At 42.9% G+C, this 288,358-nt stretch overlaps 1 protein-coding gene and 1 pseudogene across 2 annotated transcripts; one reads left to right on the forward strand and one right to left on the reverse strand.

The window, feature by feature from the left end:
• Positions 1-13,352: 13,352 nt before the first annotated feature.
• On the forward strand, positions 13,353-153,826 carry LOC126259900 (cilia- and flagella-associated protein 36). 2 transcript variants are annotated; one of them, XM_049956982.1, is made up of 7 exons: positions 13,353-13,492; positions 123,620-123,687; positions 127,338-127,442; positions 127,538-127,734; positions 137,040-137,194; positions 137,266-137,336; positions 153,209-153,826. In XM_049956982.1, exons 1-7 carry the CDS (start codon positions 13,387-13,389, stop codon positions 153,533-153,535), a joined length of 1,029 nt encoding a protein of 342 aa, XP_049812939.1. In that variant the 5' UTR covers positions 13,353-13,386; the 3' UTR covers positions 153,536-153,826. The 2 variants fall into 2 exon arrangements, with proteins under 2 accessions (XP_049812939.1, XP_049812940.1); XM_049956983.1 differs by having other exon boundaries at positions 137,269-137,336.
• On the reverse strand, positions 95,724-95,840 carry LOC126261500 (5S ribosomal RNA; annotated as a pseudogene).
• Positions 153,827-288,358: the final 134,532 nt, after the last annotated feature.

The raw sequence follows: 288,358 nt of genomic DNA on the forward strand, positions 1-288,358 counted from the left end.
GAAACCGCTTGTGGTGCTGACTCTGACTTTGTACGATTTCGTGTCATCATTTTACAAACTATTAGTTACACAATATTACCACGCTGAATTCAAAGGATGTTTAAATATTTTCGACAAACCCTTAAAATCATGAGAGAAAATACACTTCTAAATAAAGAAAATATTAAGACTGCTATGCAAACCTCTATCCTTTCACACATTAAACAATACTAACTGTGGATCTTTAGTGACTGTCATTCACACCTCATATTGAGCCAAGGGTTTTTTCTCTGACACTAAATGTAACTAGGTTTTCTCTTTTGATGCTGTCAATTGTCAGGATGAGCATTCTAAAGCATTCTGTCAGGGTGAAAATATTAAATAAATTAACTTTTCTCTCTTAACAACATGTGGGCAGGGTGGGTTCTTCCTTGGCTCGGGTATGAGGTCGAATGAAACATCATTTTTACATAAGATAACTTTTATTGAAGATTCGTACAACTGTATCTTACGGGATGTTCTGGTTCGGAGAGCGGCAGCTGTGTCGTTTGTGAAGTCTTCTGCTGCGGCAGCGGCGGCGGCGGCGGCGGCGGCGGCGTCTGATTACGCGTAGCGGTGTGTATCTCGTGTCGCTGTCTCGCCCAGCTGACGGGAGACGCACAGCGCGAGGTGGCCGGTTTAATTATTGCGAGCGAAGTCGTGCATCGGATGATACCTTGGGAGTGGCGTCCCAGTGTTTCTCTTCTCTATGCGGCCGCGTGTGTTGTGCGTCGACCAGCGGAGCGGCGCGGCGGGGGAAGGCCAGTGTCCCGGACTCGAACCACGGACTCCCGCTTGCCAGTCTTCGGCTGTCAGGTCTTCATCCCAGCTCACAGGTGACTGCTGATGTGAGGCCGTCTCCTTCCCGTCCTCACGAGTCACCCGGGTACGTAAAAATCAGACTTCAAATACCTTTTAACTTCTGTCTTCTGGCGCTACGGCGGCTGCTTGCTATTCCATTACAGCGGCGGACTTGGTTCGTCTGTGCATGATGCAGACTCTTCTTGCATGACGGTCTTCAGCACCGAAACTGACTGAAAACTACTGCTACTCTTCTTTTCTTCCTTCGTCTCTCGTCTTCGTCTTCGTCTCCGCCCCCGTCTCCGTCTTCGTCTGTCTCCGTCTTCGACTCCGTCTCCGGCTTCATCTCTCTGGCCCACTGCGTCTCGCGTATTTATTCACTTCAGTTTACTGGAGGTGAACGACTTCACGGTCATTGCCTCGTCTGTCACGTTGAAAAGCTTCTCGAAGAATCTTCTTAACGTCGGTCGTTGGCTCTTGGAATGTAGGCGAGGGCCTTTGCTCACACGCGACGACTGAGAAACACGTGAGCCGGTCATTGCCTCTGCTGTCACGTTGAATAGATTCTCGAAGAATCTTCTTTACGTCGGTCATTGGCTCTTGGGATGTAGGCGAGGGCCTTTGCTCACATACGACAACTGAGAAACACGTGAGCCGGTCGGGCGATGCCCTGACGGCTGAATCGACAGCGCCCGCTTATGTGGAACTCGCTGACTTCATGGTCATTGTCTCTTCTGTTCTGCTGTTTTGCCCGCTGAATGCCAGTATGTAACTCTCTAAACTAAACCAAGTTTTCCATTTATATTCTAATTTCTAGTTCACTTTGATTTCACTAATTTATTTACTTAAGTACCACTCAACAGATGAACTCGCTCCATTCTTCCGTTAGTTTGAGGGTGAAGTGACCTCATTCTTAATTTCTTTTACTTTCATTAATCGACACAACTCTTTCATTCTGTACGACATGAAGTTTGTCCCTTGGTCTGTGACTATCGTCTCTGAAATTCAACATCTACCTATTAACTAATGATTGTACGACTGCAAGTGCTTGCTGGTCTGGCATTGGCACCATCTTGATGTAAAGTGAACAATGATCTATTGTGGTTAGTACATAACGATTACCTGCCAGTGTTTCGCTGAATGGTCCAAACATGTCTACCCAATGAAACTAAATGGTTCTGTTACCCCTGGCAGTCTTTGTAGGAGCCCATGTTTCTGATTCACATCCGCACATTGTGCATACTTAATATAATTCCTCATGTGTTGATCAAAATCGTTTTCCTACCTCTCCAACAGTATTTTTCTGCGATTCTCTGATTCGTCACTCTACAACATTCATGGCCAGGCAACACATGATCGTGCATTTCACATACCAACTTCTCCTTTATTTTTATTGGCACTGCCACTCATAGCCCCAGTTTCGTCTCTTTACACAACAAACCATCATACATACTGAACTACTGCTCTTTGCCAAACTGTTTACATTCTTCGTGTGCACCCTGCACTGTCTGCAATTCCTCAAGATCCTGACCAAGTGTCTGCTTTACTGCTACTGTTCTGCTCAACTGCCTGCATTTCCATGTCTCTTCCCAGGTTTGTGGATTAGTTTGTATTGAAATTCACTGAGTTGCAACGTCCACTTCATCAGTTTACCGTATAGGTTCTCCAGACCTAGTAATGACTTCGAAGCAGCATGGCCCATAACCACCTCGAATTTACTACCATATGGGTAATACCAAAACTAAGTCATTCCGCATACCAAGCTCAGAATTTGTCTTCCGTTGTGGAATAACTTTTTTCCACATCATTTAACTATTTTGATGAAAAAGTAACACGCTGTTCCTGACCATTGCTCTACTGATTAAAGATATACCCTAGAGCATGATTTGAGGCATCGCTTGATAACATAAATTACTTTTGAAAGTCCGGAAAACCAACACCAGACTAAACCTTAACATCTTTTTCAACTCTGTAAATGCTTCGTGGCATTCTTCCAACCACAAAAACTAGACACCCTTTCTTAACAATTGTGTAAGCAGTCATGCTATATTCGTAATCTTCTCACAAACTTCGCATAATAGCATGTGAGAACGAGAAAGGATTGCACCTCCTCAGTTCTTTTAGGTACTGGAAAATCCTGCAGTGCTTGTACTAATCTCGGGTCATCCCTTACACCACTCTTACAGGTGACATAGCCGGCCGCTGTGACCGAGCGGTTTTGGGCGCTTCAGTCTGGAACCGCGCGACCGCTACGGTCGCAGGCTCGAATCCTGCTCGGGCATGGATGTGTATGATGTCCCTAGGTTAGTTGGGTTTAAGTAGTTCTAAGTTGTAGGGGACTGATGACCTCAGATGTTAAGACCCATAGTGCTCAGAGCCATCTGAACCATTTACAGGCGAAATAGCCTCAATAAATTACCTCTTCCAACGCAAAATGACATTTTTCTGTACCCAGTGTTAAATGAGCTGCCTGTAACCTCTTAAACATTTCCCTTAATCGCTGTCTATGTTTCTGCAAATCCCTTGAAAAGACGATTATATCATCGAGACACATCAACATTGACGAAGTTTTAATAGATCTTGGAAGTCTCATAGTAAGTCCTCCATTTGCGCTCTCTCTGTCCCTTTTAAATTCTTCAACTTTTCACGAAATGCAGGCCTAGCCGCATCTTGTGCCCTCCTGTGCAGCAATCTTCTTCGTATGGAATTCTGACGTTGGCGACAATCTTCCTTTCACTAACTTAACTTCTTTAACGCTAAAATTATCTACATTCACAGCTACTACTTTACTTCCTTTCCTTTCTTGGAAGTGTACAATACCTCATCTCACTAAACAACATGTTGCAAATAAAACTTCAGTATCTCCTAGCAGTTCTGATAAATATAATACATTAACTGGCAAATATGGCTCCACAGTCACCAATAGCCACTGCCTGGTGCCATTAGACATACAGTCAGGCGAATTAGGCCTTAAGGTAATTGTTCGTGGTTCAGTTAGATCGCCCTGTACAATGGACGCTCTTTGCGGCAGATCAACATTGACAACAGTCTCCCTCAGCTGGAATGCTTTCCCACTAAGTTCTACTATGCATCATCGAAGCTCAATTGAGGCAAGATACTTATGCAAACTCCATGCCTTCATGTGTCCAACAAAATTTTATATTCCCTGCCGTCAATCACACCTATTGTGGCATATCCAGACCCTGTACACGTTTCTACTGAATTTAGTTTTACTGGGAATTCTGTTGACAGCTCTGGTGTTCTGTAGAGTCCTGAAGTCGGAAGGAAAGAACTAACGATCAAATTTGAACGCACTTCGTTTAACTAAAACGCCTTCTTGGGGTGCACTAATTTCCAAACTCATGAACAACAAGACACTCAATAATTATTGTGGTAGTAAAAACCAGATAAAAGTTACAAGACAACGAAAAGAAATAATAACAACCAAAATACTACGCTACAAAATTCCAAAGTGGCGTTACGCCCAAAAAGATACAAATTTCTACAGAAGACTACGACGAATGTCTACTGGGCTAGAGCCAACGTAGGTACTGGCTGGAGCTATCCTAGCTACAGGTACACACAGCTGGTCTGACTCTGCTGGCGTGCGTATAACACCGATTCTATGCAGTGCTACACTTAGTCTCATTGGTTCCGATTGGTGGATCTCTGTCACATGGCTTTTCATGAAATAGTGCCTTGTCTATGTGGAAGGTCTATGGTTGGTTCAAATGGCTCTGACCACTATGGGACTTAACATCTGTGGTCATCAGTCCCCTAGAACTTAGAACTACTTAAACCTAACTAACCTAAGGACATCACACACATCCATGCCCGAGGCAGGATTCGAACCTGCGACTGTAACGATCACGCGGTTCCAGACTGAAGCGCCTAGAACCGCACGGCCACACCGGCCGGCGTGGTAGATCTGTTGATGTTTACATTTACTGGCGATGTTTTGATATGAGCTCCTGAAAGGAGGTCGGAAGCCCACCTTGCTTGTCTAACTGAAAAGGGGCCACCACGACAGGTTCCCCCTTAAGTTTAACAGTACCCTTTTAACCCCAAGACCACCTTTGCTATCACTCCTATTTCCTCGTCCACGATCCACACCACCCTGCTTGTACATCCACTTATTCGCTCGTAGTCCATATTATTCGCCTTATTCTTCTGCAGCTGATAGCATAGCCTCTGCAGGTGCCCCATGCGATCATAATTGAAACATTTTACGTTGGAAACGAACACTTGTCTGTGATGCCTTAACCCCATAGATATATCTGTCTCTCTGTACTCCAATGGTAGTCTCACTGCAGCTTGAAGATCCTTAGGCGTATGTGCATCCTCCTCGACATTTCTGGTGCCAAACTCGTCAAACACGTACTTAGTGCTCACTGCTCGGCTTCTTGCAAAATCACTTTATTCACCTCCTCGTTCTGTGATAATTCATAAGTATGTACATTCAACTGTCTAAATCTGTCTGCAAAATCCGGAACCGGTTCATTATACCTTCTAGACAGCTTACTCAACTGTTCACGAAAAAATCGTGCACTACTTTGTTTTCTGTACCTCTACTCTGGTCTTTGTTTTAGCTGCTCAAATGTACTCGTGTTGTGCAATGCTTCTGTACAACACACAAATGACTTCGCTTCACCCGCAAGATGCTCAAATGGTTCAAATGGCTCTGAGCACTATGGGACTCAACTGCTGAGGTCATTAGTCCCCTAGAACTTAGAACTAGTTAAACCGAACTAACATCCATGCCCGAGGCAGGATTCGAACCTGCGACCGTAGCCGCAAGATGCAATCTAGCAATGTGCAACAACTGATTTTCCGACCAAACCCCCATATCAGGTGGTACCCGAAATCCTCCAAGAGTATTAACAGATCGATGAGACACTACACCAGAAAAGGGAGAAATAACTTGATCAACTCCTAAACTTTGTGATTTCAGCAACTTTACTTCTCCACTTTTCTCTGCGAAAGCATTACATAATTCAATTGAGCCACCTGATTTACTAACTACTGTATAGTCTGATCTCTAGTGACGGCCTGTTCCTCCGAAGTTGTCTTCCCCTCTTCGGTATTCATTTTAAAAAACACTGGTGTCCAAAATTGAAGCAACAGACAGAAATTTTGCAAGATTGCGTTTAGTTTGCCACAGAACAGTATAAACAGATGATAGTAAAGTAGAAACAATGTAAAGAATACAGAACTTAATCAACTGAAACTTGCATAACGGTAGACAAAAATGTTCTTCGTTTCTTCCAACTTAACGGATTTGCACACACATTCTGATAAATGGTTAATGTGCTCAGTATCGGATGTGAGCACTTCTGGCACCAGCACAGGCCTGACAACGACGGGACGTGCTGTGGATGATGTCATCAATCCCATGTTGAGGCAATAACGCCCATTCTTCCTGCAGAGCTGCTCACAAGTCATGGAGAGTGGCATGCTGACGTGATGCAACCCGTCTCCCTAGTGCAGCGCAGCCATGCTCTATTGGATTCAAATAGTGATAGCGAGCAGGCTACGCTATGCGTGCAGTATCTTCCGTTAAAAATAAATAAATAAATAAATAAACCACCAACCATCCGTGCTCTGTGAGGTCGATCATTATCGTCCATCAACACGAAGTCTGGACCCACAGCACCCCGCGCATGAGATCCCAAGATTCATTATCGTCCATCAATATGAAGTCTGGACCAACAGCGCCGCGTAACAACCGCGCATGAGATCCCAAGATTTCCTCGCGGTACCTGGCAGAAGTTAAATCTTGCTGATTCACCCGCACAATTTCATGAAGAGGTGTTCAAGTGGTCAACATAATCCCTGCCCACACCATTAGGGATTCTCCTCGATGCCGATGTCTTCCCACAATGTTTGGGTCTCGAAATCGTGTTCCAGGTGCCCTCCAGACGCGAATCCGTTGAGAATCAATCACTCTCCAGACCAAATCGGGACTCATCTGTGAAAATAACGTGGGCACACTGTTCGTCCGTGCAAGTGGCATGTTGACGGCTCAACTCTAGAAGATCCTTCTGTGAAGACACGCCAGAGGTAAACAGACGGCAGGTCTCCAACAGTAAAGACCACTCTGCTGAAGACTTCTGTACCCCGTTTGCCTCGATACGACACGTCCAAGGGATGCTGCGTGGTCAGATGCCAGTTGCAGTGCAATAGTAAGGCTGTACCGTCGTGCCGTTACAGCCAGATAACGGTCCATTCTTTTTGAAGTCACACGTTTTCGGCCCTGTCCTGGCCCCCGAGATACAGTTTCGGTCTATATAAACTTTCGCCTCATCCGAGAAACAACAGAGCGATTCACATTAAGCCATCGGGCCACATCAGCCTGCGACTCCCCTGCTTCCATTCTTCCTACGGCCCTACACAGCAGAGCGTATGTAGGCGTCTTCTCTGTGCCATACTGCACCGTCTGTGACTGACAAGGGAACCTCCCCATCGCACCCCCCTCAGACTTAGTTATAAGTTGGCACAGTGGATAGGCCTTGAAAAACTGAACTCAGATCAATCCAGAAAACAGGAAGAAGTTGTGTGGAACTATGAAAAAATAAGCAAAATATATAAACTCAGTAGTCCATGAGTAACATAGGGAACATCCAGGATAACGTGAGCTCAGGAGCGTCGTGGTCCCGTGGTTAGAGTGAGCAGCTGCGGAAGGAGAGGTTCTTGGTTCAAGTTTTCCCTCGAGTGAAAATTTTAACTTTTTTATTTTCGTAAAGTTATGATCTGTCCGTTCGTTCATTGACGTCTCTGTTCACTGTAATAAGTTTAGTGTCTGTGTTTTGCGACCGCACCACAAAACCGTGCGATTAGTAGACGAAAGGACGTGCCTCTCCAATGGGAACCGAAAACGTTTGATCGCAAGGTCGTAGGTCAACCGATTCCTCCACGGGAAAACACGTCTGATATATTCTATACGACACTGGTGACTGTATGTGCGTCACATGACAGGAATATGTTGTCGACCCACCTAACTTGTACACTTGACGAATGGGTAAAAAGAATCTTCTACGTTGCCCGATTTAGGTTTTCTTGTAGATGTGATAATCACTCCCAAAAACGTGATGAAAACATAAGAGTTTGTCACATAAACTGCAACAATTGAATGCAACAGTTTCACAGTTTCACAGTCGCACAGTTTTCCCTGTGCTCTGTCAAAACATATGTTTTTAACGTTTTCAAATTTTTCCGTGTGTAGACCGTCAAATCCTGCATACGTCCAAGCAAATCTGAACGTATCCTGGAATTTTGGAGAGCGAAGTTTATTATGTGTGAGTGCCTGAACTTTGATAATTGTCTGAAAATAAAAAATCAAAATTTTCTCTCGAGGGAGGACTTGAACCAAGGACCTCACATTCCACAGTTGCTCACGCTAACCACGGAACCACGACGCTTCAAACCTTAGACTCTCCTTGATGTTGCATATCTTGCCCATGGACTACTCAGTTTGTGTATTTTGCTTATTTTTTCGTAGTTCCACACAACTTCTTCCTGTTTTCTCGATTGATCTGAGTTCAGTTTTTCAAGGCCTATCCACTGTGCTAACTTATAACTAAATCTGAGGGGGGTGCGATGGGGAGGTTCCCTTGTGAGTACACAGCGATTGTGAATGCGGAACTACCGTGCAAACACTGCCCCGCCGGCTTGGTAGGTGCCCTGACGTCCTTGCTGACATGGCTGTCCGTTGATCGGAATGCCATCCTCCGTGCAGAACACGATCGTAACGACATCTGTTGACAGTTTATGTGATTATATAGTGAATTAGACACAGGACGGGGAAATAACAGTTTGTCGCTTTAATCTTGGACACCAGTGTAATAATTCTCATAGCACAAAAATAAAAATTCACCACTAACACTACTAGAATTCATCTACTTCCTCTGTCCAATCATGAGCCACTTGAATTCTCTACATTGTCTGTGTGTCCAAAAAGATTATAAGTGAAACAAATTACCGCTACTGATTCGGCCCAAAGGGTAAAACTCTAAAGCAAATGACATTGCGTACAATGAACAGGCGATAACCATTCATCCCTAGCATCCCCTTTAAATTATGATAGATCTGCCGGTTCCTCTGGCTTTTAAAAGTAACTTTCGCATAATCACTACTCCAGTAATACGTCCACGTTACCGCCACGAGACACACGAAAAAATCTCACTCACCCTGAACGGCTATACTGTGGGCTGTGTTTGGGATGGCGCTTTGCAGGGGTGAGAAATTCAGCTGTAGGCATGTCCACTGTGGACATGTCCAGCAGAACAGACACCAGGCATATCTATAATTCTATTGGTGCGACAGCTGTTTGATGAAAAAGTTGCAGTGTAGATGCACAACCAAACGTCCGAATTCTTACAGATATCAGAAATCTATGAGTATTGTGTTAGTGGGCGGAGGTCGTTGAGGTGCAGCGAGTGGGAAGTTGGGGATTTGGGTGGGACAGAAAGTGTGTCCAGACGGGCGAGGCTGTTAAAAAAAACTATTCTTGAGAAGCGGAGCATCCGGTTTCGGTTCCAGTACGGCACAAATTTTCAGCTCTCGCCATTGTATTACCACAGTGCCCTTTGCGGATGGAAGTCATTATTCTCTCCCTGTCTTTCCCATCACATTTCCTTTCCTTCTATCCCAGTTGTTTATGTATATAGGGTGATTATGATTAAACTTTCAAAACGCTGTAGAAATAACACCACTCGTCAGAATGACGTCAAATCACAACGGAATATTATCGGAGAAGGGGGAAAACATATGGCAGAAGAAGAAAAACAGTGTGAAAATTGACCAACAGATGACGCTGTTTGTATAAGAACACGAAAATGAAAACACCTGTCATGCACACGACCCATAGATATTGTTAGAAAAAAGTGGGGTACACGGCATTTTCCCGCCCTCCCCAAATTCTATAAGTCCCTGCAGATCCTTGAGCACCATGCAATCCGCCTCGCCTACCATATACGCCTCCTGTCCCTCCACACAGATCCTTTATGACCTGATTTCTTTCCCCCATCTGCTCCTTTTCTTCGAACATATCCGAGTCCTCTACACCTGCAGCAGACTTGATCCCTCCCATTTCCTGGTTGCTCCTCCCCTCTCCAACCCCCATCCACTGCTGCGCCTTCATTGTTGTGTCCCACCTACCCTCCACCGCTACACCCTTTATCTCCTTTCACAAGGTGGCTTCTGTCAACTCCCCCTCCTGAATGATGCCCTCTCTTCCTCCATTTATCCCTCCTATCAACTCTGATCCCCACCCCTCCTCCCTACCTTTCTCCTTTTCCTTGGCTCCCTCTTCCCTGCCTCCCTTCCATCCCATTTTTCCCCACCTACCCTCTCTTTGATTCCCTTCTCTCCCCCGAGTCCTTTTGCATTCCCTCCTCTGCCTTCGACACTCCCTCTTGCGCCTCCCCTGCCCACCCCCACTCTTTTTATGTGTCCTCTTCTCCATCAGCTCCTCCTCCCCTTTGCTTTTTCCTCTTCCCCCCCCCCCTCCTGTTTTTCCATCTGTCCAGGCCCTCCCTCCCCCATCTGCCTTAGGCTGTGATGTGTCCTCTTTGTGTCTCCTCTTTAGCGCAGTGTTTAAGTTAGTCTTAGATGTTGTGGGTCTTTTATGTACTGATGCAAACAGAAACCATACTGTCGCTGGGTGTGTTTCTTTTATCTCTTGCGAACAGAAATCAGACTGTCGCCGTGTTTTTTAATTGCCTGTCTATTATTGTACTTGTAACGTCCGCCCCAGGTAGTTGAGTGGTCAGCACGACAGAATGTCAATCCTAAGGCCCGGGTTCGATTTCCGGCTGGGTCGGAGATTTTCTCCGCTCAGGGACTGGGTGTTGTGTTGTTCTAATTATCATCGTTTCATCCCTATCGACGTGCAAGTCGCCGAAGTGGCGTCAAATCGAAAGACTTGCACCAGGCGAATGGTCTACCCGACGGGAGGCCCTAGTCACACGACATTTACATTGTACCTGTCTGCTCACGGTGTGTCTTCATTAGCATCATCAATCCGTTGTTTTTATATTTAACTTCCACATATTTCCGTCATTTTACAGTTTTAAAAAGTTTTTTATTGTATATTATCTTCTTATTACGTTTTTAAACATTGCTGTAGGCTGCAGAGCGTCGTACTTAGCTTCTGCCAGCCCACCCACCTTTGGGGGGGGGGGGAGGGGGAATCGAAACCCAATAAAGGAAAAAAATAACGGATTTTCCTCCTTTCGCATCTGCGACGTTCGCCATGATTGTCTCAATGCAGGATCGTGCTCTGCTTGTAAAGCTGTGTTACAGGAATGATGACTGTGCATATGTCGCTCTGCAGAAATTCCAGACAGTGAAGGGTTTGAAAAAAGGCGTTGGTCCGATGACTGCCGTGGGTCTGGAGAAAATAATTCGGAAATTCTAAAAGACAAGTTCTTTTGGTGTGCATCCTGGTACAGGGAGGAAACGAATTTATTCAACGTCAGTGGAAACAGTGGCCCCAGCAATGCACGAGGAGACGAGTGGTGGTCTGTAAACGTGAAGTGCACGGAGAATTGCCCGAACATTGGACATACCCGTGAGCACGGTGTGTTAAATCCTACGAAACATCCTTCTTTGCTATCCATTCAAAATTACCCATGTGCACGAGTTGCCTCCTGTTGACCTGCCAGCAAGAGAGACGTTTGCTTTAGAATTTCTTGCTCGCATGGAAGTGGACAATGATTGGCCGTGGAAGATTTTGTGGGCAGACGGAGCCCACTTTCATCTGACAGGACATGTCGATACACAGAATTGTCGAATATGGGCAACGGAAAATCCACAAGCAAATCAACCAGTACCACTTCATCCTGAAAAGGTCACTGTGTGGTGCGGGTTTACGTCATCATTTATCACAGGGCCATATTTTTTCGAAGAGACAGGAGCTTCCATAGTGTTACCTGTACCGTCAATGGTAAGTGCTATCAGTGTCTTTTGCGCAACCACGTCATTCTAGCTCTTCAACAGCGTACATGTGTGGGTGGGACCATTTTTATGCAAGATGGTACATCTCAGCACATTGCAAATCCAGTTAAGCAGCTGCTGAAGTGCCATTTCGGAAATGCTAGCATTATCAGCCGCCATTTCCCTACAGCCTGCCCGTTCCGATCACCTGATCTCAATCCGTCTGACTTCTGGCTGTGGGGTTATCTGAAAGATGTTGTGGTCAGTGTTCCAATTGCAATCTTAACTGCATTGAAGGCACGCATTGCGCGACATATGCTGAACGTGACCCCGGAAATACTTCGATCAGTTGTGGAACATTCTGTTTCTCGATTTCAACTAGTTGCAGAAAACGGTGGACAGCATATTGAACATGTTTTGCGCCAGTCACACGGAAATCAATAATCCGATTTGATTTTGATTGACGCTTTTTCTGCGGTTTTTGGCCTCAGAACAATTAAAAACGGATGCGAGTGATGTTTTTTATGCTGTTTTTGGCCTCAGGAAAATCAAAAACCGATTTTTCCTATCCGATGTGATATGACCTTGCCGTAATCGTAGTAGGTGGGCTTACTTAACTAACAATATCACAGTTGTACACCCGTGCACACTGAGTGGTACAGTTTGATAAACGTCAAACGTACAAATGGTTCAAATGGCTCTGAGCACTATGGGACTTAACAGCTGAGGTCATCAGTCCCCTAGAACTTAGAACTACTTAAACCTAACTAACTTAAGGACATCGCACACATCCATGCCCGAGGCAGGATTCGAACCCGCGACCGTAGCGGTCACTCGGTTCCAGACTGAAGCGCCTAGAACCGCTCAGCCACAACGGCCGGCGTCAAACGTACACCTTAGGCATTGTTGTATGATTCATTTGTCATTTGTAATCGACCATTATTAAATTATGATTCTTATATCCCCCTCTATTATTACATTTTGTAACTATTTATTCGTGCGGTTAAAGGCGCTGCAGTCTGGAACCGCAAGACCGCTACGGTCGCAGGTTCGAATCCTGCCTCGGGCATGGATGTTTGTGATGTCCTTAGGTTAGTTAGGTTTAACTAGTTCTAAGTTCTAGGGGACTAATGACCTCAGAAGTTGAGTCCCATAGTGCTCAGAGCCATTTGAACCATTTTTTAACTATTTATTTTCCTTCTGCCATACGTTTTCCCCCTTCTCCGATAATATTCCGTTGCAGTTTGCTGTCAACAGTATAAACAGCATAAATGAACGCTTTCTGTAAACATACACAGGTATCGGGAAAGGTAGATATGATAATGATAACATATCTAAGGGGAAGCCTGAGTTTTTCCTAGATGAACGACAACATTTGGGCATAAGGACTCAAAGCACAGTGCAACGAAAGTTGTAAGGGCTGCAGTTTAGCCTGTCATTGAACCTGCAACAACGCAGGATTGGTGATCGATATGGATGCTAACCGCAGGCTGGCTTCAAGGACGTCCGGCAGTGTTTGGCCGGCGTCGGCTTGCGTCGCCATGGGAACGGGGCGCCTATGCAGGGGCAAGCGCGCCGGGGAGCAGACGTCGCTCTGTCCTGCCGACGTCAACATTCAGCAGACTTCCGATTATGGCAGCGGAGGACACTTCATGGGTATTCGACTCCCTGGTGGGTTTCCTCCAAGGACCCATCTGGAACGCTCCCGTGCTGACGTTCATCGAGCAGAAATGCGCAAGTAAGTAACACTGTTATTGTAAAACAAGTATCGAAAATTCTGTTACTCATCAGCTGAGTAGGTATATACCTCAAGATCAGTATGATAACGAGCCTGTTAGCCCTTTTCGGAAAACCTCCTTCACTAACCTACTTTAATTGAACTTATCTATTTCTGGACGTACTGAAATTTTAGTTTCAGGGATATTCCAAAACTTAACAATCCTATAATTAATTAATTTATTTCAAAGTTTGATCTATTTTATACTATCTGATGTTTGTTTCTATGAAGTTTGATAATGACTAGATCCATAGCCTTCGTGAATTTTTAAATCAAAACATTCCGCTTTAGGCTGCTAAAATATTATTCATTAGGTTCACAATTTTCGCACGTGGCCATTTTCAAGCATTGTGGGATGGTGGAACCGACGCAATAGTATAAAGCTGTCTGTGACATACTGTGTAACGGAAGTTGCATGTGATGTTGTGAATTTATCTGCTGTTCCATATACTACCCATTTACCACGACTGTTACATTAAATTTAACCTTAAGTGTTTTTATCATTATTTCATCAACTTTCTAACGTGTTTGGTATATGGAACAATAAATAATTTCACGCCACCACAGGCAACTGCTCTTAAATAGCATTTCACAGCCTTATACTACTGAGCCGGCCGCTGTGGCCGAGCGGTTCTAGGCGCTTCAGTCTGGAACCGCGCGACCGCTATGATCGCAGGTTCGAATCCTGCCTCGGGCATGGATGTGTGTGATGTCCTTAGGTTGGTTAGGTTTAAGTAGTTCTAAGTTCTAGTGGACTGATGACCTCAGATATTATGTCCTATAGTGCTCAGAGCCATTTGAACCGTATACTGCTGATTGGGTTACAACAACACAATGCTTGAAAATGACCACGTGTCGAATTGCAATCGCAATGAATGGTGTTTTAACAGCGTAAGTCGCAATGTTGTCATTTTAAAAGTTTGTCCCTACGTTTAAACAAAAGATTGGTTGATTATCTGCCAGATACACAAAAAAATATTTCATTTGTCCGCAGACACCTACCTCGGTTTCTAAGAAAATAGTCATAATTTAGTTAGTGACTAAGGAAGGGTAGAAGGCACAGAAAATGACTGTTTCGAAAGCGTATCATTGTTTTGTGTATAAAGTGGGACTGCCATGTTAACGGGCAACCAGTAAGCCCCAGATTCTTTAAAGAATAGAACTGCATTGTATAAAACAGGTTCCAACGTCTGATTACAAATGAGTTAACGCAATAAGTATTTGACGTTAAGCACATAAGCGAGAAAAAGTTCAGAACGGGCTTGCAACTGTGGTTAAAGTTTGTTGGTAGTCGCTAAGTGCTCTCACTATCGAACACTGCAGAAAAACTGGATTCGTAACTTGCGCTCGTTTTCCAGAATTTCTAATTTTTCACGCATAGCAGTGTTTGTAACGTCGTATCTCGTGAACTATGGCTCGCACAATCACATAATTTTGCAAGCACATTCATTGATGTATGTGGATACTGTTTGAAAAATGTGTTGCGAGTAGAGTCAGTAGTAAAGAAGCAATGAATTAAAACGTCATGCCGTATGTTGAAGTTTTACTGCACGAACAAGGAAAATGTAGTAAGTGAGAAAGTTCTTTCCTATCATGGAGATGTTAGCCATAAAACAGTTTCGTGAAGGTTTGCAGTTATGTATAAAGTTTGTTGGAAGTCGCTAAGTGCTGTCTTTTCAAGTACTGGATGAAAGTAGTCTGCGCGCCGTGGGTTACCATGCCTTAAGACATAAACACAGTTTATAACTTTAATTCTTGTCGTACTAGTTAAACTTTTGACGTAAGATTATACTTGTTATTGATTAAAGTATGACAGAATTTTAAATTTTTAAATTTAATCGCTGTATATGAAAAAATGAAAATCGAATTTTTGCTGCGGCTGGAAGCTATTAGATAGGCATCCTGAATCATAAACCACGAACTGGGTTCTTGATTTACTAATACAGATGGTAGATTATCATCTGATCACCCACTGTGAAAGGTTGATGGTTTTCGTACTACCCATATTAGAAAAAGTAATCGGTATACCCTATTGTTACACCATAACTTTCGCAGTAAGAACCACCTCATCCATGTATTATGTGAAGATGGATAGGAAATGATCCATGATTTTTTTTAATTTCACACAGTTTGGAACTTAATCGTTTATTCCCTTTGGCTGTGTGAAACCAGTGCTTAGTTGATTCGTATGTCTGTACTTATTTATAAAATTTTCCTTTTCGACTTGTCGATGCAAAATATTCGTCTTCCCATTGTCCTGATACTCTTCCATCTTGAGAGGTCTCCTTCTGGACGGTCGCCATCGCCAAAATGTTGATTAATACAATATTTTAAAAGATAATTAATTGAAACCCTCAGCTGTCGACAGGTGTTGTTGATATACCTCGATGGGGTAGCTGAAAATGTGTGTCCTGACCGGGACTCGAACCCAGGATCTCTTGCTTATATGGCAGAAGCTCTATCGATCTGAGCCACCTAGGACACTGATGAATAGCGCGACCGCAGGGACTTATCCCTTTCACGCTTCCCATGAGACCAATATTTCCAACTGTCCACAATTCTACTTATGAAATGTACCTAATAGATATTTGCTCATCCACTCATTACTCGTGCACACAATATTTTAGATGAGAGCGTTTTCCTTGACCCACCAAACGTTTAGTATTCTCCAGAGGTTACTGTTTTCTGCACTTTATTTGACAATATACATAACCAACAAACTAACTTTCTTGATGAGGACTGGAGTCTTCATATCTTATAACAAACTTCCTGTTGTGCACAAAGTTCCGCATAGCCAGCGCATACACAACTTTCCCACTAGAGCGTGCCCTGCTATGCACAACAGCGCAGGCGCTGCGCTCGTCCGTCTCTGCACTACGAGATGGCGCTGCCATAGAGACGGACCAAATTCTGCTTCCGCCGATCCGCGTATTAATATGTAACGCAGCCAATGAGATTGCTGCTAACGTAGAACCTTTTCTCCTTGCGGATCCCACTCGTGCAGTGATACATGAATGCACGAGGTATTATAACGAGTGTACAGACCTCTGATTAGTCAGTCTGCATTTGTCTGAACCAGTCTGTACCAGTCTACATTTGTCTGTACCAGTCTATAGTCAAGTTTCAGTCTGCGCCTAATAAGATTACCATATTCCTGTACATAGCCATGAAGATAAATGTACAGACTCTTTTGTCAAGTATCAGAGATATATGTGAGAATGAGATTAACGTACCAATACCAAAGGAACTTCAGACTGTCAATTGTAAATAGCATCCACAACCAAGTTAAGTAATTTTTATGCTTGTTATTATTTTAATAAATGTGTGTGAAAATTAATCAAGTTCTGTTTAAAGTTGGTCACCGTCAATCTGCTACTCTAAGCGTGCAAGTGGCGTTTCTATGGTCTGACCTAACGGCAGAAGATAAACACGCCACGATAAGACCATGAGACATATTGCTGACACTCGCCTACTTCGTTAGAGCGACAAGTCAAACAATCTGATGGTGTGTGTACTGAAGGTCTTACAGTATGCACACCACACTTCCAAAATCTTGTAAGTCTCTCCAGGATGGTTGCACGACCTCGGCTGTTCAATACAAAAGTCAGATCAAAAACCTTCAGCTATCCATATTTCGAATTTTATATTATTTTGCTACCAGTTTCGGCATTCGATTACGCCATCTTCAGGCTCCTTCACCGTCGTGTAGGAAGAACCCCACCTCTTGTACAATCGCAATAGGGGCCCAGCATAGAGTCACTAGAGTCCGTAGACTTTTTATAATAACGCGATCTGCGAGCGATGATCGAAGGTATCGCGTTGTAATAGACAAGTGCACGGATTCCAGTGACTGCATGCTGGCCCCTATTTCGATTGTGCAAAAGATGGAATTCTTCTCACACCTCGGTCATGTGGCCTGAAGATGTCGTAATGTAACGACGAAACTCGCAGTAAAATAAAATAAAATTGGAATTACACACGGCTGAATGTGTTTTTGATTTGACATTTTATAACTTCCAATACGGTCGAATGTGTTTTGGTTTATGGTGTCATACCCACTGTGTACCTGGAAGTACAGCTGATATTGCCTACGCTTTGGAGGCTGTCGATGTGAAACTCGAAGGAATTTGGGAAACTATTATCAATATAGTTTTTCGCTTAACTGTCCTGTCTCCAAGCGTGTATTTATAAGTGTAGACTAATACCTTAGTTAACGTTTGTTTAGGTGTGGCCGTCTAAGTGCATTAATGTTTCTCCTATTAGATTATAAATTTAAAAATCTTAAAGAAGAAGTTATCTGTTATGTTTAGGGAAAAGTCTTGTGGCGACTGAACGAGTCATAGCATAAAATATTCGAACGTTTCTACCACTGAAGTAGGTATCTGAAACTTTGTAATATTTTTCGCTGTGACGCGCTCACACCTCAGACCCACAACACTTTCGAAACTGCCAACGATTGTGGAAAACTAACCTAGAAAAATACATTCCATTTGTTAAAAATATTTCTCCAAGGATTTACTTTGTCTCTGAATATGAAGAAACAATTAGTATGCAACGATCCAGTCCCGCTTTCGCCCGAGAACCTACCACAAGATATTTATGCTTCCCCTGGTCACGAAAAGCAACCTGTCTTATTTGCGAGAAACATTTTTATTTTGAAATCGAAGAAATTTTCTTTTTATTCAGCTACAACTTACTGGTTGCACCAAAATTCTGTTCTAAACTTAAATACAATCACAGCAAAGAGTACAAAATATGCTCTTTTTATTAAAAAATAGTCTTTCAGAATTAAAAAATCTGCCTGCAAAAATCCCCTTCGTTTCAGAAGTACATAAGCTTTCAAATATTAAAACAAATATTTTATATCGAAAACAGCTTCAAAGATTATCATGTGTTAACAGTCGACAGAGTACCTTAGAAATAACAAGTAAAAGCTCTTGCTGCAGCGCAGGAATTCCAGGTTCCATCAAGATCCACTGCAAGTATTATGACAGTTAGGCAGGAGGTGAGAAAACTTGGATTTCATGGTCGAGAGTCTGCTTATAAGCCACACATCATGTCGGTAAATGCCAAGCGACGCCTCGCTTAGTGTAAGGAGCGTAAACATTGGACGATTGAACAGTGGGAAAACGGTGTAGTGACGAATTACGGTACACAATTTGCCCATCCGGCGGGAGGATGTGGGTATGACGAATGCCCAGTGAACGTCATCTGCCAGCGTGTGTAGTGCCAACAGTAAAATTAGGTGGCGGTGGTTTTGGTGTGGTCGTATTGTTCAAGGAGGGGGCTTGCACTCCTTGTTGTTTTGCTTGGCACTATCACAGCACAGGCCTACATTGATGTTTTAAGCACCTTCTTGTTTCCCACTGTTGAAGAGCAATTCGGGGATGGCGATTGCCCCTTTCAACACGATCGATGTTCATAATGCACGGCCTGTGGCGGAGTGGCTACACGACGATAACATCCCTGTAATGGACTGGCCTGCACAGAGTCCTGATCTGAATCCTATAGTACACCGTTGGGATGTTTTGGAACGCCGACTTCGTGCCAGGCCTCACCGACCGACATAGATACCTCTCCCTGGGGCAGCACACCGTGAAGAATGGGCTGCCATTCACCAAGAAACCTTCCAGCACCTGATTGAACGTAAGCCTGCGAGAGTGGAAGCTGTCATCAAGGCTAAGGGTGAGCCAACACCATGCTGAATTCCAGCATTATCGATGGAGGGCGCCACGAACTTGTAAGTCATTTTCAGCCAGGTGTCCGGATACTTTTGATCATATAGTGTATGACCTAGTCCGAATGGTTTCCGAGACAGAACACTTTTAATGTGCATTTCTATTTATTTGCTGTATTATTCATTGTAATTGCTTACAATGCCCACAGTAGTATAGATGAACTTGAGACGAACATTTTGATACAGGACGCTTGTGGTCTAGTAGGGAAACTACCTCAAACTGGCCTACAAAAAGTATCTAAGCTATAGCGCACGCGCATCGCGCGAGATTTTCAATATTCTCGCGACCTCTTCGCGCAAACTGTTAGCCCTAGACAAAAAATAAATAGGATCTTTTTTGTAGCAAATTTAATTTAGTTTAATTGTGCACTGAGACATGTTTTCGTTGGAGGGTTCGGTTTTCATTAAAGAAAAACTTACAAAAGTGATATTAAACGTGTACCGTTTCGGAAACCATTCGGAGTATCACACCTCAAAGCATGTACCTTTCCTCCTGACACACCCTGTATAAGCAACGACACATAGGAGAAGGATGAGCGTGGCATCACGTCTTTCCGACGTGCATACCGTGAATGCGGAAACGTGAACTGTAACGATGTTATTACCAAATGCGTCCAGACAGGACGAGCGTGCTGTATTTTTTTCTTGGCTGCCGTAGGACAAACAACAGTAGACAGCAATTGGAGAATGAAGAATGTGTATGAGGCAGCATGTCTGTCGGAAACTATGGTTGTAGAAAACTGTGCCGCTGCTTCGTGATAACGCACGTCCCCGTATCGCAAATGTCGTAACGCAGAAGTTACGTCAACTGAATCTGAAAACGCTCGAGCACCCGTGCTATAGTCCTGACCTCTCCCGAAGCGATTATAACGCCTTCGGTCCCTTAAAAAAAGGCCTTGAATGGTCGGAGATACCTGTCAGACGAGGATGTGTAGCAGACCGTTACGGACTTCTTCACAGGCGGGACACGGTGTCTTAGCAAATGAATATCTTCAACCTGGTGCATCGGCTGGATGATTGCCTCAACGCTCACCGCAATTTTGCCTGATCGGCATACCATTTCTTCACTGTATGGCCTGTGAACAGAAACCTTTTGATCACTGCTTACATAAGGTTATAGATTTAACATACCGAACGTTGATGCACTTGTTCCCATAATTCTTTTGAACAGCGTGTATGCAATCTTTAGTTTATGGTCAAGTGAACAATATGCCTGGCCTCTCGTGCGCTAGTCACATGGTGTCTCTGAGATTGTACATGCCGTTGAGTATAGCCTTCTGGAACCCGTCGTTCGCATATTCGTGTGGTAGGTGTGGGATCCACACCGATTAGAGCAGCAATACACAGCGCAATACATTAGTTCGACAGATGCCTCAAAAACAGAAATCATCAAGTCATTTGTGGGTCGGAGAAGTCATCATGGAAAAACGTGCGCTCTGGAGTTCCCCAAGGCTCCGTCCTTGGGCCATTACTCTTCTCACTGTACATTAATGATATTTCAGTGATTCACTCCTGCAACTACCATCTATATGCCGACGACATCCAACTGTACATAAGTGCAAGCCCCAAGAACATTGCTGACGCAGTAGCGAGTATGAACGCAGATCTTTGCTCTGTTTCTCGATGGGCACAGAATCTAGGTCTGAAACTAAACCCCAAGAAATCCCAGGCCATTCTTATATCTCATCCAAAGTTAATCAGCCGGTACTTTCGCGAAACAGTCCCTCAAATACTCCTCAATGGTACCCAACTACCATACAAAAAAACAGTAAAAGACCTTGGAATAATCTTGAAAGAGCACCTAAACTGGGAAGAACAAACAGCCACAGCTTGTCGGAAATCGCTCTCCTCCCTACATGCGATCCAAAAATTTAGAAAAATATTTCCAACCCATGTTAAACAAAAATTAGTCCAAACACTAGTCTTGCCTAATCTTTACTAATGTGATGTAGTTCAACACGGCACAAATAGTGAAAATTGGAGATGCCTCGAGCTAGTGCTGAATGCTTATATGAGATACGTGTACAATATACGGTTGTATGATCATATCAGTCTTTCATACTTCCAGCTAGGTTGGATACGCCCACATAAGGTACGCGATCTCCACACGATGTGCTTACTTTATCGGTTTCTTAGTCACTGATGCCCCCAATACTTATCTTCTCACATTATACACCTATCATCATTCCACAACCGCAATACCAGATCGGATACGTCCAGCATCTTGGCTGTACCTTTACATAACACAAAATCTTTCTCCATGTCATTCTCCATCTGAGCCAAACGACTATGGAACGCGCTCCCCTGTGATCAGCGTCTTATCCAGAACCACTCAGCATTCAAGAGGGAACTCAAAACTTACATACACTCCTGGAAATGGAAAAAAGAACACATTGACACCGGTGTGTCAGACCCACCATACTTGCTCCGGACACTGCGAGAGGGCTGTACAAGCAATGATCACACGCACGGCACAGCGGACACACCAGGACCCGCGGTGTTGGCCGTCGAATGGCGCTAGCTGCGCAGCATTTGTGCACCGCCGCCGTCAGTGTCAGCCAGTTTGCCGTGGCATACGGAGCTCCATCGCAGTCTTTAACACTGGTAGCATGCCGCGACAGCGGGGACGTGAACCGTATGTGCAGTTGACGGACTTTGAGCGAGGGCGTATAGTGGGCATGCGGGAGGCCGGGTGGACGTACCGCCGAATTGCTCAACACGTGGGGCGTGAGGTCTCCACAGTACATCGATGTTGTCGCCAGTGGTCGGCGGAAGGTGCACGTGCCCGTCGACCTGGGACCGGACCGCAGCGACGCACGGATGCACGCCAAGACCGTAGGATCCTACGCAGTGCCGTAGGGGACCGCACCGCCACTTCCCAGCAAATTAGGGACACTGTTGCTCCTGGGGTATCGGCGAGGACCATTCGCAACCGTCTCCATGAAGCTGGGCTACGGTCCCGCACACCGTTTGGCCGTCTTCTGCTCACGCCCCAACATCGTGCAGCCCGCCTCCAGTGGTGTCGCGACAGGCGTGAATGGAGGGACGAATGGAGACGTGTCGTCTTCAGCGATGAGAGTCGCTTCTGCCTTGGTGCCAATGATGGTCGTATGCGTGTTTGGCGCCGTGCAGGTGAGCGCCACAATCAGGACTGCATACGACCGAGGCACACAGGGCCAACACCCGGCATCATGGTGTGGGGAGCGATCTCCTACACTGGCCGTACACCACTGGTGATCGTCGAGGGGACACTGAATAGTGCACGGTACATCCAAACCGTCATCGAACCCATCGTTCTACCATTCCTAGACCGGCAAGGGAACTTGCTGTTCCAACAGGACAATGCACGTCCGCATGTATCCCGTGCCACCCAACGTGCTCTAGAAGGTGTAAGTCGACTACCCTGGCCAGCAAGATCTCCGGATCTGTCCCCCATTGAGCATGTTTGGGACTGGATGAAGCGTCGTCTCACGCGGTCTGCACGTCCAGCACGAACGCTGGTCCAACTGAGGCGCCAGGTGGAAATGGCATGGCAAGCCGTTCCACAGGACTACATCCAGCATCTCTACGATCGTCTCCATGGGAGAATAGCAGCCTGCATTGCTGCGAAAGGTGGATATACACTGTACTAGTGCCGACATTGTGCATGCTCTGTTGCCTGTGTCTATGTGCCTGTGGTTCTGTCAGTGTGATCATGTGATGTATCTGACCCCAGGAATGTGTCAATAAAGTTTCCCCTTCCTGGGACAATGAATTCACGGTGTTCTTATTTCAATTTCCAGGAGTGTATTAGGGACTGTATAGCCACCACTGTTGTGCCCCTCTCATCTCTTTCTTTCTTCTCTCCATCATAGCTTCGAATTTTACCATTCTATTTCTCTTCCTGTAACTTAGCTACCTCTACTATATCTCTTTCACCCCATTCTATCGTCTTATGTCTCTGCTAGATTTGAATAACTCGCAAGCTGCAAGAACATAACGAGAAAATTGCCAACTAACAATAGGACTGACATTCATAAAAGAAAAATATGTTTACTTTCATATACATAGTCATTACTATTATTATTATTCTTGATTGTTATAATTATTTTTTGATTTTATAATTATCCTTGTATTACTGTTATAATCTCTATCTTTTTCTTTAACATTAATACTGTATAACGTGGTATGTCGTTAATGTTCTGTACAAACTGAAATTCGTTCAATTTGAGTATGCCTGGTTAGGTGTAAGAGAGGGCCTGAAGGCCCTAATCTTGCCAGGTAAAATAAATGCGTAAATAAATAAATAAATATCACTGAATGATAAATCTCAGTCTTGCTTGTCCACGGTTTGAAGCTGTGCAATTCCGACGTGTGCTGGCAGACTTTCGTCCTCCTTACACGAGACATACCACAACTTCTTACAAACAACCAACATTCAAATACGATTTCTGGACGAGAAGTCGTTTACTTCTTGCAGAATGAAGGAGGCATTAATCCTCCTTGCTTGGTGCAGTTGTGCTGCTAATTCGAATATCCAAGCATTTAGTACACGTCATCCCAGTCTGACAGTTTTTGCTTGCCGCTATCATAGTTCTGCAGTTTTAATGACTAGCAGTGTATCTTTAAAAGGAGGCTATGGTTTTCGTGGAATAATGACATTTTTATGAGTTTTTACTTCTGTTTAATACAAAAAAGATTTGCTAGAGAAAAAAAAAAACCACTTGGTAGTTTCACCAGACAACAGAGGTATATCGTGTCCAAGTAAGTTGTCGTCCGTAGCCAAACATTGGCAGAAAATTTTCCTTCCTGGTAGTAACATGCAGCAGTGACATGACGTGTGAATGTTACACGTGTGGAAAAGCCCAGTGCGTGAGTAATGGACGTGGTTGAAAACTGTTCCAGGAAAGAGGTAACATCAATGCACGCTTGCCGCATCGATCTGCAGAAGTTCATACACTTTTCATAATACGCAGGCAGTTGTTTTCAGGTGTGTCACGTATCATACAGATGTTACTGTTCCCTAGCGTGTACACAAAAAAGTGCGGCTTACTTGTATCGGGCCCGGCCGCGGTGGTCTAGCGGTTCTGGCGCTGCAGTCCGGAACCGCGGGACTGCTACGGTCGCAGGTTCGAATCCTGCCTCGGGCATGGGTGTGTGTGATGTCCTTAGGTTAGTTAGGTTTAAGTAGCTCTAAGTTCTAGGGGACTTATGACCTAAGATGTTGAGTCCCATAGTGCTCAGAGCCATTTGAACCATTTGAACTTGTATCGGGCACGTTTCGAATTCTAGTGGCGAACCTTCCCCCTTACAAGACTCTGCAGTCATGGACTGTGCGGCTGGTCCCGGCGGAGGTTCGAGTCCTCCCTTGGGCATGGGTGTGTGTGTTTGTCCTTAGGATAATTTAGGTCAAGTAGTGTGTAAGCTTAGGGACTGATGACCTTAGCAGTTAAGTCCCATAGGATTTCACACACATTTGAACATTTTTTTTACAAGACTCTGCCTGTAATAGAGTAGGTGATTTCTAGCTATGCGATCCGAGGGATTCTGTCTCTCAAATGCGTGACGGTAGTGTAATGTTTATGCTGGGCAGCAATAATTTCACCTCTGAGCGCTTTAAATTCATTGGCTTGCAAAACTTAAGGACGGATGTAACTTACACATGATTTACCACTGTCAAGTTTTATAGATCAGCCGGCCGGAGTGGCCGAGCGGTTAAAGGCGCTACAGTCTGGAACCGCACGACCGCTACGGTCGCAGGTTCGAATCCTGCCTCGGGCATGGATGTGTGTGATGTCTTTAGGTTAGTTAGGTTTAAGTAGTTCTAAGTTCTAGGGGACTTATGACCACAGCAGTTGAGTCCCATAGTGCTCAGAGCCATTTGAACCATTTGTTTTTTATAGATCAGTGGTACTCGGACCATATATACGAGGGCGTGCTGAAAAGTAATGCCTCCGAATTCTTCATTCTTTTCTCAATATCGGTTGAGGCATTACATGCCATGGGTGTTACTCCGTCCACTGCCCCGTTTCGCTGATGGAAGTTGCAATCATTTGTCCCTACAGGGTTCCGAATTGTTGCGTGTAACACGGCGGTGTGTAATGCAATGTCGGTGCATGAGAAACAGAGTGCTGTAATCGAGTTTCTAATAGCGGAAAACGTCCACACTTGTATCGCCCTCTCCTTCAGCAAGACAGTGCCTCACCACACACGATCGCTGCGACATCTGCAAGAATGCGACGCTTTGGGTTCTCTCTCATCGACCATCCTCCACACAGTCCCGACTTGGCCCCATGCGATTTTCATGTTCCCAAAACTGAAAGAGGACTTCGCTTTGATACAAGAATCATAGCCGCATTTGTGATGGTGAAACACCAGCTGTGCAACGTATTGGTGGCAATGAAAATTTGTGCCGGGCCGAGACTCGAAACCGGATTTGCCGCTGTACACGAGCGGTCACTTGTTCCTTCACACATGCATACACATCTGAAGGACACAGGGGAGTTTATCGAAAGAACACAGGCACTGTAATACGGTGCTTCATGCTTAAAAAGGACTTCAGTCATATGTCTCTCCCTGTACAAGATTCACAGTATCTATGTGGGTACAGGATACAGACAAGACGGTGACGTATGGAAGTTTGGGTCTGTCCGGGAGTGTGCTCGGATAGCCGATGTGGTTAAGGCGGCTGCTCGCGTGAAGCAGGAAATCCGGGTTCGAGTTCCAGTCTGGCACAAATTTTCTTTGCCACCAGTACTTTGAGCAGCTGGAGTGTCGCCATATTCGCAAATGCGAATATGATTCCTGCATTCCATGCAGCTGACGATCGCACGACTGCCTCTTCCTTCAGACACGTATGTATACCTGAAGGACATTGCAGAGTACATCGAAACAACACGGGTACTGCAATGTGGAACGTCACTTTGATTGTGATCAGGCGGTGCAAGCAAAGGTGACGTTGTGGCTCCGTCTACAAATTCAAATATTCCAAAGTGAAGGTAGCAATAAACTGGCTGATACGCCCGCTAAACCCGCTGGGCAGAACAGGTAATAGGATTGTGGACAGGGCAAAGGTTGAGGTCAGTTTCTCCTAATTGTCATTTATTGTTATTTAATAACCTTTACAACCAAAGGCGGCACACAGCCGGACCTTTACCGAATGCAACTCTTTCACGGCTGAAGACCTCCAAACAAGAAATCTTAACAAATCAACAAGATAAAAATCCACTTAAGATTTTAAAAAAGCAGCAAACGTATGCAAAGTGCAATACAAATGGCTGAGGGCCACAATTAAATTTCAAAATTTTAGTATATATTACCATAGACTTTTAAAGGCAGAAGACCAGAATGTTTAACAACAAGAAATCTTAAAAATCAACAAGATTAAAATGCAGTTAAAGAAGCAAATCAAATAAATAAAGAGACGTATCACAGCTATGTGGAAAGCCTTAAGGCTAAGCAGATAGAAAATACATATGCAAGGTACAATACCAATGGCTGAAGGCCAGAATTAAGTTCAAAATTTTTAAATATATTACCATAGTCTTCTAAAGGCAGAGGGCCACAATATTTAAGCTTGAAAGATAAATTTAAAAATTAATTTTGCAAAATTTTTAAGAAAATAAAAAAATTACCATAAGCCTTGAATTTAAAGTAGCTGACAACAGACAATTAAACACCGGTGGCACTCAGAAGCCTTCAGGGAGGTCGGTCTGCCCTTGTTCACTTAGGCGAGACAAGTGGTGAGCCCAACTATACTTGATCTGTCGGAACCCAACCAGGGGACAGCTGCGGAGCGAACGACACAACGACTTGCTTCCCGTCAATCAGTACATGAGAACTCAAACCGGAAAGGTTACAAACGTGATAATCCTAAATGGAGTATGTATTAGCTGCCATAATTACACACCATGTTGGACAGCAACAACAGGTGAGGAAAGGACACTGACTGAAATTACGTTAGTGGCCAGGGCAGGTAAGCCGGCCGGAGTGGCCGAGCGGTTAAAGGCGCTACAGTCTGGAACCGCACGACCGCTACGGTCGCAGGTTCGAATCCTGCCTCGGGCATGGATGTGTGTGATGTCCTTAGGTTAGTTAGGTTTAAGTAGTTCTAAGTTCTAGGGGACTTATGACCACAGCAGTTGAGTCCCATAGTGCTCAGAGCCATTTGAACCATTTTTTGAAGGGCAGGTAACCGGAACACTAACGGCCACAAGGCCGAAAATGCCGCTGGTACACTTGAATTTGAAACAGGTAATATACGAGGGCAGTTCAATAAGTAATGCAACACATTTTTTTTCTCGGCCAATTTTGGTTGAAAAAACCGGAGATTTCTTGTGGAATATTTTCAAACATTCCCGCTTCGTCTCGTATAGTTTCATTGACTTCCGACAGGTGGCAGCGCTGTACGGAGCTGTTAAAATGGCGTCTGTAACGGATGTGCGTTGCAAACAACGGGCAGTGATCGAGTTTCTTTTGGCGGAAAACCAGGGCATCTCAGATATTCATAGGCGCTTGCAGAATGTCTACGGTGATCTGGCAGTGGACAAAAGCACGGTGAGTCGTTGGGCAAAGCGTGTGTCATCATCGCCGCAAGGTCAAGCAAGACTGTCTGATCTCCCGCGTGCGGGCCGGCCGTGCACAGCCGTGACTCCTGCAATGGCGGAGCGTGCGAACACACTCGTTCGAGATGATCGACGGATCACCATCAAACAACTCAGTGCTCAACTTGACATCTCTGTTGGTAGTGCTGTCACAATTGTTCACCAGTTGGGATATTCAAAGGTTTGTTCCCGCTGGGTCCCTCGTTGTCTAACCGAACACCATAAAGAGCAAAGGAGAACCATCTGTGCGGAATTGCTTGCTCGTCATGTGGCCGAGGGTGACAATTTCTTGTCAAAGATTGTTACAGGCGATGAAACATGGGTTCATCACTTCGAACCTGAAACAAAACGGCAATCAATGGAGTGGCGCCACACCCACTCCCCTACCAAGAAAAAGTTTAAAGCCATACCGTCAGCCGGTAAAGTCATGGTTACAGTCTTCTGGGACGCTGAAGGGGTTATTCTGTTCGATGTCCTTCCCCATGGTCAACGATCAACCTGAAGTGTATTGTGCTACTCTTCAGAAATTGAAGAAACGACTTCAGCGTGTTCGTAGGCACAAAAATCAGAACGAACTTCTCCTTCTTCATGACAACGCAAGACCTCACACAAGTCTTCGCACCCGAGAGGAGCTCACAAAACTTCAGTGGACTGTACTTCCTCATGCACCCTACAGCCCCGATCTCGCACCGTCGGATTTCCATATGTTTGGCCCAATGAAGGACGCAATCCGTGGGACGCACTACGCGGATGATGAAGAAGTTATTGATGCAGTACGACGTTGGCTCCGACATCGACCAGTGGAATGGTACCGTGCAGGCATACAGGCCCTCATTTCAAGGTGGCGTAAGGCCGTAGCATTGAATGGAGATTACGTTGAAAAATAGTGTTGTGTAGCTAAAAGATTGGGGAATAACGTGGTGTATTTCAATGCTGAATAAAACAACCCCTGTTTCAGAAAAAAATGTGTTGCATTACTTATTGAACTGCCCTCGTAGTTAACTTCACTCAAAGGAACACTGCCTGAATTTACGTCAGTGCCCAGGGCAGGTAACCAGAACACTAACAGCCACAAGGCAGAAAATTCCAATGGTGCACTCAAATTGTAGTCGACCAAAATAGTTAATCGCAATGCATGGTGGTTAAATTTCGGCAGTAGAAACACTCGGTGTTGCTCACAGGAAAACCTCCCCAACAGCAAACCACCGAAACGAACCGCCACAACATGAATAGACGACGTGGCTTGGGTAGTTGAAACCACTACTTAGCTTTGACGTCCTGGGTCGGTGATCCACGAAGCTCGTAGCGATCGGACAGCTCCGCACACGCTCCGACACTGCGCAGGGGCTGCCAGCGGCCCCAGCCGACTGCACCGCGCGGAGATAACTTCCCTGGTCGGCAACACCCGACCGACTCCCGCTGGTCCATCCGCGACTGCTGCTCCGTCGCGACTGCACTGCTGGTGTCTCTCCCACTCACTTCCAGACACACGATGGCGTAAATACTGGCTCGGACCCAACCGTGCACAAGAAACACGCCCACTGGCTAAACGACATCCCCTGCACCAGGAAAGGACCGGCCCAAGTTCCACAAGACGATGATTGAAGAGGCCCAGAAGCGCTCGGAGAAGCAGTTACACATCACCCGATGAGACGACCGACCTCTCAGAGGCAGTACACCGACAACATTTAAAATCTCTTCTCAAAGGAAATCACGCCAACTACACACAGAACCTGTAACCTCCCCCTCACTTATCGACCTTAATGACAGTGAAAAATTAAACCGCGTGTACCTAATGGAAATTTGGGAAAGCAATCGTCACCGAAGTTAATCTGTCGGTAAATAGGGAGGAAAGGGTTACATCTAAATGAAAGGAAAAATGCAAATGAAACTGGTGGAAATTAATTTTGAAAAGGGGTAAAGTTAATAAAGAAAGTAAATGTGCGGCCGTTACGTTAACAATTAACTAGCGGTAATTAGATATTTGAGATTTGGGGGAAATCACGGTCGCCAGTCCTAAGGACAATTACTATAGTAACTGAAAAAGAAAGGTTATTACACATATAATTAGCACTAGAAGCGTGGCAACTGAAGGTTGACACGTGTAGTGTGAAAACTGAAAGTTTGTCAGAAGTAATAAATTTCGCTACACTCTGACTTAATTTAGCAAAAGAATTAATAAAACAGGAAAATCGAAAGTTAATTTAGTGACTGAAGTTAATAGTGAGCTTTCTTTCTGAAGCACATCGAAATTCAGTAAAATACAGTTAGTCTTGGACTACCTCAATAATCATTTCAAAAGCTACTTGAATCTACGCAATTTAGAAATAAGAGATTTAACTTTGAACTTGAATTAAATGATTCTGAACAATTAACAATAGTAAAATTTAGTACGTACCAAGCTGAGCTGCAGTCACAGGTAAGCTAAAATATGGTAACAAAACTCGCACTCTTAATTTGTGCTTGTGTAATCTAACTATTGTAGCCAGCTATGAATACTTAAAGTGAACTTTGAAATTAAAGCAGTGAAATGGAATTATGCTGGCGTTTGAATTTCAACGACACTCGGGTTCATTTCGGAAAAGGAAGGGACCCTGCTTGGCAATGCAATTGGGACAATGAGCAACAAAGGTTCATGCTAAGTTGCTGTAATTTTGCGAGGCAAATGGAACAATTTGAAAAGCTGAGGTCTGCCATACAGTTCTGAAACTTTGCGTGCTTTTAGTCTTCCTTGTTGGTTGATTGAAGGTTTGTAGCCGTCGATCGAGGAGGTGGCGACAGTCACTCATTGTCGGCCGTCGCTGTTGCAGAAGCTGGATGTTGGCGCTCCTTCTTCTCAACACGGTCACCAGACGAAACGGGCTCTTGATGTGCGCCAGCTAATGCTTCCCGTCCGCGACACCATGTCAGAAACTATCATCGCAAGTCGAGCGCAATTACATGCTGCTAAACCCCGAAAGCGCGGCAACTCGCGGGAGCGTCACACAACACACCTGCTCCACTCGCTACTCCAGCCAGACTCTGACTGCTCTGCCCGCGCTCCATGCGACAGAGTTAACACTACCAAAGATCCTACACACTTTGATTCTTCGCACGACCTATCGATGTAATCGTTCGATAGCAGTTTTCCCTAGGCAAGACCCAGCGTAGAAATACAAATAATATTTACGAAACAAACCAATTATACATCGACATAAATGCATATATATATATATATATATATATATATATATATACATACAAATAGTAAAACAATTACAATATACGAAGACACAGAAATGTTATATATTCAGGTAACAAAAATAAGGAAAACAAATTTATAGTACAATAAATGGAAGTAGGAGGATATGCATTTCCGGCGTTACAAACCTGACAAACACTTGCACGAAGACCTGAACGGTACCCAACACTAACTAAACACGCATGGTCGGGCGAGCCATGTCGGCGCAGACCTCACTACTGCTCCAACCCGACTGCACTAGTGCCGCATTGAAACTTCCGACTGGCAGGTCCGGACTGCGCTCCAGACGCGTTCCAACTAACTGTCAGACTGAACTCGCTATCCGAACTCGCGACCGGAACTGCCTTACGACAGGCAACGACCGGGAAGTCATAGCAGTCAAGCAAAGATACTACGAGAGGAGATATATCGATACGCGCTGCTAACGCCGCTCACGGTCAGGCAAAGCAGCAACTCAGTGACAGTAGTAATTTAAATTAATCTAGTGAGGTGGAAGTACTTAAAAACAAGGCATAAAATACTTGATGGCGGGAACACGCGCCACGCACAGCTCACTGGCCTCTTGTTGGGGAAGTGTGTTCGCCGTCAGGGTGACTGTATTGAGAAATAAATATGTAGGCACGGAGAATAAAGAAGTAGAATGTTGATACAGTTTGTTTTATTTAACAGTCTTCAAGAGTTCTCACAAAAAATTTTGGAGACATTACTCTTCAGCACGCACAAGTAGGAAGAATTGCTAGGGAACTGTACAGAAAGTAACTGAAAGAAGTACACAGTGAGACGAACAGAAATAACACTTTTATTCAAAGAGAATAATTAGAGGGAAGTCAGGGCAGTCCCTGGTCGTAGAATAATACAGTGAAGCCACCGCGATCCATGATGGTCGGGACATTACAAAATGTGGAATATGGTTCTTAAGGGGATGTGTAAGCACCATGGATGTCATTGCATGATCTGCAGCGTGTTCCCATGAAGGACAAAAGTTTGGTAAGGAGTTCTTGTGGTAGGGTGTTGCATCCCTTCAACAGTACCGGTTGACAGCTGATGGATTGATCGTCGGTGGATGTGGCCGTGCTGCAAAGCATCCCACATGTATTCGATGGAATGGAATTCATGTCGGGGTACTGGCAGATCAGTCCATTCGCCGAATATCGTTCGCTGCAAAGAGATCCTCCACCTGCGGAGATCGATCGGTCAGCATTGCCGTCCATAAAAATGAAGTATGGGCCGAAAAGACACACGTATGGAAGGTGTACAGCCTCACAATAACGTTTATCGGTGCGTGTGCCGTGTTAAAAAATCTGGAGGTCACTTACGACTGTGCAGGATTGTGCTTCCTCACAGCAGGAGTCCGAGCTGTTACGGAGCTACGACTTACCCTTGGAAACGGGTCACTGGAAGAAGGTTCGAGATATTGGGCGCCCTATTTGCCATGCGTCTTTTAAGGGGCCCCCCAAAGTCCTATCTTTCCAATGTTAAAATAACACTCATTAAATACGGGAGTATTTCTAACAAGGGAACCTTCCCATCGCGCCCCCCTCAGATTTAGTTATAAGTTGGCACAGTAGATAGGCCTTGAAAAACTGAACACAGATCAATCGAGAAAACAGGAAGAAGTAGTGTGGAACTATGAAAAAAATAAGCAAAATATACAAACTGAGTAGTCCATGAGCAATATAGGTAACATAAAGGAAACTCTGCGCTCAGGAGCGCTGTGGTCCTGTGGTTAGCGTGAGTAGCTGCGGAACGAGAGGTCCTTGGTTCAAGTCTTCCCTCGACTGAAAATTTTACTTTCTTTATTTTCGCAAAGTTATGATCTGTCCGTTCGTTCATTGACGTCTCTGTTCACTGTAATAAGTTTAGTGTCTGTGCTTTGCGACCGCACCGCAAAACCGTGCGATTAGTAGACGAAAGGACGTGCTTCTCCAATGGGAACCGAAAACATTTGATCGCAAGGTCATAGATCAACCGATTCCTCCACAGGAAAACACATCTGATATATTCTATACGACACTGGTGACGGCATGTGCGTCACATGACAGGAATATGTTGTCGAGCCACCTAACTTATACACTTAGCGAATGGGTAAAAAGATTCTTCTACCTTGCCCGATTTAGGTTTTCTTGTGGATGTGATAATCACCCCCAAAAAGTGATGAAAACGTAAGAGTTTGCCACATAAACTGAAAATAAAAAATTTTAATTTTCACTCGAGGGAAGACTTGAACCTAGGACCTCTCGTTCCGCAGATGGTCTCGCTAACCACGGGACCACGGCGCTCCTTCAGTCTCATTCTCCTTGTTGTTGCCTATCTTCGCATGGACTACTCAGTTTGCATATTTTCTAATTTTTTTCATAGTTCCACACAACTTCTTCCTGTTTTCTCAATTGATCTGTGTTTAGTTTTTCAAGGCCTATCCACTGTGCCAACTTATAACTAAATCTGAGGGGGGTGCGATGGGGAGGTTCCCTTGTAAGTACATAGACCTGTTTATTTCTACAATGGTTTACATCAGTTTACAGCTTGAACATTTAGCTATTTTTCGACATACGCACCATTTCTGTCGATGCATTTTTGTAGACTCTGTGGTAGTTTTTGTATGTCCATGTCATACCAGCTCGCCGCCATGCTGTTCAGAAAGTTATGAACCTCTTCTTTCACCTCGTCGTCGGAGCTGAATCGCTGGGACCACGATTAACGTTGACAGGTACTGTGGGACTCTGAAAAAACTCAAACGGGCAATTCAGAACCGGAGAAGAGGAATGTTGAGCAAGGGCGTACACATTTTCCATGACAACGCTCGCCCACACATCGCTCGGCACACCGTTGCTCTCTTGCAACAGTTTCAGTGGAACATAATCATCCACCCAACCCTATGGTCCTGACTCGGCTCCCAGTGACTATCACTTGTTCCCTAGGTTAAAAGAACATATGGCTGGAAAGCGATTCAGCTCCGACGACGAGGTGAAAGAAGAGGTTCATAACTTACTGAACAGCATGGCGGCGAGCTGGTATGACATGAGCGTACAAAACCTGCCACAGTGTCTACAAAAATGCATCGACAGAAATGGTGAGTATGTCGAAAAATAGCTAACTGTTCAAGCCGTAAACTGACGTAAACCATTGTAGAAATAAACAGGTCTATGTACTTATAAAAAAATAGGAGACCTTACTTTTGGGATTACCCTCGTATATGTTTACTCAGAAAGTATTTGAGTTACGAAGCTGATTTTTTTTACAGGTTATTTATTGGAGTATTGGCTACAACTTAACACACGGAGAAATTTGAATTCAGTTGCTGGAGACTAATGGAAATTCACTACCTTTTTGCGCAATTTTCTCTTTATAAATTCAACAATATACAGGTTTTTGGAAAAAGGCTGTGTTAAGGTAGGCAGAAGGGACTATAACATATCCTGAAAATGTGAAGCAAATGGGTTTGGTACATCCTGAGAAAACTTGTATGAAAATATAAAACTTTTGGGAATCGGGAGACAGTTTCGATTACCTTTTTAGTGCATTCCAGGTCCATAGGATGGATTATCTTCATCTTCTGCAAACTCCTCCTCCAGCTTCCGTTTTGTCCTCCGCCTGTTTACTCTGGCTTGTAGTTCTAGGCTATTTACAGCCCCGTCAGCAGCCCGAAGACGTTCCTTGTCTAAAGCAAGCATCTTTCGTACCATGTTGAAGTCTATCTTCATTTCCGTATTTCGAAATACTTTCCATCTTACAACGTTGCCATCATTGAAAGTAGCAACAGCATCACACACACACCAAAGTGAAGTGATTCTGCCGGCCGAAGTGGCCGTGCGGTTAAAGGCGCTGCAGTCTGGAACCGCAAGACCGCTACGGTCGCAGGTTCGAATCCTGCCTCGGGCATGGATGTTTGTGATGTCCTTAGGTTCGTTAGGTTTAACTAGTTCTAAGTTCTAGGGGACTAATGACCTCAGCAGTTGAGTCCCATAGTGCTCAGAGCCATTTGAACCATTTGAAGTGATTCTATTCCAACAAACACACTCTTGGGATAACACTATTTACACTTTCATTGAGGTTTTGAGTTTTTCCATGAACACACTTTTTCCACAGTTCAGAAGCTGCTACGTCTCTGAAAATAACTTTTTTCACCTCCATTACCGCATCAGGAATACTATTATGAGTGTACACTTCACCAGTTAGCAATACTTTGTTGTACTTACACCAACTTTGTTCTCTTTTGGGACACAAGTAATGATGGAGGCCTTCATCGGTTGAAAAAGTATGAAAAAAAAAGAGTCCAAACAGTCTTCTTCATTTCATCGACACTTTGCGTGTTTTCCCTAATAGCCATTCCATGACATTTCTGTGTTTTGTCAATTACGCTATCATTAACCGTCCCTTCCCATCCAAACCTTTACCATCACTGAGTTTTTGTTTTTTGTACGAAGCTCTCAGTATCCGAAGTCTTGGTCCCATTCGTTTCTGTACGTGTCCAGTACACTCAAATTGCTGCACCACAACATCATCACCATAGGGCTTCAGTTCTTGAATATGTTAGAAACTTTTAGAATCACCGTCACAAAGGTAATTCACATATAGCACTTTATCACACGCAACAGAACGTTGAAATTTACTAGTAACACCCACCCACTTCCACTACTGCCGCTATAGTCAGCTGTGTAATTATTTTCGTGTTGTAAGGGGTTCACCACCCTGCTAGAGCAAATGTAATCTTGATGTATTGCTCACTTGCTAGAACGACAATTCACAGGCGCTGCCTGAGACACGAAATATCTTTGCCCCTGTTAAAAGAGAGCTGCAATAGAGTCGCAGGTTAGAGCAGTCTCTGCCGCAGTTGCAGTCACTCGCTGCTACAGTGTAGTTGTAGTCTGTCGCTGGTACAGCGCAGTTTATAGTTAGTAGTTTTTAAAGTCACAGCCCAGAACAAATTGTAAAACTTTATTATATGGAACTGAATAATAATTGTCATCAGCCGCAGAGCGAAATGATACCATGGAATGAGACGATGATGAATAAATGAATAATTGTTGATATAATGAAAAATCAACAATGTAATTAAGTCAACCATCTATTGTAAGGTAAATGTTATTATTTTTATTGGCATGCGCGTAGTTAAGTCATTTCTCTGAAATGTTAATATGAATTTCTTTTAATCTTTTGTGATTCGTCAGCACCAATTGACCCAGATTTGTAATATGTTCAATTTTCCCGTGTAATAGATTGTAGATCTTTATCAATAACGTAAAAAAATTTCAGAATGTAATTGTTTATACCAGTCAACTATAAAAGTATAATTTCCCCTTCAGTCATTACCAGCCCCGATCCCGTCATTTATCTACACTACTGGCCATTAAAATTGCTACACCACGAAGACGACGTGCTACAGGCGCGAAATGTAACCGACAGGAATAAGACGCTGTGATATGCAAGTGATTAGCTTTTCAGAGCATTCACACAAGGTTGGCGCCTGTGGCGACACCTACAACGTGCTGATATGAGGGAAGTTTCCAACCGATTTCTCATACACAAACAGCAGTTGACTGGCGTTGCCTGGTGAAACGTTGTTGTGATGCCTCGTGTAAGGAGGAGAAGTGCGTACCATCACGTTTCCGACTTTGATAAAGGTCGGATTGTAGCCTATCGCGATTGCGGTTTATCGTATCGCCACATTGCGCTCGCGTTGGTCGAGATCCAATGACTGTTAGCAGAATATGGAATCGGTGGGTTCAGGAGGGTAATACGGGACGACGTGCTGGATCCCAAAGGCCTCGTATCACTAGCTGTCGAGATGACAGGCATCTTATCCGCATGGCTGTAACGGATCGTGCAGCCACGTCTCGATCCCTGAGTCAACAGATGGGGACGTTTGCAACGCGACAACCATCTGCACGAACAGTTCGACGACGTTTGCAGCAGCATGGACTGTCAGCTCGGAGACCATGGCTGCGGTTACCGTTGACGCTGCATCACAGACAGGAGCGCCTGCGATGGTGTACTCAACGGCGAACCTGGGTGCACGAATGGCAAAACGTCATTTTTTCGGATGAATCCAGGTTCTGTTTACAGCATCATGATGGTCGCATCCGTGTTTGGCGACATCGCAGTGAACGCACATTGGGAGCGTGTATTCGTCATCGCCATACTGGTGTATCACCCGGCGTGATGGTATGGGGTGCCATTAGTTACACGTCTCGGTCACCTCTTGTTCGCATTGACGGCACTTTGAACAGTGGACGTTACATTTCAGATGTGTTACTACCCTTGGCTCTACCCTTCATTCGATCCCTAAGAGACCCTACATTTCAGCAGGATAATGCACGACCGTATGTTGCAGGTCCTGTACGGGCCTTTCTGGAAACAGAAAATGTTCGACTGCTGTCTTGGCCAGCACATTCTCCAGATCTCTCACCAATTGAAAACGTCTGCTCAATGGTGGCCGAGCAACTGGCTCGTCACAATACGCGAGTCACTACTCTTGATGAACTGTGGTATCGTGTTGAAGCTGCATGGGCAGCTATACCTGTACACGCCATCCAAGCTCTGTTTGACTCAATGCCCAGGCGTATCAACGCCGTTATTACGGCCAGAGGTGGTTGTTCTGGATACTGATTTCTCAGGATCTATGCACCCAAATTGCGTGAAAATGTAATGACATGTCAGTTGTAGTGTAATATATTTGTCCAATGAATACCCGTTTATCATCTGCGTTTCTTCTTGGTGTAGCAATTTTAATGGCCAGTAGTGTAAATTAAAATATTCCAGAAATTTTGTCAGTTCATAGTCATGTGTTTTCAGTAATCAGACGACCAGCTGTGCAGCTGTGTCACTACGTAAAGTCAGTTTTTCTCGTAATTCAGATCTCAGACAAATGTTATCCAGTATTAATAGATAGCCCAGCATTGCACTGAGCTGTGCCATTTACAAGCAGATGTGTAGACAGCGTTATCCGGTGACACCATCACGAGGTAAGAATTTTTCAGTTTGTTATGCTTCCAGTCTTTCCTTCCCACAGCGTACGCAAGGGAGATTTTCAAGTTGGATTCTAGGACCTCTAAAGTTAAGTGACAGAAATAAAACCAATACAGTAAAAGTAACCAGCACAATTGAAATTAATGTACACCATATGAAAGAAATATCGCATGAACGAATCCACTTTAACGAATGAAATGTGATTCTTTTACACTTTAGACTAGATAATCAGAACGACTAGTACGCCTGGTTTTGTAAGCTCGCATGTTTTATCAAAATATTTCCACAGAAGCTAATGTTTGGCCGTACTAACATGATGAACGTCGGCTTCAAGTTTGTGACATCATGACGACTCCCCTTTCACACCCCCATGGCGAAAACACATAAATCCAGTTTGGCGGACCTGTTTATCTGCCGTAAGCCAGTAGCTGTATAGCAAGTTGAACGGAATGTTTTGAGGGGAAATCTCCTTCTGCGCTGACAACATTTGCAGCTCACATTACGATCTGACCACCTGCTATGATGAAAATGACGCAGGGAAGTAAAAAGGTTTCATGAAAGCGCGTTACAGCTATGTTCATGTTTATACCTGGTACTTATTTGTATCTAAAAACATGAAATGAAATTAAATGAATGCCGCAGCTTAAGGTCAAGCAGTTCACTGCGAAAAGGTTAGCCCAGTCCCATTTGGTGTCAGCTCGTGTAATTGGCAAGAACGCTGTCAAGCGTCACGAAAACTTCCGAATTCTGTCGACGAATTCTGAACAGTACTAGGGGGAGGGCCCCAAGAAAAGTTGGATAAACTGCAGGGGTATGGTCACGTTACGCGAATGCAGTGGCCCTCATCGTACAAAAGAAGAAACAGCAAGATTACTTGACGCAAACATTTACGTATGGTGGATCGCCACTACATGAATGTGAAAGAAAAGGGAATGGTATGTTACATGTCCTATACTTTCACTTAATGAGGGAAGCTTTTTGATTTTAAATTTAAAAAAAAACTGCGAGTTACTTGTAAACAGTGGCCTACCAATCACACTTTTTCATGTAAACCCAAAAAACATCAAACTAGAAGTGTGAGTCATAGAAACATAACTAGACACACCCCAATCACATTCTTCAGTTTACCAGATAGAGCTAATCAATCAATGAAAAAATAATCTACTGACTGCCATACTAATTACCTTTAAAGTTGATAGTCTGTAATGCCACAACATTTCAACACCGAGCAATTCACTTGTTTATTGCCTCTTTTTAGGGACTATTATGGAGCCAACAGCTTAGAAAAGACCTTCACAAACATGAATTAAATATTTTTTTTCAAAGTAAAGCAGCAAAACTGGAATAATCCAATGGCGACATTAAAGAAAATGGTGAAGATACGTTAGAAATTCGGAAAACTAGCTCTATTTTCACTTACTGTTCTTAGTCTGATGTAGTCAGTTCAGAAGATAGGTACGATTGTGTTAAACTTTCTACATTTCCACTCCCATTTGTAATAAAATGACATTTCTTCGTTTACTGACAAAAGTAACTTAACCGATGTTGACCGATTTGAAATATTAAGTAGTTTATGGGTAACTATGCCGAGAAAGAAAGCATTTGAAATGCATTGTTGCGTAATATACTGCAGTTTACACGCGCTAAATACGGAGCGATTTGCATCAACTTCAACAAGCATTATTGAAGGGAAAACTCGTTCATCTTTGGGAAATAGTGCACTGATGATGGGTCAAATGGCTCTGAGCACTATGGGACTCAACTGCTGAGGTCATTAGTCCCCTAGAACTTAGAACTAGTTAAACCTAACTAACCTAAGGACATCACAAACATCCATGCCCGAGGCAGGATTCGAACCTGCGACCGAAGCGGTCTTGCGGTTCCAGACTGCAGCGCCTTTAACCGCACGGCCACTTCGGCCGGCTGCACTGATGATCTTTCCTTTTTTAGGGAAACATTCACCTTTACTCGGTTTCCATTCCTCTTTTATTTTATTGTGTGCTATACTGATTTCAGGTAAATTTCAAGAAAAACTATCAATTACGCCCAAGTATTACTTCTGTATGATAAATTTAATTACTCCCTTTTATAGATAGGTTGTTTGGTTCGATTTCTTCAGCTGGATGTGTTCTCAGAACGCTTCGCTTTAATCTGGTGATGTGACAAGCCAGTGACCGAGCCCAAGACAAACTGAACAGAAGTAAGAATTGTTGAATCTGTTTACGACCAAGTATAAACAAACCCAAGCGCCATTCACTTCCGAGAAATTCGCAGTCGTATAAGGACACGTCTTGGTTTTCAGTTAGTTTACAGAAAATCGTATGTATTTATGTGATCATCACTAGCATGAAATAACTGAAAGTGAACTGTAATCTGTCAGACCAACATTAACAGTTTCATTTTGCGGTTTGTGGGTATGCAAATTAAGTACCCCGCAAAGTCTCATACTGTGTAGAAAGTGAAGGCTTTTTTTGGAAAATTTACGGTTTCCAACGCATGAACTGAGAAACTGCATAAATATTCTGTGAGATCATCGAAACTTAAAAACTGAAAAGGAACAAGACTCTTTTTTCACATCTTGATGACATGCCACACGTCATTACTTTGAAGATCTTTGTTATTGAAAAAGATAACCAGTTTTTGATCAATAAGGTGTTTGAAAAGCCCCCAAGGTACATGCATGGAATCATTCATTAGTTACTTGAGAAAGAGAACTCCTGAGTGATCACAGGCAACACCTAAAAGACGGAATCAAATGAATATAAAAATCAACAAATCATAAATTGCTTATTAATGTACTCAAAAGATAAATTTTACACACAAATGTACTTGAGAATAAAATAAAACAATAATCCACTATTAGTTCAATGCTGATAATTTTATGCGTGTTTTGATCTTTTAACTTACAACGGAAAACGGCAGGAAAAAGTTGTTCTTGAGACTCGCACCAGTTGGCTTTTCCTTTAAGTCATTAGTTTCTGTAACAATGGTGTAGCATGCGGCCTCTATTGGAGGTGTGTGTGTGTGTGTGTGTGTATTTTAATTGAAAATATTTTGGGAAAAGGTCTATTTACATTACAGACATAAAATACATGAAATGATTATATTGATAGTTTTCAAAGTACCTGTGAATTACTTTTTCGAAGAACGATCTCATGGAGTATTTTTCTATGCTCCAAAGGAATCCATCGTGCAAGGTAGATGGTGAAAACCAATTATGTATTGAAAAAATTAAGTTCCTTGATGACGTTGAACTTTGACCACAACAACAGACTGCAAGTTGTTCTGTTTGTATGTTCGTTAACGCTGTGTATGTCCAAGCATAGCCCTGTCCAACTCATAAGCCAAAGCTCCGCATTTGGATTTCAGAAATTTTTGAGAACTTCATATGTATATCAGCTTGTCAACAGTGATGTCCTGTGAGTGGTTTAACAAAAACTGAAATGTCATTTACGGTTCCTGTCCCTTGTTCTGTCACCCTAATCTTCTGAATAATAAATTAAAACAGTCACTATATTGATCGGGAAGCAGTACCAACGACAAAGATACATACTGATTCAAGGAGATACATAGGGATTCAAGTAGGAATTTATTAAATCGCAAAAATTATGACTAATGGTGTTGAACTGCTCATTTCTAATAAAATAAGAGTGTATTTAAAAATAGCGTCTGAGTGACAACTTCTTAAAACAGATTCTAGATAGTGGCAAGTAAATGAAAATGTCAACGTTCTACACCTAGTTTCCAAACTAAACGTAGTAACCTATCCGACTGAGACAGGTGGCAAATTCATGTAACACTGTATGAAGTAATTTACAAAAAAAGTGAAGAACGAAAGCTAATATGTTAATCGAAAAATGTGTATGTTTAAAAGAAATTCTTATTTTCTCGTCATGTATGAGTGACATACTTAGTAAAAAGTAGGTTTATAGATTTTGTCATTGAAGTGAATGGAGCAGTGCAGCACTAATAATGAAGCCGGCCGCTGTGGCCGAGCGGTTCTAGGCGCTTCAGTCCGGAACCACGCGGCTGCTACGGCCGCAGGTTCGAATCCTGCACCGGGCATGGATGTGTGTGATGTCCTTAGGTTAGTTAGGTTTAATTAGTTCTAAGTTCTAGGCGACTGATGACCTCAGAAGTTAAATCGCATAGTGCTCAGAGTCATTTGAACCAACTAATAATGAAGTTGAAATTAATAAACTTTTTCGCAAAACAAGGACTTCTGAAAAATATATTTCGAGATAAAAAGTAAATACGATCCTTCTTTGCCATCTTACGATTTTTCAGTTGAAGAGACATAGCTTTCCCTTTTCCTACGGATCCAAAACCAAGCACAACGCATTCTTTTGTGCAAAGAAACAAAACTAGGGTGCAGCACAGGGAAACAGCCAAACATGAAAAATAATAGCGTTCCTAAGTGTTATGTTTTATTTTTGGAACAAACGCGAAAACAGCAAGTTTTATTAGAACTTTCTTACACTAAAATATAGAAAACGATTAAAAGCAATTTTAAAAGCTAATCGTTAAATAAAGCAGATGAGAAAATGTACGAATAAAAAACAAAACTTGCCTTGTGATAATTGTGTGTTCTACAGTTGATCAAAATGACGAAGACAGAAGTAGATTTCTTTGTTTGCTGCCTGAAAATGTGTATATTACATGTAACTTAATTTTTACGTGGAATGTACAGTTACAAAAAAGCTGAAACAAAGTGGAACGAGAGACCAACCGAAAAAAGAACGAGATGGAAGCGGAAACGACGCCGGCCGCGACCGTTCCTGGAACGAGGGCTGACTTTCTGGAATGAGGGCTGGCCGCTACCAAAGTGTATGGTGAGCAATCGCTACTTAGAAGTTATTCCTCGGCTTTATGTTCACTACAATGAACCGTCTCATTGGACTTGTTCATTCGCAAACGACTCATCTCTAATAAGCGTCGTAATTTTCCTACTACTGTGCTTTCATTCCCATTCAATTGTCTCAGGATTTTCAGTAGGTAGATAGAACTTGTGCTCCAATTCTAAACGTCGAAACAGTTTATGACAGTTCATGTGTTAAAACGTTGGGATACTGATCTAAATGACCATCTTGTACTTGAACAGGACTGAACACACTGCCCAAGAAGAAAAAAATTATCTGCGTCCCTGATGTAGACAGTGTAGAGGCGACCACAATCCATCACGTGACGTCAGCTACGAGACTACCCCCGGTAGTGCCAACCTTCTCTATAGAAAGTAATCGATCGTAATTCTGTCGCTGTAAAGTCGACTCCACAGTTTATCTAATTTGACACCTATCTCTTTCCTGTTAACATTATTACACTGTACGTAAGTTTCAATCGCCTCTCAACATATGGACGCATGATAGTGCAGTGCTTTCGATATGACGCTCGTCTCAATGACTTTTATTTCACGATTGCCCTCTTGCTACACATGTTCCGCACGGTCGATTTATTCTGTGTCTATGTCCCACATGTCTATTTTTCTTATGTTCAACTAAACGGGTGTTAACACTTTTTTTCGTGGTACCAATAGATGTTGGCACTACCAGAGATACGTCCTATATAATCGGCACTCCCTCGAGTTCTGATTGTAATTCGCCGCTTCAGCTCCGAGGATGCCTCCCACACCGGGAGACGACTAAGCCCTGTCAGCCTGGAAGTTTTAAGTGAAGTTAATACCGACCGTGAAAGCTATATTGTAAGATATATCTTTTGTCCAACTCATCCCATAAAAGTGATATGAAATCTTACAGGAAATAACCGACATTATAATACATCATGCATATTTCTCTCGACGCTCAGAAAATAAGGGCTGATGCTTTTGCTGCTGAGATATCAGAAGATTGGAGAAAAGCGGCACGCCACGATAAAAGAGTGAGTGATGGCTATTGATGGAGGGATGCGTCGATGAACAACAAAACTGGCACTATAACTTTAGTCCACATCGATTCGAGTGAAGAGTCAGCCCTATTGTCCGCGACTGAAACGGCTGACAGCTGGTCGATGGAGACGGCCTACGAAGATAAATAAAGGCCCTGTTTCTATTCTCATTCTAAATGGTTATTCAATTCTGTGGGGTGTCTACAGGTGTAGCGTGTAACGGCGACCTACTTGTAAGACTGCTGTTATTGAACACTGTTACTACCTCATCCTATCTATTTCTTTGACGTAAACACGTCTGCACTGTCCGTCTGGCGTCCTAAGCTTTCCCACTCCCTCCAAATCCTTGAAAGCCATGCACAGTCCGTCTCGTTTTCAGTACCGAGCAAAGATTGTGCAGTACTAAGACATAAGGGCGCTGGCTAAAATTATCGTACGACCGTCTAGATTTAGATTTTCTATGATTACCCTGAATCGTTTAAAGTAAACGCAGGCATCTACATCTACATGGTTACTCTGCAATTCACACTTAAGTGCCTGGCAGAGGGTTCATCGAGCCATTTTCGTATTACTTCTCTACCATTCCACTCTCAAATGGAGCGTGGGAAAAAGGAACACCTAAATCTTTCCGTTCGAGCTCTTTCGAAAAACCACAGCCGATGTGTTTCTGTATCCTTCCCCCAGCTTGTGCTCCACTGACCTTGTTGATAAGACTTGAACCCTATTTTATTTTCTTTCGCTTTACTCAGCCCTTTTGAAGTAAACTGAGGAGCTACTTGATTGAGAAGTAGCGGCTCCGGTCTCATAAACTGACATACGGCCGGGAGAGCGATGTGCTGACCACATGCCCCTCCATATCCGCATTTAGTGACACCTGTGGTCTGAGGATGACACGGCGGTTGGTCGGTACCGTTGGGCCTTCATGGCCTGTTCGTGCGGAATTTAGTTTCTTTCACTTTCCGCAGCTTTTATTCTCATAAACCTCTGTCCCGTAGCAGACAATAAGGTGTCCTAATCTCTTCAAACTCCAGGAACCACTTCGCCAGTCATGTGCCTCCCCTAAAATGGACCCCCAATAGTCTGCTTTGCGGCCTGTTCTTGGGAGGCCTGAACTTTGCCGCGCCTCTAGCGCCACCCAACTTCCTTACATCTCCTAATTCTCACGTCATTCCCCAGGACTATTCCAGTTACCTTCTTAACCCAGGGCATGAAATCGTCCATTACACCTATCCCGCCAATCTGCAATACTCTGCAAAACTTAAGGAAGAGCTAGATAGTACTAACTATTTGCTGGAAATGAATCCGGGAGCCTGTTGCCAGAGGTCATCCAGTCGTGCACAGAAATTTTGACGTCACATGGCATGAGGTCAGCGTGACTGTAACGCCAAATTGGGGGTGGCCCTGCAACTCGAGACAGCTGAAGCAACAGGAAAAGTCAGTGTGTGTCAACCGGCAAGCACTGTGGTGATGCTCTTCATTGAACATGGCGCAGAGACAACATTTGGATGATTTCACACGGGGAAACATCATTGGGAAACTGGAAGAAGGCCTAGGTGTGACGAGTGTAGCCCAAGAGTTTGACATTGCTCACAGCATCGTTTCACATGCGTGGGGAGCGTTTCGAACCACAGGCACGGAGAGGAGATGGTCGGACACGGAAAACTATAGCAGCAGACGACCGCGACATCGCGCCACAAACGAGAAGTGATCCAAGTCAGACAGCAAGTACAATGGCAAACAAATTTAACAGGACTGCAAGGCACACAATCTCACGCTCCACGGTGACATGAGACTGATTTCTTTACCCGACGACCGTAGGTTGTGTTCTATTGTTATCCGCATAACAGCTGCACCGTTCGCAATGTTTGCAAGAGCATGGGGCCTGGACCAACGAGGACTGGGATTGCGTGCACTTCTCGGAAGAGGAGAGGATCATTCTGATAGCACACTACTGGCCATTAAAATTGCAACACCACGAAGATGACGTGCTACAGACGCGAAATTTAACCGACAGGAAGAAGATGCAGTGATATGCAAATGATTAGCTTTTCAGAGCATTCACAAAGGTCGGCCCCGATGGCGACACCTACAACGTGCTGACACGAGGAAAGTTTCCAACCGATTTCTCATACACAAACAGCAGTTGACCAGCTTTGCCTGGTGAAACGTTGTTGTGATGCCTCGTGTGAGGAGGAGAAATGCGTACCATCACGTTTCCGACTTTGATAAAGGTCGGATTGTAGCCTATCGCGATTGCGGTTTATCGTATCGCGACATTGCTGCTCGCGTCGGTCGAGATCCAATGACTGTTGGCAAACTATGGAAACGGTGGGTTCAGGAGGGTAATACGGAACGCTGTGCTGGATCCCAACGGCCTCGTATCACTAGCAGTCGAGATGACAGTCATCTTATCTGCATGGCTGTAACGGATCGTGCAGCCACGTCTCGATCCCTGAGTCAACAGATGGGGACGTTTGCAAGACAACAACCATCAGCACGAACAGTTCGACGACGTTTGCAGCAGCATGGACTATCAACTCGGAACCATGGCTGCAGTTACCCTTGACGTCATTTTTTCGGATGAATCCAGGTTCTGTTTACAGCATCAGGATGGTCGCATCCGTATTTGGCGACATCGCAGTGAACGCACATTGGAAGCGTGCATTCGTCATCGCCATACTGGCGTATCACCCGGCGTGATGGTATGGGGTGCCATTGGTTACACGTCTCGGTCACCTCTTGTTTGCATTGATGCCACGTTGAACAGTGGACGTTACATTTCAGATGTGTTACGACCCGTGGCTGTACCCTTCATTCGAATCCTGCGAAACCCTACATTTCAGCAGGATAATGCACGACCGCATCTTGCATGTCCTGTAAGGGACTTTGTGGATACAGAAAATGTACGACTGCTGCCCTAGCCAGCACATTCTGCAGATCTCTCACCAATTGAAAACGTCTGGTTAATGGTGGCCGAGCAACTGGCTCGTCACATCACGCCAGTCACTACTCTTGATGAACTGTGGTATCGTGTTGAAGCTGTATGGGCAGCTGTACCTGTACACGGCATCCAAGCTCTGTTTGACTCAATGCTCAGGCGTATCAAGGCCGCTATTACGGCCAGAGGTGGTTGTTCTGGATACTGATTTCTCAGGATCTATGCACCCATATTGCGTGAAAATGTAATCACATGTCAGTTCTAATATAATGTGTATTTGTCCAATGAATACCCGTTTATCATGTGCATTTCTTCACCGGCCGTGGTGTTCTAGCGATTCTAGGCGCTACAGTCTGGAACCGCGCGACCGCTACGGTCGCAGGTTCGAATCCTGCCTCTGACATGCATGCGTGTGATGTCCTTAGGTTAGTTAGGTTTAAGTAGTTCTAAGTTCTAGGGGACTGATGACCTCAGCAGTTAAGTCCCATAGTGCTCAGAGCCATTTTGCAATTCTTCTTGGCGTAGCAATTTTAAATGCCTGTAGTGTAAGTAGCGATTCGGGAAGTATCCTCATATGGCGAGAGTTGAGAACACATAATGCGCCCAGGAACATTGTCGAAGATGGTCGTTTTGGTCGCCCACAAGCGGAATAATATTGCATGAGCGTACTGGCCTCCACATCTTTGAACAGGGTACACTCACTGGTCAACGTTATTGTGAGAATGTACTCCTTCTCCCGTGCGTGTTTTCTAGGGTGCATTCGGCCGTGACTTTATTTTCATGGCTGACAATGCGCGACCGCATCGACGATCATAGATGGAGGAGTTCTTGGAAGGAGAGGAGATCTAGCGATTGGATTGACCTGCCAGTTGCCGCGACTAAATGCCATAGAACACGTGTGGGATGCGTTTGGGAGACGTATTTAAGCACGTCCGCATCCACCAACAACTACTCGCCAGTTGTCCCCCGCACTGACGGAGGAACGGAACGCTCTACCTCAAGAACTCCTTAACAACTTGTGACCAGCACGTTGCAGAGCATGGAATACTGTCAGTGGTGATCACACACGTTTTTAAGAACCATATCACGCCTTTTGTATCATCCAAGGGTCTATCATAAACCGGAGTATCATCGTGTGACTATCGTCTTTGAACAAAAAGTGGCGTTTCCGTTCGTCTCATCGCGTATTCCTTTCAGTGACATTCTGTGCCGTACTGTACTGTAGCAGTTCTTTGTAAGTATCGTGCATGTTCCATCGAGCTGCGTTACTTCGCAGTGACACACCATGCGAAATTTACTTTCTCTCTTAAGACAGCAGTCCATTTTATTAAATGGCTGATTCAGTACATGGTGCATGGTTCCAGCTACAGGTTGCCTATCAAACAGCTTTCAGGGGCAACAAATCATGTTTTCTAGTGCTTCATTCAACTATTGACACAATTTAAAATTTGAAATGCTGGCATAATCTACTCATATGAGGTACAACTAAGTAAGACAAGAATTACAGTTAAAAACTGTGCATATGTTTTGAAACAGCTGCGCGCAAATTATCCAGACCACATAGTCCAGTATTTGAAAACGTCAACACTTACGACTTCCAGCAAACTATACACATGATTTCAAACCTCTTCGAAACTTTTCCTTGCTGACACTCCAGGCAAAATAATGAAAGGAGAAAAGTTTATTGCTTACTACATTTTATTTTCCACGCAGCATCGGATATACCGTTTTAATTTATTTCTTTAGAACTGACTTTTTTCGTAACACATTTTGCAGACAGTTTCGACATATGACCTGCAAAATCAAATCGTTGTATGGCACATAGCTCAGGAGAGATGACGTCATGTACATGTAAGATTAGTGAAAATCTAGCTCCTGCTTAAAAAGGGAACGCAAACTACCCGACTATACTCATCCCATGTTTCATTATGAAACGACTCAGCGGCCTACTACAAAATTTAAACAGCGGAGTCAATGCATCGTTCTGCAGCAACGTTTCAACAAGTTTTCTGCTTGTCATCTTCAGGCGAAGTGTCACCTGAAGATAACAAGTAGGAAACTTGTCGAAACGTTGCTGTAGAACAACGCCTTGGCTCCGCTGATAATCCGGAAAGACTTCATCATCGAGATTCGCCGAGAATTCGCATACAACTTTAAAAATAATAAGAAACCTTTTCTAAACCTGGTCTCACTTACTCCCATTAAATCATTCGTAGACTAATCAGGCGTTATGAAGCTGTTTTATACATTGGTGTTCGATTCTTTAAATAATCTGGGATGCGTAGTTTGCTGAGTAGTTGTAATCCACCCTACCTTTGAATTTCCACACGAAAGCACCAACATAGCCTTTCTCTTCATAACTGCAACCTCATCCACGACCTATATTCCGTTTCTTGACCTTTACAGTAAATATCCTATATCGTTTTTAGTATCAATTTCCCTCCAGTCTCATAAGAATCCCCCACCGACAAAATGTCACGAATGGCTCACAGCACAAGCCCATACACTGACGAACCTAAACATTACCTGTTTAATAGCGTGATATTCCACCTTTGGAACGAAATACAAAAGTGACTTCATATCCGTTCGACAAGCACTGGCAGGTTTCCGGTGGTATGTGCCCACCAGAACGGAGGTCACGTAATTCCTACAAATGACGGACTGTTGGTTTGTGGGTGCGGAGCTGGCGCTCTATAGCGTCTCATAACTCTTCCATCGGGTTCAGATCAGGCTAATCTGGTAGTCAACATATCAACGTGAGTACTTCTGAAACTACTGTTGCACGATGCTGGTCTCGTGATACAGGCAGTTACTGTGCAGGAGGATCTCATCGCTGGCAGGGAATACATCAAGCATGGAGGGGTACAGATGGCGCGCAGTAAAGTTCACATAGTATACAGCTGCCATGGTGCCTTCTGCTACTGCCACAGGTTCCAGGTCCCATTGAAGTTGAGGCGAAAGTTCCCCATTGCATAATACTACTCCCAGTGAAAGAAAGTGAGGCTTGCGCTATGTTCTTGTAATAGACTACTATGAGGGTGAGTCAAATGAAAACCTTAAATTTGTAATAAAAAATCGAAATTTCACACCGTTATCCTGTAAGCTGGTAAGCGTGCTACAAACAGCGTGCAGAATGGCCTGTAGGTGGGGGCACAGTGGACTGTCACCAGTGAATCATACACAGATCTCCTAAAAAATCATCTGCGGCCTGCAATCAAATCAAAGTGACGTGGATTGCTGTCAGAAGTTGTCCTTTTGCAACATGACGATGCAAGGTCCCACACTGCCCGTACAACAGTTGCAACAATCACAGACCTGCATTTTGAGTGTCTTCTTCATCCACCATACTCACCAGACCTTGCCCTAAGTGATTTCCATATGTTTGGACCACTCAAAGACGCAATGGGTGGAAAGAAGTACAGTTGTGATGAAGAGGTACGCCACGAGGTGCATGAATGGTTGAGCGGACTACCAAAGAATTTTTTTCTAAAGGAGTTTATCTACTTTGTAAGCGCTGGAGGACTTGCATTGAGCGTGGGGGAGATAACGTTGAAAAGTGATACAGTTTTGTACCACTTCTGCAGAATAAATAATATTTTAAAAATATTTAAGGTTTTCATTTGACTCACCCTCGTATTAATCTTGATGTTGTATGGTAATACTGGTTAAATTTCTGCAGCTATCGTTGGAAAGTACGAACAATCCACACCATTTTGTCATATTAACAATTTAAAGTTATGTGCTGTGCATGGAGACTGGACGATAGTAAGTGATGCCGTGTGAGGTGCCTTGAACGAGCCACTTCGACAAAATTTAACTAATGGTAATCATTATGTATTTCCTGAAAGTCTGTAAGTGTCTTGAAATTCAGTCAAATGCGTGTGATTTTTTTAGCCTTCGGAGGTGACATTGCTACTTTTTTAGCCTTCTTGGTTTCGAATACAGTTTTGGGTACCAACAAACCACCTAAAAATAAAAAATATGAAATGTATTGCAACTTGTTTAGGTGTGTATAGTATTTAATAGCTGTTACATTACGGGCAATACATGGAAACCGCCAGGCGCAATGAAGGAAACAGGTCGTCTTTATTAGGCCGATGACACATGTTTTTATGTATCAAACATTTCGTTAACAATAAATATTTAGAACTCCTTCACTGTAGTGAAACGCAGAAGATAATGTTCACTTTGCACTGAAAGTAAATATATATTACTATATCCAAGGGTTTATTACACATTTTTTATGTCGCTCAACGGTAGCAACCTTCCCCTATAGACGTAAATGGCTTTAATCCTACTTAGATTTGTACTTTTGCACTAAAATGATAAACATTTGCACGACCAAGCATTTAGTACACTTCATGCTAATTTGACGATTTTTAAAATATTACCTCCAATTTAATGGCCAGCTGTGTATAATAAACAACAAATGACTGTCGTTGTGGACACGAATCTCTGCGCAGCCGCGCTATAGTCCCTTGCCATGCCAGCTAAACGAGGACGTTAGACGAGATCTAGTGTTGACGACCTTCTCACCACTATCACGCTCACTCTTCCATATACTAGTGATCAAAATTTATTTCTCATTACGTTCATATTCACTGTAACCTATTGTCTCAATGTTGTTACAACAAGTCTAGATTACGTTTTATTTCTTTGCTTCCATAGACATTTTTCTTATTTTTCTTTTTTATTGTAAATTTTGATTCTATCACAGTTATTTTGGGTAAGATAGGTACTATAATATCAGTTAGAATGTTTTTTGCAATACAAGCTATTGATGATTTCTCGAATGCCATATGTACTTATCACGTGTTAGTACACGTCTACAACATAAATTGGAAGGTCTATGGTCCAGTGTTCGAGAGAGCCCTGTGGCCCTTAACTGCTGATCGAAAATATAAATAAATAAATGAAAGTTTGTAACATTACAAAATACACTAGAATTACTTCTGTAATTGCGTTATAAGAAAGGACTTTCACAGCTTTAAATGAAATTTACATATAAATATTGTCTTGTATTCATGGTGGTTTAGCTGAAAGGAAGAGAAGCACAGCCACTACTAGTAACATACTTAATTTCAGTTAAGACATAAAAAAGTTTAAACGCATTATTGATTGACCCACGGCATATGGAGACCAGAGCCGGCCGCTGTGGCCGGGCGGTTCTAGGCGCTTCAGTCCGGAACCGCGCTGCTGCTACGGTCGCGGGTTCGAATTCTGCATCGGGCATGGATGTGTGTGATGTCCTTAGGTTAGTTAGGTTTAAGTAGTTCTACGTCTAGGGGACTGATGACCTCAGATGTTAAATCCCATAGTGCTCAGAGCAATTTAAACCATTTGTAGACCAGAGAACAGTGCAGGACTCATTTTAGTTATTCCACAAGGCCTATAAAATTTCATTTGCAATAGCTGATCCGTTTCTGTCATCCCTTCCGTGAGCTGCCGAAACACATTTCGACTCTGTAGTTAACAAACAGCGAGTAAGGTAAAAATAAAAGTTTACGGTTTTCGGCCCGAAAAAATCCGAGTTCGAATTCGTGTTTCTTATTCGCTGTTCTGAGTACTAACAGAGCTATACGAACCGTTCTTCGAAAAACTTTCGACGTGTCGTACAGCTGACTAAATATCCCGCCTGCTCCTGGTGCGAACAACTCTACGGCAACAATTTAAAACTGAAAGACATTTGGATTTAACAGAGAGAAGCGCACTTGCTCCGTTACAGTCGGCTGCCTGGGACGCGGCGCGTAGTTCATGTGCGTTATCGTAGATACGGGAAGCACGCGGGCCCCGCACAACGTTCATTGACCTCTGCCGGTATCTGTCGGCGTCCAACACGCAGGAGAACCGCCATAACGTTAACAAATAACGCGGCCCGAAGCAACGCAGCAGTTGGGTAGCGGCTCGCTTACCGTTGTAGGGCCTGTTATCCCTCGCCTTTGTTCGATAAAAATTTAATTCATGTAGTGTTTGAGCTCATTGACATCTCCTCTTCTACGTTTGAACCTCAAGAAGCGGCACAAAATTTTGTACCGTTTTACATTTTTCTTGCACTCTTCAAAAGTAGTATTTCCTAATTAAATAATTACGAGAGTAACTCAACAAACACTCTTTTTAGCCTTGTTTCACAATTTATTACTAACGTTACTGCACAACCTAGGTTTCGGGCTGTAAGCCCGTTTCCAAGTACATTACTGATTCCATAAGATGATAATGCACAGATAAACATGGCGACCAGGCAAAGATAATCGTTTCAACTTTTTGAGGTATCGATTCATAACTTAATGTACAATTACGTCAATGACCATTTTTTGACAAATTACATACATTATTACACACTCACCAAATATACCACAATGACCGGACTGAAGTTATGCATCAGCCAAGATATTTTTAACTATCATGGATTGAATCCTAAAGTTTACTTCAATCCTGGGGTTGTGATCTCATTTAAAAGAGGTGAATAACTGAATTGGGTTTGCTCGTTTAATAATAGGTGTGGGGATATACGCATCCGTTTTTTAATTTCTAAAATTTCTAATTGGTTGAGTTTGGCCCCCTTATCCTCCGTGTGTAGGACCTGTACATCTATTGTGTATTTGTGGTTATTGTTCAGGCAATGTTCTGCAAAGGCCGAATCAGGCTTCCTCAATCTCCAGCTTCTGTGGTGTTCTTTAATCCCCACTTTTTGTCTTTTGCCTTGAACAACAAACTACCTATTGTCTGAGAGACATAGAAAAACACAGAGAAACCCTTTGCTTTCAAGATATTACTTATGCTCTTTGATGTTTTCCCTATAAAAGGTAAACTGCACCGTTTGTTTCCTGTGTGTCTGTGATTTTCATTGGTGACAGTAGGGATCTGTCTTGCTTCTTCATCTTTTTACCTACAATTTTATCAATAATGTTGGTGCCAAATTCATTCTTTATGGCTATTGTTTTTATTGTGTTAAGTTCCTGGTCAAAGTCTTCTTGGGACACAGGGATATAAAGGATACCGTAGGTCATGTGATGGAATGCTGCATCATGTGTGTAGGTTGTAGGATGTTGGGCGGAAGCCGGAATGAAAGTGTCAGTGAAAGAATCTTTTCGGTAACTTTTAAATTTGTGGTTACTGTCTTCTATCTTTAAGCTAATGTCCAGGAAATTTATGTTGCCCCCCCCCCCCTCCCCGCCGTTGTTGTCCATTGGAATTTTTCCATATACAAAGCATATCATCTAAATATCTGTACCAATACACAATATGTTTTGCCAGTGGTTCTCTCTTCAGAAAATCAGTCTCCCACTTGTCCATGAACATTACTGCTAGTAAAGGGGATAAAGGTGAGCCCATTGCCAGACCATCTGCATGCTGACAATAGCTCCCTTGAAAGCAGAAATAATTTTGATTTAAACAACATTACACTGTACTAACAATGCTCAGCTGCTCTTCTGGAATTATGTTGTGTGAATAAATTGATTGTGACACTATATCTATACAGTCTTTTACTGGAATACATGTGGACAAGCTACGCACGCCAAACGAGACTAATTTTGCATTTGTCGGAACCTTAATATCTGTTAACTTTCAGAACATTGCCTGAAGAATAACCACAAATTCACAATAGATATAGAGGTTCTATACACAGAGGAAAAGGGGGCCAAACTCAACCAATTAGAAATTTTAGAAATTAAAAAACTGATGCTGATATCCCCACACCTATTACTAAACGAGCTAACCCAATTCAATTATTCACCCCTTTTAGATGAGATCACAACCCCAGGATTGAAGCAAAACTTGGGGCCCCAGTCCATCGTAGTTAAAATATCTTGGCTGATGCATAACTTTAGTTCGGTCATTGTAATATAATTGGTGAATGTGTAATGATGTATGTAATTTGTTAAAAAAAGATGGTCATTGACGTAATTGCATATTAAGCTATGGATCGATATCTCAAGGAAAACTTGAAATGATTATCTTTGCCTGGTCATCATGTTTATCTGTGCATTATCATCTTTGGGAATCAGTAATGTACTTAAAATGGGCTTATAACACGAAACCTAGGTTGTGCAGTAACATTAATAATAAATTGTGAAACAAGGCTAAAAACAGTGTTTGTTTAGTTAATTTACGACCTTTCACCAAGAACCCGCAGTTGATTTAATTAAAATAATTATGAAATACTACCATGGACTTTCAGTTGCGTTTTGCAACATTTATAATACCAACTTGAATGTTACATATTAGCGTTCGCATCATGTTCGCATCATGTATTTTCTGACTTTCTCGTCAGAAACACCACAGCCAAATACTCCACAAAAACGAGTATGTAGATAATTTCCTCCAATTGCGTAATCCGCCATTTCACCTTCTTTATTCAGTTCTTAACAGCTATTGGCGCATAAATTTAAATAATATGGATGACAAGTACAACTAGTTACAGCACTTTAAATGGCTCTGAGATTTTGTTGCTAGTATTCAAATAACTTTGTGTTTGATTGACCACTGTGACGTATACTCGGTTTAGTACAAATTTATCTAAAACTTTGAGTGAAACGTTCAATGCTCCACTTTCGTAGACCTTTTCTACTACACTGATGCCGTGTACCAAATGTTTCGTTATTAGCTTATTACGACCTAAGTTTTCGGAGGTGGCTTATGCTCAGTCTCTTGTATTTGGTAATTACGCACCAAGGTTTAATGGTACCATTCGGACAAGATGCACACAGAGAGACTACGAGGAGACTGGAGGGAAACTAATCGAGCAAACCTGATGCGATTCATGTATCCATAAGAAGTGCCATGTGTGTAGCCTACAGTAGCATTATAGAGAAAGATCAGTCAGAAAATCTTAAGAGCTTCCGGTCGTATTTAAAGTCCTTGAACGGGTCCAAACCTCCCATTAAAACTATCATATATTCGTCCAGTGTTGAAACTGAAGATAGCACAGAAAAAGCTGAAATATTCCGCATTTAAAAATCTATTCACTCACGATGATACTATCGTTAGAACGTTTCACCGTTATACAGAGTTACAAACGATAGATACCGACGTTAGCACTCTCGGATTGAAAAACAGTTTATGCTTCTTAAAGCAAACAAGAGATCAGCCACTGATGAAATTCAGGTTAGGTTTTACATTGAACAGATCGTGGAACTGGCGACTTTCTTAGGTGATCATCACCTAGAATCTGTTTCCCGCGTGGCCGGACCAGAGCGCAGACCACTCCCGCTTATAGAAAGGATAAAAAGAGCTAACGTTTAGAACTACCGACCTGTATGGCTGACATCTCTCCCTCGTAGGATCCTAGAGCATATTCTAAGCTATGATATTCTGGTATTTCTATAGAAAAACAAGCTGCTCTTAGGAAACAGCACTCGTTTGAAACACTGTTTTCTTTTCTTACACGGCTTGTTACAAACAAAAGACGTGAGCAAACAGGTAGATTCCGCCTTCCTAGTAATCCGAAATATATTCGACATTCTACATAACCGTCAAATGCCAACCAGTGTACGACCATACGAAGTGTCTTCGAAAACACGCGATGCGTTCAAAAAATAATTTTCTTAAATAATTTGAATAATAATGAGGTGGAACTTTAATTTATTGGAAGGGTTCTGGGAAAATGCAATGTTTCTGTGAAGGAAATCACGTAGCAAGCACTAATGCGACAAATTCTGGAGTACTGTTCCAGGGGATGGAATGCGTATCAGGTAGAATTCGCGACAGACATCGAACGCTGCTAGGACCGCTGTTCGGATCATAGCTTGCTGGTATAGCCCACACAAAAGTGAAGCAGTAATTCTCAGAGCACATAAAATTGGAATCCCTGGAAGAAAGATGCAGTAATTTTCGCGAACGCTGGTGGGTAAGTTTAAACAACGTGTACACAAAGAACACTGTGCGACCGTTATACTGCCCCGTCGTATATCTCGCTTAGGTGTTGTGAGCGGTTAAGGCACTTACAGAGGTATAAAAAAGAGTGATTTTCCCTCGCTCAATACATTATTATTTTTATTTAGGGTATGTGGTTTTCAAGTACAAATGGTTTCATGTTTAAATGCATACAGACAGATAAAGATAAAATCAACATACATTATAACACATAAATAATGTCTCGTCTTATGGACATTCAATTAAGGATAAAGTAGGCATACACAGGTTGTTACAATAAGGTATCTTGTCACAGATAAAATAAAATTATCATATAGAAATTGTTGCTATAAGGTCATTCAGCAATCACATATATGGAATCTATAGAGTCTCTTTAAAGTTCTATGTCTGGGTTTTCCATCCACTCGACGGCTGCAGGGGAGGCTGCATAAAGTTCTCGAATGGATCCTTTAAACGCACGTTTAGGTTATTCCTGAATGATGTGCTGGATCGTTTGCTCTGGACGTCCACAATCGCACTGTGGTGAATCTCGTATGCCCCATCTACAGATCATCTCGCCACTTCTGCCACGACCAGTTCTGAGTCTATTGAGTATAACCCAAGTTCTTCTTGGCAGGTCTGTACCAGGTAGGTTTCCACCAGGTGATATTTCATTGCAGTTCTTGGATAGTCCGGTCTGAGACCATTCATTTTCCCATGAATCCATAGCATCGTAAGTCGTAGCCATAAGGTTTTGAGTTGTTCTCCATGGTGGTCTTCTAGATCTTAGTCGGGAAAGATTTGGGGCAATGTCCTGATGGATTGGAAGGTTGGTATTGGAGGAGATTTTACGCCATTCATTAACTAAGGCGGTTTGCCGCCTAAGATGTGGTGGAGCTATACTGCAGAGAACAGGAAGCCAAGGTAGTGGGGTGGATTTAATGATCCCAGTTATGGTTCTCATGGTATTGCTTAGTTGAGTATCCACTTTAGACGTGTGGCTGCTGTTAAGCCAAACAGGGCTGCAATATTCCGCAACAGAGTATACCAGCGATACAGAAGAAATCTTCAGAGTATGTACATCAGCTCCCCAGCTAGTATTAGCGAGCTTTTGAATAATATTATTTCTTCTACGTATCATAGCAGCAGTATCTATTAGGTGTGGTTTGAATGTAAGCGATCTATCCAATTTAATACCAAGATATTTTGGGTTTGGGTTATGCTTTAACTTTCTACCAGCAAAGGTAACGTCAAGGTATCGGGTTGCCTGTTGCTTGTTTAAATGAAACACTGTAACTTCTGACTTTATTGGGTTAGGAATTAATCTCCAAGATCTGAAATATTTACCCATTGCTTCGAGGTCTTAGTTAAGGGAGTTTTTACACTGTTCAAAACTTTCATGTTGCACAGCCAGGGCCATGTCATCTGCATAACAGAACTTCCACGCATTTGCTGTTGGTATGTCGCTTATGTACACATTGAAAAGTAATGGTGCCAATACAGAACCTTGTGGTAAGCCGTTGTTTGAAACAATGGTTCGACTCTTCTTTCCTTCCAGATGAACTTCAAGGGTTCTATTGCTGAGCATATCAAAAAATGGTTCAAATGGCTCTGAGCAACATCTTAGGTCGTCAGTCCCCTAGAACTTAGAACTACTTAAACCTAACTAACCTAAGGACATCACACACATCCATGCCCGAGGCAGGATTCGAACCTGCGACCGTAGCGGCCGCGCGGTTCCAGACTGTAGCGCCTCTGAGCATATCACTTAGTAATTTGCACAAGGTCTGGCAAGGGATAATCTCAAGTATCTTGCTAAGAAGACCATGCCTCCACACAGTATCGTATGCAGCGGTTAAATCTACAAATGCAACAGCTGTTTTAAGTTTCCGTTCATAACCGTTCTCGATATGTGTTGTTAAAGCCAGTACTTGGTCGCAACAGTTACGTTGTGGTCGAAAACCAGCCTCCTCGATGGGGATTCTGTCATTCAAAGTCGTCCCAATACGATTGTACAAGAGTCTCTCCAAGAGTGCGAAGCAGGTGCTCAGGAGAGTGATTGGTCTAAAATGTTCAGGCTTGTCTGGTGTTTTCCCAGATGTTAATATTGGCAATACTTTAGATCTTTTGAATATGTTAGGCACTCGGCCTTCTTCAAGGATGTTATTATAGAAGTTCACGAACCAGTTGATAACATTTTTCCCACTATACTTAATGAATTCTGGGTATAACTCATCTGGCCCAGCTGCCTTCCTAGTTTTAATGTTCGAGACAGCCGTTTTCAGTTCTTCCACTGTGAAAGGTGCTGCAGGATGTGATCTTTCAGTAGCTTGTCTCCACCGCGTTTTAATTAGTTTCTTAATGTTTCTGGCGGTTTCTTTGTCAAGAGGTGCCCTGGACATATTGGCTATACGGCCTGCAATTGCATTGGGAGTGGTTTTAGCTCTTTCACAGGGATTGTATGCACGAGATCCTAGTTTCCTGAGTAGGACAGAAAGTCTTCCACATTGGTATGATGTACCCTCTACAGTGTCTTGCGCACTAGCTTGAAGCGCATTCAGGGCGTTAAAAAGAAGTATTCCATATTTTGAGCGGTGATAGTATGACCCAAAATAAGACGGTAAATATGGGTTCCAATAAAATGAAGGCCTTGAGCTGTGAACACTTGTTCAACTTCGCTATTGTGAAACACATCTTTTCTACTGCAAGCTCTCTGCTGGTGTGAACGACCTACAGAATGTAGTAAACAAATGACACAGTGCTCTGTTATTGCTCATGGATAAAGCAAGCGATAAACACCTCTTGCAAGGAAATTTCACCAACTCCAGCTCATATTTTAAAGAGAAAAAAAGTGCGCTGGCGAGGTATCAGCCTTAGCAATCAATGCCGCGCGAATATTTTGGCCTGATTCAGATAGCACACAGTTATGACTTTCAGAAGGTACAGCTTTTAAACTACTCGCGAACAAGGTTGATTCTCACTCGCCCCACCTCACTACGGCCACCTAATGCCCGAGCGAGAAATACTGTACAGCATAATGACAACCAGAGGCCCCTATTGCGGTATGTTGAAAGCGAGGGAACAGGACGGAGGAGATGACACATCTGCTAAACCTGTTATAGAATCTTATTCTAGGCAAAAAACAGGTAAGTAATGTGAGTACGGTACATTATACTGTATGTCAGGCTCACAAACATATACACTATGTGATCAAAAGTATCCGGACACCCCCTAAAACATACATTTTTCACATTAGCTGCAGTGTGCTGCCACCTACGGCCAGGTACTGCGTATCAGCGACCTCAGTAGTCATTAGACATCGTGAGAGAGCAGAATGGGGCGCTCCGCGGAACTCGCGGCCTTCGAACGTAGTCAGATGATTGGGTGTCACTTGTGTCATACGTCTGTACGCGATATTTCCACACTCCTAAACATCCCTAGGTCCACTTTTTCCTATGTGATAGTGAAGTGGAAACGTGAAGGGACACGTACAGCACAAAAGCGAACAGACCAACCTCGTCTGTTGACTGACAGAGACAGCCGACAATTGAAAAGGGTCGTAATGTGTAAAAGGCAGACATCTATCCAGACCAGCACACAGAAATTCAAGACTGCATCAGGATCTACTGCAAGTACTATGTTAGGTGGTAGGTGAGAAAACTTGGATTTCATGGTCGAGCGGCTGCTCATAAGCCACACATCAAGCCAGTAAATGCCATACGACGCCACGCTTGGTGTAAGGAGCATAAACAATGGACGATGGAATAGTGGAAAAACGTTGTGTGGAGTGACTAATCACGGTACACAATGTGTTGATCCGATGGCAATGTTTGGGTATGGCGAATGCCCGGTGAACGTCATCTGCCAGCGTGTGTAATGCCAACAGTAAAATTCGGAGGCAGTGGTGTTATGGTGTGGTAGTGTTTTCCGTGGAGGGGCTTGCACCCCTTGTCATTTTGGTGGCACTATCACAGCACAGTCTTACATTGATGTTTTAAGCACCCTCTTACTTCCCACTGCTGAAGAGCAATTGAGGGATGGCAATTGCATCTTTCAACACGATCGAGGATCTGTTCATAATGCACGGCCTGTGGCGGAGTGGTTACACGACAATAACATTCCTGTAATGGTTCAAATGGCTATGAGCACTATGGGACTTGACTTCTAACTTAGAACTACTTAAACCTAACTAACCTAAGGACATCACACACATCCATGCCCGAGGCAGGATTCGAACCTGCGACCGTAGCGGTCACACGGTTCCAGACTGTAGCGCCTAGAACCGCTCGGCCACCATGGCCGGCTCCTGTAATGCATTGGCCTGCACGGAGTCCTGAGATGACTCCTACAGAACACCTTTGGGATGTTTTGGAACGCTGACTTCGTGCCAGGCCTCACCGACCGACACCGATACTTCACCTCAGTGCAGCACTCGGGCTGCCATTCCTCAAGAAACCTTCCAGCACCTGATTGAACATATGCCTGCGACAGTGGGAGCTGTCATCAAGGCTAAGGATGGGTCAACACCATACTGAATTCCAGCATTACCGATGTCGGGCGCCACGAACTTGTAAGTCATTTTCAGCCAGGTGTCCGGATACTTTTGATCACATAGTGTACGTTTTATATTATCTAACAATATTCTCCATTGATATTTTACAGCTATTCAGTCGCCTCAAAAGAAAAATGACTAAACCGAAGCACCTTAATTGTTAGTATGAAGTGAAATTAATTATTTTCGATTTACAATATAATCATGGCATTCACGTTGGGGAACAGCGCATCTCCTGCATGTAAACTTCACTTTAATGTAGTCAGCTTCAAAACCCGAAGAAATTTACGCTTAACAGTAGTGTTAATAATGAAATAGCGCTCCGCTACTTATTTAATGTCACATCATTCCCTTCCCGCGTGAGGTAGCTGCGTGGTCTATGGCGCGGCTCCTTCAGTCGGGGGTTTGAGTCCTCCCTCGGGCATGGATGTGTGTGTTGTCCTTAGCGTAAGTTAGTTTAAGTTAGATTTAAGTAGTGTTCAAGCTTAGGGACCGATGCCCACAGCAGTTTGGTCCCATAGGATCTTACCACAAATTTCCAGAAATCATTCACTTCATTAATTTTCAATGCATTTGTGAATCACAACATAAAAGTTTTCCCGAGGGCATGCAGCTTTACTATATGGTTAAATGATGACGGCGTCCTCTTGGGTAAAATATTCCGGAGGTAAAATAGCCCCCATTCGGATCTCCGGGCGGGGACTACACAAGAGGACGTTCTTATTAGAAGAAAGAAAACTGGCATTCTACGAATCGGAGCGTGGAATGTCAGGTAGGTTAGAAAATTTAAAAAGGGAAATGGATAGGTTAAAGTTAGATATAGTAGGAATTAGTGAAGTTCACTGGCAGGAGGAACAAGGCTTTTGGTCAGGTGAATACAGGGTTATAAATACAAAATCTAATAGGGATAATGCAGGAGTAGGTTTAATAATGAATAAAAAAATAGGAGTGCGGGTAAGCTACTACAAACAGCATAGTGAACGCATTATTGTGGCCAAGATAGATACGAAGCCCACGCCTACTACAGTAGTACAAGTTTATATGCCAACTAGCTCTGCAGATGACGAAGAAATTGATGAAATGTATGATGAGATAAAAAAAAAATATTGAGATAGTGAAGGGAGACGAAAATTTAATAGTCATGGGTGACTGGAACTCGATAGTAGGAAAAGGAAGAGAAGGAAACATAGTAGGTGAATATGGATTGGGGCTAAGAAATGAAAGAGGAAGCTGCCTGGTAAAATTTTGCACAGAACATAACTTAATCATAGCTAACACGTGGTTCAGGAATCATGAAAGAAGATTGTATACATGGAAGAAGCCTGGAGATACTGACAGGTTTCAGATAGATTATACAATGGTATGACAGAGATTTAGGAACCAGGTTTTAAATGGTAAGACATTTCCAGGGGCAGATGTGGACTCTGACCACAATCTATTGGTTATGAACTGTAGATTAAAACTGAAGAAACTGCAAAAAGGTGGGAATTTAAGGAGATGGGACCTAGATAAACTGAAAGAACCAGAGGTTGTACAGAGTTTCAGGGAGAGCATAAGGGATCAATTGATAGGAATGGGGGAAAGAAATACAGTAGAAGAAGAATGGGGTGCTTTGAGGCATGAAATAGTGAAGGCAGCAGAGGATCAAGTAGGTAAAAAGACGAGGGCTAACAGAAATCCTTGGGTGACAGAAGAAATATTGAATTTAATTGATGAAAGAGGAAAATATAAAAATGCAGTAAATGAAGGAGGCAAAAAGGAATACGAACGTCTCAAAAATGAGATCGACAGGAAGTGCAAAATGGCTAAGCAGGCATGGCTAGAGGACAAATGTAAGGATGTAGAAGCTTATCTCACTAGGGGTAAGATAGATACTGCCTACAGGAAAATTAAAGAGACCTTTGGAGAAAAGAGGACCACTTGCATGAACATCAAGAGCTCAGATGGAAATCCAGTTCTAAGCAAAGAAGGGAAAGCAGAAAGTTGGAAGGAGTACATAGAGTATCTATACAAGGGCGATGTACTTCAGGGCAATATTATGGAAATGGAAGAGGATGTAGATGAAGATGAAATGGAAGATATGATACTGCGTGAAGAGTTTGACAGAGCACTGAAAGACCTAAGTCGAAACAAGGCCCCGGGAGTAGACAACATTCCATTAGAGCTGCTGACAGCCTTGGGAGAGCCAGTCCTGACAAAACTCTATCATCTGGTGAGCAAGATGTATGAGACAGGCGAAATACCCTCAGACTTCAAGAAGAATATAATAATTCCAATCCCAAAGAAAGCAGGTGTTGACAGATGTGAAAATTACCGAACTATCTGTTTAATAAGTCACGGCTGCAAAATACTAACGCGAATTCCTTACAGTCGAATGGAAAAACTGGTAGAAGCCGACCTCGGGGAAGATCAGTTTGGATTCCGTAGAAATATTGGAACACGTGAGGCAATACTGACCCTAAGACTTATCTTAGAAGCTAGATTAAGAAAAGGCAAACCTACGTTTCTAGCATTTGTAGACTTAGAGAAAGCTTTTGACAATGTGGACTGGAATACTCTCTTTCAAATTCTGAAGGTGGCAGGGGTAAAATACAGGGAGCGAAAGGCTATTTAGAATTTGTACAGAAACCAGATGGCAGTTATAAGAGTCGACGGGCACGAAAGGGAAGCAGTGGTTGGGAAGGGAGTGAGACAGGGCTGTAGCCTCTCCCCGATGTTATTCAATCTGTATATTGAGCAAGCAGTAAAGGAAACAAAAGAAAAATTCGGAGTAGGTATTAAAATCCATGGAGAAGAAATAAAAACTTTGAGGTTCGCCGATGACATTGTAATTCTGTCAGAGACAGCAAAGGACTTGGAAGAGCAGTTGAATGGAATGGATGGTGTCTTGAAAGGAGGGTATAAGATGAACATCAACAAAAGCAAAACGAGGATAATGGAATGTAGTCGAATTAAATCGGGTGACGCTGAGGGAATTAGATTAGGAAATGAGACACTTAAAGTAGTAAAGGAGTTTTGCTATTTGGGGAGCAAAATAACTGATGATGGTCGAAGTAGAGAGGATATAAAATGTAGACTGGCAATGGCAAGGAAAGCTTTTCTGAAGAAGAGAAATTTGTTAACATCGAGTATAGATTTAAGTGTCAGGAAGTCGTTTCTGAAAGTATTTGTATGGAGTGTAGCCACGTATGGAAGTGAAACATGGACGATAAATAGTTTGGACAAGAAGAGAATAGAAGCTTTCGAAATGTGGTGCTACAGAAGAATGCTGAAGATTAGATGGGTAGATCACGTAACTAATGATGAAGTATTGAATAGAACTGGGGAGAAGAGGAGTATGTGGCACAACTTGACAAAAAGAAGGGGGCCGGTTAGTAGGACATGTTCTGAGGCATCAAGGGATCACCAATTTAGTACTGGAGGGCAGCGTGGAGGGTAAAAATCATAGAGGGAGACCAAGAGATGAATACACTAAGCGGATTCAGAGGGATGTAGGCTGTAGTAGGTACTGGGAGATGAAGCAGCTTGCACAGAATAGAGTAGCATGGAGAGCTGCATCGAACCAGTCTCAGGACTGAAGACCACAACATCAACAACAACATAAAAATATTGAAAGCAAACAGATTTCTGGCATAAGCTAGAGATTAGAAGCCACGCACATAATGGCGAAACATGTTACCAATGTCACAGCCGTATTTCAGAAACTTATGACTCACTCCACTGTACATTACGGTACTTCGCTCTCGGGCGTTAGGCAGCTCCACTGAGGCGGAGCGAGTGATAAACAACTGGTGCATGCGAAATTTTAAACATGTACATTCGGAAGGCCATAAATGCCTACTATCAGAATTATGGCCTAAACTTTCACGCAGGGTAAATTGGTGGGGCTAATATCTTGCAAGATTGCTTTTTCCCCTTAAATTACGATGTCCAGTTGGTGATGTTCCCTTGTTAGTAGTGTTACTGTAAAATGATTGATAGTTCTGGGTGAGTACAACGCATACATTGGTTCTAATGGAACCTGTTTGTCTCTTGATAAGTTTGTACTTTATAGTTTTATCTTTGCCCTTACGAGCAAAACGGAAGCCTGAGAGAATTTCCACTCAGCAGCAGTGTGTGTGCTGTTAAGGAAACCTGTTATTCCCCACTTAATCCGGTTCGACGGTTGCCTCCGTTTGCCAGACCATAACAGATCATGTCTGTTATTTACTATGTGGAATAAAAGCCTTCCATTATGCTGGTAAGCTCAAAGATAAAGCTGAAATATAAAAGAATTTTTCCCAAACTTTTCAAAAGAAAAACTAGTACCGTTATAATCCAATGTACTTACCCAGAATTGTGACAAAAGGTTAGAGTAACAGCACTAACAGATTTCTGCCACATCGTGTATCCATTGGACAATAACAGAGGATGTGTCTTCATTTGTTTTCTTCATTCTGTAGGTGTTTCGTAATAGCAAAGAGATTGCACTAGAAGAGATGTGTTTCACAATATTGAATATGAACAAGAGCTCATAGCCCTTGCGGTAAGCTTTTTAGAGCAAATGCTTGCTGCACATTTTGTCTTGTTTTGGTCCAGACAACCAATTGTCAAAAGTTGAACATAGCAAAATCTTTGGTATAATGCTACAATACCGCCTTTTAGAAGCACTTGAGCCCCTTCTCATTCCTCAACACTCCTATTCCCGCCCAGAAAAAAGTCCCATTTCGCGAACATTTAACCTCTCATAGCTGATAGATAAATGGGTCTGAAAGCCATAAGGCCAAGGACATGGCGTTATAGATCTCTCCACCGCCTAAGCTAGCATTAATCTCTGACTCCTTGTGCGAAGGACCTAGAGTACAACAAAAGACACCGCATTGACTATGACTTTCACAGGCCTTCTAATTTCGCTTTAGAAACGTTGAGGACCAGCAGTGAGGGCGAGACTGTTAAGTTTAGCTTAGGATATCATGTTCGGAAACGTTCCCCGCTACACTCAAAACACCACAACACACATTCACATCTCCCGCACATTCAGAGCCACTGAGTAGGGTATTACGTTCGTCATTCAACGATCACCCGAGGTTCCATGCCGACTACGGCTTTATTTACACGCCATTCAGTTGAGTTAGTGATCCACCCAGCGAGATTTGTACCTGTATCGTGTGGACCAACGATTTAGGCTACAGTGGATAGATTGTGGTGGCCCGATTGCTAGGCCTGCACGGTCTCCCGATTTGAACCTGCTAGACTACTACCTCTGGGGTCACATGTAATCCTTGATTCACGAGACATCTGTGGCATCCGAGAAAGACCTGCTGGCGCGCGTTATGGCTGCGGCGGATGCTGGAGGACCAGAGACTGGAGATTGTGAGTACCAGAACATGCTACGTAGGTACCGTATCAGCGGTAACGTCGGTGGTCGTCACATCGAGCCCTGCTTCTAAGTGGACGCACACGACAGGCAGCTGGAGTCAGAGATCAACGTATGTTGCAGCGTTTTGTGTGTAGGGGGAAGACGGTACGTTCCGCACACGAGTTCCTATGCTAAATTCAACTGTCTTGGTCCCTACTACAAATCCTCAAAGTCTTTACCAGATATTTAGTCACATACTGTACATCACACTTCGGCCAATTTGTCTGTAAAACCATGGAATATTTGCAGAGTATTCTACAAATTGATGAGAACTACGAAATGTGGCACCATTTGCAAACAAAATTAATATTAAATGAACGAGTTTAAAATCTGAACAAAATTAATTTTATAAAATAAAACTGACCGTACAATAGAATTAAAATTAAAGCGACTTTTACATCAGCAATTCGTCAACGAGGTTATAAATGGGCACAGTTTATGAGATCTGAAGATTCTGAACTCCAGTACCAAGTTAACATCACAAGTGGGTGCTCAGATCAAAGTCCACGCGAATAGTAAACGGTCGTGAAAACACACTTGACCTCTTAGCAACAAATAATCCTGAGTTAATAACGTGCATCAAAACCGGTTCAGGGATTAGTGAACACAGGGTTGTTGTAGCGAGATTGAATATTGTAATCCACAAATCCTTGAAAAATAAGAGAAAAATATACCTATTCAAAAAAGCAGATAAAAATTCACTTGACGCCTTCCTAAGAGACAATCTCCAGTCATTCCAAACTAATAATATAAGTGTAGAGAAAATGTGGCTTAAATTCAAAGAAATAGTATCGGCAGCAAATGAGAGATTTATACCAAATAAATTAACAAACGACGGAGCTGATCCTCTTTGGTACACAAAACGGTTAGATCCCCAAGATTGGCGATCTTTTGCAGAAACTCGAAATTTAGCGCCGACTTCAATGCGAGATGCCTATAACAGTTTCCACAACGAAACTTTGTCTCGAAACCTGGCAGAAAATCCAAAGAGATTCTGGGCGTACGTCAAGTATGTTAGTGGCAAGAAACAATCAATGCCTTCTCTGCACGATAACAATGGAGATACTATCGAAGACAGTGCTGCCAAAGCAGAGTTACTAAACACTGCCTTCTGAAATGCTTTCACAAAAGAAGGCGAAGTAAATATTCCAGAATCCGAATCGAGAACAGCTGCCAACATGAGTAACGTAGAAGTAAATATCCTCTGAATAGTGAAGCAACTTAAATCACTCAATAAAAGGAAGTCTTCTGATCCAGACTGTATACCAATTAGGTTCCTTTCGGAGTATGCTGATGCATTAGCTCCATACTTAACAATCATATACAACCGTTCGCTCAACGAAAGATCCGTACCCAAAGACTGGAAAGTTGTACAGGTCACACCAATATTCAAGAAAGGTAGTAGGAATAATCCACTAAATAACAGGCCCATATCGTTAACGTCGATATGCAGTAGGATTTTGGAACATATACTGTGTTCGAACATTATGAATCACCTCGAAGAAAACGGTCTATTGACACACAGTCAACATAGTTCCTGTGAAACACAACTATCTCTTTATTAACATGAAGTGTTGAGTGATATTGACAAGGGATTTCAGATCGATTGCGTGTTTCTGGATTTACGGAAGGTTTTTGACACTACCACACAAGCGGCTCGTAGTGAAATGGCGTGCTTATGGAATTTCGTCTCAGTTATGCGACTGGATTTGTGATTTCCTGTCAGAGAGGTCACAGTTCGTAGTAATTGACGGAAAGTAATCGAGTAAAACAGAAATGATTTCTGGCGTTATCCAAGGTAGTGATATAGGCCCTTGGCTGTTCCTTATCTATATAAACGATTTTGGAGACAAACTGAGCAGCCATCTTCGGTTGTTTGCAGATGACGCTGTCGTTTATCGACTAACAAAGTCATCAGAAGACCAAAACAAACTGCTAAACGATTTAGAAAAGATATCTGAATGGTGCGAAAAGTGGCAGTTGACCCTAAATAACGAAAAGTGTGAGGTCATCCACATGAGTGCTAAAAGGAACTCGTAAAACTTCGGTTACGCGATAAATCAGTCTAATCTAAAAGCGGTAAATTCAACTAAATACCTAGGTATTACAACAACGGACTACTTAAATTGGAAGGAACACATAGAAAATGTTGTAGGGAAGGCTAACCAAAGACTGCGTTTTATTGGCAGAACTCTTAGAAAATGTAACAGACCTACTAAGGAGACTGCCTATACTACGCTTATCCGTCCTCTTTTAGAATGTTGCTGCGCGGTGTGGAATCCTTACCAGATAGAACTGACGGAGTACATCGAAAAAGGTCAAAGAAAAGCGGTACGTATTGTATTATCGCGAAATATGGGAGAGAGTGTCACAGAAATGATACTGGACTGGACGTCATTAAAAGAAAGGCGTTTTTCGTTGCGACGGAATCTTCTCACGAAATTCCAGTCACCAACTTTCTCCTCCGAATGCAAAAATATTTTGTGGACACCGACCTACATAGGGAGGAAGGATCACCAAGATAAAATTAAGTAAATCAGAGCTCGTACGGAAAGATACAGGTGTTCGTTCTTTCCGCGCGCTGTACGAGATTGGAATAATAGAGAATTGTGAAGGTGGTTCGATGAACCCTCTGCCAGGCACTTAAATGTGATTTGCAGAGTATCCATGTAGATGTAGATGTAGAAAGTCTGAAAGCGCCTTAACTTTAAGAAAATGGGAACTTATAGTTACATGCTACTAGTCACTGAGTTTCAATAATGAAATTGTCCGATAATGTCTTTTTGGTTTCTCACTAGCGCTAATACTTTGCGAGGAAATACACTGTCCAGTCACATTGATATGACGACCTGTCAGCAGCCTGGAGAACCTCCTATTGCAGCACGGAGCGCTGCGAGACGTGCACGAGGACAGTGACTGAGGTTCCGGAAGCTACCGACAGGAATGTAGAGCTATTCTGACTCGAGTGCCGTTGCCAACTGCGCTAGGTTTCTCGGCTGAGGATCCATGGCGCGAACAGGACAGTTGAGGTGGTCCCACAGATTCTCCATTGAGGTAGGGAGCTTCGTGACCAGCGGGAAATCGTCCTGGTGTTCTTCGAACCATGTGCGTACACCGCGAGCTGTGTGACACGTTGCATAGTCCTGCTGGTAGATGCCATCATGCCGAGGAAAAACCAACTGCACGAGGGGATGGACGTGGTCCCCAAGGATAGATTCTTACTTTTGTTTACCCATTGTGCCTTCCAGAATGACGATATCATCCAGGGAATGCCCCGAAGACATTTCCCAGACCATAACGCTTTCTCCTGCTGCCTAGGTCTTTCTGACGATTCTTGCAGTGTATTTGCTTTCAGACGTTTCATGCCGTACACACCAACTGCCATTTACCCGATGGAGCATAAAACGTTATTCACCTGAAAAGGCCACCTGTCGCCGCAGACGTCCAGCTGTGATACTGGCGTGCAAATTCCTGCCTTCGTCTCGACGAACAGCAGTCAGCATGGGTGCATGATTCATGTGCCTACTGCTGAGGTCCTTACGCAGCAACGTTCGATGACAGGTCGTTCACAAGACACTATTGGCAGCCCCTTGGTTCATCTGGGCGGTCAGCTGCTGAACAGTTGCACGTCTATTCACCAGTACACATCTGCGCAGCCGTTATGAACCCCTGTCGTCTCCGGCCTTTGGTGCGCCACAGTTGCGTCGGCGCCAGTTTTGGATAGCACCATTTTGCCATGTACGGTATACTTTAACACGACAGTTCGCGAACGGTTGATGAACTTGTTTCGGAAATGCTTCCACCCTTGCCCCAAAAGCCTACGATCATGCTCTTTTGGACGACAGATACATCGATCCGTTTACGCATTACGACAACGACTGCACTCTTTTTCGATTTCTCCCGACACGTTTAATACCACATCAACTGCTAGCGGTGCGACCTGCTGTCTGTGAGTGATTATTGTTCCGGCGTATCAACAAGTGCCGGTACGAAAACGAAGATCGCAAGAGCAAAGAAGGCGGTGAGTCGACGTCAGCCAATAGCCCACAGACAAGCACCGCATCACCCCAGGAGCCCTCTGGCCGAAGAGAATATAAGCGCCGTTCCTGCCAGCCTCGGCCGTGAAACTGTTTTCCAGCGCTGGAGGGTGGCACGGAACTTAAAAGTTCCACCACCACACCTTCAACGTGCTATGCTCGGCTGTTATTAAGCCGTTGCTTTGAGTCTCCTCTCACTTGTTCACCGAGACAGTTGGATCGGATCTGAACCGGTGACGTTGTGTATTAGTAAACTGCCATAAAAAAAGCCTCGGCCGGAGAGTATTCGCACAATTTCAGAGCGGCACTCGCAGAACAGTTATTACTGATCCATATCAATTGCTTACATGGACAATGTCTATAGCGAAGAACTTGCTTGCATGTCGCCCATCGTTTGTGACACCGTTGTAAATTCAACGTTAAGTATTTTCAGTCTTCTTACTTGTAATAAAAACTATTAATGTGATTTGCTTGAATTGTTGTATAGCACTACGATAACGCAGCATCCTTTAGGCACCCTATACGAGACGAGTGGGCAGAACCCCACAGTTATTGCACGTTGACGTCGAAAAAAGGCGGTTGCCACATTAATGTGACTGAATCGCGTCATTTCAACAGTTTTTAGTTCGCTGTAGCACGTAATACCGCAGGGAAAAGCAATATTTTTATCTCACGTCAGAGTGTACGAGAGGCGTTTGAAACGTCCGTGCAAAGGCCGAGAGATGGCACCACCGGCGCGTATCGAGGTCGTGTTTAGTTAGTAGTATCTTTGGAAAGAACGCACACCAAGTTTCAGCCATACTAGTCTATTGGCATTCGTGTGAATCAAGGAAGTCGAGTGGTTGTCAAAAAATGGACGAAAAAGAATTTCGTATGGTGATTAAACATTACTTTATGAAAGACAAAACGCCTCAGGAGACTAAAGAGAAGCTCGATAAGCATTACAGTGACACTGCACCTTCGATTAGAACAGTTTATAAGTAGTTTCAAAATTTTCGGAGTGGCCATACGGGCACAAGTGATGCTGAACGTTCTGGACGCCCTGTGGAGTTACGACTCCAGAAATGATTCATAAAGTCCATGATATGATGATGGATGACATGGATGACAGAAGAGTGAAGGTGCGTGAGATTGCTTGTGCTGTGAGCATCTCGAATGAATGGGTACATAATATTTTGCATAAACATTTGGGCATGAGAAAGCTATCCGCAAGATGGGTTCCGTGATTGCTCACATTTGACCAAAAACGGAATCGTGTGAAATGTTCCAAGGATGGTTTGCAGTTGTTCAGGAAGAATTCGCAGCATTTCAAGCGTCGTTTCGTCGCTGTGGATGAAATATGGATACATTACTATACTCCTGAGACCAAAGAACAATCTAAACAATGGGTTACCAAGGGAGAATCTGCACCAAAAAAGGCGAAGACCATTCCTTCGGCCGGAAAGGTTATGGCGACTGTCTTTTGGGATTCACAAGGGATAATCCTCATCGACTGTCTGGAAAAGGGTAAAGCTGTTACAGGTGCATATTATTCATCGTTATTGGACAGTCTGAAAACCGAGCTGCAAGAAAAACATCGGCGATTGGACCACAAAAAAGTCCCTTTTCCATCACGACAATGCACCAGCACACACCTCAGTAGTTTTGGTCGCAAAATTAATGGAAATAGGAGTCCAACTCGTTTCACATCCCCCCTATTCTCCAGACTTGGCTCCCTCGGACAACTATTTGTTCTCCAATTTGAAAAAATGCCTGGCGGGACAAAGATTTTATTCAAACGAGGAGGTGACTGCAGCAGCTAATAGCTGTTTTGCAGACTTGGACAGTTCCTATTATTCGAAAGGGATCAGAAAATTAGAACAGCGTTGGACGAAGTGTATAAGTCTAAAAGGCGACTATATCGAAAAATAAAAAAAAGGCTTACCCCAAACACGTAAGTAGTTTCTATTTTTGCACGGACTTTTCAAACGCTCCTCGTAGTTTCTATTGAAAGTTTAAGTTCTCGCAGTCCACGGACAGGTATCATTCGCGAATGGTGAACCAAGAAACAAATCCACTGCGTACAACTCAAAGTCTTTCACATATGGTGCGACCGACAAGTGGCTGACAAGGGATGTGCGTGACCTCTAGCACTCAGAATCACACAAAAATCTGCTTAGAACAGAAATCGCTCGTTGCAAAAAGAGCGGTATGAACCATTCGAATGCATACTTGCATGTCAGACCACGAGAGACATGTGAATGATCACCTATTCGGGATGACACGCAGAAACTTTGGTAACTTGAGGAAACAAAGTGTTGGCATAACAGAACCGAAACGACAAACATTTAAATATCGTGATTTATCACCAAGTTCCCTTCTGCTTAAAATAATTACGCTATCTGAACAAAAATCTTTCTCTACTAATCTGACAGGATTGCACCGCTATTTGGTCTTCAAAGTGCAGGTGTGGGATATCAATGGGATGATCAAAACAAAGTGGGACGCAACAATTTGCAAATTTGTAAAGATAATTTTTCATATCCAACACTTTTTCTGCATTCAAACAATCCAATATCAACTGCCCACTAACTGTATCTTTGAACAAGGAAAACGGCTTAAGTCAGATGTACATACCTTGACCACTTCTTGAACTCCACTCTGCACTCTGAAGACTGAATAGCTGAACAACACTTTCAGATCAGCTGAAATTTTTTAGTTCAGATAGCACAATTATTTTAAGCGGATAGCAATAGGTCACGACACTGAAACGTGTGTGGTTTTGGTCCAGTTGTATCAATATTTTGTTTCATCATGTTAGCAAAGTTCCTGTCTTAGATCTTGAACAGGTGATCATTCAAATGTTTCTTGCGTTAGGACCCGCAGTTTTGAGTGCGAATGGCTGGTACCAGTGTTTCTGCGATGAACGATTTACATTATGAGCATATTTTCGTGCTGTTATTAACGTTCTAGGTGTCGTACCTTCCATGGCAGAATCTACCCGCAGCGCTGGCTTCTCCCGAACGCTGGCAGAACCCACCTCTGACACTAAGACACTACCGAGAATTAGCTGTGAATTCTGATCTGTGACTGAGCATACACGAATCTCTACGGAATCTTTTTCAGGTGTCCGTCATCCCCTGGTTTATGGAATTTTAGCACAGAGTTCTTTGCCTCCCATTTCGTCACTTTCGAGTTTTCTTCTCTTTTGTTTAGCTCCTCGGTTTGCACATATTATTTCCACAATAGGCAATCATTTGGAGGGCGCTAGGTTATATGGATAGGAATGGTGTCTCTAACAGAAATGCCTGGGTGTTATCCTAAACAGGACCCTGACATATAAGCAGCAAGTGCCAGCACCAAAATGAAAGTCAGTGGCAGAAATAATATACTCCGAAAATGGTAAGCACAGGTCGGGGTGCTAAGCGACAGCTGGTAGGAACAACAAAACTAGCAGTTTGCTATTCCACAAACGAATACGTCTCTCCCGTCTGGCACAAGTCTGTCCACGCTGAGTAACTTGAAGTCTCATTCAACGAAACATGCAGATTAGTCGCTGTCTGTCTAAAACTTGCTGCTACAGACAGGCTCTACCACGTGCCTGGCACAATCCGACGAGAGTAAACTGCCTACAAAGAGAGAGTGAGGTCACCCATATCTGCACAGCACCCACTCTACAGTATTAGAGCTGTTACGCAAAGGCTTCAGTCAAGACACAGCTTCCGCAGAGCAACCCATGATTACGAGATCTAGCTCATCTTAAAATGATGGACTGGCCAACTGCAAAAGCCCTCTTCTGCATCTATGGTTCTTCACAGAAGTTGGAAATTAAATATGGGATCTATGGGCTTTACACAGCAATAGCATTATAGCTGTTGCTTAATGGTTTCATACTTATATTCGTCATTGATTATTAATGTATCTAGCATCATCTGTTAACTGTAACACAAGATGTAACGTTTCAAATGTATAACACATTGCTTCGTCCGAAGTACCGAGGTTTTCTAGTGGATATCACGTAATTTTTACCGAGGGCATGCAACTTTACTATATGGTTAAATGATGATGGCGTCCTCTTGGGTAAAATATTCCGGAGGTAAAATAGTCCCCCATTCGGATCTCCGGGCGGGGACTACTCAGGAGGATGTCGTTATCAGGAGATAGAAAACTGGCGTTCTACGGATCGGAGCGTGGAATGTCAGATCCCTTAATCGAGCCGGTAGGTTAGAAAATTTAAAAAGGGAAATGGATAGGTTAAAGTTAGATATAGTAGGAATTAGTGAAGTTCGCTGGCAGGAGGAACAAGACTTTTGGCCAGGCGAATACAGGGTTATAAATACAAAATCAAATAGGGGTAATGCAGGTGTAGGTTTAATAATGAATAAAAAAATAGGAGTGCGGGTAAGCTACTACAAACAGCATAGTGAACGCATTATTGTGGCCAAGATAGATACGAAGCCCACGCCTACTATAGTAGTACAAGTTTACATGCCAACTAGCTCTGCAGATAACGAAGAAATTGAAGAAATGTATGATGAAATAAAAGAAATTATTCAGATAGTGAAGGGTGACGAAAATTTAATAGTCATGGGTGACTGGAATTCGGTAGTAGGAAAAGGGAGAAAAGGAAACGTAGTAGGTGAATATGGATTGGGGCTAAGAAATGAAAGAGGAAGCCGCCTCATAGAATTTTGCACAGAGCACAACTTAATCATAGCTAACACTTGGTTCAAGAATCATAAAAGAAGGTTGTATACATGGAAGAAGCCTGGAGATACAGACAGGTTTCAGATAGATTACATAATGGTAAGACAGAGATTTAGGAACCAGGTTTTAAATGGTAAGACATTTCCAGGGGCAGATGTGGACTCTGACCACAATCTATTGGTTATGATCTGTAGATTGAAACTAAAGAAACTGCAAAAAGGTGGGAATTTAAGGAGATGGGACCTGGATAAACTGAGAGATCCAGAGGTTGTACAGAGTTTCAGAGAGAGCATAAGGGAACAATTGACAGGAATGGGGAAAAGAAATACAGTAGAAGAAGAATGGGTAGCTTTGAGAGATGAAGTAGTGAAGGCAGCAGAGGATCTAGTAGGTAAAAAGACGAGGGCTAGTAGAAATCCTTGGGTAACAGAAGAAATATTGAATTTAATTGATGAAAGAAGAAAATATAAAAATGCAGTAAATGAAGCAGGCAAAAAGGAATACAAACGTCTCAAAAATGAGATCGACAGGAAGTGGAAAATGGCTAAGCAGGCATGGCTAGAGGACAAATGTAAGGATGTAGAAGCTTATCTCACTAGGGGTAAGATAGATACTGCCTACAGGAAAATTAAAGAGACCTTTGGAGATAAGAGAACCACTTGTATGAATATCAAGAGCTCAGATGGCAACCCAGTTCTAAGCAAAGAAGGGAAGGCAGGAAGGTGGAAGGAGTATATAGAGGGTTTATACAAGGGCGATGTACTTGAGGACAATATTATGGAAATGGAAGAGGATGTAGATGAAGATGAAATGGGAGATACGATACTGCGTGAAGAGTTTGACAGAGCACTGAAAGACCTGGGTGGAAACAAGGCCCCGGGAGTAGACAACATTTCATTAGAACTACTGAAGGCCTTGGGAGAGCCAGTCCTGACAAAACTCTACCATCTGGTGATCAAGATGTATGAGACAGGCGAAATACCCTCAGACTTCAAGAAGAATATAATAATTCCAATCCCAAAGAAAGCAGGTGTTGACAGATGTAAAAATTACCGAACGATCAGTTTAATAAGTCACGGATGCAAAATACTAACACGAATTCCTTACAGACGAATGGAAAATCTGGTAGAAGTCGACCTCGAAGATCAGTTTTGATTCCGTAGAAATATTGGAACACGTGAGGCAATACTGTCCCTAAACTTTTTTTAGAAGCTAGATTAAGGAAAGGCAAACCTAGCATTTGTAGACTTAGAGAAAGCTTTTGACAATGTTGACTGGAATACTCTCTTTCAGATTCTGAAGGTGGCAGGGGTAAAATACAGGGAGCGAAAGGCTATTTACAATTTGTGTAGAAACCAGATGGCAGTTATAAGAGTTGAGGGACATGAAATGGAAGCAGTGGTTGGGAAGGGAGTGAGACAGGGAAGTAGCCTATCCCCGATGTTATTCAATCTGTATATTGAGCAAACAGTGAAGGAAACAAAAGAAAAATTCGGAGTAGGTATTAAAATCCATGGAGAAGAAATAAAAACTTTGAGGTTCGCCGATGACATTGGAATTCTGTCAGAGACAGCAAAGGACTTGGAAGAGCAGTTGAACGGAATGGACATTGTCTTGGAAGCAGGATATAAGATAAACATCAACAAAAACAAAACGAGGATAATGGAATGTAGTCGAATTAAGTCGGCTGATGCTGAGGGAATTAGATTAGGAAATGAGACACTTAAAGTAGTAAAGGAGTTTTGCTATTTGGGGAGCAAAATAACTGATGATGGTCGAAGTAGAGAGGATATCAAATGTCGACTGGCAATGGCAAGGAAAGCGTTTCTTAAGAAGAGAAATTTGTTAACATCGAGTATAGATTTAAGTGTCAGGAAGTCGTTTCTGAAAGTATTTGTATGGGGCGTAGCCAAGTATGGAGGTGAAACATGGACGATAACTAGTTTGGACAAGAAGAGAATAGAATCTTTCGAAATGTGGGACTACAGAAGAATGCTGAAGATTAGACGGGTGTATCATATAACTAATGAGGAGGTATTGAATAGGATTGGGCAAAAGAGAAGTTTGTGGCACAACTTGACTAGAAGAAGGGATCGGTTGGTAGGACATGTTCTGAGGCATCAAGGGATTACCAATTTAGTATTAGAGGGCAGCGTGGAGGGTAAAAATCGTAGAGGGAGACCAAGAGATGAATACACTAAACAGATTCAGAAGGATGTAGGTTGCAGTAGGTACTGGGAGATGAAGAAGCTTGCGTAGGATAGAGTAGCATGGAGAGCTGCATCAAACCAGTCTCAGGACTGAAGACGACAACAATAACATCACGTCATTCACTGGGCGTGCGAACTATAGTCTAATATGACACGAAACGTTTTTTTTGTTCGCACCATTTTACCATTCTGAATTTATGATTTGTACCATCAACAGTGACAAGATAGTACATTTCAATGTATTTCATCATATGTGTGAACTAGTAGTCATTAATGTTATCTACATTTTATATGTCATACTTAATTTTCATACTTTATGGCGACTTCCCCGATATCTTTCAGTTTAAGAATATGTTTATTAGCAGCTGTGATGAGAGACGCTCTAAAATGGTTCAAATGGCCCTGAGCGCTATGGGACTTAACTTCTAAGGTCATCAGTCCCCTAGAACTGAGAACTACTTAAACCTAACTAACCTAAGGACATCACACACATCCATTCCCGAGGCAGGATTCGAACCTGCGACCGTAGCGGTCGCGCGGTTCCAGACAGTAGCGCCTAGAACCGCTCAGCCACCCCGGCCGGCTGAGAGACGCTCTGTATACATTTTGTTCCCGCCATTTGCAAACTAATGATGACTAATATATGTATAAACATAATTGCTTTTCCGATAGATTGTTTACTTTGTACGGTACTTTTAAAAATGGATAGTGCTGGAACGCATCAGAAACAATAACGTAATTGTGGTTAAGGCGAACATCAGTTATTCAAGTGCGTCTGTGGCCACTGCATCTCATTTGCGTTTATACAGTATATTAATAACGAATCCTGCTGAACATGTAGTCCCTCTTCGTTTCGAAAACTGGACAATCTGAAGACTTCAGACAGGAACAACACGACACAAAGAAAATCCTGTGAAATGACGATACTCAATACTGTCTTTCTTGTGAGACTGTGATGAGGCCGATACAACTCAACACGAATTTTGTTTCCCATACATAGCAGCCTCTGGAACCCCTGTGTTAGATTCCTAATGCAATTTACATATCCCTCTTCTGGACTAAACTAATCCAAATAACATACACTATTTTGCGATATACTAGCTATTTTGTAACGTGTTTTCTGTGTTGTAAGTCCCATAAACGTGGAGCAGTTCGATTCGAACAGCTTAGTCTTCTTCTTCCTTAATTTTTACTTTTAGTTTGAAGCTCTGATACGAACAAAATAAAATTCAATCTCAATTTAATTTTTTTAAAGTCGTATTCATTGCTTTGTAACACTGATAACGTTCTCTCCACTTAAGCGACTATACAAAACGGCAAATTCGTCTCTGGATACGAAAATCCGTGCATTTCATTTCATGTGATACGACCTTTTTTTAGTTTCTCATAGCCAAAACGTATTTTGAAAAATTCGAAAGTGGAACTAATGAATACGCAATTTCACTTTTATTTGTGAGAGTATGTTTTTCATCTGCAAATTTCTGGTTTATTTTCTGAAGCGTCGACTCTTCTCAAAGAAGAATGTCTCCCGCCTACAGTAGCGTAATGGTTTTGAAATGTAATTTTGTTCCTTACCACTTTACATTGCCCTGAGGAATTTAACTTCGTGCTTGAGTACTCTACAGAGATATTTTCTGTTGCTCTTGTTAAATTTTACGTGTAGTGTGACGACGATAACAGTGGGTAAAAAGTAAAAGAAAGATTTGGCCTTAACATCCATTTGAAGACAACGTCACAAGATACCCTACTCATGCTCTGAATGGCGAAGGAAATCGGCTACATCCTTTTCAAAGGAACCATTGTGGTATTTGCCTTAAACTAATTAAGGAAACCAGGGAATACGTAAACCTGGAATGTCGGACGGTTAAAGTCAAGGCACATGACTCTTGTCCAGCCATTAGTGAAAATTATTTATTTATTTTTTATTTACACGTCAAGCTCCGTAGGACCAATTTGAGGAGCAAATCTCCAAGGTCATGGAACATGTCAGTACATGAAATTACAACATAAAAGTAATAACAAATAAAAATAAATGTTCATGAACCTGAAAAAAGTCAGTCCATAAGTTTAAGTAAACGCTATCATCAGTACAATAAGAATCAGCTTAATTTTTCAAGGAACTCCTCGACAGAATAGAAGGAGTGACCCATGAGGAAACTCTTCAGTTTCGATTTGAAAGCGCGTGGATTACTACTAAGATTTTGAATTCGAGTGACAGCTTATTGAAAATGGATGCAGTAGTATACTGCACACCTTTTTGCACAAGAGTTGAGGAGGTCCGATCCAAATGCAGGTTTGATTTCTGCGATTATTAACAGAGTGAAAGCTGCTTATTCTTGGGAATAAACTAATAATGGTAACAAGAAACGACAATAAGGATTATACATGTTGAGAGGCCAATGGCAAAATACCCAGACTCGTGAACGGAGGTCGACAAGAGGTTCGTGAACTCACACCACTTATTGCCCGAACCGCCCGTTTCTGCCCAAAAATATCCTTTTAGAATGGGAAGAATTACCCCAAAATATAATACCATACGACATATGCGAATTAAAATAAGCAAAGTAGACTAATTTTCGTGTCGAAGTATCGCTCACTTCTGATACCGTTCGAATAGTAAAAATGGCAGTATTAAGTCTTACAACAACATCCTGAACGTGGGCTTTCCACGACAGATTACTATCTATTTGAACACCTGGAAATTTGAACTGTTCAGTTTCACTAATCATATGCCAGTTCTGTGAAATTAAAACGTCAGGATTTGTTGAATTGTGTGTTAGAAACTGTAAAAAACGAGTCTTACTGTGATTTAACGTTAGTTTATTTTCTACAAGCCATGAACTGAGATCTTGTACTGCACTATTTGAAACCGGGCCAATGTTGCACACAACATCCTTTACTACCAAGCTAGTGTCGTCAGCAAACAGAAATATTTTAGAGTTACCCATAATACTAGAGGGCATATCATTTATATAAATAAGGAACAGGAGTGGCCCCAACACTGATCACTGGGGCAACCCCCACTTGACAGTACCCCACTCAGATCCCATATCACAGCCGTTATCAACATAGTGAATAATGACCTTTTGCTGCCTGTTGCTAAAGTAAGAGGTGAACCAATTGTGAGTGTTCTACTTAAATGCGAGTTGGTATATGGAAGATTCAGAGATACACTGAGAAGAAAAGTGTAGCATCCAACAGTCATGGTCGGATGTCAATGAAACTTCGCACACTTATATATCATTGGCTGTTAGGTAAATGATTAGAGTTGCAATTCCCTGTGACAGAACGGCCACCAGAGTGCACTAGCGCTATTCGTGTGTAATGTTGTTACCAGGCCTGGTGGGGTATACAAGGGGTGTGAACAGTGTCAGATGTTGAGTGACGACTGTGAAAGTCACGTATACATCACTTACTCAGGTTAGACAGCGTTATCAGTACCTGGCAGAGTTTGAAAGGGGCTATATTGTGGGTCTCCATTGTGCCGTCTGGCTGAATCGTGCAATATCTAAATTTGTGGGGCATTAGGATGTTACTGTGACCCTCTCTTGGACTGCAGGGGAAGGTGAGGGCCGGCACACTCGCCGTCGACGTTCTGCTCAACCTCTTCTGCCCACCAGAAGGGTGTTGTTGTTGTGGTCTTCAGTCCTGAGACTGGTTTGATGCAGCTCTCCATGCTACTCTATCCTGTGCAAGCTTCTTCAACTCCCAGTACCTACTGCAACCTACATCCTTCTGAATCTGCTTAGTGTATTCATCTCCTGGTCTCCCTCTACGATTTTTACCCTCCACGCTGCCCTCCAATACTAAATTGGTGATCCCTTGATGCCTCAGAACATGTCCTACCAACCAATCCCGTCTTCTGGTCAAGTTGTGCCACAAACTTCTCTTCTCCCCAATCCCATTCAGTACTTCCTCATTGGTTATGTGATCTACCCATCTAATCTTCAGCATTCTTCTGTAGCACCACATTTCGAAAGCTTCTATTCTCTTCTTGTCCAAACTATTTATCGTCCATGTTTCACTTCCATACATGGCTACACTCCATACAAATACTTTCAGAAACGACTTCCTCACACTTAAATCTATACTCGATGTTAACAAATTTCTCTTCTTCAGAAACGCTTTCCTTGCCATTGCCAGTCTACATTTGATATCCTCTCTACATCGACCATCATCAGTTATTTTGCTCCCCAAATAGCAAAACTCCTTTACTACTTTAAGTGTCTCATTTCCTAATCTAATTCCCTCAGCATCACCCGACTTAATTCGACTACATTCCATTATCCTCGTTTTGCTTTTGTTGATGTTCATCTTATATCCTCCTTTCAAGACACTGTCCATTCCATTCAACTGCTCTTCCAAGTCCTTTGCTGTCTCTGACAGAATTACAATGTCATCGGCGAACCTCAAAGTTTTTATTTCTTCTCCATGGATTTTAATACCTACTCCGAATTTTTCTTTTGTTTCCTTTACTGCTTGCTCAATATACAGATTGAATAACATCGGGGAGAGGCTACAACCCTGTCTTACTCCCTTCCCAACCACTGCTTCCCTTTCATGTCCCTCGACTCTTATAACTGCCATCTGGTTTCTGTACAAATTGTAAATAGCCTTTCGCTCCCTGTATTTTACCCCTGCCACCTTTAGAATTTGAAAGAGAGTATTCCAGTCAACATTGTCAAAAGCTTTCTCTAAGTCTACAAATGCTAGAAACGTAGGTTTGCCTTTCCTTAATCTTTCTTCTAAGATAAGTCGTAAGGTCAGTATTGCCTCACGTGTTCCAGTGTTTCTACGGAATCCAAACTGATCTTCCCCGAGGTTGGCTTCTATTAGTTTTTCCATTCGTCTGTAAAGAATTCGTGTTAGTATTTTGCAGCTGTGACTTATTAAACTGATGGTTCGGTAATTTTCACATCTGTCAACACCTGCTTTCTTTGGGATTGGAATTATTATATTCTTCTTGAAGTCTGAGGGTATTTCGCCTGTTTCATACATCTTGCTCACCAGATGGTAGAGTTTTGTCAGGACTGGCTCTCCCAAGGCCGTCAGTAGTTCCAATGGAATGTTGTCTACTCCGGGGGCCTTGTTTCGACTCAGGTCTTTCAGTGCTCTGTCAAACTCTTCACGCAGTATCGTATCTCCCATTTCATCTTCATCTACATCCTCTTCCATTTCCATAATATTGTCCTCAAGTACATCGCCCTTGTAAAGACCCTCTATATACTCCTTCCACCTTTCTGCTTTCCCTTCCTTGCTTAGAACTGGGTTTCCATCTGAGCTCTTGATATTCATACAAGTCGTTCTCTTATCTCCAAAGGTCTCTTTAATTTTCCTGTAGGCAGTATCTATCTTACCCCTAGTGAGATAAGCCTCTACATTCTTACATTTGTCCTCTAGCCATCCCTGCTTAGCCATTTTGCACTTCCTGTCGATCCAATTTTTGAGACGTTTGTATTCCTTTTTGTCTGCTTCATTTACTGCATTTTTATATTTTCTCCTTTCATCAATTAAATTCAATATTTCTTCTGTTACCCAAGGATTTCTACTAGCCCTCGTCTTTTTAACTACTTGATCCTCTGCTGCCTTCACTACTTCATCCCTCAAAGCTACTCATTCTTCTTCTACTGTATTTCTTTCCCCCATTCCTGTCAATTGTTCCCTTATGCTCTCCCTGCAACTCTGTACAACCTCTGGTTCTTTCAGTTTATCCAGGTCCCATCTCAATAAATTCCCACCATTTTGCAGTTTCTTCGGGTTTAATCTACAGGTCATAACCAATAGATTGTGGTTAGAGTTCACATCTGCCCCTGGAAATGTCTTACAATTTAAAACCTGGTTCCTAAATCTCTGTCTTACCATTATGTAATCTATCTGAAACCTATCAGTACCTCCAGGCTTCTTCCATGTATACAACCTTCTTTTATGATTCTTGAACCAAGTGTTAGCTATGATTAAGTTGTGCTCTGCGCAAAATTCTATGAGGCGGCTTCCTCTTTCATTTCTTAGCCCCAATTCATATTCACCTACTACGTTTCCTTTTCTCCCTTTTCCTACTACCGAATTCCAATCACCCATGACTATTAAATTTTCATCACCCTTCACTATCTGAATAATTTCTTTTATTTCATCATACATTTCTTCAATTTCTTCGTCATCTGCAGAGCTAGTTGGCATGTATACTTGTACTACTGTAGTAGGCGTGGGCTTCGTGTCTATCTTGGCCACAATAATGCGTTCAATATGCTGTTTGTAGTAGCTTACCCGCACTCCTATTTTTTTATTCATTATTAAACCGACTCCTGCATTACCCCTATTTGATTTTGTATTTATAATCCTGTAGTCACCTGACCAGAAGTCTTGTTCCTCCTGCCAGCGAACTTCACTAATTCCCACTATATCTAACTTTAACCTATCCATTTCCCTTTTTAAATTTTCTAACTTACGTGCCCGATTAAGGGATCTGACATTCCACGCTCCGACCCGTAGAACGCCAGTTTTCTATCTCCTGATAACGACATCCTCTTGAGTAGTCCCCGCCCGGAGATCCGAATGGGGGACTATTTTACCTCCGGAATATTTTACCTAAGAGGGCGCCATCATCTTTAGTCATACAGTAAAGCTGCATGTCCTCGGGAAAAATTGCGGCTGTAGTTTCCCCTTGCTTTCAGCCGTTCGCAGTACCAGCACAGCAAGGCCGATTTGGTTATTGTTACAAGGCCAGATAAGTCAATCATCCAGACTGTTGCCCTTGCAACTACTGAAAAGGCTGCTGCCCCTCTTCAGGAATCACACGTTTGTCTGGCCTCTCAACAGATACCCCTCCGTTGTGGTTGCACCTACGGTACGGCTATCTGTATCGCTGAGGCACGCAAGCCTCCCCACCAACAGCAAGGTCCATGGTTCATGGGAGGGCACCAGAAGGTAGGATTGCCATACTGTGCAACAAGCACATGGCAATCGTTTCAGGCCTGCGCGTAGCATCAGTGAGCAAGTGATGGACTGCCAGCAGCATTCAGTGTCGTACGACACCATGAATCGCAGGGAAGCAGCACCATCGCAGGGAAGCAACACCCAAACTAAAGAATTAGCGTCCCATGCATAGGCTGCCGTTAACACCAAAACAGAAACGACTGCATTTGGCGTGGTGCCGCGACGGGGAGGGGAGGGGGGGGGGGGTATGAGCTGCTGATGAATGGCGTCGCCGCACTGTGTTCAGCGATAAACTGCTGTTCTGTGCTATCCCGGATGACCATCGCAGGCGAATATGGCGGCGGCCAGGAGGGAAGTACTTGTCTTCCAATGTTCTGGAGAGATAAGGCGGTGTTATTCCTGGCGTCCTGGTATGGCGAGCCATTGGGTATGACCTCAGGCCACGGCTGGTACTGATCGAAGGAACTGTGCTGGCACAACAGTCGGGCACAGACATCCTGCGTCCTCATTTGTTACCTCTCATACGAAAGTATGGTGGTGCCATTTTTCAGTAGGACAGTGCTCGTCGTCACATGCCACTGTCTGCGTGAACTCCCGTGGCCAACAAGATCCCAGACCCGTCTCTGATGCCATTATCCAGGATATCAAAGACCACTTACAATTGTTGGCCACCTTCCTGAGAAGAGTATATAATGGCTTTATGACTCCTCTCCCAACCGAATCAATGTATACATCCAAGCTAGGGGACATGCAACGTCATACTGTGAAGTGGGGTGATATTGCCAAGTTCGTTGTAAATCTGACACGATTCTATAATGACTGAAGTAAAGTCATGTCCCTTTCAGCCCGAGAAGTTTCATTTTGTTTTCTCTTCCCCTTCTGGGTTCTTCACTTGTGTGTCAGTGTATATCAATTAAACTTATTGCGCTTACACAGCTCTTATTCTGCAACGTCACTTTCAAGAATTACAAAATTCCCAAAGCTTATGCCACTTTTGAAACCTTCTTTCTGTATCAGATGAGCGCCCTTCGGCTTGATGTACGTCTTGAGGAGGAGCAAAGTGACACGGACGTATAATGAATACTGAAAGGGGTGGGGGAACTGTCGTCTTGTTTTTATTGTTAGTCAAAAACTCGGGAATAATGGTGGCCGTATTTGGTTGTGCATTGTCACGGTAGAGTACTTTGACATTCGCGTGCCACTTTTGTGCACATTTTTACCTTATGCATTCCTTCGAGCGTCTTAGAAAATCTCGACAGAACCCTTTATTGACCCGTTTTATGGGTATTAGGCTGTGGTCGAAGCGATATTTCTCTGTCTAACGTTTCGTCTTCCAATGTTAGAGACATCACCACAGGCTGTAACGACACTGAAAGCAGTTGCAACCTCAACGAACTAAGCAAGGGAAGCTTTAGGCAGAAAATATGCCTTCGGTCACGGCCTAATGCCCATGAAACAAAAACCACCAAAAACGCAAAAATTGACCGCGAGAGGCAGCGTGTCATGACTCTTAATTGACCGTCTGACGAGGAGTGACGAATGATTTATGAACAATCCGGCCAATATAAAAATGGTAAACAAGGATTTAATATTATTCTTGCGGAACTTTTTTGGCTGGACTCTTCCAATGCGACGACTGCTGCTTAATTTCAAAGTCACAGCCGACTTTCGTCACCAGCGACAACCTTTGCAAGAGCGTAGCGATCGTCATGAAACAGTTACTTTAAGTCTCCTGCAGACGTTCATCCGATGTTGTTTCTGGTCGTCATGAAGTAGTCGTGGGACAATTTCGCCACAGTGTTTTTCTTGTTAAATTCTTCAGACAGAATACATTCACATATACCACAATTAATTCCAGATGTGTTGCAGATGTCTTGGATGGTCCGTCTACGAAGTTGCAGAATCAGATCCCTCACACTCTGAACATTTTCTGGTGTGATGCCAGTTCACAGCAGACGAGAAGGGCCGTCATCATCGGTCGACATTCTTTAATTTTTGAAACACTCGTACCAGTCGTAAGTCTGTGTGTGATCCTAAGTGTTGCGTCAGCTTGCTTCAACATTTGGCGCGTACTGCAGCGGTTTTCCTTAGTTTAAAACAAAACTTTACACAGACACACTTCTTTTCCAACTCATCCACAGCAAAACTGTAGAGTTTCTTGAGTGAATAAAGTGTTGCACTTGCCTGATGGTGGCCCAGAAAGATGAAAACTAGCTCACAACAAAAAGTAAAACTAATGTTATTTTGGAACATTAACAGTGTGTGTTTTAGTTTTTAATTGTAATTAAAGATTTGTCTAAGGAATAGAAGCAGTCACTGTATTATTGGACTTTTAAAGTCATTGACAACTTTAGTAATTCACTTTCGTTAAGATAAAATTTGGACAATAACAATGACTGGTTTAAATTGCACCTATGAAACTGTGCTACCTAATTCAGTAAATAACTACGAAATAATTTGAATGCATTTTTTTCTCTGGAGCAATAGAATTAAAGATATAGTCGAACTAAGATTCTATAGTGACCTGTAGATCATGGTATGTCATTTCCATTTCTACATTTTTTACTCTGCTCTCATTTACTATCTGCAGCTACGCAGTTAATTGTGTTGACTGGTTTATGAGAGAACTGTTTGCAACAATTCGGTGATAGTTTAAATGGTGCATTAGCCTTGAATGTTGGTTCGCTGTCAAATTAGGAGAGTTCTCTTTGTGAGTGATGGACTGTAGAGCAGCATACGGCGCTGTGTTAAGGGTCCCTGTATTTTTACTGGACCGGTAACGAATTCAGAAACGTATGTGTAACAGCTAAATTGACTATTACGATAAAATATTTATTTGGTTTGGGTATTGCAGTCTGGGAATGGTATTGCTGAAATAAACTGTAATACCCCATTGTGGGTGATGCACGCACAAGAGGAGAAGGTGCCTAAGCTGTCAAGAGCAACAGAACTTTATTACTAACAGTGAAAGTACACATTAACTTTATCATCTGAAACACCTTACTGGCCGAGCGGTTCTAGGCGCTACAGTCTGGAACCGCGCGACCGCTACGGTCGTAGGTTCGAATCCTGAATCGGGCATGGATGTGTGTGATGTCCTTATGTTAGTTAGGTTTAAGGAGTTCTAAGTTATAGGGGACTGATGACCTCAGAAGTTAAGTCCCATAGTGCTCAGAGCCATTTGAACCATTTTTGAAACACCTTGCGGGTAAAGGCAACGTAAAGATAATTTTGATCTGATGAAAGTTTGTCATTAACACAATAAGATGTCTTGAAAATATAAGCTGAGAACACTGTCGGTCATTCTGCATAGACGGCACTGCGCGATCTCTCTGGTTTCGCTGGAAAGTGCGCTTTGATGAGTAGACTGGCTACACTGCCGAATGTTGAGTCGAGACTGGAAATCACACTAGCTGGTGAGATGTTGGCCACTGTCCTATAAGGCTGCCCGGCGGCGGAATATAAGCAGTGGCAGTAGTCTTACATGGCTCGCAGAGCCAAACTAGTGTCAGCTGTATTGGGCACGTGTGGCGCTTGTTGCAGGCAGGCTGACCTGAGATTGAGTTGCAGGTGCCTTGACTTAGCGGCAACACGCAATCCTCTTTTGTGTGGCTTGTAGCTGGACGACAAGGCGCCAGCCGGACCCTACATAAACGAGATTTACCTTGTGTTAGACCCCTACGTCCTACGCAAATAATAATAATAATAAACCCCGTGGAGGCCCGGGAAAAGAATAGGCCTCCGGTATGTTCTGCCAGTCGTAAAAGGCGACGAAAAGAACAAACCACTAATAGGGCTAACCCCCCTTTTAGTGTGATTAGTTGGTTCAGGACAGAACTAAAGAAGCCTCGGACAAGCGCCGTCATGGTCGGGGACGACGCTTGAACCCTATGCCCGCCCACAATGGTAACGACACTGCTAGCCAACTGGAAAATGATTTAAATCCAAATAGAGGTGTTTTGCAGGATATGCTTCCTGCAACCACCCTAGAAGGAAAACAAAGACAGAGGATGAGATGGTCAGATGAAGTTAATCGACACCTCATGTTCTGTTATTACCGAGCAACAAACCTAGGAACCAACACAACTGGATACAGATCACAAGTATACACAGCATTTATTAACAGATACCCAGAATTAAAATTTTTAACAGAACAACGACTAGCTGATCAGATCCGTGTAATAATCAAAAATAACAGGATACCCCAGTCAGAATTAGAAAACATCAAACAACAAGTACAACAAATACTGGAACAAAATAATGTGCAATCAGAAGAAGAAGAAGAAAATACAGTAATGGACTCAAACATCCCAGAGCAAACAAACAAAGAACAACACGCATCAATTAAACAATCAGAGGAAAACGAAATCTTAAGACAGCCACCAGAACAAGCACAAATAGAACACGAAGTGACACACATGTTAGATATAGAAGAAAATTTTCAGCTGACATATATAGAATACAAAGACACAAATACAGACATTAGACCATTCTTGCAAAGACCGCCAAATAACCCACAAGTCGAAACAACAACAAAAACTATCAACACAATCATACACAACAAAATAAATGAAAACACAACTATGGAAGAGTTACAACTACTGGTTTATATAGGAGCACTCACTACACTAAATATACACACTAGGCAGAGATCAGAACCAACCAACACACAGAAGAAACCCACAAAACCAGCATGGCAACACAGGCTACAGGTCAGAATAGAAAAACTCAGAAAGGACATCGGACAGCTAACACAATTTATAAGAAATGAAATGTCAGAAAAAAAACGAAAAAGGTTAGGTAAAATCTCACAACAAAAAGCGATAGAGCAATTAGATGAAAAGAAACAGAAATTACAAGCATTGGCCAAACGACTTAGAAGATACAAAAAAAGTGAAAATAGATGGAAACAAAACCAAACATTCAACACAAACCAAAAGAAATTTTACCAGACAATAGATAACACACACATTAAAATAGACAATCCACCAAACATAACAGACATGGAACACTTCTGGAGCAACATATGGTCAAATCTGGTACAACATAACAGGCATGCACGGTGGATACAAGCAGAAACAGACACATACAAGATGATACCACAAATGCCTGAAGTGATAATTTTGCAACATGAAGTCACCCAAGCAATTAATTCTACTCACAATTGGAAAGCCCCTGGAAAAGATAAAATAGCAAATTTCTGGCTAAAGAAGTTCACCTCAACACATTCACATCTAACTAAATTATTTAACAGTTACATTGCAGACCCATACACATTCCCTGATACACTTACACATGGAATAACTTATCTGAAACCTAAAGATCAAGCAGACACAGCAAACCCAGCAAAATATCGCCCCATAACATGCCTACCAACAATATACAAAATATTAACTTCAGTCATTACACAGAAATTAATGACACATACAACACAGAACAAAATTATAAATGAAGAACGAAAAGGCTGCTGCAAAGGAGCACGAGGATGTAAAGAGCAACTGATAATAGATGCAGAGGTGACATATCAAGCTAAAACTAAACAAAGGTCACTACACTATGCATACATTGATTACCAAAAAGCTTTTGATAGTGTACCCCACTCATAGTTACTACAAATATTGGAAATATACAAAGTAGATCCTAAATTGATACAGTTCCTAAACATAGTAATGAAAAATTGGAAAACCACACTTAATATCCAAACAAATTCAAATAATATCACATCACAGCCAATACAGATTAAGCGTGGAATATACCAAGGAGACTCATTAAGTCCTTTCTGGTTCTGCCTTGCCCTGAACCCACTATCCAACATGCTAAATAATACAAATTATGGATACAATATTACTGGAACATACCCACACAAAATCACACATTTGCTATACATGGATGATTTAAAACTACTGGCAGCAACAAATCAACAACTCAACCAATTACTAAAGATAACAGAAGTATTCAGCAATGATATAAATATGGCTTTTGGAACAGACAAATGTAAGAAAAATAGCATAGTCAAGGGAAAACACACTAAACAAGAAGATTACATACTCGATAACCACAGCGACTGCATAGAAGCGATGGAAAAAACAGATACCTATAAATATCTAGGATACAGACAAAAAATAGGAATAGATAATACAAATATTAAAGAAGAACTAAAAGAAAAATATAGACAAAGACTAACAAAAATACTGAAAACAGAATTGACAGCAAGAAACAAGACAAAAGCTATAAATACTTATGCTATACCAATATTGACCTACTCATTTGGAGTAGTGAAATGGAGTAACACAGACCTAGAAGCGCTCAATACACTTACACGATCACAATGCCACAAATATAGAATACATCACATACATTCAGCAACAGAAAGATTCACATTAAGCAGAAAGGAAGGAGGAAGGGGATTTATCGACATAAAAAACCTACATTATGGACAGGTAGACAATTTAAGAAAATTCTTTATAGAACGAGCAGAAACTAGCAAAATACACAAAGCAATCACTCATATAAATACATCGGCTACACCATTGCAATTTCATAACCACTTCTACAACCCTTTAGATCACATAACATCAACAGACACGAAGAAAATAAATTGGAAAAAGAAAACACTACATGGCAAGCACCCGTATCATTTAACACAGCCACACATCGATCACGACGCATCCAACACATGGCTAAGAAAAGGCAATATATACAGTGAGACGGAAGGATTCATGATTGCAATACAGGATCAAACAATAAACACAAGATATTACAGCAAGCATATTATTAAAGATGCCAATACCACAACAGATAAATGCAGACTTTGCAAAGAACAAATAGAAACAGTAGATCACATCACAAGCGGATGTACAATACTAGCAAATACAGAATACCCCAGAAGACATGACAATGTAGCAAAAATAATACATCAACAGCTTGCCTTACAACATAAACTTATAAAACAACACGTTCCCACATACAAGTATGCACCACAAAGTGTACTGGAGAATAATGAATTCAAATTATACTGGAACAGAACCATTATAACAGATAAAACAACACCACATAACAAACCTGACATCATACTCACCAATAAAAAGAAGAAATTAACACAACTAATCGAAATATCCATACCCAATACAACAAATATACAGAAGAAAACAGGAGAAAAAATTGAAAAATACGTCCAACTGGCTGAGGAAGTCAAGGATATGTGGCATCAGGATAAAGTTGACATTATATCAATTATACTATCAACTACAGGAGTCATACCACACAATATCCACCAGTACATCAATGCAATACAGCTACATCCAAATTTATATATACAACTACAGAAATCAGTAATTATTGATACATGTTCAATTACCCGCAAGTTCCTAAATGCAATATAACACATACCATACAGTTAAAAGGAAGTGACGCTTGATCAAGGTCCGCGTCACTTTCCATTTTTAACCAGACTTAACGTCTGAGAAAGTAAAGAATAATAATAATAAAGCACTGATGGAATCCGTAGATGTGACGTAAATGCAAAGACAAGCAAATAATTACAATTTCTGAAAAATTGAATGATTTATTCAAGACAAAGAGATTTATAAATCGAGCAAGTCAGTAACGAGTTAGTCCAGCTCTAGCCCTTATAGAAGCAGTTATTCAGCGCAGCATTGATTGATAGAGTTTTTGGATGTCCTCCTGAGGCATATCGTGCCAAATTCTGTCCAACTGGCGCCTTACATCGTCAAAACCCCGAGCTGGTTGGAGAGAACTGCCCAGAATGCTTCAAACGTTCTCAATTGGGGAGAGTTTTGACGAGCTTGCTGGCCAATGTGGAGTTTAGCAAGCACGAAGGCAAGCAGTAGAGACTCTCACCGTGTGTGGTCGGGTACTATCTTGCTGAAATGTAGGCCCTGGATGGCTGGCCATGAATCACAACAAAACAGGACGTAGAACATCGTCGACGTACCGCGGTGCTATAAGGGTGCCACGTATAACAGTATGAAAATAAATGGCATCCCAGACCATCGCGCCTGGTTGTCGGGTTGTATGGCGGGCAATAGTCATTGATGACTGTTCCACTCTAAGCAATGAGCTTCCAGGCTGAAGACGTGTCTGGACATGAACATCACGTCTAGCGAATTTCCTTTCAAGTGAGATAATTCTTTCGTGGCACATAGCTTTTCTTTGTCTTAGAGTTTAGTATTTGAAACAAAGCTGATGATCGTAACTGACATCTCTCCCCTACGATTTAATGACTCCCACACTAGAGATGGAGTCAGTGAATGTTTAGCGGTGTACGTAATCCGCTGGCATCATGAATAAAAGAAAAAGACGCAAGTGAATTTATAAGTGAAGTATATATCGAGCTGGTGTTTTGTCACTTACTCATTATACACGATAACAGCGTGATAGGTGTTTATGACATTCAAGTGTAATTGCTAAACAGATGAAAAATCTAATTTTGAATTACACCTGTCATGGGGATAGAACGCCAAGGTCGTCAGCAGGCTCTCGATCTGGAATATAGAATGCTGAATTAGAAGAAAACTGGGTGCTGGTTGCATTACCTCCGACCCACTACGTTCCACACACATAACCTCTACAAATTACAACTGAACGTTCTCTCATTCAACAAATTATCATATTCTTTCATTACATTCATAATAATTATGTGGAAAACAGGAGATTTGCAAGGTGGAAAGACCAACACAAGAAGATAATGTTATACGAGGGTGAGTCGAATGAAAACCTTAAATATTTATTTAAATATTATTTATTGTGCAGAAGTGGTACAAAGTTGTACGACTCTTCAACATAATGTCCCCCACGCTCAACGAAAGTCCTCCAGTGCTTACGAAGTGCATAAATTCCTTTAGAAAAATATTCTTTTGGTAGTCCGCCCAACCACTCATGCCCCGCGTGGCGTACCTCTTCATCAGAACGGAACTTCTTTCCTCCCATTGCGTCTTTGAGTGATCCAGATATATGGAAATCACTTGGGGCAAGGTCTGGTGAGTATGGTGGATGAGGAAGACACTCAAAATGCAGGTCTGTGATTGTTGCAAGTGTTGTACGGGCAGTGAGGGGCTTTGCATTGTCATGTTGCAAAAGGACACCTGCTGACAGCAATCCACGTCGCTTTGATTTGATTGCAGGCCGCAGATGATTTTTTAGGAGATCTGTGTACGATGCACTGGTGACAGTGGTCCCTCTAGGCATGTAATTCTCCAAAATGACGCCTTTTTCCTCCCAAAAGGGAGTCAGCATAATCTTCCCTGCTGATGGTTCTGTTCTAAACTTCTTTGGTTTTGGTGATAACGAATGGCGCTATTCCTTGCTCGCTCTCTTCGTTTACGGTTGATGGAAGTGAACCCAGGTTTTGTCCCCAGTAACGATTCTTGCAAGGAAGCCATCACCTTCCCGTTCAAAGCGCCGAAGAAGTTCTTCACAAGCATCAACACTTCGTTCTCTCATTTCAGGAGTCAGCTGCCGCGGCACCCATCTTGCAGACACTTTGTGGAACTGGAGCACATCATGGACTATGTGGTGTGTTGACCCATGTATACATGCTGCAGTGTCATTCAGTGTCACTCGGCGGTTTTCCTTCACTATGGCTTCAACTGCTGCAATGTTCTGTGGAGTCACAACTCGTTGTGCCTGACCTGGACGAGTAGCATCTACCACTGAAGTCACACCATTTGTGAAATTTCTACTCCATTCGTAGACTCACTGCTGTGACAAACATGCATCACCGTACCGAACCTTCATTCGTCGATGAATTTCAATAGGTTTCACACCTTCACTACGCAAAAACCGAATAACAGAACGCTGTTCTTCCCTGGTGCAAGTAGCAAGTGGGGCGGCCATCTTTATACTGATACTGCGACGGTACGTGTGCATCTGCACTACGCTGCCACCTACAGGCCATTCTGCCCGCTGTTTTTAGCACGCTTATCAACTTACAGGATAACGGCGCGAAATTTCTATTTGTTATTACAAATTTAAGGTTTTTATTTGATTCACCCTCGTATTTGTTGTTGTGGCCCACAGTCAGATGACTGGTTTGATGTAGCTCTCCGTACTGGTATATTATGTGCAAGCGCTTTCATCTCTGCACAACTACTACTACCATCATCCGCTTAAATCTATTCACTATATGCAGGCCTTCGTTCTCCTCCACAATCCCCCCCTTCCCCCCCCCCCCCACACACACACACACATTTGCTATCATTTGAAATTAACGATACTGTTATCTGTCAACGGAACCCTTCTTTTAGTCAAGCTGAGTACGAATCTCTTCTTTCCCCAATTCGATTTAGAGCCTCAGAGCAACGTTAACGAACCACAACAGTTCAACAGGTGCTTTGTGCAACTTATCGTAATGAATAGCGTAAACTGACGCAGATAAAAATATAGAAGCAAAAACGTTCGAGTAAATACGAGTCCGCGACGAGCAGTTTGCAAGATAATTGCCGATGTGTCGTTACAAGCCGCCATTGACTTCTGTGTGAAATTTTGTCCCAGTAAGTGCAAATGAATCTGAACTGTAATTTTTCCCCTAAGGTAACTGGGCTCAGATCTTACCCACCTCTCGTGGTTGGGAATGTGGTACATACAAGTTGATTCAGCTACCCTATTTCTAGGTTTTATGCAAACCGCAATGCCTTCAAATACCAAGTACAAGGTTTTTAAATTCTCTCACCCGCTGTGCGCAAACTATTAGTCCTACGGAACAGATGAACGGCATATTTTTGTAGGAAATTTAACGTGATTAAATTTTGCACTGTGATAATTTTCCGCTAGAGGCTTTGTCTTCGAATTATTCAAGAAAAATGTAAAAAACTGACCTTCACATTTGTTTTTCTTGAAGAACTCGAAAACTGTGGCCCCCATCGAAAACCTACAAAATGTACAAAATTTAACTGCATTAAATTTGCTACAAAAAGGTCATTTTTCTGTAGGATTAATAGTTTGCACATAGCGAGGAAGCACTCACTCCGTCTTCAGGCCACGAGTGGCCTACCGGGACCATCCGACCGCCGGGTCATCCTCAGTGGGGGATGCGGATAGGAGGGGCGTGGGTCAGCACACCGCTCTCCCGGTCGTTATGATGATATTCTTGACCGAAGCCGCTACAATTCGGCCGAGTAGCTCCTGAATTGGCATCACGAGGCTGAGTGCACCCCGAAAAATGGCAACAGCGCATGGCGGCCTGGACGGTCACCCATCCAAGTGCGACCACGATCGACAGCGCTTAACTTCGGTGTTCTCACGGGAACCGGTGCATCCACTGCGGCAAGGCCGTTGCCACATAGCGAGGAAGAGAATATGAAAATCTCGCCATGGATTGTGAAGGAGTTGCGGGTTGCATAAAAACCGATAGGTAGGGGCACCTGAATCACGATGTACATGATGGGGAGCGGGTAGATTTTGCTACTGATGTAAGACAACATCTTAAGCGCGAGTCTGTTGGAAGATGGAGAGGTCGACCAGGGCCTGTACCTTAGCCCCCAAGACCACCTGCGCTCAATCCTCAGGACTTTTATGTTTGGAATTATCTTAAAAGAGAAGTGTACAGTACTACAGTACTCTTGTTGGTTAGTTTGGAGAATTGGAGCAGCAGATTGTAGTCTTGTGAATGGTACGGTGGTATCTGAAAGGAGCCATATCACCTTGCAGAGACAACTGAAGTATTGCCTCCAAACATGAGGTCGAGACTAACAGTGTCTCCTGAAACATGTATGAGTGTATAGTTCAAATATATTTGCACTCCTGGAAATTGAAATAAGAACACCGTGAATTCATTGTCCCAGGAAGGGGAAACTTTATTGACACATTCCTGGGGTCAGATACATCACATGATCACACTGACAGAACCACAGGCACATAGACACAGGCAACAGAGCATGCACAATGTCGGCACTAGTACAGTGTATATCCACCTTTCGCAGCAATGCAGGCTGCTATTCTCCCATGGAGACGATCGTAGAGATGCTGGATGTAGTCCTGTGGAACGGCTTGCCATGCCATTTCCACCTGGCGCCTCAGTTGGACCAGCGTTCGTGCTGGACGTGCAGACCGCGTGAGACGACGCTTCATCCAGTCCCAAACATGCTCAATGGGGGACAGATCCGGAGATCTTGCTGGCCAGGGTAGTTGACTTACACCTTCTAGAGCACGTTGGGTGGCACGGGATACATGCGGACGTGCATTGTCCTGTTGGAACAGCAAGTTCCCTTGCCGGTCTAGGAATGGTAGAACGATGGGTTCGATGACGGTTTGGATGTACCGCGCACTATTCAGTGTCCCCTCGACGATCACCAGTGGTGTACGGCCAGTGTAGGAGATCGCTCCCCACACCATGATGCCGGGTGTTGGCCCTGTGTGCCTCGGTCGTATGCAGTCCTGATTGTGGCGCTCACCTGCACGGCGCCAAACACGCATACGACCATCATTGGCACCAAGGCAGAAGCGACTCTCATCGCTGAAGACGACACGTCTCCATTCGTCCCTCCATTCACGCCTGTAGCGACACCACTGGAGGCGGGCTGCACGATGTTGGGGCGTGAGCGGAAGACGGCCTAACGGTGTGCGGGACCGTAGCCCAGCTTCATGGAGGCGGTTGCGAATGGTCCTCGCCGATACCCCAGGAGCAACAGTGTCCCTAATTTGCTGGGAAGTGGCGGTGCGGTCCCCTACGGCACTGCGTAGGATCCTACGGTCTTGGCGTGCATCCGTGCGTCGCTGCGGTCCGGTCTCAGGTTGACGGGCACGTGCACCTTCCGCCGACCACTGGCGACAACATCGATGTACTGTGGAGACCTCACGCCCCACGTGTTGAGCAATTCGGCGGTACGTCCACCCGGCCTCCCGCATGCCCACTATACGCCCTCGCTCAAAGTCCGTCAAGTGCACATACGGTTCACGTCCACGCTGTCGCGGCATGCTACCAGTGTTAAAGACTGCGATGGAGCTCCCTATGCCACGGCAAACTGGCTGACACTGACGGCGGCGGTGCACAAATGCTGCGCAGCTAGCGCCATTCGACGGCCAACACCGCGGTTCCTGGTGTGTCCGCTGTGCCGTGCGTGTGATCATTGCTTGTACAGCCCTCTCGCAGAGTCCGGAGCAAGTATGGTGGGTCTGACACACCGGTGTCAATGTGTTCTTTTTTCCATTTCCAGGAGTGCATAATAACGAGAACAATATTTCACATTGAAGTCTGTTGTGGCTCACAACCACACATGCACAATGATCTCACAAACAGCTCTTTTCCATACAATGTTTACTGAAATATTTTTGCTTGTATCATTGTATAGTTTCACTTTGTTTTCACTATTAATTATGACACACCCTGTATATCTGGACTAATCGGAGGCAAACCTATGTTACATCTGTTGACTCTAAGTCCTCATAAAGAAGTGTGTCTTCACATGGGCCCAGTTTCGTCCCTTGACAAGGTCACACAACGAATGCTAGTATGAGAATACAAAGAAAGTCTGCAGTATGCGTGCTGACTTCCCACGTGGCATCTGTAGGTACAGACAGACGATGATGGTTACCTGGCAGATATATAAAGAAATAAAGCGAGTGAATGTCACCCACCCACTGGCAGCTCTGCGATCTTTCTCAAACGATTTAAAACGAATTGTTAGGGGAAAAAATGATTTTTCCACCTCTTGCAGCCAAATTCGTCAGTTTCATGATGAACCATTTATCTTTAGACTAATAGTCATAGTTACTGTGACATTTCTAAATTAAGAAAACTTCCACACCAAACTTCGAATATTTTCGCAGTAAAACTAGGAGTTGCTCTGGTTTTATGTTTGTCGCACGTTAAGGCATACATTGCTGGGTATGAAATATGACTGACATCTTGAGTTTTTCTTTAAACTTGAGATCTGCAGTCTGGGGATTTTGCTAGCTGATACTAGTTCGAGCGGCCACACTCGGACATGGCTTGTTCTAGTACGAACGCTCGATGAGGGCAGGCTGCGGCTGAACGGGGCACTTGTAACGTAATTGTGGCGCCCTGAATATATTCTAAGTTGCCGTGGCAGCACAGGACGCTCCTCAAAGCCGCGGCCCGGCAGCAAACAAGTGGTGCCGAACGTTAGCCGGACGAGAGGGGTGGCCCCAGCGCATGGGCCAGCCGCGTGGCTGGCAATTCCACTGTGACGAGGACGGTGCTTTGTGACAATGAAGGTGACACGCCGAGAGTGCCAAAGATGGCGGACTTTGTGAAACGATACTTCAAAAAGAAACATGTACATTACCATTAATTGCACGAAGATTCTGATGGTGTAATCAGATTTTCAATATCTTTATTAGTTTAAAGTTTAGTAATTGATGGTAAATTATGCAAGTAACACCCAGAAACGAATTTCCAAAGTCTAAACGGTTATTCCGATTTCGTCGATCTACGTGTGTTTAGAAAGCTATTAGTGTAAACCTAAATTGGTATGAATTACGGGCATGTAACTTAAATAGTACTTGAGTTATTGGAGGTCAAAGTGGCCGATCACTATCGATCGCGTCAGGTCATAAGTACTCAACAGTTGCACGAAGAAACGGTAGCTGCATGCTTATAAATATATTTATTCCTCTATGTCTTTGTATATATCCGATATATAGTATTCATGAAGAAATTGGTTAAATATTTACTGTGTTTTAGAAAGCACAGAGACAATAGGCTCCTGGCCTACCTTTTGCTTCTTTTCTTTTGATATGTGTTTGTTTAATTCTTTATGTATTTAATAATGTGTGTTAGAGCGTGTTTATGCCCAGCTCTAGGAATATTTATTTAATTTCAAGTATTTAAATGTAAATCCAGTATTTCGTATGTGTTTTATGTATGTGAGTGTGCATTCACTGTAAGACATGGCGGGAGCGCTCTAGCCAGTCACAGCGCTCGTTAATGGTGAGACTGTATGGAAGTGGGGGAGGAGAATCTTTGAGAGAAAGGACACAGGGCAGTTCTGGACAGGACGGCACTGGACACGGGAAGTGCCCGGACGGTACGGGCGACAGACGCACGATCGCGAGAGATACTTTGAGTGTGGAGCGGTTTGCGCGTGGTCGCGAGAGATAGAAATACTTCGGAGTGCCGACTTGTGAGATTTCCGTAGCTTCTACAGTGAAGACGTAGTGTGCGTTTAGAATTGAATATCACGTGAGCTATGTTGTTGTTCATAACTAATTACGTGCAGCAGAAATCTATTGTTTCCTTGCTATTCAACTTACATTTTATTTAATTGCTGGACCATCGATACCAATAAGTATTTTACAGAAATATACCTCATTCTCAAAAGTACTCCTACTATCGTACTCATCATTTAAAGTCGTTAAGATAGCATCTGCAGATTTTATTTAATTGCAATCTTTCATTTATGATTTTATATGTTACATTCATAATTCGCAATTGCCGAGTGATAGAAACCTTCGACCGTTCGATTCACGTGTGTATTCTTATCGTATACTGTAGACTCAGCAGTATTTGGCCTGTAATGCGGCAACTATGTATCCCAGCCACTAGACAACGAAACCAGCCAAAACTTTTAATATTGCAACTCTGAGTCGGAGGAAATGTGGTTGAGGGCCATTTCATCACATAATTCTTTTTTGATAGCCCACACAGTGTGGGAGGGGCGGGCAGAAACAGCCCGACCTGGAACCCTCTCCATCCTGATGTCGTGGCCGTCACAGCAGCTCTGTACATCTGCAGGCTGCTGTTGCTTCTGATATATTTCGACCAGCAGATGAAATTACATCTATTTCAGTTTAGACGTACTGTACACCTATATTCCTGCGTGGTAGCGTCTGATATTTTAGATAGCAAAGAAAATATGGACACAGTTGAAAGTTCCTCAGACCACAACAGTTGATCTGTAAAACCGTCACGTCAGTTCATTGTCACATGTGATCGTAGACAACATAAACTCAGTTTCAACGATATTAAAACTTTTTCATACCTACATATTGTTTCTGTATTTACGAATAGTCTCATCTCCAGTACGTCATGTTAAGGGTAACCTTACCTTATGGATGCCTTTAGTTGTAATAGCTACCATTTTTCCTCGTTTTATACACTCCTGGAAATTGAAATAAGAACACCGTGAATTCATTGTCCCAGGAAGGGGAAACTTTATTGACACATTCCTGGGGTCAGATACATCACATGATCACACTGACAGAACCACAGGCACATAGACACAGGCAACAGAGCATGCACAATGTCGGCACTAGTACAGTGTATATCCGCCTTTCGCAGCAATGCAGGCTGCTATTCTCCCATGGAGACGATCGTAGAGATGCTGGATGTAGTCCTGTGGGACGGCTTGCCATGCCATTTCCACCTGGCGCCTCAGTTGGACCAGCGTTCGTGCTGGACGTGCAGACCGCGTGAGACGACGCTTCATCCAGTCCCAAACATGCTCAATGGGGGACAGATCCGGAGATCTTGCTGGCCAGGGTAGTTGACTTACACCTTCTAGAGCACGTTGGGTGGCACGGGATACATGCGGACGTGCATTGTCCTGTTGGAACAGCAAGTTCCCTTACCGGTCTAGGAATGGTAGAACGATGGGTTCGATGACGGTTTGGATGTACCGTGCACTATTCAGTGTCCCCTCGACGATCACCAGTGGTGTACGGCCAGTGTAGGAGATCGCTCCCCACACCATGATGCCGGGTGTTGGCCCTGTGTGCCTCGGTCGTATGCAGTCCTGATTGTGGCGCTCACCTGCACGGCGCCAAACACGCATACGACCATCATTGGCACCAAGGCAGAAGCGACTCTCATCGCTGAAGACGACACGTCTCCATTCGTCCCTCCATTCACGCCTGTCGCGACACCACTGGAGGCGGGCTGCACGATGTTGGGGCGTGAGCGGAAGACGGCCTAACGGTGTGCGGGACCGTAGCCCAGCTTCATGGAGACGGTTGCGAATGGTCCTCGCCGATACCCCAGGAGCAACAGTGTCCCTAATTTGCTGGGAAGTGGCGGTGCGGTCCCCTACGGCACTGCGTAGGATCCTACGGTCTTGGCGTGCATCCGTGCGTCGCTGCGGTCCGGTCCCAGGTCGACGGGCACGTGCACCTTCCGCCGACCACTGGCGACAACATCGATGTACTGTGGAGACCTCACGCCCCACGTGTTGCGCAATTCGGCGGTACGTCCACCCGGCCTCCCGCATGCCCACTATACGCCCTCGCTCAAAATCCGTCAACTGCACATACGGTTCACGTCCACGCTGTCGCGGCATGCTACCAATGTTAAAGACTGCGATGGAGCTCCGTATGCCACGGCAAACTGGCTGACACTGACGGCGGCGGTGCACAAATGCTGCGCAGCTAGCGCCATTCGACGGCCAACACCGCGGTTCCTCGTGTGTCCGCTGTGCCGTGCGTGTGATCATTGCTTGTACAGCCCTCTCGCAGTGTCCGGAGCAAGTATGGTGGGTCTGACACACCGGTGTCAATGTGTTCTTTTTTCCATTTCCAGGAGTGTAGTTAATCTAAAAATTACACAAGGTAAATTAGGGCTATTAAGTATCGTCTACATTTGGGTTATAGCCGGATTTTGGACTGTTTTCTTAATACGACCGCCAGCCGGAGTGGCCGAGCGGTTCTAGGAGCTGCAGTCTAGAACCGCGCGACCGCTACGGTCGCAGGTTCGAATCCTGCCTCGGGCATGGATGTGTGTGATGTCCTTAGGTTAGTTAGGTTTAAGTAGTTCTAAGTTCTAGGGGACTGAGGACCACAGCAGTTAAGTCCCATAGTGCTCAGAGCCATTTGAACCATTTAATACGGCTAACTTTCCTTTTTTCGTTCTATAATACCGAGAACAAAGCCAAAATATATTCCGCATAGAAAAAGCAAGAAATGGAACTATAAAAATATGACAAAGGCGATTCATGCAGTCAGAAATATAGAGACTCTACGGATGCTGAAGGCTGCTATAATATTTAACGTACTGCGGCCGACGTTAGATACATTAGGAAGGCTGAAGCTTGTCCTTCGAAATTAAAATGACCGAGAATCGGAAGGATCGTATTAGATACAGAATTGGAAAAGGAACTAGTTAGTGTCTTGCCTATTTCAAATAGGAGAGAAATTTTGTGGCTTCGCACATAGTGATCTACATCGAAGGCCTTGCCAGCAGGCGACAAGAAATGGTATACAACATTCATTTAAGAAAGGAGAGGCAGAAAGCGTTTGAGTGGATCTATTTTTGGAACGTCATAAAAATGGACAAAATTAATTGATTTTATGATCTAACGTGTGAGCTACTGTAAAACCATGGACGATTCTCCAATCTAATTGGTCCTCGCCGAGAGAAAAAAACATGGTTCAAATGGCTCTGAGCACTATGGGACTTAACTTACGAGGTCATCAGTCCCCTAGAACTTAGAACTACTTAAACCTAACTAACCTAAGGACATCACACACATCCATGCCCGAGGCAGGATTCGAACCTGCGACCGTAGCGGTCGCGCGGTTCCAGACTGTAGCGCCTAGAACCGCTCGGCCACCCCGGCCGGCGCCGATAGAAAAATTTGGATGTATTTTCTATACATGAACAATTAATATGACAAGAGGGTCAGACACTAGGCCTGTATTGATTGCTAGATATTTATTTTTCTCTCTTGCAGTGTCTGACATTACACTAAAGCTCTGCGAACTTCATCGCCTTGCTGTCGTAGCATTGACCCATTTAATAATTAGTATTTGCCTGTGGAAGCAGACAGGTATCAGTGTCACTTTCATTTGGCATACGATTTTGTGCTTTCAGCTGTGTTTCACTCTCAGTAATTTGTGGTCTAACATGTATCCATCAGTAAGCTGCACACTATCACACTTTTTCATTACAAGATTTGTAACTCAAGAGCACTTGCTTCACAAATAGCGTTATTTCACAATGACCGATACGAATTTAGAAGCGGTGAATGGTTTATTATGGACCTATACTGGTATTTAAGCACTGACGCTGTAAGGAGTGCGAGTAATGTGGATTATTTCGGTGTGTGTGGCTGACGGATAATTTTACCAGCAGCAATGCATGCGTCTAAGTTCGCACGTCCACAGTCTCTTTACGATTACCACTGTTACTGTCTAAATCGGTAGATATATTAACTCTCCTTTGAACATTTTGTATCCCCCCTGGATAGGCGGCGCGTGGGTCTGCTCCTGTGAACTGCTTCTGTGAGAGTGAAGGAAGCGAGTAGGAGCAGGAGAGGTAAAGCGCTTCGGTACTGCACGTAACTTTAACACTTTTAATAGAGTCAAAAACACAATGAGCATGTAGGTGTGAAGCCGTAGTCAATGTCTAATCCTGTGAAGTTAGGATAACTGTTCTGTATAATCTCAATGCTAACAAATACTCGTTGCTGTCCAAACTTTAACTGAACGTAACTAAGATAAAGTCTCAATAACAAGCTATCCAACTCGGTAGAAGAAACGATATTTCCAGGCCGTCTGCTCTTGATGAAATGTGCCGAAATCAAGACGGCACTCCCTGAGCTCCACAGCGTCAACCAGAGGGCGCTGTGGTCGGCGTAGTTAGTCTTCTCTCGTAGTGCCAACTTACGAGAGTGTGCACCTACGTTGTGGCATCGTAACTATCGACGCCACAGAACAGAGTTATTTTTACTTCTTTCGTGATAAAGAATGTAGTATAATACAATCATATATAATGTCGTCATGTGTTTCGAAGTTTGCAGGCTATGGTGTATCCACGTATCATTTTTAGGATTAAACGATTTAGAAATGAAAGAAACTGCCTCCCTTTCCAGAAGATATATTGTAAAAGCTTCTACACAAATACATATTGTTGTCTGACATACACGCAGTATGTGCACCCAGAATCACGGACGGGAAGAGACAGATAGTTGAAGAGTGAAACATTTGAGATATATATATGTTCGTCTTCGTTTTCGTACGTATCTCTTTTCGGCGCAGGTATGTTTATGACGCATATTTGCCCCACATAGTGTTCTGATACTTATTAAATGACTTATACTTCATGGCTAAACCAAAATAAGATCTATCACAGAGCTAAGATATCGCATTATTTTGTGTGAAAAATAAGACTTTTTTAACCATCGATTGACAAACATTATAGAACTAAAAAATTCATGCGAAATGAAAAGAACCAGTTTTCTTTTTACACAAGAAAAATAAAAATTCTGCTGTAAAAATCCATACTTATTAAAAAAATGTGGGTATGTCCATTCAACCGACTTCAACTTGGTACGTTTATCACTTACTGCCTAGAAATCGTTGCTGTGGGGGTAAGAACCAGCTGCCTATCAAAAGAGTGTGTGTGTGTGTGTGTGTGTGTGTGTGTGTGTGTGTGTGTGGTGGGGAGGGGGGGGGGTGGGGAGTAGTGTAGCCCATGACGTGCAAATGCCCATATTTAGTCATTCAGTACTTGAGAACGACGGAACTTAGTGACTTGCAAGAAGTTTATCACGTAATCTCAAACATTTACGAAACTTTTTCTCGCAGCGACCACAAAAAATAATGAAAGCAAAAAATATCTGTCGCTTACTACATATGCGCTGTTCAAGCAGTAAAACTATCGCATGAAGCACGACGTTTTATTTATTACTTCTTCATTAGTAAATGTATTCACTACACATTTTGCAGACAGTATTGACATGTAAGACTGAATTTAGCTGCAAAATTACATCATTGTTCCACACAGTCCAGATAACACACATCAAAAAATGTTTTGCATCACCTCGGTTCCGAGAGTTTCGAAACCCGTACATAAAATTGGAATAGAGGTCAACATAAACATCATTTCCGCCCAACTCATGAAAATCAGACATTGCATGTTGTACAGCCATACAGCGAGACCTCCAGAGGTGGTGGTGCAGATTGCTGTACACACCGGTACCTCTAATACCCAGTAACACGTCCTCTTGCATTGATGCATGCCTGTATTCGTCATGGCATACTATCCACAAGTTCAACAAGGCACTGTTGGTCCAGATTGTCTCACTCCTCAACGGGGATTCGGCGTAGATCCCTCAGAGTGGTTGGTGGGCCACGTCGTCCATAAACAGCCCTTTTCAATCTACCCCAGGCATGTTCGACAGGATTCATGTCTGGATAACATACTGGCCCTCTAGTCGAGCGATGTCGTTATCCTGAAGCAAGTCATTCACAAGATATGCACGATGGGGGCGCGAACTGCCGTACATGAAGACGAATGCCTCGCCAATATGCTGCCGATATGGTTGCACTGTCGGTCGGATGATGGCATTCACGCATCGTACAGCCGTTACGGCGCTTGCCATAAGCACCAGCGGCGTACGTCGGCCCCACATAATTCCACTCCAAAACATCAGGGAACCTCCACCTTGCTGCACTCGCTGGACAGTGTGTCTAAGGCGTTCAGTCTGACCGGATTGCCTCCTAATACGTCTCCGACGATTGTCTGGTTGAATCGTTGAAGAGAATGTGATGCCAATCCTGAGCAGTCCATTCAGCATGTTGTTGGGCCCATCTGTACCCCGCTGCATGGTGTCGTGGTTGCAAAGGCGGACCCCGCCATTCAGCCTATTGCACACAATTTGAGTCGTAACACGACGTCCTGTGGTCACGAAAAACATTATTCAACATGGTGGCGTTGATGTCAGGGTTCCTCCGAGCCATAATCCGTAGTAGCGGTCATCCACTGCAGTAGTAGCCCTTGAGCGGCCTGAGCGAGGCAAGTCATCGACAGTTCCTGCCCCTCTGTATCTTCTCCATGTCCGAACAACATCGCTTTCGTTCACTCCAAGACGCCTGAACGCTTCCCTTGTTGAGAGCCGTTCCCGACACGAAGTAACAATGCGGACGCGATTGACCGCGGTATTGACCGTCTAGGCATGGTTGAACTACATACAACACGAGCCGTGTACCTCCTTCCTGGTGGAACGTCTGGAACTGATCGGCTGTCGGACCCCCTCCGTCTAATAGGCGCTGCTCATGCACAGTTATTTACATGTCTGGACGGGTTTAGTGACCTCTCTGAACAGTCAAAGGGACTTGTGTCTGTGATACAATATCCGCAGTCAACGTCTATCTTCAGGAGTTCTGGGAACTGGGGTGTTTATACGAGATGAGTGAAAAACTGCAGCATCATGCATGACATTTTAATTTATTGCTTCTTCACTACCAACTCTAATCGCCACACATTTCGCAGACAATATCCACATATGCCACTGAATGTACATAGAAAATTACATAATTGTACAGTTCAACAGCTACGACGTCATAAACCCTGAGCTGCGTCCAAATGTTACTGCAAGCCGAAATTGGCTAGAGATACAGATGAAATACTTGTACAAATGCGTGTGAAATTACGTATGCTGGCGAGCGCACGGTTTAAAAAGCTCAACCTAAATCCCTAAACGATTCCAGTCAAGTTTGATACACATATTAGCTACGATATGGAAAGAAATACTGTGGGGAAAGAGCCACTAGCGTCATGTTGGATTGAACGCAATAATGCGGAGAGAGAAGCCGGAAGAGGCGATGGACAGACAGCTAGGGGGAAGGAAGACACAGATGGGTGGAGGAGGAGAAGGACAGGAAGAGGGGGAGGGGAAATGGAAAGAGAAAGGGGAGAGGAGGGTTTGGACAGGGAAAATGAAAGAACGGTGATAAGCAAATATAGAGGGAAGAAGAGAAAGGCAGAGAGAGGGGAGAAGGAGATGAACAGAGAGGGGGGATGGGGAGATGGACAGAGAAAGGGAAGAGGAGTAGGTGAGATGGGAGAGGGGGTGGGGAGGATGGACAGAGAGAGGGTGGAGGGATGGATGAAGGGAGGGGGAGGAGATAATGGAATTTGCGAGGGTAGACGGATGTGGAGGGTTAAAGGGAAGGAAGGGAAGGAGCAGGTGGACAGAGAGGGGAGGAGGAGATTGACAGAGAGACAGGAGATCGACAGAGAGTGTGCAGGCACAGAGAGTTGGCTGGAGGTCATGGACAGAGAGGGAAAGAGGGGATGGACGAATAGAAGACTGAAATAAATGCGTATCCCCGCAGCGTCGGGTACTCAACTTGTAAGTTAATAAAACAATGTGGTGTAGTCTTGTACATCATAAAGTGGTTTTACAACGTGAAAATCGGAGAAATGGATTTTTCCCCCTTCCCAGAATGGACGGTCAGGCCAGTAGAGCATAGCATGCTCGAACGAGCGTGAGAAAAGTGGAATGCAGTTGTTCCCTGTGTGAAAAGCGACTACATTGACATCTGTCGGACTTTCACGGAACTACTTACACCGAAACATTCGCGTAGGCGTAAAAGCCACACGCAGACCACTAATCTAAACTTATGTCCAGATAGCGGAGATGCTAAGTCGCGGATAGACACAACAAAAAGACTATCAAAATATAAGCTTTCGGTCAACAAGGCCTTTGTCCAAAATAGACGACAGATACACACACACACACACACACACACACACACACACCTGCGCGCGCGAGCGAGCAAACGCAACGCACACACACATGACTGCAGCCTCTGGCCGCTGAAGCCATCAGCTTAATGGGGTAAAACACGTCAGACGAAAATATATCATTCCTACTGTTGAAATTTCAGCGGAAACCTTCAGCATAGAACATTTTCAGTAGTGAACGATCGGGACTGAATTTAACCAGATCATTTTTTTTACATTTCAGTGATCTGAGAAACATGAAGCAATTTGCACCAAACGGCACATTATTTCTTTGTTCGTATAACTGTACAGAGAGAAGAACTAAACTGACTCACCCTAAGAGCACTCGACAGAATACTGCAATTCGTCAGAGTGATCTTAGCTCCAGAGCTACTAAATGGTAGTATTTTCTCAATGAGAACTACTTTTGTTCAGCCGAAAAGGATCATAGTGCTCTTCGTAAAAACATGATTAGTTCCTTTTAGGAGCCCTTTGCAATTACTTATCAAGATGAAGATAGATTATATCTTCAACTTAGCAAAAGATGTATGAGGTTGAAAAGTTCAAAAGGTCACTCTGAATGGGGATAGGGACAAAAAGCTGGTGCACTGTGTGCTGTGAACTGGTGTCATATTTCTCGTATCATTGAAGTACACTAATAAAATTATTTTGCAAGTTCTAATGCCAGGTATACATCATTAAAAACACACCGGGTTACACGATTCCGCCTAAATTACAGCAGAGAAAGAGATTTATTCTCCCCAGACATGTTACACTTGTTTTCGTTCAGAGAAGCCTTATCAGTGGCAAGCTTTGAGCACCACTTACACTTTGCTTTTTACTACGCAATGTTAAAATTGGCATCTTTCGCCATCACACAGCAGGGTTTACAGAGCTACACCTCACTAACATGATAATACAATCGCAGTTCTGATAGATTCCCAAGACAGCGACTGAGAACAAGTGAGAAGAGAGAATAAGCCCCATTTTCGGTATGTATATAAAACGAGTAATTTCTTCATTAATGTTGTTGTACACCCACAACAATTCACATTTCACCAGCTATTGAAGGTCATTAAAAATTACATTATTCCATTGAAACAATCTGTAATTCCTAGTATTTGCGGTACGTAAGAATATTTTCAAGTTAACCATACGGTAGAATAATCTCCTCTTTGTATGCTATTGTCTGCTGTAATCTAGTTTCGACATACTGAACCGTTTATGAGATACGAGGAAAAGTATGAACGGTTCACTCGCTGTATTGTTTCCGCCCATGGGTGGAAATATTGATGCAGTCTTTGCCTGTTTTAGTCTGCTTTTTATGCCCTCCTCACTTCGTACTCCATGAGTTATTTTGCTGCTTACGTAGCAGAATACCTTAACTTCGCCTACTTCCTGTTCAGCAAATTTTATGTTAAGTTTCTCGCAACTCTCATTTCCTTTATTTCTCATTACTTTTGTACTCTTCCGGTTTATTCTCAGACCATATTCTGTACTCATTAGACTGTTCATTCCATTGAACAGATCCTGTAATCCGTCTTCACCCTCACTAAGGGTAGCAACATCATCAACGGATCTTGTCACTGGTATCCTTTCACTCTGAATTTTAATCCCACTTTTGAACCTTTCTTTTATTTCCGTTATTGTTTCTTCGATGTTTAGGTTGAATGGTAGGAGAGAAAACTACATCCCTGTCTTTCTCCCTATTTAATCCGAGCACTTTGTTGTCTTCCACTCTTATTGCCCCCTCTTCGTTCTTGTACAAATTATATATTACCCGTATTTCACTATAGTTTACCCCAATTTTCTCATAAAATCGATAAATTCGAGCAGCTTGCATTATTTTACATTGTCGAATGCTTTTTTCAGGTCAACAGAGCCTATGAATATTTCTTTATTTTTCCCCAGTCTAACTTCCATTATTAAGCACAACATCAGTAGCGCATATCTGGTTCCTTGAAAGCGAAAATAATCGTTATCTATCAGATCCACAATATTCAGCTCCATTATTCTTGGCAGCAACTTCGATGCTGACAAGCTGATTGTGCAGTAGTTCCCGCAATCATCAACTCTTGCTATCTTCGTAATTGTGTGCATGATGTTTCCCGAAAATATCGCTAGTCTCTTAGATTATAGACACCAAGTTCAATAGTCGTCTGGGTGCCACTGTCTCCCCCCCGCCATCAACATACACACATACAAAATTTCACAAATTCCGATAGAATGTTATCTATCCATTCTGCTTCATTTAACTTTTCAAAGATCTCTTAAATTTTGATTCTAATAATGGATCCCCTCTCTCTTCCATATTGACTCGACTCTTCTTCTATCACGTCATCACACATTTCCTTCTCCTCGTAGACCCCTTAAACATACTCTTTCCTAGGGATGGGCAAATATATATCGATATTTTGAAATATCGATACCCTTGGCCATAGCTATGCGAGAGAAGTCTCTTAAGTGAAACGCTTCTGATTTGTGTTCTGCCCATGAAATACCGTGTTACCACAAAAATTTCGGAACAGAAGAGTCCATTTTCCATTAAATACCAGTGCAGCAATGTGTGTGACTTTTATGCCGAGTCTGCGTTACTTTTACAGCGCGTCTATATTTTCTTGATCCAGGTACCCCGGGGGTAAGGTGAATGCACATTCTGCGTCATAGTTGGGAGCAGGAAGTGGTAATTTTTACCATTCCCATACAATGTTGTCATCAAACGTTCGTTTTGCACCTCATATCTTTTATTTGCAGTGGTAGAAATGACGCACGGAGGTAACAAACTTTAATGAATACGCAGATACGTTCATGTTCAAATCTCTTGCACTTTTGTAGTATTGAATATGAATTAAATCTAGCCCATTCTAAGACATTTACTGTTACATTGCAAAGATTGGTAGTAGCTGGAATGGACAGGAAATCTGGCGATAAGAACTATAGTGCCCATTAGTCAAGAAAAGATAGACAATAAATAATACCACATTCGATGCTCACTGTATGATGACGATAAACTGATATACCTATAATTTAGATATCGGCGGTATTTATCGATATTATTATAACAAATATTGATATTTTGATATATCTCTGTCTTTTTGCCCATCCCTACTCTTTCCATCTACCCGCTTTGGTTCAGATGGCTCTGAGCACTATGGGACTTACCTTCTGAGGTCATCAGTCCCCTAGAACTTAGACCTACTTAAAACTAACACACCTAAGGACATCACACACATCCATGCCCGAGGCAGGATTCTAACTTGCGACCGTAGCGGTCGCGCGGTTTCAGACTGAAGCGTCTAGAACCGCTCGGCCACAACGGCCGGCCTCTGCCCGGTTTCTCTTCTGTGTGTAACAGGGGAATTCTCATTCCACTTCTAGTATTGCCGCCCACGCTTTTAATCTGACAAAAATTTGTTTTGACTTTTCTAAATGTCGAGTCAGTTCTTCTGGCAATTATTTCTGTTTGTATTTCTTCAAGTTTTCCTGCAGCCATTTCTTCTTGGCTTCCCCGCACTTCCTATTTATTTCACCCATGGGTGATTTTTATATTACTGTATTGCTGTCTTTTTATGAGCATATTTGTACTTTCTTCGTCGGTCGATAAGTTGAAGTACTTCTTTTACCCAAGGTTCCTTCACAGTTATCTTCCTAATACCTACACTCCTGGAAATGGAAAAAAGAACACATTGACACCGGTGTGTCAGACCAACCATACTTGCTCCGGACACTGCGAGAGGGCTGTACAAGCAATGATCACACGCACGGCACAGCGGACACACCAGGAATCGCGGTGTTGGCCGTCGAATGGCGCTAGCTGCGCAGCATTTGTGCACCGCCGCCGTCAGTGTCAGCCAGTTTGCCGTGGCATACGGAGCTCCATCGCAGTCTTTAACACTGGTAGCATGCCGCGACAGCGTGGACGTGAACCGTATGTGCAGTTGACGGGCTTTGAGCGAGGGCGTATAGTGGGCATGCGGGAGGCCGGGTGGACGTACCGCCGAATTGCTCAACACGTGGGGCGTGAGGTCTCCACAGTACATCGATGTTGTCGCCAGTGGTCGGCGGAAGGTGCACGTGCCCGTCGACCTGGGACCGGACCGCAGCGACGCACGGATGCACGCCAAGACCGTAGGATCCTACGCAGTGCCGTAGGGGACCGCACCGCCACTTCCCAGCAAATTAGGGACACTGTTGCTCCTGGGGTATCGGCGAGGACCATTCGCAACCGTCTCCATGAAGCTGGGCTACGGTCCCGCACACCGTTAGGCCGTCTTCCGCTCACGCCCCAACATCGTGCAGCCCGCCTCCAGTGGTGTCGCGACAGGCGTGAATGGAGGGACGAATGGAGACGTGTCGTCTTCAGCGATGAGAGTCGCTTCTGCCTTGGTGCCAATGATGGTCGTATGCGTGTTTGGCGCCGTGCAGGTGAGCGCCACAATCAGGACTGCATACGACCGAGGCACACAGGGCCAACATCCGGCATCATGGTGTGGGGAGCGATCTCCTACACTGGCTGTACACCACTGGTGATCGTCGAGGGGACACTGAATAGTGCACGGTACATCCAAACCGTCATCGAACCCATCGTTCTACCATTCCTAGACCGGCAAGGGAACTTGCTGTTCCAACAGGACAATGCACGTCCGCATGTATCCCGTGCCACCCAACGTGCTCTAGAAGGTGTAAGTCAACTACCCTGGCCAGCAAGATCTCCGGATCTGTCCCCCATTGAGCATGTTTGGGACTGGATGAAGCGTCGTCTCACGCGGTCTGCACGTCCAGCACGAACGCTGGTCCAACTGAGGCGCCAGGTGGAAATGGCATGGCAAGCCGTTCCACAGGACTACATCCAGCGTCTCTACGATCGTCTCCATGGGAGAATAGCAGCCTGCATTGCTGCGAAAGGTGGGTATACACTGTACTAGTGCCGACATTGTGCATGCTCTGTTGCCTGTGTCTATGTGCCTGTGGTTCTGTCAGTGTGATCATGTGATGTATCTGACCCCAGGAATGTGTCAATAAAGTTTCCCCTTCCTGGGACAATGAATTCACGGTGTTCTTATTTCAATTTCCAGGAGTGTATGTTCGTCTTTCCAAAACTCTGATTGATCTCTTTAGAGATCTCTTTAGAGATGTCGACTGCCTTACCTACTGCGTTGTGCGTTTTCGCAGTACCCACATCTTTAATGAACAGCAAACTTCTCTCATTCTTTCTCAATATATTATCCCACTTTCTTCCACACTGATACAGCCGTACGGTTCTCTTAAACTTCAGTCTGCTCTTCGTAATTATTTCTGGCCCATTTTATTTTGTCCACCCTGTGTACAATCATGGTTCACTTATAATCTTCACTGTACAAACGAATAGTTTAATAATTTTAATAACATGCACGTATTTGATAATTTTTAGAAACTATGTCTGCATATTTTATGAATGCTGTCAGCTGAAGAGCGACAGTGTCCAGTTGCCAGTCAATAAATGAAAAAAAAATTAGAAGCAGCGCAGTTATTTTATAGTCTACACTAACGTAGGGATCTGAAATAAGTTGGCATTCTTTGCAGTGACGAACGACGCTCTTCTTTCGCAGTAACATTCTCGATATCGTTTAAACGAAGAAGACAGTCACGGATATCGTTTAAACGAAAAAGACAGCCACGAAAAAAAAATACGACCTATCAGATGGGTTCATATAATGCAGGCTTTTTTTTTTCCTTTATTGAATTTCAATTCCCCCCGAAGGGGACGGGCAGGCAGCAGCTTAGTATGCCGCTCTTCAGCCTACAGACTTTGTTAGAAAGCTGAAGAGAATAAATAATAAACACAGGCGATAAAATCGGAGACTTAAAGAGTAACATGGCGAAAAGAAATCGTGGAACTTAAAACAAAGAACAGAGGGATGATGACGCTAAGAAAATACATACAAAGCAGACAGGTAAAACAATAGACAGACAATTAAAAAAAAAAACAAACACGGCGACAGTCTGGTTTCTGTTCGCAAAAGACATAAAATTCACACCCAGCGACAGAATGGTTTCTGTTCACAACACGAGAAAGACGAACAACACTGAACAGTCACTGGAACACTGCACTAAGAAGTTGTCAAATGTGACAGACCACAGCCGAGAGCAGGTGGGGGGAAACTGGACAGATGATGGGAAAATAAAAAAGGGGGGGAGCTGGGAAAGGAGCTGATGGAGGATGAGGACCCATAAGAGGGGTGGGGGGCGCTGGGCATACGCGACAGGGAGTGGGGTAGGCAGAGGAGGGGAATACAAAAGGACTCGGGGGGGGGGGGAGGACAAGGGAGGTAGGGAGAGGTTTAGTGGGGAGAAAAGAGGATGGAAGGGGGGAAGAGGGAGCCCAGGGAAAGGACAGAGGAAAGGAGGGGGAGTGAGGATCAGAGTTGATAGGAGGGATAAATGGAGGGAGAGAGGGCATCATCCGGGAGGTGGAGTTGATGGAAGCCACCTTGGGAAAGGAGATTTAGGGTGTAGAGATGGAGGGATGGTGGGGACACAACGGTGAAGACGTGGCAGGGGGCGGGGATTGGAGAGGAGAGGAGCAACCAGGGGGTGAGGGGGTTCAAGACGGCGGGAGGTGTAGAGGATGCGGATATGTTCGAGGAATAGGAGCAGACGGGGGAAAGGAATGAGATCATAGAGGATCCGTGTGGGGGACGGGAGGCGTATACGGAAGGTGAGGTGGAGTGCATGATGCTCAAGGATCTGTAGGGACTTATAGAATTTGGGGGGGGGGGGCAGATATCCAGGCAGGACTGGCATAACAGAGAATGGGACAGATTAAGGATGTGTAGGTGTGGAGGATGGTAGAGGGGTGCAACCCCCAAGTCCGGCCGGAGAGGAGTTTGAGAAGTCGGAGGCGGTTGTGGGCTTTGGATTGGATGGAGCGGAGATGAGGGATCCAGGTGAGGTGACGGTCAATGGTGAGGCCAAGGTAGGTGAGGGTGGGGGTGAGGCAGACAGGACGGGCGCAGACAGTAATGGAGAAATCCAGAAGCCGGAAGGAGCGAGTGGTACGACCTACGATGATTGCCTGGGTCTTGGAAGGGTTGAGTTTCAGGAGCCACTGGTTACACCATGCAGCAAAAAGGTCAAGGTGATTCTGGAGAAGGCGTTGGGACCGTTGGAGGGTAGGGGCAAGGGCGAGGAATGCGGTGTCATCAGCATATTGCAAGAGGTGTACTGGGGGGGGGGTTGGGGGGTTGGGGCATATCTACCGTGTACAGGAGGTAGAGGAGAGGGGAGAGGACAGAGCCCTGGGGCACACCTGCAGAGGGGTAGAAGGTGTAGGAAGTGGCATTATGGATGGAAATGCAGGCTTTGATGGACGGTATTAACTTCACTTAAAACTACCGGGCTGATAGACCCTGCCGATATGTAGACTTTCCCCTAACGTTTCGTCTCCTGCTGCGGGAGAGATCTTCAGAGGTCACGCGGTGAACTGCAGTCAGAAATCGAGGAAACACCGAATATACAGGGTGATCCATTGATAGTGACCGGGCCAAATATCTCACTAAATAAGCATCAAATGAAAAAACTAAAAAAGAACGAAACTCGTCTAGCTCGAAGGGGGAAACCAGATGGCGCTATGGTTGGCCCGCTAGATGGCACTGCCATAGGTCAAACGGATATTAACTGAGTTTTTTTAAAAATAGGAACCACCATTTTTATTACATATTCGTGTAGTACGTAAGGAAATATGAATGTTTTAGTTGGACCACTTTTTTCGCTTTGCGATAGATGGCGCTGTAATAGTTACAAACGTATAAGTACGTGGTATCACATAACATTCCGCCAGTGCGGACGTATTTGCTTCGTGATACATTACACGTGTTAAAATGGACCGTTTACCAATTGCGGAAAATGTCGATATCGTGTTGATGTATGGCTATTGTGATCAAAATGCCCAACGGGCGTGTTCTATGTATGCTGCTCGGTATCCTGGACGACATCATCCAAGTGTCCGGACCGTTCACCGGATAGTTACGTTGTTTAAGGAAACAGGAAGAGTTCAGCCACATGTGAAACGTCAACCACGACGTGCAACAAATGATGATGCCCAAGTGGGTGTTTTTGCTGCTGTCGCGGCTAATCCGCACATCAGTAGCAGACAAATTGCGCGAGAATCGGAAATCTCAAAAACATCGGTGTTGAGAATGCTACATCAACATCGATTGCACCCGTACCATATTTCTATGCACCAGGAATTGCATGGCGACGACTTTGAACGTCGTGTGCAGTTCTGCCACTGGGGTCAAGAGAAATTACGGAACGATGACAGATTTTTTGAAAACGTTCTATTTAGCGACGAAGCGTCATTCACCAACAGCGGTAACGTAAACCGGCATAGTATGCACTATTGGGCAACGGAAAATCCACGATTGCTGCGACAAGTGGAACATCAGCGACCTTGGCACGTTAATGTATGGTGCGGCTATATGGGAGGAAGGATAATTGGCCCCCATTGTATCGATGGCAATCTAAATGGTGCAATGTATGATGATTTCCCACGTAATGTTCTACCGATGTTACTACAAGATGTATCACTGCATGACAGAATGGTGATGTACTTCCAACATGATGGATGTCCGGCACATAGCTGGTGTGAGGCTGAAGCGGTATTGAATAGCATATTTCATGACAGGTGGATTGGTCGTCGAAGCAACATACCACGTCCCGCACGTTCACCGGATCTGACGTCTCCGGATTTCTTTCTGTGGGGAAAGTTGAAGGATATTTGCTATCGTGAACCACCGACAACGCCAGAAAACATGCGTCAGCGCATTGTCAATGCATGTGCGAACATTACGGAAGGCGAACTACTCGCTGTTGAGAGGAATGTCGTTACACGTATTGCCAAATGCATTGAAATTGACGGACATAATTTTGAGCATTTATTGCATTAATGTGGTATTTACGGGTAATCACGCTGTAACAGTATGCGTTCTCAGAAATGATAAGTTCACAAAGGTACATGTATCACATTGGAACAACCGAAATAAAATGTTCAAACGTAGTACGGTCTGCATTTTAATTTAAAAAAAAACCTACCTGTTACCAACTGTTCTTCTAAAATTGTGAGCCATATGTTTGTGACTATTACAGCGCCATCTATCACAAAGCGAAAGAAGTGGTACAACTAAAAATGGATGTTCCTATTAAAAAAAAAAAAACGTAGTTGATATCCGTTTGACCTATGGCAGCGCCATCCAGCGGGCCAACCATAGCGCCATCTGGTTTCCCCCTTCAAGCTAGACAAGTTTCGTTCTTTGGAGTTTTTTCGTTTGACGCTTATTTCGTGAGATATTTGTCCCGGTCACGATCAATGGACCACCCTGTATACTGAGTGATAAAACTCATGGGACAGCGTTTGCACATATATAAATATCGGTAGTGTCGCGTACACGAGGTATAAAAGGCAATACATTGTCGGAGCTGTCATTTGTACTCACATAATTCATGTGAAAAGGTTTCCGACGAGATTACGTCACACGACGGAAATTAGCAGACTTTTAACACGGAATGGTGGTTGGGGCTAGACACAGGGGGTATTCCATTTCGGAATTTACGTAGAGTTGTCGGTGATAACAGATAAGCAACGCTGCATGAAATAACCGAAGTAATCCATGTGGGACGTACGACGAACGTATTCTTTGGGGCAATACGGTGAAAACTGGCATTAATGGACCATGGCAGCAGGCGACCGACGCAAGTGGCGTTCCTAACAGCACGACACACGACAACGCGTGCAGCGCCTATCCTGACCTCTTGACTATATCGGTTGGACCCTAGACGATTCCCAGTTTCAGTTGGGAAGGGCTGATGCTAGGATTCGACTGTGGCGCAGACCCCAGGAAGCCACAGACCCAAGCTGTCAACAAGGTGTAACACGCCCGGGGGTACAAATGGGTGCGGTACTTTTAAACTTTTTTCACTTCTGGACCGTGCGCCCTGTCCACACCACGTACCTGGTAATCCCGCGGCGGTCGTGCTGTTCTACTCCACACTGCTGCTGGCTTGCCTGAAATTATCTATCGAATTATGCAAGCTGGTCTAGAGGGGCCACTCAACGTTAAAACACAACACTGTTCGACGTCTGCTATGAACAACTATATTTTGAGACGATAAAAGGAAGTCGCAGGTTGCACTGTTTACATTCTAATTCAGAAGTGTTATCCCAATTAATGGTTGATTAACAGTCCACAAAATATCATTCAGACGAGCGTACGCGTAACCGACACGACGCGTGTGATTGTTGACGATGCGGAAACCGAATAATCGAACGAAAGTTCTTACGCTCGTCACGCATACAGATATTTGGTACCAATCCTCCTTGACACTAGTAATAATATTTTAATACTGTTCACAAAGTTAAATTTACAGTTCACAGTTCTGAGTTGTACGAGCTTGCGCGTAACCGTCGCGGCGCGACTGATTGTTGATAATTCGGAAACGCGATGATCGAACGCACGTCCTCACGCTCGCTACAAGACACTCGCACTTGTTTGTACTATTTGTGGTAACTAATTTTTGCTAATTCACATTAGTTCATTCTGAGAGACCGAACACGGCGCGGATGATTGATACTGTGCGGTACGACACGCAACGAGAGGATACACAAATACGTTATCAGCAGGACTGCTCATTTTTAAATTACTTCTTGACGCACTTTCCTCTGAATCATTTACTTATTTTATCACCTTACTGTAATAACACTTATAGCAACACTTCAACTTCAATGCTAACAATGTCTTCACGCAGGCCGCGGTGGTCTAGCGGTTCTGGCGCTGCAGTCCGGAGCCGCGGGACTGCTACGGTCGCGGGTTCGAATCCCGCCTCGGGCATGGGTGTGTGTGATGGCCTTAGGTTAGTTAGGTTTAAGTAGTTCTAAGTTCTAGGGGACTTATGACCTAAGATGTTGAGTCCCATAGTGCTCAGAGCCAATGTCTTCACGTGCAGAGCTACACACTACACAACATCACAGTTCCGTGTCTCGCGCTCGACTGCAGACGCGGCTGCCCGCAAAGATACTCCACAAATAAGCCGGTGATATGACAATACACTTACAAAGGCACTGTTCAAGCAAGTGGTGACTCCATTACGATGTGGGCAGTGTTTACATGGAATGAACTGGGTCCTCTAGTCCAACTGAACCGATCATTGACCGGAAATGTTAATGTTCGGCAACTCACAAGGGAACCTCCCCATCGCACCCCCCTCAGATTTAGTTATAAGTTGGCACAGTGGATAGGCCTTGAAAAACTGAACACAGACCAATCGAGAAAACAGGAAGAAGTTGTGTGGAACTATGAAAAAATAAGCAAAATATACAAACTGAGTAGTCAATGCGCAGGATAGGCAACACAAGGATAGCGTGAGCTCAGGAGCGCCATGGTCACGTGGTTAGCGTGAGCTGCTGCGGAACTAGAGGTCCTTCGTTCAAGTCTTCCCTCGAGTGAAAAGTTTACTTTCTTTTTTTTCGCAGAGTTATGATCTATCCGTTCGTTCATTGACGTCTCTGTTCACTGTAATAAGCTTAGTGTCTGTGTTTTGCGACCGCAGCGCAAAACCGTGCGATTAGTAGACGAAAGGACGTGCCTCTCCAATGGAAACCGAAAACATTTGCTCGCAACGTCATAGGTCAACCGATTCCTCCACAGGAAAACACGTCTGATATATTCTATACGGCACTGGTGACTGCATGTGCGTCACATGACAGGAATATATTGTCCACCAACCTAACTTGTACACTTAGCGAATGGGTAAAAAGATTCTTCTACCTTGCCCGATTTTGGTTTTCTTGTGTATGTGATAATCACTCCCAAAAAAGTGATGAAAAGATAAGAGTGGGTCACATAAACTGCAACAAATGAATGCAACAGTTTCACAGTCGCGCAGTTTTCCCTGTGCTCTGTGAAAATATATGTTTTTAACGTTTTCAAATTTTTCCGTGTGTAGACCGTCACATCCTGCATTTTCAAGCAAATCTGAACATGTCCTGGAATTTTGGAGAGGGAAGTTGATTATGTGCGAGTGCCTGAACTTGATAATTGTCTAATTAAACTTTTCGCTCGAGGGAAGACTTGAACCAAAGACCTCTCGTTCCGCAGCTGCTCAGGCTAACCACGGGACCACGGCGCTCTTGAGCTTACACCATCCTTGTTGCCTATCTAGCGCATGGACTACTCAGTTTGTATATTTTGCTTATTTTTTTCATAGTTGCACACAACTTCTTCCTGTTTTCTCGATTGGTCTGTGTTCAGTTTTTCAAGGCCTATCCACTGTGCCAACTTATAACTAAATCTGAGGGGGGTGCGATGGGGAGGTTCCCTTGTCAGAGACCATTTTCAGTTATTCATGGACTTCATACACCCAAACAAAGATGAAATTTTGACGGATGACAATGCGCCACGTCGCCGGGCCACAATTGTTCGCGACTGGTTTGAAGAACGTTTTGGACACTTCGTGCGAGTGATTTGGCATTTGGCCTGTCAGATCGCCAGACATGAGTGCCATCGAACATTTATGGGACGTAATCGAGAGGTCAGTATGCTGCACCGGCAGCACGTTCGCAGTTATGGAAGGCATTAGAGGCATCGTGGCTCGATATTTCTGCAGGTGACTCCGAATAGCTTGTTGAGTCCACACCACATCGAGCTGCTGGACTATGCCGGGACAATATATATAAATGACCTAGTAGATAGTGTCGGAAGTTCCATGCGGCTTTTCGCGGATGATGCTGTAGTATACAGAGAAGTTGCAGCATTAGAAAATTGCAGCGAAATGCAGGAAGATCTGCTGCGGGTAGTCACTTGGTGCAGGGAGTGGCAACTGACCCTTAACATAGACAAATGTAATGTATTGCGAATACATAGAAAGAAGGATCCTTTATTATATGATTATATGATAGCGGAACAAACACTGGTAGCAGTTACTTCTGTAAAATATCTGGGAGTATGCGTGCGGAACGATTTGAAGTGGAATGATCATATAAAATTAATTGTTGGTAAGGCGGGTACCAGGTTGAGATTCATTGGGAGAGTCCTTAGAAAATGTAGTCCATCAACAAAGGAGGTGGCTTACAAAACACTCGTTCGACCTATACTTGAGTATTGCTCATCAGTGTGGGATCCGTACCAGATCGGGTTGACGGAGGAGATAGAGAAGATCCAAAGAAGAGCGGCGCGTTTCGTCACAGGGTTATTTGGTAACCGTGATAGCGTTACGGAGATGTTTAACAAACTCATGTGGCAGACTCTGCAAGAGAGGCGCTCTGCATCGCGGTGTAGCTTGCTCGCCAGGTTTCGAGAGGGTGCGTTTCTGGATGAGGTATCGAATATATTACTTCCCCCTACTTATACCTCCCGAGGAGATCACGAATGTAAAATTAGAGAGATTAGAGCGTGCACGGAGGCTTTCAGACAGCGAACCATACGCGACTGGAACAGGAAAGGGAGGTAATGACAGTGGCACGTAAAGTGCCCTCCGCCACACACCGTTGGGTGGCTTGCGGAGTATAAATGTAGATGTAGATGTAGAAAGGATGTCCGACACGATATTAAGTGGTGTCCCGTAACTTTTGTCAAAAAATGGTTCAAATGGCTCTAAGCACTATAGGACTTAACATCTGATGTCATCACTCCCCTAGACTTAGAACTACTTAAACCTAACTAACCTACGGACATCACACACATCCATGCCCGGGGCAGGATTCGAACCTGCGACCGTAGCAGCAGTGCGGTTCTCGGACTGGAGCGCCTAGAACCGGTCGGCCACAATGGCCGGCTGACTTTTGTCACCTCAATGTATATGCAGTATAGAGGCGTCACGTGACGTCAGCTAAGACACTATCTTTGGTAGTGCCAACATTCTCAAGTGAAAGTAATCGATCCTCAGTCTGTCAGTGCAAAGTCGAATCCATATATTTTCTAATTTAACACCTTCCTATTTTCTGTTAAAATGATCATGGTGTTTAAATCTCAATAGCTTATCTAAACAAGCGCATACTAATGCTATGTCCTAGATATGACGTTCGTCTCAGTGAATTTTATTTCATGATTACCCTCTTTGTAAACATGATCCGCTACGGCAGATTTATGTCCCAGACATCAATTCCTCTGATGTCCCACTAAAAACGTATTAACACTTGTTTTCGTGGTAACAATATACACTAGCCCAAAACTACAAGGAATTTTATATAAACCAAATGGTGTCTTATAATCTTTGCTGTTCTTAAATGCTCTTTTAGCTTCTTGCTGGGCCTGAAAATAGTTTCAACTCTGTACTTGCCAAAGACTTTCCCAATGCGATGTGTGGTCTTACTAATAAACGGAAGAAAAACTTTTACGTTGGGAGGCCGTTCTTCCTCGTTGATCCTGATTCTCTCGCTGGTGAGAAGAGCTCGATCTGTATATTGTTAGAATAACCCTTCTTCTTAAAGGTCAAACGTAGGTGGTTGAGCTCGTCTTGTAAATAAAACGGTTCATAAATTCTGAAGGCTCCGTCCACCAAGGTTTTAGTAACACCTCTTTTTTTGTCTGGGCTAGAATCTTTATGAAGGTAACGATCGGTACGTGTGGCTTTTCTATATTCCTTATGGCCCAACATACCGTCCACACGTTTGATTGCAGTCCAATCCAAAAAATTGAGTTGCCCGTTAGTTTCCGTCTCCATAGCAGACTGGACTTTTTGTTGATACTATTAAGATGTTCCAAGAAGGCATCCAACTCTTCTGCACTTCGTGTCCGACCTACAGAAGTATCAACATAGCGATACCATCTATCTGGTATTTTAATGGCAGTCTGCAGTGCCCGTTGTTCAGAGAGCCTGTTGAGATTTACAGACACTGTAATAATTTTAACAGAAAAGAGGAAGGTGTCAAATTAGATAAAAAGTGTGTCAACTTTGCATCGACAGAATGACGATCGAGTACTTTTGAATCGAGAATGTGGGATCTACCAGAAATAGTCTCCTAGCCGGCATCAAGTGTTCGACCGTGGCGTCGTCTAAACAATATGTTCCGTGCTTTCTCGCGTTCTGAATGTAGTTCGCCGCTTCGCATCTGAGGATGTCCCTGCAAGCGGAGACGAAATGTCAGAAGAAAGTTTTACATATCGACCACAGCCTGTCAGCCTGGAGATTTTTAATATTAGATGGAGCTTTGCAGTTCAGCCTTTTTCAAATACGTGAAGTCCCCCAGAGGTGAAACCCACGCTGTGTAAGAAAAAAAAATCGTGTGAAACTTAATCTTTTGATTAGTAAGCTAAACCTATACTACCAAATCGTCATTGTTTAACTTGCAGTTAACATTTATCCATGAACCAATAAATGTTTCGATTTAGTATGAAGTAAAAGTTGACACAAAACTGCATATAAAGGGGGAAATATGAGGGACTAACAGAGATACTTACCTTTGCCGTCCTCACTGACAGAATGGACAATAACAGAAAACAGATGAGTCGATTTCTTAGTAATATCGGAATTGTTTCCGTTCGTAATGCGCAGCAAACATGACTGCAATAGACATCACTTTAAAGTACGTATTTATGACTAGTATTATAAGTAATTTTTGTGTTGTGCTTATACATGACAGTTGATAATTAGGGAATTGCAACTGAGGCATTCTGCTTGTTACAGTTTTCGACACAGGAGACGCAGAGCATGAAGAAGAATATCGAAAGGTTCACGATGAATACAAAGACTTGGTAAGGAACAATAACGTTACATCAGTCTGCCGACATTGCTTATTACGCACCACCACATGACGGTTTATTTAGAGAGCACATATTTTTTCCTTGATTTCATTGCCAAAAGACTTTCCCAAGACTAGGTTTTCTTTGCTGAAAGATATCTGATCTTGAAAAATGTGTAATCCAAACATAAGTCATTATAACACTGTAGTCAAGCACCGCGATAGGTAATATGTTGTTGCACATTGCACCAAATACTCGTTTGTTACTGGTATCTACAATCCTCTACTGCTTGTAACACTCAGTCACACCTAACTGACTCATCTTGTGTCCTAATTACTCCGGCTCACGTCATTATTAACATGCTAATCAGTATGCCAGCATGGTTTCAGAGCACAACATTACACTGAGACTGCTACTTTTCATCTTGTCAACCACATCTTAAGTGCAGTTCACAATCAATCCAAAATTTCAGGTATTTTCTTAGATTTAACAGGCGCTTTTGGTGTTATAGATCATCCTACACTCTTAAAAAAACTTGAGTGTTATGGTGTGTGAGGTCTGCCAAATGAGTGGCTGAAATCCGACTTAAGTGATCAATCTCAGGTTACAGAAGTCAGACACAGACACGATAACACTATACACAGCTACCTTTTAGTGCCATCTTCACATGGTGTACCACAGGGCTCTATCCAGGACCATTTCTTTTTCTAGTATGCATTAATAATCTACTCTCATGTGTTAATAATCTTCCCTCGTGCGTAAAGAATGCAGAAGCAGTACTATTTTCAGATGAGACCAGTCTCCTTATTATGCGAAAAATAGTAAAGATCTTACCATTGCTGAAGGTGTCATCACAGATGAAGTTCCAATGGCTCTATAGAAACAGGCTCGTCTTAAAACCACAAAAAACTTTCAGCCCCACCAAAATCAATATACTGAAAAGCCACCGATTCACATTAACAACCACAGAATTCAGAATGTCTCTGTGGCAAAGTTTTTATGCGTTTGCGTGTAAGCAGTGAAGCTCTCGCATAACATCCTTAAACTACCAACTCTCTAAATTAACATATGTAATCAAAGTACTATAGAGAAATAAAACTCTTGAAACAGTAAAAGCGTGTATTTTTATCGGATACACTCACTATTAAGATATGGTGTTATCTTTTGGGAAAATTTTCCTCCTGCTATAACAACATTCAGAAAACAAAAAAGAATAATCCGAATAACATAAAAAGCAACAACGGAAGTTCCTGTAAGCCTTCTTCAGAGATTTAAATAGTCTCCCTCGTCCTTGTATTTATAGACTAGAGATTGTGCTCTTTGTAAAAAAGAGTATGACGAAGAAAGAGAATCTCTTTATCCAAAACACTGCTGTGCATGAGCAACATACTAGGGTAAGGAAAATATCAATGTAAATTATTCCAGCAAAAGTCTATCTCAAAATTGTGCTTCTCTCTCTGGTACAGCAATTTACAATAAGCTGCCAGAAACTACTAAGAATACCAAACACATAAATGCACTCAAAAAAGATGCAAAATTTTTTTATTTAAGAATTTTTTTTACAGTTTGTCAGATTATATGAGTAACAAACTTTTGCCTAATACTGTTATACTGTAAAATATGTCTATCGTCTGTAATACATTGCATGTATATAAGATTTACCGCACCAATAAATAAATAAATATCACTTGAATCTAAGGATCTTAGTCATGTCGAATTCTTAAACGACGAACTTAAATAAAATTCGTTTTTGACAAATCATCACAAAAGCGAACAGCTTGCGTCGTACTACGAGAGTCATTCAATAACTAACGAGATAAATTAGTCTGGACAAAAAAGCGTTTATTATTACAAAACAACGCTTTTTCTACTTTTCAACATATCACCTTGAACATTTATGCACTTGTTCCAATGAGCTACAAGCTTTTTTATTCCATTTCCCCAGTCACACGGCGGTCGGCACGAATAACGTCATCAGTTCCACTTTCAAGTGACCGAGTTGAAACTGCAACTGGTCGGCCAGAACGGTGTTCGTCAGTCACTGAGTCGAGACCATTTTTGAACTTCTCTACCCACATGTAAAAACTTGCACGATTCATACAACCTTCACCATAAGTTTTAGGCATTCTACAGTAAATAGGCACTAGTTTCTCGCCTTCAGCAAGTAAAAAACGAATAACAGAACGTTGTTCAACTCGCCATCTTGAAATGTATTTTTGAGGTTATAAAGAAAACAATTTTGATATATCAGTTGGTCAGGGCTCATTCCAGTGATTCCAACTTAAAGCCATAAAAGTACTAAACATGCCCTACTAACATTTTTTTCTCCAGACCAATTGGTCTCTTTAATTATTGAGTGACCCTCGTATAACTGAACAATTTCCCTTTTGATACGATATGGATTCATGATTTAATTAGTTTATTATTAAAATAAGTTCCATAAAAACGAGAGCGATCGTAATAGTATGCAAAATAGGCAACCAAGTTACTAAGGCCAATCCCTTCAAATTATACTATATCTGTCTACTTAATTTTATCACCCTTGGGTAACGTCAAATGTCAAATATTTGCAGTTTCTTATACGAAGAGTTCATGTGATCTGTATTTTACTTCCATACATTGCTGAGATTCAGATATGCTTTTCCAGGAATCTCTTCCTCAACTCCGAATTAATATTTGATACCAACGTATGTCTTTGCCGGCGCCTTCGCCTGCTCCTGCTTATGATGTCTCATTTCCTCCAGCCATATTTTCTAACCTCAATTCCTAGATAGGAGAACATTACCGTTTCTCCTTCTACTGACGCTTTCCCAACCCTGATGTTAAGAGCGCCACACTTCTCCTTACTGGTTACGCTTTTACGTCTTTGTTTCGCTTACAGATAATCCACTTCAAGTATCTAATATTCCGCATTCCTATCCCAACAATGCCAGTTTCGTTTTTCCTGATAACAACATCCTTCTGAGTAGTCCTCGCCCGGAGATCCAAACTGGGGACTATTTTATTTCAGCATATTTTTCACAAGATGATGCTACCATCGTTTAACCATACAGTGGAGCAGCATGCTCAGGGGAAAAATGACGTCTCTAGTTTCTCCTTGCTTTACCCCTCCGTAGCAAAACCACGTTGACTGAAGCTGCAGCACCATATCAGTCAATCATTTTTTATATATATTGCAGTTAAGTCAACAAAGTAAAGCAGAACCTCACACATCTAAAACATTACGTGAAAATGACATAGTACAAAGAGAAAACACACTTAAAAACGGGAATCATTTCTCAAAACGCGTCGTGCAAAATATTAGTAAAAGAAAATCGTGACTTGTAGCAGAAAACTTATCTGTAAAAAAAAAAAAACCTCCGTTTTCACAGTCGCAGGCTTTCAAAAAGCCATTAAAGAACAAAATCAGAAAAGACTTTTTTTAAGTTGTTATAATGGCTGCTAACCCACACATAAGAATGACCATTAATCTATTTCAAGCGTGATCAACCAGAAATAACATCGATAAAGTATGCATACAACTATAGTCCCACTGTAGGTAACTGTATTTACCTTTATACTTCTTTAGGACGAACTATCAAAATAATGGAAACTAATTCATTTCTATAATTGTGTAGCTAGTAATTTATATAAAGTGAAATTAGCTAACTGTGTGCTTTCAGGTAGATGTTATGCTCCAAAGTCACATGGAAGATATTGGTATTACTCCAGAACAATTCGAAGAAGCTTGCGGTCAGAGGAATATCGGAAAAGTGAACTTCCACGAGGTCTGAGCTTCGTAAAGAAAAGTAACTCTCAAATAATATATACAATCATAATGTAGATCTGTAAGATGGAAGAGACGTTCACGTTTCTGTTTTAGAGCCTTTTTGAACAAGTGTGGGCTGCCAACGATTACGAAATCTTCAAACGAATGATGATACAGAAGAATTTGGAGTTACAATTACAAGCATTGGAGATGATTCAGCAAAAATATGGCATCACTCCACAATCGTATTTACCCGATGACGAAACAAAATTGCCTGCAGAAGAAGCACAAATCATGGAAGAGGTTTTGAAGTAAGTGTTCCGATGGGTTTCTTGTCTTCTTAATTCTGGCTCTAATTTTCATTTTTTATGACAATCCTAAATGTTACTTTAACGGTACTGTGTTACTCCATGGCAGCATATCGTAAGGCTTTTCAGTGTTAGAGTCACCTTTAATTATATATTGAAGTATCGGTTGCCTTAAATAGCAAAACTTAAAAATATTTCTATTACATCTAGTGAACAAATGTAATAAGCTTATAAAATATTCATGATCATATTATGAAGTATAGACAGGCTATTGTAATGAGGAGGTGACATGGACCAGGATAAGTATGTCCAGCTTCCAGTATAATAGAAGAAACGTCAGTAAATTTGATTTACATGTTGCCTCTCTTCCTAAGTTACAGTTTTGCAACTAATATATTCGATTTTAATTATGCGTATGATTTTTTAATAAAAAGTGTATTAATTTACAAATAACAGAGCTCCTCCTGGAACCATACAACAGTAAAACAAACTTGACGGGTATCAATAATAACTTTGTTACATCTCATCAAAGACCTTCTTAACATCAGAAAGGAAGATTAGAGTTTAATGTTCTGACGACTACACTGCACGAAGATGACGTGCTACAGACGCGAAATTTAACCGACAGGAATAAGATGCTGTGAAACGCACATGATTAGCTTTTCAGAGCATTCGCACAAGGTTGGCGCTGGTGGCGACACCTACAACGTGCTGACATGAGGAACGTTTCCAACCGATTTCTCATACACAAACAGCAGTTGACCGGCGTTGCCTGATGAAACGTTGTTGTGATGTCTCGTGTGAGGAGGAGAAACGAGTACCATCCCGTTTCCGACTTTGATAAAGGTCGCATTGTAGCCTATAGTGAGTGCGGTTTATCGTATCGCGACATTACTGCTCGCGTTGGTCTAGATCCAATGACTGTTAGCAGAATATGAAATCGATAGGTTCAGGAGGGTAATACGGGACGCAGTGCTGGATCCCAACGGCCTCGTATCACTAGCAGTCGAGATGACAGGCATCTTATCCGCATGGCTGTAACGGATCGTGCAGCCACGTCTCGATCCCTGAGTCAACAGATGGGGACGTTTGCAAGACAACAACCACATGCAGGAACAGTTCGACGACGTTTGCTGCAGCATGGACTATCAGCTCGGAGACCATGGCTGCGGTTACCCTTGACGCTGCATCACAGACCGGAGCGCCTGCGATGGTGTACTCAACATCGAACCTCAGTGCACCAATGGCAAAACGTCATTTTTTCGGATGAATCCAGGTTCTGTTTACAGCATCATGATGGTCGCATCCGTGTTTGGCGACATCGCGGTGAACGCACATTGGAAGCATGTACTCATCCTCGCCATACTGGCGTATCACCTGGCGTGATGGTATGGGGTGCCACTGGTTACACGTCTCGGTCACCTCTTGTTCGCATTGACGGCACTTTGAAAAGTGGACGTTACATTTCAGATGTGTTACGACCCGTAGCTCTATCCTTCATTCAATCCCTGCGAAACCCTACATTTCAGCAGGATAATGCACGACCTCATGTTGCAGGTCCTGTAGGGGCCTTTCTGGATACAGAAAATGTTCGACTGCTGCCCTGGCCAGCACATTCTCCATATCTTTCACCAATTGAAAACGCCGGTCAATGGTGGCCGAGTAACTGGCTCGTCACAATATGCCAGTCACTACTCTTGATGAACTGTGGTATCGTGTTGAAGCTGCATGGGCAGCTATACTTGTACACGCCATCCCAGCTCTGTTTGACTCAATGCCCAGGCGTATCAGGGCCGTTATTGCGGCCAGAGGTGGTTGTTCTGGGTACTGATTTCTCAGTATCTATGCACCCAAATTGCGTGAAAGTGTAATCACATGTCAGTTCTAGTATAATATATTTGTCCAATGAATACCCGTTTATCATCTGCATTTCTTATTGGTGTAGCAATTTTAATGGCCAGTAGTGTAGATGGTAGTGGTGGTGGTGGTGTGTTGGGACTTATGGGCGCTCAACATCGAGGTCATCAGCGCCCTGACACACATTAAAAGGAACGAATGTGGACAAACCTAAGAAAACTAAAGCACACACTCAAAGAAAGCAGGAAAAGAAGGAAAATGCTACATACAACTAGATAGAACACAAAATCGGGTTTGATAAGGACACTGAAGTAAATCAGCATTGCAATTTCCAAACAGCCATCTCCGCATTTTGCTGAAGCGAAGTGGTCGAAATAACAGACACCACTTTTTGATGCAGCAGCTGCATGCTTACTGAGTTGATAAAAGCCATGGGATATCTCATGACATCGTGCCGGACTTACTTTTGCCCCTCGTAGTGCAGCAACTCGACGTGGCGTGGTCTCCACAAGTCGTTGGAAGTCCCCTGCATAAATATTGAGAGATGCTGCCTCTACAGCAGTTTATATTGCGGAAGTGATGGCCGTGCAAGATTTTGTGCACGATCCAACCTCTTGATTATGCCGCATAAATGTTCTATGGCATTCATGTCCGGCGAGCTGGGTGGCCAAATCATCTGTTCGAACTGTCCAGATTGTTCTTCAAACCAATCGCAAACAATTGTGGCTCGGTGGCATGACACATTGTCATCCATAAGAATTCGCCCGCTGTTTGGGAATATGAAGTCCGTGAAAGGCTGCAAATTACGAACGGTCTCCAAGTAGCCGAACATAGCCATTTCAAGTCAATGATCGGTTCAGTTTGACCAGAGGACCCTGTCCATTCTATTTAAAACGCATTATGGAGCCACCAAAAGCTTGCAAAGTGCCGTGTTGAAAACTTGCGTCCATAGCTTCGTGGGGTCTGAGCCACCTTCGAACCCTACCATCAGCTGTTACCAGCTCAAACTGAGACTCATCTGACCAGGCCATGGCTGTCCAGCCGTCTAGGGCCCGACCGATATGGTCACGAGTCCAGAAAAGGCGCTGAAGGAGATGTGCTGTTAGCAGAGTCACTCGAGTCGGTCGTCTGCTGCCATAATCCAATGACGCCAGATTTCGCCGCACTGTCCTAACGGATACGCTCGTCGTACGTCCCACGTTGATTTCAGCAGTTATTTCCAGCAGTGTTGCTTGTCTATTAGCACTAACGCCGGCCGGAGTGGCCGAGCGGTTAAAGGCGCTACAGTCTGGAACCGCACGACCACTACGGTCGCAGGTTCGAATCCTGCCTCGGGCATGGATATGTGTGATGTCCTTAGGTTAGTTAGGTTTAAGTAGTTCTAAGTTCTAGGGGACTGATGACCACAGCAGTTGAGTCCCATAGTGCTCAGAGCCATTTGAACCATATTAGCACTAACAATTCTACGCAAACGTCGCTGCTCTCGGTCGTAAAGTGAAGGCCGGCGAACACTGCGTAGCCAGTGGTGAGGGGTAATGCCTGAACTTGGTATTCTCGCCACACTGTTGGCACTATGGGTCTTGGAACGTTGAATTACTTAACGATTTCCGAAATGGAATGTCCCTGCGTCTAGCTCCAAGTACCATTCCACAGTGAAAGTCTGTTAATTCCCGTCGTGAGGCCACATCACTTCGCAAACTTTTGCACGAGTCACCTGAGTACAAATGACGGTCCCACTAATGCACTGCTATTTTATATTTTGTGTACGCGATATTACCGCTATCTGTATACGTGCAATTCGCTATCTCGTGACTTTGTCACTTACGTGTATATACAGTATGATGTAAGAGAAATTCAGACATCACCTGTAGTCGGGCACTGAAATAAATCCGATGGCGCAAGTGAAAATTTGTGCCAGACCGAGACTCGAACTCGGATCTCTCGCTTTACGCAACCGGTCACCTTAACCACTTCGGCTATCCAAGCAAGCTTTCCGTCCATTCCAAATTCTCAACTGTCGCAAACTACAAGTATAGCGTCCACTGTCCATTATCCTCATTGCCCACAGCTTCCATCTGACTCCCACAAGAGTGCAGAGGAAGTGCGCCTCCGCAGTGGACATATCGTTTTTTTTTTTTTTTTGCTGTCAGATCTGATATATATATACAGGGTGATTCAAAAAGAATACCACAACTTTAAAAATGTGTATTTAATGAAAGAAACATAATATAACCTTCTGTTATACATCATTACAAAGAGTATTTAAAAAGGTTTTTTTTTCACTCAAAAACAAGTTCAGAGATGTTCAATATGGCCCCCTCCAGACACACGAGCAATATCAACCCGATACTCCAACTCGTTCCACACTCTCTGTAGCATATCAGGCGTAACAGTTTGGATAGCTGCTGTTATTTCTCGTTTCAAATCATCAATGGTGGCTGGGAGAGGTGGCCGAAACACCATATCCTTAACATACCCCCATAAGGAAAAATCGCAGGAGTTAAGATCAGGGCTTCTTGGAGGCCAGTGATGAAGTGCTCTGTCACGGGCTGCCTGGCGGCCGATCCATCGCCTCGGGTAGTTGACGTTCAGGTAGTTACGGACAGTTAAGTGCCAATGTGGTGGCGCTCCATCCTGCTGAAATATGAATTGTTGTGCTTCTTGTTCGAGTTCAGGGAACAGCCAATTCACTTCTGCCGTACTCAATAACACAAAAAGCTTTCTGTTGAGCGGTCGCCATCTTAGCATCAACTGACGCTGACGCCTAGTCATCAGCGCCTCAATCGAACAAATGTACAACTAAATGAAACTTTATAGCTCCCTTAATTCGCCGACAGATAGTGCTTAGCTCTGCCTTTTGTCGTTGCAGAGTTTTAAATTCCTAAAGTTGTGGTATTCTTTTTGAATCACCCTGTATATATATATTGTCTGTACTTTCTGAAAGAAAGGTAATATATAATATATATGCGCCTTGACGGTTCTAACAATACCACCACTTGTAAAGTAGGTTAGAAATCAGATTAGTAATGTTGCTCTCGCAGCATATGTTCGCTTTATCGGGCAACAACAAAGTGGTTGACTGTGGATGGTATTGTCAGAATGGAAATAATGAAGTCACTGTAAAAAAATCATTAATTTTGGCACTTATCTTGAATGGATTCCCACGTAGATTTCGTCGAAGTTGTTATGGCTCATCTTATTGATTCTAGGGTGATTCCACTTTGACTGCTAGAAGGTCCAGATCTGGATTTTAGCAATATTTGAAGACCTAACAAATGCGTTTTTCAGGAAATTCATAATGATCAAACAATCCCAGATCAGAACAATGGTATGGTAGAAATAATTTTTGGCTTGGTGTTCACGATCCACATTTTTATTAAACTTCTTGTAAATTCACATATACTTCTTAATTGTCATATCATCAAGAAAACAGTTTCGTATCAATCTTCACATATTTAATTTCCACTTTAACTAAACACAAGACTTTTTACAAAGCGAAATAACAACTTAACTTCTGTAAAGTGAAACAAAGACTGCTCTGTGCGCATTCGCGCCAAAACGGTCACAAAGTCAAAGATTATGACAGTCTCACAGAAATGAATACACACAATAACCATATCACTGCAATATATGGGTACATCGGAGTACCTATACATTAATAAAACCAAATGTGAATATTGTCACAAAAATATGTTTGTTACTTCGCAGAAAAGTAGTACGATATTACAGGTATCGAGAACTGGGGTTGGAGTGCCGTAATGGTCACGTAAATAAAGAACCATTACACGGTGTATAACGATACCTTCAGCGCGGATGCACACTACGTCCGAATGCCTGCGTGAATCAAGCGAAGCTGCGTGCAGTGAGATTGGCGGACATTTGACGATACATGTGAAGTGTGCTGCAAATGGAGAATTTGGGTTGGATGGAAAGCGTGAACGGATAGCCGAAGCGGTTCAGGTGACTGCTCGCGTAAAGCGGGAAATCTGGGGTCGCGTCCCGGTCAGCACAAATTTTCACTGTCGCCATTGGATTCTGGCTGAGGTCTGAATTTCTCTTCTGTATCTAGTTGGGTGGATGGGGATTTGAACCTGAATGCGAGTGAATTGCGTTAGCCACTATGCCACCTCACTCTGTGTCCTTTTAAATCCATACAGACAGAATAGTATATTCCAGGCAGGCGGAGCAACAAAGTGTTGAATGCTATCTAGCAACAAATATTGATTTCAGAGATGCATAATTTAGAACTTCCTACTTGTATATTGGTTATTTTATGTTTTTCTGTCCCACTCAAGCTACTTGTTTTAGTTTAGTACGACTTATTCTTTTCTTTGCCACTCCTCTTGGATCTAAGCATACAAACGGTCGCAGATATGCTGGTGATGGAGAAATTTTTTTAAGCAATTTAACATGAAGAGAAATTTTAGAATGATTCTTCCACGGGTTTTGCACTGCAACTGTAATAGGTATTCATTTCATCTTTGAGTTAGCCTCAATTACTCCAGAAGATATACTAACTTCTGTGAGAATTGTGAATCCGGAAAGAAAGGTCGGAATGAATCCGAATTCTGAGGAAGCATTAAACAGCGTGCCGGTAGTAAGTGATTACGTTTACAGCAAGAGGTTATCCTCTCGAGTATTCAGAAATATCAACATGATGCCAAGGTGAGCCAATGAAGTGGTTTCAAATAAAGCAGTAACGTGAAAGCTAGTACCACCACGGCTTGAGGACATTAAATTGCGGATAAGAAGCATGTGGGTGAATTCTGACTAGGGAAAAATTGTTTCAGCCAATATCGCAACAATAACTATTTATTATTGACGACTGCTCCCGACAGCCGAAACTGTCATCCTATGGTCTTCAAAAATTTTTGGTTATAAATCATATTCAAATATGAATTGATCATTCATGCCACGTCACACGACATTATGTCATTATGCCGCAATGATCATGTAAAAATTCTAAGAAAAATTGAAGTAAGAAACCGGAAAGGAAGGGTGATACACAATATGTGGAAGAACCAAGAGGGGACAATAAGAGTGGAAGACCAAGAAGAAAGTACTTGGATTAAAAGGAGTGTCAGACAGGGCCGTAGTCTTTCTCCCCTACTGTTCAATCTAAACATCAAACAATGACGGAAATAAAAGAAAGGATCAAGAGTGGGCTTAAGATACAGAGAGAAAGCCTACCAATGATAAGCGTCTGCTGATGATATTGCTATTCTTATTGAAGTGAAGACGAATTGCCCGCATCTCGTGGTCGTGTGGTAGCGTTCTCGCTTCCCACGCCCGGGTTCCCGGGTTCGATTCCCGGCGGGGTCAGGGATTTTCTCTGCCTCGTGATGGCTGGGTGTTGTGTGATGTCCTTAGGTTAGTTAGATTTAAGTAGTTCTAAGTTCTAGGGGACTGATGACCATAGATGTTAAGTCCCATAGTGCTCAGAGCCATTTGAACCATTTGAAGACGAATTACAGGATCTGTTCAATGGAATGAACAGTTCAATGAGTACAGAATATGGATTGAAAATAAAGTGGAGAAAACAAAATTAATGAGGAACATAAAAAATGAGAATAGCGAGAAACTTAACGTGAATATCGATGACTACAAAGTAGACGAAGTTGAAAAATTCTGCTACTCTGAAAGCAAAAGTAACCTGTAATGGAGGAAGCAAGGAGGACTAAAAAGCAGACTAGCAAAGGCAAGAAATACATTCCTGACCAAGAGAATCTGCTATTATCCAACATGGCCTTAATTTGAGGAGGCTCAAATGGTTCAAATGGCTCTAAGCACTATGGGACTTACCATCTGAGGTCATCAGTCCCAAAGACTTAGAACTACTTAAACCTAACTAACCTAAGGACATCACACACATACATGCCCGAGGCAGGAATCGAACCTGCGACCGCAGCAGCAGCGCGGCCACAGTGGCTGGCAATTTGAGGAGGAAATTTTGAGAATGTACGTTTGGAGCTTAGCATTGTGTGTTAGTGAAACATGCACTGTGGGGAGCCGAAAAAGAAGTGAAATCAAAGCGTTTGAGATGTGAGCTACGGAACAATGTGGAAAATTAGGCGGTCTGATAAGGTCGGCGAGGGAAGGAATATATGGAAAGCATTGACAAGACGAAGGAACAGGATGGTAGGAGATCTGTTAAGACACTAAGGAATAACTTCCATGGTACTGGAGGGCGCTGTAGAGGGTAAGAAATGTATAAAAACACAGGAACTGTAAACATCCAGCGAATAATTGAGGACATAGGTTGCAAGTGCTACTCTGAAATGAAATGGATGGCACAGGAATGTACATAAATGATCTTTTGAATAGGATGGATATCAATGTGCGGCTGTTTGCTGATGATGCTGTGGTGTACGGGAAGGTGTCGTCGTTGGTGACTGTAGGAGGATACAAGATGACTTGGGCAGGATTTTTAACTGATGTAAAGAAAGGCAACTAACTCTAAATATAGATAAATGTAAATTAATACAGATGAATAGTAAAAAGAATCCCGTAATGTTTGAATACTCCATTAGTAGCGTAGCGCTTGACACAGTCACGTCGATTAAATATTTGGCGTAACATTGCAGGGCGATATGAAGTGGGACAAGCATGTAATGGCAGTTGTGGGGAAGGCGGATAGTCGTCTTCGGTTCATTGGTAGAATTTTGGGAAGATGTGGTTCATCTGTAAAGGAGACCGCTTATAAAACACTAATACGACCTATTGTTGAGTACTGCTCGAGCGTTTGGGATCCCTTTCAGGTCGGATTGAGGGAGGACATAGAAGAAATTCAGAGGCGGGCTGCTAGATTTGTTACTGGTAGATTTGATCATCACGCGAGTGTAACGGAAATGCTTCAGGAACTCGGGTGGGAGTCTCTAAAGGAAAGGAGAAGTTCTTTTCGTGAATCGCTACTGAGGAAATTTAGAGAACCAGCATTTGAGGCTGACTGCAGTACAATTTTACTGCCGCCAACTTACATTTCGCGGAAAGGCCACAAAGATAAGATAAGAGAGATTAGGGCTCGTACAGAGGTATATAGGCAGTCATTTTTCCCTCGTTCTGTTTGGGAGTGGAATAGGGGGAGAATATGCTAGTTGTGGTACGAGGTGGATTGCGGAGTATGTATGTAGATGTAGATCGCTGGAGAGGGATAACCAATCTCCTCCAGGCTGTGACGTGGCCGTAGTTAAGTGTCGCTGAGATTTTATTCCTCGTTGTCTGCTACAGCACACTCTAATGCTTGGCAAAATAGAAGGCGTCTGTACCGTCTCTGCCGCTGTGTGCCAGGGATCCTCATCCCCTCCACAATTGATATCACTGTGTCTCACTGTGCGGAGGTAACTTCTGATGCGACACGCACTGCAGCTGCATGCAGTGCTGTGAAATGGTCGTGTGATACCATACACTTCTACTCTTTGCTCCACTACACGAGACACTCACCTTGTCGGCAGGAAGACGGTGGAAGAGTACAAGACGGCCAGCGCCACTGCCGACGAGGGGACGCGCGAGTTGGAGCAGAGCCTCATATCGGAGGAGCGGCAGCGTCTGGAGGCGGAGTGCCGCCGCGAGAAGAGCCTGCTGCAGTCGGCCATCCTGCAGACCGCGGGTACGTGTCGCGCGGGGACACCGACACAGCCGTGTCCTGGCAGTAAACGCTTACGTTCCAATCCTTTTCAGAAGCTGACGCCGAGCTACCAGAGGCGGACCGGGCACCTGCTGACGAAACGATCAGCAATACTGCGGTAGTGGTAAGTGGCCATTGGCGCCGTGCTCTGCCGTCTTCTGGCGAGACCTGTAAGATTAGATTTGATTAGACCCATAAAAGAGGGAATCCTCCTGGGTGTGGAACATGTCAGATAAACACATTACAAAAATGTAATTAGAAAAACTTGAGTTTCATTAATTTTAATGATCCTCAGTCAATATATTTGTTGTTGTGGTCTTCAGTCCTGAAACTGGTTTGATGCAGCTCTCCATGCTACTCTATCCTGTGCAAGCTTCTTCATCTCCCAGTACCTACTGCAGCCTACATCCTTCTGAATCTGCGTAGTGTATTCATCTCTTGGTCTCCCTCTACGATTTTTACCTTCCACGCTGCCCTCCGATACTAAATTGGTGATCCCTTGATGTCTCAGAACATGTCCTACCAACCGATCCCTTCTTCTACTCAACTTGTACCATAAATTTTTCTTCTCCCCAATTCTATTCACTACCTCCTCATTAGTTATGTGATCTACCCATCTACTCTTCAGCATTCTTCTGTAGCACCAGATTTCGAAAGCTTCTATTCTCTTCTTGTCCAAACTATTTATCGTCCACGTTTCAATTCCATACATGGTTACACTCCATACAAATACTTTCAGAAATGACTTCCTAACACTTAAATCAATACTCGATGTTAACAAATTTCTCTTCTTCAGAAACGCTTTCCTTGCCATTGCCAGTCTACATTTTATATCCTCTCTACTTCGACCATTATCAGTTATTTTGCTCCGCAAATAGCAAAACTCCTTTACTACTTTAAGTGTCTCATTTCCTAATCTAATTCCCTTAGCATCACCCGACTTAATTAGACTACATTCCATTATCCTTGTTTTGCTTTGTTGATGTTCAGCTTATATCCTCCTTTCAAGACACTGTCCATTTCGTTCAACTGCTCTTCCAAGTCCTTTGCTGTTTCTGAAAGAATTACAGTGTCATCAGCGAATCTCAAAGTTTTTATTTCTTCTCCATGGATTTTAATACCTACTCCGAACTTTTCTTTTGTTTCCTTTACTGCTTGCTCAATATACAGATTGAATAGCATCGGGGAGAGGCTCACTCCCTTCCCAAACGCTGCTTCCCTTTCATGTCCCTCGACTCTTATAACTGCCCTCTGGTTTTTGTACAATTGTAAATAGCCTTTCGCTCCCTGTATTTTACCCCTGCCACCTTCGGAATTTGAGAGTATTCCAGTCAACATTGTCAAAAGCTTTCTCTAAGTCTACAAATGGTAGAAACGTAGGTTTGCCTTTCCTTAATCTTTCTTCTAAGATAAGTCGTAGGGTCAGTATTGCCTCACGTGTTCCAACATTTCTACGGAATCCAAACTGATCATCATCGAGGTTGGCTTCTACCAGTTTTTCCATTCGTCTGTAAAGAATTCGCGTTAGTATTTTGCAGCAGTGGCTTATGAAACTGATAGTTCGGTAATTTTCACATCTGTCAATACCTGATTTCTTTGGGATTGGAATTATTATATTCTTCTTGAAGTCTAAGGGAATTTCCCCTGTCTCATACATCTTGCTCACCAGATGGTAGAATTTTGTCAGGACTGGCTCTCCCAAGGCTGTCTGTAGTTCTAATGGAATGTTGTCTACTCCCGGGGCCTTGTTTCGACTTAGGTCTTTCAGTGCTCTGTCAAACTCTTCACACAGTATCATATCTCCCATTTCATCTTCTTCTACATCGTCTCCCATTTCCATAATATTGTCCTCGAGAACATAGCCCTTGTATAGACCCTCTATATACTCCTTCCACCGTTCTGCTTTCCCTTCTTTGCTTAGAACTGGTTTTCCATCTGAGCTCTTGATATTCATGCAATTGGTTCTCTTTTCTCAGTCAATAAACAGTAAAATTATGTACATGAATTATATTTAAACTTCTAATATTTACAGGTTTAATACTTACTTCTGCTTTCATTAAATCCATCATTCAGACATTTGCTAGTTTCTTGGCTATTACAGCCAAGTATTGTCAAAAATTAAAGTAAGTTATTCATTTCAGTGACCCTCAGTTAAGAACAGTCAGATTATGTACAAGATTTAAAATTAAACTTCCACTATTTGCAGACTTAAGACTTACATCTGCTTTCCATACATCCATCATTGATGCAGTAGGTAGTCACTTGGCTGTTACAACCAAGTATTGCCAAAAATTAAAGTATAATAAATTTTCATTAAAATGGTCTACTGCACTTGTTGAGAAACTCATGGATGCAACAGGAGTTGGCCACCAAAAATTCTTTTGGATTATGTTTAAATTGTGCTTTGTCTGAAACTAAACTCTTAATGGTTCCTAGTAACTTATTGAAAATATGCGTTGCTGAATACTGGACTCCTTTCTGGGCAAGAGTAAGTGATTTTAAATCTTTATGTTTATTGTTCTTATTCCTAGTATTGATACTGTGTACTAAGCAGTTCGTTGGAAAAAGACATGTATTATTTACAACAAACTTCATTAAGGAATAAATATACCGAGAAGCTGTGGTTAATATGCCCAATTCTTTGAATAGGTTTCGACATGATGTTGCTGGATTTACACTACTCATTTCTCTTATTATACGCTTCTTTACTCTAAAAATTTTTTCTCTGTTTGTGGAGTTACCCCAAAATATGATACCATATGACATAATGGAGTAAAAATAAGGAAAATATGCCAGTTTTTTGTATTTATGCGTCCTATGTCTGACATCATTCGCATTGCAAACACAGACTTGTTTAGGCACTTTAGTAGTTCGTTAATATGTTGCTCCCAACTGAATTTATTATCAAGTTGTAATCCCAGGAATGTTACACTCTCAACTTCTCCTATTTCCACATCATCATATTTTATACACACACCAGAAGGAAATCTCTTGGAAGTTCTGAACTGCATATAATGGGTCTTTTCAAAGTTTAATGACAGTGAATTGGCTATGAACCACTTATTAATATCAGTAAAAATTTGATTAGCTGCCCTTTCTAAATTTATATTTGATTTACTATTTATTGCAATGTTTGTATCATCTGAAAATAAAACAAACTTGGCATCTGCTAACGTAAAAGATTACATGTCATTAATATACAGAAGAAACAGTAGTGGACCTAGTATGGAACCTTGGGGAACACCACATGTAATTTCTTCCCAGTCAGATGATGTCTGGTTGCTTGCTGCTGATGTGTTATGTAATGACACCCTTTGTTTTCTATTAGTAAGATATGATTGATACCACTTTGCAGCACTATCAGTGACGCCATAATATTTTAATTTACTTAAAAGAATGCTGTGATTCATACAGCCAGCCGGAGTGGCTGTGCGGTTGTAGGCGCTGCAGTCTGGAACCGAGCGACCGCTATGGTCGTAGGTTCGAATCCTGCCTCGGGCATGGATGTGTGTGATGTCCTTAGGTTAGTTAGGTTTAATTAGTTCTAAGTTCTAGGCGACTGATGACCTCAGAAGTTAAGTTGCATAGTGCTCAGAGCCATTTGAACCATTTTTTGTGATTCACACAATCAAACACCTTTGACAGTTCACAGAATATGCCAGTTGCCTCTAATTTTCTGTCCAATGAATTAAGGACATTTTTGCTGTAAGTGTAAATAGCTTTCTCAATATCAGAACCCTTAAGAAACCCAAACTGTGACTTTGACAGTATGTTATTTTCACTGAGGTGCTTAAGTAGACGCTTGAACGTAATCTTTTCAAAGATTTTTGAAAAAGCTGGCAAAAGTGAGATCGGTCGGTAATTTGACGGCATTTCTTTGTCCCCTTTCTTGTGGAGAGGTATAGCTTCACATGAAAGCGGACAAAGAAATGCCGTCAAATTACCGACCGTAATTGTTAGGATATCCAGCACTAATGGAATAAAAAAATCACTCATATTCGCTAATAAGCTCACGGTTAAAATACACCATCTGCTCAAACGCATATGGACCTGTGTAAACAGAATTTAATGTCGGGACTTGGAATAGACAGTGTATTGAAACTGGCTACTTGGAATCTCCACAATCTCAAAGATAAAGAACTAGAACTAAAAAATGAACTAAATTTACAAAATATTGAGATGGCCGAAATCAAAATGAAATCGAGAGGTTCCACTACATTAAATGGGTATCACATTATTTACAGCGGAATCCCTCAAAAGGAAAGGCCCCATGCTGAAGTTGCTGCTCTATGTCACAAGACTTTAACAAACAAACTACAGTCTCACACCGTCATCGGTGAATTGTGCTCAGCATAAAGACATCAAGAGGTTATCCATCGGTAATTGTCCTTCCCAGAAGAAGGATGGGATGATAACCCAGAAGAGTTCACGATACCTTGCAAACAACCCTATTTAACATAAACAGTAAGATTGTTTGATAATAGCAGGAGATTTAAATAAAAGGGTGGGTAATACACATGTAGTTAATGTCGTTGATTCAGGAGGGGAAAACGTAATATAATAATGGATATAGGTAGAAGGCGATCTCATTGAATAATGAGGTAAGTATAACAAACACGGTCTTCAGGCATAAACAGATGCACAAATGTAACTGGCCGATTAGAGGCTCTGCCACAATTATAGACTACATAATTTCAAATAATAAGACTTGGTCTTTAGTGCAAGACACAAGAGTCTTCAGAGGTCCACATGCCTCTTCAGATAATTTCTTACTCGTCTCAAAAATAAAACTACTTAAAAATGGAATAAATAATACCTTCTAAGACCACAAAGAACAGTATAAATACACTTTTCGGAACACAAGATGTCATAAAACTACAATAGATTACATTTTTACAAACAGGGATATCCATCCTCAGCCAGTGCTAGATGTTACGATTTAAAACTCTGCCAACGTACGGAGTCATCACAGCCAGCTCTTGGCAAAAATCAGATTGCATGTTGGAAGGCACAAAATTGCTAAAGCACTAACCTTGAAAAAAGAAAAATTTAATAATGAGTCATTATGGAATGAATCTACGAAAATTTTATGTCAGAAGCGATTGTCAGAGAAAATAAAAGAGAAACCCGTTAAGGAGAGGATAACGTAGATCAGCCTGGGAGAAAATTAAAGAAAGTACTGATGCAGCAGCTCAAGAAGTCGTGGGTACAAGTATTAGAAGGCAAGAGAGGAAAACAAACGGAACACCATGATTTTGCTAAAATGTTGAAGAAATTTGTAAAAAGAGAGGTGTAACTATTTGTAATATGAAACACACAAAACATAAGAGTCTTATGAAGATTACAAAAACAAACTCATAATGAGACAAAATCGCTAGTGAATCGTTTTAAACAGGAACACTGGGAAACCTTTTCTAAAAATTTAGATCATGACTTCTGTGGGTTGCAGAAACAAATTTGGCGAATGAGACTACAGTAGAGGAAACAGTTAGTTATACGAAATTTTGAAAGTGAACGACGTAAATTAGGAATCATGGGTTAAACAGTTAACAAAGTTGTATAAAGGTAAAAAGTCACAAGCAGACTAAGAGAGATCAGATATCAGTATACAAGTAAATGATGATGTAATTGTTTCACACGCAGAGGTAGAAGAATCTTTAAATCTGTGGAAAAATAGGAAGTTTTTCCATTCGTCTGTAAAGAATTCATGTTAGTATTTTGCAGCCATGACATTAAAATGATAGTGTGATAATTTTCACACCTGTCAACACTTGCTTTCTTTGGGATTGGAATTATTATACTCTTCTTGAAGTCTGAGGGTATATCGCCTGTCTCATACATCATGCTCACCAGATGGTAGAGTTTTGTCAGGGCTGGCTCTCCCAAGGCCTTCAGTAGTTCTAATGGAATGTTGTCTACTTCCGGGGCCTTGTTTCGACTTAGGTCTTAAAGTGCTCTGTCAAACTCTTCTCGCAGTATCATATCTCCCATTTCATCTTCATCCACATTCTCTTCCATTTCCTTAATATTCTCCTCATGAACAGCGACCTTGTATAGACCCTCTATATGCTCCTTCCCTTCCACCTTTCTGCTTTCCCTTCTTTGCTTAGAACTGGTTTTCCATCTGAGCTCTTGATATTCATGCAAGTGGTTCTCTTTTCTCCAAAGGTTTCTTTAATTTTCCTGTAGGCAGTATATATTTTACCCCTAGTGATATACGCCTCTACATTCTTACATTTATCCTCTAGCCATCCCTGCTTAGCCATTTTCCACTTCCTGTCGATCTCATTTTTGAGACGTTTGTATTCCTTTGTGCCTGCTTCATGTACTGCATATTTGTATTTTCTCCTTTCATTAATTAAATTCAGTATCTCCTCTGTCACCCAAGGATTTCTATTAGCCCTCGTCTTTATACCTACTTGATCCTCAGCTGCCTACACTATTCCATCCCTCAAATCTACCCATTCTTCTTCTACTGTATTTCTTTCCTCATTCCTGTCAATCGTTCCCTAATACTCTCCCTGAAACACTCTACAACCTCTGGTTCTGTCAGTTTATCCAGGTCCCATCTCCTTAAATTCCCACCTTTTTGTAGTTCCTTTAGTTTTAATCTACAGTTCATAACCAATAGATTGTGGTCAGAGTCCACTCCTGTTAACTCAGACACTGCTCTGATTGTTAAACGGCGATCTTGTCGAACAAGTTTACCGATTTTTTCAATGTTTGCATCAGTTTTTGCTGACAATGGTCTGCCAGTGCGAGTGTCACCACTGGTGTCTTCGCGGCCATCTTTAAATCGTTTAAACCACTCAAACACTTGTGTTCGCGATAAACAATCATCGCCGTACACTTGTTGTAACATTACAAACGTTTCACTTGCAGATTTTCCTAGTTTGAAACAAAATTTGATGTTAACACGCTGTTCTTTCTGTACACTCAACATTTTCCGACGCACAGACAAAACGTCAACTACTTACAACAGACGCCACGGGCAGACTGAGTGCAGGAGGCAGATGAAACTCGAGCAGTAGGCGGAGCGAGAGTCACGTGACAGGCCACGCGACTTTCAGCCTTATTGCATTCGTTTTATTGTTTCACCAGTACTAGTCCGGTTTTTTTCTAGCCAGACCTCGTATAATGGAAGAGAACCCCTTCAGGGAGTCCGAAATATAAAGCTTTGTTTCAAATTTTTTTCTTTACACTTTATCGTAAAGAAGAAGAAGAAGAAGTAATTTTTGGTTGGCCACTTCAGTTAATATAGTTGCTACGAAGTTTGCATCATCTTAATTAATTTGGCACAATAATTGGTTTTGTTGTTAAGTCTCTGTGCCATAGGAAAACTCTAATTCTGGCAGAAGCCACAACATTGAAAAAAGGAAAAAAGAAAGATTTTTCCAAGAAACGTTTGATTTATTCTGTTATTAGGATGTTGGACACTTTATTAATAAAAGAGGATTTATTTAGTTTCTATTTCAATTTAAGATTGAAGAATTTATGCTGTAATTTTACGGTACAAGGGAAGAATATTAAAGGCACCGAAGCCAGGCCGAGAAGGCAGAATATTGGCGAGAGTGAGGACGAGTTAAAGGGGGAAAACTGCACCTGTGGTCTACTGATCAAAATCTCCTGGGTCCTGCGTTCGAACTTCACCACTGTTTAAATACACACACATACACATTATAAAAACGTACGTGTGTGTGCGTGTGTATATGTACACTCCTGGAAATGGAAAAAAGAACACATTGACACCGGTGTGTCAGACCCACCATACTTGCTCCGGACACTGCGAGAGGGCTGTACAAGCAATGATCACACGCACGGCACAGCGGACACACCAGGAACCGCGGTGTTGGCCGTCGAATGGCGCTAGCTGCGCAGCATTTGTGTACCGCCGCCGTCAGTGTCAGCCAGTTTGCCGTGGCATACGGAGCTCCATCGCAGTCTTTAACACTGGTAGCATGCCACGACAGCGTGGACGTGAACCGTATGTGCAGTTGACGGACTTTGAGCGAGGGCGTATAGTGGGCATGCGGGAGGCCGGGTGGACGTACCGCCGAATTGCTCAACACGTGGGGCGTGAGGTCTCCACAGTACATCGATGTTGTCGCCAGTGGTCGGCGGAAGGTGCACGTGCCCGTCGACCTGGGACCGGACCGCAGCGACGCACGGATGCACGCCAAGACCGTAGGATCCTACGCAGTGCCGTAGGGGACCGCACCGCCACTTCCCAGCAAATTAGGGACACTGTTGCTCCTGGGGTATCGGCGAGGACCATTCGCAACCGTCTCCATGAAGCTGGGCTACGGTCCCGCACACCGTTAGGCCGTCTTCCGCTCACGCCCCAACATCGTGCAGCCCGCCTCCAGTGGTGTCGCGACAGGCGTGAATGGAGGGACGAATGGAGACGTGTCGTCTTCAGCGATGAGAGTCGCTTCTGCCTTGGTGCCAATGATGGTCGTATGCGTGTTTGGCGCCGTGCAGGTGAGCGCCACAATCAGGACTGCATACGACCGAGGCACACAGGGCCAACACCCGGCATCATGGTGTGGGGAGCGATCTCCTACACTGGCCGTACACCACTGGTGATCGTCGAGGGGACACTGAATAGTGCACGGTACATCCAAACCGTCATCGAACCCATCGTTCTACCATTCCTAGACCGGCAAGGGAACCTGCTGTTCCAACAGGACAATGCACGTCCGCATGTATCCCGTGCCACCCAACGTGCTCTAGAAGGTGTAAGTCAACTACCCTGGCCAGCAAGATCTCCGGATCTGTCCCCCATTGAGCATGTTTGGGACTGGATGAAGCGTCGTCTCACGCGGTCTGCACGTCCAGCACGAACGCTGGTCCAACTGAGGCACCAGGTGGAAATGGCAGGGCAAGCCGTTCCACAGGACTACATCCAGCATCTCTACGATCGTCTCCATGGGAGAATAGCAGCCTGCATTGCTGCGAAAGGTGGATATACACTGTACTAGTGCCGACATTGTGCATGCTCTGTTGCCTGTGTCTATGTGCCTGTGGTTCTGTCAGTGTGATCATGTGATGTATCTGACCCCAGGAATGTGTCAATAAAGTTTCCCCTTCCTGGGACAATGAATTCACGGTGTTCTTATTTCAATTTCCAGGAGTGTATGTCCCACAACTCCTCCTACATCACTTGACCGTCACTAGACCGACTCCAACCAAACTTGACACGCATAACCTATACTGCCAGGCAACAATTGCTGTCGTGGTAAGAATCACCTTCCTTTCATAATTCAGCAGATACGATCTCAAAAACAATAAGATGCGTGAAAAACTGCCGAATCATGTATTGTGTTTAAATTTATTACTTCTTTGTTACTAATGCCATTCGCAATAAATTTCACAGAAGGTATCCACATATGACAAAGAATGTACCTATAACATTATTTCATTGTACAACGTGAAGTTCAGTACGCATGACGTCATAAACACTGAGATAAAAAGCCGCATCATGTCTGAAGTTTAAATTTGTTTCTTCTTTGCTACTAACTCTGTTCATAACATATTTCGCAGACAGTATCCACATAAGCTGCCTACACAAATGTACGACTGTACGACACATGAATCAAGAGATATGACATCATAAACACTGACATGCGTGAAGAAGCACCATATCATGAATGAAGTTTTAATACATTTATTCTTTACTACTAAGACACTCCTACAGACGAGCAAACTTAAGGAAATCCCTGACACCTGGCAGCGCGTTTGACAGCTTTCAAGCCGAAGCGGAAACAATAGCCATCAATAGAGCTATGTGGAAGCGTTGCCTCAGAGATGTTTACAAAATCACGTTGTAGACAGGCGAAGCAGCCGTACTTATGCATTTGTACGTTGTGCATACTTTTTGCACAACTGTTCCATAATTTGAAAGGTGTTTTCACGAATACACCGACATAAGTTTTTTTCGATACTACACTACAAACATAGTGATTTTCTGTTTCCATTTCTAATAGAAAATAGGCAATGTGAATAAACGGGCAATGCCGGGTTTGTGAGGTAGTTTTGAATAAAAATCATCAGCAATGGAGGCCAAGGAATTTGGGCATAAGAAGTCACCATCGTTCTGCCAACGGCCTTGTCAAACAGCGTGGAGGAATATACAGAGGTTCAGGCCACTCTCTTGCTCCTGGGGGTGGAAAACTGCCTCTAAGAGGAGCATGAATCAGCAATGATCAACAGCTTGAGGATGCAAATGCTATGGAGACCACTGCATTAGAGACGCTTATGGTGCATCCACAGTACGTGTGGTCTGCAAATGAAAACATTTTACGATGATGTCTCCATTGCCAAAAAGATTCTAGATTACTCCCCCATTCGGATCTGCAGGAGGAGATTACGAAGGTGGGTTTGGCCGTGAGAAAAGAAAAGGATGGAATAGTCAGCAGGAAGGCAAAATTCTACTATCCTGGGCGCGGAATGTCGGAAGTTTGAACCTCGTAGAAGTTCGAAAATCCGAAAAGGGATATGGTAATGCTCAATTTAGATGTAGTGTGGATCAGTGAATTGGAATGGAAAGAGGTCAATGATTTCTGGTCAGGCGAATGTAGGGTATATCAACAGTAGCCGAAAATTGTATAACAACAGTAGGATTCGTTATGAAGAGGAAGATACAGCAGAGAGTGAGTTAATGTGAACAGTTCAGTGACAGGGTTGTTCTCATCAAATTCGACACCAAATCAACGCTGGGAACAATAGTTCAGGTATACATGCTGACGTCGCAAACAGAATATGAAGAGATGGAGAAAGTATAAAAGCATATTGAACGGGTAAGTCATTAAGTAAAGGGAGATGAAAATCTAATAGTCATGGGGGACTAGAATGTGATGGTAGGGGAAGAAACAGAAGCAAGGGTTACGGGGAATACGTACTTGGTAGTAGGAATGAGAGAGGAGAAAGATTAATTGAATTCTGAAAAAATAAATACGAGTATCAGCCAGTAAAGCGAATACTTTGTTCAAGAATCATAAGAGGAAGAGGCGTACCTGGAAACAGCCAGGAGGTACTGGGAGATTCCAGTTAGATTACATCATGGTCAGACAGAGATTTCGAAATCAGATATAGGTTTGTAGGGCGTACCCAGGAGCAGTGATGAACTCAGATCATAATCTGGTAGTGATGAAGAGTAGGCCATAGTTTAAGAGACTAATCGGAAGAATCAGTGTGCAAAGAAACGGGATACGGAGGAACTAAGTAACGAAGAGATACACTTGAAGTTCTCTAAGGCTATAGATTCTTCGATAATGAATAACTCAATAGGCAGTTCAGTTGAAGAGGAACGGACATTTCTAAAAAGGGCAGTCACGGAACTTGGAAAGAAGAACATTGGTGCAAGGAAGGTAACTGCGAAGAAACCATGTATAACGGAAGAAATGATTGAGTTGATCGACGAAATACAAGTCACTCGGGAATGAAATAAGTGGGAAGTGTAGGGAAGCTAAGACGAAATGGCTACATGCAAAATGTGAAGAAATCGAAAAATAAATGATTGTCGGGAAGGACTGACTCAAAATATATAAAAGTTAAAACAACGTTCTGTAAAATTAAAAGCAATGTTGGTAACATTAAGAGTGCACTAGGAATTCAACTGTTAAATTCAGAGGAGAGAGGGAATAGAGGGAAAGAGTACAATGAAGGCCCCTATGAGGGGGAGGACTTCTCTGATGACAGGAGTCAACAGGTAAGAGATAAGGGAACCACTATTAGAGTCAGAATTCAAAAGAGCTTTGGAAGATCAAATAAGGCAGAAGTGAAAGGTAACATTCCATCAGCATTTATAAAATCTTATATAAATTGAAGGTGGATGGGGGAGGAATTATTGAAATCAGTTGCTGCAGGACTTTATGTGGAATTAGCAGTGACAAGTGAAAATGTGAAGCTGGACGGGGATTCGAACCCAGGCTCTCCTGCTTATTACGCAATTAGATTAAACACTGCGCCAGCCGGACACAGTGTTTAGCGTAATTTCGTGGACCAGCCGACGAACATTCCCACCTAGCACTGAAATCGGCCGGGAGGCGAGCAGAGACAGTACGCGCAATTACAATAAGGATTTTATCTAGATGGTGCAGTGTTTAACGCAGCTACCTAGTAAGCAGAAGATCGCATGTTCGGATCCTGGTTCGGCACACACTTTTTACTCGTCGCCGATGATTTCACACGAAGCACTGAAGCAGATGCCGTCCGTCACTTACGTTTCCTTCCTCTCCATCCACCTTTAGTTTACATAATATGAATCACAGCTGCGAAATCCGCATTCATATTTATAAACTCACTAGGGAAAATGGCAACAAAACGACTACTCATGATGGTGTGTAGAATGTATGAAACCGGCGATATACCATCAGACTTTCAGAAAAACATCATCCACACAATTCTGAAAACAGCAAGAGGAGACAAGTGCGGGAATTATAACATATTCAGCTTAAAGCTCATGAATCCAAGTTGTTGCTGACAAGAATAATATACAGAAGAATAGAAAAGAAAATTGAGGATCTGTTAGAGGAAAGGTAAGAGCACCAGTGAGGCAGTTCTGACGTTGTGGTTGATACTGGAAGCAAGACCGAAGAAAAATCAAGACACGCCCATGGAATTTGTCGACCTTGAAACAGCGTTAGACATCATAAAAAGGTGAAAGATGCTCGAAATTCTGAGAAAAATTGGGGTAAATTATAGAGAAAGATCTACGAGGGACTAGAAAGATTGGAAGGTCAAAAACGAAGTGCTCGGATTGAAATGAATGTAAGACCGAGATGTAGTCTTTCGCCCTTGCTGTTCAATGTGTACGTCGAAGGAGCAATGACGGAGAACTGCAGGATGCATAGAATGGAATGAAAAACAGAATGAATACAGAATATGGAGTAAGAGTAAATAAAAAAAGGACAAAGGTAATGAGAAATTGCAGAAATGAGAATAGCAAGAAAATTAACATCGAAATTGGGGATGAACAAGTAGAAGAAGTTAAGGAAATCTGCTTCCTAGGCAGCAAAATAACTCATGATAGACGGAGCAAGGAGAACATGAAAAGCAGACTAGCACCCACAAAAAGAGCAATCTTGGCCAAGACAAGTCAATTAGTATCGAACATAGGCCTTAATTTTAGGAAAAATATTCTGAGAATGTATGTATGGGCCACAGCATTGTATAATAGTGAAACAAGGATTGTGGGAAAACTGGAAAAGAAGCGAATCGAAGCATTTGAGATTTGTTGCTATAAAAGAATGTTGAAAATTATGTGGACTGATAATGTAAGGATGGAAGAGGTTCTGCGAGGAATCGACGAGGAAAGAAATATATGGAAAACTCTGACAAGAAGAAGGGACAAGATGGTAGGAGATGTGTTAAGATATCAGGGAATAAATTCCAAGGCACTAGAGGGAGCTGTATAGGGTACAAACTGTATGGGATGACAGAGATTGGAATACATCCAGCATAGAATTTAGCACGTGGGGTGCAAGTGCTACTCTGAGTCGAAAAGGTTGGGACAGAAGAGGAATTCGTGATGGGCTGCATCAAAGCAGTCAGATAGAACATCGGCACAACAGCGGGCTTTCAGTTCATCTTGTCGTCAAAGACAAACTGGGATTGTCACGTGGCTTTCTTGTAAGGCTGTTTGTTTGCGTTTTACGCAAAGGGTGAAACTTTAATATTACACGTCTTTATCCTGTTTTGACGCACTTGTTTATTAACAGCACCAATGATGAATAATTGTTGCGGTTATGGATGCAAATCTAAACGCTTTACAGGAGCAAAAGGCAGACAATCAATACTGTAGGATAATTTATGTGATTGCGTGGGCACATATTTACGAGACGAGTGTTAGACAAGTTCGGTAGTGTGAGAAATGTGCTGGCAATCAATACGTTGTGTGCGTAGTACATTTCGAGCAATGCTCATCAGATTATATTTATATCTCAAAATTCCATTATACAGATAGCCAAAGTTATTATCGTTATTTAATGTAGTAAGAATTGGAGACCATGCTACTAGTACTATAACGTGGATAATGATTATAGATGGTTAATATTTTAGATTCCCTAAGAATGAACAGGAATGAAATAATGTATCACAAAGTATAAACTGAAGAATTTCGCCCCTAAGGTATTGCAGTGTGGAATAAATTACTGCGTGTCTGCTTTCAGTTTTGAAGTTATTCACGATACTTCCACTTTGGCACAGTAGGAAGCCAAATCACACTGCCGTGGCAGCGAAATAGAGATTCAATCATATGATACAGTACAAAACATTAAAAATAGTAGAGCACATCCCTTGTTTTCATATTTAAAAACAATACAGACATCTGAGTCTGATACACTTGTTGCAAACAATTGAAATGCCCTTTCGTTTTTGTTCAAAAATGGTTCAAATGGCTCTGAGCACTATGGGACTTAACATCTGAGGTCATCAGTCACCTAGAACTTAGAACTACTTAAACCTAACTAACCTAAGGGCATCACACACATCCATGCCCGAGGCAGGATTCGAACCCGCGACCGTAACAGTCGCGCGGTTCCAGTCTGAAGCGCCTGGAACCGCTCGGCCAGAGCGGCCGGCTGCGTTTTGATCTTCAAAGTCTTAAGACAAGTCAAGTTCATTCCCGATCTTGAATGCAAATGGTTAAGATGCCTATGAATGGTGTTTACAAAGCGTACGATACATTTGGGCTGGGTCTGTCTGTACTAACGAGCATTAAAAATCTGCAGAGCGCTAACAACAAATCTTGCGCCATACCATAGTGTCGTGTGTTCTTAGGCAATGTAAGTTGGCGCCAATGAATCACGTCTGAGCATCTTAACCCTGTGGGTATTCTTATTCTGTGGTAATATGTATCGGTAGTCGTTACAAGAATGACTTTGGCATGCTTACGTGGTAACAGAGCTAAAGCCGGGTTCACACACGCAACGAAAGTATCGCAAGTCAAGTCATTCTGGGTTGGCGTTGTGAGCTACCGTTCACACAGGACGCCACAAATTCTTCGTAATTGCGCAGTTTGCAGAATGGCGCCACCTGTCTCAGCTGAAATGATTCGAGCCTGCGTTAATGTTGTTGCGCAAATTGTGGCATTAGAAGTGAGCGAAGAGTTAACAACAAAGTAACGGAAACGCAAATCGATCTGTAAGTGGATATCGCGCAGAAATTATATGGGAGCAACAAATAGGCTCATAAAAGAATTAACATTCGAAGATGAAAATTCATTCATAAACCATTTTCAAATGTCGAAGACGAATTTCGAGTACTTGTTGAGCTGTGTATCAAGCTCTATTCAAAGATCAGATACACACATGGGAGATGCAATCCATGCTCATGTGAAACTTCAAGTAACTCTCCGATATTTGGCAAGTGGTGATTCCATGTCATCTCTCCAGTACACCTACCGTGTCCCGAAAAATACTATTTCAGTATTCTTGTGCGAAGTGCTAGATGCTATTTACGATGTCCTTAACTCCCATTTGAAGGTAAGTGATGAAACATAGCCCCTTTTGTTGTAGCTACATCAAGTCCAGGTACATATTCACGTATACTGTTTACTATTTCAATTAATGCAGCATCTCTCAAATTTCTGTCTTTGTATGATTCGCTTTTGTGGTTCCAAAGGCATTCTCGTTCTTGATACACCTCCAAGAATCTCATAATTGTCGCTGTTGACCACTTTTTTGACATATTAATAGCAAACGCACAAACAAAAGTACTATCTGCGAACGAATACGCACTAGAAAGGTTTGAATCCAGCCGCGAGGTAGCAATCGAATGACGTTATTCGACTGTGGAGAAGGCAAAATGGCGCAACAAAGTAGAACCAAGTTCAACTTTTTGTGGCGTGACAAAAGTTGCGCTTCTTAAATGGCGCCACCGAGGACTAGGAGTTGACCCATGCAACTACAAAGCAACGGTAGTGCGCCATTAGCAGTGGCGATGCTTTTGTTGCCTGTGTGAACCCGGCTTAACGCGCTGTACGATGCCGCACAGGAGCCCTCGCCGCAGCCGTCTGCACCGGCGCTGGACGAGGTGGACGCGGAGGAGGTGGCGCGCCGGCAGGAGTACCTGCGCGCGCAGCGGGACAAGCTGCTGCTGCTCAAGAAGCAGGAGCGCGAGAAGAAGCTGCGCGCCGCCGCGGCCGGCAGCGCCGAGCGGCCGCGGTCCGCGCGAGCCGCCAGGGCGGCGCTGTCATCCGGTGGCGCCAGCGCCGGTGGCGCGGCTGACGCCGACAAGGCCGGCGGCGCAGACAGCGCCAACCTGCAGGTGCGCCGCGCGCTGGCGCGCAGGCTCAAGTCCGAGGTGGTGGGCTCGCCGTAGGGCCGCGTCCGGCTGCCGCCCTAACTCACTAATACGTGGCCCCCATTTCTTTCAAAATGCGTAAAAGTTTAATTCTTTGAAACATCATCAGCCACATGTTAAGATACAGATTTCAGCGAGGTGCATCACATACAAGGTGGTTATAAAGTACCATCGCTATTGCTGCAACAAAATTTGAGCAAAAACTCCTGTACTTAAACCATTATCAGGTTCAGTTACTCTTGATGGCCCCTGGTATCTGTATAGTCAGAAACTTACTGGCAGATTAAAACTGTGTGCCGGACTGAGACTCGAATTCGGGATCTTTGCCTTTCATGGGCAAGTGCTCTACCATCTGAGCTACCCAAGCACGATTCACGCCCCATCCTCACAGCTTTACTTCTGCCAGTGCCTCGTCTCCTTATTTCCAATCTTTACAGAAGCTCTCCTACGAAACTTGCAGAACTAGCAGTCCTCTAAGAAAGCATATTGCGGAGACATGGCTTAGTCACAGCCTGGGGGATGTTTTCAGAAACATCCCCCAGGCTGTGTCTCCGCAATATCCTTTCTTTCAGGAGTGTTAGTTCTGCATGGTTCGCACGAGAGCTTCTGTAAAGTTTGGAAAGTAGGAGACGAGGTACTGGCAGAAGTTAAGCTGTGAAGACGGGGCGTGAGTCGTGCTTGGGTAGCTCAAATGGTAGAGCACTTGCCCGCAAAAGGCAAAGGTCCTGAGTTCGAGTCTCGGTCCGGCACACAGTTTTAATCTGCCAGGAAGTTTCATATCAGCACACACTCTGCTGCAGAGTGAAAAATCTCATTCTGGATCTGTATAGTCAGTTAACTACATCCAAAATAGCTGCATTCTGTCATTTAATGAAATACCTTTTTTTGAAAAATTGTGATTTGAGATGGTAGCTTATGTTGCTTTATAAAAAATACAAGATTTACTGAAACAACAGGACATCCACAGTGAATAAATGAAACATTAACTGAATGTGATAGCCTCAATAAAGTAACTTATAGTGTCAAATCATGATGAGAAAGCTGAAGAAATCCCCCTTTTCACCGGTAGTTTTGAGTCATTTCAGACTCATGAAGAGATAAGGTCTCCAGAAGGTTTATCTAATAATTATAGAGAGCCAGACTAGGCACTGAAGTTTTCTTCACTGTGGCAAAAGACAAAATGAATAAAGGATACTATAGCTTCTAGAGTTGTTGTCCAAAATTTTATGTGAAACAATGATATATTTACTTGCTGAAGCAGTTTATGCAACACTGGTGCTAATTTATCACTGGACACATTCATTACCACTGCCTTTCAGTTGCATATTTAGCTACAATGCGCTATCACTTAGCATTTGTTTTTATGTTTTGCAAAACACTGCATGTAGTAAGAAATTAATGTTTCACTAAATGACTGGTTTCAACTTATTAGATACATCTGAACTGATATACAGTCACAGTGTTCAAAAGTATCTAGGATGGATAAATTTAATTTAGTTTTTAGTCAGTATTAACTATATGCTGTTCATGGTAAGCTTGATGATGTTCAACATGTAGATTAAAAAAAATGAAAAGTACAGGTTTGAAGTTAACTCCTTACTACTATTTATGAATTCTTTTGCAGTGCAGAACGATATCCCAAGGAGGAAAAATGTAATCACACACAAGCACTTCCATTGTCTGTCAGACTTCCTTTCATGTGCAGAGTGTCACAAAATTTTCTGTTCCAAAGTTAGATTCACTAAAGTGTAGTGAAGCTGACTTTTCCGTATGTTATTTTTTTGTGAGTCCCTCTATTCTTTTCATACGCAAGATGGTTGTTGACATTCAATTTGCATAAGTGAATAAATATAGTGTTGGATTCTAGCAGATATCTAGGAGATGTATGTGTGTGATGACAACTAATTCTAATTGCTTTCTTTTGTATAATGAGTACCTTTTCCTAAATATCGTCTATAGGATGTCAATGAATGAAAATAAAGAAGATATTTCAATGTTATCCATCACATGAAACAGGTATAACTGTTGCTCAGTCAGTCATTATATATATTTAACCTACAACCACATTAAAAAATGAAGACACGCAGCTGGGCATTTTGAGAGTCGCACCTCTTATCTGTCTGTTTTTACTGTTTTAACATGATTAAATGCTAAATAACCTAACTACAGAAGATATGCTGACCTAATGAGTTTTATGTATCTAAAGGATGCAATAGAAATAGTGATTTAATATAAATCCAACAGTATATGAGCTACACTTTTTTCCCCAGTTTAAGTTTTAGTCATAAATATACACTCAGAACATTAGAACTTGCTACTCTTTTTATAATTTAATATTACTACACTAAATTAATGTCACTACATTAATTGACAGAATAAAATCAGATAAGATTCATTCAATCAAATTTTAAAACTAGTTCCCTCGTGCTGAACAAGTGAATATAGCTCATAAAAACTTAATTTACTGCTTTCTGTGATTGTGTTTCTTTGCTTGGCCTTGCAGCAGTATTAGTCTTATCCTAAGGAGGGCTGATTTTTACTACTGATTTAAATAAAGTTGTATAACATTCACATACAGTGAGAACAATCATGGGCCCATGATGGATACCTGTAGAATGTTTTTTTTTATTTTAATTACTTTCAATACAGAGCATGTGGCATTTCTCTGTGAATTAATTGAACAGCCTGGTGTAACAATATGAACAAGATTGCTTACATGCAGTTTCATAATGAATTAATATATGTGCTTCTGCTCTGTTTACTGGTAACTATTTTTTGCACTGTTGGGTATTTTTGGTGATGTTAATATCCTTCAACATCAGTAAAATGGATACTTACAATTAAATTCTAGTTACACTGTTTTTGGTATCCTGGAAGTATATAAGCCTAAGATAATCATTTAATACTATATGTTGTCCAATACCATGTATCCAACCTTAAGAATTCATAAGTACTTCAAGTTACTGGAATAATCTGTTGTTGAGTGGTAGTGAGCTTTGTGCCGAGGTTTTTCTGTAAGGCTATTCAACTTAAAGTTATTTACTAGTATATTATTCTTTATTTAACAACATTTGGGAATTATTAAAAAATGCTTGAAGTGCAGCACGTTTGTCAATTCATGTATTGAGACTTTTCATAAAAAAGGGTAATTAACTAAATGTGAGGGTACAGATTTATGCTGATGAGCATTTCAAGTCTATTGGTAAGTGAACAATATATAATAGGTCTTGAGCCAAAACTAGAAGTAAAGTACTGCCTTCAGACAAAATTGTGGATGCTGTCTTTAATGAATATATAAAACTAAAAAAATTAGTATGAGAAGAAGTACATCTGAACACACTACTTTCCAGTCAAAATGCTCTGTGATGATCAGATATTTCAGCCAGAACATCTCATGGAGATCATTACTCATAGTTGAATTGTCGTTTTCTTATATCGCTTGTAGTAGAAAATTGAGTAAGAAAACCGAAATTAATTGTATTTCTCAAATGCTTTAATTATTTTCTTGTGTATATCTTCTTACATGTTTCTTTAATTTTTTGCTTTACAATTTTTATGTGTGGAATACATGCCTTACTAGTTCTCATTCAGTTAAATGAGATTTAGTATTCCATTTTCTCCTTGTAACAATCGAGAGGCATCAGGTTTGTATTTTTTGTGTTCCTGTTACACGCAAATAAAAGAGAAATCTGCAGAGAAAACAAAAAAATTACCAAACAGAACGAAGTACAGCAAACTGTTTCCCTTATGACATCAGCAGAAGGATGTAAAATTATGACATCGTGCAATAAAGAAAGAAATGCGGTTTTGTTGTTTGCACAAAATTTGATGACTGCAGAACCAAGCATAAATATTGTATTTAAAGTTATCTGTATATTCACATAATTGCTGATGCATATATGAATAGAATGACTTGGACGTGAGGATGAATTCTACATATTACTATTTTGTCACACATTTATTGATTGTAATCACACCTTTTGCTTGTTAACATACCTTACTTTTTTGGAACTAACTTATTCAATCACTTATATGCTTCATTGATTCAATTCTTCTTTTTCTCTGTATGATACAGATCATCTTTTTTTCAAAACTTTAAGATTTCTTGGTTGTACTAATGGCCTGACTTGTAACACATAAGGCTATACTCATAGTAAATCAAATGAAACGTTCGACTGAATTACATTTTCAGGGTTTCGAAAAACAGAAAATTTATTTATAAGGGACAACTTAGCTATCACAAAGAATATGTTAAAGTCATACCCAGAAATAAGTAACTGTTTAGCTTCCATAGTATATTTCCGAAAATGCTGGATTTTATAAAAAATCTCTCTCTCTCTCTTTCTGTCTCTCTCCCTCCCTCACACACACACACACACACACACACACACATATTTTCTGTAAGAAAGCTGAGCTATGGATAAATGAAGTACATGCTGATGTTTATGTATGTGTGAAAGAAATATTTATTATTTGTAATATTATGTGATAAAGGTAATAGAAATGCTTGTAAAGAAGTGTTACAAAAAAATAAAGGAATTATTTGTGTTTCTTAATGTATTTTTGTCTTTAATAATATATCAAGGCCACTGGAAAGTATATTGTGCAGACGTTTGTTGTAATTAACACACACACACACACACACACACACACACACACTCTATTCATTCAGAACTTTAGAACTGTTCGATGGAGTAGAAGCTGATGCAAAATATTTTTTTTTCATATTACGGAACTACCTTTACATCACAAGGCAAATAATAAAATATTGTTATTGCTGCTTAATTTGCCTCTTTCTGTGCAGATTTATTGGTGAATTTGTATTTATTTGTGTGTAGCTTGGTTGCTGTACTTGCTTTGATATTACATGTATTGTATGATAGTCAAAATAGTGGAGGAGAAAATAGTAGGCCAGTGGGTAAGTGCCAGACTACAAATCAAAATGTGCTGCTACTTATCACTTCTTTCACCAGTGATAATGATTTGTTGATGTGAAAAACATCAAGTTGCAACTACTTTGGTAACCATATGTCACTGTAGCCCCCACATAACTGATGGATTAGGCACACACACACACACACACACACACACACACACACACACACACACATATATATATATATATATATATATATATATATATATATATATATATATACTCTTCACAGGCAGCTCTTCAGTGCATAGCAGAGGGACCATCATAGCAACATGATCAAAGTGACTGCTAAGGACAGTGGAATCCAAGGACATACCATCTGCCATAGGATGATACCTGGTAGAATAATTTGGTATTGAAACTAGTCTTTTGGTTGTGAACAGCTTGGCTTTACTTTTCTGTTTATGAATACTGCTGTTGTTTTCAAAAATTTGTCTTCTTGTTAATTACAAATTTTTCAAGGTAATAAATATATTTAGAGGCTGTTTCTTTGTATATGCAACGAGTGAAATGATTCATGTAAGGTCAGAGGATGAATACTGCATATCATCAATGCTCATTTTCATCGAAAGAATGCTTATCTGTAAGTGGAAATGCCGGCCGGAGTGGCCATGCAGTTCTAGGCGCTACAGTCTGGAACCGAGCGACCGCTACGGTCGCAGGTTCGAATCCTGCCTCGGGCATGGATGTGTGTGATGTCCTGAGGTTCGTTAGGTTTAATGGCCTCAGAAGTTAAGTCGCATAGTGCTCAGAGCCATTTGAACCATTTTTTGTAAGTGGAAATATGCCCAAGAAGGTGACACAGTGCAGTGTTAACTAACTTGTCATTGCAACAATCAGCAATTGTGTATACTGCAGAGATTTCTAAAAATAACTTTTAAGATGCTTATAATATTTAATTTAAAATCAAGATTTCAAGAGAATATATGACAAGGATTTTGAACATTCTGTTTTATCCATCGCCGTTTCCCATGCTCTATTGCATCTGATGAATTCATTTGGCACCTTGTACAGAACCGAATAAACCATAGCATTTCTCTAGGTTAAGATACAATTCATTAATCAATCAATAATTTTAAACTAATTTTCATTTATCATTTGTTCTGTAGGTCTACCTTTGGTAGATGTGATAAAACTGATTTCATTGTCAGCAATAAGAACCATTTCCTTTCTTCTGTATAACTTGGAAGTAACTTTAACAAGAATGCCAACAGCCTGAGAATCATATCCCATTGTACAAGGATTTTTGTGTGTGTTCAGTGAAGTTAATTTCTTATCAACTGAACATCATAAAAAGATTCAATACCTCCTATCAGTTGAATATATAACAAATAATTTGTATGTTCAACTTTTGAAACGTGTTTTCTGAGATTGTATTTTTTTAATGTTCAGGTGAATTTTTCTCAGGAATTTAACCAAAGGTGAAAAAACATAATTCCAGCGAAAAACATATAATGGGTTCATTGAGTTTTCAATGCTAGGGAAAGTGGACATTATGTGCCAATTAGACAGTGCTTACCGCCATAATATAAAGATATATAATGAAATTGTATCAAAAAATCGGTATATTCTGGGTAAACTGATAGACTGTATTAAATTTTGCGGCAAATTTGAGCTTGCCTTAAGGGGCCACGACGAAACAGAAGATTCCAAAAACCCAGGAATTTTTCGAGGATTAGTCAGTCTTATGGCAGAACTGGACTGCGTCTTGAAGCAGCACATTGAGAAATCAGAAAACCGTGTTTTCTTAGGCCTATCGAAGACAATTCAAAATGAACTCCTGGAATCAATTTATGGGGTATGCCTCAGTCTCATCAGGAGTGAACTGTCGAAGGCAAACTTTCTGACAATAGAAGTTGATGAAACTACTGACTGTGCAAATTTGTCACAATTGGTCCTAATAATTCGCTATGAGCTACTGGGACAAATAAATGAAAGATTTATTTCCTTTGTACGCCCAAAAAGTCACAGTGCAGACGATATAACTGCAGCTGTTCTCTGCGAGCTAGAGAAAATGAATATACATGAAACACCTGAAAAACTGATAGCTCAGTGTTACGACGGTGCTCCTGTTATGAGTGACCATAAAAGTGGAGTTCAAACTAGAATTAGAGAAGTGTACAGGAATGCTCACTTTATTCACTGTTACGCCCATCAGTTAAATTTAATTGTTGAACGTTGTGTGACGGGAAATAAACAAGTTCGGATCTTCTTTAGCAACTTGGAAGGAATTTCCACCTTTTTTTCCCGGTCTTCTACCCGTACAGCCATTCTTGATGAAGTAGTGAAGAAGCGTATTCCTACCTGTCCTCAGTCCATCAGATGGAATTTTAAATCACAGAGCGTAACCACTGTGTACAAATACCAAAAGGAAATTGTTGAGTGCCTAGAAAGAATTATTGATGATGATGCCAGTGATTACAAGACAATAAACAAGGCCACGGGACTGAAAGGTTTCCTGCAAGACGAAGATTTCCTCTTCTGGTTAAATTTTTTTAATACAGTCATGCCACACTGTGACATTCTCTTTAATCAACTGCAGCAGAGGAATATTGATGGAGTGAAAACTGTTGAATATGTTTCGCACTTTGCAGATTCTGTCCAGCAAATTAGGGCCTCACTTGAAACCGACGATCACTGGGAACAGGTAGAACCAACTGCAAAACGGGGACGTTTCACAGAATCAAGAATAGTGTGTGCACGAAACGTTTGCGACCTCATCACAACTCAGATCAGAGAACGATTCAGTTCCAATGATCACTTATCGATTGCACAGCTGTTTGATCCATAGTTGTTTGCAAAACATCAAACTATTTTTCCGGAAAAAGAGTTTAAAATAGCTGTTAATTTGTTCAATTTACAGTCTTCTGATCTACGTCATGAGCTGAACGTGTTGTACAGCCCAAAAGATTTTATGAAGACGTCAGGTGCTTTGACCTTGTTGAACTTTCTTCACGATAACAATCTGGCTAAAGCTTTTCCTGAAAGTGTAAAACTTCTGCAAATAATAGTAATCTTCCCTATGACGACCGGCGAGGCAGAACGCTGCTTCTCGACGTTAAAGCGAGTGAAAACATTCATGCGCAACACTATGAATGAGGACAGACTTTGTGCGCTTGCAATGTGTTCCCTAGAAAAAGAATTATTGAATCGGCCAAATTTCAATGAAATGGTCATAGACCATTTTGCTGCGCAGAAGGGAAGACGAGCTGACTTCGTCTACAAACAAATGAATTGAGGTAAGCGAAAGTGCATTCATAATTGATAAGAGGTAATTTCTTTATATTAAGTCCTACTTAGCCTATTAAGTGAAGTGAGTAAAAAAGTGTAGTGTCATGTTTAGCCAGTCATAAACGTGATGACATTTTCCGAAACGAATCACTTTTGGTACCGGTACAGTGTGTTGCGCACAACAAACCGTACTAAAAATGACGTATTTTGGAGAGATCTTTAGTGCTCTATTTCATATAAATGCATATTTTCATAATACACAATAAATACGAACTGTTCGCTTCTCAAACATGTGAATTAATATGGCAGTTGCACGGATTGCTCATGCCACCCAATCACAGCACAAGACTTGTGACGTCACGAAAACATCACAGTATCGTCATGCGAACTCGTAAACTTCGAGCTTTGGATGTTAACCACAATAAAAGCCTTAAGTTTAGTACTGAAAACACCAAAAATATTAAGCAACCGCAAAGTTAACATTCATTGCATTAAAGATCTCTCCAAAACGCGTCTTTTCATATGATTTGCTGCAAAGTGTCAGAATATGTAATGATGACGTACAAAAACACTAACCAAAGATTTTAATTCGAAGTTAGCTTTTAATCATATTTAATACCTGATTATAGAAGATGCAGTACGTAAAATTATGGGTAGAAAGTGATGTGCCACCCCCCTCCACCTGAATTTTTAGTTGTTTATGTTAGACTAATCTGTAGTGTAACCCGAGGTCTATGTTGGCTCCGATCGATAAATGCCGCAGCCTTCCCCAGTATAGAAACCACGAGCCGCGCCTGATCCAGAGTGTAATACGTCAGGAAGAAATAATAGAACAGTACAAATAATTGAAATGCCACAGCATCCTCCCGAAAATAATAACACATCAGATAGAATTTGACCAGATACAGTACAGATTGTATCTTCCAGTAACACAAGCACTACTTTTGACCGCAAAATGTTGTTCGCGAAAATGTTATTACTTTTGACGACTTCCGAGACACTCTTTTACAGGAAAGACCAGTTGTTCAGAAAACTATTTCACATCCTGTCATCGAAATTAAAATTGGTTCAGCGAAATTTTCAGCAGTAATCGATTCCGGATCACCTATGTCAGTTATAAATGAGGAGACTTTCAACGAGTGCAACAAAGAGAATACATATCCTACATTACCATTAGGCAAAACGAAAGTAAAAGGAGCAGTGTCGAGTAAAGGAGTAGACGTTAAATTACAGACGCATTTATCATTTTGTATTGCAGGTCACACATTTCACTCAAATTTTTGGATTGTTCCTTTATTGACAACAGACATTATTCTAGGTACGAATTTTCTGGTACAACATGACGCAGTTATCGATTTTCAGAATTCCGATTTAATGTTGAAAGATGAAAATGTACAATTGGCTTTAGAATTTCAGCACACTTTATCTGCGGAAGAACAAACAATTAATCGTACAGAGGTCATTTCCGTATCACGTAGCATAGACTGTAATTCCACATTGTTCACAGATACGTACGTACATAACTATAACACTCTAGACGAAGCTGACTACGACGTAATACAGATGATTTCTGATAAAGTTAAACAAAGCAGTGCAAATACAGACGACAAACGCACGCAACTACACAAAATTCTTTTACAGCAAGCTCCAGTTTTTGACAACATTCCCGGTATTATGTCCGGATTTATGTATGAATTTCAAGTCAAACAGCACGATACATTTAAAGCTAAACATTATCCCATTCCATATATCCATAGAGAACAAGTTAAGAAAGAATTGCAGGATATGCTTGACCAAGGAATTATAGAACCAGCAGTTAGTCCGTACATAAACCCGCTGCATATTGTTAAGAAAAAAGATGGCTCACTTCGCCTTGTACTTGATTCGCGCCACATTAATGACATTATTATTAATGAAACAGATCGACCACAGACACTAGAGGAACTTTCACAGAAATTTCATGGAACTGCTATTTATTCCACGCTAGATTTGAAATCGGGATTTTGGCAAATTCAACTTCATCCGAATTGCAGAAAGTATACAGCCTTTCTCTGTTTTGGTGACTTATCAATTTTGTAAATTACCGTTCGGTTTAACTATTTCCTCTGCAGCTTTTATTCGCGGTTTAAACACAATATTTCCGACAGAACTTAAAGACAGAATTACGACGTACGTAGACGACATTCTTATTGCAGAAGCTAACTGGTCTGAACCCAATATGATTCTTGAACGACTGTTACAAACTTTTCGTGCACAAGGACTCACAATTAACCTCAGTAAATCGCATTTTGGCAAAACTTCTATAAAATTTCTTGGACACGTAATTTCAGCAGAAGGCATTGCGCCTGATCCGGAAAAACTTCAAGCTCTACGTGACATTACTGTTCCTACGACGAAGAAACAACTACGCAGTTTTTTGGGCTTAATTAACTTTTTTCGTAAATTTATTCATCACTCTGCTTTAGACACACCTAGATTATGCCAATTAACAGGTAAAAACGCTATTTGGTCTTGGGATAAGCAAGCACATTCTGAATTCATGAACCTGCAACATGCTTTGTTGAATGCACCACTTTTATCGCACCCAGATCTTACCAGAAATTTTTCCATTGCCACCGACAGTTCCAACACCGCTTTAGGCGTACGTATTTTTCAGGAAATTGAAGAAGATGGCTCAACAGTAATTAAAAACATCGCATTTGCAAGTCGCATTCTATCACATGCTGAACGAAATTATTCTGTTACAGAACTGGAAACATTATGTGTAGTATGGGCTTTTACGAGATTTAGGCATTCTTTATGGCAGACATACCACCGTTTACACAGATCATAGAGCGATACAATTTTTACTTTCGGCTAAATTCACTCACGACAAATTAAGCAGATGGAAGCTTTATTTACAGGAATTTAATTTTACAATAGTTCACATTCCAGGCACACAAAATGTTATAGCAGATGCACTATCTCGTTCTCTCAGCAACAATCAGCAAGACGTCGCAACCAACTTCTGCAAAGCAAATTTCAGCGTAATGTACATCCAACAAGTTGCATTTGAAAATTTTATTTCATCGTCATTACAGGACATAGCAAAAGAGCAAAATAAAGACAACGTGTGGAAAGAAATTAATCGCCCTTGGGAAGATAAGAATAATGTTACCATTAGAAACCATTACACTGTACGCAATGACATTCTATTTCGCCGCTCTCATCCTGACAGCAACAATTGGTTATTATGCATTCCTGACGAACTGGTTAACAAATTAATATGGTATACTCATTTAAGTTACGCACATTACGGAGCCAGAAAATGTTTTCTTATACTGAGACAGAACTGTTATTTTACCAACATGGAGAAACGTATACGACGAGTTTTAGCGTCATGTAAAATTTGCCAGAAAGGTAAGTCAGACACCACTTCACATATTCCTCCATTATATCCCATTGTACCTGTTAAATTAAGACATATGGCCGCAGTAGACATTTTTGGTCCGATTCAGAGCACTAACAGAGGTTTTTGCTACATCTTTGTCGCTGTCGAACTCACTTCAAAATTTGTTACTTTCACTCCGTTACGCAAAGCTACTGCTAAAACCGTTTCGAAAGCATTTGTAAAACATTTTTTATTTCATGTAGGGCATGTGTTGAAAGTAATTTCCGACAATGGACCACAGTTTCGATCTGCTATATGGACACGCATGTTACGAGCTAGAAACATTTCTCCGATCTATATATCCAGGTACCATGCTTCTTCGAACCCTTGTGAACGATTAATGAAAGAAATTGGTAAACTGTGTAGAATATACTGCCACAAAAGACATATTGATTGGGACACACACATATTCTCATTCCAAAATGTAATTAATTCCATACCAAATGAATCCACTATGCTCTCTCCGTCTATTATACTGAAAAATATTGAACGACCTAACAAAATTAAAGAATTAGTAAATTTTCCTACATCTCGTCGATTACGACACCACGAAATAATTGACATTGCGCTGAACAACATCAAACGTGCCGCAGAGCACCGGAGAAGACAGCAAAAACAGGTTTGTACACGCCGAGACTTTCACATTGGACAGAAGATATTAGTACGTACACACTATTTATCCAGCAGAATAAAAGGTAAGTGCAGTAAATTTGAACTTCTATACGCAGGTCCATATCGGATTCGCAGCATTCCTCACCCCAATGTTGTACACGTCGAAACTCTGAGAACCAGAAAAAGTAAAGGCAGCCACCATGTTTCTAACATTAAACCCTTTATTGGGTGAAGACACTTTATGATTTAACATGCTATGATGCCATTTACACATTTTATGACTATTTCTGCAATTATATTCACATGACTACCTATTGATGATTATCGTATTTATTCTTGGCAAGTGCCCGGCAAGGTAAGGTTAGCAGGTCGCTCTTCTTGTCGTTACACATCAGACCATGCATATTTTTTCAGATGAACTTACACATTTTATAACCACATATGCAATTATATTTATGAGACTACTTATTGATGATTATCGCATTTTTTCTTGGCAAGTTGTCATCATTTGTTTATGTATGTACGATTGTTTTCATGTTTTGTTTGTATGCACTATGAAATGGTTAAGATATAACAAACACCAGTTGACTTTGACATTTTTTTGCCCTATGACATCTCAAGATCGTGACTGTTTTACATTTTTTTGCTGCTGCATTGTGATATTCTGTGTACACTTTTTGCATCTGAACACTGTCAATGTCTTTGACATATTACGTTTTCTGTCATGTTATGCTGTATGCTTAATTATGTTACCATAAACCAGTCATTATTTAGTGAGTATATGATGTAAATGCACGACATTAAGCTTTGTTCATCATTTTCAGAAAGAAATAACGTGTAAAGGAAATAAATTAAACAGAAATGGGAATTTCACATACGGAATAAACGAAAGAAGATGCAAAAACCCTATGAGGAAGAGTAAATGGATCAGAATTAACAAGCACTAACAAGAATATACTATACACATCGTAGAATAGCAGTCTTAACTAATTTTTTCTTTCAGAATACGAAGCGATTGATGCAGGCTGTCAGACAGAACTACACATCTTAGTTTTAGTGATGAAATATGCTAGAGATAAGGAATAGTTGTGTAATGAGTAATGAAGTGATTTTTTGCAGATGATAATGAATGCTGATGAATAATGATGAAGAATATGCTACTATGGATAATGAAGTTTTTCTTTACAGGTGATGATAATAATGGAGTTATGATAATATAAGTAATGAAGTGATGGATAATGAAGTTTTTTTCTTTACAGATGAGGATATTGTTGAAGTTATGTATTTATGCTATGTAGTTATTTAAGTATATGTTGCAGTTTACTTTGACAGCAGGTGTTATATTGCATAGTATAATGACGGAAGGTTTTGGAAAGGACAGCTATGGAACACATTTTTATACACATTTCACTACCTGTTAATTCGAAGTTCTCTACTTTTCAGCATATAATGCACTTCTTCTTTCAGCTTAATAATCCATTTTTTATATATATATTTTTGCAGGAGAAATTATTTATGAAATTAATGTGCTATAAGCAGTGGTTCATTAAATCTATGTCATCTATGAATGTGATTACATATACTCTACTTGTTTCATAATCTTGCCACAGCTGACTTATGATGAATGACGTTACACATTTTCATTTACACCAACAACCCAGAAGCAAATTTTTCTCTCTTGCTTTCCTCTATAATTACCCAACGCAATGCATTGCTAACAAAAAAAATGTATTACCAGTCCCAAATAATGATACCAGTTTAAGAGAGTTCTGAGTGATGCTGATCAGATATGAATAATATGTCACCTGAAAAATGAATAGTACTAATTACTATATAGAGATAACCAATGCTTTGTAACTAAAAAGAATGCTACTAATTATGCTTTGTAACTAGAAAATGAATGCTATTCATTATGCTTTGTAACTAGGAGAAGAATGCGATTATTTAATGCTTTGTAACTAGGAAAAGAATGCTACTAATTATGCTTTGTAACTAGAAAATGAATGCTGTTCATTATGCTTTGTAACTGGGAAAAGAATGCGATTATTTAATAATGCTTTGTAATTAGGAAAAGAAGGCTACTGATTATTACTATATTGAAATGACAAATGATTAATTAATGAATGCTAGCTTTGTAACTAGAAAATGAATGCAATTCATTATGCTTTGTATCTAGAAAATGAATGCTATTCATTATGCTTTGTAACTGGGAAAAGAATGCGATTATTTAATAATGCTTTGTAATTAGGAAAAGAAGGCTACTGATTATTAATATATTGAAATGACAAATGATTAATAATGCTTTGTGACTAGAAAATGAATGCTATTCATTATGCTTTGTAACTGGGAAAAGAATGCGATTATTTAATAATGCTTTGTAATTAGGAAAAGAAGGCTACTGATTATTAATATATTGAAATGACAAATGATTAATAATGCTTTGTAACTAGAAAATGAATGCTATTCATTATGCTTTGTAACTGGGAAAAGAATGCGATTATTTAATAATGCTTTGTAAATAGGAAACGAATGCTACTAATTATGCTTTGTAACTAGAAAATGAATGCTATTCATTATGCTTTGTAACTTGGAAAAGAATGCGATTATTTAATAATGCTTTGTAAATAGGAAAAGAATGCTACTAATTATGCTTTGCTATTCATAATGCTTTGTAACTAGGAAAAGAATGCTACTGATTATTACTATACTGAAATGACAAATGAGTAATTAATAATGTTTTGTAACTGGAAAATGAGTGCTACTAATTAATAATGCTTTGTAACTGAGAAATGATGACTGTATTAGGATGACCAATGATAGAGTATCAAGATTATTATTGACTACCTCCTGTTTTAAGTAATGACTTCTGATGATTTGTAATTAGGGAATAGGTGTAAATATTCTATGTAAAACAATTAAGGAACATTTTTTCTGTAATACTACATACATGGTACAGAAATGTTCAATAACTGGGCTATGAATGCCGCAAACTACTAATGTAATTGGTAATGAAGACTAATATGTGACTTAATGTCCTTCACCTTCTGACCTCACTACCCTGAATTACTGCAATATCCATTTGTCCTGTATATCCTCTTGATCATGGAGCACTATATTTGGTTTTTGCACTAATTCTACGTTGGTGTGCCTTGTAAGAGCGTGGTGTTGACACGACATGCTGTCCACCACCGTGAGTGATGGAGACGTTATTATGGTCCCACTGTTTGGTGTACCTAATGTACTGCTAAAGTGAAAACATGGAATATTACTACGACATTTCAGTGTCTTGGCTACGCTGATAAATACTTCTGGGAAAAGAACTTCAAATTGTCTCACTTGGTGTTGCACTTCTGTGGAAAGATATGGACTTTCAGTGCAGCTGCGTGCAACCTAAAGTGCTACAACCATGATGCAATCCTTCCCTTTCCTATCCTAATTCTTGTAACATAATGAAAATCATTTTTTGCTAACATCATTTATATTCATGGCCTATATATTTTTTTCGATTTGCTGAACTGTAGTACATGTGTACTTATGTCACTTATTAACATGATTTTTTGCCATTATGTTTATTTTGTTGTGAAAATGCTAAAGAATTTTTCAGTGCGTGTGCACTTATGTCATTTGTTTTGTACTCACATTTTGTCATTGTCTAATATGTTTTGTACTTGATGCATGTGCACCATATTTCCTTCATGTTCTACATCTGAATATTCTGCGATTGTAAAGTTAATTGGTTAAGAAAAAATTTGTTGCTCATGGCAAGTCCAAATGACTCACCATCGCTTCCAAATTGTTGCCCCCCCCCAGTGGAGGGTTATGAAACGCGTATGTATTCGGTAGCAGCGATGGCGAGGCATGACAGAATCTCTGACCAGAGAGTTATTTATCGTTGCTAGTCTGCGCTTGACCGCGCGAGAGTTTAGTGCAGTTGGAGAGCTGTAGCGCGAGAGTGCAGTTGTGAAGAAGTAGTTGTACGTAGTGGGTCGCGACAGCATGCAGTTCGTTCGTGCCAGTAGCGCGCGAGAGACAGTCGGAGTTGTGTGTGAGGAGTCGACGGGCGTCGACATGGGTCTCTGGTCAAGATTCGGGACGAGGTATATTTTTAAATAAGGTAATGAAGCAGCTTTGCGCACATGTGATAATGTAATGTATCTTATCTGTAATTAATTTGTTCAAGAATTGCCCCAATAATAATTTTGTTCTGAAAGCAATTTTTTAAGAAAATAATCATTACAATTGAAACAATACTTCCTATGCTTTTCCTGCCAGAATCAATTTATCAGATTTGCACAGGGCCTAAGGTCAGCGCAGATGATCTTATAAAATTTAGCAGGTTGATTTTAACGTTAATTTTGTAGGAACTTAACATTTTTCACATTTTTTATTATCATTGAATTTTATTACTGTGGGAACCTAACATTTGGGTCTATTTGCATTTTCATTCAATTCATATAATTTAAAATTAATTACGGGGAGGTTACACTTAGCATGATGTCTATTCTCATTTAAAAATTATCTTTCATTTTTTTGTGGGAAGGTTACACTTGGCTCTATTCCCATTAACATTTAAGTATTGTCTTTTTACAAAATTCTCCAGGGAGGTTACAACAGTTGTTTGTACTCCACGCCGATCTTAATAGTTCTTGGGAGGAAACAAACACCATTGCAGTTGTATACGCTTTGCTGCCAACTAAAAATCGAGAAACATATGAATGTTTTTTTGAAGCTCTTAAAACTAAGTGCTTGGATGGAACCCTGCATCTCTGATGATGGATATCGAAATTGCCATCGTCGATGTAGCTAATAGTTTGTTTCCTGGAGCAGAGGTTACTGGTTACAATTATCATTTTATTCAATATTTGTGAAGTCAAGTTCAGTGTTGCGGCCTGGTTCCAGCCTACACGAAAAACTAGGAAATACGCTGTCCAATAAGAACGTGTCCTGCTCTAGCACATCTTTCCCTGGAAATGTTGGACGATGGTTCGCATTGCATTGAGCACTCCAGAAAACCAAAAGCTTCAGGATTTTTCTGACTATATTTTGGACCAGCGGCTCGATAACGAACATATGCGAAGAGAAATGTGGAACTGCAGTGGAAGGCGCCATCGCACTAATTAACTTATCAGAATGGTGGAACCGAAGAATAAATACATTAATATTAAAAGTTCATCCGAATGTCTACCCATTTCTGAAAAAATTTTGAAAAGATACAGAATATCACAGCCACCCAGTTTGACCGAGTGATTTTAAACATTGCTGGGAAAAGAAGAAGAAAGGTCAGCAATGAAGACTGACGAGACTACTGCAAAGCCTTTAAAGAAACTCCAAACTAATGGGAACTTATAATCATTTCTGACTTGCGTGGCCTTCGCGCAGAAGTTATAAAGACGAATAAAAAGTCAGAATCACTAAGAAATTTGTAAATATTGTAAATAAATTTATGGATGACTGAAAGAGACCACCTCCTTGGAAATGGCACAAAGTCAGCTAAATGCCTCTTGAAATTTGTAAAATATTCCCTAATGAAGACTGAGAATCTTATGGGTGATTGAAAGAGATTGTTGTCTGTTGTTGTTGTGGACTTCAGTCCAGAGACTGGTTTGATGCAACTCTCCATGCTACTCTATCCTGTGCAAGCTTCTTTATCTCTAACTACTGCAACCTACATCCTTCTGAATCCGTTTAGTGTATTCATCTCTTGGTCTCCCTCTACGATTTTTACCCTCCACGCTGCCCTCCAATACTATATTGGTGATCCATTGATGCCTCAGAACATGTCCTACCAACCGATCCCTTCTTCTAGTCAACTTGTGCCTCAAATTTCTCTTCTCCCCAGTTCTCTGAAAGAGACTGTATCCCTGGAAATGACAAAAAGTCAGCTAAATGTCTCTTGAAACTTGTAAAATATTCCCTAATGAAGTCTGAGAAGACTGTTTCTAGGGCCAAGCCTTTTCTAGGGGATATTCGCAGCATTCGACATCAGAGGTTCTTAGAGTCAAAAACTGTACGAGCAGACACCGAATATAAAATCTTTGCAGAGGAAACGCAAGCAAATGACGTGCAATAAAATTCATACGTTCTTTTATCGTTAGAAGATAAATAAATCAGCGTGAAACTAGTAAAGAGAAAATAAATTATCATAAAAAAGTGACTGGTCGCAATTTTGCAACCTTTCAACATACGGTATGTTAAAACTAATTTCTAGTAAAACATGCCGTAGACAAGAACAGTCCTGTTCATGCTGGTAGTGGAGCAAAGGCGCAGTGCTTAAAGGAACACTCCACACAAAAATTTAACTTTTCTTCTACTTTGCCGATAGCAACCAAATTTTAAAATCGTGCCTTTTACGTAAAGATGTAGCAATACCGAAGGTTTGAAAGTCCGTAACTTCATTGATTTTCGAGTTTTGAATTTTTAATATGATTTTAATAGTATTCTTGAAAACCAGTTACAAGGCATAGTTCAACGGTTCTGTGCGTTCATTTTATGCAAAATTTAATAATTGTTTTCAGTGCTTATTTAAAATTTCAGCCTTAATTTTTTTAATGATTAGTACGTAAATTTGTTGATAAAGTAAACCTATTACATTTCCGATAATATTAATGCAGTATTTACCATACTGATTTTCAGCTTGCAAAGGATTGCGCAGTTTCTCTGATTTTCGTGTTATGTTGACGGTGTGCAAACTCGGTTACAATTAGAACTTATATACCTACTACGTTTGCTTGATTAGTTTCATAACAAAATTATTCCAAGATGGCGGACAGTGCAGTGTATCGTATTGAGAACGCTCTTGTGATGATCGGAAAAGTGGCAGAAGAAGGAGGATATATGAAGAAGGAAATGAAGAACGACTTACTAGAGGCGGTGAGTGAAATAAGAAAATGTTTACAATCTTTGAAAAACGAAACAAAAGCAAATAAGGTGGAGAATAGGAATCCTATAAGAGAGGTTAGGAACATCCAACAAGAGACGAGCGCAGGAGAAGACAGCTGCACTGGTGGACAACTAGCGACATCTATTGGAGAAACTCAGGAAACAGCACATAGCGGACAGTGGCCTGCTTGGCACTTAGCGACATCTATTGGCGAAACACAGGAAACAGCACATAGCGGACAGTGGACTGCTAGTCACGTGGCGACATCTATTGGTGAAACGCAGGAAACAGCACATAGCAGACAGAGACAGACGGAAGAGACACCTACAGGATCTGAGAAGAACTTCAACGGAGACATCGGTGTGGGTAGCTTTCTGGAAAAAGCAAAAAAAGACGGAAATAAGACGGAAATGGGAGAACTGAGGCATAAAGTGGAGGAGATAACTGATTTCCTAAAAAACCAACTAGGGATATTAATACAGGAGCAAATAAAGAAAACTCTAGAAAAGGAAAGCCACCTAGACGCAGAGAAAACCAAAACTGATGGAAACAACATACAAACTAAATACAACAACAAAGTTAAACCAGAGGGAACGACAATATACAGAAATCCTCTGCTCCAGCAACAAAATCAGCTACAAGTCCAAGTGAATGCAGATGAGCTACATAATAAAACCCGAAATCAGGTTAATGAACTAGAGGAACCGACTTGGAGTACTGTGTCAGGGAGGAGCTGGTACAGAAGAAGCCAGAGTAATTATAAAACCATAATGGGTACCAAAAAAGACGAAGAAATGCAAGCAGCAGAAACAACAGCATGGCTATACATCGGTAACTTAAAGAGAACCACCACAACTGCTACAGTAGTGAAATATCTTAACAAGAACGGAATACTGGGACAACTAGAATGTGAAGAACTGCGCACACTGGGCGACAAAAAAGCCTTCAAAGTAGGCATTCCGTTTGAAAAGCTACAAGTCACACAAGAACCAGAATTCTGGCCAGAAAACATAAAAGTACGTCGATTTCGTTTCCCAAGACGATCAATGGAAGAGGCAGCAGAGCTCAACTAAACTAAGAAGAAAACCAGAAGAGCAAGAAATAAAAGCAGTCTTGTGGAATACAGAGGGAGTAAAAAGTGCTCTTAACCTAACACCAACAGACATTCTGCAAAACTCGGACCTTGCAATTCTAACAGAAACCTTCCTGATAGACAGCTGGCAACATAAAGATTTCTATAATTATCACCTAATGGCAAAGAAGGGAGAAAGAGGACGACCCATGGGAGGAATATCTATCCTACTGAAACCCTGGATGACGCCCACCAAAAAAATCATAAAACAAGAAAATAGTATGCTAATAGAAGCGGCAAACATAAATATAATTGCAGCCTATTTTAAACCGCTCACAAATGCTGTAGAAATAATTGACGAAATAGTCACACTCATCAAACAATGCAACAGCAAACCCACCATTATTGCAGGCGATCTCAACTGCAGAATAGACACAGAAAACTATAAAACAAAACTAGTCGTTGAAACCCTAGAAGAAGATGGTTTCACCCTACTTAACGATAGACAGATACCTACATACATATGCCACAATGGGAAGAGCACCATTGATATCGCATTAACAAGAGGAGACATAGAAGGAAGTATTCAACCAATATGGCATGACTCCATTACTCCTATACGAAAGCACATTCCAATGAAGATAAAAATAAATATCGTCACGTCACCGCCAGCAAGAAAGACCCACCAAATCACACAAAGAAAAATTGATATAGAAAAATTAACAAACCAGCAAGAACAATTAACACAAATAGAAACTTTCATAGAGGAAGGAGACCTTGAAAAAGCAACAGACCAAATAGAAGACCTCCTAAAAAATTCAGTGATACAAACAATCCCCAAAACAAGGACGGCCAAAAGATGGTTCGATGCTGAATGCTACAGCAAAAGGAACACTGTTCTAAGAACCCTCTACAGACTAAGAAACCAGCATGACGAGGAAACACACAAACTGTACGCAGAAGAGAGAAGAATCTACAAAAAACTAATAGAAGAGAAGAAAAAAGAATACATAGAAAGAGAGGCAAAAAGAGAAGCGGATGAAGCAGAGAAAGACCCATACATAGCAGTAAGACCAAGAAAAATGGCTCATACACCAAATATAGACCTGAAGGAATGGGAAGACCACTTCAGTAAGATACTGAACAAACGAGGACTCAAAACACCCCCAAAGAAAGAGAAACAACATCAAACTAAGGAAAAAGACAATACATGGGAACCCCTAAATGAAGATGACGTGAAAGAAGTAATAAAAGCACTGAAGAACAAGAAAGCAGCAGGACCTGATAATATATATAATGAACATATAAAAGATGCAAAAGAGGCCCTCCAACACATATGGACCAAACTGTTTAACAAATGCCTGGAACTTGGAAGAATTCCGACACAATGGAGACACTCGACAATAAAAGTTCTCTACAAAGGTAGAGGAGACCCAATGGACCCAAACAAGTACAGAGGTATAGCCCTGGAAAATACTCAATTCAAGACGTTTTCAAAGATAATAACACAAAAAATCCAAGCCTCTGTGGACAGTCATCTCCCAGAACGACAAATGGGTTTCAGATCTGGAAGATCAACACTTACGGCAGTCAGGCTTCTTCTAAACAACATCCATGATGCGCTACAAAAGAAACAAATGTTCTACACAGTGTTCATAGACTTTACCAAAGCCTTTGACCTATTGGAAAGAGAGCTCATAGTCCGAAAACTGGAAAACACAATGGGAGAAGATAGCATATGGGCAAGAATAGTCAAGTCAATCCTCGAATACAACTTAATTACAATATCAGATAACCTCTCTTTTTCGAACCCCATTCTGCAATCGAATGGAGTCTTACAGGGTGACCCAATGAGCCCTTTGCTGTACATTCTTGCCACTGAAGAAGTACTCCGAATTGGAGAAAATGAAGAAGATGTGTATGTATATGCATACGCTGACGACATAGCCGTAGGATCAACAGATATACAGAAGCTACAGAGAATCATTGAGAAAATAGACAGATGGTGCAGTGAACACAAACTACACATAAACATAACAAAGACAGAAATGGTAATTTTCAGAAAAGGAGGCAAAACACCCAAGAATGCGGAAATCAGTATCAGAGGACAAAAAATAAAAATCTCATCAGACTTTAAATACCTAGGAGTGACATTGCAACCAACAGCCAAATGCTTCACAAAACATACAACAGAACGCGCAGCCCAAGCAATAATAGCAATACAGGACATCAAAAACATCCGCCTACTCAGTCTAGAAACAGCCATGAAATTATTCAACACAAAAATCTTGCCAATCCTGGCCTATGGGATGGAGGTTATATGGGACCACCTGACAGAAAAAAATCTAGAAACACTAGAAAAGGTAAAATCGACCTATCTAAAAAGAGCACTAGGTCTCTCAAAGACAACAAGATCTAGACTAGTGTACCTGCTAGCGAGAGAGACATCCTTAATTGAAGACATCAGACTTCGATATATGATGCCACACACCAGGGCTTCCAGAAAGCAACTGAAGATCATGGAGGACAAACGAGAAAAAATATGGCCAGAGTTTTATGGCACCGAAGCAATGACGAACCGCTCATGGACAGCACCAAACTTTGAACAGCGACATGTCGTAACTAGACTTTCTATTCACGGCTTTCATCATCTAATCTGCAATAACAAAACTTATCACGATCCAACCGCAACATGTGTATGTGAACTGTGTAACGAAGCCTGTGAACGATATCACATAGAACTGTGCAGTAAAAGAGTGAAATCGATAAATGAATATGCAAAAATGTAAAATGTAAATGTAAAATGTTAAGCAAAGTAACTGTATATGGCTATTTGGCTGCAATTTTATTAAATAAAATAACAAAATTAGTCTCGTAGACGTCTGTTTCCTCAACGTAAATTTACACGACTTCACAAAGTCTGCAGCTAAGATTACGACGACATTTTGACTTACATGTACAAGCTGCCTTTTGACGCAATGAAGAGAACGAAATCCACCCACAGAATCTCACTGGCAGACTTCAGCTTAAGAGCTTGTCTTCGAATTAGCATTACACGAAAAGTGGTACCAGACACTGATCCTTTAGTGAAAAGCAAAATAAGTAATGTCCATCGACATATCATGTTTTTATGTTTAACTTTCAAATAAAATGGTAAGAAAATATAAATTTTTCAATTTATATTTCGTCCTAAGACGGCTGTAACCATACAGCTGCAACAGTCGTAAAAATAAATGATGTGGTCCGCCACGAATTCCTCTCCTGTGGCAACCTCTTCATCTCTGATTAGCACTTGCAACCTAAGTCCTCAACTATATTCTGGATATATTCCAATTTCTGTCTTCCTCTTCAGTTTTTTTCCCTTTACACATATTCCTTTGCTCGTATATTCTCAGAAATTTCTTCCTCATATTAAGGCATATATTTGATGCGAGTAGACATCTTTTGGCCAGGAATGCTCTTTTTTCCATACTAGACTGCTTTGCTCCCTCCATCATTGCTTATTTTGCTCCCTAGGTTGTGGAATTGGTTAACTTCATCTACTTCGTGACCATCAGCCCTGATGTTAAGTTTCTCGCTGTTCTCATTCCTGCTATTTCTCATTACTTTCGTCTTTCTTCGATTTACTCTCAATCCATATTCTACACTCAATAGGCTGTTTGTTCTATTCAGTAGATCATGTAATTCCTTTTCACTTTGACTCAGGACAGCAATGTCATCAGCGAATCGTATCACTGATTTCCATTCACCTTGAATTTTAACCCCGCTCCCGACCCTTTCTTTTATTTCTATGATTGCTTCTTCGATATGCAGATTGAGCAGCAGAGGCAAAAGACTACATCTCTGTCTTGCAACCTTTTTAATCCGAATACTTCGAGCGTGGTCTTCTAGTCTTATTGTTCCCTCATGGTTCTTTTCCTATAGCTTATCCCTATTTTTCTCAGAATTTCGAACATCTTTCAGTATTTTATGATGTCAAAAGCTTTTTCTAGGTCGACAAATCCTATGATCGTGTCTTGATTTTTCTTTAGTCTTGCTTCCACTATCAACCGCAAAATTAGAATTGCCGCTCTGGCGCCTTTACCCTCCCTAAAGCCAAAGTGATCGTCATCTAACGCATGCTCAACTTTCTTTCCCATTCTTCTGTATATTATTCTTGGCAGCAACTTGGATGCATGAGCTGTTAAGCCGTTTGTGCTGTAATACTCGCACTTGTCAGCTGTCCCAGTCTTTGGAATTGTGTGGATGATATTTTTTCGAAAGTCAGATGGTATGTTGCGAGACTCATACATTCTACACGCCAACGTCAATAGTCGTTTTGTTGCCACTTCCCCCAGTGATTTTAGAAAATCTGATGGAATGTTATCATCCCTTCTGCCTTATTTTGCCTAAGTCCTCCAAAGTTCTCTTAAATTCTGATTCTAATACTGGATCCTCTATGTCTTCTAAATCGACTCCTGTTTCTTCTTCTACCACATCAGACAAATCTTCCCCCTCATAGAGGCCTTCAATGTACTCTTTCCATCTATTCGCTCTCTCGTCTGCATTTATCAATGAAATTCCCTTTGCACTTGTTTTTAATTCCACCGAAGACTGTTTTTACATTCCAATATACTGAATCAGCCATTCCGACAGTAATTTCTTTTTCGATTCCTTCCCTGTCTTTACGCAGCAATTTCGTCTTAGCTTCCCTGCACTTCCTATTTATTTCATTCCTCAGCGACTTATATTTCTGTATTCCTGAATTTCCCTGAACGTTTTTGTACTTCCTTCTTTCATTGAACAATTGAAGTATTTCTTTTGTTACCCGTGGTTTCTTCGCAGTTTCCTTCTTTGTAGCTATGTTTTTTCTTAAAACTTCTGTGGTTGCCCCGTTTAGTTGCCAATTTTAGAGATGTCCATTCCTCTTCAACTGTACTGCCTACTGTGCTATTCGTTACTGCTGTATCTGTAGCCTTAGAGAACTTCAAGTGTATCTCGTCATTCCTTAGTACATTGTGATGAGACTATATCTGCTTCTGCATACGCTTTACAGTCCAGTGTCTGATTTCGGAATCTCTGCCTGACCGTGATGTAAATATTCCCATATCACCCGGCCTCATCTAAGTATACCTCCTCCTTTTGTGATTCTTGAACAGAGTATTAGCTATTACTAGCTGAAATTTGTTACAGAACTCCATTATCTTTCTCCTCTCTCATTCCTTGCCCCAAGCCCATATTCTCCTGTATCTGTTTCTTCTACTCCTTGCCCTACAACTGCATTCCAGTTCCCCATGACTGTTAGATTTTTATCTCAATTTACGTGATGTTTTCAATATCCTCATATACTTTCTCTGTCTCATCTTTAGCTTGCAATGTCGGCACGTATACCTGAACTATCGTTATCGGTGTTGGTTTGTTACCGAGTCAGATAAGAACAACCCTATCACTGAACTGTTCACAGTAGTACACCCTCTGCACTACCTTCCCATTCATAACGAATCCGACTCCCGTTATACTTATTTTCTGCTGCTGTTCATATTACCTTATACTCTTCTGAACAGAAATCCTTGTCTTATTTAAATTTCACTTCACTGACCCCTACTATATTTAGGTTGAGCCTCTGCATTTCCCTTTTCAGATTTGCTACCTTCCCTACCACGTTCAAGCTTCTGGCATTCCGTGCCCCGACTCGTAGAACATTATCCCTTCGTTGGTTATTCAATCTTTTTCTCATGGTCACCTCCCCCTTGACAATACCCTTCTGGAGATCCAAATAGAGGACTGTTCCGGAATCTTTCTCCAATGGAGAGATCATCATGACACTTTTCAACTGCCGGCCCCATCTCCTGTGGATACACATTATGTGTCTTTAATGCAGTGGTTTCCATTGGCTTCTGCATCCTCCTGTCGTTTATTATTCCGATTCTTCTGCCTTTAGAGGCAGTTTGCAAGTAGGCTGTTTAGGTTTTTATATTGGTAACGCCACGTAGCGCTCTGTATGAAAATCACTGGCTGGTTAGCATTGTTGTAATATTCGCTATTGTAGCGTTGGGCAGTTGGCTGTTAACAGCGCGTAGCGTTGCGCAGTTGGGGGTGAGCCGCCAGCAGAGGTGGATGTGGGGAGTGAGATGGCGGAGTTTTGAGAGCGGATGATCTGGACGTGTGTTCATCAGAGACAGTAAATTTGTAAGACTGGATGTCATGAACTGATATAAATATATATTATGACTTTTGAACACTATTAAGGTAAATACATTGTTTGTTCTCTATCAAAATCTTTCATTTGCTATCTATGCCTATCAGTAGTTAGTGTCTTCAGTAGTTAGAATCTTTTATTTAGCTGGCAGTAGTGGCGCTCGTTGTATTGCAGTAGTTCGAGTAACGAAGATTTTTGAGAGGTAAGTGATTTGTGAAAGGTATAGGTTAATGTTAGTCAGGGCCATTCTTTTGTAGGGATTATTGAAAGTCAGATTGCGTTGCGCTCAAAATATTGTGTGTCAGTTTAGTGATGATCAGAATAAGTAAAGGGAGAAATGTCTGAGTACGTTCAGTTAAGTTTGGAAGGTAGGAGAAGAGATACTGGCAGAAGTAAAGCTGTGAGTACCGCGCGTGAGTCATGCTTCGGTAGCTCAGATGGTAGAGCACGTGCCCGCGAAAGGCAAAGGTCCCGAGTTCGAATCTCGGCGGGCACACATTTTTAATCTGCCAGAAAGTTTCACGTTCAGTTTTGCTGAGCTATTTGAAAATCAAATAACGTAAGGGGTTTACCGGCACAGTCATTCATACATTTTTCCAAGGGGACGTTTCATAAGGGGAAGTTTCAAGTTTCCCACCCGAAGAGCAAGAGAGAGTGGCCTGAACCTCTGTCCGCTTCACCCCCTTCTTTGACAAGGCCGTTGGCAGAATGAGGGTGATTTCTTATGCCAGAGGACACTGGACTCGCATTCGGAAGGACGACGGTTCAATCCTGCGTCCGGCCATCCTGATTTAGGTTTTCCGTGATTTGCAAATGCCGGGATGGCTCCTCTGAAAGGGCACGGCCGACTTCCTTCCCCATCCTTCCCTAATCCGATGAGACCGATGACCACGCTGTCTGGTCTCCTTCCCCAAATCAACCAACCAACCATCTTATGCTAAAAGTCTTCAGCTGTCAACGCTGATTGTTAATCAAAATTTAAGCTTTGGTAGGTTTCGAACTCAGGACCGATGACGTTTTGATTAGGAATCAAATATGCTACCCCTACTCCACAGGTGCAGATCCAACGTTGTTTGTATCATCAAACTGTTTTTAAGACTGTTGTATTAATGAGAAAAATGAAATCCAACATAATGAGAACTGACAGTGAAATTCAACACGATGAGAACTGACAATGAAACTCAACATCTCCTTTAGTATTTTGATTAAGCCTCTTCTTTTGCATCTTCAAAACGTTAAAAGAGATCTTGAATTTCATTGTCAGTTGTCATTATGTTGAATTTCATTGTCAATTCTCATTAATAAAACAGTCTTAAAAATAAATTTGTCTCGAAACGAGTTAATGAGCCCCGTGAAGCGATGCACTGTTGCTCCCTGCTGTGGTGTGAGCGCCATGGCTGGCACGAGCAGCCTTGCTGAACTGCCAGACTTCATAGCGCGCCGGTACCTGTGAAAAGCCGGTTAGCCCAGCACGAACCGCAGGCTCCGTGCAAGTGGCTCTCCATACAAATGTCACTGCGTGCAAATGTTCCAACCCTGGACAGGTAATCCCTTGCACCAGGAAGTGTATGTAGGGATGATCAGGAACAGAGGCGCTGGATGGCCCTCTCACCCAGCACTCACGATGATTTTAGTGCGATAAGCACCACGAGACATGCTGGTGTTGGAAGACCTGTGGTCACCCCATCAGTGATGTTGTAGGCGGCCAGTGCAAAGCCCCTCGGAAGGTGGGTCGTGGTCACTTGAATGTTGTCACTACAGGCATGCCAAGAAGCGTATTCAGGAGAAGTGCTGCAGTATTTAATACATGGATGTCGCTACACCGTAATAATCATTTAATCAAGTGCTTCGGTACAAGCGCAATTGATCCAAATGACCAATGGAATTAGGAATTGGATAACTGTAGTATTTATGGTAATAGGAGGGACACAATGACTCGAGGCTCTGCTTTTTATGAGCGAATGCGGCCTGCCGCTTTACTATATTAGAAGTCAGCAGTCCTTTTCCGCTGTGTTTGCTTAACAGGTTGTTACAGGCTGTTAACTGGACTGTCAACTTTCTGATAGGTGTTGTTGCATAGATTTAGCTTGTTTCCCCACCTAACAAGAGCTCATACTTATATTTCTGTCTCTCTGTCTCAGTGGGTGTTCTGCTGAATGTGTAACTTGTGCCTGGTTGTTGGTGTCGATCTAGCAGCGCATGCTCGTGTACGCGAATGATTTACATTGTTAATTCTTCCTTTCTGCTGCATAACTGTTTAAACACCTCTAACTCGAGTCGCCTGTGCTATGCTAGTGCAAAATTAAGAAAAAATTTAATTTTTACCCCTTTTTTGCTCTGCGTCATAATATGTCGTATGTCGAGTGTATGTTATAAAGGAACAATGTTACTTCACATGGATCGTGGCGTGTTATAAAAACATGATTTGATTTTGTTTATGTATACGTAATGATGGTCATATAGAAAGAGGGATGTAATCAGTACCTGGGTATTTAACTATTGTCATAGCCTTAAATATATGAATTGACACGAAATGTGAATGAAGTGAATTCGTCATGAGGGTAATTCCAATAAATGTTATGCAGTGTATGATATTCTACATTGGAACTGAGGCAGCCATTAGGTCTGAGGACGGCAAAGCCATTCACCTTGTCGTTCCATTCTGGAAAAACGTTTTCTACAAGGGGACTCGCGTAGCAGTTTGTTCAAATGGTTCAAATGGCTCTGAGCACTATGCGACTTAACTTCTGAGGTCATCAGTCGCCTAGAACTTAGAACTAATTAAACCGAACTAACCTAAAGACAACACACACATCCATGCCCGAGGCAGGATTCGAATCTGCGACCGTAGCGGTCGCTCGGTTCCAGACTGTAGCGCCCAGAACCGCACGGCCACTCCGGCCGGCTCGTAGCAGTTTGTCCCGACAGACAGTGTACAGAAAGGGCGGCAGGTGTGACGAGGTGTTTTGCGTTTTGGGAACGCCTTTTTTTTCAGTAGGAGGTAAACAGCAGGCGGACTGAGCTGGGCAGAAAAGCCTACTGCCATTGACAGTGGCAGGTCATGTTGAGGTGCACTCTGAAAGACATGGAGTATTTGTGCTAACTTTGGACAACTGATGGCAGCAACTAATGACTAGCACTTCTGCTTATAAAAGTCGTCTCTATCACATCACTGCTGTAGATGCAAGACTTTACTCGGCATTACTTAACGTGAAAAACGTTGCCCCATGTTATTTCAAGTAGGTTGATCAAGGGTAGCAATTATCATACTTCTGCCTATCCGTGTTACTAGAGACGTGAAGAATATGCAGGATTAGCTTCGCACCACGTCCTCATCTGCACTGCTTCAGCAAAGGCAAGCCACAGAAAGTTTATTCTTTAGTGCTGTGTAGAAGAGCCAGTCTCATATTAATTCCACAGGTAAGTGAAATGTTTTGATTTAATACCCTAAAGTAAAGATTAGTAAATGTCCACATTTTATTTCAAGTACCTCATTAATTTGGTTTCAATATTATTTTAAAATTACTAGTTTCTAACTGGAGAGTTTCACCAACTGGAGCGATGGTCTTGTTGTGTATTAATGTAAGAAAAAGAATGTCACAAATTTGATCGATTGCACTCTTTCAGTCTTCGTTTGTTTTTATTGACATAAATCCATACATTCAAAGTACAAGATGAAAGTAAGTGATGATTAAAACCAGTATTATATACAATTTTATTAATAAGTTTTTAAAGTAATTCTTGAATACAAAGTAATTCAGAGTCTGTAAGTTTCATTATGGTATAAGAAACATTAATAACATTCATTAAATATCAAATTCAGTAATTGTATTAAATCAAAGAAACAAGTCGGCTTTTCCAAAATTCGTCCCTTCAGGACATGGCGACCATTTATAGCAAGTGGCAAATTGTTTTTCAAAAGGATTGGTCACAAGGTGTGTCATTATTGATCCTAAGCTAGCTGTCACTGCGCCTTAGCAGAAAATATCATCTATCAACACGACAATTGTAGGTTACAAGTATAGTTCGTACTTTGTTTCGCAGCGACCCTGTAGTTTGTACACTAAATGATTCGGATGAACTGAGATTGCCAAGTTAATTTTCGAAGAAGTGCAAACGCGATTAATTGTATTAAGAGTGTGCAGGCTACAAAAAAGTTTTTATATTGCAGAGTTAGTTTAGAGTCGAATGTTACATTATGAAAGATAGTCAAATGGACTGCAAAGTCACGCTGCTTTGCAGGCGCGACCACCAACTTTTAACTTTAAGACCATCATAGAACAGCACATTTTACAAACAGGAGAGAATGTGATCAGGTCGTTACAATGTGACAGTAGTAGAGCGGTATATCTAACCTGGATCTTGAATCTCTAGGGTTGAAACACTAACTGCGCTCCGGAAACTCCCTTGACGGAGAAACTGGAGAGTTACCTTGCCACAAGCTTATCGCCATTCTACATGAAACTCCACAAAGCTCTCTCATGATACAGTGGAACTTATTCGGAAGCTAACATCCTCCATAGCTTCATATATTAGATGCATTCGCAATTGCGAAAATGGACAACCATCAACTGTAGAATGGAATGACGACAATAAACATTTGTGCTGGACCGGGACTCGAACCCAGATTTCCCGCTTATAGCGAGCGGTCGCCTTACCATTTTTTTTTCTTTTGCGGTGTGGTCGGTAATGTTCGTTGCGTTTGGTCCGGGCGGACGTCACAAGCCATATGTGCAAGTTGATAGTTGATTCCTTTACTCAGTTTTTTTATTACAGAGAGCAAAAAGCCTTCTGACCGAACACGCTTTTTTTTTATTCACCAAAAACAGTAACAAAAAGGGCTACAATGAAATGACATAAATAAGGTGACAGATAATTGCAGTCATAAATTACAGCATTCAAAAAATGAGTCTTTAGCAGTAGCACAATTTAGCACCTTCACTGTCACCTTCAACTGGTGGCAGATCAGCATGCACATTTTCTTCTTCTGCAGCCGGTTCCTCATCATCATTTCCCAGACCAAAATTAATCGTTCAGTAAATCCTTGATGTGTATTCCTTCCAGGGTAAATTACATGGACAGAAGAGAAGTCCCGAACAGCGACATCGCAAGATATTTCACTGCCTTATTATTTTTGTCAGTTCCAGGCTTCTAAACGCATCTATAGGGAGTTCAAGATCTTCTTTTATATCAGACACCAGATGTTTCTCGCCATATTCTTGTATCTGCTGTACTGCTGATTTATTTTTCATGTGTGACTTGCAGGTGATGTTAGTGTCGGGAACGTGACCCAATCCATTCCCTCTCTACTAGGAATCCAGTTCCTAACCTATACCCATTCGGTTGAAGACAATTCGGAGCATGTTACCATATTTCTTATTGTGATTCTGATATTTGAGTATTTTCTCGAATTCATTTTCCATATACATCTTGTATTCAATATGTTCATCGCTCCCAATATTGTTAAAGACATAACTTGTATATTTGCCCATTAACCAAATCACTGCGCTATTTTTTGCCTGAGGGTAGTAACTTTCCTCTGGTCTGAAGAAAATGTTAGTCGGTACATTGTTTGCTGAAGTTCTTGTTATTTGAGCAATTTTCTCCCTGGTCCACCTCCAGTTGATAATCCGGTCTCCACAAGTGTAACGATGAGGCACACTATCAACGAGGTTGCATTTGCTGCAGAGGTTAGTGTCACTTAAACCGATGGCAAAGAGACGCTCATTAGTCCTGATGATGTTATTGACTACCTTGTACCACGCTGTTGTCACGTCAGACGAAAGAATACCACTACTGATGTTTTTCCAGATCACATTCCATGCTATTCCAGCATATTTGGTTTCTATGTTATTTTTCCTTTCATGTTTCCGTCTTTCAGCTAAAATCGCCTCGCTGAGCTACCGTGCCAGCACCATTTTGCGCACGATTCAAGGCCAGACCCATGGTTCCATATGTCGTCAACCATGCGTCTGCAGCCTGTATTCGTACATACATTATGTATATTCACGAAAAACAGAAACATTTTACGTGAAGGTCTCTTGTCCGGTGTCGGCGGATAAATACGATATTTCAGTGCCTATGTTATTCCGAATTACTATGCAATAGAATATGGCATTTGCCCGCCGACACCGGTCAAGCGACTTTCATGTACAATATCTCACTTGTACAGGAATATATATAATGGATGTACGAATACAGGTTGTAGACGCACGGTTGACGACATTTGGCAGTTTGGGGCTGACCGTGAACTGTGCACGGATAGCCGAATGGTAAGGCGACCGCTCGCGATAAGCGCGAAATCCGGGTTCGAGTTCTGGTCTGGAACAAATTTTCACTGTCGTCATTCCATTCTACAGCCGACGGTTGTCCATATTTGCAATTGCGAATACATTTAATGTATATCATAATGGCTATAGCCACCGCAGTGCCTGTTCCTTTGGATATGCATGCATGTCCAAAGGAACTTTGCATCGAATTCAGAATAACACACGCATTGCAATAACGTATCGTATCCATAGCTCTATGAACCGTGCTAGCGTAGGACAGTTGGCCTCTCAATGCCTGAGAATAGCAGCCATGAGAGTTCGAGACCCAGTGCCATGTAAGAACGATGAATGATTCCAAATGGACGAAACACATCTTTGACTCAAAAGCGGTAACAAGAATTCTGTGCTACCTGAATCTTAAATAAGATGTTGAGAAAAAATAAGATGTTGAGAAAACGGGTGTACTACCGGAAGACGCGCAGACCGAGACATCTTTAGAACAGCTGTAGTGATTTGTGGAACTTTCCGAGATGAGAAATGAACAAGAGGGTCAAATGGCCAGATAAAAGCTGTGGTAGATACAGTGCGTTAGAAAAAACCACATGTTTTAGTCTATATCGATATTTTGTTCGTTTTCCCTATCGGCAACCGGTTTCGCTACGGAGTACCATCCTCAGGCTATCATCTGGTACGCAGTTCCAACGCTCGCTACTCAAATAGCGTGTGTGACCCTGTTGTGAGCGGCCGTGTGTGACGCTCGCTCGATATCTGCTTTTGTTGGTACCGACGAACTTGCTGTCTTTGCTCTCAGGAGTGTTTGTAGCTAGAACAGTTAAGTACTGTACTGTTGCGAACCTATACGGTTCTGGACTTCACCTCCTGGTTGGAAGTCGTTGTTGAGTACGCAGCGTTCAGTAATGGAGGGCACTCCTTCCGCCTATACTTACGTTGAGACGTTATCTGAACTCCGTCCTTGTGGCGCGTTTCTCGTCTGTAGAACACAGAGAGGAGAAGACAGTATTAGAGTAAATTAGTCAGAGGACCGCCTAGTGTTTGAAAGAGTTTAGTTGTGGCTGGAGTTCTTCCATCGTCTCAGATGAGTACAAGAACCATCACTTCGACGCACCGGACGCAGTACATATGGTAATATCGCAAATTGCTTCGGCTTATTAGGGCTATAAAAGCTAAACAGCTGTGATCAAGTTAGTTTATTTGCGCTGATGTTCCACACCACCGTAGATCATCTTTGAAAGTAGTGTCTTCTAGTGTTCGGTACGTAGATGATGTCAGTCATTTTGCGTTATTGATATTAGACCGCGCAGTCATAATAAGGGGCAGAGTTGGGCAATTGGTTGGCATTTTTATTTAGGAAATGTAAACTGGATAGGAAGAAATTACAATGGTACGCGCATGTACGACGAATGGACAAAACCAGAATACCAAAATTGATACTGGAATGGGAACCGGAGGGGAGAAGAAGAAGAGGACGACCTATGACCACCTGGATCCAAAACGTACAGCGCACAATGAGGAGAATGGGCGCAGAGGAAGAGGACACACAAGATCGAAACACCTGGATGAATATTCTGAAAATGTAGTTTAAGAACGTTTACTCTTTGTATTGTAATTTCCGAGTAAATTATTATGTTGGAGATAAGCCTCTGGAATGAGGAAAAGCTCAAAATAATAAATAATAATAATGTAAACTTTGTAATATAAAGTTTTCTTTTAATTTATAATAAAAATATGAGCAGGAAAAACGTTTATCATTTAGTAGGATTAGTTGCGTTCATCATTCATTTATGTTCAGATTCTATCTTATAGAATTAAGATATTCTAAGTTCTGCTTCAGGAGTTAGTCAGACAGGGCCAAATCTTCATTTTAGAGTTTATTATTTTCCGTTGCGCACATTCATTTTACATCCGCCAGGAGTAGCATCTTGGATATGACACATCTTCTTGCGAAGCGAGCATGACTGCGTGCCAAGGAATGGCCTGAGGATGGTACCGTGCAACGAAACCGGTTGCCACTAAGCAAAATAAAAAAAATTGCGAGTATAAACTAAAACATATATTTTTTTTCTAATATTGTTGGTTCCTGTTCCAACGGATATATTTCGGGAATATGTGTTACAGTGCACTGATGAGAACCATCTGGCTTAGACGAAGAAAGAAAAAGAGAGAACAACTGTCACAATGTTTGTAAGCTCACCTTAGATGGCCGACTAGCGAAATAAATAAGAAATATAATAATAATAATCTTGTCAACTCATTCACATTGCTTTCACTCGCTTATGAGATATGAAGTGATTTCCTTTACTGTGCTTTTATTACCCCAAAATATCGCAACTCCTTCCTGGATACTACTCTTACTACTCTGTAGAACTCTGTTGAATTCTACAGTAAAAGCAATGAGTGGGAAATGCAAAGTATCTAAGGCAAATGTCGTAGTGTAATGTAGGAGGTGAGAGACTAGTAGAAATGCAGTACGTACGTTAACATTGTAGAAGTTACTGGGGTCATAAAACAGAAAAAAAATATTGACACGATCAGTGTCAATAATGGCCGCTAGGCTTTTGGGGCGGTTTCGGTGGTTGTCACAGGTGTGCTCAGCGCCAACTGGGTCCTCACGGCAGTCGTATCGTCGCCAAATCTGAACTGCGCCAGCACCACGATATAGGTCAGCATCGAAGACGTGAACTGTCAACATAAAGAACAGTTAGTTTTATAATAAAGAACATGTAATAACATCTAAAAACAGTGCTATTATTATTATTGTTTACTGATTTTGTTATCACTGGATCGGACCGTATAAATAACGAGATATGCAAGGGCACCACAATCCCTTTTACACAGTTGTTGAGGTTGTAGAAGGAACATAGTGCACAAGGTTTTAGGTAGAAACAAATGTCCTGCAAACTACCACTTGCATGTTACAAGTGAAACAAAATCGACCCACATGTTTCCCTCTCTTATGAATAATGACGTTTCTTACGTATAAAATGCAACAACAATTTTACTGTTACCAGTCACTTTATTCATAACCATAATCCGTTTCAAAGGTTTAAACCTCCATAATGAGGCGGATTTATGTGTGTTAACACGACACGGGTTTATTCTGTTACGACTTTGGTATAACCTGTAGTACTGTCTAATGGTGAAACAAAACACTATTTCAGAACATGGTTTTGGGGAGGTTTTTTACTAAAAATCAAACGTAAATGAAAATGGGAAAATAAAACTAAAATTGACCACACGGATATTTTATTTTAGTTTTTTTATTTTCACATTTACATACACGTTCGCTTTTTCGTCAAAAACCTCCTCAAAACCATGTTCTGAAATAGTGTTTTGTTTTACAATTAGGCAGTGCTACAAGTTGCCCCAAAGTCGTACAGAATACAACAGTGTCGTGTTAACACACATAAATGCAGCTGATGACGGAGCTTCATACCTCTGAAACGCGTTGTGGGTACAAATAAACAGTGACAGGTAATAGTAAACTTCTCGTTTTATTCGATATCGACGACAGTCACGGAGAAGTTTAACCTAAAATTTTCGTATTTAAATTTCATATGTAGCTGACAAAAGGTGCTCGGCATTACAACCAGGACTTGTTGACGGAAAAATGCTCAACCCTGTTCTCTACCCTTCTTGACATTATTTATCAGCTCTCATTAAACCTTTCAATCAACGTGCGATTAATGTAAGCGATCATTTTCCACGGTGACGATTTCCCGTTGACGACCAGCTGAACTATACTTCACAGTACCCAAAGACTGGAAAGTTGCACAGATCACACCAATATTCAAGAAAGGCAATAGGAGTAATCCACTAAATTACACTGTGTGATTTCCCTAAAATCGCTCCAGGCAAATGCCGGGATGGTTCCTTTCAAAGGGCACGGCCGACTTCCTTCCCCATCCATCCCTAATCCGATGAGACCGATGACTTCGCTGTCTGGTCTCCTTCCCCCAACCAACCAACCACTAAATTACAGGCTCATATTATTAACGTCGAAACACAGCAGAATTGTGGAATATATATTGTGTTCGAACATCGTTCTTGTGAAGCACAACTTGCTCCTTAATTACACGAACTGTTGAATGCTATTCACGAGGGATTTCAAATTGATTCATTATTTATGGATTTCCAGAACGCTTTTAACACTGTACCTTACAAACGACTTGTAGTCAAATTGCGTGCTTACGGAATATCGTCTTAGTTATGTGACTGGATACGTGATTTCCTGTCAGAAAGGTAATTGACGAAAAGTCGTCCAGTGAAACAGAAGTAATTTCTGACGTTCCCCTCTGCTGCTATCTATATAAACGACTTAGGAGACAATCCGAGCAGCCGTCTTAGGTTGTTTGTAGACGCTGATGTTTATCTTCTAGTAAAGTCATCAGAAGATTAAAACAAATTGCAAAACGATTTAGAAAAGATATGTTTGGTGTGAAAATTGGCAATTGACCCTAAATAATGAAAAGTGAGAGGTCATCCACAAGTGTGCTCAAAGGAATCTATTAAACCTCGGTTTCACCATAAATCAGTTAAATCTAAAGGCCGCAAATTCAACTCAATAGCTAGGAATCACAATTGCGACTAACTAAAATGGAAAAGAACGCATAGAAAATGTTGTGGGGAAGGGGTACCAAAGATTCTGTTTTATTGGAGAACACTTAGAAAATGCGATAGATCTACTTCAGTCACTGCGAACACTGTTCTTGTGCATTCTCTTTTGGAGTACTGCTGCCCGATGTGGGATCCTTACCAGACAGGATTAACGGAGTACATCGAGAAAGTTCAGAGAAGAGCAGCACGTGCTGCACTATCGAGAAACAGGGGAGAGAGTGTCAATGACACGATACAGGATTTGGGGTGGACATCATTAAAAAGGCAATTTTCGTTGCGGCGGAATCTTCTCACGAAATTTCAATCACCAGCATTCTCCTCAGTATGCGAAAATATTTTGTTGACGCCGACTTACATAGGGAGAAACGATCATCGTAATAAAATAAGGGAAATAACAGCTCGTATGGAGAGATATAGGTGTTTGTTTTTTCCGCACGCTGTTCGAGAGTGAAAGATTAGAGAACTATTGTGAAGGTGGTTGGATTGTAACGCCGGAAATGCATATCCTCCTACTGTACTATAAATTTTTTTCCTTATTTTGTTACCTGAATATATGACTTTTCTGTGTCTTTATATATTGTAATTGATTTACTATTTATATCTACATCTATATCTACATCCATACTCCGCAAGCCACCTGACGGTGTGTGGCGGAGGGTACCCTGAGTACCTCTATCGGTTCTCCCTTCCATTCCAGTCTCGTATTGTTCGTGGAAAGAAGGATTGTCTGTATGCTTCTGTGTGGGCTCTAATCTCTCTGATTTTTTCCTCATGGTCTCTTCGCGAGATATACGTAGGACGGAGCAATATACTGCTGGACTCTTCGGTGAAGGTATGTTCTCGAAACTTTAACAAAAGCCCGTACCGAGCTACTGAGCGTCTCTCCTGCAGAGTCTTCCACTGGAGTTTATCTATCATCTCCGTAACGCTTTCGTGATTACTATGTATATTATATGTATATTTATGCATTTATGTCGATGTATAATTGGTTTGTTTTGTAAATATTATTTCTATTTTTACGCTGGGTCTGGCCTAGGGAAAACTATGCTATCGAACGATTACATCGTTAGGTCGTGTGGAGAACCAAAGTGTTTAGGATCTTTGGTAGTGTTAACTGCTGCATGGAGCGCGGGCAGAGGGAGTCTGGCTGGAGTAGGGTGGTGGAGAGGTGTGTTGTGTGACGCTCCCGCGAGTTGCCGCGCTTTCGGGGTTTGGCAGCATGTAACTGCGCTCGACTTGCTATGATAGTTTCTGACACGGTGTCGCGGACGGGAAGCATTAGCTGGCGCACATCAAGAGCCCGTTTCGCCTGGTGACCGTGTCGAGGAGAAGGCGCGCCAACATCCAGCTTCTGCAACAGCGACGGCCGACTATGAGTGACTGTCGCCACCTCCTCGATTGACGATTTCAAACCTTCAATCAACCAACAAGGAAGACTAAAAGCACGTAAAGTTTTAGAACTGTATGGCAGACCTCAGCTTTTCAAAATGTTGCATCACAAAAATACAACTTAGCATGAACCTTTGTTGCTCATTGTCCCAACTGCATTACCAAGCAGGGTCCCTTCCTTTTCTGGAATGAACCCGAGTGTCGTTGAAATTCATACGCCAGCATTCAAGTAATATCATTCCATTTCACTGCTTTAATTTCAAAGTTCAGTTAAAGTATACATAGCTGGCTACAACATTTAGATTACACAAGCACAAATTAAGAGTTCGAGTTTTGTTACCATATTTTAGCTTACCTGTGACTGCAGCTCAGCTTGGTGCGTACTAAATTTTACTATTGTTAATTGTTCAGAATCATTTAATTGAAGTTCAAAGTTAAATCTCTTACTTCTAAATTGCGTAGATTCAAGTAGCTTTTGAAATGATTGCTGAGGTAGCCCAAGACCAACCATATTTTATTGAATTTCATAGTGCTTCAAAAACAAAGTTCACTATTAATTTCAGTCACTAAATTAACTTTCAGTTTTCCGGTTTTATTATTTTTTTGCTAAATTAAGTCAGAGTGTAGCGAAATTTATTACTTCTGACGAGCATTCAGTTTTCACACAGCACGTGTCAACCTTCAGTTGCCACGCTTTTAGTGCTAATTATATGTGCATTAATCTTTCATTTTCAGTTATTATAGTAGTTGTCCATAGGACTGGTGACCGTAATTTTCCCCAAATCTCAAATATCTAATTAACGCCAATCAATTGTTAAAGTAACGACCGCACATTTACTTTCTTTATTAATTTTATCCTTTTCTCAAAATTAATTTTCACCCATTTCATTTGCATTTTTCCTTTCATTTAGATGTAACCCTTTCCTCCCTCTTTACCGACAGATTAACTTCGGTGACGATTGCTTTTCCCAAATTTCCATTAGATACACGCGGTTTAATTTTTACTGTCATGAAGGTCGATAAGTAAGGGGGAGGTTACAGGATGAGTCCTCTGCCAGGCACTTAAGCGTGATTTGTGGTGTATCCACGTACATGTAGTTGTAGATTAACCGGTTTGTGCTCCCGCATTTTGGATGCCGTTCCGTTATTGATTCACAAATCTATCAGTTATGTCCCAAGAATTTAGCAAACAAAATAAATGTCGCGCAATGCATAATGTCTTTTGAATGCAAGTTTCTTATGCACTGAAGATCCAAAGAAACTGATATAGGCAAGCGTATTGAAACACAAAGATATGTAAACAGGCAGAATACGGCGCTGCGGTCGGCAACGCCTGTATAAGACAAGTGTCTTGTGCAGTTGTTAGATCGGTTACTGCTGCTACAATGGCAGGTTATCAAGATTTATGTGTGTTTGAACGTGGTGGTATAGTCGGCGCACAAGCACATCTCGTAGGGAACGATGAAGTGCGGAATTTCCCGTACGACTATTTCATGAGTGCGTCGTGAATATCAGGACTCCGGTAAAATATCAATCTCCGACAATGTTTCTGCCTGAAAAAGATCCTGCAAGACCGGGGACCAACGACGACTGAAGAGAATCGTTCAACGTGACGGGAGTACAACCCTTCCACAAATTGCTGCAGATTTCATTGCTGGCACATCACCAAGCGACGCACTTGGGCAATTCTAACAAGACAATGCGACACGCCACACGTCCAGAATTGCTACAGAGTGGCTCCAGAATACTCTTATGAGTTTAAAAACACCAGGCATGAACATTATTCAGCATTTCTTGGACGCCTTGCAGCGTGCTGTTCACAAGAGATCTCCATCCCCATCGTACTCTTACGGATTTATGGACAGCCGTGTAGGATTCATGGCGTCAATTCTCTCCAGCATTACTTCCGACATTAGTCGAGTCCCTGTTACGTCGTGTTGCGGCACTTCCGCCTGCTCGCGGTGGTCCTACACGATATTAGGCAGGTGTACCAGTTTCTTTGGCTCTTCGGTGTATTATGCGGATGCCAGCGAATCTCCAAGTTAGTGTCGCGAGCAGTGCAATAATGTTAATTAATAATTGACGAAGGGCCTGGACTTCTCTCGTAACTACACACACCAAAAAAAGTTTTGCGTTAAACGTTTTATTTTGAAACTGATGGAGCAGAAAAGCAAAAATTAGATCTGAGGCGTGCGTGTGGCTTCATCTGCAACGTGTCCAGATCACAAAATAAAAGAAGAAACATTTGTGTAAAGACAAAAGTCGTCTTTTTTCCATAAGCAAGGTCAATATGTGGTGGAAGGTCCTATTTACTCCGATACAGCTCTGAATCCGTAGATGCATGTGGGACCATCACGTCAGCCCTGGTCCAAATTTTCCTACTCTGAAATGGCGATTCTGGGTAAGCCGGGCAGAGTGCGTGGTCATTATCGACGTCCAAAAACATCTTATTTCAGTCGAAGCCCCACATGTTCGTTTGGGTTCATGTCCAGAGAATGGGTAGGCCACTCCATTCTGGTGATACTAGCACGCCGAAGGAACGTGTTCACGAGAACACCATATTGAGCACTCTAGTTATGATCCATAAAGATGAAACTGTCACGCAAAATGGAGGCGATCTGTCCCATTATTGATTGCAGATTGTGCTCCCTGTACTGTAGAGCAGTGAGACAGACCTGAACAACGAGAGGTGTGCCGTGGCCCCATGTAATACCGTCCCAGAGCATCACTCCACCACCATCTTGTTACACATGCAGGACACAGTTGGTTGGTTGGTTTGGGGGATCAAAGGGACCAGACTGCTACGGTCATCGGTCCCTGCAGGACACAGTGTTGGAGGCGTTCGATATCACTGGGTTGTATCCAAACATGTTGTCTGCGAATACAAACACGTTGTCTGATAATATCAGGGTACAAGTTTCTTCCGTAACTGTAATCAACATACGACGCCAATCCTGCGGTGTCCATTCTGCATGATTTATTGCCCAACTGTAACGTAGTCCGTCGTCTTCTGTTGTGCGGCTTGGTGTTCGCCATTGTCTTCGGGAATAGAGGTTCGAATCATGCAGTTTTATGGGATACATGACGTGCTGTAGCTTGTTCGAAAGTCGAATTCAATCTGGAGCACTCAGTCAGCGTTTGCTCTGACTCACAAGTCATCCTGTGCCCCGTTCGGCCGTGGACGGCGAGTGCGGTGTAGGTCCTTAACAATAGCCCTGAACAGGATTCGATGCCGCATCCACATCACATCATTTTGACTCCGGTGAACATGTCGCAAAACTACAGGGCTATTACAAACGATTGAAGCGATTTCATAAATTCACTGTAGCTCCATTCATTGACATATGGTCACGACACACTACAGATACGTAGAAAAACTCATAAAGTTTTGTTCGGCTGAAGCCGCACTTCAGGTTTCTGCCGCCAGAGCGCTCGAGAGCGCAGTGAGACAAAATGGCGACAGGAGCCGAGAAAGCGTATGTCGTGCTTGAAATGCGCTCATATCAGTCAGTCATAACAGTGCAACGACGCTTCAGGACGAAGTTCAACAAAGATCCACAAACCGCTAACTCCATTCGGCGATGGTATGCGCAGTTTAAAGCTTCTCGATGCCTCTGTAAGGGGAAATCAACGGGTCGGCCTGCAGTGAGCGAAGAAACGGTTGAACGCGTGCGGGCAAGTTTCACGCGTAGCCCGCGGAAAATTGGCTCGTGCCACAACTGGAGACCGACAGCGCCGACTTCATCTTTCAACAGGATGGTGCTCCACCGCACTTCCATCATGATGTTCGGCATTTCTTAAACAGGAGATTGGAAAACCGATGGATCGGTCGTGGTGGAGATCATGATCAGCAATTCATGTCATGGCCTCCACGCTCTCCCGACTTAACCCCATGCGATTTCTTTCTGTCGGGTTATGTGAAAGATTCAGTGTTTAAACCTCCTCTACCAAGAAATGTGCCAGAACTGCGAGCTCGCATCAACGATGCTTTCGAACTCATTGATGGGGACATGCTGCGCCAAGTGTGGGAGGAACTTGATTATCGGCTTGATGTCTGCCGAATCACTAAAGGAGCACATATCGAACATTTGTGAATGCCTAAAAATACTTTTTGAGTTTTTGTATGTGTGTGCAAAGCATTGTGAAAATATCTCAAATAATAAAGTTATTGTAGAGCTGTGAAATCGCTTCAATCATTTGTAATAACCCTGTACTATGTTTGAGAAGTCTTCTGCCCGAAACGCGATGATATGGACCCGTTCATTGCCGCTATTTTCCTTCGTGGCGTGAGGCATTTTCACTCTAACATTCCAAAGACGTCTCTATCGCGTACCTACTAGAGCTTTACTTTCAGCTGAAAGGCTGCAATCTATTCGAGCGCGGCCTTCTACCCCCAGTAGCGATCGTGGTAACTGTGTGTACGTTTACAAGAACGTGAGGGGTCATCTTCCCCTCGGTACTGGAACAGTCACAATATAAATACACCTACAAGACATATCAAGGTTGTTGCAGCACATTTGTTGACGTGTGTATTAGGGCTCCAAACGTTCTTAATTAAAATAGCTACTGATTCTTTACACGTGGTAGTCACAAAAATGGCTCTGAGCACTATGGGACTGAGGTCATCAGTCCCCTAGAACTTAGAACTACTTAAACCACAGTAACCTAAGGACATCACACACATCCATGCCCGAGGCAGGATTCGAACCTGCGACCGCAGCGGTGGCGCGGCTCCAGACTGTAGCGCTTAGAACCGCTCGGCCACCCCGGCCGGCTTCGTGGTGGTCAGAAACAGTTCGAAAAACTTGTAAGGATGTTGCAGGGGAGATTGTGATGAGAAATAGTTGTTAAGGAAAAAATTCGATAAGTTGAGCCGTTCCCGTTTTATTTAGCATTGAAGCTTGCCAATCGGGTCGTTGCGCGTCCAAAGTGAGGCATCTTACCAGAGACAGTGTCACAAAACTTGTTCGTCGTTTGGTTTCGTCAAACCGAGCGAACGTAGTTTTTGCTCATATAGCTTAAACTTATCACCTCCGAAAAAGACTTATTTTAAACGTTAATGAGCATTTGAACATGTAATTCACGGACTGACAGATGACTGTTCTGTGCGTTACCGCATTTTAGCACGTGCGAGTGCTTGAAGTTGCACGTGCGCCGACCTGATCGGCTAACTTCAGTGCTAAAGAACTCGGAAACGGCTCATTGTATCGAATTTTTTTCTTAACAATTATTTCTCAGCACAAACTCCTCTGCAAGCTTTTCAGACTGTTTCTGACCACCCTGTATATGACGGGAATTTGGAATAGTCGACGGATTGTAGGGTGAACGAATTATTGAAAAACCTTTCACAAGTCCATCTGATTTATCACAATTCCTGCATGATCGTCCTAACTTTCTCAACAAGAAGCGAATGTAACTTTATCTAAGGCAGTCGGGATTCATACTGGGGGAGTAGGGGGAGGGGGAGAGGAATTCAGTTCCGTTCACACGCGAGCTGTAAAGAAGCATGCAACATTCAACTATTGTTGGTTTACTGATACAAACTGTACCTTGAGGAGGTCCAGAGAGAAATTTAGCGCGCGAAAGGCGGTTTCCTGCTTGGCTGCTCCACGTTTTTAGCACTGTATACATAATTTTGGGGAAGATATATGTGTGTAATATAGTTTAACGATTTATTAATTTGTTACACGAAAAGATATCGTTATCTACTTGCCGCCAACGCATTTACCAGCGACGCCTACGTCAACTTGGGTCATGCTACTGAATGGTGCATGCACATAATGGACCACATGAAGAATGTGCGCCAGAATCCTTATTCACTCGAAATCTTAAACAACTCAAAGTATCGGTGCCACTCAGCATCGCGCGGTATCATCGGAACCAGGGGGAAAAAGGTACGCGTAATTGTCTAGGTCACAACGAAGATTCGTTAAATTCACAAATACATGGTGGTAGGATGTGAGTCACAGATCAAGTATCTGTTGTTGTTGTTGTGGTCTTCAGTCCTGAGACTGGTTTGATGCAGCTCTCCATGCTACTCTATCCTACGCAAGCTTCTTCATCTCCCAGTACCTACTGCAACCTACATCCTTCTGAATCTGCTTAGTGTATTCATCTCTTGGTCTCCCTCTACGATTTTTACCCTCCACGCTGCCCTCCAATGCTAAATTTGTGATCCCTTGATGCCTCAAAACATGTCCTACCAACCGATCCCTTCTTCTAGTCAAGTTGTGCCACAAACTTCTCTTCTCCACAATCCTATTCAATACATCCTCATTAGTTACGTGATCTACCCACCTTATCTTCAGCATTCTTCTGTAGCACCACATTTCGAAAGCTTCTATTCTCTTCTTGTCCAAACTATTTATCGTCCATGTTTCACTTCCATACATGGCTACACTCCATACAAATACTTTCAGAAATGACTTCCTGACACTTAAATCTATACTCGACGTTAACAAATTTCTCTTCTTCAGAAACGATTTCCTTGCCATTGCCAGTCTACATTTTATATCCTCTCTACTTCGACCATCATCAGTTATTTTGCTCCCTAAATAGCAAAACTCCTTTACTACTTTAAGTCTCTCATTTCCTAATTTAATTCCCTCAGCATCACCCGATTTATCCATTATCCTCGTTTTGCTTTTGTTGATGTTCATCTCATATCCTCCTTTCAAGACACTGTCCATTCCGTTCAACTGCTCTTCCAAGTCCTTTGCTGTCTCTGACAGAATTACAATGTCATCGGCGAACCTCAAAGTTTTTACTTCTTCTCCATGAATTTTAATACCTACTCCAAATTTTTCTTTTGTTTCCTTTACTGCTTGCTCAATATACAGATTGAATAACATCGGGGAGAGGCTACAACCCTGTCTCACTCCTTTCCCAACCACTGCTTCCCTTTCATGCCCCTCGACTCTTATAACTGGTTTCTGTACAAATTGTAAATAGCCTTTCGCTCCCTGTATTTTACCCCTGCTACCTTCAGAATTTGAAAGAGAGTATTCCAGTTAACATTGTCAAAAGCTTTCTCTAAGTCTACAAATGCTAGAAACGTAGGTTTGCCTTTTCTTAATCTTTCTTCTAAGATATGTAAGTATCTAATGGACTTAAATTTCACAGACTTTGCTAGTCCAAACAGTTTGGGGCACATCGGTTCACACTTCGACTAAAAACTGTGTAGCTCAGGATATAAAACCGCATGGTGGCTAGGAGTCAACTACAAGGGTCCCACAAACCCTCGTTACTATCTGCAATAAATATGGCAATCAGTTTATTGATGTAAACACATGTTAAGTAAAGTGGGTATACTAATCATAGAGCCACCTGTACTAGTGCAAAGCCAGGCATCCTAACTGCAGCTGCATGAAGAAAGCCAAGTTCAAGAATCGCACACCCACGCGAAATTTACACCAAAGTCGGTTAAATAAATTAATGTGCCACATCTGTACTTGACCGCAGTACAGCAAAGCCGAATTACTAAGAAAATGGAGCTGATTCCAATTTACAACCGCTTTGTCCAATAGCACATTACGGAGCATGCCAAAAGCCTGCGTTCGTCAGCTAGTCACGGAAGCCAGTGCCTCTCTCCACTTTCTACACCTACATCTACATCTACATCTACATCTATACTCTGCGAACCACTGTGAAGTGTTAAAAACCATTCAGAAACCAAGATCACACAATTTTTTTTTTTATTCATGACAGTCGATTTCAATAGTCTTAGCTGTCACCTTCAGGCCTTAAACTTTTTTTGCAGAAAAACATGTTCATTTACGCTGAAACTCATGCACAAGATGTCAGGTGGATGAAACTCGGCAACTGTGAAGTGTATGGCACTCCACTGCATCAGATAGGGCGTTTTCCCTTTCCTTTCACATATGGAACGCGGCAGGAATGATTTTTGAAATGCCTCTGTGTCTGCTGTTCTCCGTGTGAAGCGTCGAGATAGTTTCGAGTGGAAACCACAAAATGTGTTTTTGTATGTCCAACCATCTGATTGGAGATTGAGGGACTTCGGCCGTTCACTTATACAATAAAATGGAACACCTGTAGCAGTCCTTACGATATTATATATTATATTGCTATCAGTTTCGGTGCTTCAGTATACCATCTTCAGACCTTAACTGATGCTCAGAGTGTTAACTCCAGTCATACACACAATTCATCGGTGGCTAACATCTATGAACTGCTTTTCGCAAACTACCTGTAACAACGATGTGTCTTCAACATCAACTACCAACTCAAGGAAAACGACAATGTGGCGGTAAGCGTCCCTCCCCTACAGTTCCGCCATTAGCTGGTAGTTGATGGTTCGAGACATAACATGGTTGTTGTAGCTAATCTGCGAAATCCAGTTCATAGATGTTGGTCACTGATGAATCGTGTATACGACTGGAGTTAACGCCTTCAGTGTCAGTTAAGACCCGAAGATGTGTACTGATGCACAGAAACTGGTAGTCATATAATAAATCGCAAGGACGGCTGTGGGTGTTTCATTTCATCACAAAATGTGTTGGTGCACGATCAAGCTGAAACCGAATGTCGTCCAGTGTCCACTGGCACGTCTTCCATGAACTACATCAGCATATCATACTGGAGAACCATGTGCTAATGTGAGTAGATTATTCTATGAACTTTTCTCTGTGTTTAGACCACATCAAATCAGAGCTAAAACTCGAGCTTTCGGAGCTGAACACTATCTTCTTCATCAGAAGATGTCTGCCAGGAGTAAGGTGTGCTTGCCTGATAGCGGCTTTGAAGCCAGCTATTGGCTGAGTGACATCGCTTGGAATTCTAACTTGTATTGGTGGTGACATAACCTGGAGGGCAGTATTCGCATGCGCAATTGCAGGAAAACGTTAATGTGGCGGTAACCGCCCCTCCTCTTCATAGCCGCCATGGTGGGCGGGGGGGGGGGGGGGCAGAAGATTAAAGGAGACTATCCCCAGGTTTTTGCTTGTCTTTCTTTGAAGACGCGCATTAACTATTTTCTGCATTTGCATATACAAATACTGCGCTGAAGGTGACGTCACCGCCAATAGAAGCTGGACTTCCAAGTGATGTCACCTGACCCATAACAGGCTTGAACGCCACTATAAAGGAAGTTGATTTCACACTTGGCAGACTGTCATCTCCTCCTGCCTCTTTGTCCATCTCCTGTTACCCCTCTCCCTGTCGATCTACTCGTCAACCCTCTCTCTGCGCATCTGCTCCTTTCCCCTCTGTCCATTCGCTCCTTTCCCTTCTGTCCATTTACTGGTCCATCCCTCTAGTTACATCTCCTCTTCCCCCTCTCTTTGTCCATCTCCTTCTCCCTTTGTCAATCTCCTTCTCTTCCCTCTCTCTGTCCATCTCTTCCTCTCCCTCTCCCTGTTCATCACCTTCTCCTCCATCCTGTCTATACCCATCTCCTTTCTTTTCTCACTTTATCTCCTACTCTCCCCTCTCTCTGTCCATTTGCTACTCTCCCACTCCTCTAGTTATTTACTCCTCTCCTCTCTCTGCCCATCTCCTCCTACCCCTCTCTCTGCCCATCTCTTCCTCCCCCCTGTGTCTATCGATCTTCTCCTTTTTCCTTTCTGTGCCCATCTCCGCTCTCCTCTCTCGCTTTCCATTCCCACTCCCCCTCTCTCACTGTCCATCCCCTTCCTCCCTATCTTTGTCCCTCTCCTCCTCCCCCTTCTTTTCCACATTATTACTCCCACCCCAATAGGAGGCTGGTGGTTCTACCCCCCACAGTATTCATTTCCAGATAGTAACTACAACAGGCAGTCAAATGAAAATATAACACGTGCCACATGTGCACAGGGAGTGGGGGTATAGGAAACGGATGGAGAGAGGAAGAGATGGCCAGAGAGGGGGAAGGAGTAGATGGAAAGAGAGAGAGATGGGCAAGGAGGAGATGGACTAATAGATGACTGGAAGATATACATATCAGGGCAATGCTGGGCACTCAGATAGTGTATTGTATTAGAATAATTGTTGCAGGATACATTCTTTGTTGTTCTGTGTTCTTAAAGTACTGTTCACTGGTAAGAAATGTTTTACTGTGCCTCACGGTACAATCCTTTTCATAATACGTTAGTAGATATACTACGGCTTCACAGTTGGAACTTTGGCATGAAGGTTAGCTGAACTTAAAAAAAAAAAAAAAAATGGTTCAAATGGCTCTGAGAACTATGGAACTTAACTGCTGAAGTCATCAGTCCCCTAGAACTTAGAACTAGTTAAACCTAACTAACCTAAGGACATCACACACATCCATGCCCGAGGCAGGATTCGAACCTGCGGCCGTAGCGGAGCAGAACTGGTTTGATGCAGCTCTCCATGCTACTCTCTCCTGTGCAAGCTCCTTCATCTCCCAGTACCTACTGCAACCTACATCCTTCTGAATCTGCTTAGTGTATTCATCTCTTGGTCTCCCTCTACGATTTTTACCCTCCACGGTGCCCTCCAATGCTAAATTTGTGATCCCTTGATGCCTCAAAACATGTCCTACCAACCGATCCCTTCTTCTAGTCAAGTTGTGCCACAAACTTCTCTTCTCCCCAATTCTATTCAATACCTCCTCATTAGTTACGTGATCTACCCACCTTATCTTCAGCATTCTTCTGTAGCACCACATTTCGAAAGCTTCTGTTTGATAAAGCCTAGTAATGACATTCTTATTCGATAGTTAATTTATTTATATAATATTAAAGAAATACCTGTTACCTTTTGAAGGGCCATAGTTAAATCACAAGCTGTGAGACAATGTGCAGATTGAAGGGAGGTGCTAACGTAACAAAGGAGCTCACACTGAGGAGAATAACTGTGACATCCACCAAATAACGACAGTGTAGTTTCTGTTTTAACACAGCTAATAAAAATGTATTTGTGATGTGCAAGTGCCTAGAAGTGGCACGAAAGCAAATTAGTATTTCTCTTGAAATGTAGGTGGAACTGTTAAAGGTAAGCTAGTGGTGAAGTCTTGTACAACCACTACAATTTTTACACCTGATACTCCTCCCTGTTATCTATTTCTTGATGCCTCCATGTGCGTACGCTATCAATCTGTCCCTTATTTTAGTCAAGCTGTGCTATAAATGCCTTATCCTTGGTTCAGCTCATTATGTCTTCATGTTTGTAATGCAGATGTAAATAATTTCGGGTACCGTCTACGGAGACTTTCTGTTGCGAAAATTTTTCACGCATATTTACGTGAACAGGAAATTGCTTAACTGTTTCTGCATCAACAAATATTTCTCAGCCTGAACTAGACAAAAAAACATTGTTTTTTTTCCAAGCGTCAGACATATGACCAAGGAAACTTCGAAAAAAAAAAGAAAATAAAGAACGACACAGCACATTCTTAAATACCACGACACACTGAATTGATGATCAGCCATGGAGGATCAAAACAGTTCAATTGTTTTGCCCATCAACATTGTCGGGACATTCATATAATCGCCACTAGATTTATGTTCTAGTACTTACCGACGACATGAACTTCCTGTTGACGTCTACGACCCCGGCGAAACTTATAAGTGGCTGATTAAGCTTCACAGCGTGCAGAAATTTATGGAACTGTAAAAAAAATTCACAATCAACTGAGACACTGTTAGTTGTGAAACTAGCGCACAAATTACATAACATTATTTATACAGGCAAGAGAAGAAAGAAAATTTCCAAAAAACCTAGTACATTCCTGCAACGTTACAGTGAAAGCATTAAATTTCTTTTCAAAAATGGCTCTGAGCACTATGCGACTTAACTGATAAGGTCAACAGTCGCCTATAACTTAGAACTAGTTAAACCTAACTAACCTAAGGACATCACACACATCCATGCCCGAGGCAGGATTCGAACCTGCGAGCGTAGCGGTCGCTCGGCTCCGGATTGTAGAGCCTAGAACTGCACGACCACTCCGGCCGGCTAAATTTCTGTTGTTGCAGTCACACCCAAAACATTGTACGATGGGTACACATAATTTTTTATTTATCTTCTCGAAAAAAGTTACTCAATTATTGTTTTTGTTTGTTTTCAGTTACATGTCGGTAGTCCTGTTATAAGCTTCAATCCCGTGCCAGAGTACCGCAACATAAAGGGGGACTGCAAATTTCCACTTTATTATGGGGTATGTTAATTTCACTCGTCAAACTCATGTGTGAAGACATTATGAATTGTATTCGCTGTATCGAAAATGACAGGAGCCGCGTATTGATCTTTCGAATTTTGTGATCTTTCGCGACGCTACTGCAGTAGCCATTCTAACAGACGAACTGAAAGAGCAGCTCAATAAATCATCAGTTGCTTTTTTGGTGTAAATAACGTCAGGAAAACTCGAAGAGGACAGACTACAGGCACACGAGTGTGTGCATTACTATATTTAGACGTGTCCAACATCAAAAAACAACATAGTGTCGGGAGATGTCAGACGTTTGCCGGCCGTGGTGGTCGAGCGGTTCTAGGAGCTGCAGTCTGGAATCGCGCGACCGCTACGGTCGCAGGTTCGAGTCCAGCCTCGGGCATGGATATTTGTGATATCCTTAGGTTAGTTAGGTTTAAGTAGTTCTAAGTTCTAGGGGGCTGATGACCTTAGAAGTTAAGTCCCATAGTGCTCACAGCCATTTGAACCATTTTTTATGTCGCACTTTCTCCAAAACTAAATACGGAATAACACATATACTAATATTATTATTCGTTACATTGTAGGGAAGAAGAAAGGTCCCAGTCTGATTTATTTTTGCTCTGAGACATCTGGGAGGTCAATAGTCACGTCATAATGGAAAGCTAACTCCTCATTCAGTTTCTGTGTACATGATGAGCACAGTGTTTCTGCCGAAAATAGGTGACCAAAGAGTTATACTTCCGTAAATACCAGATTCCAGTGACTATACTATATTGCAATAGTTGAAAATGGTTCTTTATGTCAGTAAAATACAAAGTTTTCTTAACATTTCTCGTCTGACACTTTTCTTTCCACACATTTTGAAATTGGCACAGTACATACTTTGCAGTAACCATACGATGTTGAACACTGGATTGAAGAATTATGTACATATAGACTGTTGATTATAATGGTATGAAGATATTAAACTATTAGGAAAAATAGTGTCTACAACATATTATGACATTCAGCTTCTAACAGCTGTACATTATGTTATATGTCAGGACAGAAAACTTTGCTTACATACGCTGTTGTTAGTCATGGTCTAAAATTTCAGGCTTATGACAAATATCCAAACTACTTTCATAACGCAGAAATGAGTAATAAAGAAGATAAAAAATTGGGAGATACATAGCTCTGCATAAATGACAAACTTTAACTTACACTTGAATGTTATTTAAAGAAAAATGTTGATAACTATGTTAAAAATAACACAGTACGTGGTCCTACACGAGGACAGACTTTACACATTTTCAATATTTTCAATGAAAAGAAGTGAGACGTTAAAATATGTAACAATATTCAACTCATGTTATTTCTGGTTATGACGAAAAACAGACGAGTGACACTTCAAAATACGCTCTGTAGTCTGCTTTCTGTGGTTTGTCATCGTCGACTTTAACGTAGATTCTGTACCACGGCGCAAGTTGGCGGAACTTTCACATAAAGGGGAAAGAGTCGTGTTTCCGGTAGGTTCGGGCGCGGTGCTTCTGCTACTATACACCACCAAATAATAGATTAATCAACGATTACATTGCATCGCAAGTGGCTATTTTAACATTTACATAACACATTGTTAGATTCTTTCGTAAAGTTGGTAGGTCCTCTCAATCAAAGTAATAACAGATAACAATTACGTCCGAGATAGCAATGAATTGAAGATATAACTAGCTGCTCCTTTAATTCTTCAGCAAGAAAGACTACCGCAGTTTAGTGTGGAACGACCACAAACGTCGATATACACAGATCAGATAAACATTATGACCACCATCCACCGCGACGTTCGATGTCGCCTGGTGGCGTTGGGACCACCCTAAAGAAGATACGGGCTACAGATGGGGAAATCCATTGAGATAAGCGTGTTTGGCAAAGAGCAGGCTATTATTACGCAGAGACTGTGAACGAGTATCATGACGTGCTACTGTTGTGAGTATCTACGAAAAGAGGTAGAAAGACAGTGAAACTTCTACTACGTGTTAAATGCTTGAACGTCCACGACTCTTCACAGAACATTGCGCTCGAAGGCTTGCCTGCTTTGTAAAGTAGAACAGGTGGTGATCTGTGTGCCATCACTGCTGAAAGAGCACAATGCCGGTGCACATAAAAGTGTTTCGGAGCACGGAGCTTCACAGCAGACCACCCCTAGGTTTCACACATTGACCATCGACATTCTCAATTGCGACTCCATTGGGAACGGAACCGTCGGATTCGGACGTCGATCAATGGAAAGGTGTCGGTTCTTGGGGCGGATCACATTTTTGCAACACTACATCGATGGTCATCTCCACAAACGCCGTCATCAAAGGTGAACAGCTGCTCGAAATGTGCAGCGCGCCACGGACGCAGGCTGATGGGAGCAGTATTTAGGCAATGCGCTTGCAAAGAAACCTGTGATGGTAATCGAAGACACGCTGACAGCTGCGATAACCGCATACCTTCATGCTTGACATCTTGGCTGAAGGCGATGTCATTTTTCAGCAGTATAATTGTCGGTGTCTCGGAGCCAAAACCGTGTTACCGTGGTTTGAGGGGCGTTATAGTGAACGCTACTTTCACGTCTCGGCCATCATATCCGCTTGATGTAAATCGTATCGGACCCATCTGGGTCGCTATCGGGCGCCATCGCCGCGTACGCAAATCAGCTGCCCGTTATTTACACGAAGTACAAGACCTGTTGGTAGATACCTAATGCCACATACCTCCACAAACCGAACAACAGATAGTCGGCTCTCTGATACGCAGAATCAGTGATGTATTTCGTTGGAAAGACGGACAGACAAGTTATTAAGCAGGTGGTCATAATATTTTGACTCATCAGTGTACGGCTCCTGCCGTTTTCGATACAGCGTGTACACGTCATAATGACGTCACAATTGAGTTTGACGGAGTGAACTTAATGTCCTCGCTGTATCTATGGCTAGCACCATTTTTTTTTCCGTCTAGCGGCGTGTTGGGGTACACTGACTTGGGGATTTCGAGGGTCCTGTAAACAAATAAAAAATTAAGTAGTGCAGTGGATATTACACGCGGTAGATTAACATGGTTCTGTCAGCTAAAATCAGGATTCAGGCATTGTATAAAGAAGAGAGCGCGGATAACACTACTACGAAACCTTGAGCTTATCTTCCTCTTGCAGGCAACATTTCGTTTAAAATAGCAAGAATAACCTGCAGATTTCAGATAAAAGTGATTTACAGTCCAACATCTGAAAATGAAGACCTTTTGGGATCAGTGAAGGATGACTTGTTCTTGTGGAAGGCCGGAATTTACAAAATACCTTGTCAGTGTGGTAGGGATTACATAGGACAGATCACACTTACTGTGAAAGAAAGCTGCACTGAACATTAACTATGTACTCGTCTTTTCGAGTCAAGCAAGTCCACTATTGCTGAACACGGTACATGCACTGGACATTCAATGGAGTATGATAAATGGTTCAAATGGCTCTGACAACTATGGGACTTAACATCTATGGTCATCAGTCCCCTAGAACTTAGAACTACTTAAACCTAACTAACCTAAGGACAGCACACAACACCCAGTCATCACGAGGCAGAGAAAAATCCCTGACCCCGCCGGGAATCGAACCCGGGAACCCGGGCGCGGGAAGCGAGAACGCTACCGCACGACCACGAGCTGCGGACAGGAGTATGATAAAACATTATCATCTTTTTGAGACTCCATTAATAAAGAATCAGTTGAAATAGGACTCGCAAAAAAGCCGATGAACCGTGATGGCAGCCACCAGTTGGACAGTGCATGGAAACCCGTCGTCTCCACGATTTGTTCTAAATGAAGAGTGCGCCAACGGCCGCGGCGAGCGGTAATGCAAGAGGATGCTGAGTGCTGCGGTTCCCCCAGCGAGGGCGCGGCCTCCGGGAAGTGTGTCCGACTATCAACTTCATTTGACGCATGCACTGACAAGGGAACCTCCCCATCGCACCCCCCACAGATTTAGTTATAAGTTGGCACAGTGGATAGGCCTTGAAATACTGAACACAGATCAATCTAGAAAACAGGAAGAAGTTGTGTGGAACTATGAAAAAATAAGCAAAATATACAAACTGAGTAGTCCATGTGCAACATAAGCAACATCAAGGACAACTCGTGCAGGAGAGCCATGGTATCGTGGTTAGCGTGAGCAACTGCAGAACGAAAGGTCCTTGGTTCAAATCCTCCCTCGAATGAATATTTTAATTTTTATTTTCAGACAATTATGTGACGCACATGCCGTCACCAGTGTCGTATAGAATATATCAGACGTGTTTTACTGTGGAGGAATCGGTTGACTTATGACCTTGCTATCAAATGTTATCGGTTCCCATTGGCGAGGCACGTCCTTTCCTCTACTAATCGCACGGTTTTGCGGTGCGGTCGGAAAACACAGACACAACTTATTACAGTGAACAGAGACGTCAATGAACGAACGGACAGATCATAACTTTGCGAAAAAAAAAGAAGTAAATTTTTCACTTGAAGGAAGACTTGAACCAAGGACCTCTCGTTCCGAGCTGCTCACGCTAACCACGGGACCACGGCGCTCCTGAGTCTACGCTGTACATGAAGTTGCTTATCTTGCGCATGGACTACTCAGTTTGTATATTTTGCTTATTTTTTTCATTGTTCCACACAACTTCTTCCTGTTTTCTCGATTGATCTGTGTTCAGTTTTTCAAGGCCTATCCACTGTGCCAACTTATAACTAAATCTGAGGGAGGTGCGATGGGGAGGTTCCCTTGTGAGTACTCACAGCGCGCTGTATGTTGCGGAACGGAGCTAGTCTTCATCAGTCTTCGATGGCTCACCTGAATATGATTGACAGATGCCCACTTGACATATGGTGGGATGTATTAAACGACGACACGATGGAAGCCTGAAATTTGTTTGAACATGGTAACATTTGTCAATTGGGTACCACGTCTACGTTCCTGTTTGCTTATCTCACTCATCCAAGACAACCTGCAAGTGCACTAGAGATTGCTCTACAGCTGCCCGAAACACCTCGACTGCGATGTTGGCTGCCTCCCTCGCTATGCTCATCTTCAACCTCAAACGTGTGTTAGTGTCCCGTTGATATATCCTGTCCGTCAGGCAACCCCACAGCCCACATCACATGGGTTCAAATTTGGAACAACCGGCCAATGATTCTGTTTTCTCCAAATGTGTTATGGAGTAACCGGGCGACAACACGAGCAATGTGAGTTGGAGCTCCATCGTGCATAAAACAACTGAGTCCAAACACCTCTCCCCTGTAGAGCAGGGATCCCATGTTGGGGAAGCAGATTACAGTAACGTGTGCCATTCACGTCGCATGCGCTTGGTCCTCGGGGTCTGACTTCCTCCCACATCGCCGTGCCAGTATTGGCGTCTAACGGTAATCATGGCGCTAACACGACCAGCAACGTATATCCTGCAGGGCACACTCTGAACATCATTCCTGTGTACTTGGATACCTATACGGTAAACTGTTTTCCGTCTACATTGGCTCAAGTAGCTAAAGTTTAATTATTTCCTCCAAAATATAGTTACAGTAAAATATACGCACTTAGCTTTTGTTTGCAGAGGTGTGGCACTGATGTAAAGTTCTGGACCTAATCCAACCTAGGACTGTAGATGATTATTGAATAATCTAATTGAAGTTCAGTTTGGACTGCAGTTTAGAAATTTTAAGTTCAGTCCCTCAATAGATAAGCGCTTTGAGGCACTGACGTCAAGTTTTGAATCTAATATAACCTAGGACTGTAGATGATTTCTAAATAATCTAACTGGAGTTCAAATTGGACTGCAGTTTAGAAATTTTAAGCACTTTGACTATCACTTGACTGGACCTAATCCAACCTAGGACTGTAGATGATTATTGAATAATCTAATTGAAGTTCAGTTTGGACTGCAGTTTAGAAATTTTAAGTTCAGTCCCTCAATAGATAAGCGCTTTGAGGCACTGACGTCAAGTTTTGAATCTAATATAACCTAGGACTGTAGATGATTTCTAAATAATCTAACTGGAGTTCAAATTGGACTGCAGTTAAGAAATTTTAAGCACTTTGACTATCACTTGACTAATGTTCGACGACGGGAATTCGTTGGCACTATAGATAACTTATAGACACCTGCAGAACTGAAGAAGTTGACTGTTGTACTGGAACTGCAGGATCCGATGAGAAATGGCATGGAGGTGGCCGAATGTCAGCGTGTGGCCGCTTTTTAATTCATCTGTTCGGTAGATGTGATACTGTGAACTATTTGGCGAATGCATCAAATTAGTTACAGGTTTCTGCTCTTTCTATGGTGGTAGAAGTAACTATTGGAACATGAATGGCCGATTTGAATGTCTTGTGAGGAAGTATGAAGTAGTTCTTGGTACGAGAATCATCTAGGAGGCGACCGGCCATACTGTACGCGAGATGCCACGCTCCTGCTGCCCGGTGTGACGCTTCCTCTGTAGGTAACAATGTATATCGCGTCTGGCAGAGACACAGCAGAATGCCTTATCGTAGTGTTGCCATTCCATTTTCTTCTTCAGGTCGTATGTCAACTTATTCGATACTCGGACTACCGGCGTGATTCAGCGTCCACAAAGATACCGTGGATATCCCTGAACTATCAATGGCATATGCACTATGTGATCAAAACTATCTGGACACCTGACTGAAAATGACTTCCAAGTTGGTGGCGCCCTTCATCGGTAATGCTGGAATTCAGTATGGTGTTGGCCAACCCTTAGCCTTGATGACAGCTTCCACTCTCGCAGGCATACGTTCAATCAGGTGCTGAAAGGTTTCTTGGGGAATGACAACCCATTCGTCACGGAGTGCTGCACTGAGGAGAGGTATCGATGGCGGTCGGCGAGGCCTTGCACGAAGTCGGCGTTTCAAAACATCCCAAATGTATTCTGTAGGATTCAGGTGAGGACTCTGTGCAGGCCAGTCCATTACAGGGATGTTATTGTCGTGTAGCCACTCCGCCGCAGGCCGTGCATTATGAACAGGTGCTCAATCGCGTTGAAGATGCAGTCGCCATCCCCGAATTGCTTTTCAACAGTGGGAAACAAAAAGATGCTTAAAACATCAATATAGGCCTGTGCTGTGATAGTGACACGCAAAACAACAAGGGGCGCAAGCCCCCTCCACGAAAACACGACCACACCATAACAGCACCGCCTCCGAATTTTACTGTTGGCACTACACACGCTGCCAGATGACGTTCGCCATTCCCACACCCTGCCATCGGATTCTCACATTGTGTACCGTGATTCGTCACTCCACACAACGGTTTTCCACTGTTCAATCGTGTAATGTTTACGCTCCTACCACCAAGCGAGGTGTCGTTTGGCATTTACCGGCGTGATTTGTGGCTTAACTGGCATAGTACTTGCAGTGGAGCCTGATGCAGTTTGAAATTCCTATGTGATGGTATGGATAGCTATGTAGGATTCACGTGAGGACTCTGTGCAGGCCAGTCCATTACAGGGACGTTATTGTCGTGTAGCCACTCCGCCACAGGCCGTGCATTATGAACAGGTGCTCAATCGTGTTGAAAGATGCAGTCGCCATCCCCGAATTGCTTTTCAACAGTGGGAAGCAAAAAGATGCTTAAAACATCAATTACACATTACGACCCTCTTCAACTGTCGGCGGTCTCTGTCAGTCAACAGATGAGGTCGGCCTGTACGCTTTTGTGCTGTACGTGTCCCTTCACGTTTCCACTTCACTATCACATCGGAAACAGTGGACCTATGGATCTTTAGGATAGCGGAAATCTCGAGTACAGACGTATGACACAAGTGACACCCAATCACCCGACTACGTTCAAAGTGCGTGAGTTCTGCGGAGCACCCCATTCTGCTCTCTCACGGTGTCTACTGAGGTGGCTGATATGGATTAGCTGGCATTAGGTGGCAGCTCATTGCACCTAATATGAAAAACGTATGTTGTTGGGGGTGTCCGGGTACTTCTGATCACACAGTGTAGTTTGACATGAGTTGCCGACACCTTTGGATGTCTTGGATAACTCCACAGTGGCAACACAGGTTCCATCAGATACCCGAAGTTAAGCACTGTTGGGTTTGGATAATACTTGGATGAGTCACCGTCCGGATCTTCCGAGTGCTGTTGGCAAGAGGGGTGCACTCCGCCATTGTGAGGCCAACTGAGGAGCTACTTGACCGAACAGTAGCGGTTCCAAGGTCTGGAAAATATGCAAAACAGCCAGGACATCCGGTGACGCTTAAGGGCTGAGGATAACAGGGCGGGCGGTCGGTACCGTTGGGCCTTCAAGTTCTGTTCGGACGGTGTTTGTTTGTTCTACATTTTAAGGCCATTAAGCACGCAACGAATTCTTTGTCCGGGCCGTGAAGGCACAGTGGATGTCTACCAGACACAGTATTATCTTCTGCCTTGCGGGTCATGTGGTGGGGGATGTGTTCAACACACCACTCTCCTGGCTGTTTTGCAGATTTTCCAGACCTTGGAACCGCTACTTCTCGGTCAAATAGCTCGTCAGTTGGAATCAGAAATGTGAGTGCACCCTGTATCAATCCTGTCAACAGGGAAAAATCCTTGGGAGTACGGGGAATCGAGCCTAGGTCCTTCGCACGGCAGCGATCTAATCTGACCACGAGCTATTGAGACGGACTATTAGAATATACAGGGTGGTTGTAATTAAACTTCTGAGCCATTGTAGATAGAAAACTATTTACGTATGGGTACCCAACTTAAAGAAAGTGATGTTCAGTCTGTGGGCTGCAGTATTTGCATTGTTAGAAGTGTTAGTGTCACAACTTGGCGTTAGGTGCTGACACTGGTACGAGGCGGTAGGAGGAACTTGGACCCCAAGGACCAAGGCCACGCAGCGTGAACGGGAAACGTTACAGTGATCTTTTTCACCAGTATGTGATCCCTACTCTACGGGAGAAAGGTGTTTGTGTTCAACTGTTTTTATGCACGATGGAGGTCCACCTCACTTTGTTTTTGACATCACCCGGATACTCTGTAATACATTTATAGAAAACCAAATCACTGGCCGATCGTTGCAAGCTGCGTGGCCACCAAGTTCACAGGATATGAACCCGCGTCATTTATAGCTGTGGGGTTACCTGAGGGACAGGGCTTATCAAGGTTGAAGATCAGCACAGTTCTAGAGGTAAATAAAATCCCACATGAGCTGTTTCGGGCAGCAGAGTAGCACTCTCTAGTGCAGTTCCAGGCTATCGTGGATGCAGATGACCTTCACCCTGAGCAACGTTGTAATCTGGAAAATAAATATGGTACACAGTTAATAAATATTACCCTCTCATGCAGAAACTGAATTTTTTTAATATCTTATTCACTATTTCTCTTTGGCATGTCCCTACAGATGTTCCACAAAAATCATTGTTCTACGATCAGTCGTTTTTTGTGGAGACTCTCTCAAGTAGAAAATGTTTAGTTATAACCGCTCTCTATATAAAACTGCACTTGAGTGCGGCATTTGTATATTCAATGAAAGTCATTAGGAGCGCCAGTCGAAATAATTTCATAAGCATTTATTTGTAGATGCAAAACGCCTTTCGACTTCTGCTATTCAAATAAATTTACAGATTAGTCTTATTCACAATAAAAGGAAATAATAATTTTCCCATTATTCTTCTCCTTTCGCTTGTGCCTTTGTCCCGCAGCTTACGCAGGATCGGCATTGTTATAATCGGATTTGGAATCGTCAGTTCTCCCATTATCAATTACAAATTTATCTTGGTCGTTACCCGGGTGTTTAGATCGTGGTTTCTGTGAGACAAACGGAACTGGCAGGGAAACTTGGAGCAAGAGAGAGCTGCAGTGCATTTTTGGGTGGTGACCACGTTGATAACTGCGTGGAGGAAGGAGCGCTGCAGACAGCGCTTTGGTAGTGGCATGGGATGAGGCGGAGATGGATGCCGGCCGGAGATGGATGCCCCACCATTGGCGGCGCGGCGGAAGGCGCTCACCAACATATCACCTCTTGTTCGTCGGCAAGACTCACGTATCTTCTTTCCAGGCTAGATCACGAGTGTTCCTCCAAGGCGACATCTTTGCGTCCTCCAGAGCTATGTCCCGGCCGTGGCCGTACATTGCATTGGCTGGCTCGTGGTCTTCTTCTGGTCAATCACATTATTGTTCACTATCGTTGTTGAACATTTTAGTACCGCCCACAATTCACAAATTCTCGTAGTAAAAATGTAAATGCTTTGTGGCTAGGGCCTCGCGTCGGGTAGACCGTTCGCCTGGTGCAAGTCTTTCCAGTTGACGCCACTTCTGCGATTTGCGTGTCGATGGGAGTGAAATGATGACAAGGACCACAAAATACAGAGTCCCTGAGCGGAGAAAATCTCCGACCCAGCCGGGAATCGAACCCGGGCCGTTAGGCATGACATTCCGTCGCGCTGACCACTCAGCTACCAGGGGCGGACATTCTCGTAGTAGCTAGTTAAAAATAGGTAACCCGCATCCCATCCATTTATGACCCCCATCTCCTCCTCTGCTAAAACTTCCTTCCACTTCAGTGCAATCTTTCTCAAAGTTCCTCTCGGCAAGAGAGCATACACAGACGCTAAGAAGCTTTTTATACCGAGAATTATTTCCCTAAGCAAACTGCATATCGTCATTTCACATTAGGCTCTCACGTCCTCTAGGGGAATCCAATGGTCCCCTCGACTGGCACACTGCATCTCCAGTTTTGGACGGATTTTGACTCTGTGTCCCTTCCATTCTTCTCTGGCTGACGATAGGCTGGATGTCTCAGAAGGGAGAGGAGTTCCTTTCCGCTTGCCTGCATCCTTCAGGGGCGGACAGGGTCTCCGGGGCGGGGAGAGAGGGGGGGGGGGAGAGGGGGCGGAACGGCCAGGTCACTACCCACAGGTTCATTACAATAATTCTGTGCTGCAGACACTGCATTATTTTGATAGAGGAAGTTGTTCTCCATTTCGTTCGTAGACATGCATGAACAACCCGCTCTTTATCTTTGGGACCCGTTGTTCTGATTTACCTAATGATGATTGTCAGCTGGTGACCTAGAGGCAACGATTCTAAATGAACAATTCCACGACACAGAAAAAGCTGTACTTCGCACTGGATTGAGACAGTCATGAAGGTGAAAATCCTTTGCAAATCCATTGTGGTGACTGGACATTTATCTGATTACTATAGCCATAGGCCTAACACCGGTAGCAGAGCCTGTGTTGCGTGAAATGGGCGGCTTTTTTGATTAGACGATCTCGGGGATACACAGAATAGCCTTCAGTCTAAAAGTGTGCAGGTTGAACACAGGAAGAACGTAGATCTAGGGAATATCTTTATAGTAATTGCAAATTGTCCCACCTACGTTGGGAAAGTACTATAGCTCCAAGCGCTAATAGAATGTACTCATTTTAAAATCTTTCTAGGCACTAAAAAAGGTCGCTAAAACCGGATATAAGTTCAGCCGAAATTTTTGCGAGAGACCTAACGGTGACCAGAAAGGATAGGCTAAATACAGTTCGCGGTGGTTTGATTGTTGCTGTTAGAAGCAGTTTTTCTTGTAGCGAAATTAAAGTAGATAGTTACAATAAGTTTGTGTGGGTAAAGGTCATTCTTGGCAAACAGAATAAAGTAATAATTGAATCCTTTTATCGACCTCCCAACTTAGATGATGCAATTACTGAAAAGTTCAAAGAAAACTTGAATCTAATTTCAAACGCGTCAAAGACTCATACAATTATAGTTGTTGGGGACTTCAATTTACCCTCGATATGTTGCGAGAAGCCATGTTTAAATCCGAAGGTACACATAAAACATCATCCGAAATTATGCTAGACGCATTGTCCGAAAATTATTTCTAGCAATTAGTTCATGAGCCCACTCGAATAGTAAACTGTTCTGAAAATACATATGACCTCTTAGCAACAAATAATCCTGAGCTAATAATGAGCATAAAAACGGATGCAGGAATTCATGTACACAAGACTGTCGTAGCGAGACAGAATACCGTAATTCTCAAATCCTCCAAAAATAAACGAAAAATACATACTGGGTGATGAAAAAGTCAGTATAAATTTTAAAACTGAATAAATCACGGAATAATGTAGATAGAGAGGTACAGATTGACACACATGCTTGGAATGACATGGGGTTTTACTAGAACCAAAAAAAGTACAAAAAATGTCCGACAATGGCGCTTCATCTGATCAGAATAGCAATAATTAGCGTAACAAAGTAAGACAAAGCAAAGATGACGTTCTTTACAGGAAATGCTCAATATGTCCACCATCATTCCTCAACAATAGCTGTAGTCGAGGAATAATGTTGTGAGTAGCACTGTAAAGCATGTCCGGCGTTATGGTGAGGCATTGGCGTCGGATGTTGTCTTTCAGCATCCCTAGAGATGTCGGTCGATCACGGTACACTTGCGACTTCAGGTAACCCCGAAGCCAATAATCGCACGGACGGAGGTCTGGGGACCTGGGAGGCCAAGCATGACGAAAGTGGCGGCTGAGCACACGATCATCACCAAACGACGCGTCTAGCAATATGGGGTGTTTTGTTTTTGGTTCTAATAAAACCCCATGTCATTCCAAGCATGTGTGACAATTTTTACCTCTCTATCTACATAATTCCATGGTTTATTAAGTTTTCAAATTTATACTGACTTTCTGGCTTTTTGATCACCCGGTATATTCAAGAAAGCAGATAAAAATTCACTTGACGCCTTCCTGAGAAACAATATCCATTCCTGCCACATTAACAATGTAAGTGTAGACCAGATGTGACTTGAATTCAAAGAAATAGTGTCGACACCATTTGAGAGATTTCTACGAAATAAATTTACAAACGACGGAGGTGATCCCCCATGGTACAGAAAACAGGTCAGAATACTATTGCATAAAGAACGAAAAAACATGCCACATTTAAGCATATTCAAAATCCCCAACATTAGCGATCTTATGCAGAAGCTCGAAATTTAGCGCGGACTTCAATGCGAGATTCTTATATTAGTTTCCACGGTGAAACCTTGTCTCGAAACCTGGCAGAAAATCCAAAGAGATTCTAGTTGTGCGTAAAGTATGCTAGCGGGAAGACACAATCAATGTCTTGTTTGTGCGATTAGTATGGAAATACTATCGACGATAGTGCTGCCAAAGCAGAGTCACTAAACGCAGCCTTCTGAAATTCCTTCACCAAAGAAGACGAAGAGGTTATTGGAGAATTGGAATCAAGAACAGCTGCCAACATGAGTAATTTAGAAGTAGATATCCTCGGAGTAGTGAAATAATTTAAGTCAAAGGAAGTTATCCGTTCCAGACTGTAGACCAGTTAGGTTTCTTTCAGAGTATGCTGATGCAATAGCTCCATACTTAACAATCATATACAAGAGTTCGCTCGACAAAAGATCCGTATCCAAAGACAGGCAACAAGCGTAATCCAATAAATTACAGGCCCCGTGTCATTAACTTCGATGCGCAGCAGGACTTTGAAACATATATTGTGTTCGAACGATATGTATTATCTCGAAGAGAACGGTCTGTTGACACACAGTGAACAAGGATTTAGAAAACATTGAACACAACTAGTTCTTTACTCACACAAAGTGTTGAGTGTTATCGTCAAGGTATTTCAAATCGATTCCGTATTTCTAAATTTCCAGAAGGCTTTCGACTCTGTACGTAACTTGTAGCTTATAATGAAATTACGTTGTGGAATATCGTCTCAGTTATGCAACTGGATTCGTGATTTCCTGTCAGAGAGGTCACAGTTCGTAAAGTCATCGAAAAAACGGAAGTGATTTCTGGAGTTCCGAAAGGTAGTGTTATAAACTCTCTGCTGTTCCTTCTCTATATAAACGATTTAGGAGACAATCTGGTCAGCAGTCTTAGGTTGTTTATAGGTGATGCTATCGTTTAACGCCTAATAAAGTCATCATAAGAACAAAACAAATTGCAAAACGATTTAGAAAAGATATCTGAATGGTGCGAAAATTGGCAGTTGACCCCAAATAACGAAAAGTGTGAGGTCATCAACAAGAGTGCTAAAAGGAATCAGTTAAACCTCGCTCGCTCGATAAATCAATTACATCTAAAGGCCGCAAATTCAACTACATACCTAGGAACCACAATTACGACTAACTAAAATTGAAACGAACGCATAGCCAATGTTGTGGGGAAGGTGAACCGAAGGCTACATTTTAATGGGAGAACACTTAGAAGACGCAATAGATCTATGACAGATACTCCGAACACTACTCATGTGTGTTCTCTTTTGGAGCACTTCTGCGCGGTGTGGGTTTCTTACCAGGTAGGATCAACGGATTATATCGAGAAAGTTCAAAGAGGGCAGAACATTTTGTGTTGACGAGTGATAAGGGAGAGCGTCAAGGACATGATACAAGATTTGGTGTGGACGTCATTAAAACAAAGGCGTTTAGCGTTGCGGCGGGATATTCTCACGAAATTTCGATCACCAACTTTCTCCTCCGAATGTGAAAATATTTTGTTGATGCCGACCTACATAGGGAGGAACGACCATCATAATAAGGTTAGGGAAATCAGAAGTGCACGGAAAGATACAATTAAAATCGCTCAAAAGAGGAAAGGCCATTGGATCTGATAGGATACCAGTAGGATTTTACACAGAGTACGCGAAGGAACTTGTCCCCCTTCTTGCAGCGGTGTACCGTAGGTCTCTAGAAGAGCGTCGCGTTCCAAAGGATTAAAAAAGGGCACTGGTCATCCCCGTTTTCAAGAAGGGACGTCGAACAGATGTGCAGAACTATAGACCTATATCTCTGACGTCGATCAGTTGTAGAATTTTGGAACACGTATTATGTTCGAGTATAATGACTTTTCTGGAGACTAGAAATCTACTCTGTAGGCATCAGCATGGGTTTCGAAAAAGACGATCGTGTGAAAGCCAGCTCGCGCTATTCGTCCACGAGGCTCAGAGGCCCATAGACACTGGTTACCAGGTAGATGCCGTGTTTCTTGACTTCCGCAAGGCGTTCGATACAGTTCCCCACAGTCGTTTAATGAACAAAGTACGAGCATATGGACTATCAGACCAATTGTGTGATTGGATTGAAGAGTTCCTAGATAATAGAACGCAGCATGTCATTCTCAATGGAGAGAAGTCTTCCGAAGTAACAGTGATTTCATGTATGCCGCAGGGGAGTGTCGTAGGACCGTTGCTATTGACAATATACATAAATGACCTTGTGGATGACATCGGAAGTTCACTGAGGCTTTTTGCGGATGATGCTGTGGTATATCGAGAGGTTGTAACAATGGAAAATTGTACTGAAATGCAGGAGGATCTGCAGCGAATTGACGCATGGTGCAGGGAATGGCAACTGAATCTCAATGTAGACAAGTGTAATGTGCTGCGAATACATAGAAAGAAAGATCCCTTATCATTTAGCTACAACATAGCAGGTCAGCAACTGGAAGCAGTTAATTCCATAAATTATCTGGGAGTACGCATTAGGAATGATTTAAAATGGAATGATCATATAAAGTTGATCGTCGGTAAATCAGATGCCAGACTGAGATTCACTGGAAGAATCCTAAGTAAATGCAATCCGAAAACAAAGGAAGTAGGATACAGTACGCTTGTTCACCCACTGCTTGAATATTGCTCACCAATGTGGGATCCGTACCAGATAGGGTTGATAGAAGAGATAGAGAAGATCCAACGGAGAGCAGCGCGCTTCGTTACACGATCATTTAGTAATAGAGAAAGCGTTACGGAGATGATAGATAAACTCCAGTGGAAGACTCTGCAGGAGAGACGCTCAGTAGCTCAGTATGGGCTTTTGTTGAAGTTTCGAGAACATACTTTCTCCCAGGCGTCAAGCAGTATATTGCTCACTCCTACGTATATCTCGCGAAGAGATGATGAGGATAAAATGAGAGAGATTATAGCCAACACAGAGGCATACCGACAATCCTTCTTTCCACGAACAATACGAGATTGGAATAGAAGGGAGAACCGATAGAGGTACTCAAGGTACCCTCCGCCACACACCGTCAGGTGGCTTGCGTAGTATGGATGTAGATGCAGATGTAGATATAGATGTTTGTTTTTTCGCCTCGCTCTTCGAGAGTGGAATAATAAATAATTAATTTGAAGGTATTTTGATGAACCCTCTGCCACGTACTTAAATGTGATTCGCAGAGTGTCCATGTAGATAATTTTGAAGGTGTTTTGATGAACACTTTACCACGTACTTCAATGTGATTCGCAGAGTATCCATGTAGATGTAGATAAACACTCACTCATGTGCTGCGATGATCATTTGCGTTTTTCATCATTGTCAGCTTGTTCAAAGAGTTCCTTTCGGGCGTTACTTCGATTTTCCTGCAACTCTTTTGTTATCAAAGAGGGAATAAACTTACTGGAGCTCCATGAATGTCAACTTCTTGTGTTAAAATCCCTTGATACGGACTAATTTCTGTTCCAACCTTTTCTGTATATTGTCTGTCAGGTGTCGATTGGATCACGGCATTACCAGTCTGAGTACTATTAGCCGAGGTCGAGTGTAATCGTATGATTGACTGATTGACACCCCCCCCCTCCCCCCCCCCAAAAAAAACAACCTCAAAATCTGTCCGAGCAAGCTCATAGCGACAATGGATGTGGCTATGGAGGGGGATGCGGACAGCACACCACTGTCTGAGCCATGTCGGAATTCGTGATTAGAGCCGTTATTTCTCAGTCAAGTAGCTCCTCAATAGGCCTCACGATGGTTGAGTGCACCCATCGTGCCAGCAGCACTTCGCAGACCTGAAGAGTCAGTCACCTAAGAGCTAGTCCAGCCCAACAACATTTAACTTAGGTGATCCGAAGGGGATCAATGTTACCACTGTGGCAAGGTCATTGGTACGTAATTGATTACAATAGTTTAGTTGGATAAACCATTCTCAAAAACGCACAAGACCTAGGGCATGAAATCTGTAAGCGTTCTTCAAAGGTTTGGTGAATGTTTGACCTACTTGCACAATCACTTTCACGTTGCAGCGTTGTTCCTGCCAATCAGACACCGTAAAAATCGTCACGACCACTGTATCACCTTTCATTCAAATGACAACAGCTCGGAAAGTAAGTGAAACAGTAACTGTAACGATGTGGTTACTCGGCCGGCTATGAACGTTACGAAAGAAGGACAATAGATCTCCTCGTTCTCGAAAATATATATATTTTTTTACTAGACCTGTTGGTGCCTATGCTTTCAGAGTCTTTGAGTCCCTAGTACAGCTAAGAGCAACAACAAATCGTTACGTACACATGAGAAAAAGTTGAAGCACTCATAAGGGGAGAAGCAAACGTAATGAAACCTCACGGGTTGAGAGGGTATGTGATGTTATCTCAGTAAAATTTGCAGAGAACTTGGCAGTATGCGTTCACTTACCAGTGTGACGTTACATCCCCCCTAGCGTCCATACATACTCTGATTCGAGGAGGACGGGTGTCACAGAGCCACTGTGTTGTATCCCTAGTCAAGCTGGCTCACAACTGTTGTCACTGGTCCTTGATATCTTTGAAGTTCGAACTTATCTTGCACATGTTCTCTTGGGAACAGGTCTGGGCATCTTTCTGGCCACCTCACCATAACGCAAGACAGTTCATGGACACACGTGTCATGTATGGATGAGCACTGTCTGAGAAGTGGCACCACGATACCGTCGCATGCTAGGTACACATGATGACGCAGGGTGTGCGTGGCTTACCGTAGCGGCTCAGAGCTCCCTCAGCCCATACCAGTTGCCATCTGAAATCTCGGTTGTCTCCCCACACTATGATGCCAGGTGTTACGTCGCTGTGCCTCTCCAGACCTTTGACAGGATGGGACCTCCGACCAGGTCGCCACCATTCTCGCCGATGGTGGTCACCTGGCATAGTGCAGAATCGCGATTCATCACTGAACAAAATGCAACGCTGTTCGTCAGCAGTCTGTAATTCTCCGTCACGGCACCATTCCATGTGATGCCGTTTGTGCTGTGGTATTAATGGCAGCCTTTGCACGGGACGGAAATTCCCCAGTCCGGCTGCAGCTCTCTCCAACCATTCGTCCAGAATGACACAGAATGTTGCAGGGAGTCCATTACTTGTTCTCAGATGACAGGCACACATGTGAAGGGGCCTCCCTTATGGCTATCAGAAGTGGCCGACTGGACCCTTGACAACAACTAAGCCTGCCCCCAAGTTCCCATGCAGTCCAACACGGGGCCACTCTCAAATATGAATGCCCAACAAATCTAGGTATTGCACGATTCGACCAGCTGGCCAAATCGAGAACCATAATGAGATTCCTTTTAAACTCTATCAGGCGCTGAGAAAGCTCTCCCAGACGAGCACAAGGCATCTCCATATCCTTTACAGTCATCATTCAACATCTGACTTAGTTCATGCACTTTATATACCTTTCCAAGCCTGGTAACAAAACTAAACAGCAATGGCACTTACGCAATCTGGTCGCCATTCTACTTATCGCTGATGTTTGGAACTGTATTCATTTACATATATGTTAATGGTGTACACGTATGAACATACATTGACCTGATGACCTGATGATCTGATCATGCCTTCTGGGTACTTCAGCTTCTTGTTGGGTAGTGTATAATGGTTATTCGAGATTCTACATACCTCATTACGAATGTTTTCGTCGCTAGCAACCAAATCACCAATTTCTTCGTCACAGAAGTCATTCATCTGGAAGAAAAAGAAAACAGGAAATAGACAATAAAAAATAATTTTGTTATGAATAATACAACCTAACTGATATGTTTGGACCACAAAAATGAATAGTAAACTCTAAAAAAAATAAAATAAAAAAGGAGACATCATGAAGACAAACAATGAATAGAATTTCAGAAAAAAATTGGATGATTTCCTAAGGAGAAAGAGCTCCACAAATTGAGCAAGTCCATCTATGGCCAATATGCAAACAGTTAATCGGCTTGGTATTGATTGACAGAGTTGTTGGATGTCCTCCAGAGGGCTATCGTGCAAAATTCGGCCCAATTGGCGCGTTAGATTGTCAAAATCCCGACTTGGTTGAAGGGTCATGCCTGTACTGCTCCAAACGTTCTCAACTGGGGGCAGATCCAGTGACCTTGCTGGCCAAGGTAGAGTTTGGCAAGCACGAAGACGAGCAGCAGAAACTCTCGCCGTTTGCGGGGAAGAGAGACATCATCTTGGTGAAATGCAAACCCAGGATGGCTTGCTATGAAGAGCAAAATAACAGGGCGTGGAATATCGTCGACGTAGTGCTGTGCCGCAAGGCCGTCGCGGATGGCAACCAAAGGGGTCCTACTGAGAAATGAAATGTCACCACAGACCATCATTCTTGGTTATCAGGCTGTGTGGCAGGTGACAGAGAGGTTGGGTTTCCACGACTGTCCGGGACATCTCCAGATACGTCTTCAGCCTGGAATCTCACTGACTGGAATACAATTATCTTCAGTACGAGTCCTGCTTCGAACTGAGCCATTATGACCAGCGAAAAACAAGATAACTGCCACCTGCACATGAAGAGAGTTTCTATTGCTTGCCTTCGTGCTTCCCAAACTGTACATTGCCCAGCAAAGTCGCCAGATATTTCCCAGATTGGGAACATTAGGAACTTTATGGGTAGCGCCCTGCAACCAGTTCGCAATTTTGTCGATCTATCGCGCTACTTAGACAGAATATGGCACGGTACCCTCAGAAGGACAGCTAATAACTCTATCAATGATTGCCAAGTCGAATAACAGCTTGCATTTGGGCCACAGAAATAAATCATCCAATTTTTTTGAAACTGTGTTGTTTGTCTGTGCATGTAAATCACATCTACCGATTTCCGTTACATTCGGATAATTCTTTGGTAGAGTGTAATTTTGTTATCTGTCACTGTATTTCCTTAAAGGAAGCATCACAGGTCACAGGAAATGTTATGTATGAGATAGTCAGTGAAAAGAACTTTGTACTGTTAGACAGGTTCTTCATCGACTGAGCATGGACCGCTAAAACTGGTAGCCAATTTCGGCTGTACACTCTTCAGATCAGCTACAGAAGAATGAAATATTGTTCTTAAACAGCCGAACAGAAGATAGCATAGCCGAAACAGGTTATGTCAAAATTAGGAAAAAGACTTATTTTTGAAATAGTTTTAAATTATAAACTAGCTTATAGATGGTACTGCTCGCATCTGAGCCTGCAATCTGATTCCTCGCCGGCACAGGCAAATGTTGTGTGCTAGGATAAATCTCGTACCATGGATGAAACCCATTCTGTGCAGTAAGTGGTCAAGGAGTGGAATTCATTCTATTACAGCTTCATTGTGGTGCAGAAGGGCGTACACAGCTTAGATATAAGACTTTCATACAACAGTGCAGCATCCGAGTATTACAGCTTCTTGCCTTTGCGGCTTGAGTTTTAGGCATTCCTACACAACCAGTCATAGGATATCCAGATCACTCACCAATGTAATTCTGGAGCTGGGTGTTGTAATAACGCTGATGTGCAACTTGGAGATCTGCCATCAGTGGTTCGCTGGGTAACCACATGTTGTAGAACGACGCAGCGTTTCCACAGGTTATCTATGTTCCACTAACCGATCTCTTTTCATAACACAGTCAGGCGGAGGCAGTATGAATGATCCCAGCTCAGCATTTAACAGCATTCCCTCAACGTCATGTGCTGCATGTGTGATAGCAGAGGCAAAAAGCGAACTATATTCGTCAATCTGTTTTTATTGGGAAAAATCAATAAACAGGAACATTGCTGATGTCGACAAAGTATGCGAAACAATTTAATGGATCCCACTTCGGATCATACAACAGAAGACTAACAAAATAAAGTGTTTTTTCCTCACAAGTCTCTCATTCGAGAAAGTACACCAAAGAAAAGATGGAAACAAAACTAACAGAGAGCAGCATTACCACAAAACTATTCAGTGAGGCCAGACCACCGTTACACGACACTCTCGAGTCACAGTCCGAAGCTACCACTCCCGACAACCAGGGACTGTCAGCAGACGAGGCGTATGGGTGTTGCGGCCGGCGTGTCGAACTGCCTTCTGGCCGGCGGTGCGCCGGCTTATAAGACGGATGGATCTTCTGGGACTATTTTCGATCACGTGATTGGCGTAGGAAAGTAGTCCACTCGTTGATCGCGATTTGTGGCGCTGCTGTCGATCCGCGGTGCTCGGTTAGCGGGCTCTGGCGGCCGTCGGCCGAGACACCATGCTGTGTTTTCGTCTCCGGCAGCGGCCTCGGTCGTACCGTAAGCGTCTGCTTTGGTTTCACTCGCTGTGATGAAGATATCCCGCATATCTGTTCTGTCAAGCGGGTTGCCGAAATCGCAGGCGGACGGGGCGGACGCAGAACCACAGTCTAACATAACAGTCACGACACTTCGCCTCGATTTTGTTGCCTACCGCACCAGCAGCGCCCAAAGCGGCCAGTAACTTAAACTGTAAGTTTGGCGCGATCGTGAAAGCGAATAGTGGTTGTTTATTTTGATTTCTACAATGGTTTTTACAAGCTGGAGCGTTTGTAGCGCAAAAAATTGCAGCAACATGAGGAAGAAGACATCACAGCTGTCTTTCTTACGTTTCATAAGGATCCTGAGAGGTATATACCATCATGTTACTAAACTGTATCGTCAGGATTCACTTGCAAACTACATGTGCATTCATGATTAATGTTTCGTTTTAGGAACAGAAAATGGTTAGTTAGTAGCAGATGAGAAGACCTTATGAAAAAAGTCCCAGTTTACCTGTATAATAATATCAGGTTTTGTTCGCTACATTTCGAACAAAGCCAGTTCATGAACGCCGACAATAGTAAACTCGTGTAGAATGCAGTACCCACACTGTTTGATATCCCAAATAAGCCACCTCAACTGAAGATGAAGAAGAAATTGCCACAAAGATTCGACAATCCATCTAAAGCTGTAAAACAGTCCTGTGACACAGAAGCAGCTAGTTCAACTCTCCACGTATCAGTGCCAAAATCGTGTGAATCGTCAACACAGACATGCTTTGATGATGAAGTGGTTAGATTAAGTGGAGTTATTCGTGTCTTACAAAAGCGTTTGGTATGTCTTTCATTCACTTCTGTTGTCAGTCACTTAATTTTCCTTGCTTCCTTCGTGTGATGACATTATTTTGTTAGCACCTTGTTCACTGACAGATTGTTTGAAAATTATTCAAATGTTTGGTTTTGCGTGAAATGTAATGTAATCAGCTCATTATAATGTTTTCAAAATATTTCTCCCATTATTTGGCAGTTGCTTGTCCCACTTAGAATAATATAAAGATGAAGGTCGTACTTGTGGCAACAGGCGACAACAATGATAAACCCAATAGGCCTACAGAACGATAAATGTCGATCGCTTTTGCATGTAGAGGTACATGTCTGTGATTCTTACGTGTGAATCTCTGTGTTTATATTCTTTTGATATCAACGTGGTAAACTGCAGTTCTATCCAATGTCACAAGTGTTTCTTCACGAATGTGTTGTAGCTTGCCACTCGATTGACGGTTTTTGTCCATACTTGCGCTTATTTTAGAATCATTTTTAGAAACATAGATGCCTTCTATTATTACACAAACACTTAGAGGAAAGAAAATAACTCAAATATTTCGTAAATTACGTTGGAAATGGATGCAAAACAAACATTATGCTTACGATACGTCTGACGTTCATCTTACTCGCCGCTTGGAGCTCTAGTGTCGCTCCATCTGTCAAACGGTAACAACTTTTACAGCAGTGAGTGTCGCGACTGTTATGTTAGACTATGGCAGAACCATGCATTTGACCGATAAGGTCTCCATCCAAGACATTAGTCAAATGTGCTGCTAACCTACTCCAGCCTCAACGAGTAGCGCCAAAAACTTGTCACAACCGGTGACTTACGATCTGACACCTAAAGCTGATGGTTCTAGGCTTTCAACTGCATCCGCCAGTGTGAGGCGGATATCGCACGACACTAGCCAATCTCCAAAAGTCCTGGGTTCGACGAGGAGCATACACACATTCCGCCAGCTTTATAGAGTGCCGTGGTACGTAAGGTAGCGAGCTGACTGGATGACTTGTGTCAACAAGGATGCTGTCACCGCCAGCTGCTGTTATGTCAACATAGCACTGGGGATGTAATGGGCTATCTATTAGCCATGACTGGCACCTAAAGTGCTGACATCAAAGTACTGTACGGAATACATCATTAATAAAATATGATTCTGTTGAGTAAGCCTTCTTGGCTCTGCGCCCTTTAAAGCTGGAACTGGCCAGCCCCCATAACATACGAGTTAGAAGTGGCTGCCCTACAACATGGCACTGGAGAAAACTGAATGCTTCTAATGGATCCCATCACCATTCTGATATCTGTTGGAGAGCATCCTAAAAATTCCCGAATTTGCATAATTATTCGCTAATGTTTAGGATGCCTAGCCTCATACATTTCTTGAACCAATGGAACAACTGGTTTCGCTCTGAGAGTTTTGGATGATGTTTTGTCATCCCCTAAGAACTGTTTGTATAAGTATTAATTTTAAACATGAGAAAATCTCCCTCTCAGGAGATACTGCCTTCCCGTAGCACTGTCCATGTGGCCGAGAGTGTTTGCGTGTTTCAGTGAGGCAGGGGGCTATAGCGGCGGTAGCGTAGCTGCTGGCAGGATCTCGCAGGATGACCAGGCCTCTGCGGAAGAGCCAGACGAAGAGAGCCTCATAACATCCCGTCTTCCCTACATCTGGTCCTGATGTTTCCTTTTCTTGATTTGTCAGGCGGGCAGAACTGGGAAGGCGGTCTGCCTAATCCAAAATACTGCACAATCCTCCAATGTCGTGGTTGAATCGTTGAGCGACTCCTCAGCATTTGTTAAAATATATTTTCTCGGCTCGAGATCTAACTCAAAAGCCTAGCGAGAGTAACGGGATCGGATCATCGCGGAGACGAAAATGGATATCGTAAATGGCTATGCTTATAACAACATGGAATGAGTAGAGTTTGGTCAAAAAGAACAAAAAATATTCCAGAAACTAGTGAGGTTGAAGAAAGATATGGTGCCCTCAGTAAAACAAAGGGAAAGTGGAAGGGAAACGAAAATATAGCAGATTACAAGCACTTTTACAGTGGAGCTAAAAAGTAGGAAAGAGCCAAGAGAAGAATTTCAATAGCCATTCATAAGAAACACAGAAGAGGTGTCAAATGGTCAGGAAACTGATGAGAGGATAATGTCCACAGAAATCTCAAAATACGGTCACGAAGTTATCATTGTCGGGTCTTATTCACCTACAAATGACCCTGACAGCAGAGTCGAAGACGAGTTTCACGAAAATTCACATGTTGCTAGAGAGCACAAGCACACACAAAGAAACAATTTCAATGGGACATTTTAAGGAAAAGTATGGGTGGTCACCGACAGTGTAGTAGTGGGAAGATATGGAGATGATACAGAAAATGACAATGCAGATGGGTTAGTGGATATATGTGAGACTTTTTCCTTGAAGACTGTAGATGGTTTCTTTCCTCACAAGCAGATCTACAAGTATACATTGGAGAGTTCTTCCAGAAATATCAGATATATGTCAGATACTGTCGTTGAAGATTTTAGATGGCTTATTTTCTCACAACCAGATCTACAACTACACTCCTGGAAATTGAAATAAGAACACCGTGAATTCATTGTCCCAGGAAGGGGAAACTTTATTGACACATTCCTGGGGTCAGATACATCACATGATCACACTGACAGAACCACAGGCACATAGACACAGGCAACAGAGCATGCACAATGTCGGCACTAGTACAGTGTATATCCACCTTTCGCAGCAATGCAGGCTGCTATTCTCCCATGGAGACGATCGTAGAGATGCTGGATGTAGTCCTGTGGAACGGCTTGCCATGCCATTTCCACCTGGCGCCTCAGTTGGACCAGCGTTCGTGCTGGACGTGCAGACCGCGTGAGACGACGCTTCATCCAGTCCCAAACATGCTCAATGGGGGACAGATCCGGAGATCTTGCTGGCCAGGGTAGTTGACTTACACCTTCTAGAGCACGTTGGGTGGCACGGGATACATGCGGACGTGCATTGTCCTGTTGGAACAACAAGTTCCCTTGCCGGTCTAGGAATGGTAGAACGATGGGTTCGATGACGGTTTGGATGTACCGTGCACTATTCAGTGTCCCCTCGACGATCACCAGTGGTGTACGGCCAGTGTAGGAGATCGCTCCCCACACCATGATGCCGGGTGTTGGCCCTGTGTGCCTCGGTCGTATGCAGTCCTGATTGTGGCGCTCACCTGCACGGCGCCAAACACGCATACGACCATCATTGGCACCAAGGCAGAAGCGACTCTCATCGCTGAAGACGACACGTCTCCATTCGTCCCTCCATTCACATCTGTCGCGACACCACTGGAGGCGGGCTGCACGATGTTGGGAAGACGGCCTAACGGTGTGCGGGACCGTAGCCCAGCTTCATGGAGACGTTTGCGAATGGTCCTCGCCGATACCCCAGGAGCAACAGTGTCCCTAATTTGCTGGGAAGTGGCGGTGCGGTCCCCTACGGCACTGCGTAGGATCCTACGGTCTTGGCGTGCATCCGTGCGTCGCTGCGGTCCGGTCCCAGGTCGACGGGCACGTGCACCTTCCGCCGACCACTGGCGACAACATCGATGTACTGTGGAGACCTCACGCCCCACGTGTTGAGCAATTCGGCGGTACGTCCACCCGGCCTCCCGCATGCCCACTATACGCCCTCGCTCAAAGTCCGTCAACTGCACATACGGTTCACGTCCACGCTGTCGCGGCATGCTACCAGTGTTAAAGACTGCGATGGAGCTCCGTATGCCACGGCAAACTGGCTGACACTGACGGCGGCGGCGCACAAATGCTGCGCAGCTAGCGCCATTCGACGGCCAACACCGCGGTTCCTGGTGTGTCCGCTGTGCCGTGCGTGTGATCATTGCTTGTACAGCCCTCTCGCAGTGTCCGGAGCAAGTATGGTGGGTCTGACACACCGGTATCAATGTGTTCTTTTTTCCATTTCCAGGAGTGTATATCGTGTCTCCCTACCACTTTCGCGTAACGACGCTCTGAGCGTGTTTTTTAGGGAATTGACTAGTTTGAACCTGGGACCTGTTGCTGGTAACGAGCGGTGGCCGTGCGGTTCTGGCGCTGCAGTCCGGAACCGCGGGACTGCTACGGTCGCAGGTTCGAATCCTGCCTCGGGCATGGGTGTGTGTGATGTCCTTAGGTTAGTTAGGTTTAAGTAGTTCTAAGTTCTAGGGGACTTATGACCTAAGATGTTGAGTCCCATAGTGCTCAGAGCCATTTGAACCATTTTTCTGGTAACGAGACGTCAGACCACACATGACATGTAGGGTCCAGAAGAGTTCAGTGAGTCTAGCGATGATATAACCAAATATTTAATGATTTCAGCGTCAGATCCACTGCACTCCCTGTGAAAGAATCTTAATACTAACTAAATTTAGTAGAAGGGGTTCAAGGCTTTCCTATTTTTAGTTAGCTGGTAAAATAACGTCGAAAAAGCAGTTAAGTTTACCATTGGAAATTTTATTCTACTCACAAAACATTGTTTATAAATTGCACTATTGATAAAAGGAAATGTTTTAATACAGGATGGTAAAAACCAACTGCGTTCAACAAAAATGTGAACGAATATTCCCTGAATGGGTTTCCAAGTTCTACAATGGATCGAAGGATGACCTATGCCATATCACATCTATAATCTAGGTTTAAATTAAGTTTCACAAAAGAGAAAACTATCAAAATGGTCTACAGTGACCCTCAATAATCTTTAATTACTTATCTAACTTGTCGTAAATTACAGTGGCTGATGTGGCTTCTCAATAATTATATAACAGAAAAATCATCGCGTTTCAGATTTTAACTTACGTAGCTAATGTGAATACCATGAGCTTTAATTGGCGATCGACACTAGTATTACGCAAAACGGGGATGTAACAGATAAGACTTCTGCAGTTCTGAGTGAGCAACGTAACAGAGACGCGAAAAAGTCTCACGCTAAAACTTGCAGCTGGTGTGGTCCTTTTATTGTTATCGTAAGATGTATACTGTTCTTCTGGATGGCTCTATCTTTTAACATGGGCTGGGGGGTGGTCCTGACGTAACAGAGACGAGAAAAAGTCTAACGCTAAAACTTGCGGCTAGGGTGGCCCTTTTAGTGTTATCGTAAGATCTATACTGTTCTTCTGGAGGGCTCTAGCTTTTAACATGGGCTGGTTGGTGGTCCTAGCGGTTAGCTGCCGACGTGGGTGTCCGTCCCTTATCGTAGGGCCTTCAGCTTTACACGGTTCTGCTCTCGGCTACTGTTCTCGTTTCTCCCCTCAGAACTGCGACTGTCTCACGGTGGGAAGGTATGACATGCATTTAGGCACTCTTGTGTTAGTCTGTGGTATTCCATTTGCTCACTCGTTACTCGTATTACTTTGGTTAATTTAATGTCACGATTTATTCGGAGCTGTGTGACATACTACTGGATTTGCTTATCATGTCAGGGTTTTCATGGAAGGTGTTGGATTCGCCTGACACCTTACAAGTCGTGTATTTCGAGTCTGGAAATGGGCATGTTTCCAACAAAAAAAGCATCCACATGAACAGTGAGAGGATGAATGAAACACCGCTGTTTGTCAGCAGTAACCACATGGCAGCAGAGGGTGGCGGACTGAAATCAGTGCCTGTGACAAGAACACTGGACATATGGGTGTCATCGTGCAGCCTTTTTAGAGTCCCCATTCAGTTCAAAGCATCGTGATGGCGTGTCTGTGTGTGGAGGTTTCGTGGAACACGAAATTTGCAAGATTGTGTATGTCATCGTCATATGGTACCAGCACCCGGTGTGGTGGATTCAGGTGCCACAGGGTTAGACATCATGAACACCTCTGGTTAGTACAGTAAATCTTTATGGTGTTGCGCTGTTAATGGCTATAAGTATAACCTTCTCAGTTCTGAGCTTAGATTTCACGAATTAAATTTTTGTATTAGTGATATAATGAGGTATTTGATGCACTCAAAGGTAATAAAATTAGCTAAAATGTGTATGGATGAAACTTTGTTACACTAGCTATTACTCGTGGTTGTACGTGCATTTCAGTAATGAGGAGTGAGGGTGAGTTGTATGAGCAATAATGTCAGCTGTCCTCACGTGTCTGTCTGCTCACTATAGCTAGTGATTAGTAATGTGCCCCTGCCTAACCCCCTACCCCCCCCCCCCCCCCCTGCCCTAAGGCCACGCCAATCCACTATCTCAATGCATGACGCGGCAGTATGCACTGTGTTTCACTGCCAAGCAGTGTACGTGGAGAGGCACGGCGAGGAGCGTTCATATGTGGCTCATTCTACTGAAGCATGAGTAACTATACATCAAGCAACATGGGCCTTATCCAGTAAATTTAATAATTTTTGAAACGGTTTATGTTCAGTGACGCAAAGATAGGTTCTCTATCCCTTACTTCACTCCCTTATTATGGCTCAATTTTTGATATTTTTTACTTACTTAAATACTCTTTGTTCTTCTTCAGGGTTCAAGATATCTCCAAACCAAATTGTATAGAACTAGGTCAACAGTTTAGGCGTGAAAACGTAACAGACTGACTTGGCATTTAATAATATTAGTATGGCAACGTGGATCAAATACATTGAGGGTTGTACAAGCATTGTATTCAGTACGTTGAATCGTTTTACGTAGAACGTATTATTCAATAAAAGCTTTTCATCCAATATGATACAATTCAAATTTCCCTATGTCGCGTTGACAAAACTTTAAATTACAATATAACGTTCAAGTTACATGTGAAAACCCGTTGAAAATTCATCTAGTAATTTTAGGAATGAGATTGTGTTCAAACAGACAAACAGACAGTCACGACGGTTTCACAATTTTATTATTAGTGTAGACAAAGAGACCTTGAAAATTTTAACATGTGTACTGGACTGAGACAAGGAAACGCCATTCGACCTACTTTATTTCATCTCTAGTTAGAGAAAGCCGATAGAAAATTTAGTAAAACTAATCCACAAGGGATGGAAATGCTGGAGATGAAGATTACTGGAATTGCCTACGCAGATGATGCAACATTAATAAGTAGTCCCAAACCAAAATTAATGAAAATTGTGTAAAATTATTGCAAAATCGCAGAGAAAACAGGATTACGTGTTACTGAATAAAAGAATATGTGGTAGTAGGTATGAAAATACAAAGTGATCCACCTTTGGTTGTGGATTGATTCACTTTCAAGACAGTTGACAGCTTCAAGTATTTAAGAAGTCTTTTTTAGTAACAACAGTTGAACGGATACAGAAATAGATGCCTGTCTAGCAACGGGGAACAAAACTCTTTGAAGTTTCATCAAAATCTTAAACAAGAGATCACGTAGTACTAATTCTAAAATCCGCTTTTATCATTGGATACCGGTATATTATACAGATCTAAAGCATTAATATTTAGAAAAAAAGATGAAGAAAAACTGTAAATATTTGAAAGAAAAACACTAGGAAAATTTTTGGACCGGTATGTGACTAACATAACGTGGAATGACATATACGAAAAACTGAAGAACTGAGAGGGCTGTACAACAAACCGTAAGTGCTAAACAAGGAATGGATGAACTGGGCAGGCCATATAGCAAGAATAATGGAGAGTAGAGTACTTGGAATTGCATCGGTAGGACAACAGATGAAACGAGAGGAGGAGAAACACCTAGAATTAGGTTAAAAATCTTTTAAACATTTTTGTGGTAAAAAATTATAAAAAATTGTAGAGTCCGCCTGTAGCTGTTGTGAGATCGAGGTACAACAGGTTTCGCGATGATAATTCGCATGTTTAGGTTAATGTACAACAACGTTGCCGTTACGTGCAAAAATTAATAGTGCCTCCTATGAAAGAGATAGAAAAGTACCCTCTTGTGTGAATTGCATTAAGTCATTAAACCAATATGTTCTCCCAACATTCTATGAGGCACATATCCTGACAACATCAGATGCAATGAATGTTGAAAAAAAATGGTTCAAATGGATCTGAGCACTATGGGACTTAACTGCTCAGGTCATCAGTCCCCTAGAACTAAGAACTACTTAAAACTAAGTAACCTAAGGACATCACACACATCCATGCCCGAGGCAGGATTCGAACCTGCGACCGTAGCGGTCGCGCGGTTCCAGGCTGTTGCGCTTAGAACCGCTCGGCCACCAGCGGCTGGCGAATGTTGAAAGATCCATAAATAATCTTATGTTATTACGGGTCATTATTGAGGGACACACTAACATGGACCTGAAAAATAGGGCGGATAAGCGGAAGAACACGAAACTGTAGTATCAGAGTCTCGTAGATATAGTATGGTAGCAATTTATCGGCGTTGAATTCTTGTTGATACTTACGAAAACAACTGTCTCGGCTGCTGTGAGGAAATGACGACACTGCGTACAAACGCAGCCGCTAGTAAGTCAGAGCGGAGACTGACGTTGGAAATGGGCCGGCGTGAGTGCTAGGAGGTGCCCGTAGGGTGCGTAAGGGCTGTATGGGACGGTGGTATCTTATTTTTCGAAGGTTCGGAGTCGTTTTACAAATGAGATTGACAACGCATGACGTCGTTGGTAACACTGCTAGAACTCTGAACACAATGGAAAAATTCTGCGTAGTGTGCTTAGCATACTCCTGGAAATTGAAATAAGAACACCGTGAATTCATTGTCCCAGGAAGGGGAAACTTTATTGACACATTCCTGGGGTCAGATACATCACATGATCACACTGACAGAACCACAGGCACATAGACACAGGCAACAGAGCATGCACAATGTCGGCACTAGTACAGTGTATATCCACCTTTCGCAGCAATGCAGGCTGCTATTCTCCCATGGAGACGATCGTAGAGATGCTGGATGTAGTCCTGTGGAACGGCTTGCCATGCCATTTCCACCTGGCGCCTCAGTTGGACCAGCGTTCGTGCTGGACGTGCAGACCGCGTGAGACGACGCTTCATCCAGTCCCAAACATGCTCAATGGGGGACAGATCCGGAGATCTTGCTGGCCAGGGTAGTTGATTTACACCTTCTAGAGCACGTTGGGTGGCACGGGATACATGCGGACGTGCATTGTCCTGTTGGAACAACAAGTTCCCTTGCCGGTCTAGGAATGGTAGAACGATGGGTTCGATGACGGTTTGGATGTACCGTGCACTATTCAGTGTCCCCTCGACGATCACCAGTGGTGTACGGCCAGTGTAGGAGATCGCTCCCCACACCATGATGCCGGGTGTTGGCCCTGTGTGCCTCGGTCGTATGCAGTCCTGATTGTGGCACTCACCTGCACGGCGCCAAACACGCATAGGACCATCATTGGCACCAAGGCAGAAGCGACTCTCATCGCTGAAGACGACACGTCTCCATTCGACCCTCCATTCACGACTGTCGCGACACCACTGGAGGCGGGCTGCACGATGTTGGGGCGTGAGCGGAAGACGGCCTAACGGTGTGCGGGACCGTAGCCCAGCTTCATGGAGACGTTTGCGAATGGTCCTCGCCGATACCCCAGGAGCAACAGTGTCCCTAATTTGCTGGGAAGTGGCGGTGCGGTCCCCTACGGCACTGCGTAGGATCCTACGGTCTTGGCGTGCATCCGTGCGTCGCTGCGGTCCGGTCCCAGGTCGGCGGGCACGTGCACCTTCCGCCGACCACTGGCGACAACATCGATGTACTGTGGAGACCTCACGCCCCACGTGTTGAGCAATTCGGCGGTACGTCCACCCGGCCTCCCGCATGCCCACTATACGCCTCGCTCAAAGTCCGTCAACTGCACATACGGTTCACGTCCACGCTGTCGCGGCATGCTACCAGTGTTAAAGACTGCGATGGAGCTCCGTATGCCACGGCAAACTGGCTGACACTGACGGCGGCGGTGCACAAATGCTGCGCAGCTAGCGCCATTCGACGGCCAACACCGCGGGTCCTGGTGTGTCCGCTGTGCCGTGCGTGTGATCATTGCTTGTACAGCCCTCTCGCAGTGTCCGGAGCAAGTATGGTGGGTCTGACACACCGGTGTCAATGTGTTCTTTTTTCCATTTCCAGGAGTGTATTTTAATTTCTGCACAAATCGCACCAATTAAAATTTAAAACTCATTAAAATATGAGTTATTAAAATTGGCTCTCGGATCCCGAGAACAACTAGGTGAAGCTAAATAGATGGTTACGTTTGCAAAGTAAATTAGGAAAATTACTAACATTGACAAAAAGAATCACGTATGCAGTAAAACTAGGTGAATCAGAACCGAAAGATAAAGAGCAATGGATATGAGATATTGCAGTTATTATTGTAAAGGGACAACTCGTGAAAGAGGGCATAAGTAATCGAAACTCGAGAGAGTGGCTCTGTGTCTCAGATCCAGCTGACTCTTCAGCGTTTGGTTTGGGTGTAGCGTTAGGGAGTGGAAGATACGGATTTCTCCGAGAATATTAAGAGCATTGCCCTGTTTTTATAAGTATCATCAGGAAATCAACACCGGTAAGTTGCTACCGACCTATATTTACGGTATTCTAATACCACAATTTGGTGTTCTTCCCCTTTTCGGCCCTACTTTTCATGTCCAAATCAGTACGTGCCGCAGCGATGACCCGTAATTACCCAAGATCAATCACGTATCTTTCAACTTCCCTTACGTTTGATGTTGCTAGGATATATGCCTTGCCAGCCGCGGTGGCCGTGCGGTTCTGGGCGCTTCAGTTCGGAACCGCGGGACTGCTACGGTCGCAGGTTCGAATCCTGCCTCGGGCATGGTTGTTGTGATGTCCTTAGGTTAGTTAGGTTTAAGTAGTTCTAAGTTCTAGGGGACTGATGACCTAAGATGTTAAGTCCCATAGTGGTCAGAGCCATTTTTGATATATGCCTTGTGTACCGTTAGGAGAACGTAATGGTTTAATGGCTTAACGTAATCCAGCGAAGTGAGGATCTTTCTGTCTCCTTCATAGTAAGCATTATTAAGTTTTGCACTTACGGCTTCTAATTGGTATGTATGTTTTGTGATTAACATGAAGATGCTACTCATTATCGCGAAACCAGTTATACCTTGATCTCACAATAAATGAAGATTAGCAGCTACAAGTGGACTCTAGAATTTTTATAAGATTTTACCACAAATTTTTTAAAAAGATCTTTCAACTGTGCATAGATTAAGCTGCGGCTGTCAGCATAAATGCTTGTTTGTTGCAGAATTAGGTGACAGGATGACATCTGTGTGGACACAGCTAGAATGAACAACACCGAATGAACAAATAGTGCACTTGCCACATGTAAAGTACAATAAAAGTAAATTAGTGGTCTGCGATAAAAGAAATGAAATTATTAAAATTGAAAATATTTCTGTGAGTCACCAAAATATTAGAATACTATCAAAGTAGAAAATAAGTGAAATACACAATACTCAGAAAACTCAATAACGAACACTTAAAAATTATGAAAACAATGACATGGGATGTGACAGTGAATGGATAAACAAAATAGTTACAAATATGTTCTTTTAAATAAGTTGTTCTCGATGTGTACTGTGCGCTGAAAATTGATACTTATGTTTAACATCTGTGAGACTCTGCACAAATGGACCATAAGAAAACTCTAAGTACAAGTTCTTCTAAACTAACTACACATAAAAATCGATAACTAACTAAAAATGGAGGGTTTTTTATATATTGCTGTGATTAAAAAAAGAACAAAGAAGAACCTTACACATAGAAAACATTGCAAAACAATGTCATAGTACAAAGAAATACACACTCGAAAACGGGAATCATTTTCCGAAACACATCGTGTATAACAAAAATAAAAGAAAATCGTGACAGGCAGCAGAAAGTGATTTGTAAACAAAACCACTGAAATTTGCTACATGAGGACTGAGGAGCATATCAATAAAGAAGAAGCAAGCGCATTTTAACAGTGCTCCATAATCTCTCACACATTTCACGTCCTCAGCTTCTGTAATTATACTACTGGCCATTAAAATTGCTACACCACGAAGATGACGTGCTACAGACGAGAAATTTAACCGACAGCAAGAAGATGCTGTGATATGCAACTGACTAGGTTTTCAGAGCATTCACACAAGGTTGGCGCCGGTGGCGACACCTACAACGTGCTGACATGAACAAAGTTTCCAACCGATTTCTCACACACAAACAGCAGTTGATCGGCGTTGCCTGGTGAAACCTTGTTGTGATGCCTCGTGTAAGGAGGAGAAATGCGTACCATCACGTTTCCGACTTTGAAAAAGGTCGGATTGTAGCTTATCGCGATTGCGGTTTATCGTATCGCGATATTGCTGCTCGCGTTGGTCGAGATCCAATGACTGTTAGCAGAATATGGAATCGGTGGGTTCAGGAAGGTAATACGGAACGCCGTGCTGGATCCCTACGGCCTCGTATCGCTAGCAGTCTAGATGACAGGCATCTTATCCGCATGGCTGTAACAGACCGTGCAGCCACGTCTCGATCCCTGAGTCAACAGATGGGGACGTTTGCAAGACAACAACCATCTGCACGAACAGTTCGACGACGTTTGCAGCAGCACGGACTATCAGCTCGGAGACCAGGGCTGCGGTTACCGTTGACGCTGCATCACAGACAGGAGCGCCTGCGATGGTGTACTCAACGACGAACCTGGGTGCACGAATGGCAAAACTTCATTTTTTCGGATGAATCCCGGTTCTGTTTACAGCATCATAATGGTCGCATCCGTGTTTGGCGACATCGCAGTGAACGCACATTGGAAGCGTGTATTCGTCATCGCCATACAGCGTGATTGTATGGGGTGCCATTGGTTACACGTCTCGGTCACCTCTTGTTCGCATTGACGGCACTTTGAACAGTGGACCTCACATTTCAGATGTGTTACGACCCGTGGCTCTACCCTCCATTCGATCCCTGCGAAACCCTACATTTCAGCAGGATAATGCACGACCGCATGTTGCAGGTCCTGTATGGGCCTTTCTGGATAGAGAAAACGTTCGACTGCTGCCCTGGCCAGCACATTCTCCAGATCTCTCGCCAATTGAAAAGGTCTGATCAATGGTGGCCGAGCAAGTGGCTCGTCACAATACGCCAGTCACTGCTCTTGATGAACAGTGGTATCGTGTTGAAGCTGAATGAGCAGCTGTACCTGTACACGCGAGCCAAGCTCTGTTTGACTCAATGCCCAGGCGTATCAAGGCCGTTATTACGGCGAGAGGTGGTTGTTATGGGTAGTGATTTCTCAGGATCTATACACCCAAATTGCGTGAAAATGTAATCACATGTCAGTTCTCGTATAATATATTTGTCCAATGAATACCCGTTTATCATCTGCATGTCTTCTTGGTGTAGCAATTTCAATGGCCAGTAGTGTATGAATCCTGGTACACAGAGACGGACCTACCGCTACCCCAACAGCGTAGCCGGTGTTGAACACCGTGGCCACGTAGGCGGCGTTGCACAGGGCGTAGGCACCGTAGCCGCCGCATATGCCGCGTTTGTCAGGCTTGTCGCACGTGATGAGGAAGCCGTAGGCGCACATGAGGAAGACGGCGCCGCAGGTGGTGGTGACGGCGAGGTGCGCGCCGGAGAGTGCGTGCGCCGTGGCTGTGCCGATCCGCGAGAGGCGCAGCCACAGCGCCTCCTGGGCGCGCAGGCTCAGCGGGCCGCTCCTGCGGCGCAGCGTCTGCCGACAGCAGTAGCTCGCGTCCCAAACGTGTCGCGTCTATGCACAATCGTAGGCGGAAGCGTGATGGACCAAAGGCGCTCTTTTGCACGGGAAACTGACAACCTATGGCCAGTTCAAATGGTTCAAATGGCTCTGAGCACTATGGGAGTTAACATCTGAGGTCATCAGTCGCCTAGAACGTAGAACTACTTAAACCTAACTAACCTAAGGACAGCACACACGTCCATGCCCGAGGCAGGATTCGAACCTGCGACCGGAGCGGTCGCGCGTTTCCCGACTGAAGCGCCTAGAACCGTTAGGCCACAGCGGCCGGCAAATGAAAAGGAAAAACACACACAACACTGCCGACTACAATTAAACAGCCAAAGATCTGGCTGCCACTGGGAACTGAAAATACACAAATTACGAACAAATCCCACGTGATAATTTACACTGGGCGACTGATTTTCCGCTAACATTGCGGACTCCCTGAGTTACGCTGACCTAGAAAAATAATGAAGAGCCAGATCGCAGCTACAAACTAATGCACACAACTTTAATAGAGAGCACAAATTATTAAGGGCCATAGCTATCTGTGGTGTGTGTACTGTAAGACCTTCAGTACACACACCATCAGATTATTTGACTTGTCGCTCTAACGAAGTAGGCGAGTGTCAGCAATATGTCTCGTGGTTTTATCGTGGCGTGTTTGTCTTCTGCCGTTAGGTCAGACGATGGAAATGCCACTTGCACGCTTAGAGTATCAGATTGACGGTGACCAACTTTAAACAGAACTTGATTAATTTTCACACACATTTATTAAAGTAATAACAAGCATAAACATTACTTAACGTGGTTCAAAAAATGGTTCAAATGGCTCTCAGCACTATGGGACTCAACGTCTGAGGTCATTAGTCCCCTAGAACTTAGAACTAGTTAAACCTAACTAACCTAAGGACATCACACACATCCATGCCCAAGGCAGGATTCGAATCTGTGACCGTAGCGCTCTCACGGTTCCAGACTAGAACCGCTCGACCACTTTGGCCGGCACTTAAAAAACGCAGACTGAAACTTGACTCTAGACTGGTACAGACAAATGTAGAACGCGTACAGACTGGTACAGACTAATGCAGGCTGGTACAGACTGGTGCAGGCAAATGTAGACTAATGCAGACTGACTAATCGGAGGTCTGTACACTCGTTATAATACCTCGCGCGTTCATGTATCACTGTGCGAGTGCCATCCGCGAGGAGAACAGGTTCTACGTTAGCAGCAATCTCATTGGCTGCGTTACATATTAATACGCGGATCGGCGGAAGCAGAATTTGGTCCGTCCCTATGGCAGCGCCATTTCGTAGTGCGGAGATGGACGAGCTCTGCGCCTGCGCTGTTGTGCGTAGTGGGGCGCGCTCTAGTGGGAAAGTTGTGAACGCGCTGACTACGCGGACCTATGTACACAACACTATGGGTTGTACATTGGAGGTTTGCATCACAAGTTATTTAATATCAATAGCAGGTGTATAACGGGAACAATCTGTCGATTAACACAGTAGTTTATTCGAAAGAAACATAACTATTCACAGAGATCAAGAATCGAATGTGAAATGCATGACATTAGCATCGCTCCTGCGAAACTCAGCTTACCCTTTTCTCTGATGGCCGGCCGTTGTGGCCGAGTTGTTCTAGGCGCGTTAGCGCGGAACCCCGCTGCTGCTACGGTCGCAGGTTCGAATCCTGCATCGGGCATGGATGTGTGTGTTGTGCTTAGGTTAGTTAGGTTTCAGTAGTTCTATGGGCCTGATGACCTCAGATGTTAAGTCCCATAGTGCTCAGAGCCATTTGAACAATTTTTTTCTTTCATGATATGCTTCAAACTATGGATGAAGGGCAACAGGCAGATTCCACATTTCTAGATTTCCGGAAAGCATTTGGCACGGTGCTCCATTGCAGGCTGTAGATTAAGGTACGAGCATATGCAATAAGTTCTTAGGTATGTGAATGGCTCGAAGACTTCTTAAGTAATAAAACCCAGTATGCTGGCCTCAACGGCGAGTCTACATCAGACGCAAGGATATAGTCAGAGCCCGCATCTCGTGGTCGTGCGGTAGCGTTCTCGCTTCCCACGCCCGGGTTCCCGGGTTCGATTCCCGGCGGGGTCAGGGATTTTCTCTGCCTCGTGATGGCTGGGTGTTGTGTGACGTCCTTAGGATAGTTAGGTTTAAGTAGTTCTAAGTTCTAGGGGACTGATGACCATAGATGTTAAGTCCCATAGTGCTCAGAGCCATTTGAACCATTTGATATAGTCAGAAATGCCCCAGGAAAGTGTGATAAACTCCCTCATACTGATCGGCCTATCCTGTTTGCGATATAAAACATGACCGTGGATCGCGTGTATGCCTAATGGTTGTTTTCCAATTGTATAAGGCTATCTTTCCCGAAGAAGTGATACCGATAAGTAGGAGGAAAGTGTACAACCGACACTCCTGATGGAAAGTCTACTAAAAATAAAAGTAATTTAACAGAACAGGGCTATAATTTGGAAAATGAAAGTTATTTTGTGCATTCTATCACGAATAACACCGGACAGAAAGGGGTACTACTGATCATGACTCCAAAAGTTACACTAATGAAAGAAAAGGAAGTAACTAACGGTCGCCAGCCCACTAGGGCAATTTACAGCCAAAATCCTGTACAAGATGATGGGAAAGAAAAACATGTATTATTAAACACTGACGTGGCCACTCTAGGTTGCCACGTTTTTTTTTTTTACACTAATTTTAAGTGAGTATGTAATGACAAAGAAAACTGAGAAGTCACGTTTACGTTATGTTTGGCAATAAATTTTGAAAAAGGCAATCGACTAATGTTTTGAAAATATGCAATTGAACTGTATGTTAGTACTGAACTTCGTTACGTGAACAATGACTTCCAGTGACCTCAGCATAACGTCATCAAAGAAATTTAGAAAAAAAGCAAGCACTTTCTACTTTGCCGTTACTTATTTTGCAAATTGGATTTCATATTATTGTCTTAACAACTGAACCTTTTGTACTGACTTGAACAGAATTAAATACTAGAATACGTACCAAACCAAACAGCCATGTGCTCCAAGCTCTACGTAAAATAAATAAAATTTCCGCACTCTTAATTTGTGCTTTTCTTTAGATTTGAATTTTTTCCAGTGATTGATTCTCAAACTTGAAAAATGAAATTGCTTTACTTTAGTCATATATTGAACCCTCTGTTGTACAACAGTTAATTTAAGGTAGACTGAGGCTAAAATTCGTAAAAGAGAAATTATTCATTAATAAACTGGCTGTAACTATTCAATTTGTTTCTTATGACACTCAGTTAGCATATTAGGAAAAAAAGGAACAAGTATCCTGCTTGGTAACAATGTCTGGGGGCAATGAGGTCACAATCGTCCTGAGTTTATCTGTTTATTATTTAAATAAATCTTATCAATCAAATCACATTCAGTTGTGCTGCTGGGTCAGCCGTTAATGGTTACTACCAATGAACAGTCTTACTTCAGTGCTGTGCATACGACAAAACTCGGAACCGACGACGAAACTGTGTTGCTAGAACTGCTGCTGTTGTTGAAGACGGTAGCATATTGTGGAGCCACGGCTAATTATAGGAACGGGCAATCGTAATTAATACTGCCTCTTCGGCCCGTCCACTACGCGTTCTCCTGCTACTAGACATCTAGCCGGCGCGCGTACATGATGCCGCCGAAAATGGTACTCTCTACTGCGAGAGCGTTAACACCACACTTCCGCCCACTACAAGCGATGTAACCGGTCTCCTTCTCTCCACGCGCTCTGTGCAACAACCCTTACCCAAAGATTTTACAACGCACAAGCACTGCTGTTATCGTTGCTAGTCGATGCAAATAACAGATCCTTTGGCTTTTTCCCAGAGCTTATAAGTTTCACAGTAAAACACAGATAAATACAATGAAAAGTCAACAGACTTCTACCTAAATATTCATATACAGTGAAGCAATGTCCTTACTTATTAAATGAAAGCATTTAAATTACAAATATTTACATACAATTCAGAAAAAAGTTATACAGGGTGATTCAAAAAGAATACCACAACTTTAGGAATTTAAAACTCTGCAACGACAAAAGGCAGAGCTAAGCACTATCTGTCGGCGAATTAAGGGAGCTATAAAGTTTCATTTAGTTGTACATTTGTTCGCTTGAGGCGCTCTTGACTAGGCGTCAGCGTCAGTTGATGCTAAGATGGCAACCGCTCAACAGAAAGCATTTTGTGTTATTGAGTACGGCAGAAGTGAGTCGACGACAGTTGTTCAGCGTGCATTTCGGACGAAGTATGGTGTTAACCCTCCTGATAGGTGGTGTATTAAACGTTGGTATAAACAGTTTACAGAGAATGGGTGTTTGTGCAAAGGGAAAAGTTCTGGACTGCCGAGAACGAGTGATGAAAATGTAGCACGCATCCAGCAAGCATTTGTTCGCAGCCCATGAAAATCGACTCGCAGAGCTAGCAGAGAGCTGTAAATTCCACAATCAACTGTATGGAGAGTCCTACGAAAAAGGTTAGTTATGAAACCTGAACGTCAACTACCCGAGGCGATGGATCGGCCACCAGGCAGCCCATGACAGAGCACTTCATCACTGGCCTCCAAGAAGCCCTGATCTTACCCCCTGCGATTTTTTCTTATGGGGGTATGTTAAGGATATGGAGTTTCGGCCACCTCTCCCAGCCACCATTGATGATTTGAAACGAGAAAGAACAGCAGCTATCCAAACTGTTACGCCTGATATGCTACAGAGAGTGTGGAACGAGTTGGAGTATCGGGTTGATATTGCTCTGTGTCTGGAGGGGGCCATATTGAACATCTCTGAGCTTGTTTTTGAGTGAAAAAAAAACCTTTTTAAATACTCTTTGTAATGATGTATAACAGAAGGTTATATTATGTTTCTTTCATTAAATACACATTTTTAAAGTTGTGGTATTCTTTTTGAATCACCCTGTATATAGGTAGCAGATGCCATGCATCCTGCATTTTCGGTGTTACAATAGGACCGCTGTTGTTCTCAATATACATAAATGATTTGGCGGACGGGGTGGATAGCAGTCTGCGGTTGTATGCCGATGATGCTGTGGTGTACGGTAAAGGGTCGAAGTTGAGTGTCTGTAGAAAGGTATAATACGACAGAGGCAAAATGTCTATTTGGTGTGATAAATGGCAGCTAGTTCTAAATGTGAGAAAATGTAAATTAATAGGGATGAATAGGAAGAAGAAACCTGTAATGTTCAGATACAGTATTACTGCTGTCCTGCTTGACACAGTCAAGCCATTTAAATATCTGGGCGTAGCGCTGCAAAGCGATTGGAATGGAACGAGCACGTGAAAATTGTGGTAGGGCAGGCGAATGATCGATTTCGGTTTACTGGGAGAATTTTAGGAAAGAATGGTTGACATGTAAAGGAGACCGCATACACGATGGACGCTGGCGTAAACTACTGTTGAGTACTGCTCGAGTGTTTGCGTTCCGTGCCAGGTAGGTCTGAAGGAAGACATTGAAGCAATAGTCCTCGCCGATACCCCAGGAGCAACAGTGTCCCTAATTTGCTGGGAAGTGGCGGTGCGGTCCCCTACGGCACTGCGTAGGATCCTACGGTCTTGGCGTGCATCCGTGCGTCGCTGCGGTCCGGTCCCAGGTCGACGGGCACGTGCACCTTCCGCCGACCACTGGCGACAACATCGATGTACTGTGGAGACCTCACGCCCCACGTGTTGAGCAATTCGGCGGTACGTCCACCCGGCCTCCCGCATGCCCACTATACGCCCTCGCTCAAAGTCCGTCAACTGCACATACGGTTCACGTCCACGCTGTCGCGGCATGCTACCAGTGTTAAAGACTGCGATGGAGCTCCGTATGCCACGGCAAACTGGCTGACACTGACGGCGGCGGTGCACAAATGCTGCGCAGCTAGCGCCATTCGACGGCCAACACCGCGGTTCCTGGTGTGTCCGCTGTGCCGTGCGTGTGATCATTGCTTGTACAGCCCTCTCGCAGTGTCCGGAGCAAGTATGGTGGGTCTGACACACCGGTGTCAATGTGTTCTTTTTTCCATTTCCAGGAGTGTATTTCGTGTAGGGACCATGTCCGCAGCTCGTGGTCGTGCGGTAGCGTTCTCGCTTCTCGCGCTCGGGTTCCCGGGTTCGATTCCCGGCGGGGTCAGGGATTTTTCTGCCTCGTGATGACTGGGTGTTGTGTGATGTCCTTAGGTTAGTTAGGTATAAGTAGTTCTAAGTTCTAGGGGACTGATGACCATAGATATTAAGTCCCATAGTGCTCAGAGCCATTTGAACCATTTTGTAGGGACCACGAAGATCGGATACGAGAAATTAGGTCTCACACGGAGGCATATAGACAGTCGCGTTTTCCTCGCTCTATTTTCTTGTCGAACAGGAAAGGAAATGACTATTAGAGGTACAGGATACCCTCCGTCACGCAACGTACGGTGGTTTGCGGAGTATCTATGTAGATATAGATGTAGATGAATTCTTCATGCAGACTCTAACTACTGGGTGTGTTGATTTGCAGCACTGCTTGAATAAAAAAGTAAACGCGCCTAATGGCAGTCTGGATTTTGCTGTCGTATCTTGTTATGCCTAAACTAAAAACAATGGTTCAAAAATGGCTCTGAGCACTATGGGACTTAACATGTATGGTCATCAGTCCCCTAGAACTTAGAACTACTTAAACCTAACTAACCTAAGGACATCACACAACACCCAGTCATCACGAGGCAGAGAAAATCCCTGACCCCGCCGGGAACCGAACCCGGGAACCCGGGCGCGGGAAGCGAGAACGCTGCCGCACGACCACGAGCTGCGGACAGTGGTATCGTGTTGAAGCTGCATGGCAGCTGTACCTGTACACGCCATCTAAGCTCTGTTTGACACAATGCCAAGGAGCATCAAGGCCGTTATTACGGCCAGAGGTGGTTGTTCTGGGTACTGATTTCTCACGATCTATGCACCCAAATTGCGAGGAAATGTAATCACATGTCAGTTCCAGTATAATATATATGTCCAATGAATACCCGTTTATTATCTGCGTTTCTTCTTGGCGTAGCAGTTTTAATGGCCAGTAGTGTACATAAAAGGACAAATTGGTGCCACTTGTGTGTCCAGTACTGCTGTTAGCTGCACCACTGTGAATGCACCATTCTTTGCTTCTCTGCTGTCGTGTCCGGGGAGCTGCTGTAAAGGCTGCTGTGCTTACCGTTCGTCGGCTCCAAATGTAGTCGCACAGCTCGTGTGGGAACTTGTGGTGCAAATAACAATTTCCCGTCTTAAGGGTGGTTCAAAAATGGCTCTGAGCACTATGGGACTGAACTTCTAAGGTCATCAGTCCCCTAGAACTTAGAACTACTGAAACCTAACTAACCTAAGGAAATCACACACATCCATGCCCGAGGCAGGATTCGAACCTGCGACCGTAGCGGTCACGTGGTTCCAGACTGAAGCCCCTAGCACCGCTCGGTCACAGCGGCCGGGAAAGCTCCATCTTCAGCTGCATTTATGTGTGTTAACAAGACACTGTTGTATTCTGTACGACTTTGGGGTAACTTGTAGCACTGCCTAGTTGTGAAACAAAACACTATTTCAGAACATGTTTTTGGGGAGGTTTTTGACGAAAAAGCGAACGTATATGTAAATGTGAAAATAAAACAACTAAAACAGAATACCCGTGTGGTCAATTTTAGTTTTATTTTCCCATTTTCATTTACGTTTGATTTTTAGTAGAAAACCTCCCTAAACCCATGTTCTGAAATAGAGTTTTGTTTCACCATTAGACAGTGTTACAGGTTACACCAAAGTCGTAACAGAATAAACCCGTGTCGTGTTAACATACATAAATCCGCCTTATCATGGAGGTTTAAACCTTTGAAACGAATTATGGTTATAAATGAAGTGACAGTAAAGTAGTTGTTTAATTCGATACGTACGAATGATGTTTACATGTCAATGGCACGTTAGATGGATACCCCGTATTCGGCGAATATTTACTCAGAAATGGTTCAAGTGGCTCTAAGCACTATGGGACTTAACATCTGAGGTCATTAGTCACCTAGATCTAGAACAACTTAAACCTAATTAACCTAAGGACATCACTCACATCCATGTCCGAGCCAGGATTCGAACATGCGACTGTAGCGGCCGCGCGGTTCCAGACTGTAGCGCCTAGAACCGCTCGTCCACTCTGGCCGGCAGTCCATTATCATCCTCCAATTATTGAATCAAGCTCAGATTAAATGAAAAAGACATGGAAAATTGCCTGCTGCATTTCACATTGACCATTCCCACGATGGCTCTGGCATATCGCAAGTTCTAGACCACTGCGGGTCGCCAAGGAATTGTTGGTGCCCAATAACAGTGGTAACTTCCCAACAAGTAACTGTCTGCATGCAGTGTCACCATTAGCAGTAAAAGTGTGGCAAGAGCCCTCCCGTCCATTCAGACTGACACAAAGGTTCGTTTTCCCACGACTTGTCACGGCACTAGTGTACTGTACACTATGTGGTCAAAGGTATGTGAACACTAGAACACTGCATCCGTGTGGAGACTGCTCGTGAATAGCGTTCGTGTACATCAATCGCTGTGCATGCGCACTTGGAAACATGCGGCTGGCTGTTCACTCAATCAGTATCAGGCGGTGCTCACTCACTGAGTGATGTGATGGGCAACAGCTGTATGGTCTTGCCACGTGGGTAAGGAAACATAGACTCTACATTGTCAATGCGTCAGGATTGGCCAGGAGGGGAAAGCAGTAGGCACCAATTGAGGTGAAGAATTAAACATACTTTAAAGTGTATGAAGTTTTAGTGCCGTAAAGAAAGGCACACCTGGAGAAGCTGCCGAGACTGAATGGGCAGCCGCCCAAGAGAGCCGGTGAGGAGGGCGTCTGGTCGGTTTGGAAGCAGCCAGCAGAAGAGAGCGAACGGCGTGTCCGCTCCTGGCAGCTGGCCACGGTTCCACCCCCACTTGACCACCTCCAAGCCTCCCTGTTGGTCGGTCAGATCATAAGACGCGTAGTTCGGTAGCGTTACCTCGTCAGCAACACGTGAGTTTATGTGGTGTGAGTACTATAAGACCTTCGGTACACACACCATCAGATTATTTGACTTGTCGCTCTAACGAAGTAGGCGAGTGTCAGCAATATGTCTCGTGGTCTTATCGTGGCGTGTTTATCTTCTGCCATTAGGTCAGATGATAGAAATGCTACTGCACGCTTAGAGTAGCAGATTGACGGTGACCAACTTTAAACAGAACTTGATTAATTTTCACACACATTTATTAAAGTAATAACAAGCATAAACATTACTTAACTTGATTCTGGATGCTATAGGACAATCTGAAGTTCCTTTGGTCTTGGTACGTTAATCTTATTCTCACATATCTCTGATACTTGACAAAGTGTCTATACATTTATCTTCATGGCTATGGACAGGAATGTGATAATCTTCTTAGGTGCAGACTGAAACTTGACTATAGACTGGTACAAACTAATGCAGACTGGTACAGACTGGTGCAGACAAATGCAGACTGGTACAGACTAATGCAGACTGACTAATCGGGAGTCTGTACACACATTATAATACCTCACGCATTCATGTATCACTGTGCGAGTGTGATCCGCGAGGAGAAAAGTTTCTACGTTAGCAGCAATCTCATTGGCTGCGTTACATATTAATACGCGGATCGGCGAAAGCAGAATTGGGTCTGTCTCTAAGGCAGCGCCATCTCATAGTGTGGAGACGGACGAGTGCTGCGCCTGCGCTGTTGTGCTTAGCGGGGCGCGCTCTAGTGGGAAAGTTGTGTATGCGCTGACTACGTGGAACTATGTACACAACAGTTTAGCTGCTGATGGTTCAACACGTGAGTTTCAGGGTGGTTCTGTCCGGTTTTGGGCAACGTGAGTGAGACGCTGCAACCTACCGCCATGCAGAAGGCACTGACGAACATCAAATAAAAAATAAAAATCAAATTTTTTGTACTAATAAATCCATTCAGTATCGGCCCCCACTGTACAGCAGTGCACACAGCTTCAACACAACTTAGCGGTACTAATGAGCACTTTCTGTCAATTACTATGAACTGTGACCTTCCTGAGAGGAAAACACGAATACAGTTGCATAACTGAAAGAGTATTCTATATGCATACAGTCTGATTGAACGTTTCGTGTGAGGAACACTGTCAAAAGCCTTCTGTAAATCTAGAAATATGGAATAAATTTGAGATACCTGTCGCCGGCCGGTGTGGCCGTGCGGTTAAAGGCGCTGCAGTCTGGAACCGCGTGACCGCTACGGTCGCAGGTTCGAATCCTGCCTCGGGCATGGATGTGTGTGATGTCCTTAAGTTAGTTAGGTTTAAGTAGTTCTAAGTTCTAGGGGACTGATGACCTCAGCTGTTGAGTCCCATAGTGCTCAGAGCCATTTGAACCATTTGAGATACCTGTCGATGACACTCATTACAATCATTATAATAATACTGTTATGTATGTTCTTTCTTTCTTGTAGAGTTTTCGAATGAGGTCGAGGCAATGGACATGGATGAAATACAGCCGAGCCCTGTGGCTGTGCGCTCGCTGAGTATATCCTCTCCACAACCTAAGATTGAAATTAACACAACACTCACTCTGCCAGCAGCAGCAACATATCAAGATGAGCAAAGAAAAATAAATATATGATCCCTCTTAGTAATTCACATAAGAGTGCTATGTAATTATGCGTGCATATGGTGCTTGTGAAATGTTACTGTTTTTTTTTTTTTTTCTAGGAGACTTGGAGTATATTATGGAGATTTTTCGTAGCGTAGGCAGCACAAACATTATCCAACCTATGACACACATCTCTGAGATATGCCACTCCCGCAGTATGACGCCTTCTTCCAGTATGAATTCACAAGCACGGGCTTCTATTATTAATGAATGCAGATGCATGCACATGCTGACATTTGTTCTTGTTCTTCTACAATAATTTATCTTTAATGAATTACGTATGAAATGTTCTTATTTCTTTCTATGAGCAGTTGATGACGATATGGGTACGGGGAACAGCCAACACCGCAGCTGTGGAGATACAAGAACTGACCCATCCCAGTTCAAAGCCTTTTTCCACCATGAGCTCATGGCGAATGATATCAGTCATTGAGGGGCAGATGCATACGTAATAGTACTACTACTAGTAGTAGTAGTAGTTCATTTTCTCTTCAAATAATAATAATAGTAGTAATAATAATAATAATAATAAAATAATTTTACATTTCCATGCACAGTTAGCGAGATGTTTTTGTTTTTATGTGCACTTGATGACGATATTAAGATGGGCCAGGACGATTATAATCTGTAAACGCTTGTAAGAGGCAATACACCGATTGATGATGAGATGAGAGCTGCATATTACAACAATATGGATACTGACAAATTACTGTGTAAGCAGTAAAAATTATTATTATAGAAGTATGCATATGTTTAGTTGCCTTCCTTTCCAGGAGTACCGGAACCGTTCGTAGGTGGGCATGTGCCAACAACAGCTTGTGCTGGTCTGTTAGTGCCATGCTTCCCCAGGCTAGTCCACTGGTGATGGGTTTGCCACTCCCTGAACCGTCTCGGCATTTGCTTTGACACCGGCCATCACCTCGTCCTGGCCCGTTCTGGTATTGAGCATCAGATTACATGCATGCAAGCTTTCAAATGGCTCTGAGCACTATGGGACTCAACTGCTGAGGTCATTAGTCCCCTAGAACTTAGAACTAGTTAAACCTAACTAACCTAAGGACATCACAAACATCCATGCCCGAGGCAGGATTCGAACCTGCGACCATAGCGGTCTTGCGGTTCCAGACTGCAGCGCCTTTAACCGCACGGCCACTTCGGCCGGCTATGCAAGCTTTGAACTACTTCGTAATCGTAGGTGCTTTTACAGACAGAGACTCATATTCACACACAGACCACCCCAACTGTGGGCTGCTGGGAGCCTGTCACTTTCCTTAATTCATGTCAACTTATTTTGGAAAGAAAGCTTCCTACACTCGTGAATGATCAGCGATATCCCGTCATTAAGTTCAGTGCAATTCTATGCTGCGAACTAATGAACCCCCTGAAAGAAGGTAGTAATGGTGCTGAAGAAAATACCATTGCAATGAAATGAATACCCCTGGCTGCATACAGGGGTTGATATAAGTCAACGGGGACAGTTGAAAATATGTGCCCCAATCGGAACTCGAATCCGAAGTCTCCTGCTTATATAGCAGACGCTCTGTCCATCTGAGCCACCGAGGACACAGAGGATAGTGCAACTGCAGGAACTTATCTCTGGCACGCCACCCGTGAGACCCACATTCGCAACTTATTGTCCCGCATTATATTCATAGTGGCAACGGCCTTGCCGCAGTGGCTACACCGGTTCCCGTGAGATCACCGAAGTTAAGCGCTGTCGGGCGTGGCCGGCGCTTGGATGGGTCACCATCCTGCCGCCATGTGCTGTTGCCATTTTTCGGGGTGCACTCAGCCTCGTGATGCCAACTGAGGAGCTACTCGACCGATTAGTAGCGGCTTCGGTCAAAGAATACCGTCCTAACGGTCGGGAGTGCGGTGTGCTGACCACACGCCCCTCCTTATCCGCATCCTCCTCGGAAGATGACACGGCGGCCGGACGGTCCCGGAAGGGCCACTTGTGGCCTACAGACGGAGCTTAGTTTATTATATTCATAGTGCCCTTGCCCATTATACTCATTACTCGCGGCTTTATTGCCGATTCCCGTAAGAGTTCGGGCACTGTTTGTGCATCCGCACAGAAGATGGTCAAAACAGATAAAATCTTCATATATATAGAAAATACCATTGTTTACATTTGGGGGGAGGGGTGATAATGTGGGGTTACACAACTGCAGATTGGTTCAGAACTTTTACCTTGAGTGTCACAATGGGTCACTTTTACGAAATAGAAGAAAGAGGATCCAGTAAGGCACACAGCCATTTACTTTCACGTCTATGATCCAGTAAATGGGGAATGTTGTTGTGGTCTTCAGTCCTGAGACTGGTTTGATGCAGCTCTCCATGCTACCCTATCCTGTGCAAGCTTCTTCATCTCCCAGTACTTACTGCAACCCACATCCTTCTGAAACTGCTTAGTGTATTCATCTCTTGGTCTCCCTCCATGATTTTTACCCTCCACGCTGCCCTCCAATGCTAAATTTGTGATCCCTTGATGCCTCAGAACATGTCCTACTAACCGGTCCCTTCTTTTTGTCGAGTTGTGCCACATACTCCTCTTCTCCCCAATTCTATTCAATACTTCATCATTAGTTATGTGATCTACCCATCTAATCTTCAGTATTCTTCTGTAGCACCACATTTCGAAAGCTTCTATTCTCTTCTTGTCCAAACTATTTATCGTCCATGTTTCACTTCCATACATGGCTACACTCCATACAAATACTTTCAGAAACGACGTCCTCACACTTAAATCTATACTCGATGTTAACAAATTTCTCTTCTTCAGAAACGCTTTCCTTGCCATTGCCAGTCTACATTTTATATCTTCTCTACTTCGACCATCATCAGTTATTTTTCTCCCCAAATAGCAAAACTCCTTTACTACTTTAAGTGTCTCATTTCCTAATCTAATTCCCGCAGCATCACCCAACTTAATACGACTACATTCCATTATCCTCGTTTTGCTTTTGTTGATGTTCAGCTTATATCCTCCTTTCAAGGCACTGTCCATTCCGTTCAACTGCTCTTCCAAGTCCTTTGCTGTCTCTGATAGAATTACAATGTCATCGGCGAACCTCAAAGTTTTTATTTCTTCTCCATGGATTTTAATACCAACTCCGAATTTTTCTTTTGTTTCCCTTACTGCTTGCTCAATATACAGATTGAATAACATTGGGGATAGGCTACAACCCTGTCTCACTCCCTTCCCAACCACTGCTTCCCTTTAATGCCCGTCGACTCTGATAACTGCCATCTGGTTTCTGTACAAATTGCAAATAGTCTTTCGCTCCCTGTATTTTACCCCTGCTACCTTTAGAATTTGAAAGAGAGTATTCCAGTCAACATTGTCAAAAGCTTTCTCTAAGTCTACAAATGCTAGAAATGTAGGTTTTTCTTTCCTTAATCTTTCTTTTAAGATAAGTCGTAAGGTCAGTATTGCCTCACGTGTTCCAGTATTTCTACGGAATCCAAACTGGTCTTCCCCGAGGTCGGCTTCTGCTAGTTTTTCCATTCGTCTGTAAAGAATTCGTGTTAGTATTTTGCAGCTGTGGCTTATTAAACTGATAGTTCGGTAATTTTCACATCTGTCAACACCTGCTTTCCTTGGGATTGGAATTATTATATTCTTCTTGAAGTCTGAGGGTATTTCGCCTGTCTCATACATCTTGCTCACCAGATGGTAGAGTTTTGTCAGGACTGGCTCTCCCAAGGCCGTCAGTAGTTCTAATGGAATGTTGTCTACTCCCGGGGCCTTGTTTCGACTCAGGTCTTTCAGTGCTCTGTCAAACTCTTCACGCAGTATCGTATCTCCCTTTTCATCTTCATCTACATCCTCTTCCATTTCCATAATATTGTCCTCAAGTACATCGCCCTTGTATAGACCCTCTATATACTCCTTCCACCTTTCTGCTTACCCTTCTTTGCTTAGAACTGGGTTTCCATCTGAGCTTTTGATATTCATGCAAGTGGTTCTCTTTTCTCCAAAGGTCTCTTTAATTTTCCTGTAGGCAGTATCTATCTTACCCCTCATGAGAAGAGCCTCTACATCCTTACATTTGCCCACTAGCCATCCCTGCTTAGCCATTTTGCACTTCCTGTCGATCTCATTTTTGAGACATTTGTATTCCTTTTTGCCTGCTTCATTTACTGCATTTTTATATTTTCTCCTTTCGTCAATTAAGTTCAATATTTCTTCTGTTACCCAAGGATTTCTACTAGCCCTCGTCTTTTTACCTACTTGATCCATTGCTGCCTTCACTACTTCAGCCACTAAAAAGCCATGTATTAATTTTAAACATATTGCCGAGGGGGATGAATTTTGATTTGCGTAGTTGGATCTTGCTTGTAGTAGAAATTACATGAAACATGAATATTGCACATCTACATACCAAACATTTAGTGTTTGTGAGCGTTATAATTTTAATGTATTCTCATTCCCCATTAAAGTCGAGGACTCACAAAAATTTGATATGCAGAATCTGGGTTATTCAGTTCATGCTTATGGCCTGGAAGTAAATGAAAGCAAGTCAGAAGAAGACAAAGACTACACTGTGCAGAACAAAAATAGACATAAAGCATAAATAAGTGAGACTCCTCTACTTCTCCGAAGTAGCCAGTCAAGGAATAAAGACATAGATATGTTGCTATTCTCTGAGAGCGAGATGCAACACTATTACTAGATCAAAGACATGTCCCACCTAAAAACATTTTGGTGTGTGGAATTTTTGTTATAGATGCCCGAACGTGTTTACTTTGAATGAGCATCTAGAAAAGTATGTGATTGCTGCAGCAAGAACCGGTGCCTACTGAGGCAAACAAGTTGTTTAAGTTTAAGAACATCCATCAGCAGGAGCATTTGCAGTTTATGCAGATTTCGAGTGCCTCCTAACTTGCGTGGTACGTTTTTAAGATCACTACCCTGTCTCTCGTACAACCTTTACAGAACGGCAGGTATCATGTGTAGTGGCACATCAAGTCGTATGCTTATTTGATTTCAGTCTCAGTCATTTCGATTCATATGTCAGGCATTATACTGCGACATGGTAGCTCACTGAGCTTGAAAGAACTTGCTTGGCATGTTGACTGATTTTACTGCACCAACGTTTCCAAGACCGAATCACAGGAGAATAATGTCTTGTAGGGGCAGACGGTTGACTGCCATATTTATGGACTGCAGTTAGGTAGAAAAGTGGAAAATCCAAGTAGAGACCACTGCCATCTAATGGAGTAATTTTGTGGTGCAGCAAAAATACGTGGAACTTGAAATACCAACTGTTATGACACATACTTGTTTTCTCCCGTAATTTGAGCAGGTATGATGCTCACTTCCTTCTTGAGTGCTTGGGTGATTTCAGCTTGGAAAATAATTAAGTCAGTGTTATACCTGAAACTGCTAAAAACTATATTTTATTTTCCAAGGGAATCACAGAAGAATAACGCTCTGCTTCCTGGCTTCAGTTCGACCTGTACACGCACCTCTTCAGACGAAATAATGCGTCAGGAGGATATGAATACCACCAGAACTGCATATCGCAACGATATGAAGAGTCAGCGTGTGATGAAGAAGGAGGTTTTTCCATATGAATATCTGGATTCGATAGAGAGACGCAGTGAAACCTTAATGCCTGGCATAATCACATTCACCAGAAGACTTACATGCACTGCCATAATGGAAGCAGTTGGTAGTAATTCAACATCCGTTATGTAGCGGAATAGTATATACACACATAAGTCTGCTAGTGCATATTTTAGAGAAATTCTGGAGTGTGTGTATGTACGCATACATGTTGTATTACATCTTCTACTACACTGAACCAGGCCCGCGCGGTTGACCATGCGGTCTAACGGACTGCTTTCCGGGCAGGAAGGAGCGCCGGTCCCCGACACGAATCCGCCCGGCGGACTTGTGTCGAGGTCCGGTGAGCCGACCAGTCTAAGGATGGTTTTTAGGCGGTTTTCCATCTGCCTCGGCGAATGTGGGCTGGTTCCCCTTATTCCGATTCATCTACACTATGTCGGCGATTGCTGCGCAAACAAGTTCTCCACTTAGGCGTACACCACCATTATTCTATAACGCAAACATAGGGGTTACACTCGTCTGGTGTGAGAAATTCCCTGGGGCGTCCACCGGGGGCCGAACCGCACAATAACCCTGGGTTCGGTATGGGGCGGCGGAGGGGTGAAGTGGACTGCGATAGTCGTCGTGGGGTTGCGGACCACTGCGGCTGCGGCGGGGACGGAGCCTCTCCGTCGTTTCTAGGTCCCCAGTTAACATAACATAATACTGAACCAGAGCTTTCGTTGTATCTAACTATTGACCGATGTTGACATACTGGTCTCTTTCACACTCGAGATTTGCAGCAGTCTTTGCCATTGTGCGCATAGGTACACCAAGGCGAACAACCTGTGAATGAGTGAGGGGGAGTACAAGGCATCTCATGATTTGAGTTACATCCAATACGTCGTGTAAACAACTTACATGGGCGCTCCATGCAACAGTGTCTGTTGACTGGAGGATTTCGAAGGCTCTCACTAAGGACATGGTCAAATTGGATAAGTTCCAAGTTTTAGCTGCAGGTACCGGTGTAGTATATGTCATGGAAGCTGAACTGGTGTATCCTACTAATTTTCAAGACTTGCACGACGATTTGACACTATGTTCAGACTGACTAGCAGAACCCTGCAACTGTGTGGTGTATCCATGTGGCCCGCACGCGCCTGCGGTGTGTGAGTGAGAGCACGAATACACTTCATGAACTTTGGCGGAAGTTACCAGCGGTAATGACGGCCATATTAGCGCATATACACAGGCCATGCGGATGGAAAAATCACTTGAGGACTTCCACGCGCGTGCACTCACTTGCACATAGTTTGCATACTTGCAGTGTGTGTATGCAAGTACCACACTTGGGCGAAATGATGAATAATGAATACAGATATAAGCTACTGGTGAATAAGAAACATTATTCGAAACACTACTCACGTACACGAATAGACACATTTATTCGTGATCTGTGAATAAAATGTGTTAAGAATAATACATAAATCTGAAATTTAATTGCATTTGTTGCTCCAATTATTTGTCAGTTGTTAAACGAATGTACTTTTTTGTTGCTTTTAAAGTAGTTTTCAGAACAGTTCCTTTTCTTGAAACGTCTCATCAGAAACTTTATGTGACTAAGAGAGATTTACCGTTGTGACGCTAAAGAAAATACATTCTACACATGCAGTGCACTCCTAATTTCGTCTTATCATGACTTCGATGTATGACTTTCAGCTCATAATCTTCTTCAGCAAAAGTTGAGAAAGTACAGTTCCACTGTAGTTTTGGCAAATAATTCGTAGCGATTCCACTTCAACATCATTTCCTAAATAACATTCCAAATAAAATCTACTTTTTACTCATGATGTCATTCGAAACTCATGACCCGAGTGTTTTGACATTTCTTTCGCTATTATAAGTCTGAACTTTGTGGTATACCTCCTTTGGTCACGAAACAGCAATAGACGTTAACTACTTGCTTCTAAATCATCGCTAAGGCTTTCTACAATAATTAAAGTTGGTATAGCAAAGTGAAAACAAACGTCCTCCAATCGTCTCTCGACATTTTCACGTTACACAAGTTGCAAGAGTGCTGAAACGTTACGAAATCGTTTATATACTGAAAGCCAGTGCCTCTTCCGGAATTTTTGAGTATCAAAGTTGTACATAACTGCATAGACGGATGTCGGATCGAAAAAATACTCCGTGTTCTAAAGGCAAGCTTACGCAGAGTTAATCCTAAAACACTTTAGATGACCTTTTACGTCCAGCAGCATTCCAGAAACCTTTTAGGAGACCTTGGATTGAAAGTCTGGTGCTGTTAAAAGTTAGGGACCACTTAGTTCTTCCTTGTTCCACTCATTTCGTAGTAGTACAACCACTATTTGCGCAATTGTATCAAGGAGACACTAATATCCAGTAGTGTTAGCAATCTAAGAAAGGTACTGAAGACAGAGCAATCTCATCGTTGACTGCATATGTAGAGTTGTTGCGCCATGTTAACAGTAGGAGGGGGAGATGTATTGGGAGGTGCAGAGAGAGTTGAAGGAGACCGAATCGGTAGAGTAAGGGGTGTAAAGCACTAGGCAGAGCCGTCTGCTGTAACCCCCCCCCCCCCCCCCCAAAAAAAAAAATAAAGTGCACTGTAGCCCGCGCATTGGACCGCTGCGACAGCCGGCTGGCTCCGCACTGGCAGTGTTGAGCAGGGTGTGTTGTGGAGAACTTATGGGGCTGCCTTCGGTGTACGTGCAATTGTCGAAGCAGCCAGGTATTGTTTGCTTCGGGAAACAAATTTCATGATGACTTTCTACAGCTTGTAGGAACTGTGGGAATTTCCAGTTCTGGAGGGATGTACAATATGTCCTCCAATTTATAGCCATGTCTTTCTAGCACATTATTTTGTGCAACACAGCATGCATTTATTATGACAATTGCCAAGTCTTCTCGAACATCGAATGGGAAATGAAAAATTCTTTGTTGTCCATTTATTTGCCAGAGTGCCAATAGTGAATTCTATAAACAGCCTATTCCGAGACAGACTGTTTTGAATGCCCTTTTATTTTTTGTTAAAGTCCTTCCTCCATATGGATGCATTAAATTTTTAGGTATATCGAAAGCCTCGCCTCCAACAATTATGCACGGCGTCACTGCTCCCTTGCTTAATTAGTGACTTTTCTCCGATATTCGTAACTTTTTACTAACGAGGTTTTCATACATAACTGATTGTATAAAAATAGATGAGTTACTATATTTTCTGTACACTACAAGATCTATGTAACTGAACTTATAATCCGCTGCATATAAAGTAAATAAATAGACGGAAAATAATTTTTAAGATTATGGTACAGTAGTACAGTATGTTTGTTATGAGAAAAAAGGCATTACATATTCCACACCCGAATCGTTCGGCTGATCGGTCACAGCTGTTCGTCAACTGGCTGACTAAATTGTCTGCTCAACATTACGGCTGTCTGGTGTGTTATACCCAAACTGCTGCGGCCATCCGCCTACAAGCATTTTTATGTTTCATTTGTTAAGCTGCGAATCAAGTAAAGTTGTGCTCAATTAGAAGGATGGTTTCAGCACTGCAGGGCTGTAATAGGCATGGCGGTATGCCCTTGATTTCCTCCCACTTCTGAAGAGATTTATACAGCCAGTTAATGGGGGATCTATATTTCAGAAAGTACTCGGAAATACGGTGCAACTTGAGTTGGAATTATTGACATTGTTATAGGTGAAAGAAACGGTAAGAACAGCGAAAATCATAGGAACAACCAGAGGTCGTACCCTTAGCCTAAGTTTTGTCATCTAGAACTTAAGCCCTGAGCTACAAATGTACGTTTCTAGACGAACTATTAATAAGTTATTTAACAAACAGAAGCGGCACTAAGCAAAGGGAACAAATAATAATTCTGTATAATAAGGAAACAAAATATGGTGGCATTGTATGTTATTCTATATTTTATTTAGAGATAATTTATTGGTGAATAAATTTCTTTGAATGGCCTGCTTATTCGAATAATTCAACATTATCATTTCCTTGGGCCTCTGTCCCACTTCTACACGGAGTCGGCCTTGTTACTATGGATTTGGCGATGTTAGCGTCAGAGGGTGGCCAGATGCGCTTCCTGTTGCCACTTCGTACCCACTTGAGATGGAATTAGTGTACCCCACCTGTCTGCATGTAGTGTAAGCCATGAAATAGTGCAGACGTTATCAAATGTCTGCGAGTCACGTAACTGGGGCGGGACATAGGGACCAGCCCGATATTCACCTAGCGGGATGTGGAAAACCGCCTAGGAACCACATCCAGGCTGACCAGCACACCGGTCCTCGTCGTTAATCCCCTGGGTGGATTAGATCCGGGGCCGGCGCACCTACCCGAGTCCAGGAAGCAGCCATTATCGTCCTCAGCTAAAGAAATCTATTATAATAATGCCCATCTCTTTTTCACCATGCCACCTTACGCTTCCTCTCCTTTTCTGTCCCTATCAAATGTGTCAGTCCTATTAGCTCATTTGCTTTATTTACTCACGAAAGCTTATCGTGTAGCTGGATTGAAGTTATTTTTTTGTTAATTGTAAAGAAAGTTGACAGTTGTTGTCTATTGTCACATTCCTCAAAGAATTATTTTTAAACTGTTCTGTTAAAAATATATCTGAGTGCAAGTGCAATTTTCGGAGCTGACTGAAAGTGAACATTAATTCATCAACTATTATTTTATGGAATTATTAATTTCCACAACTAAAGCAATGACCTTCAATAACATTCAATATTCGGTTATAACTTTCATTTTCGTTATACTGTGGTAACACTTGGTCAATCTGAAGTATACAGCACATATCTTCTCCATAGAAAACATGGAAAATTGACAGCTAAAGAGAAATTTTAAATTAAAAGCATTTGAACGCTTGCCAGGCCGATTAGCATTGCTAAGTCTTGTCGAAGCTGTGTAGGTAGAGTCCATGTTTCCTTACACACGTGGTAGGGGCACATGGTTGTTGTACATCACTCCATGAGTCAGCGCCGCGTGGTGACGAACGGGTGAACTGCCTGCTACGTGCTTCCGCGTGCGCATGCACAGCGAGTGCTGTAGACGAACGCTACTCACGCGGATTCGCCACGTGGATGCAGTGCTCTACCGACTTGTCCCACGCACTAGGTCCATCCCCAAGCTTATGACGACACTGCAGGATAAAAAAGATACATTATGCACTACGGAAACCTTCCGCGACGGTTCAGTTTGAGGATGGAAGTTATGAGAGTCACCCAGACCACCTTCTTCAGCCAGTCACGCTGGATGAAGGAACACATAGACGTCAGTACCGAAAAGGTGGCTCTCGCGGCATATGAATTTGAAAAGGATTTTTGAAATTCATGAACTATGGTTTCAGTACAGCTCACAGAGCCTGTCTGTGTCTGCACGTGTACACTGAAACTCTCCAAACCCCACATGTACCAGTTTCACTATGAGTTTGCGAAACCTAACTTCGTTGATTCAAAGCTACTTCATATGGTACAGCCAGTTTCATCTACTGGGTGAAAGGCTGCGTTCCCTGAGAGGTAATAAAGTGCTAGCTCAACGCATTCGACACGTCTGGATATTCAGCCGAAAAGCCTTATGGTATCTGTTTTATCATCAGGTTTGATGTGGCCCATCACGAATTGATCTTCTGTGACAAATTCTCCATCTCAAAATAGCGCTTGCAGCTTACGTCGTCAATTCTTTGTTGGATGTACTTCAATCACTGAATGTATTCCAATTCCTCTCTTACATTCCTGGCCAAAATAAGTCTGCTAGTATCAAATACAGGCCTCAATTTGAGGAAGAAATTTCTGAGAATGTACGTTTGCAGCACGGCATTGTACGGCAGTGAGGCTGGGAAAATGGAGCAGAAGGCAATAGAAGCATTTGAAATGTGGTGCTACAGAATGTTGAAAAATAGGTGGACTGATAAGGTTAGGAGCGTCGAAGTTCTTCGCAGAATCGTCGGAGAAAGGAACATATGGGAGACGCTAACAAGAAGATAGGACAGAACGATAGCACACGTGTTGACATCGTGGAATAACTTCCGTAGTATTAGAGAAAGCTGTAGAGGGTAAAATTTCTATTTTATTCCACGATGTCTTAACACATATGCTATCGTCCTGTCCTATCTTCTTGTTAGTATTTCCCATATGTTCCTTCCTCAGCCGGTTCTCCAAAGAACCACTTCATTCCTTACCTTATCAGTCCACTTAATTTTCAACGTTCTCCTGTAGCACCACGTCTTAAGTGCTTCTATTCCCTTCTGTTCCGATTTTCCCACAGTCTCACTATCATACAATTCCGTTCTCCAAACATTTAGTGTCAGAAATTTCTTCCTCAAATTGAGGCCAATGTTTGATACTGGTAGACTTCTTATGTCTAGAAATGCTCTTTATGCTTGTGCTTGTCTGCTTTTTATGCCCTCCTTGCTTCCCAGATGACAGAATCCTTTAACTTAGTCTACTTCGGGTCAAAAATTGCAATGATATGTTTCTCACTGTTCTCATTTCTCCTACTTCTCGTTACTTTCATCTTTCTTCGTTTACTCTCAGACCATATTCTGAGATCATTAGACTTTTCATTCCATCCAACAGACCCTGTAATTCTCTTCACTTTCACTGGGGTTAGTAATGTCATCAGTGAATATTATCATTGATATCCTTTCACTCTGAATATTATTGCCACTCTGGAACCTTTCCTTTATTTACGCCATTACTTCTTCAATGTTTACATTGAAGAGAGGGGCGAAAGCCTGCATCCCTGTCCTACACCCTTCTAAATTCAATTTCTTCGTTCTTGGTCTTTCGGTCTTATTGCTCAGTCTTGGTTCTTGTACATATTGTACACCACCCGTCTTTCCCCGTAGCTTTCCCCTATTTTTCTCAGAATTTCGAACATCTTGCATCATTTTACACTGTCGAATTCCTATTCTAGTTTGACGAATCCTATGAGCGTGTCTCGATTTTTCTTCAGCCTTTCTACCATTATCAAGCGCAGCGTCAAAACTGCCTCACTGGTGCCTTCATCTTTCATAAAGCCAAACTGATCGTCATCCAATTAATCCTCAATTTTTTTTCCATTCTTCTATATACTAGTCTGGTCAGCAACTTGGATGCATGAACTGTGAAGCTGACTGTGTGATTCTTTTCCCACTTAACAGCTATTTCTATCTTCGGAGTTGTGAAAATGATGTTTTTCCGAATGTCTGATGGTATGTCACCATCTCATGGATTCTACACACCTACCTGAATGATCTGTGGTTCCGAATGTCTGATGGTATGTCACCATCTCATAGATTCTACATACGAACCTGAACAATCTGTGGTTAACGTTTCCGCCAATGATTGTAGAAATTCCGATGGAATGTTACCTATCCCACCTACCTTATTTGAGGATAAGTCTTCCAAAGCTCCTTTAAATAATATCTCTTATAATGAATTCTTTATCTTTTCTGTATCGACCAATTTCTTTATCGCGTTATCAGACAACTCCTCCACATAATAAAGACATTCAGACATTCAGGCTTCCCACCAGTCCGCTCTCACCTCTGTGTTTGAAAATTCACTTTCTATTGTACTCTTAATGGTGGTACCCTCGCTTTTAATTTCACGGAAGGTTGTTTCAGTTTTTTATGTGGTGAGTCAGTCCTTTTGGTGATCATTTACTTTTAGATTTCTTCACATTTTTCCAACAGTCATTTCGTCTTGACATCCCTGCAATTCCTATTTATTTCTTTTCGAAGTAATTTATGTTGATTATTCCTATCTTCCCCCGAAGATTTTTGCACTTCTTCTTTCGCCGATCAACTGAAGTGTTTGTTCTGCTACTCAAGGTTTCTGCGCAGTTATCTTTCCGGTACCTGTGTTTATCTCTGCATCATCTATGATTGCTCTTTTTAGGCATGCCCACCCCGCTTCAACTGAACTGCCTACTGTGGTATTCTTCACTGCAGTATCCACTTCTTTAACGAACTTCAAATGTATCTCATCCTTCCTCAGTACCTAAGTATCCCACTTCCTTTCACACTCACACTTCTGTACGAGTCTTCTAAAACTCAGTCTACTCTTTATAATTACTAACTTGGGACCTGAACTTTCTCCTTGGTACACCTCACAATAATTGTATCTAATTTCAGAATCTCTGTGTGACTATGATGTAATCCAGCTGGGATCTTCCCATGTCTCTAAGGTTTTTCCACTGTGCCTCTTTCTGTTGTGATTGTTGCTTGTATTCGCTATAACGACCTGAAATTTATTACAGAACTCAGTGTTTCTCCTGTTTCATTTCTGCTACCAAAGACATATTCTCCCGTAACCCTTTATTCTATTCCTCCACGACTATTAGATTTTCATCTCTCATTACTAACAGACTGACCCCGTTCAATATGCCCGTATAGTCTGTCTCTTCATCTTTCACTAGCGACATCGCATGTATACCTGAACTATTGCTGTCGGCGTTAGTCTGTGTCGATTCTAATGAGAATAACCCTATTACTGAACTATTCACAGTAACTCACTCTCTTCCCTACCTTTCTGCTCATAACGAATCCTGTTTCTGTTATACTATTTTCTGCTGCTGTCCATATTAACCTATATTCGTCTGACCAGAAATTGTTGTGATCTTTCTAGTTCACTTTACTGATCTGCACTACATCTAGATTGGGTCTCTGCATTTCTCTTTTCAGAGTTTCTAGCTTGTCTACCACTTTCAAAGTTCTGACACTCCACCGAATCATTGAATGTTATCCTTTCGTTGTTTATTCTGTCCGTTGATTATTACAATCTTTTCTTATTGTCACTTCCCCGGGGTAATTCTCTCTCAGAGATCTGAATGGGAGACTAATACGAGACTTTTGCCAACGGGAAGATCATCGTGACACTTTTTCAATTACAGGCCACTTGTCCTGTGGATACACATTATGTGTCCTTAATGTAGTGGTTTCCATTGCCTATTACAGCCTCATGTAGTTGGTTATTGGTGATTCATCCATCCTTTATGATCGGTTTATCACTACCAGGGCTACAGAGGGCCCTGAACCTCAGTCTGCTCATCTGTCCTCTTTGTACAAGACCGCTGACAGAACAAGGTAACTTCCTATGTTAGAAGTCTTCGGCCGCCATTACTTATGATTTTTATTCAAAATTTAAGCAGTGGCAAGGTTCGAACCAGGAACCAAGGACAGTTTGATTGATAGCCCCAGACAATAGATCTTTACGGCGTAACACCTCAAAACAAGAAGATTATCATGCTGATGACAGGTGAGATGAATGAGCCTCAGGTTGTGGAGTTTGTGGGCCACAGATCGAAAATATATCCGTACCGTTCAGATACAGCTGTCACCCAAAGATGACGCAAGTATCCTCAGTTGCTCTAACTATCGATGATAACGAACGGTGGTCGATGATGTTGGGGATTCTCCGTCTCGACCTTGGCATAAGGGGCAGCAAGGAAGCATTCGGTTGCGAGACAATGTGTGTATCACAACTGAAAGTTGGCCTGCTGTGGCATGATGACAAACAGATTCTTCTGTGAGGATGGGACTGGTACCTTCCCAGTTTCACACTATTCATTTCAGTGATTTGCAAATAGTATATGTGCATGTGAGTGTATGTGGAATAGTAGTATTGACTGTTTGTCATAGGTGCGTATTTGTATGAGTGCATGAATTAATTGATTGCATGCTATGTGTATATATTTGTGTACTACATACATGTCTGTGTACCTGTGTGTGTGTGTGTGTGTGAATATGTATTTGTACCTGAGTAATGTCAAAAGAAATTATTGTTAGTAAGAGAACAAAAAAAACGTTAGCAAAAATGAATTGCAAAATTTCGAAAAATTATTCTTTTCAAACAAGAAATTAGTTTCTTATATATGTGATATTATTTACAATGAAAGCCCCTCATTCTGATCCTCTCAGTACAGCGAAGAGAACAAGAATTATTATCCTCATTCCATTGGACTAGAGTAAAAGTGAGGAAGAGGAGGAGGAGGGGGGAGGGGGAACCTGCCATTTTTAAGACTTCCTATTGACCTAGCCCGAAAATAGGAAGGTTTCCTGGCTTCTTTAAGCCTTGCTATTGGCCTAGAGAGAGTAGAGGGGCTGATCTAGTCTTAGAATATCTGGACTACAACTGTCACCATGGACAGCTGGATTTCATTTTCCCACCTTTTTTATGTCACACTATTGCCTAGTCCCCCAGGGACTTCATCTAGAAGTTCGCAGATTGCATCCGTGGGGCTCCGAGCTGAGTCTGACATTGCTTCCGCTTACTTGTGTCAGACCCCTCCTGTTTTCTTTCCTGTCGGCCTCCCTTGGCCAACTCTTCTTTTTCGACCCCAATGGTATTAGGTTTCGAGGCCTGATGGTGCCTTTCAGTTTCCTATCACTCTCACCCCAGTTCTGCGGGGTTTGATGCAGGACACTAGCCCAAGGTTGTGGGTGAAGTCCCCAACGGCAGCTGCGGCGGAAGAGGAGATCTCTGGTACGGTGCACATGCTTGGCAGATGGGGCACTGGATCCGGAGAACCGTAGGCGACAGTAGGGTTCAACCTGAACAATTAGGCAACCCCTTCAACCGACTCAACTCCACACGTAGTGACCCGTCACACCTGTGGAAACAGTTGTTTGGGTCGAGAGAAAGCTATGAACGCTGGGCAAATTCGTGGCTTTTAAATACGACCCAGGCGATGCAGTGCCTGTGGAGAGGACACCCCGCCTGCAGATAACAACACGGGGAGTCGCAGTTACCGGTTTTAAGCCTTGCGTTGAGGGACGTGAGTGCAGGCGCCAGGGGTGACTCTTGTCGGTGGGGTAGCCCATTGCGGCTAACTGACTGGTGACCGCCCACCTCAAGCTGGGCAGCCCCCAGCCAGTAAGGTACCAGTCCGTCCCCCACCTTGCGCTTCTATGGGTGTATGGAGCAGCAAGCATCTCGCAGTGCTTGATACAAGGTGGGTTACTGAGGCACCTGGAAAAAACAACAATAAAGTAGCTCATATGAGCAAAACCAACTATTCAATAACACGTTTTGTCACGTGGAATGTCAGAACTATGTTATCCGGATATGACACTCCTACAGATGCTGCCCCTATAGTCAGAAAAACAGCCATAATTGACAGAGAACTACTGTGTCTTCGCGTTGATGTGACTGCATTACAGGAAGCTCGTCTCTCTGGGGAAGGCAGCCTGCGTGAAGATAATTACACCTTTATCTGGAAAGGGAGAGAAACTGGAGAAAGACGTGAACACCGAGTTGGCTTTGCAGTACGAAACAGCCTTCTCAGATGCTGCGAACAACCAAAATCTATACCTGAACGATTAACAACTTTGAGATTAAAGACAACAGCAGGCCCCGTCACCTTAATCTCTGCATATGCTCCCACTATGAAAGCGCCACCTGAAGTCAGAGACATGTTATATGAAGACCTGCAGAAATGGCTGGAGAATGTTCGTGGATCAGATAAACTCATGCTACTGGGAGACTTTAATGCTATGGTTGGGAATAAACGGAACAACTGGACCGATTCCATTGGCCCATACGGCATTGGAAATACACTCCTGGAAATGGAAAAAAGAACACATTGACACCGGTGTGTCAGACCCACCATACTTGCTCCGGACACTGCGAGAGGGCTGTACAAGCAATGATCACACGCACGGCACAGCGGACACACCAGGAACCGCGGTGTTGGCCGTCGAATGGCGCTAGCTGCGCAGCATTTGTGCACCGCCGCCGTCAGTGTCAGCCAGTTTGCCGTGGCATACGGAGCTCCATCGCAGTCTTTAACACTGGTAGCATGCCGCGACAGCGTGGACGTGAACCGTACGTGCAGTTGACGGACTTTGAGCGAGGGCGTATAGTGGGCATGCGGGAGGCCGGGTGGACGTACCGCCGAATTGCTCAACACGTGGGGCGTGAGGTCTCCACAGTACATCGATGTTGTCGCCAGTGGTCGGCGGAAGGTGCACGTGCCCGTCGACCTGGGACCGGACCGCAGCGACGCACGGATGCACGCCAAGACCGTAGGATCCTACGCAGTGCCGTAGGGGACCGCACCGCCACTTCCCAGCAAATTAGGGACACTGTTGCTCCTGGGGTATCGGCGAGGACCATTCGCAACCGTCTCCATGAAGCTGGGCTACGGTCCCGCACACCGTTAGGCCGTCTTCCGCTCACGCCCCAACATCGTGCAGCCCGCCTCCAGTGGTGTCGCGACAGGCGTGAATGGAGGGACGAATGGAGACGTGTCGTCTTCAGCCATGAGAGTCGCTTCTGCCTTGGTGCCAATGATGGTCGTATGCGTGTTTGGCGCCGTGCAGGTGAGCGCCACAATCAGGACTGCATACGACCGAGGCACACAGGGCCAACACCCGGCATCATGGTGTGGGGAGCGATCTCCTACACTGGCCGTACACCACTGGTGATCGTCGAGGGGACACTGAATAGTGCACGGCACATCCAAACCGTCATCGAACCCATCGTTCTACCATTCCTAGACCGGCAAGGGAACTTGCTGTTCCAACAGGACAATGCACGTCCGCATGTATCCCGTGCCACCCAACGTGCTCTAGAAGGTGTAAGTCAACTACCCTGGCCAGCAAGATCTCCGGATCTGTCACCCATTGAGCATGTTTGGGACTGGATGAAGCGTCGTCTCACGCGGTCTGCACGTCCAGCACGAACGCTGGTCCAACTGAGGCGCCAGGTGGAAATGGCATGGCAAGCCGTTCCACAGGACTACATCCAGCATCTCTACGATCGTCTCCATGGGAGAATAGCAGCCTGCATTGCTGGGGAAAGGTGGATATACACTGTACTAGTGCCGACATTGTGCATGCTCTGTTGCCTGTGTCTATGTGCCTGTGGTTCTGTCAGTGTGATCATGTGATGTATCTGACCCCAGGAATGTGTCAATAAAGTTTCCCCTTACTGGGACAATGAATTCACGGTGTTCTTATTTCAATTTCCAGGAGTGTATGAATGAGAACGGTCAGTGACTGCTGGAACTTTGTACCTCTCTTTCTCTCTGCATCACTAACACTTACTTCCAGAACTGAGACGTACACAAAGTAACATGGAAACACCCACGTTCAGGCCATTAGCATCAGCTCGACTTCATCATAACCAGAAGAAGCGACCCACGTCATGTCCTTAATGCCCGCACATATCACAGTGCTGACTGTGATACTGATAACTCTTTGGTTATGACCAAATCACGGTTCACACCAAAGAAGATTCACTCACCTGAGAGCGTTTGTCGAAGAGTGAAGATCAACACCAAAGCCATTCAAGATGATGCGCTATACAAAAAGTTCAGTGAAGAAATTGAGATGAAACTGAGTCCTGAGCAATTTATAACTGCACAGAGCGCCGAAAATATGTGGCATCTAGCTAAAGAAAATATTATGCAGACAGCTATCGGAACATTTGAGAAGCAGGGTAGGACACAAAGTGACTGGTTTACTGAATGTGAAAGTGAGTTGCGTCCATATATAGACAAGAAACGTAATGATCATATACAGGTTATGAATAATCCTTAAGACCAACGAGCAATAGCTGAATACAAGGCCTGCAAAGCACATCTGCCACGAGTTTCTCGCCATTGCGCAAATAGATATTGGATCAACCTTTGCAAAACTATTCAAATCTGCCGAGACAAAGGAGATTATAATGACATGTATCAAGGTATCAAAAAGGCCATTGGACCAACAAGTAGGAAGTTCGCTGCAATAAAAGATCTAAATGGAGACCCAATCAACAATAAAAACCAGCAGCTAGATAGATGGGTGCAGCACTATGCTAAACTATACTCAGAAGAGGTCAACATTTCTTCAGAAGCTCTGGGTACTTTACCAACTTACCCAGTTATGTCTGAGCTTGATGATCCTCCCACTGTTGACGAAATAAAACTCGCACTTAAAAGTCTAAAGCTAGGCAAGAGTACAGGCCGTGATAACTTACCAGCAGAAATCATCAAACTTTTAAACTTGCCTGCGTTTTGCCGATATTGTATCAAATCCTACTGCAGTGCTGGGAAGAAGGCACAGTACCTCAAGACACGCGAGATGCAAATATAATAACAATCTATAAGGGAAAAGGCGACAGAGGTAATTGTAACAACTATAGAGGAATGTCTCTCTTGAGCATTGCTGGAAAGGCGTTGTTGTTGTTGTGGTCTTCAGTCCTGAGACTGGTTTGATGCAGCTCTCCATGCTACTCTATCCTGTGCAAGCTTCTTCATCTCCCAGTACCTACTGCAGCCTACATCCTTCTGAATCTGCTTAGTGTATTCATCTCTTGGTCTCCGTCCACGCTGCCCTCCAATACTAAATTGGTGATCCCTCGATGTCTCAGAACTTGTCCTACCAACCGATCCCTTCTTCTAGGCGTATGTAAGGATAATCCTGAAGAGACTGGAAACCTTGGCTGCTCGGATCTACCCTGAGTCATAGTGTAGATTTCGAACTGGCAGATCCACAAGTGACATGATATTCACCTTGCGCCAACTACAAGAAAAGTGCCGCGAACACAGAGTGCCATTATATGTGGCTTTTGTTGACCTCAACAAAGCCTTTGTCACCGTCAGTAGGGAGGGACTCTACAGCATATTGAAAAAAATAGCATGTCCTCCAATTTTGCTGTCTTTAATAAGATCTTTTCACGACAATATGCGTGGCTCTGTAATTTTTCGATGGCAGTACATCTAAACCATTCAGAATAAACTATGGCGTAAGACAAGGCTGTGTGTTGGCACCTACACTTTTTGGAATTTTCCTCTCGGGTCTGCTCCAAGTGGCTTTCGAGAATTGCAATGTTGGAGTACATCTGCATACTAGGAAAGATGGAAGGCTTTTCAATGTCAGTCTTCTGAAGAGTAAGACAAAGCGCTACGAGATAGTCGCTCGTGAACTCCTGTATGCTGATGATGCTGCAATTGTTGCGAACCCCGCAGAAGAGCTGCAAGAGCTAGTATCAAGATTTAGTCACGCATGCCACCTATTCTCGATGAGTGTAAACAGCAGTAAGACCGTAATTATGGCTCAGGGTGCTAACACAAAGCCGAATATCACACTAGATGGCACTACTCTGCAAGTCGTAGATAACTTCTGCTATCTTGGATCTACTGTAGAATCAAACATGTCTGTTGACAAGGAAATTGATGCTCGCATTGGAAGAGCTGCGACAACTTTTAGCAAACTCTCTACGCCTGTTTGGAAAAACAACAAACTTTCTTTGACCACCAAAATTCTTGTATATCAAACTTGCGTCCTCAGCATCCTTTTGTATGCATCGGAAACATGGACTACCTATGCCAAACAAGAACGTCGCCTTAATGCTTTCCACATGCGGTGCCTGAGATCCATCCTCGGAGTAATGGAAGGACCGAGTGACCAATGAAGCAGTGCTATCTAAAACTAACTGCAACAGTATTTCAGCTATTTTGAAGCAGAGACGACTCCGCTGGCTGGGACACGTCCACCGTATGGATCCTGACAGATTACCACGTGAGGTGATGCTTGCAGAGATCTCTATAGCCAAAACACCTGTAGGACGTCCTGTATTGAGGTTCAAGGACTCCTGTAAACGAGATATGGAGAGCTTTGGAATCGACACAAACAGATGGGAGGCACTAGCTGGCACGAGACCAGAGTGGCGTGATGATATATCATCTGGAAATGTCGAAGCATGATGAAGGCTCGTTAGGCAGATTAAGGCAGAAAAAGCTTCGGAATGCTACCACTGCTCCTGCCTCAGCAGCCAGATACACTTGTGACAATTTCGGCATGAGATGCCGTGCTGCCATTGGCTTGACAAGTCATATGAAAAAATGCAACCCATAAACACACAGACACTGCAACAATCATCTACCAAGATGTCGTCGCCAATATATATATCGCCTAAGAGGCATGGGTGGGGGGTGGGGTGTCTTGAAAGTACCACATACAGTCGCCCTTCAGGTGTGGGCAGTGGAAAGATGGGTGGAGGGATTTCCAGCGACCCTGAAAGTACTGGTTGATCAAAAAGTCAGTATAAATTTGAAAACTGAATAAATCACGGAATAATGTAGATAGAGAGTTACAAATTGACACACATGCTTGTAATGACAAGGGGTTTTATTAGAACCAAAAAACCACAAAAGTTCAAAAAATGTCCAACAGATGGCGCTTCATATGATCAGAATAGCAATAATTAGCACAACAAAGTAAGACAAAGCAAAGATGATGTTCTTTACAGGAAATGCTCAATATGTCGACCATCATTCCTCAACAATAGCTGTAGTCGAGGAATAATTTTGTGAACATCACTGTAAAGCATGTCCGGAGTTATGGTGAGGCACTGGCGTCGGATGTTGTCTTTCACCATCCCTAGAGATGTCGGTCGATCACGATACACTTGCGACTTCAGGTAACCCCAAAGCCAATAATCGCACGGACTGAGGTCTTAGAACCTGGGAGGCCAAGCATGACGAAAGTGGCGGCTGAGCACGCGATCATCACCAAACGACGCGCGCAAGAGATCTTTCACGCATCTAGCAATATGGGGTGGTTCTAATAAAACCCTATGTCAATCTAAGCATGTGTGTCAATTTTTACCTCTCTATCTACATTATTCCGTGGTTTATTGAGTTTTCGAATTTATACTGACCTTTTGATCACCCGGTATGTCACACAATTGCCCAATATATGTGCCCAGAAGGAGGAGGGGGGGGGGAGGGTGGTTCCTAGAAGCAAGGACGTGACCTTGAGAAATGATCGTTATCTTTGCTCATATGCCCACTGTCCCTCTACTGATTCTGTAGCCAAACGTTTTTATAAAGCACGAATTAAGTTACAATGACGATATAGTAATAGATTTTTTTGCAGCAATCTCAGATATTCGAGAAGAAAAGAATGTATCACGATACACACGAGTATTGAGACGGTCAGTGAAAGATTATGTAGAAAAAGCACAAAGAGTAGGACGTTATAACCTACAATTTTGAATCAAACATAGCTGGTACTGGTTCATGTGATCCTACACAAAGGAATTCAGCGTATGTATGGAAATAAACCTTTGAATTGCTTTGATTTTTTACCAAGGTGAATTTATGATATCGTCTACATTCTAGTGCCAAAGATGAACATCGAAGCCTTAGTTTATCACATCCAAAGTTCAAAAACCGTAAAGCACCAACAAAGCTGTCCTCCGTATGCACTGACTAACAGTGCCATGTCGAAGAGTCGCAGAAATCAATCGAAGTACTTGGCTTTTAACCGCGACCACGCCCCATCTGATTCTGCACAGGACACAGTCATTCATGTTGCATCTTTGGGATTTCCAATTATACCTTCCCCCTTTCTCACTGTATATTCCTGGCAGGCAGTGACTCCTTCCTCTTCTCTTAGAAGAAGAAGCGAGTGTTTGGCATTTCTAGAAGGATGACGGCATTTTTCTAGGTGAAACGTTCCCTGAACAACCAAAATACGAACTTCTACAACCAACGTCTCTACCAGGTCATATACAATTGGGAAATATGTGTCGCATTGTAACAGTTTCTTGTACCTCGATGGCGGAGTGCAAGATTACGAATGGATGCCACTACGGCGACTTTCGTGTTCCTAATTTATTTCAGTTAGCCAACAGGAAGAAGGGGACCTACAGTTTTAAATGGAATCTGGACCACCAGTAAGGAATTTTCTAAGCACAAAACAGATCCAAAATTTTATTACTTTACAAGTAAATTAATGTGTTAAATAGCTGATGTTAAGCGTACAAGAGAGAAACATTTAGGAAATGATTCAAATTAAGTTTAAAGTTTGTTGAAAGTCGCTACCTGCTCTCACTATCAAACGCAGAACGTGAATAGTCTTGGAAATTTCAGCTCCGTCTCAAGCAGAAGCTAGTTCTTCAGGCATCTCAAAGTTTATGACGTCAAATCTTCTAAACTATGTGTCGTACAATGATATAATTTTGGAGGTACATTCAGCGTTATATGGGGATAATGTGTGCAAAATATATTGCGAACAGTGTTAGTAGTGAAGGAATAATAAACTAAAACCTCATGCCTGGTACGTTTTACTGCATGAGCAGTGAAAACGTAGTAAATTTTTCCTTTCCCCATTTGTGGGTGGTGTCGGAGAGAAATTTTCGTAAAGTATTGAAATTATGTGTCGAGTTTGTTGGAAGTCGCGAAATGCTCTAGTCTTCAAATTCTGGATGAAGGCAGTTGCGCTGCTTCAAGATTTACACTCAGTTTCTAACTATAATACAGGACGAATCAAAAAGGACTTTACAGCTTTGGAATGGTATAAAAAAATTATTGAGATAACTTACAGAATCGATAAAAGTGTCATTTTGTAGAAAAAACCGGAAGTTTCACATAAAAGTGTCAATTGTCATTTTGGTTCTATGTGACTACCATTTGTGATGCGTCAAACATCCTACCAGCAATCAGTTTCCTTTGATACTCGTTGCAGCAAATCGGGTGTAACTTGCGCAACGGCAGCGTAGATTCGATTTTTCGTGTCGGCTAAATTGTTTTGTAGGGGAGGAATATACACACGGTCTTTAACGTGGGAGGGGAGGGAGGTAACCATGCAACCGGACCTCACGGCCAATCCACCGACCTCGGAAGCGATTATGGAGGAAACTTCGAACTTCCGTGAGGAAATAAGGTGGTGCGCCGTCTTGCTGATGGTAAACCAATGCGTCTCGGTCATCTTCATCGATCTGTGGAATTAAAAAGTTTTCAAGCAGATCCAGATGGTCAATATCAGTGACAGTTTTCTGCGTGAAGAAGAAAGGGCCGTACACTTTCAGTTTGTTAAGGGCACAAAACACATTAACTGTAGGGCTTGGAGACTATGTAGCATATTCGGTGCGAAATTTATAACGAACTGTTGTAGCAGAGTTCGTTTCAAGAAACCAAAACACACGTCGAGCACTCTCTGCACCAATGGAAGTATCCATTTTAACTGAGCACTACGCCGGCGCTGCTGGTGGCGGAATGGGGCACAGTTGCACTACGTGAATCACACTTGAGGTTGCTTGGTACAAAAAGAAAAATCTGATGCCAATGTGACACCATTAACTCACCTTCCACGTCGCATGAACTTCTGAGCTCTGGCATTTCTTCCGCGTGTGTCGACAACTTGCTGTTTGACGTCTTCAAGCCTGAGGGTGACGCTGCAGGGCGCCACGCTTTTGCAGCGTAACATACAGGGTGTTTCAAAAATGACCGGTATATTTGAAACGGCAATAAAAACTAAACGAGCAGCGATAGAAATACACCGTTTGTTGCAATATGCTTGGGACAACAGTACATTTTCAGGCGGACAAACTTTAGAAATCACAGTAGTTACAATTTTCAACAACAGATGGCGCTGCAAGTGATGTGAAAGATATAGACGACAACGCAGTCTGTGGGTGCGCCATTCTGTACGTCGTCTTTCTGCTGTAAGCGTGTGCTGTTCACAACGTGCAAGTGTGCTGTGGACAACATGGCTTATTCCTTAGAACAGAGGATTTTTCTGGTGTTGGAATTCCACCGCCTAGAACACAGTGTTGTTGCAACAAGACGAAGTTTTCAACGGAGGTTTAATGTAACCAAAGTACCGAAAAGCGATACAATAAAGGATCAGTTTGAAAAATTTCAACGGACTGGGAACGTGACGGATGAATGTGCTGGAAAGGTAGGGCGACTGCGTACGGCAACCACAGAGGACAATGCGCAGCTAGTGCAGCAGGTGATCCAACAGCGGCCTAGGGTTTCCGTTCGCCGTGTTGCAGCTGCGGTCCAAATGACGCCAACGTCCACGTATCGTCTCATGCGCCAGAGTTTACACCTCTATCCATACAAAATTCAAACGCGGCAACCCCCCAGCGCCGCTACCATTGCTGCACGAGAGACATTCGCTAACGATATAGTGCACAGGATTGATGACGGCGATATGCATGTGGGCAGCATTTGGTTTACTGACGAAGCGTATTTTTACCTGGATGGCTTCGTCAATAAACAGAACTGGCGCATATGGGGAACCGAAAAGCCCCATGTTGCAGTCCCATCGTCCCTGCATCCTCAAAAAGTACTGGTCTGGGCCGCCATTTCTTCCAAAGGAATCATTGGCCCATTTTTCAGATCCGAAACGATTACTGCATCACGCTATCTGGACATTCTTCGTGAATTTGTGGCGGTACAAACTGCCTTAGACGACATTGCGAACACCTCGTGGTTTATGCAAGATGGTGCCCGGCCACATCGCACGGCCGACGTCTTTAATTTCCTGAATGAATATTTCGATGATCGTGTGATTGCTTTGGGCTATCAGAAACATACAGGAGGCGGCGTGGATTGGCCTCCCTATTCGCCAGACATGAACCCCTGTGACTTCTTTCTGTGGGGACACTTGAAAGACCAGGTGTACCGCCAGAATCCAGAAACAATTGAACAGCTGAAGCAGTACATCTCATCTGCATGTGAAGCCATTCCGCCAGACACGTTGTCAAAGGTTTCGGGTAATTTCATTCAGAGACTACCCCATATTATTGCTACGCATGGTGGATATGTGGAAAATATCGTACTATAGAGTTTCCCAGACCGCAGCGACATCTGTTGTTGACAATTGTAACTACTGTAATTTCGAAAGTTTGTCTGCCTGAAAATTTACTGTTGTCCCAAGCATATTGCAACAAACGGTGTATTTCTATCGCTGCTCGTTTAGTTTGTATTGCCGTTTCAAATATACCGGTCATTTTTGAAACACCCTGTAGAAAGGCTGTACGTTGCTTTGGGACATCTAAATCTACATGATTACTCTGCAATTCACATTAAGTGCTTGGCAGAGGTTTCATCGAACCACAATCATACTATCTCTCTACCATTCCACTCCCGAACAGCGCGCGGGAAAAACGAACACCTAAACCTTCTGTTCGAGCTCTGATTTCTCTTATTTTATTTTGATGATCATTCCTACCTATGTAGGTTGCGCTCAACAAAATATTTTCGCATTCGGAAGAGAAAGATGGTCACTGAAATTTCGTAAATAGATCTCGCCGCGACGAAAAACGTCTTTGCTTTAATGACTTCCATCCCAACTCGCGAGTCATATCTGCCACACTCTCTCCCCTATTACGTGATAATACAAAGCGAGCTTACCTTTTTTGCACCCTTTCGATGTCCTCCGTCAATCCCACCTGGTAAGGATCCCACACAGCGCAGCAATATTCTAACAGAGGATGAACGAGTGTAGTGTAAGCTGTCTCTTTAGTGGACTTGTTGCAACTTCTAAGTGTCCTGCCAATGAAACGCAACCTTTGGCTCGCCTTCCCCACAATATTATCTATGTGGTCTTACCAACTGAAGTTGTTCGTAATTTTTACACCCAGGTACTTAGTTGAATTGACAGCCTTGAAAATTGTACTACTTATCGAGTAATCGAATTCCAACGTATTTCTTTTGGAACTCATGTGGATCACCTCACACTTTTCGTTATTTAGCGTCAACTGCCACCTGCCACACCATACAGCAATCTTTTCTAAATCGCTTTGCAACTGATACTGGTCTTCGGATGACCTTACTAGACGGTAAATTACAGCATCATCTGCGAACAACCTAAGAGAACTGCTCAGATTGTCACCCAGGTCATTTATATAGATCAGGAACAGCAGGGGTCCCAGGACGCTTCCCTGGGGAACAACTGATATCACTTCAGTTTTACTCGATGATTTGCCGTCTATTACTACGAACTGCGACCTTCCTGACAGGAAATCACGAATCCAGTCGCACAACTGAGACGATACCCCATAGGCCCGCAGCTTGATTAGAAGTCGCTTGTGAGGAACGGTGTCAAAAGCTTTCCGGAAATCTAGAAATACGGAATCAACTTGAGATCCCCTGTCGATAGCGGCCATTACTTCGTGCGAATAAAGAGCTAGCTGCGTTGCACAAGAACGATGTTTTCTGAAACCATTCTGATTACGTATCAATAGATCGTTCTGTTCGAGGTGATTCATAATGTTTGAATACAGTATGTGCTCCAAAACCCTACTGCAAACCGACGTCAATGATATGGGTCTGTAGTTCGATGGATTACTCCTACTACCCTTCTTAAACACTGGTGAGACCTGCGCAATTTTCCAGTCTGTAGGTACAGATCTATCGGTAAACGAGCTGTTGTATATGAGTGCTAAGTAGGGAGCTATTGTGTCAGCGTAATCTGAAAGGAACCTAATAGGTATACAAACTGGACCTGAAGACCTGCCCGTATCAAGCGATTTGAGTTGCTTCGCAACCCCTAAGGTATCTACTTCTAAGAAACTCATGCTAGCAGCTGTTCGCGTTTCAAATTCTGGAATATTCCATTCGTCTTCCATGGTGAAGGAATTTCGGAAAACTGCGCCCAATAACGCCGCTTTAGCGGTACAGTCGTCGGTAACAGTACCATCGGCACTGCGCAGCGAAGGTATTGACTGCGTCTTGCCGCTTGTGTACTTTACATACGACCAGAATTTCTTCGGATTTTCTACCAAATTTCGAGACAATGTTTCGTTGTGGAACCTATTAAAGGCATCTAGCATTGGAGTCCGTGCCAAATTTCGCGCGTCTATAAATTTTGGCCAATCTTCGGGATTTCGCGTTCTTCTGAACTTCGCATGCTTTTTCCGTTTCCTCTGCAACAGCGTTTCGACCTGTTTTGTGTACCATGGGGGATCAGTTCCATCTCTTACCAGTTTATGAGGTATGAATCTCTCAATTGCCGTTGCTATTATATCTTTGAATTTGAGCCACATCTCGTCTACATTTGCATAGTCAGTTCGGAAGGAATGGAGATTGTCTCTTAGGAAGGCTTCTAGTGACACTTTATCCGCTTTTTAAATAAAATTATTTTGAGTTTGTTTCTGGTGGATTTGGAAGAAACGGTATAGAGCCTAGCTACAACGACCTTGTGATCACTAATCCCTGCATTAATCATGATGCTCTCTATTAGCTCTGGATTGTTTGTGGCTAAGAGGTCAAGTGTGTTTTCGCAACCATATAGAATTCGCGTGGGTTCGTGGACAAATTTCAAGCTTCTGCGTCGCAACAGGAAACATTTACTGGGTTTCAAAATAGTGATCCTTTAATTATGGTGCGCAGTGTATTTTCCTTCTAGACGCCCTTGAAAGCTTATGAGAACTTTGATAAATGAGTTTCAGTACAGATATGGAAGCGTATGCGTGAAGTGATCACATTAACAGCGCAAGATTATCGCCATCTCTCCGTGCAAGCCTTGCGTTCTGACCACTAATGCGGTGGTACGAAATGACAGTTAATTAAATAATTTGGAGTTCGTGCTGTGTTCACTGTTATCAGAGTGAACAAATCTTTAATTGTTCCGTGTGCGTTCCGAATAGAAGAATGTCTTATTTTTATGGGATGTGCGGTAAGATAAAAACTGCTTCCGTGTATACTCGTACTTAAATAATCGACATACTCGACTGACGTACATGAAACCTCTAAAACTGTATACATATGGCATTAAATACGTAGTACGTCCATAGTGACATTAGTTACATGTAGCCGACACGAGATTGTTGATCAGTACTGCAGAATTCACTGACAGAGTGGAATGTGTGGGAAAATATGTTTCATTAGCATAAGCTACTCTCCGTTCAGTGAGGACAAACGTTGCTCAAGAGGACTTCAAAACACTCTTTTATTCCTCAAATGAAGGCCGGTTTTTAATGCTAGTAGACTTATTTTGGCCAGGAATGTTTGACTGTGCAAGTCTGATTTTAATGCCCTCCTTGCGCGGTCCGTCAAGTCTTATTTTGCTTCCAAAACGACAGGATTACTTCAGTTCGTCTATATCTACGTTCACAAACTGCAATTCACAGCCGCGCGGGATTAGCCGAGCGGTCTGAGGCGCTGCAGTCGTGGACCGTGCGGCTGATCCCGGCGGAGGTTCGAGTACTCCCTCAGGCATGGGTGTGTGTGTCAGTTCGGCGCTAGCAGCCGTGCGAAGCGGAGGTCCGATACTTCCGCCTGTGCGGCGTGTGCGAGTGTTTGTTTACTTGTGCACTTAGTCTGCACGCGGGCTAGTAACAACGATCATGGCGAACAAGTACAGGAAAACTACATTACGATTCAATTTCTGCAAAGACTACGAGCGACCAAAGGCTTTAGCAGTGGAACGATTCATTCGAGAGGACGTCAAGATACCGCCAAACGATATTATCGGAATTCACCTATCCATCGTTAGTCCCACGGTGTATGTTAAGATGGTCAATGACGCGGCGTGTGAGAGAATTCTACAGGCGACGAAAGCAGGTCTCCGATTTTGCCATAGTGACGGGAATGTCGGCACGGTAACTGTAGAACATGCTGGTCTGGGTATACGGACAATACGTGTTTTTGAGCTGCCATTTGAGCTCCCGGCTGACGAAGTTATCGAGGCCTTTAAGCCATATGGCACAGTACATGGTCACACAGCAGAACGCTGGACACAATTCGCCACATACCCCGTTCTTAACGGAGTGCGGCAGATCACTATTGATCTTCAGAAGCATGTACCGTCCTATCTGACAATTGGTGGTTGTCGGGCGGTGGTGATTTACGATGGTCAACCACGTACATGTTCTGGATGTGGCCAGGAGGGACACCTCAGGTCGAACTGTATGCATCGGCGGATTACGCAACTGCCTTCAGATGTGCGGGAGCCGTCGCCGGCGATGACAGTTCTACCGATCACCTATGCCAAAGCCCTCACTGCGTCCGCTGATGACCGAAAGGACACAGCCCCGGTGGAAGATCAAGATGGCACTCTCCGAAACCTTGTCGCAGACGTCGGGATGACAGAGAATGCTGCTCCGTCGAGCATACAATCTACGGCGACAACATCAGATGAGACCGAACTCCCACCAAGCACACCGATAGTACAAGAAGCAGTTCCAGCCACTACGGATGCTGTTCCGTCTGAAACGCACTCTGAGACGACGTCATTAGTTTCGACCGAACTCCCGCCAAGTTCAACGATGGGACTCGAAACACTTCCAGTTCCTACGGATGCTTTTCTTTCGGGCAGCCGTGATTCCCTGCAATCTGAGGACACGGACGGAAGATCACGCAAACAGCGTTCCCCGAAAAGGAGGAAACGGCGGCGTCGCACGACATCTCCTCGGGATGACTCCCCTTGCCCCGACGACGATGTGCCTGTGGACCAAGACGACACAACAGCCTCTACGAAACAGGATGAGGCACTGGGAACTGTTCGATCCGACCCACAGCGGTCTGTCACATTGACGGTACCGGTACGTGGTGTTGCTGAAGAGAAATCACAGCCAGTTGGCTCTCCAGACGCAGATGCTGTGGCTATGGACACGAATATATCACAGCCTGAAATGATGTGGTATGAGGATATTGAGGAGGCGCCGGACGTCATACAGAGGCAGCCGGCACTCACGAAGACGGACTAATAATTGCTGAAGGTGAAGGGAGAGGGGCGAGAGAACGTCTTCTCACTCAACCCCCGGCGCCGGTGCAGGGAGATGTTTTTGCGCCTCGACAGAGTGGGATTCAACGCCATGCGAACCGTATTGCGACATTAAATATCAATGATGTGCGTTCACCGGCCAAAATACACCTATTGAAGGAAACGGTTTGGGCATCTGATGTGGATATTGCTTTGCTGCAGGAAGTCCACATAGCTGCACTCCCATACATCGCAGGCTACTAATCCTATTCGTCACATGGGGATCACAATGGGAGTGGGGTGGCAGTTTACGTGCGAGATGGCTTCCCAGTGGAAAACGTGTGTTATCTTCCGTCGGCCAGGGGAATGGCTTTCACGACGTTTGGGACACGCATCATCAATCTTTATGCACCGTCGGGAAACAATCGGCGGCGGGAAAGGGCGCGATTTTATGCAGAAGACATTGCTCCACTATTCCATGGACGTTCTGAATGTGTAATAATTGGTGGAGATTTCAACTGTGTTCTCAGCCAGAAAGACCAATGGCCGCAAGCAAACATCAGCCAGGAGTTGCGAATCGTTGTCAACGACCTTGTACTTAGTGACACGTGAGAATTACGACATGGAGCTGCACCGGGATACACCTATGTGACAAGTCATTCGGCGAGCAGATTAGATCGCATTTATATCTCACGGGCTCATGCAAATGATGTCCAGGACGCGGAACGCTGGCCATTGGCATTTTCCGATCACAGCGCTTACATCTGTACGGTGCTTCTTCCCCGTAGAGAGGTGTGGAACAGTAAGGCCCCGTGGAAACTAAACATTCAACATCTACATGATCCTGAATGCCGTCAACGGATCCTTGAGACATGGACGATGTGCGAGCGAAGGGTTGGAAGGTATGCGACGAAGCTTGATTGGTGGCTGACTTGTGCTAAACCGGCACTTCGCCGTACGTTCATCTCATATAGCAGGGAAATGGCAGAATGGCGCCGCCGTACCACCGACTTTTATTTTGCAGCACTGCGCGACCTGGATGATGGCCCGCCGGGACAGGACATCTGGAGCGAACGCAAAAGGATAAAAGCTAAACTAGTGGCTTTAGCTCGGAAACATCTTCAGGGAACCATGGTGCGTGCCAGATGTCACGATACGGTAAGGCACGAGATTCCTTCCATGCACCACGTGGTGAATGAACGAAAGCACCGACGACGCGTTTTGGTACGGGAGTTAATCACCCGCGAAGACCGAAGAGTGACGCGTCAAGCGGACATTGTCTCTGCATTCGTCGACCATTACTAACACATCTATCGGGAAGAAGCAGCCTCTTTCGATGACCTCGACCGTATAGCCACGTCCGTCTCCCGTACACTGACGGTGGAAGCCGCGGGAACCTTACTGGAAGCCATTAGATGTGAGGAAGTACATGATGCGATCGCACAAGGTGCGTTGAATCGGTCCCCAGGCATTGATGGGCTTCCTGCTGAATTCTATCGCGAATTTCGCAACGAAATGGCACCGCGATGGACGGAAATGTACAACGAGATGTTAAATTCCGATGCGCCTATTCCACCGGCTTTTATGGAAGGCCTCCTGGTGCCAGTACATAAACCGAAGCCAGGCATTACGGTCACACATTATCGCCCCATCACCCTGCTTAATGCCGACTATAAGATCTTTGCACGGTTGCTAGCGCCCCGATGTCGTATGTTAATTCGTAGCGTTCTCTCTCCGGAACAGACGACACCGGGTGGATCGGTGAATGTGCAAACAGCTACTGGCGAATGCCGTGATGTGATAGCGCTGGCGGAGGAGTGCCGGCTTAAAGCGGCGATGGTGGCGGTTGATTTTGACAGTGCTTTTGATAAGGTGCGCCACAACTATCTGTATGCTGTACTGGAACAAATGGGTTTTCCAGACCGTTTTACTGGTCTCATTAGAAGGATTTACGGGGGCGCACAATCCTTGGTACAGGTTAATGGGCGTATAGCAGGGCCCATTCAAATTCGACGATCCATTCGCCAGGGCTGCCCTCTTTCGATGCTGCTGTTCGCGATAGCGTTGGAACCATTAATTGGGAGGCTCACCAATTCTCTTTCTGGAGTGGAACTACGGGGCTATACCTTCAAATGTCGTGCCTATGCGGACGACCTCCTGCTGCTCGTTCGTTCTGAGGAAGAGGTGAAGACGGTCCTTGAACTGTTGTTGGACCACAGTGTGACGGCGGGTAGTGCAGTGAACATGAACAAATCGGCGGCAATGCCGGTGGGAAGGGGCCTTACGCCGGAAGAAATCAGTCCGTTTCCTTATGTGCAACGATTCCGCTATCTCGGCATAGACTTTACCTCATCTGTAAAACATACTGCAGCAGTTAACTACCGACGTATGTTACAGACAACACGTACCATGGTCCGACAACATCTCCTACGGCGCCTTGATCCTTTGCAGCGAGTCGAGTACCTGAACACTTATGTGGTTTCTCGAATGGTGCATATTTCGCAGATCCTGCCCCTACCACTCACGCTCGGACGTCGACTTCAATCAGCACTAGGCTATTTCGTGATGATTGGATCGCCCCTCAAGGTGCGATACGAAACGCTCACTCTCCCTACGGACAAGGGGGGACTCGGACTTACGAATGTTCACTGCTGTGCGACGGCGCTCCTTCTAGCCACGATGTATAAGCAATGGCGTAGCGGGCGTGATTCCCTTACGTCCCGCCTACTGGATCCCCTGGTTCCAGCGTCCCTCACACCTCCGGTGGCGGTGGGCAACATTACGCCACATTTTGCGCATGTCTCAAGATTTATCGTGGAACTTAGTTATATCAGAGACGAGCTTCCGCGCACGAGACCGCCATGCGCGAAGGATTTTTATGTTTGGCTGCTACGACGGATAAGTTGTAATGTAATTGAACTGAAACACCCCAGGTTGCATTGGCCGAAGATTTGGAGACATGTGCACCAAAAATTCTTTCCTACCTTCGTTCGGGCACTGTGGTTCTCTGTCGCCTGTGGCAAGTTCAACACCCACCAACGGCTCCATGCAATTGGACTAGTGGACACTCCACTATGCCCGAAATGTCACCAAGTGGATGACGACCATCACCGCTTAACTTGTATCGCGGTGGAGGACGTCTGGCTCCTAGGAAGACAGATGGTGGCTTGCTACCTCCGTGTGACCTCGCAACATATTACACCTGCTTCCTTCTTACATCCGGAGAGTGACTACTTTCCGGCGACTAAATCACAGTCGATCATCTGGATCAAAGGTTGGACGATCGCGTACCTCTATGGGGATACTGCCACGTCGCGACTTGACTTTTGGTATTTCTTGCAGCAAGCCCACAGTGAGGTTCATAGATGGTCCCACTATCGGAAAACCTTTGCCAATTATCTTCAGGCAGTCTTCCTTGACCCCCCACGCAGTTGGAATGTGCCGGGTGCAGTCGGTGTGCACATTTGACAGCTGATGATGAACCTCACGCTTCTCTCACCACTCACTATGTAATGCACATACTATACGATGAACTGGTCTATATGTTCCTTTTAACAGAGTGATCCTTCTTGAAAATAAAGAAATAAATAAATAAAAACCACATCCCTGTTCCTTTCAATTTGTGATTTGTTTTAAAATCTTTTGTTTTCTTTCTTTTTGGCAGAGGATGCATTTCATTTAGTGTTTGTAAAAAAAAACAAAAGTTGGTATAGGAAAAAAAAAAGCGGTCTGAGGCGCTGCAGTCGTGGACCGTGCGGCTGATCCCGGCGGAGGTTCGAGTACTCCCTCAGGCATGGGTGTGTGTGTTTGTCCTTAGCAAAATTTAGGTTAAGCAGTGTGTAAGCTTAGGGACTGATGACCTTAGCAGCTAAGTCCCATAAGATTTCACACACATTTGAACATTTTTTTTGCAATTCACATTTAAGTGCACACTTTCCCTATCGTTCCATTCACAGCGCACTTAAATCTTTCAGTGCGAACTCAGATGTCTCTTACTTTATTGCGATGATAATTTTTCCATATGTAAATGGGCGTGAACAAAATTTTTACATTTGGAAGAGAAAGATGGCGACTGAAATTTCGTGAAGAGATATCGCCGCTTCGTGTTAATGATAGCCAGCTCTGCTCGCGCATCATATCCATGACACCCTGTCACTATTTCGCGATAATACAAGACATCTGTCATTCTTTGAACATTTTCGATGTCCTCCTTCAATCCTATCTGGTAAGGATCCCCTGCCGCTCAGTAATACTCTAGCTGAGGACGGCCAAGCTTAGTGTAGGCCGTTTCTTTAGTGGATTTATTGCATCTTCTAGGTGCTCTACCAATAAAATGCAGTCTTTAGTTCTCCTTTCGCACAAATTACGTATGTGATTGTTCAATTTTAAGTTGCTCGTAATTGTTATCCCTAGGTATTTAGACAGACTGACAGCCTTTAGACTTGTGTGATCTATTGTGTAACCGAAATTTAGCGGATTCCTATTAGTACTCATGTCGATGATTATATTTTTCATTATTTAAGATCAACTGCCACTTTTCGCACCATACAGATACCTTGAGTAAATCACTTTGCAATTTATTTTGATTATCCTATGACTTTACCTGACGGTAAATGACAGCATCATCTGCAAACAATCTAACAAGGAACCCCTTCAGTTCGCGGTCGCAAGTTCAATCTTTCGTAAGGTTCGCTTGAAAGCGTTTGTTGATAATTATGATATGAACAATATTAGCTGCTAAAGAGTGTTTGGGAGATGCAGAGATCGACCTTCTGTGGGAAGTATACATCACTTTTCGCAAAATGGACATCGTCGACATGCAAGAAATCTTCAAAAGAAACCATTAATTGGTACCATGAACACCGAATGAAAAATAGCGGCCCGCATCTCGTGGTCGTGCGGTAGCGTTCTCGCTTCCCACGCCCGGGTTACCGGGTTCGATTCCCGGCGGGGTCAGGGATTTTCTCTGCCTCGTGATGGCTGGGTGTTGTGTGCTGTCCTTAGGTTAGTTAGGTTTAAGTAGTTCTAAGTTCTAGGGGACTTATGACCACAGCAGTTGAGTCCCATAGTGCTCAGAGCCATCTGAACCATTTTTTTTTTTTTGAAAAATAGCGCACCACAGTGATTACAAAGGTTCGCACCATCAAGATCGAAGGCGAACCTCTTGGGAGCAACAAACCGTTCAGAATAGTCATGTGGGAATCGACTCTTAAATAATGGATATAAAATCATTTTGGTGTAACAGGGTGATGAGAACTGATGGAATGTCATGGCACGCAACCGAAATCGAAACAATCTGTTGCGGAGCTTGTCGTGAAACTGGCTATACTTTAAGGCGTAGCTACAGACAGCGCTATAATGTTTTATAGACACGGAAAAATTAGACATTCAGAGGCTGAACTCACCCAGTGGTTCAAGATGGTGTGAGCGGGAATGTCACACCCACTTGAGAATGGATAGGTTGCTCTTAATGAGTATGATTTTTATACGTAGACCAGGAATCAAGCAAAAGGAAGTTATTTTAACCAGCTGTTGGCCAAAAGCAGTCCTCATACCATAGTTGTAGTTCTATTACACCCATTTTCCCAATTTTGCTTGCTGTGACGTAAGCATTCCCTACTGCCCTTGCAAGAGCACGCACACGAGAAAGAATCGTAGGGCGGAGAGCGCCTCCAACTTCTCGCAGCACAATAAATAACGTTCCATTTGCCATCCAGATTAAAAGTAGACATAATTGTACATGAATATTAATTGATCTTGAAATGACTCTTTTCGTGCCTCTAATTTCCAGGGTTTCTTTCTCATGCACTTACGTTTAGTGAAAAAAAATACGTGCTTACGGAATATCGGACCAGGTTTGTGATTGGATTCAGGATTTCCTAGAAGAAAGAACACAACATGTCATTCTTAACGGTTCAAAATCTGCAGATGTAGAGGTAATTTCGGGAGTACCGCAAGGAAGCGTGATAGGACCTTTATTGTTTACAATATACATAAATGACTTAGTTGACAACATCGGTAGCTCCGTGAGGCTATTTGCAGATGACACGGTTGTCTACAAGAAAGTAGCAACATCAGAAGACTCGTACGTACTCCAGGAAGACCTGCAGAGGATTAATGAATGGTGCGACAGCTGGCAGCTTTCCCTAAACGTAGATAAATGTAATATAATGCGCATACATAGGGGCAGAAATCCATTCCAGTACGATTATGCCATAGGTGGTAAATCATTGGAAGCGGTAACGACCGTAAAATACTTAGGAGTTACTATCCGGAGCGATCTGAAGTGGAATGATCACATAAAACAAATAGTGGGAAAAGCAGGCGCCAGGTTGAGATTCATAGGAAGAATTCTAAGAAAATGTGACTCATCGACGAAAGAAGTAGCTTACAAAACGCTTGTTCGTCCGATTCTTGAGTATTGCTCATCAGTATGGGACCCTTACCAGGTTGGATTAATAGAAGAGATAGACATGATCCAGCGAAAAGCAGCGCGATTCGTCATGGGGACATTTAGTCAGCGCGAGAGCGTTACGGAGATGCTGAACAAGCTCCAGTGGCGGACACTTCAAGAAAGGCGTTACGCAATACGGAGAGGTTTATTATCGAAATTA

Source organism: Schistocerca nitens, chromosome 5 (assembly GCF_023898315.1).
Source record: "Schistocerca nitens isolate TAMUIC-IGC-003100 chromosome 5, iqSchNite1.1, whole genome shotgun sequence".
In the NCBI taxonomy this organism is placed as follows: domain Eukaryota; kingdom Metazoa; phylum Arthropoda; class Insecta; order Orthoptera; family Acrididae; genus Schistocerca; species Schistocerca nitens.

Coding starts and splice junctions, on each gene's coding strand:
- LOC126259900 (XM_049956982.1), top strand. CDS start 13,387: ATGGCAGCGGAGGACACTTCATGGGTATTCGACTCCCTGGTGGGTTTC. Junction 123,688..127,337: donor ACGATGAATACAAAGACTTG/GTAAGGAACAAT, acceptor GTGTGCTTTCAG/GTAGATGTTATGCTCCAAAG. Junction 127,735..137,039: donor ATCATGGAAGAGGTTTTGAA/GTAAGTGTTCCG, acceptor CCTTGTCGGCAG/GAAGACGGTGGAAGAGTACA.